Raw genomic sequence first — 288358 nt, 5'->3', positions numbered from 1 at the left:
AAAGACAGAAACACAGAGTGCAGGAGGAGGGGACCCCTGTTCACTACACCTGGGTGTGGGACCCGAATAAACCCACCAAAGGCAGCCGGTCACTGGCAACTTGGTTTACCACTAGACTTGTGTGTGATTACTGAACTTTGAGTACACCATTGATCACTGGTCCAACCCGGCGTGCCCCCTCCAGCAGCCATTACTCCCGTGTACCAAAACCGGGTCCCGGGACTACACCTCCCCTACCCATGGAGGGAATCCCATCTTGCTGCCTCGCTCCATCAGCCCCAGGCATCCCATCACCAGGCAGCAGCGGTGTCACCATCTCTCACCACCACCCACGGGTGGCATCACAGACACATCAAACCACCCTGTAAATTTCCCCTTCCGACGGTCGTGGGGACGGATGGTTGTGCGAGCCCGGGATGGTCACCACTCGAGCCGCAGCAGTGAACCCGGATCCGAGAGGTCCCAGAAGCGGCAGCGGCCCCCACCCACAACAACCCGAACCTGGCGTCACAAACAGGATTCCTACCCCAGCTATAGACTTGGATGACATGCGCCTTCTTGCGAACTGAAGACCGTGAACTGTTGCAAATTTTTTGAACTGCCCCTATCTTGCCCGCCATTTTTGGCACCAAAAACAACAACACCGTCATCTTCTTCCCCAGAAAATGCGCAAAGTTGAAGCCCCGCCCCTTAAGAACGTGGGCGGAACCCCATGACTCCCAAAGCAGGAAGTTGAAAGGACAATGGGTCCCGCGAGACTACTGTCGAAAACCAAGGGGGAGGAGAGGACGGAGCGGCATGTGACCTGAGAAGATAAAGAGCGGAGACCCCAGGACTCTGCAAAAATCCATTCCTGGACACCAACGCAGTAAGATGTCTCAGTGGTCCGGCAACAAGCGTGTGGAGGGTCCCGTCCATAGGACCGCCGACTAGATTGAGGAGCAGACAGAGAAGATGTGCCGAAGGATCCAGGCCCAAGCCTACCTCATCATGACGAGGTGGATGACCGAGATGAAGGGCCTGGCTGCAGCTGTCTGGTCGCGCGAGATGGAGTTGGCCTCGTAGGAGCTGGTAAGCAATGACCCACGCCCCTATGTTCCCTAGGAACCGGCAGTCCCAGCTGAGGGGTCCGGCCTTCCCCCGTCTGCCACGTCGCCTCCATCTCCACCAGTGTCCGCGCCCAGAGCCCCGATCGACCCGCTACCCCAATCTGCAGTAGCGGAACCCGTCTTGTCTATGGAAGAGGACCCAACAGCAGGGACCTCGGGCCTCGCTTGTACCATTGATCCGGCACCCATCCCGGCCCCGAGTCAGGCTGTAACCCTGATTACACCAAGAGCCAGGAGGCAACCATGATGACCTCTTCCCCAGCCCCGAGTCTGGCCGCACCAGTGATGACGTCGGCTCCGGCAGTCCGACCAGCCACAACGGTGTTGACGTCGGCTCTGGCAGTCCGCCCGACCGCAATGGAGGCGGCACCCGACCGGAAGGTTACCCCAGCTGCGATGCCAGCCGCTCCCAAATACCACCTCATGACTGTGGAGCAGCCGGAATGTACCTGCAGAGAGACGGAGCAGGCCACCGACCGATGGAGCCCACAGCAATGTGATAGCCTGGTCGTCGCCAACGCCGAGGGCATCTGAGTGGGTCTGGCTCCCGAGCAGGAGGTGGAGCACGGAACCCGTGCCCCATACTGGGAGCGGCAGCAACAGCAGATGCGCAGGGATATCGCTGCCAGAGAAAAGCGTAAAGCAGATGTGCTTGCCTGCACTTATAAGGAGAGGGATAACCTGCGGCAGGCTACCTTCCGAGTCTGGGGCCCGGCATATAGAGGACAGGTCTGATGTTTTGTCCCCCAGAATGGATGGGGCTTTATTTACGAGCCGGGATTGGAGTCTAAAATGTTTGTATCCCGGAGGGATGTGGCCCTTCACTTGCCAACCAGCCACCCAGACCGTAATTTGGAACCCGGGGATATGGTGAGCTACACACGGCATTGTGGAGAGCAAGGGTGATTTGCCCTGGACATCAAAAAGTGGGTCGTGGTTGACGAAAAGCCATGCCTCGGCTCCCACCGTCACTTGTATGAAAAAGATAAGGAGTAGGTAGCGGATTCTGGCTACCCTTAAACAGTTAACATGTTTCCCCCGTTTAAAGTTAATAATGGACCATGGCTTCAGGACTGGCGAAGCCACCCAAAAACTTTCTTGGGCCTTGTATATAACCCCCATCTACCTTCTTGTTACCCCACCACCAGGACTGTAACGCCCCTGGAGAGGTTGGTTGGAGGAAGGGCCTGTGGTAGAGTCGGCTGAGGCCCAGTCATCAATAAAACCGGTGGCTACCTACAGGCCAAGGGTTCCGGACCATGGAACTCTTGGGGTGGACTGGCGGGTAAGGGACTTTTGCCCAGACATTCTGGACATCCATAAGAACTCGGGATGGTGTGACAGCTGTGACAAGCGGTGGTACCGAGGGTGGGTTCAGGTGTTTTGGGTGGCAGGTGAAATGGAAGAAGGAGGTGATGTTCATTTGTTTATTGCAACGTTTAAGTGATGTGCCTCCCTTATGGGATGAAAAGTTTTACCAATGTTTTCCAATGTTATGTTTGTTACATTTTCTAATTGCAGAAGCAGTAAAATAAACGTCAGTGGCCGGACAGCCTGAGGACGGGCTGTATTCAACCAAGGGGAAGTGTGACGCCCTGGCAAAACCAGGTAGTCACAAAAGTAGTTCACCCTCCTTGTTACCACCAAAAACCCACACCCAGGTACAACACACAGCCATTAAAGCCTAGCCACCCCCTCATGATAATGACACACCAGTAGGTGGGATCAGGTGGATGAGAACGCCCACCTAGGGGTCCTGAGGTGTCAGGGGCGGGAACACGAGATTTCAAGTCTGACAGTTGACAGTGGAGGAGGGAGGAAGTGAAGTGGAGTCAGGTGTAGGGGCCCCTGGAGTACCTGGCTAGGTGGCAGACAGCAAAAAGGGCCACAGGCGACAGAGATCCAGTCGTGGGAGACCTAAAGTGGACCAGGGCAGGGTTGTAGCCCACAGGTGCCGACAGCAGGAATCTGGTCCGGAGGCCGTGCACAGACAGGGTGCCTAGACCCTAGGACGAGGAAGGTTGCATGCCCCTTGTTAATCAACCAGCAGAGGACGAGGTTTCAGACCTTATTCTCCAGAAGCCCAGAGAGCGAAACGGAAACCCAACACTGGGGATAGGGTGTCTATCAGAACCCACAGAAATCCCAAGGGTCATATTTCGCGGTCCACAGCTCCCAATATACACAGTACCAGAAGTGGACTTCCCTGTTCCATACAGAGTTTTCCCAGAGAAGACAGAAACACAGAGTGCAGGAGGAAGGGACCCCTGTTTATTACACCCGGGTGTGGGACCCGAATACACCCACCAAAGGCGGCCGGTCACTGGCAACTTGGTTTACCACTGGACTTGTGTGTGATTGCTGAACTTTGAGTACACCATTGATCGCCGGTCCAACCCGGCGTGCCCCCTCCAGCAGCCATTACTCTCGTGTACCAAAACTGGGCCCCGGGACTGCACCTTCCCTATCCATGGAAGGGATCCCATCTTACTGCCCCAGGCGTCCCATCACCAGGCAGTGGCGGTGTCACCATATCTCACTGCAACCCACAGATGGCGTCACAGACACATCAAACCCCCTTTAAATATCCCCTTCCGACGGTTGTGAGGACGGCCGTGCGAGCCCGGGTCTGGTCATCACTCGAGCTGCAGCAGCAAACACGGATCCAAGTGGCCCCAGAAGCAGCAGCGGCCCCCGCCCGCAACAAAGGGGGTAATTCAATTGAGTAGTCAGGCATCAAACATAAGAACATCAAACCAGAGTGCAAAAACACTGGAGCAGTGTTATGTTCTCGGGAAAAGCACTGTATTAGTGGGTCCACTAGACCAAAGGTACCGTTCACTTGCACTTGCCTGCAGTAGTGAACTGGACCAGCCTCTGAGTCTTCTCTACTGCCAGGAGGTATACACGCTGGTATGCAGCTGGCAGAGGGCAGCCCCAGGGCATCAGCAGTATCCCAGCAGCTGGCACCATGGACACAGTACAGTCTCTGGTAGAAGCGGCAACAACAGCAAGCAAAGTAATGGATCTGTCCAGGATAAATGAGTAGATGGATCGATGATACAGCAGCAGCGACCGGCGTGGATACTTGCAGTGGCAGGTATTGTGTTAGCCAGCCGTCATGGATGGTAGCAGCAGCAGCAGATCAGCAAACTGGCACGGCACTGAAATGTAAACCAATGTCAGCAGCAGCATACCGCACAATATAAGCAGCAGCACTAAGGGATCTTACAACTAGCCACATGACTAACTCACTGCCCAAGAACTTCCCTTAAGGGGGAAGTGCCTTAAATACCTGCAGCCTCTCAGTTTACCTAAAAGGCACTTTTGGATTAGAGTGTGCTGGCCTGTTAATAAAAGGGCATGGCCTCACACCTGCCCTTTGTGCAGAACCAGGAAGCCTGTAATGTGCACACAGGCTCTCGAAGGCAGCAACATGGAGTGGGGACAGGACAGCCACCGCAGGAGGTCCAGACAGGTGAAAGGACCAACGTCCATGCTGGGGGAGAGGGGCAGAACAGTGCTGGGACGCTGGCATGGGCATTACATTACCGCCCTTATGCCCCACTTTTCCAGGAATCTTAAGAAGAGGGATATTAATATTCTCATTTCTCCTTTGGTTCTCACAACCTCTTCTTAGGACCAAACCCCTTCCAGTCCACCAAATAGTAGGTTTTACCTCAGACCTTTGTAACAGCAAGGATGTCCTTTACCTCAAAAGTGTCTCTATCAATGACTGGAAAAGGTTATGTACTGGGATCCCTGTGATAGCAGCTTAGAATGACAGGTCTGAGGAGGGACACATGGAGCAAGTTGGGGATTTATACAGAGGCTGGAAGCTTGTAGGACACCTCGTTAATCTGCTAGAGCATCTCAAAGGTACAGATAAAGTGGAAACCAAACATGTAGGAAGGCACCCTGTGGTGGACATATCTGGAAAAGAGCTATATCTTGTCTCTGGGCCAGAACAAAGGAGGGTCTAGGCATCTCTTGTCCATGTGTCTCTTCATATGGATAGAGGATTGCTTCAGGGAAGACTTTGTCTCTGCCCAGATGTTAGAGAAGGTCTTGACGAGGGAATTGGTCGCAGAATTGAAGGAGGTGAGCACCACTGAGAACAGGATTCTTGATTGTTGTCCAAACACAATCTGAAATGGAGATTTGGCAGATGACTCCCTCTGATTATTATAAGGGAATTCCGCCCAAGGAAGCAGCTTGACCAAGTCACAGTGATGCTCATTGACAAAGTGCCAGAAGATAGTCAAGATCTGATTCACCCATTCTAATTGGCCATTGGACTTTGGGTGATAGGCTGACGAGAAGTCCAAGTTGACATCCACGTGCTTGCAGGTGGCCTTCCAGAATTGTTAGTTAAACTGGTCTCTTCTGTTGGACACGATGTGGAGCTGGAGACCATGCAAGCAGTATATGTGCTGCATGAAATGCTCAGAAAGCACTGGTGAAGTGGGTAAACTGGTCAGTGGCATGAAATGGGCAATTTTAGAGAATTTATCTACTACTACCAAGATGGCAACTGGAGCACTTCAGCAGATCAGTAATAAATTCCATCCCCATGTGCTGGCAGGAGGCAAATGGCACCCGCAAAAGAAGCAGAGGCCCAGCAAGAAGTTTCTCCAGGAACTTGTTGTGGGCACAGGAGAGAAAGGCTGACACAAACTCCAGGATGTTTTGTAGGCCACCAATAATGCCGCAAGATCAGCTGCAAAGACTTTTTCTGTCTAGTGTGACTGGCCAGCCTGGAGGAATGAAAACACCAAAGAACTTGTTTCCTGTCTGCTTCAGTGACAAACATCTTACCAGGGGGAACATGAGACACGTCTATAGGAGTTACTATCACCATCCTGGAGGGATCAATGATCCTCTTTCTGGTTGGCCAACAGAAACAACCACAACAGAGCATTGACCTTGATGGTTTTCTCAGCTAGACAGAAATGCAGAATGAAGTCAAAGCGGGCGAAGAACAGCGACCACCGGGCTTGTTGCGGGTTCAATCTTTGAGGTGACTGTAAGTAGGCCAAGTTCTTGTGGTCACTGTAAATGATGACAGGGTGCATAGCTCCCTCTAGCAGATATCATCATTCCTTTAAAGCCATCTTGATCACCAACAGCTCCCAGTCGCCAATCAAGTAGTTGCGCTTGGTGGGAGAGAAAGTCCTGGAAGAGAATCCGCAGGTTGCATTCTTACCCCTAGTTGACTTCTGTTTGATGACCACACTGGACCTGGAAGAAGAAACATCCACTTCCAGGATAAACTGCTTGGCATTTTCTATTTTATGAAGCGCCAGAGCCAAAGAGAAGGCCTGCTTGAGGGACATAAAGGCGGCTTCGGCTTCAGGGGTCCATGCTTTTGGATTTGCCCATTTGCGAGTCAAGGACAAGATGGGGAAGACCAGGGACGAGAACCACAGGATGAATTGCCTATAATACTTAGCAAGTTGGTGGAACCGCTGGATCATTTTCAGAATGTCTGGATGAGGCCACTTCAATAATACCAACAGCTTTCCCAGATCCATTCTCAGGCTGGTATCCGAGATGATGTAGCCTAAGAAAGGCAGGGATAACTGCTCGAAGAGGCACTTCTCGTATTTGGCATAAAGTTGGTTCTCCGTTAACTGTAACGCAACGCGCGTGGTGAACACGTTCTGACCAACAGAGGTCAGATGCACAATGAAAAGCACACCTAAGAACACAACAAACAAGGGGGGAACACCAGGGACACAATAACAATAGTAGGACCTGGTAGTAGTGAGAGGGTAGATGGACAACGCCTAACCTCACCTGAGCTGTCCCTAGTCTTCTAGCCAGTCCCTTTACAGTCTCCGCAACTGTCGCTGAGCAGCACCCTGGGTCCCTAGGAAACCCTGTAGGGGCCCCGACTAGTGAGAAGCGGTTGGGGTTCTCTAGACCCACCGCTGCACTAAAGAGACAAGAGGTTAGGACAGACAAACATGGGGTAAACAGCCAAAAATGAATAGGATACAACTTCTAGAAGATCCACAGCAGCTTCCTTCCTTCAAGGTGGCTTTAATACAAATAGCTTTGTATAGTCAGCAAAGCTTTCTGGGAGACCAAGCTATTTAAGCACAAAGGGCTTGTCTACAAAGCAGGTACAGCTGACCGTAACTGCAGGAGAGCTGCTAACAGAAAAAATGACATTTAACTACTTCAGTACCAAGGGAAATGAAAAAAAAACATTTAAATGCAGAGTCCCAGATTGAGATAAGGGGCTCCAGTCCTGCCACTAGTCTCCAAAAACAAGGAGAGTACCATGCCATTAACCTCTGCAGCACCTGACAAACATTCCTGCTGTGTGTAGGCAGGTCAGATGAGAATACGAGAATGTCATCTAGATATACCACCCCACATGAGAAAAGCAGATCTCGGAATATGTCGTTGACTAATTCCTGTGAGATCACTGGGGCATTGCTGAGCCCAAATGGCATTACCCAATAATCATAGTGACCATCACGAATGTTGAAGCAGTCTTCCATTCGTCAACCGATCTTATCTGAACCAGGTTGTATGCAGCACGGAAGATCCTGGAACCTCGAAGTCGGTAGAACAACTCTGGTATAAGCGGCAGCGGATATTTGTTCTTGCCTGTAATTTGATTATGACCTCTATAGTTGATATAGTCCTTTTTCTTGACAAAAGAATGCAGCTCCAGCTGATGAAGAATACTTTTGGATGACGCCTCTTGCCAAGTTCTCCTTTATGTACTCAGCCATAGCTTGGATCTCAGCCAGAGACAGAGGGTACAAATTAACATGACGGGATTTAGACCAGGGAGAAGGTCAATAGGGCAGTCATACTGTCTGTGTTGTGGTAGGGTCTCATACTCATTTTTATCAAAGAGGTCCGTGTAGGCCCAGTAGGCAGACGGCAGACCCGGAAGGTTAGAGGGTCTCATAGGCAGCCAAGCGAGTTGCATGGGAACAAGACAGCTTTCATGGCACGAGTGGCCCCATCATAGCACGTCTCCAAATCTCCAGTAGAGTACTGGTTTATGCTTCCAAATCCACGGTAGGCCCAGTAACAGTGGATGCGACATTCCCGGAAGAACATAGAAGTCGATTTTCTCTCGATGCAGCATTACCACACTTAGGACAACCTCCTCTGTAACGAACTGGATGGTCTCGGGCTGAGGATTTCCATCCACTGACAGCTCTATAATGGGAGTTTGCAGCTGATGCACAGGAATCTGGTACCGATCCATTATGGCCTGCTGAATTAAATTCCCATCAGTACCGGAATCTAGAAGGGTCACTTCAGAGAACCGGGAGTAGCCACTGGTAACAGACACAGTCAAATATAGAGTGAAGAGGACTTGCTCTCACCAACTGACCCTAGGCAGGGACATTTCCCAGTTTCTTGGGACAAAAATGGATCAGGTGCGTGTAACTTCCACAGTAGAAACACCCCTCTGAGGTGCGTCGACTCTCAAGGGAGAAACCTGTCGGGTGCTCTTTTTCCACCTCCATGGGCTCAGAGGAGGCAGAGGGAACTGCTGGTAGTGGCACAATGGGCCTGTGGAGTCAGGCACAATGATCTCTTCTCTCGGTTCATTTCTCTCACTCGTTCCTTGAACCGAAGGTTGATGCGGATAGCAAGCGATACTATTTCGTTCATAGAAGATGGGACATCACGGCCCACCAGCTCGTCCTTTATTCTTCCTGACATACCTTCCCAAAATGGCCACCTGTGCTTTATTGTCCCAGCCCAGTTTAGAGGGTTGGGTGCAAACTGGACAACATAATGGCCTACGGTAAGACTCCATTGACGGAGTCTAAGCAGCGAGGATGCGGCTAAAGAAACCTGGCCTGCCTTATCTAACAACTTATGGAATGCCTCCAAGCGAGCCGGTAGATTGGAAGTAACTGGATCATCTCTCTCCCACAATTGATTCATCCAGGATAAAGCCTCTCCCTGCAGGTGAGACATAAGGAAGGTCTTTGTCTTGATCCAAAGCAAAGAGATGAGGGAGCAGCTTAAAATGGAGTGAGCATTGATTCAGGAACCCTTCACATAATTTTGGGTCTCCATTATACTGAGTGGGAGCTGTGAGATGGAGTTTTGAAGCCAGAGCAGGACTGACCACTGGATTTGAAACTATGACCTGAATGGGAGCCAGAGAGATCGTGGCTTGCAGACTGTTAAGACGAGCATCCACAGATGTCATAAAGGCCAGCATCCAGGTCTGTGTTTCCTGACAAGCTTCTGTTGGACTCTGGCCAAGTGGGCAGCATTGACGTCGGTGGGATCCATAGCCTGGGCAAACTGTTATATTCATGGGGCGAGCACTGTATTAGTGAATCCACTGGACCAAAGGTGCCATACTCTTGCCTGGGGTGAGCAAACTGGACCGGCTGCCGAGTCTTCTTTACTGCCACCGGAGGTGGCACCAGGTACACGTGCTTGTAAGCAGCCGCAGGTTGAATAGTGGATCCACTCGGGATGGATGGATGAGTGGACGAGTGGATGGATGATACAGCAGCAGCAAACAATATGGATACTTGCAGTGGCAGGTATCATGTTAGCCAGCCAGCGTGGATGGTAGCGGCAGCAGCTAATCTCCGAACTAGCACAGCCCTGAAATATAAAAGTATGTCAACAGCAGCATACAGCACAATATCAACAGCAGCATTGAGGTATAGGATAACTAGCAACATGACTAACTCGCTGCCCAGGCATTTTCCTTAAGGTGGAGTTGCCTTAAATACCTGCAGCCTCTCAGATGACCTGAGAGGCACTTTTGGATTAGGCAGCAGTAGGGAGCAGGGATTGGACAGCCACCGCAGGAGGTCAAGACAGGTAAGAGGACCAACATCCCTGCCAGGGGAGGGGGGAATGACAATGCAAGGATGCCGGCATGGGCGTTAAAAGCAAGCAACAACTGGTAGTGGTCTGTGCAATGCCAGCTAGCTAAATAGCCAGGTAATCACTCATTACCTGATGGTTTACATGATATGTAAATGTTTTACCTAGGGATATTTTAATAATTGTATTTAGAACAGATTTTACTTTTTTATGTGTGGCGTACTGGAAAAATAAAATAAATTGGTGATTTTTGATGATCGGTACTCTTTATCCTTATACTCTGCCTTTTTGTCTGAGCTGTATCATTGATGCACATGATCCCTACCACAGCAGACTCTGACAACACTTTACAATGTAGTGGATGAACGAAATAGTCTGCGGCTGCCTTATCTCACCGCCAATGACTCCGGACTCCAGACAGGTTGACAATGCCACATTCAGCCTCCAGGCCCACCAGTCCCACCTCTACCGTCCATCAGTAGCTATCCCCTTTTCTTTCATCCCCTCATCCCTGCTATGTGACCTGATGATATCATCTGTTATTCAAAGATATGTCTCTGCACCAAAAAATTTCATCAAATCTTACACCAAGGAACCATTTTAGTTTTTTTGTTTTGCTTACATTTACACATAACTGACAACCTCTTTCCTATCATCTTTTCCTTTTTTCTACATACCAGTCTAAATGTTTAGATTTATTTTACCACTTTGGTTAATCCCTTAGTTTTGCCTTTTACCTGACATCATCCTCAATTCTTCTTTTGATTAGCCAGCCTGGCACAAAGTCACATGTGCACTGCATTGCAATAATGAAATTGCATCAGGCCACCTAGTCAAAAATAGAGCAATGGATGCCGGGGAGCAGGACATGATTTTTAGGACTCCATTGGTCTCCACTTCTCTCCATTCCTACAGTAGCTACAGATTACTTACACGATTAATGGAACAGGTATTGTGAGTTGATTTGTACCAGCTACAGTATACAGTATACTTAAAAGGGTTGTAAATGCTTTTCACAAAAGTATGCAGTCACTATATGTCACTACATACTGTCAAGATTATCCGGTTCCAGCAGACAAATTTTAACTAGATATGAGCATCCTTGCTCATTTCAAGAGAATAGAGCAAGGCCATGCAGGTCTAGTTGGGATTTAGCCAGGGGTGTGCATATTGCATACTTGCAGTCATATAACTATACGGTCTTGCCACAGACACTAGTGAACCTTCACAGTGCGTGCTACATGTGATGTGAGGATTCTCAGTCTCACAGTGAAAAGCCTGAACTACTCATTTAATCCTTTTCTGACTTTGTCATGTCTGTACAATATCCATAAACATAAACTTTTAATAAACTTTTCATAAATGAGATATATTGTCTTGTGAATAAACCCTATTTCCTGCTAGATTTACTACTGGCCTAGGTTGAAAAAATTACATAAACTGGAAAGATTTTTTTTAATTTTTTTTATATTCCAGAACCTTTACATCACTAGACTATCACTATACTATACTGTCAGTCACACTAAAACAAATCAAACATTTGTTATATTATTTTAGTTTGCACGTAATTTTTAGACTAACTCTACAGTCACACTGCAAATGTAATAGAATTTTGAAGAACATACGAAGCATAGTGCAGTTCATAAATAAAACACTTATAGCAATCACCGGAGAACATTAGTATCCAGTGTGAATTACTCTACCTAGGGAACAGCATGCCTTTCTAATTGTGGATCTATTCAGAGGTATTTTCCATCTCAGGGCACATGTTTCACAGGCAGGATGTATTTCTAAACCGTGAGAGCAAGCTATAGCTGGCATCTATTTCTGTTCTTGGTCTGCTGTGAATGTGCAATATGCTTAGCATTTAAAAAATTGGTGAGTTAGTAAGCTGCATTTAGTATTCTTTCAAAATGGTTTAATTCCTCACTCAAGACATACCTTGTTAATATATATGGCCACGCAAACTTTTTAACAAGATATGTCTTGAGTGAGATATAAAACCATTTTTAAAGATTACTAAATGCAGCCGTATGTATATATATATATATCCACAATGAAGAGATGAAAGGTCGCACTCCAAAGGTCGAATAAAATATTTTTCTTTTATTCCACGATCACATCAAGGGTACAGGTAGTGAGGGAGGATGAGGGTGTGCCACGTCGGACGACGGCAGCCGTTTCGCAAGTGAACTTGCTTCTACGGGTCCAGTGCATGCAAAGGTGCTGCATCCGCCCTTAAATAACAGGTGAATTGGATGCAGCATCCTTGCGTGAATATAGTGCAAATTAAAAACATATACCAGCTGTACATATATCAAATTCACATAGAAACTTATTACATATCAAATTCCAAAATGGATTATAAATAATCGTAACATACATGGGTACAGTTAGAGTAAAAAATTAGATATAATGTTCATTATAGTCTAACCAAAGACATCTCGAAAAACACTATAAACAACAGGCTTATAGAAAAAGACCAGCATTATAGGAACACTGACAAGTCATTTTTGTCGTTCAGGCCAAGAGGACCGAGAGCATTTAAGTCTATAATCAATCTCGATTCTTTTCTAAGTAAAGAACGATGCATATCACCTCCTGTGGGACAGGGATTAATTTTTATTACGCCTGCAAATTTTAACAGGCGTGGATTACCACTATGATGTTCCTGCATATGGGCAATTAAACGTGGAGAACCTATCCCGGAGGTTATAGACTTAAAATGCTCCCTAAATCGGACATATAAAGGCCGAATTGTTTTACCTATATAATATTTTTGACAGGGGCAAAAGATAACATATACCAGATAATTAGACTTACATGTAATAAGATCTTTTATTTTGAATAGCTCAGTACCGATTTTTAAAATGTCTCCTGTACAATGATATTCACAAAAGGGGCAGCTGCCGCACCTATGGTTTCCTTTGATTTTATTTCGGTCCAGCCACGTACCTAATTTGGGTGTAGTAATACGATTATCTACCAGAATATCTCCTATGTTTTTGCATCTCCTATATGAAATCAGAGGGCCCCCGTTTGCCATTTCACAAAGATCCTTATCTTTATTAATTAAATGCCAGTGTTTTTTGATGCTTGATTTTATTGCATCATACATGGAATTAAATTTAAAATTAAAAACGCATCTATTTGAACTTTCGATTTTTGTTTTTTTCGAAATGGCATTTACATTTTTGTTCTTATTCTCACTTTTATTTTTGTATTCTTTATTTTTATTTTTATCATTTGGATCATAATTTAGGGATTTTTCGAGGGCAGAATTGATAACTGATATGGGATATCCTCGTTCTAATAAATGTTTTTTCAAGTCTGAAGCTTGATGCAGAAAGGTCTCAGGATTATTATGTACTCTCTTTAGCCGCAAAAATTGTCCATATGGAAGGGCTTTCTTTGTATGGGAGGGGTGCGCACTATTAAAATGGAGCAGAGTATTCACTGCAGTTGGTTTTCTATATACTTGTCTGTCAATAATACCATCCGATATATTGAGTGTGACATCCAAAAAATCTAATTTTTGGTTACCAAAAGTATGTGTAAAGTACATGTTATAGGAATTGTTATTAGTTAAATATGACACAAAATTGTCAAAATCCTGCGCAGAGCCGTCCCATACAAAGAAGCCATCGTCCATATATCTGGCATATTTTTTTATATGTTTCAGATATGGATTTTTAGGACTATAGATAAAGTCTTCCTCAAATGCTGCCAGAAAGAGATTTGCAAAAGTACATGCAGCGGGGGTACCCATCGCGGTACCCCCGCATTGCAAGTACCACTGATCGTCAAATTTAAATGCGTTATGATGCAAAATAAAACCTAAAGCTTCTGTGATGAAGTCTACTAAGATTGGATTCTGATCAAAATTCAGCAAGACTCTCTTAATGGTCTGTACACCCTGATCCTGTGGGATACGGGTGTACAGACTCTCAATATCCAAAGCGGCAAGAGAGAAACCTTTCTGCCATTGAAAATTATCAAGCATTTTAATTAGATCTCCCGTGTCTTTTAAGAACGAGGGGATGCGGGTCAGTAATGGTTTCAGTAGCCATTCTAGGTAGTGAGATAAAGGTTCTGTCACTGAACCTATTCCTGCCACAATGGGGCGGCCAGGGGGGGAGACACTGTTCTTGTGAATCTTAGGCAGATAATACCAATGAGGTTTTTTCGGAAAAAGAGGGAGTAATTTTTCAGCAGTTTTTTTAGAAATAGTGCCTAAACTTACATATTTATGTAGAAGGCTTCTGAGTTTTTTAACAAAAGACCCAGTTGGGTCATTAGATAATTTCTGATATACTCTTGTATCCCGAAGTTGCCTATTGGCTTCTTGCAAATAGGCTTCTTTTGTTAATAGAACAGTGGCGCCCCCCTTGTCCGCCCTGCGGATAATAATGTCTTTTTGTGACTGCAGGATTTTTAGTGCCGCGGTTTCCCCCCGAGTGAGGTTCTGAGGAGGAGAGGGGTATTTTAGAGCTTGTATATCTTTTATTACCAGCTCCTGAAATAAGTCTATGCTGTTCCCAGGGGTTAGTGGGGGGCAAAAGGTAGATTTTATCCCTTTATTGAAAAATGAAGAACTAGATGTAAGATTTATTTGGGTATTTACAACACCTGAAGAACCGGGTTCAATGTGACTGGGGTCCGCTATACTTAAAAGAACAGACGCATCTTTTTCAATAGCAGTATAATCATTATTTGTACCAAAGAAGCCAAGTGGGCCTATTTCACATTATAAATCGGTTACTTCAGAAGTGGGTAAACTTTTCTTTTGACTATAAAATTTTTTTAAATGCAGTTTTCTACAGCCCTTAAATAAATCAATATGAAAATCAGTCAAATCAAATAATTCTGGTATACAATAGTTTAAGCCCTTTTCCAACACAGATAGCATATCAGGTGTTAATACCAACGAAGTAAGATTATATACTTTACGCAAATAAGGCATGATGTTAATCGCTGAACAGGAAAGATTATTTTCTGTACTTATTACAGGGAATGTCTCTGACACTGTAGTCTCACGTTCAAGGCATGGAGATGTTAATCCCTCCAGGAGACGCTCTTGCGCTTTCCTGGTGTCGGTTTTATTCCTGCGTCTCCTTCTGCCTCCTCTCCTTGTAGATCTTCTAAAGGGAGATTGTCAGATGTAGAAGCTCGTGAGGCAACAGGTGTTTTTAATTTCTTTGCGGGTGCCAAATCCTCAGCCCCGCTCGAGTCAGAGTCTGTGGTCCAGGCATTTTTCTTAGCGGTTTTAGATGTATATTTTTTCTGGTATCTCTGAAAAAATCTTCTATTCCCAGGTGTAGAAGACCTCTTCCAGGAAAAAATCTGGTTGTTTTCGTAGTCTAACTTATCTCTGATAAATTTTTCTTTTTTATTTTCTTTAATCAAGGTTTGGTATGGTAAAAGTTTTTTGTCTAATCTTGATAGGAAAGTGTTCCATGCTTCTTTTGAGATGCGACTTTCCATTTCTTGTCTCAATTTTAATAATTCATTAGTAATTTTTAGATGTTCCTCTTGATTTTTTTTGAGTACAATGTCCAGAAAGCGCAATGAGCATTCTTGCTGTATATTGTCCCATTCTTTTTTAAAAGATAAATCGTCTTGATAGAAAGATATATTTTTTGAGATGCGTAGACCTCTAGGGACTCGTCCACTATCTTGATAAGATTTAAGTGACTGTACTGTCCAAAACAAGCTGGTCTCCTTTTCGGCCAGATTAAAGATCTTAAGCTCTAAACTCTTAGTGCCCATGATTTCTATGTTCACTTTGTCATTACAGCTGGTAAAAAACGTGGCAGCGTCCTCCCTCCCTGCGAGTATACCATTTTCCATTGTATCCATAGATGTGTCTGCCATTTTTTAACAAAAGCCAAAGGGGGGGTAGAGAAAGCGTGCACTCACGGTATTAGAAGAAGTCCAGGTTCCATAAAGCTGAGTGGAGGATACCGGGCACCGCCGATCCCTGTATGGCTGACAAAGCTGTGCTTTCAGGCAGGTGGAGACCTGGGTGCGTATCCCAAAGCAAAGACGATACAAGATCCACAATGAAGAGATGAAAGGTCGCACTCCAAAGGTCGAATAAAATATTTTTCTTTTATTCCACGATCACATCATGGGTACAGGTAGTGAGGGAGGATGAGGGTGTGCCACGTCGGACGACGGCAGCCGTTTCGCAAGTGAACTTGCTTCTACGGGTCCAGTGCATGCAAAGGTGCTGCATCCGCCCTTAAATAACAGGTGAATTGGATGCAGCATCCTTGCGTGAATATAGTGCAAATTAAAAACATATACCAGCTGTACATATATCAAATGTATGTTACGATTATTTATAATCCATTTTGGAATTGATATGTAATAAGTTTCTATGTGAATTTGATATATGTACAGCTGGTATATGTTTTTAATTTGCACTATATTCACGCAAGGATGCTGCATCCAATTCACCTGTTATTTAAGGGCGGATGCAGCACCTTTGCATGCACTGGACCCGTATAAGCAAGTGAACTTGCGAAACGGCTGCCGTCGTCCGACGTGGCACACCCTCATCCTCCCTCACTACCTGTACCCTTGATAAGATCGTGGAATAAAAGAAAAATATTTTATTCGACCTTTGGAGTGCGACCTTTCATCTCTTCATTGTGGATCTTGTATCGTCTTTGCTTTGGGATACGCACCCAGGTCTCCACCTGCCTGAAAGCACAGCTTTGTCAGCCATACAGGGATCGGCGGTGCCCGGTATCCTCCACTCAGCTTTATGGAACCTGGACTTCTTCTAATACCGTGAGTGCACGCTTTCTCTACCCTCCCCTTTGGCTTTTGTTAAAAAATGGCAGACACATCTATGGATACAATGGAAAATGGTATACTCGCAGGGAGGGAGGACGCTGCCACGTTTTTTACCAGCTGTAATGACAAAGTGAACATAGAAATCATGGGCACTAAGAGTTTAGAGCTTAAGATCTTTAATCTGGCCGAAAAGGAGACCAGCTTGTTTTGGACAGTACAGTCACTTAAATCTTATCAAGATAGTGGACGAGTCCCTAAAGGTCTACGCATCTCAAAAAATATATCTTTCTATCAAGACGATTTATCTTTTAAAAAAGAATGGGACAATATACAGCAAGAATGCTCATTGCGCTTTCTGGACATTGTACTCAAAAAAAATCAAGAGGAACATCTAAAAATTACTAATGAATTATTAAAATTGAGACAAGAAATGGAAAGTCGCATCTCAAAAGAAGCATGGAACACTTTCCTATCAAGATTAGACAAAAAACTTTTACCATACCAAACCTTGATTAAAGAAAATAAAAAAGAAAAATTTATCAGAGATAAGTTAGACTACGAAAGCAACCAGATTTTTTCCTGGAAGAGGTCTTCTACACCTGGGAATAGAAGATTTTTTCAGAGATACCAGAAAAAATATACATCTAAAACCGCTAAGAAAAATGCCTGGACCACAGACTCTGACTCGAGCGGGGCTGAGGATTTGGCACCCGCAAAGAAATTAAAAACACCTGTTGCCTCACGAGCTTCTACATCTGACAATCTCCCTTTAGAAGATCTACAAGGAGAGGAGGCAGAAGGAGACGCAGGAATAAAACCGACACCAGGAAAGCGCAAGAGCGTCTCCTGGAGGGATTAACATCTCCATGCCTTGAATGTGAGACTACAGTGTCAGAGACATTCCCTGTAATAAGTACAGAAAATAATCTTTCCTGTTCAGCGATTAACATCATGCCTTATTTGCGTAAAGTATATAATCTTACTTCGTTGGTATTAACACCTGATATGTTATCTGTGTTGGAAAAGGGTTTAAACTATTGTATACCAGAATCATTTGATTTGACTGATTTTCATATTGATTTATTTAAGGGCTGTAGAAAACTGCATTTAAAAAAATTTTATAGTCAAAAGAAAAGTTTACCCACTTCTGAAGCAACCGATTTACAATGTGAAATAGGCCCACTTGGCTTCTTTGGTACAAATAATGATTATACTGCTATTGAAAAAGATGCGTCTGTTCTTTTAAGTATAGCGGACCCCAGTCACATTGAACCCGGTTCTTCAGGTGTTGTAAATACCCAAATAAATCTTACATCTAGTTCTTCATTTTTCAATAAAGGGATAAAATCTACCTTTTGCCCCCCACTAACCCCTGGGAACAGCATAGACTTATTTCAGGAGCTGGTAATAAAAGATATACAAGCTCTAAAATACCCCTCTCCTCCTCAGAACCTCACTCGGGGGGAAACCGCGGCACTAAAAATCCTGCAGTCACAAAAAGACATTATTATCCGCAGGGCGGACAAGGGGGGCGCCACTGTTCTATTAACAAAAGAAGCCTATTTGCAAGAAGCCAATAGGCAACTTCGGGATACAAGAGTATATCAGAAATTATCTAATGACCCAACTGGGTCTTTTGTTAAAAAACTCAGAAGCCTTCTACATAAATATGTAAGTTTAGGCACTATTTCTAAAAAAACTGCTGAAAAATTACTCTCTCTTTTTCCGAAAAAACCTCATTGGTATTATCTGCCTAAGATTCACAAGAACAGTGTCTCCCCCCCTGGCCGCCCCATTGTGGCAGGAATAGGTTCAGTGACAGAACCTTTATCTCACTACCTAGAATGGCTACTGAAACCATTACTGACCCGCATCCCCTCGTTCTTAAAAGACACGGGAGATCTAATTAAAATGCTTGATAATTTTCAATGGCAGAAAGGTTTCTCTCTTGCCGCTTTGGATATTGAGAGTCTGTACACCCGTATCCCATAGGATCAGGGTGTACAGACCATTAAGAGAGTCTTGCTGAATTTTGATCAGAATCCAATCTTAGTAGACTTCATCACAGAAGCTTTAGGTTTTATTTTGCATCATAACGCATTTAAATTTGACGATCAGTGGTACTTGCAATGCGGGGGTACCGTGATGGGTACCCCCGCTGCATGTACTTTTGCAAATCTCTTTCTGGCAGCATTTGAGGAAGACTTTATCTATAGTCCTAAAAATCCATATCTGAAACATATAAAAAAATAAGCCAGATATATGGACGATGGCTTCTTTGTATGGGACGGCTCTGCGCAGGATTTTGACAATTTTGTGTCATATTTAAATAATAACAATTCCTATAACATGTACTTTACACATACTTTTGGTAACCAAAAATTAGATTTTTTGGATGTCACACTCAATATATCGGATGGTATTATTGACAGACAAGTATATAGAAAACCAACTGCAGTGAATACTCTGCTCCATTTTAATAGTGCGCACCCCTCCCATACAAAGAAAGCCCTTCCATATGGACAATTTTTGCGGCTAAAGAGAGTACATAATAATCCTGAGACCTTTCTGCATCAAGCTTCAGACTTGAAAAAACGTTTATTAGAACGAGGATATCCCATATCAGTTATCAATTCTGCCCTCGAAAAATCCCTAAATTATGATCCAAATGATAAAAATAAAAATAAAGAATACAAAAATAAAAGTGAGAATAAGAACAAAAATGTAAATGCCATTTCGAAAAAAACAAAAATCGAAAGTTCAAATAGATGCGTTTTTAATTTTAAATTTAATTCCATGTATGATGCAATAAAATCAAGCATCAAAAAACACTGGCATTTAATTAATAAAGATAAGGATCTTTGTGAAATGGCAAACGGGGGCCCTCTGATTTCATATAGGAGATGCAAAAACATAGGAGATATTCTGGTAGATAATCGTATTACTACACCCAAATTAGGTACGTGGCTGGACCGAAATAAAATCAAAGGAAACCATAGGTGCGGCAGCTGCCCCTTTTGTGAATATCATTGTACAGGAGACATTTTAAAAATCGGTACTGAGCTATTCAAAATAAAAGATCTTATTACATGTAAGTCTAATTATCTGGTATATGTTATCTTTTGCCCCTGTCAAAAATATTATATAGGTAAAACAATTCGGCCTTTATATGTCCGATTTAGGGAGCATTTTAAGTCTATAACCTCCGGGATAGGTTCTCCACGTTTAATTGCCCATATGCAGGAACATCATAGTGGTAATCCACGCCTGTTAAAATTTGCAGGCGTAATAAAAATTAATCCCTGTCCCACAGGAGGTGATATGCATCGTTCTTTACTTAGAAAAGAATCGAGATTGATTATAGACTTAAATGCTCTCGGTCCTCTTGGCCTGAACGACAAAAATGACTTGTCAGTGTTCCTATAATGCTGGTCTTTTTCTATAAGCCTGTTGTTTATAGTGTTTTTCGAGATGTCTTTGGTTAGACTATAATGAACATTATATCTAATTTTTTACTCTAACTGTACCCATGTATGTTACGATTATTTATAATCCATTTTGGAATTGATATGTAATAAGTTTCTATGTGAATTTGATATATGTACAGCTGGTATATGTTTTTAATTTGCACTATATTCACGCAAGGATGCTGCATCCAATTCACCTGTTATTTAAGGGCGGATGCAGCACCTTTGCATGCACTGGACCCGTAGAAGCAAGTTCACTTGCGAAACGGCTGCCGTCGTCCGACGTGGCACACCCTCATCCTCCCTCACTACCTGTACCCTTGATGTGATCGTGGAATAAAAGAAAAATATTTTATTCGACCTTTGGAGTGCGACCTTTCATCTCTTCATTGTGGATCTTGTATCGTCTTTGCTTTGGGATACGCACCCAGGTCTCCACCTGCCTGAAAGCACAGCTTTGTCAGCCATACAGGGATCGGCGGTGCCCGGTATCCTCCACTCAGCTTTATATATATATATATATATATATATATTATATATATATATATATATATATATATATATATTACATCATGTTGCAAGTCAACTACATGTTTATTTTCCAAAGATAAAGTGTCACTTTACATTTGGTACATTGTTGCAGCATAGGTGAACTTATATGTAAACATCAGTAACAAAATTTATAGTGTTTACGTGGTATAATATTTTAATTTTCCGAACAATTTTTTAACCTTTTGTTGCCATTTTTATTTGTGGGATTTATTAGTAAATGCTGTGACCAAATAAAACTGTCTATAGCAAATTAGTAAAAAGTTTATACACAATGTTTTGGGCAATTTGTGGTATTTTTGATAACGCATGGCATGTTCTGGACATGATGTTTTTGGGCGCTATGTCTGCTATGGGCTTTCATATACTGTATGACTTGAAAAAAAGCAGAAAATGTGTATTCTAAATGGTATAAAATATAAATAGATTGTAAAAACAATTGAAAATAAATGTATTTTGACTATAAAGCAGTTTTGCCAGTTTTATTCAAGGATTATTACCAAATTAAGCTCAAGTTTGATTTATTCATAAGTAAGCCAATAAAAATATTCAGAAGAGGTGAGGTAAGAGGTATAGACTTAATTCAAAAGATAAGCTCTTGTCAAATCTCAATGTGAACAGCTAAATATTAATCAAAGTATTTAAGGAAATTAAATATTTTTGTTTGCTTTTTACTACATTTTTCACTTCATAATATGAATGTCATTAAAAAGGCATGTAATCTGCCCATAACTGTATCGATAAAGTTTTGTCAAAGCCAAGTACCAGAAAGTATCAAAAACAAGGCCACTTTATTTAACCATGACTGATATGTAGTAACTGGGAATAGGGGCTCTTAAATAGGTTCTCTGTGTCATGATCCGGGCCGGAATCTGCCTTGGCAGTGTTCCAGCTCCAGAGTTCCAGCTCCAGCTTGAACATGTCAGGGGTTAACCTCTCTCTGCCTTGTTTCTGTTTCTATCACGCTATATCATGGTGCTGCAACTCTTGTGCAGCGCCAGTTATAGTCTATGCCTACAGCATGTGTAGCTGGTTCTGGTGAGTTCCCTGAACCGTCCTACCACATTCCCCTGACTTCTTATTCGTGTCTGTCAGCCTGCTCCTGGCCCCGTCCCTCCTACCTTATCTTTGTGTATTCTGACTACCCAGTACTTGACTTACGCTCCATCCCCGACTTGGTTCTCTCTCCTCTGATATCTCTGTGACCGACCGGCTCCTGACCCCATGGCTTGCTTCTGATGCTGAGTTTTGGTTCCCCCTTGTACTTTGTTTGACCTCTGGTTAACTACCCGAATCTCTGACTACTCTACTGCCAACTTGTGGATACTTTCCTGTACTACTCCTGGTCTGCTATTAGTGCAGGGTTACTTGGCTCTTTTACCACTCTGCTGGCTCTTAGTGGAGTTTGTGCTGCACTGCTTCAGGATATTCCATAGTACAGAATGACATTCTGGCTAGGGAGCTCTATCTATCCCTTATCCCAAGGGGTACTTCTGAAGGTGAAGTGCTCTAGACAAACAGCATAGCCCTGACTCCTTATCAACCCTAGGTTTAATACCCCTTCACCCCCAAATCAGGAGAGAACCGGGACTGGAGTGGTAAATCCCATACAGAAAGACAGACTGTGGGAAAACAAAACTCAAACACCCAGTAATCACTCACAGAGCTATAGATAATACGTGTTCAGTAGGAAATAAAGAAAAGTAAGGAAATAATCAAATGACAAGAGTATTTCCACATCACACAAGAGTATTATACAGAAGTTTACCAGCAGCTGGATCACTATGCCCATAGACCGTAATCGCATAAAGCTATTAATGGCATGGAGGAACAGATTCCACAGGCTGTGTTCACTCCCCTTTTTAGCTGGAATCTAGCTGCCCAGACATGAAGGTTTTAACCCAGATAGAGGTATTATGCCCAGATATGGAGGTTTTTTTTACCCAGATAGTGGCATTTCAGGTTAGGTTCCCGATATACAGAGATTACCTTGCCGTTGGTTATCGGGCTCACATGCATTGGCCAATGCATATGCTAAGCATCTCTTTTTCAAATATTCCTATAGCAGTAATTTAATGCCAAAATTCATATATTCATTGTTAGAATTTTAGTATGCAATTGTATATGTTTCGTAGTTACAATGTTTTTTTCAGCTACTACCTGTTCACACCTATTGGATGTGTGGGTCAGTCTTCTTTTATATTTACAGTGAAGAAGCAACTCCGGGATGCTGGCCTTTAGGGCAGAGTGGCAAAGAAAAAGCCATATCTGAGACTGGCTAATAAAAGAAAAAGATTAATATGAGCAAAAAAACACAGACATTGGACAGAGGAATATTGGGAAAAAAGTGTTATGGACAAACAAATCAAAGTTTGAGGTGTTTGGATCACACAGAAAAATATTTGTGAGATGCATAACAACTGAAAAGATGCTGGAAGAGTGCCTGAATCCATCTGTCAAGCATGGTGGAGGTAATGTGATGGTCTGGGGTTGCTTTGGTGCTGGTAAAGTGAGAGATTTGTACAAGGTAAAAGGGATTTTGAATAAAGAAGGCTATCACTCAATTTTGCAACATCATGCCATACCCTGTGGACAGCGCTTGATTGGAGCCAATTTCATCCTATAACAGGACAATGACCCCAAGCACACCTCCAAATTATGCATGAACTATTTAGGGAAGAAGCAGGCAGCTGGTATTCTATCTGTAATGGAGTGGCAAGCCCAATAACCAGATCTCAACCCTATTGAGCTGTTGAGGGAGCAGCTTGACCGTATGGTACGCAAAAAGTGCCCATCAAGCCAATCCAACTTGTGGGAGGGGCTTCTAAAAGCATGGGGTGAAATATCTCCAGATTACCTCTGCAAATAAACAGCTAGCATGCCAAAGGTCTGCAAAGCTGGAATTGCTGCAAAGGGAGCATTCTTTGACGAAAGCAAAGTTTGAAGGATAAAATTATTATTTTAAGTAAAAATCATTATTTCTAACCTAGTTATAGTCTGGACTATATTTTCTATTCATTATGTGACTCACTTGATAAATAAAAGTATGCTTTTTCATGGAAAAGTCAAAATTGTCTGGGTGACCCTAAACTTTTGAACGGTAGTGTATGTACTATTGATTTATGAAAAAAATAAGAAGAAAGTTAGTCTTTAAATATTAAATATAGATAAGTAAATTGATTATAATAATATTTAATTCATGTAAATTTGTTAGTAATTCACTGAAGCTGGGAAATTTGATACATATTTGATAACCACCACCATTTTACACATTGCAGAAGATTACATGAGCATGAGCTTAGGCATGGCCTGATGGACTTCATCATAATGCCTTGAAGCTTTTACATCACCTGATATAGCAGCAGTTAATAAAGCAAGCAGGAAATGCATCAACCATGTTATTCTGAATTAGATAGTGATAGGATATTACAGCTGAAAGCAAATCAGGAAAGGCTATCCTAGCCAGTGTAAAAGCAGAAGCAGGAAATGCAGAAACAATTTTGTGGTGAATCTGGATAATAAGTAGATGTCTTCTCCCTACCCAGACTCACCACAAAATGATTGCTGCAATTCCTGCTTTTGTGTTTAGACTTTGATAGTCACCTGATTAGCCGATAAAAGAAATACACACTGAATGAACTGTACAGATGGTGAGTCGCAGCAAAGTAGTGAATATCAGTGTCTAAGGAAAAGAGTTTAATACAGATTTAATTCAAAGAGTGGAAGATAGGAGAGCAGATCGATTCTGAGGCAGGGCTAAGATGGGATACATAGCTGACAGCTCCTGCTGCTTGATAAGTAATATTGTACATTAGCTGCAATTCAAACACAACTTTTATTGAAATGTAGGAAGGGTCAAGCCACTAATATTTTAAAAGCAAAATAAACATATTGTTAACTGTAACACTTGTTAATCTACTTTGATGTACATACATGTCACATCAACGCTGCTGCCTGTGGCATTTTGGTGCAATTCTTTATAAGTGTTTACCTAAAATTTCTTTATCGCTCATCTTTGGAAAGTTAGGAATTGTGTTTAAAAAATCCACAAGAAAAAAAATAGTCATTTATTTCATGATGCTTTCACACAGTAAATTGTTGTAGCTTTTTTTTTTTTTGCACACATGTTTTATTAGTATAATTTGACTTGTGTACCTGCCACACCAACCCAAAAAATCAAAAGTTAAATCTGAAATTAGGTTACATTGTACTCTGCCACTGGCAAATTATGGCGGGTGTATTACCTGCTGTGGGGAATAGTATTACCTGTACGACCATTCATTGCATCAGATGGGTAGAAAGAGAAGCAATGAAGCCCTGAGTTGTGCTAACAAGCATGGCAAGTTGCATTCTTGTTTGCTTCTTGGTTGACAGGCATCTCATTAGTATCAAGCAAAGGGATGACTATTGGAGATGTATGATTTTCAACCCTCTTTATAAAAGTAAAATGGTGGAATTTCTCGTGTCTTCCAAAAGAAAGTCAAAGTGGGCAGATGGCTGTGTGCTCTCTGCTATGTAACATTTTGATAGATTGCAGAAAGGAAAGCACAATAGGGTCTTATACGATAAACACTTTTGAAGAAAGAAGTGTACTCACCTATAATGGTTGTGCCAGTCACAACCACTATATTAGCCAAAAATCTGGTGGATAGTTGCAGCTCCCCAATATAACCGATAAAGTGTGTTCTGGAGAAAGGGATATATGCCAGGCTCACACCACGTTTTATAGTTATAAATTTATGTCTCTTTATGTTTGTAGGCACAGGTCAAAGTCATATTTATATTATAGTAGCTGTAGTACCTGGCATTGCCTGGGATAGTAACTGTCTCTCTGTCTCTCCCAGTCTCTGTATGTGTGTCGCTGTCTGTCTGTCTCTCTGTCTGTCTCTTTTCTTGTCTGTCTGTTTCTATCTCTCTGTCTGTATTTGTATCAATCTATCTGTCTCCATCTCTGTGTCTGTTTGTTCCTATCTCTGTGTCTGTCTCTATTTATGTCTGTCTGTCTCTCTCTTTGCCCATCTGTCTCTTTGCCGGTCTGTCTCTTTGCCCATCTGTCTCTTTGCCCATCTGTCTCTTTCCAGGACTGTCTCTTTTCAGGGCTGTCCCTTTCCAGGGATGTCTATTTCCAGGTCTGTCTTGTTGCCCGGCTGTCTCTTTCCCGTGCTGTCGCTTTCCAGGTCTGTTTCTTTAAAGGGCTGTCTTTTTCCAGGGCTGTCAATTTCCCCATCTGTCTCTTTCCCAGGCTGTCTCTTTCCCCGTCTGTCTCTTTGCCAGTCTGTCTCTTTCCTCGTCTGTCTCTTTCCTCATCTGTCTCTTTCCCAGTCTGTCTCTTTCCCGGTCTGTCTCTTTCCCGGTCTGTCTTTTTCCCGGTTTGTCTCTTTCCCGGTCTGTCTCTTTCCAGGGCTGTCTCTTTGCCCATTTGTCTCTTTGCCCGTCTGTCTCTTTCCTGGTCCGTCTCTTTCCCGGTCCATCTCTTTCCCGGTCCGTCTCTTTCCCGGTCCGTCTCTTTCCCGGTCCGTCTCTTTCCCGGTCTGTCTCTTTCCAGGTCTCTCTCTCCAGGTCTGTCTCTTTCCAGGTCTGTGTCTTTGCCTATCTGTCTCTTTGCCCGTCTGTCTCTTTGCTCGTCTGTCTCTTTCCAGGGCTTTCTCTTTCCAGGGCTGTCTCTTTCCAGGTCTGTCTCTTTGCCCGTCTGTCTCTTTGCCCATCTGTCTCTGTCTGTCTCTTTCAATGTCTGTCTCTGTCTGTCTCTCTCTGTCTTTTTCCCCGTCTGTCTCTTTCCAGGTCTGTCTCTTTGCCTGTCTGTCTCTTTCCCCGTCTGTCTCTTTCCAGGGCTGACTCTTTCCCCATCTGTTTCTTTCTAGGTCTGTCTCTTTCCAGGTCTGTCTCTTTCCCCGTCGGTCTCTTTCCAGGTCTGTCTCTTTCCAGGTCTGTCTCTCTCCAGGTCTGTCACTTTTCCCATCTGTCTCTTTCCAGGTCTGTCTCTTTCAAGGTCTGTCTCTCTCCAGGTCTATCGCTTTGCCCATCTGTCTCTTTCCAGGTCTGTCTCTTTCCAGGTATGTCTCTTTCCCTGTCTGTCTTTCTCTCCAGGTCTGTCTCTTTCCTGGTCTGTCTCTTTGCCCATCTGTCTCTTTCCAGGTATTTCTCTCTCCAGGTCTGTCTCTTTCCAGGTCTCTCTTTTTGCCTGTCTGTCTCTTTCCAGGTCTGTCTCTCTCCAGGTCTGTCTCTTTCCAGGTCTCTCTCTTTGCCTGTCTGTCTCCTTCCAGGGCTGTCTCTTTCCAGGTCTGTCGCTTTGCACATCTGTGTCTTTCCAGGGCTGTCTCTTTCCAGGACTGTCTCTTTCCAGCTCTGTCTCTTTCCAGGTCTGTCTCTTTCCAGGTCTGTCTCTTTACCCGTCTGTCTCTTTACACATCTGTCTCTTTGCCTGTCTGTCTCTTTGCCCGTCTGTCTCATTCCATGGCTGTCTCTTTCCAGGGCTGTCTCTTTCCAGGTCTGTCTCTTAACAGGTCTGTCTCTTTGCCCGTCTATCTCTGTCTGTCCCTTTCCCCGTCTGTCTCTGTCTGTGTCCATCTGTCTCTTTCTGTCTCCCCACCGACATCTTATTACCTGACACATAAGCTTCTTATACTAACAGTTTATTTTGTTCCTATAGCAACCACTGACAGTTGATATTTATAGCCTGCAGCTCCCATCTCCATTCAGTTTAATGGCTGCAGGATTTTTGTAGAGTAACTGGAAAACGCGGGGTTACATTTTCCCGCCCAAACAGTTTATGACGCTCCCTGAGTCACATGAGGTGTCTGTGATTGTAAATGCGACTGTGAGGATTCCTTTAGTGGACATACATACATACATACATACACACATACACACATACACTCAGCTTTATATATTAGATATTGATATTATACAGAATATTGACTATTTTTATGTTCTTTGGTCTGCTGTCCTGATGAAGAGGGCTGCGTCCCCCGAAACGTGTTGACCTGTGCCTCCAAAAAATAAAGAGACATACATTTTTTAACTATAATATGTGGTGTGAGCACGGCATATTTCTCTTGCTCCAGAACACACTTTATATGTAAAATTTTAAGCAAGCAGATGCCTATATCTGCCTATGTCTGCCTAGAAAACCTATATCTGCTACATGTAAAGTCATCACTCCCCTAGAGAAGCAGCAAAGTGTATAAAGGACATAATAAATTCCATGTTTTACCTGCCAATGAGCCAAACTGATGCATAACAGACTCTTTACACGCATCACTGTCCCCTATATCCTCACTTTCCTGTCCTGATCTGGCTGTAAAGCACTACAATGACACACTCAGGACTACGCTAGACCAAGTAGCGCCCCTCACCCTCAGAAAGACCAAACACAGAGTAAAACAGCCCTGGCTCACATCACAAACTCGATTTCTCCAGCGATGCTCCAGGAGCGCCGAACGCCTATGGAGGAAAACCCGCACACCAGAAAACTTCATCCACTACAAGTTCATGTTAAGGACCTATAACTATTCCCTTCACCTTGCCAAACAGACCTACTTCACCAACCTTGTTTCCTCACTTGCCAACAATCCAAAAAAACTCTTTGACACCTTTCACTCCCTCCTCAGTCCCAAAGTACAGACCCCTGTCACAGCCCTTCATGCTGATGACCTGGCCTCGTATTTCACAGAGAAAATAAAAAACATCCGCCAAGAGACCAGCTCCCAGCCACCAAGCCCTGTGAATCCCATCCCTCCCCATATCCCATCCAGCTCACTTTCCACATTTGACCCAGTCACAGAGGAGGAAGTCTCCAGGCTCCTATCCTCCTCTCGTCCTACAACTTGCCCTACTGATCCCTTCCCCACACCTCTACTCCAGTCCCTCTCTCCGGTTGTCGCCACTCACCTAACTAAAATCTTCAATCTCTCTCTCTCTTCGGGTATCTTCCCCTCCTCCCTCAAACACTCTATCATTACTCCATTATTAAAAAAACCTTCTCTCGATCCGTCCTGCACAAGCAACTACAGACCAGTCTCCAATCTCTCCTTCATCTCTAAACTCTTGGAGCGCCTGGTCTACTCTCGCCTCACCCGCTACCTCTCCTCTCACTCTCTTCTAGATCCTTTACAGTCTGGCTTCCGCCCTTTACACTCAACAGAAACTGCCCTTGTCAAAGTGACCAATGACCTATTGACAGCAAAACGTAATGGTGACCACTCTCTGCTTATTCTTCTTGACCTTTCTGCTGCCTTTGACACTGTTGACCACCATCTCCTTCTCTCTATGCTCCACTCTATCGGCCTAAAGGACACTGTGCTCTCCTGGTTCTCTTCCTATCTTTCTGGCCGCTCATTCAGCGTATCATTTGCTGGCTCCACATCTTCTCCTCTTCCTCTCACTGTTGGGGTCCCTCAAGGTTCAGTCCTTGGCCCTCTTCTTTTCTGCCTCTACACTGCCCCAATTGGTCAGACCATCAGCAGATTTGGCTTTCAGTACCATCTTTATGCTGATGACACACAGCTATACACCTCCTCCCCTGAGCTCACCCCCGCTGTACTACAGAACACCAGTGACTGCCTGACTGCAGTTTGCAATGTCATGTCTGCTCTCTATCTGAAACTTAACCTTTCCAAAACTGAACTTCTTCTTTTCCCTCAATCTTCCAACTTTCCTCAACCTGACATCTCCCTCTCTGTGTGTGGCACAACGATAAGTCCTAGGCCGCAAGCCCGCTGCCTGGGGGTTATACTTGACACTGATCTCTCCTTCACCTCCCACATACAATCTCTTGCCCGCACCTGCCGCTTGCACCTCAAGAACATCTCTAGAATCCGCCCCTTTCTCACAATGGAAACGACAAAAACCCTCACCGTGGCCCTGATCCACTCTCGCTTGGACTACTGTAACTCTCTATTAATTGGTCTCCCCCTAACTAGACTCTCTCCTCTACAGTCAATCCTTAATGCAGCAGCCAGGGTCACCTATCTGGCTAACCGCTACTCGGATGCCTCTGCTCTGTGCCAGTCATTGCACTGGCTGCCCATATATCATAGGATCCAATTCAAACTGCTTGTTCTAGCCCACAAAGCTCTCCACAGTGCAGCACCCCCCTACATCTCCACCCTCCTCTCTGTCTATCAGTCCACCCGTTCTCTACGCTCTGCAAGCGACTTTCGACTAACATCCACACTAATTCGAACCTCCCACTCCCGGATCCAAGACTTCTTCCGAGCTGCACCAACCCTCTGGAACGCTCTACCCCAAGAAGTTAGGACAAATCACAACTTACTCAGCTTCAGACGCACCCTAAAGACGCATCTTTTTAGGGCGGCCTATCACACTCCCTAATCAGATTCGATTCACATAGTCCCTCTACAACCTCTCACAACATAGCTCCACATCAAACTCCATGGCACCCAAAGGCATCTCAAGGTTCTCGGGCCCACTGGTCCAGGAAACCATTATCCAGCCCCATTTCCGTGAGATGGTTGGCTTGTCATTGTAAATAAGCACTTGAACCTTGCCTCTCCCCCCATCTCATTGTAGATTGTAAGCTCTCACGAGCAGGGTTGTATTTTTTTGTATTTTGTATACACTGTATTTTGTATACACTATTTTTTTTTCCCCTCTAAATATTGTATTTCTATAACTGTTACTTGTTTGTATATGATCCTCCTGAATTGTAAAGCGCTACGGAATATGTTGGCGCTATAGAAATAAAGATTATTATTATTATTATTATTATAACAGCCAGACTTCATGGATTTCTGGGTCAGCAATTTATCCCAGTGACAAGATCTGGCCTAGTTTGCAATAAGCATACTGTATTGTCCAAGCTCTAGCAAACTTTCAGAAAGAGCATTCATAATGACAGGTGATCTTTGTCTCAACACAGCAAACAAGATTGTCTTGGAAGTGTGGAAAGATTTAAATTAGTGAAAAATTCAACAGACATAGGTGAAGAGAAGAGCAGGTGAAGAAATGAGTATTGTTAAGATGTGTATTGTGTTTTGTGACATGCATTATTGATAGATGGTATTTTGCTTGACAGTAGGGAAAGGCAAAGTTAATGTTTGGGACTAGACCAGAGTGGGAGGGTCTAAAGGGACATAGACATTTTCCAGTAAGATCCGATAGAGCCCAGCGTACAGACAGAGCAGGCATAAGGTCTGACTGGTAAATACATTTGCATGCCGTGAGTATCAGTTACATGTGAAGAAACAGGGACAGTGGCTAGCATGTTCCTGAAAGAAAGAGAGATACTTGATGAAGGGACAAAGTGATCGACTGGAGATGTATCCTGGAGTAGGACACTTAACAATGTGGCCTTGAATTTTAAACTCAGAGAGGTAACGAGCTATGATGAAACGGTATGTGAACAAAGTGTCCTGGGTGGGAGTTCCCAAGGCTTCAAAAATAGAGCAGCAAAGTCCTGCTATATTGGCAAACTAATCCTTTAAAATAAAGAAGATAGAGAACCATGGTTGAAAATTAGGAATCTCACTAACTGGACTGAGTAGTACTGAGTTGGGTTGTGGTGAAGTAACTGAGAGACATTGAAGATGTGACAGGTAGACTTGAAGAAGAAAAGAGATTGTGTTGAGAAAAGTAAAGAGTAAAGGTAAGCAAATCTGAACTGTATAGTTTGGGTTCGTACTAAACATGGACTTTTTTAAAAAAATCAGTGTCCGAGCTTGGAGTTTGGGTGCTGAAGCTAAGCTAACCACTCGATCGAGCATCAGAGTGCTCAGGTGTGCTCAGCACTCTGTCCAGTACGAGCTGAATGTAGTCTATGAATGGCTATCACTGGGAGTAAAAACAATGTTTTCAGATGTAGTGTGTCCCCCAAAAAAACTTTTCCTCTCCTGGAAGTGCTATGTTTATGGCTTCCTGTATGTTGTGTTGATGGAGAGCCAAGATTCCAATGATTGAATTCCATTGGGGTTCAGGTCAAGTCTGGATCCCGAACTGAACTTTTTCTTAAGTCCTGCTGAATCAGGCAAACCAAATCTTACACGGGTTCACTCATCTTTAGCAAAGAGATATAAATGAGAATGATCCTTTAAAGGAAACATTTGTGACACTATACACCCACTAACTATGGTACATAATCCCTACCAAGTTATCATTCTGTAAAGAGCAAATTTTTCAAATAGTGGTCTCTAATTGGACTGTCTAACATCTGGTCCTGGCCAGCTGCAGACATCGGCATCATGCAGCCTGCAATGGCTTAGCATCTCCATAGCACAAGTCCGCACAACCATCTTCATGTAAAGTGCCGGAGCATAAGATTCAAGCATCTCACCCACAGATAGAGATCAGCAAACCTCCTGCAGTTTGGTGAACCGATACGAACAAGGAATGCGTTTGCCAAACCTTTATCGGACCAAACTTCAAACCTTTATCAAACCTTTCCAAACCCTATTGTATTCATTGGGAGGCCAAACGTAAGGCACAGAAAACATCTTTAGGAGGTTGAAAAGCTTCCAAAAAACCACAAATACATTTTACAGTGCAGCACCACTATTTTGGCATAGCCATTAGCTTCCTAGGCTACTGGCAGAAGAAATATAGAGGTTGATAAGAGACAGATGTAGGTCTGGTGCTCCCATAGCCTTGCCAGTACAGACATGAAACGTACACCGGTCACTGTAGCATGTCTTAGTGAAATTCTAATGCGGCCCACAGCCTGTGTGTCGCATGGACCGTACCTCCCTGCTCTTTTAAAACCCTATGGGGAAATGGCATCTGATGCTACCGTACTGCTGTTTGCCTGAAAGGTTTTTAAGCATTTCTGTTGAGTTTTAACACTTAAACAGAGGCTGGTAGTTGGGTAGGCCCAGTAGTCTGCATTTTAACACAGTGAGATAGCCACAGTAATGCATGTTGGTTGCGCATGTGCTTGTTCATGCATTTCGTAGTCAAATTATTTGAATTTTTGCCTCTACTAGTCGTTTACAATGTTGACAGATAACAAAAGTTGGGTCATCCTTTGCTGTATCAAATAGGTCCCAAACTAGGCAACTCTTCCTAAGTGTTTGTTCTGGAATCACCAACATAACATCCTCACCTTTCTTCTCCTCCACATATGCTAAGCTACACAACTTCATGCCTCTGGGTTCAGACTAAGTGGGATCTACAACTTCATCATCAGCCTCTATGTTGTCCAACTCCTCCTCTTCTTGACCTGACATGACAGGACAGTATGTGTACGTATCTGAGTCTCATCATCATCACCTCCAGCCCCAGAGGTTAACGTCAGTTGACGAGGGTCGGGATCCTGTAAGGACCCTACTTTGTCCGGGCCAGGATCCAACTCAGAAAGATTTTAGGCATCGGTGCAGATGCTTTCCTCCTCTTCAATCTGGGAATCTTTATAGTGGACCTGTGATGCCCATGGAATAGAATGTGTGAACAGTTGTTGAGAATCACTCATGTGTGGTTCCTCACAATCAGTTTATTAGTTGGCAATTTGTGACATGGGCACAAACAAGTGTAATTGGGGTGGCAACTCAGAGGAATAAACCGTGTGTGATGTTGAGTTGCAGGAAGAGGAGGAGAGGCCACTTGATGCAGCACTTGCCATCTACTCCAGCACCTGCTTTTTATCAGCCTCATTTCAAAGTTGAAGCAATGGGCGGCTGTCAATGAAATCTAGCGGAATAGGCTGTCCAGTAACAGAAGTTGTTCTCATTTCTATTGGGATAGGATGAGCCAGTGTTTGCTGAATATTTCTAACAGAACTTCCCACACGTACACAGCCAACACCCCCTTTCATGATAACGTTGTTGTGATTTACCACTCATGGTTGACGTACCCTTCCCCTTTCAAAAAAATGTTTCCCAACTCTATGCCCACACCTGTCAGACACCTGACACAAAAGATTAATTATTTATTTCTTGCCTGGGATGGCAATATTGTGAAGGCACTAAAAAGTACAACTACCTACAAATGCAGTTCTCTGCGTAATTTGGAGCAGACATGGTAAAGTGCCAAGAAGATCTTTTTAGCTTGTTCAATAGCAAATTTTCAGCAGGCTAACAGTACCTAGACATGTATTTCACTGCGTAATTTTGAGTAGGCAATTAAATTCGCAAAGACACAGTTTTTAGATACTTCCTCAGCACCTTTTTTAGGCCAGGCATTAACAAGTAACCAAACCTACAACTGTGTTTGCAGAATTTTGACCAGGCAATTAAAATTGGCAAGAAACACTTTTTAGATACTTCCCTAGCTACTTTTCTTAGGCCAGGCAATTACAAGTAAGAATACCTATAAATGTGCTTGCAGAATTTTGAGCAGGCTGTAATACCTAGCAATACATATTTACATGCTTCCCTGGCAACTCTTTAGCAGGCACTACAAGTATCAATCCCTATTTCGATCATGAAATGTTCGGATTTGTGGCACACACACCTTTCCCTACACTGCATGTCCCTATTGTAAACTACTGCTCTGCTATCTATCTCAGCTACCTAGCATTAAACCCCTAACTAAGCTCACTGTCTAGCAGCCCCGGCGACTGCAACTTCCCTAATATTTAACATTCACAAAATGGCGACCACGCAACATGTCCATGATTTATATGCACATGGACATGTGTCTTAAGCAGCCAATCTCAGAAGCCCTTTTGACTGAATCTTGTAGATGTTTGCTGCTCTGTGATGGGCTGCAGAAACATCCATAAATAAAAGTTTAGAAAAAAAATGCTGCATTCCAAATGCCTTCTCCCGGTCCTTAGTGCCTGCCTGCTCCACTGATTTTACTTATCTAACATCAGACAGCACCACAATCCTATACCAAAGCTGAAAATAGCATTTTTGGAAAGCGAACAAAAGCGAACATTCTCAACTTTTGGGGAAGGTGTTCGGGGTTACCGAGCCTGAATGAACAAGCTCAAGCTTGTACCAAATCTGAAATTGGCGAACCTTTACCGAACAAGTTTGATTATCTCTACCCACGGATACCACCCCATGTCACATTACTCAAATTAGATCAGCCATTAAATCTTCCTGTACATTATGGTCTATCATGTTTTGATGGTGTCAGTCCTCTTGCCTCTGCATATCACTTGCATGTCCATTATTTTTTGTACTATGCTGATGTAATTGATGCCAAGGCTGAGGCTGCCAGTGTTGGCTCTACACAGCGAAATATTTTATGCCTGCTCATCATGTTATCTACTGTGCTTGTAATGCAGCTGCCATGGCTAAATTAATAATCATTGTATTTTCATAGATAATAGTATCTGTGCCTTGATCTGGTGCTTCCAATTGCTTATTCACTTGACAAACAAACATAAAACAGGAATAATAATTTTTAGACAATTAAAAAAGGGAAGACATCGCTTCTTCATTTTCTAAACACTAATAATGTCGCTATTCTTCAAAAATAGATGATTTTTAAATCACTGCTTTAATTAATAAAAATATGGCTGATTCAGAATATACACTTTATGTGTAAATAAACACCAGTAAACTAAAGAAAAAAAAAACATTTTTAGAGCATTTTTAATTTAAAAATGTATAACAAGTTGACAGTTCAGTGTGATATTAAACAGGCAGCTGGTTACCATCAGTTGCTATTTGTTTACCCATAGCAATGTACGATATGTTTAGGTCACTTATATTACTAAAGCCGTATGTATGTTGAAGAGATTGGAAGTGGTTAGATGCAGTTCTAGGAGACCGTAGAATGTCATATATGCCTTTACAGGGCAATTTGAAGCTTTGAAGTTCTTTTAATTCACAGAAAATGGATTCTCTGTGAACTATTTCCTAGCAAAATACAGCAAAGCAAATTTGTGTTTAAAAAGATTTGCTCATCATTAGTATTAATCAGTATTAATCATTAGTATTAATCCAGAATTAACAGAAAACTTTGCTGTACCTGCTCTATTAGCCATAATTGGAATTCATGGTGTTAGGATAGGGGTTAACCTAATGGTTGAACTCCAAGCGATCTGAAGAATATACAGTGGAACCTCGGTTTATGAGTAACTTGATGTATGAGTGTTTCGCTATACAGGCAAAGCTTGCTGTAAATTTGGAACTCAGTTTACAAGCAATCTTTGCTGTACAAGCAAATACTCACTGCACACACTTCCGGTTCTGTACTTTCACCGCGCTCCAACCCGCTCTTGAAGTCTGCACAAACTTACACAGACATGCACAAAAACACACAAATACACATATTATGCTCACCCTACTTTCCATTCCCTCGCCGGCCTCCTGGTTCTTGTAGTTCGCCAGTACAGGATATGCATTGGGTAACCATCACAGTGATGGAGGAACTTCCGCTGTCAGCTGCTTCTCAAAGGCAGCGCACTGACCAATCAGAGGCAAGCAGCTCCTGCCTTTGACGTCAGAGCTCTGGCAGTGGAAGCTCCGGCATCAGTCGCGATGGTTACCCGATACACATCCTGTACCGGCAGACTACAAGAAATGGGAGAAAAAAAGGAAATCCATAGCACCTTGGTCACTTACTATGTTGCCTGTGCAAAAAACACAATCATCAACTCAGGAACGCACGTCCATAACCAAGGGATCACTTGGTGTCACATACCAAAAGAGAAAGATGACAGCATTCCTCCGGATGAAAAAAATAAGTTCTTTTTAATTCCATCAGATGAAAAACAGCAATGTTTCGACCTGTGGTCTTTGTCAAGCATGACCAAAGACAAAGACCACAGGTCAAAATGTTGCTGTTTTTCATCTGATGGAATAAAAAACAACTTATTTTTTTTCATCCAGAGGAATGCTGTCATCTTTCTCTTTTGGTACAAGAAAAGGGATGCTGGCGATGGAACGGAATGTAAGGTGAGCATAATATGTGTTTGTGCGTGCGTGTTTCTGCATGTTTGTGTGTGTTTGTGCGTGTTTGTGCATGTGTGGAATGGCACAATAGGGGACCAGGATGGGACATTGAACAAGTTTTGGAACGAATTGTGTGAGCTTGCATTATTTCCTGGAAAATTTTGCTTTGCTAAACGAGTAACTTGGTTTACAATCATACTCCCAGAACGGAGTGTTCTCATAAACCAAGGGTCCACTGTACTTTGGAAAGCCCCTTCTAAATTGAACAGAAGTCAAGCCTGTACATCTCCTATTTATTCATAGTCTATAGGACTGCCAGATACACCCAATCCCTATTCGCTGCATTCTCCTGGTGTTTCATAGACAAAAATTGGAGCCATGAAGCACATGCCTGACCTCTCTTCCAGATGGGGCTTTGTAGAGTCCCATTTTCAGGATCACTGAGGCTCTCAGAGTTCAAACATCTAGCAATCAGTGAGTTATCCTGTTAGATCGGGGATAACGTTCAATATTTGTAAATTCCCTTTAATGAAAATTTAAATGGATATTTTGCAGTAGACTCTGTGGGATATTTATCACAACTGTTCAGGGAAATGTGATTCAGCAACTCTTTTCATTTCTCCCTTATCTGAAATAAGCCACCTGATCCACTTTTCCCTAGTGCTATTTGAAATTATATCAACATATGTCTTTGGCCCATTCATGTAGTATGATTGAATCACTTCACACTAGCATGCTGGCTTCTATTCATTAAGCTATGTATGGTATGATTCATCCATCTTCAAACAAATTTCATTGACTTATGATAGGTTTACTTTTAGGTTTAGGTATTTTTGATGGTAGGAAAAGTGCTACAGGCTTCTGTAATATCCCTGACATTAAAGGGAAAGAATGTAACATATGCAGAGTGTTTCTGTGTTAGGATCTATAGGGAAAGGATTTGCTATGGCAAACAGACGGTTGCTGATTGCAGCAAAAAATTCTGAATTCTCCTGAACTGCTGGAGGGGCTCATAAATTTCTACTCCCGGAATATCTACCATACCCAACTGTTCCTGAGCCTGGTCAGTTTTTTACTCCCAGGTGGTGCTGCAGTTAATGTCATGATGCCAAAAAGCCGTGGTGGGGGAAACTGGTGTGGGAACAGGCAAGTGGAGGGCATTATGGAATATGACACTTCAATTGTCTCAGTCACAGTTGGGTGGTGTTTCCTCTGATAGTGACACTATCAATTTGAGTCAGTAATTTGTACAGAATGGTTTCTGTGATTCAAAATTACTAACAGGGATAATTTCTGGACCGATTTTTCATTTTAGAAAAACATGAAAAGTCTGAAAGGGAAGTCAGTGTGCCATTAAATGGGCTGTTGGTTACTACTTGTACTTAGATCACTGACATGGTAGCATAAAGCCCACTATAACCAATTAACTTACCATTAATAAAGAATAAATACTCAGACACATGACATTTGGATAAAAATGGCCGTGGTGTTTTATTATTGGTAACTTGATAAATTAAAATCACCATATTATTAAAAATAAATAACCATAACATTTCATAAATACCACCATAAAGTACAATTAACCACTTATAAAACCACAATCCACCCAACATAGTTGGGCGATTTTTCCCCAACTAATAAAACATCACGACAAAAATTAATGAACAGTTAAAAACCATGACTTTACACTGGGAGGGCGGGCGGGGGATTCTTCTTTCTTCACAGCTGGAAACTGACACAGCTGGCTCACAGCTGGCTCCTTATAAAGGCAAGTCTCCTGCATATTTACCTCTGTCCACCAATGACAGACTTTAAAATTGGCGCGCAGCAGGCTGACCAATCACACAGCCTGCTCGCGTTACTCACAGGGGGCAGATTAACCCCATAAATTCCTGTCATAACTACTTCCATAACCACCACGCAGCAGGCTGACCAATCACAGCAGCCTGCTCGTGTTACCACATGAAGGGAATTAACCCTTCATTCCCCATACTGAATTTGGCACAGCTGAATGCCACAACTTAAACTTGTAACACCTATAAACATAACGTCAGGGGGCCCATGCCACCATGTAATCACCAGGCTATACGCTGATGGTGATTATACATGGTAGCATAAAGCCCACTATAACCAATTAACTTACCATTAATAAATAATAAATACTCAGACACATGACATTTGGATAAAAATGGCCGTGGTGTTTTATTATTGGTAACTTGATAAATTAAAATCACCATATTATTAAAAATAAATAACCATAACATTTCATAAATATCACCATAAAGTACAATTAACCACTTATAAAACCACAATCCACCCAACATAGTTGGGCGATTTTTCCCCAAACGGCCGAGTATCAACAATACGAGCCCCCCCCCAAACACCGCAGCCATTTTTCTATCATATTCTGAATACCCACATTAAAAATGTCCAGACCAACGTCAGAGAGATGTACCCCATCTGACCTGTATAGGCCAGCCGTAAAACCTTCCAGATCGCTATGGCGATACGAGAAGTCGCCCAAACTAACAAAAAATGTTGCCATGTCACGATTGACACGTTTCCTTATTTTTTCCAAAAAGGCAAGCTGGCCATTCCAGACCAGTCTTGGTACAATTTCAGAAAAAATCAGCGCTGAATAAGGAAAAAGGTTCTTTATTAGCGCAAAATCTCTGTGGAAATTAGATAACAAGTCCAATGTCTTTATTTTACCTAGGTCATTCCCTCCGATGTGTAAAATTATGAGATCAGGATACGGGTGAGTCAACAGCATACCTTTTAGGGTGCCAACCAAATTAGAAAATTTCAGACCCCTTATACCGCACCAAAAAACATTTATCAGTTCATACTGAAAAGATAAGTTCTCTGTGTAACTTCTACAAGCCGCTCTCCTCTGCGCCCAATGTATAAACGAGTGACCTACAAGCCAAATCACCATTGGGCCTAGAATTGGAGAGAAACAGAATAAATTAATTATAGTAAATTAGGGCGTATATACAACTGATAGCGGTTTGACGCCCATCTACCAATTTTACCAATTCTTTTACCTTTGAGGCCAGCTCTTGCTGCCTCGGTTGCAGCACCGATCCGAAAAGAATGTGATGAGAAGTTGGAGCTATCTAGCTGTAATTTAACCATACATTTTTTTAATATTGCATTAAATTGAAACTTAGTGGCAGGAGATTCATCTACATGTAAAAACAACAAACCCGGGGTATCCCCCCGTACAGTAAGCCATTGACATAAATTGGTGACGGGGCATATACATGAACCCCGTAAAGGGCGCAACTTCACAGAACACCCTTTACCAAGTTTGTCCATTTTTGACCTACTAATAAATAACACAGCACAAGAGTCAGATACATTAACATCCTATATAAACCCGAGGTGTTGCACCGACTATGGGACAACAACTCACTAATCCTGAGTGCTGCGAAGAAACAAATCACAAAAGCTGCACGAAATAAACATAACTCAAAATTATTAAAACAAACTTCACTCAACATAAACCATAACTTTTCTAATAGATTCACGGATATAGGCCTGCGGCGATCAGGCACAACACAACCTTTTTTACAACCCTTTAGTGCCTGCCGAACCGCAAATAAGCTTAATAGAGACTCCTCACCATGTAATTTTAAGAAAAAAGAGATTCCACAAAATGTTTTATACAAAAAGGTATAACGATAACCTAAAGCAACATAAAAATTCAAAAAACCAAGTGCTGTAGACACATCACACTTGTGGGGAAACAGATTCCTGGAATCACAAAATTGATTCCAAGCCAACCAAGCAGCAGAGTATGCCTTCCAAGTCCCTGGTGCAATAGAATTTTTAATGGAAGCTGCTACTAATCCAAAATTGCCTCCCATAGCTGGGACGGGCATGCAGTCAAAAGGGGATCCATCTTTCCTGAACTCTTCCTGAATTCCTCTAACTGCTGAGAAGAGAGGTAAAAATCGGCAGTATTATTGCACTCATGAGCAAAACGAGCCTTCGACCAAATATTCCACCTCAAACACAAAAGGACCAATTTTCGCAATATACCACCTAGAAACCTACACTTCACCACCAAGGTGTTTAAAGCAAAAACCAAACCTTGACAATGTGATATGAGTATAATCCTCCTATTCGCTAGTTCCTTACCCCAAATATGCACTGAAACAAAAACCGAAAAAAGCTCCAATAACACCTGTTTCTCCAGCAAACCTTCCGACAACCAAGATGAAGGCCATGAAGAAAAGCACCAGTGTGTACGAAAAATCGTACCGAACCCAACTTCCTTAGACACACCTGTAAACCAAAGTAGATCCTGAGACAACATAAAATCCTGCTGAACGCAGCTAATCCCGTTAAAACTTTCTAAAAATTCATACCAAATTCTTAAATCCTTCCTCATCTCCCACGAAATTCTAATGTGTGAACCTGAACACCTAACACCCTTAGTTGCATCATACAAACGTCTTGAAAACACTCTCCCCATTGGCAAAATTCTTAATGCAAAGTTCAAACTACCCAGCAGAGATTGGAGCTCTCGCAGGGTACACTTTTTCTTCACTAAAAAACTTGCAATACAGCCCTTTAACTTCATAATCTTTTGGCCAGGGTGTCTCAATTCCATTTTTTGTGAATCCAACACAATCCCTAAAAACTCGAGCTCTGTACAAGGGAAAACTGTTTTATCATGAGCTAACGGAACCCCAAAAAACTTCATCAAACCCAAAAATGTATTTAGTAATTGCAAACAACGTCCTGACCTACCAACAAATAAGAAATTGTCCAAATAATGTAACATACCCCCCTCTGAAAACCCCTCTTGAACTGCCCAATGCAAAAACGCGGAAAATGACTCAAAATAATAACATGATAAAGAAAAACCCATAGGGAGGCACCTGTCAAAATAAAAAGAACCCTCAAAACAAAAACCCAAAGAATTAAAACCCAAGGGGTTAATTGGCAAAAGCCGGAAGGCAGACTTAATATCTGATTTGGCCAGGAAACAATCCGGGCCAAACTTCCGTAACAAATCCACTGCCTCATCAAAAGATGTGTAACTCACCGAAGATGCATTAGGATCAATAGCATCATTCAGTGAGCTACCTGTTGGATAAGACAGGTGATGTATGATCCTAAAAGAATTAACCTCCTTCTTGGGGACAACCCCCAAAGGTGATATCCTAAAATTTGTAAATGGAGGAAATTCAAAAGGACCAGACACCCTGCCCAACAACAGTTCTTTTTCAATATGTGACCTGACTACCTCCTTATGGCTATCGACCGATTGTAAATTCTTAGTTACATTACAACCTATACCTTCAAAAGAAGGTACAGGAAAACATGCCTGAAACCCACTACGAACCAGAGCTGCCTTCGGCCTGTCTGGAAAACGGTCTAGCCACGGGAGCATTCCTTCCAGGCTCACTGGAGTCTGAGCCTTTGAAAAACTGCTCCCTAACACCAGATGGCTGTACCGTGGACTGACCATGCTTTTTAAAACATTTAAACAAGGGGTGAGCCCCGCCACAAAACGAGCACTCATGGCGAAAGCGACAGGTACCCTGCCACTTGCATGAGGACTCATTGAATGCAAAGCACACACCCCTTTTTGAATTGACATTCACCTGCTGTCTGTGAGGGTTCTGTCGCTGAGGCAGCATTAAATTCAGCCATAACCCGACATCTTTAACACCCCACTTGACAGCAGGGTGAACGGCCAATTTCTGTCTGAAAGACTCATCGTAATTCAGCCACGCTAAGCCACCGAAATTACGATAAGCCTCCAGAATACAATCTTGGTGTTGAAACAAACCACTACATAATTTAGGAAACTTCTCCCCAAGAACTGCAGCATAAATGGAGAAAGCCTGTAACCATGAATAAAATGATTTAAAATGTTTCTTTCGTTCTGACTCAACCTCTTGTTTTCCATCCGGTTTCTTCACTTTATGCTGCAGTTCCCTAGCAACCGGTAACAGAGAAAAGATATCTACATACTCTTGTCTCCAAATCTTTTCTTTAATGGAAGCACTGAGATGAAAACCCAAAGGGGAAACATCACATGTCAGTGCTTCCTTTAAATGAGACTCTGCCACCCCAGGGAACCTGTCCTGAATAGAAAGTTCAGCAACAGGTGCCTGGGGAAGCACTACATGGCCCCCAAGCAACTCGGACAAAGTCCTAATGACCATATCCTTAACACAATTAATATTGGATGCTCCAGCAAGGGGGCTCTCACCATGTCCTCCGCTCCCGGGTCCATCCAACGCACTGTACATGAGTTGACGACCTCCACTTGCTGCGACGTCCTCTTCGGATTCTTCGGTCGAGCTCCAGACCTGTGTTGCCGCCGCCAAAGCCCCAGCTGAGCTCTTTTGCAATGGGGCCGGCGGCGCGTACAGGCCCGTGAGCGACCCAGGATCTCCGCTTTACCCGGCCACAACAGCCGGAGCGGAACTCCCGGCGGTGACTTCCGGGATAATCGCCCGCCGGGCATTCTGGGAGTCGCGCCCTGATGACGCGACCAAATCTCGTCGGCTTCTTGGGCGGTCTCGCGATGCTCCGGACCCTCCTCTCGCCGGAACTCCCGCCTCTCGCGATGTCTCTGACGCCTTCCTCTCAGCGCCGCGCCGACCGCGAGCAGATGCCGACCTCCTCCTCCCTCCGCCGGACCGCTGGGAACAGGATTCAGGCGGTGAGTAGACGTCGCTCTTCTTCCTCTTCTTCCGCAGGGATCTCCGGACGTCTTCTCCATCTCCGGGCCGCAGAAGCTCTTCCCTCCGCGCAGGAACACCGGCGGGATCCGGAGCTGGATCCAGGACCACTTCGGCGGCTTCGTTCACCGGCGCCAGACAACTCCTCAGCCACTCCTCGCCGTCCACTGCGCCGACCCGAGCCATCATCTTCTCCATGAGGGACTCCATCTGGATTCTTCTTTCTTCATAGCTGGAAACTGACACAGCTGGCTCACAGCTGGCTCCTTATAAAGGCAAGTCTCCTGCATATTTACCTCTGTCCACCAATGACAGACTTTAAAATTGGCGCGCAGCAGGCTGACCAATCACACAGCCTGCTCGCGTTACTCACAGGGGGCAGATTAACCCCATAAATTCCTGTCATAACTACTTCCATAACCACCACGCAGCAGGCTGACCAATCACAGCAGCCTGCTCGTGTTACCACATGAAGGGAATTAACCCTTCATTCCCCATACTGAATTTGGCACAGCTGAATGCCACAACTTAAACTTGTAACACCTATAAACATAACGTCAAGGGGGCCCATGCCACCATGTAATCACCAGGCTATACGCTGCTGGTGATTATACATTACTAAAATTGTGTCAGTGTTTAACACTAGAAGTCCCAGAGAGGGGTAATTTAACATTTCTACTTTTGGAACCCAGAGATGGGTCAAATGACCTGAAGGATTTTAGATAACATCCTATAATCACCGTCTTTTGTTCTGTAATTAAGGCCATTCCTGTCGCACCACAGGAGGTTGTTGTTTTCCAACCTCCTGTGGTGCGACAGTAATGGCTTTAATTACAGTTTGGACTAAAGCGGGGTTTACACACTGCGACATCGCTAGCATTGGCTAGCAATGTCGAGCGCGATCGCCCCGTCGTACGTGTGATATTGTGTGATCGCAGCCATAGCAAACATTATCGCTACAGCAGTGTCACACGCACATACCTATACTTTACTCTTGGTTTACGATCATGCCTCCAGGCATGGGGGTTTATGATCATGCCTCTAGGTTACTATGAATTTGCTTATGCATTATGTAAATATTATAAAAACTTTTTGAGGGATTTATTACTTTCTGTCTACAAATTTTACTTATTTATGATTTGCTTCTAGGCAATTTTCCCACTGTTACCCCTTCTTACTCATTTATAGGATTTACCAGTGTGTGTAGCTTGTCTAGTTGATATATTTATTTTCTGTCCATCTATTGTCTGTCTTATACAAAGGTATTAACTACACGGTTTCTGGATTACATGGATTTAGTATAGTGTTTTTGTATGATTTTAGGTGTTGTTTTTTTAACATTGCACAATAAACCTCTTGACTCTTTTATTTATGAGTTGAGTGCTCTATTTGTGCCTGATGTTTTTCCTTTTTGTTCCAAGAATAAAAATCAGACATGCTTTAAATTTTTGTCTAATAATCATGTAGCCCATTGAAAATATTTTTAAGGAAAAATTTTACCAGGCAATTCCCAGAAAGATTATTTGTTAGCGTCAAGCGTATGCATCGGATGATTGCAATTTGATACAAAATCAGATTGAACTCGGCCCAAAGTTCAATAATGCAGGTCAGATCTGAAAGTTTTTCCTCAGCAATAACTGTATGCTGCTATTATGCAGTGTGTCCTCGATATCACACACCTATACAAGTCTATGGATACATGTGAAACATCGGACTATACTTGGATGTCATCTGATATATGTTGAATCAAGCAATGGGGAGAACACAGAGATTAATCTTTCCCTCTTCTTCTCACCTGTGATATGATTCTTGCACGCGAGAGAATCGGAGCACAGTCGATGACACTTGGCTCACGCTCGGAGAAGATCCTGAGAAGCTCCTGAGAAGCTCTGGAGAAGCTTAAGGCTGCTTTACACCAGACAATCTATCGTGCGATGTGACGCACATCCGGCATCGCTGGCGTTGCCGGCCTGTGTGACACCTCCTAGTATCGCTCACAAATCGTGAGTCGTGTACTGCTCGCTAGGTTCCATAATATCGTTTAATTTAGTTGTTCATCATTTCCGGGGTAGCACATGCCGCTCCGTGTGACACCCCGGGAACGATGAACAGCAGCTCACCTGCGTCACGCGGCCGCCGCCGGCTATGTGAAGGAAGGAGGTGGGCGGGATGTTTATGTCCCGCTCATCTCCGCCCCTCCACTTCCATTGGCCGCGGCCGTGTGACGTCGCTGTGACGCCGAACGTCCCTCCCACTCCAGGAAGTGGATGTTCGCCGCCCACAGCGAGGTCGCACGAGAGGTAAGTATGTGTGACGGGGTTACCGACTTTGTGCGCCACGGGCAGTGATTTGCCCGTGACGCAAAAAGGACGGGGGCGGGTATGATCGATTGTGAAATTGCACAATCGGTCTTACCGTGTAAAGCAGCCTTTAGTGTCATTAGAATATAGCAACCAATGCTCTCATATCTGATGCCATATGCTAGTGTGACCAAAGCCTTAATCTGAGTGTAATAAAATATGTATGATCAATTTCAGTAAGAGCAGAAGCCAATATTGATCATAATGTGTATAGCTGCAATCATGTAAGGATCATTCACCAGGCAATTTTTCATTAACAGTTAGCTAACCATCAACCTAGTTTTATGTATAGTATATGACCACCATAATAATGATGAATGTTTCCTATTTTTATTCTTTGTGTTGTTGGGTCAAGATGTTTTTAGCTAGATATTATATCATATTGTAAATTTATAAACATGTAAATGATTTATATATATATATATATATATATATATATATATATATGCATATACAGTATTATTTCAGAACTATGTTAAAGGTTCATTCATCAACTCTCTTTAGCAAAGCTATGTGGAAGTAATTCTTACCCTTTTAACAATTTAAAAGTGAGATTGTTTAACACAGTCATACAAAATGCCCATGTATCAATTGATGAATTTTGCTTAATAGAATTCTCTCTAGTCAGGAAAAATCCTCAGGAAATCGTTAAAATAAAATTAAAAAAAAAAAAGAAATTCCCATTAGGCTGATGCCCAGCATGTGCATTATGAGCAACAGAACTGTTGTCTACATTGACATTTTAAAAGTCAATTCTTCTATTCTGTTCAGAATTTCCCGCTACCTGTCAAAGACTTTGGTATTCTAGCAGCCTTGCTGGTGAGAAAAATAATAATAGAGATACATATTCTGATTTCTGCATGACCTTTACACAGAAGACACCAATAGTGTATTGTAGTTAGACTAAGCTTCAGTATCTTAAAAATCTGTTAGTCGCTTCAAATGTTCATTTTAAATCCTCAAACTGGAATGACAGTAAACCATTGATCCTCTAACAAGCCGGATTTAAACATCACTGTTAAACACCTTAAATAAGAATACATGCCCTAACCTTTCAGTGTTATCTTCTTTTTTGTTTCATCTTTTGGCTCATTAAAGGTGTAGTCCTACAAATACTTTGTCATTCTTTGGGAAGAACTACTGTAGGTTGTAAGAATCGGATGACAAAAGTATTATTGTTGGCATGTGCATAACTTAATTTAATGGTAATGAATAAAACATTTTTATGCCAACTAATTAATATTGAAGAGGTGTGGAGAAACTGAAATGCTGCGTTGTTGACATCTTTACAGGTAGAGATGTCAGAAAACACTTGAGATAGTGAGGCTGATAAAGTGATTTTTTTTCTCAACGCGTTTTGAAGTGCACTCTCTTCTTCATCTGGAGAACCACTGCAAATTAAGGTAAAGAATAAAACATTTACTTTATACCAACTAGTCAATTTTGGTATGTTATGTATTTACTGCTTTAATATCAGGAACGTTCTTTGTAAGACTTGAATGTAATATGAATCTGTATGACTCTCATTCACTTGAATGATAGTTAACTTACAATACTTGACAGCAGCCAATACACAATGTGCAGAGCTGTGATGATAGACTTCACACATTACTTACACTATCCACCTCTAGAAATAATTTCAGCAGATTTTTGGAGGTTTTATATTTTGAACACCACCAATTCAGTATTGATAGACTATTTTACGCCTAAATGGTGCTTTACACGCTGCGACATTGCTAACGATATATTATTGGGGTCACGTCATTAGTGATGCACATCCGGCGTCGTTAGCGACATCGGAGCGTGTGACACCTAGGGGCGACGATCAATGATCGCAAAACATCAAAAAACGTTGATCGTTGACACGTCGCTCCTTTTCATAATATCATTGGTGGTGCATGCCGCTGGTTGTTCGTCGTTCCTGCAGCATCACACATCGCTATGTGTGACACCGCAGGAACGCTGAACATCTCCTTACCTGCGTCAACCAGCAATGTGGAAGGAAGGAGGTGGGCGGGATATTCCGCCCGCTAATCTCCGCCCATCCGCTTCTATTGGACGGCTGCCGTGTGACGTTGCTGTGGCGCCGCACGAACCGCCCCCTTAGAAAGGAGGTGGTTTGCCGGCCACAGCGACGTCGCAGGGAAGATAAGTCCGTGTGACGGGGGTAAGCAATGTTGCGCACCACGGGCAGTGATTTGCCCGTGATGCACAACCGACGGGGGTGGGTATGCTCGCTAGCGATCTCGCTAGCGAGATCGCAGCGTGTAAAGTGCCCTTAAGTCATGAACAGAGATGAGCAATCTTAATTGGAAAAGATCAGAAAATTACAAAATCGTACAATCCTTGGTGGGATCAGGTCGGGATCAGAAAACCGAACACTTGAGTCAGAAATGTTCGGATTGGATCGGTACATGTACGGTTAGCAGAAGCCATCCTTTCCTGACCCCATCACAGCCATGTCAAGTGTTGGCATGGCTGTGATTGGCCAGGGAAATCACTGTAAAAAAAAAAAAGGAAACACAACGGTTAAAGAAGGAAAAACTTACCGAGTCTCCCCACAGCTGGAACACTAACTTTGAGGGCCGCTCATTATCCCTCATACATATTCACAACTTTTCCCACCCATCAGCATCTCTGATTGGCTACAGTCAGACTGCACCCCCACCTTCTCTGACAGCGTTGCATTGGTGTAAAATAAATAAATTAATTTTAAAATGCTGTGCATTCCCCCTATACATTGATACCAGCACAGAAAAATCCCATGCCTACAGGCTTCAGACCCAGCCATGCGCTTATATCTTGGCTGTGTATCAAAATAAGAGGACCCGCATGCGGCTTTTTTAAAAAAAATATTGAAATAAATAATTTTTAAAAAATGGTGTGCGGTCCCCCCAATTTTGATACCCAGCCATGATAAAGCCCAACAGCTGGGGACTGACCTCAGGGCACCTCAATGAATTCAGTAACCTCACCTCAGTGTATATTGTGATTTTTGCTCTGTTCATGCTAAGATCATAGTGTCCGTTCACAGCAAATCTACAAATATAACAGATGGATCCATTCTCAAAACATCACATTGAATTATGTTAAGATCCTTTTTATTTTATGAGAAAAGTAGAAAAATAAATGTCCATCACCGCAGGTGCATTATTTTGTGATTCCAGGATTCCAGTGCCAAAAGATGCATAATTAGACACAAAACAGCTGTAGCCCAGTTTGTGTGTCTTCACTGTGTCTTTCCATATTCTCTTGGAATATAAAGCACAAAAAATGTACCAGTGGTATGTGCCACTTATTTTTCTCTTTTTCCCATAATATCCTTGGTGTGTCCCACTCTGGGGAGACCTCTGGCGAGTCTGGGAAATGATTACAGAGCCTTAATATGAGTATGCTCAGTATGCTCGGGTCTGCAGCTTGGGCTGGGGGAATCTACTTTTTTTGGTGCTGTAAGGGTTAATAATTCTTTTCTACCTGTCCATATTTTGTAGCCTTAATCTCAACTGTAACTTTTTATGACCACTCACTTCCCGTTGCTATGAAAAGTCACGTGTCTTACCATCTGATTCCAGTTATGGAATCTTCATTCCTATGCTGAACACTTTGGAAGGAACAAGTCTCTGGAAGAAGCTGAGGAGTCATCATAATCTCAGCTGTGGTGTTTAGCTACATTGGAGCAGCTTGGACTGTTTAACATTTTTGTCTATTTTCCCCTGTCTCCCTTCCCTTGTTTTGTATTGTTGCAGTAGTAAGACTAGTGCTCTCATCAGCCTTCTCACTACTCGGGTGAGTTCAGGTCATGTAAGGGTCTTAGCACATGATTGGCGATGGGAGGAAGGATCCATATAGAAACATTGGGGAGTGCAAGGATCAGACTCATGTGAGTGGCAGGAGGTGTTCCTCTCCCTAGCACCAGTCCACACCATTGTATCATGGTTCCAGTGTACCCTGTGTGTTGCGGTGTTCACCGGGAGTTATAACTGTGGAGGAACCCTAGTAGTTACTGCGTGACAAAACATTTTGAGATTGTATTGCTGCACAGTTGAGCACTACCATCTCTCGTATTCTAATTTAACCCGCATTGAATAGTCTGGTGGTATGTACTGTACTTACTGCAGAAGTATATATGAATTCCTTTGTTTTACTGCAAAGAACAATGAATTTAGTAGGAGGTAACATGGCCCGACAGATTCAATATAATTTTAGCCACAAAGGTGGGGTAATAATTAGAAATATACTCCAGTCCTTAATTAGAGAACATTTTCTAAGACTGGTACTTGGACACCTAAAAGACGCATCAAGAGGCTATTAAGGTAAGAATGCACAACTTACTCCCATGGACTCTAGATCAGGACCGTCATTTATTCTGCCAGTCTTGATGAATTGTTCCTAAAATCTTTTAAAAGTCCTTTCTGTTGTTTTCCCAGGAGGTGAACCAAACTGTTTTTTTACCATTATAGTTGCAATGTAATGCTGACTTGGAAAGCCTTCACAATAAACTTCAGAATACGACAGCGTACACTGAATGCTTAGATGATAGCAATAACAATATGGACAGGCTGGGATGTATGCTATGACGTTTCTACTTTTACAGGTATTGTGCTATAATTTCCTTCACTTCAAAGCCACATCGGGTCCCTTGTGTCATAGTAATAAGAAAGAGAGATACATTGTTGATGTTGAGTCTTGGAAGTGGAATGGAAATGAGATGCCGGTGGGTGTGCCACCTCTCACTTCCTATTTTATTACATGGCTACCCTGGAGCTTTACCAGCTGCATCAAACAGCTTAAACAGCTCATGGCTATTTTATCTGTGCTGGAGACTGAAGAACTTAACAAGCTCAAAAAGTCAACAGAGAGGATATCAAACATATGCAAATGTTTGTTGCAAGTTATATGAGTGCAGTTTAGATAAAGTAAAGAAGGTACAAATAGTAGCATTTGTATTTTTATTGCTGCCATTTATTCCGTTGCTGTATTTTCACAATCAGGCCTTGGACAGATCAATGTTCGGCCGCGTTGTTCTTTAATTTAGTGCTATTAACAAAAGCATCAGTGTAAATGAGAATAATGAATGCACAAATGATGTTTATCTTTTCGTGATCAAATAATATTAACTGGTACTAATGTATTTGACCTATTCTAAGTCAAAATACTCATTTACATTGTATTTGCTTTATTAAAGCAATTCATTTTATTTTGCAACCCTTCACAGAATAGATGTATGATAATGAGCAAACAAGAGAACGGACTTGAGAATTGGAGATTTTTTTATATCCACCATATAATTCTGTTGAAGAAGGTCATACAAGGCCAATTCATCAGTTTCCAGTGCTATAGCTGGAGTACGTGTTATCAGGGGTATTCATTAAGTTTGGTTTTACAGTCCTGTATCTACAATCCTCAGCCAAGGTAAATTGACCAGTTTTTGCCCCATAGCACACACCATGGAGAATTGCAATATGCCCCTGAGGGAGCAAAAACAACAAATCTGCTAAACTATATATTTATGTGCACAAAACGTGTGACCACTTGCTAAATGTATACATTTATGGATGGAATTGTGTTGTATTCATACATTTTTTAAAAAAAGTTTAATCAGTTATTAGTAAAGGTCTTTTCACTCCGTCACATCATGGACATTTTTTGCTTTTCTGCTTTAGTTTTTTCCTCCCCATCTTCTGAGAGCAATATTTTTTTTATTTTTTTTACACTATAGCAAAAGGAGTAGAGATGAGCGGATCTGTTGAGGCTCGGTTTGCAGGCAGCAAACAAGCCTAGCTCCACAGGCTCGAGTGTGACCCCAACCTCCGATCCTGTCACTGATTAGCAGTTTGAGTCTCCACCCACATACAGCCAGGTAACTTTTCAAACTTTTTTTTTTGGTTGCACACTACATGTGATCACGCTGTTGTTACCCACAATGTGCGCCATTTAAACACTGCAAGCAACTCGCACAGGGCTGAGCACTAATCGTACCCGAGCACAGCGCTGCTCTCACGAGTTTTGTTCACACATGAAGCATCCAAACCCCAATCCCAAACCTTGATTTTTAAATTTGGTGTTCGGTTCGAAAACCGAACTTCAGGTTTACTCATCTATAAATATGAGGACTTGGTTTTTGTGGGATGAGTTGTACTTTTAAGTGACACTATTTATTCTGCCTCATATTGTACTGGAAAACAGGAAAAAACGCTAAGTGAGTTGAAATCGCAAAAAATTGCAATTCCACAATTGTTTTTTTATTTACTATGTTCACTTTGTGGTAAAACAATGAAGTAATGGCTCGTCGATAGGAGCGGGGAATAGCAAACTCACCACGTGTGCATGTTCACTGTCAGAGATTGACAGCAGGATTTAGCTTGTTTACAGCCGAGGGCAGATCTCCCATCCACCCATGAGTGGGGGAGGCACATGTTGGCTCATCAGATCAGCCATCAGGTGCAGGGAAAGATGTAGGCTCGGCATGCAAACCTGCATAAAAGCAAGGGACATGACTTGTAAAATAAAAATACGTCATGTCATGACGGGCTTAAAGGTAGATAACACCAGAAGTTGTAGGATCTCTGCTAGATTGATTGTTTCCTTTGGGTGTTTATAGTATTTAGCAATACATTCTGATTCATCCGGCAGCGATGAATGGGCATAAAAGAGTTATTAGTTGTCATTAGCATTTAAATCTAGGACCAATCTAAGCTTTTTTTCTTTCTTTTTTATAACCAGATTTAAAAGTTCTGAGTCTTTATAGATTAGTTCTCTACTCTCTTCTTTTGTATTACAGATCAGAAGGCACACAGGGTGCTATCATACTGTTCAGCTGTAGGGCACTGAAGCCTTCTGTGAAGTAATGTGTCAAAGTTAAAATACACGAATAATGGTGCGTTTAATACGGCATGCCACCTCTGGGCTAAGGTTTAGGCCTATTGAATTTTATGGTCAACATTTTTTAGGTCCATACAATTCAGTCCCATTTAGTGGTAGTATGAATAATTCCTAATTGTGATATATTTGTGAAAAGGATCAGACGGTGATCACCTTGGATCCTGAATAGTATTAGGCAGTAAAAAACGTCATAAATTCGTTTTAAAGTTTTTGATATCTGAGTCTCTGTACTGAAGATCGAATTCTACTATTCTACAATGCAATAGTTAATATATACATGTTCAGTACAGCTTTCTTCCAGTTTTGGAGAACAGATGTTTTGTTTTGTTTGCTGTCATTGCTTAATCTTCTTTTTCCTGAACTTTACTTAGGGGAACCATGACAAGAATTGGGAAAATCCCAACCCAACACTATTTATACAGATCTTTAAACTGTGCTATGTTTTTTTAATACATTTCAGCCATCAAACATGCTATTAAATTAACTTGTGACATTTCACTTACCTGAGTCTTTTCACACTGGTAAATGATTGGTTCAAGAAATGTCCTATATATTTACCCAAAAATTATAACCTGGGTTTGTGTGAACTGACAAAAGCAGATTTGAGGCCAAAACAGTTTAGAGGGCATGATTCTTAGAGGGCATTCTTAGTTCAAGGAGAGAGTAAACCATAGATAATATGCTCTTTTAAACATACCAAACACCTAAACAGATCTATAACATACACATAATTATTAGTGATGAGCGAGTACTAAAATGCTCGGGAGCTCGAGGTTCGGGCCGAGCATCTCAAAATACTCGTGTACTCGGCCCGAGCACCGAGCCCAATGTTATCCTATGGGAGACCCGAGTATTATTCTGAAATGACCCCCGGCAGCATGTAGAAACCATAAAACTGTAAATTAAAAATAAAAACGTGCGTGTGTGTGTAAGCGTGCATATATATATACACGCGGAGTGGAGTGCGGGAGGGGCCGTAGCCGAGCGGGGAAGTGTCGGGCTAAAGGCACGGTCACGCTGTGCGGTCTGGCCAATCACTGCAATTCCACAACAGGGCTGTGGCATTGCAGTGGTCTGCCAGCCAATCCCTGCATAAGGGATGGCTGTAAAAAGAGCGCCAACATGAAGACCACGAGTACAGCACGAGTATCACAAGATTACTCGGTCCCCGCCGAGTAGCCCGAGTACAGTGATACTCGTGCGAGTACCGAGTAGTAACAAGCCTAGTACTCGCTCATCACTAATAATTATGTATCACTTTCTTTATATCAGTTTTTAATGGGGAAGCCCTTATATCTTTCATGTAGGGCAGATGTGCACATTTTTTTAGTCTGAGGGCTACATTATCATCCTTTTATAATTTAAGGAGTCCTAAGAACTTGTAAAAGGAACCTGTAACCAGATTTGACACCTATAGATGTTACCACCACCAGTAAGCCGTTATATACAACATTCTAGAATGCTGTATATACAGTAAGTGCCCAGGCCGATCTGTATAGCGTAAGACAGACCTTTTAATACAAGCTTTTAATAAGGTTTGCTTCACCTTCTTTTATTAATGCAGCAGTCTCCACTACACTACATCTTATCAGGAATCCCTGTCTGTAACCTGCAGTATTTCTTGCTATCTTGCCCCACCAGGCAAGGTAGGCTGTCACCCAAGTCCAACACACCATTTTTAAATTCTTTTTAAAATATATACTAATCATTTATTGTTTATTTTTTAAAACACTTATCCATTCACGTTTTTCTTCATTATTGACACCCCAACCCTCCACCCTTACAGATCAGGAAGGGATACACCTAGTCCTCATTTTCAGTACTATTCACCTATGCAGCACCCCTCTAATTCTCCTAGATATGTCACCTTCACAAATATTTGGTATAGACATTTAGCACTTTCTTTTTTCCCTTATTGGTAGTGCGGTAGTACCTGATTATGCAATTTCTCCCTTTCTTTAACAGGTTCTACGTTGATCCTGTTCACTACCTGCAGCTCTTCCTCACATCATTTTATTTTATATAATTTTAAATGAACATTAATTTTTAATCATTCCTACCAAATCATTGTTCCTTTTTTCCCTTTCATACACACCTAGAGCGCCAGTGTTCCTCAAATCTTTACTTTGTATTACTACCAAAAAGAATGCTTATTGGTTAATGCAGATTCCTCTCACAGAGTCTGTGCCACTTATAGGAGCCTGTAATGACCAATAAGCTCTCTCCTTTACAATGAGGGAAAGCGTTGATTGGTTGCTGAGCAGAAAAGTAACCGCGGACCCCCAATCTTCAGGTATGGACACAGAAACACCTGATTGGAAAATATTGTGATCAGTTGTTTCTGGTCAATGTTGCGCCAGCCACAACTGAGATCAGGGTGGACCAAATTTGGCCCAAGAAGGGGGACATTATACCAGGAAGGGGGACACTATACCAGGTTGGGGGAAATTATAGAATGATGAAAATATAACACCAAGAAGAGGCTCATGATGGGGCACTAATACTGGAAGGTGGCTGGGATGGGGGACATTACACCACAAAGGATCCTTTGATGTGGGATATTATACCCAAATAGGGGACATTACTAGAGATGAGCGAACCGGTCCCGGTTCGGCTCGAGGCCGGTTCGCCGAACGGGGGTCCCGTTCGAGTTCGGTTCGTCGAACATTCGACGAACCAAACTCGAACGTATAGGCTATATTGGGAGGCAATCACAAACACATAAAAATGCATGATAAATGTACACAAACAGTTAATAAACATTGCCATAACACTTACCGGTCCTCGCGATCCCTTCTGCACTCTGTCTCCTGCCGCTATTCCATCCGATGATCGCTGAATCCTCCCGGTGACCTGCACTGCCAGCAGAGATGCAGGACCTATCGTGACGTCAAAATAGCCATGTGACCAGTCACATGGCTATTATCTCATTGGCTACAGACTGGTCACATGACTATGACACGTCATGTAGGACCTTCGAGTGCATCTCTCCGGTACACGGTGCATATATGTGTATCGCCGTGTACCGGCGACATGCTCTAGCACACGGTCGACTCCCCGTTCCGTTAGGGACCGGCTGACACAGCCGGTCATTAACGGAGATCACCGTTGCCATAGCAACGCAGTTAGCGGTGACGTCACCGCTAACCGCGGCTCCGAGAGCACCGTTGCTATGGTAACGCGTCTGTCAGCGTTACCGCTAGCAGCCAGCACTGATCACTCACGGAGTGAAGGCTGCACGCTGCTTCACGATTGTAGTGATGATTGTAGTGAGTATGAGGTTCCCCAGCCACAAGTGATGAGCTGGTGAATCTCATCCTTCCTCACTACAATCATCACTACTACTACACTAGAAAGAAAGAAGACAGAAGAGCAGGATCGTGGAGGGCTGACAGGGGGTAATAAAGATGGAGTCTCTAATGTGTCTGTGTATTTATTTCTATTAAAGTATTTTTTCTCTGTGTGGTGTTTTTTTAACCCTTTATTGGAGATTCTTAATGGCCGGGTCAAACGTGCCTGACATTAAGAATCTCTGGCTTAATACTGGCTAGTAAAACAAAGCCAGTATTAACTCATGATTACCCAACAAGCCACCCGGCTCCAGGGCTGTTGGAAGAGTTGGATACAGCGCCAGATGATGGCGCTTCTATGAAAGCGCCATTTTCTGGGACGGCTGCGGACTGAAATCCGCAGCAGAGGCGCCCAGAAACCTCGGGCTAACCTGTGCTGCGGATTCCAATCCCCAGCTGCCTAGTTGTACCCGGCTGGACACAAAAATGGGGCGAAGCCCACGTCATTTGTTTTTTAATTATTTCATGAAATAAGTGAAATAATTAAAAAAAAAACGGGCTTCCCTATATTTTTGGTTCCCAGCCGGGTACAAATAGGTAACTGGGGGTTGGAGGCAGCCCGTGGCTGCCTGCTGTACCTGGCTAGCATACAAAAATATGGCGAAGCCCACGTCATTTTTTTGGTGGGCAAAAAAATTCTGCATACAGTCCTGGATGGAGTATGCTGAGCCTTGTAGTTTTGCAGCTGCTGTCTGCTCTTCTCCATACAGACAGACAGCAGCTGCAGAACTACAAGGCTCAGCATACTCCATCCAGGACTGTATGCAGAAGTTTTTTGCCCCCTGAAAAAATTATGTGGGCTTCGCCATATTTTTGTATGCTAGCCAGGTACAGCAGGCAGGTACGGCTGCCCCCAACCCCCAGTTGCCTATTTGTACCCGGCTGGGAACCAAAAATAAAGGGAAGCCCTTTTTTTATTATTTCATGAATTGCATGAAATAATTAGAAAACAAATGACGTAGGCTTCACCCCATTTTTGTGTCCAGCCAGGTACAACTAGGCAGCTGGGGATTGGAATCCGCACCACAGGTTGGCCTGAGCTTTCTGGGCCCCACTGCTGCGAATTGCAGTCTGCAGCCGCATCAGAAAATGGCATTTTCATAGAAGCGCCATCTTCTGGCGCTGTATCCAACTCTTCCAGCACCTGCCTGCTATACCTGGCTAGCATACAAAAATATGGCGAAACTCACGTCCTTTTTTTGTAGTTTTTTTGGTAAAAAAAATAAAAAATGCTTCCCTGGATTTTCCATTGCCAGTGAAGGTAACACCAAGCAGTGGGGGTTAGCAGCCAGTAGCTGCTTGGATTACCCTTAGCTAGCAATACAAAAAATGCAGCGGGAGCCCATATTTATTTTTTTTAATTATTTATATAAATAACTAAAAATAAAATGGGCTTCCCTGTATTTTGATTGCTGGACATCACAGTGCTGTAAAAATAAATCTTTAAAAAAATGACGTAGCGCTCCGCGGTATTTTTGATTCTCAGCGCAGATAAAGCAATAAAAAATTAATGGGCTTCCCTGTATTTTGATTGCCACCCCCATCTGCCTGCCGTTACCTTGGTTGGCAATCAAAATACAGGGAAGCCCATTATTTTTTTCTATTTAAAAAATAGTTAAAAAAAAAAAATGACGTTGGGTCCCCCCATTTTTGATAGGCAGCTAGGGTAAAGCAGACGGCTGTAGCCTGAAAACCACAGCTTGCAGCTTTACCGTGGTTGGGGATCCAATGTGTAGGTCCCCTCAGGCTCTTTTTTATAATTATTTTATAAATATTAGTAATTACACAAAAAAAGTAGGGTCCCCTCCAAATTGGATCACCAGCCAAGGTAAAGCGGACAGCTGTGGTCTGGTATTCTCAGGGTGGGAAGGTCCATAGTTATTGGGCCTTCACAGCCTAACAATAGCAGGCCGCAGGCACCCCAGACGTGGCGCATCCACTAGATGCGCCAATCCTAGCACTTCACCCCAGCTCATCCCGTGCCCTGGTGCAGTGGCAAACGGGGTAATAAATCGGGTTGATACTAGCTGTAAAGTCACCTGAGATCAAGCCCAGCAGTTTGTGATGTCATGGCGTCTATTAGATACCCAACATCATAAACTGTCAGTACTAACAAAAACAAAAAACCGACAAAAGAAATCTATTTGAAAAAACAGTCCCCAAAACATTTCCTCTTTCACCAATTTATTGTAAGAAAAAAAATAAAGGGGTCCCACGACGACTCTGGACCGTCTAGAATATGGGGGGGGAGACACTCAGGGAACGTATCCCCCCTTTTCTAGGAGTGCGGACCCTTCATGTGAGGAGTGTGGGTGCAATGAATCTGCACTCACTCTCCCCGGGTCCACAGCAGCAGAGTCCATGTCGTAATGGTTGCTACCAAAGCTGCAATGCCCTGCTCATGAGGTAAGGGCATGCCTAATCAGGAGAACAACTGTAGAGGAAGCTCTGCTCACTGGTATATAGGTGCTCAGAGGTAATAATAGATAAAATTAGTGAGTAACCTCGGCACTCTAAATCTCCCAGACTAAGTCAGTAAGTCACAATGGATAGTAATGCAAAATCACTCTTTATTGGTCCGTATTAAGAACATTTTTTTTTTCATAAGCATATATGTTTTTGTCCAAAACAAGTTACAAATGACGTTTCGGCCTGAGCCTTCGTCAGATTGGACTTATCTGCATGTAATCATGAAAAATGACAATAATCAGTATCACATAAGAGTGAGAGAACAATAACATAAACTCGAACAATGTAGAGGTACAATTGGGATGCAGCAAAAAAATTGCAACACAGCAAGAAATGAAACACATGATACAAATGTCATAATACAGTACAAGGACAATATAGTAATGACAAATATGGGGTCAGAGTAGACTTAGACAGCTCTGGTACGAAAGAGATGTCAATTATAAAGTAACATGTGCAGTAGGTGTAGAGCTACAGTATGCATGGCAGAGCTAATGGGTAGACCGACCATAGAAAAAGAACGGAGAAAAAGTGGAGAAAAAGTGGAGAATAAGTGGAGAATAAGTGGAGAATAAGTGGAGAAACAAATGGAGAAAAAGTGGAGAAAAAGTGGAGAAAAAGTGGAGAAAAAATGGAGAAAAAGTGGAGAAAAAGTGGAGAATAAGTGGAGAAAAAGTGGAGAAAAAGTGGAGAAAAAGTGGAGAAAAAGTGGAGAAAAAGTGGAGAAAAAAATGGAGAAAAAGTGGAGAAAAAGTGGAGAAAAAGTGGAGAAAAAGTGGAGAAAAAGTGGAGCACCCTTTGGTGCCTTTCATGTGGCACTAAGGGGTGCTTAGCTTTGTATTTTGCCAAAAAAATGAAAAAAAAAATGACGTAGGGTTCCCCCTAGTTTTGTAGCCAGCTAGGGTAAAGCAGACGGCTGCAGCCTGCAGACCACAGCTGGCAACCTCACCTTGGCTAGTAATCCAAAACTGAGGGCACCCCACGCTGTTATTTTAAATTAAATAAATAATTAAAAAAAAAACACAGCCTAAAAATAGCAGGCCGCAGCCGCCCTAGAAGTGGCGCATCCATTAGATGCGCCAATCCTGGTGCTTCGCCCCAGCTCATCCCGCGCCCTGGTGCGGTGGCAAACGGGGTAATATATGGGGTTAATACCAGATGTGTAATGTCACCTGGCATCAAGCCCTGGGGTTGGTGAGGTCAGGCGTCTATCAGATACCCAACATCACCAACCCAGTCAGTAATAAAAAAAAATAGACGACAAACACATTTTTATTTGAAAAAACACTCCCCAAAACATTCCCTCTTTAACCAATTTATTAGAATGAAAAACAAATCCAGGTCTGCTGTAATCCAAGGGGTTGCCATGACGATCCACACTGTCCCAGTCAATGAAGAGCAGGATGTTCCCCATTGGCTGGGAGAGCAGTGCAGTGACCTGAGCTAACATCAATGGGTCAGCCCAGGTCACTGCAGGGGATGACAAGTGCTGCTGTCAGCGAGGTACATTACCTGCGCTGATCTCCAGCACTGCCGACAGCCCCTGTCACTGAGTTCAGTGACCGGCGCCTTCACAGCCAAATATCGCGAGAAGTCCGTGACGTCACCGCTAGTCAGTCTCGGGTCGGAAGCGAGAGGTGATGTGACAAGCGGCGGCCATGGAGGACAGTGACAGCGCTGAGGTCGGGATGGCGGGACTTCATCACCGCAGGTAAGCCGAGCGGGGCGGGGGGATGTGTGTGTGTGTGTGTGTGTATGTATGTGTACGTGTGTGTGTATATGTGTACATGCCGCGGGCAGGAGGGGGCGGAGTGAGCTGAGCGGGAAGTGTGGGCTTCCTGCACGTAACTAAGATAAACATCGGGTTACTAACCAAAGCGCTTTGCTTGGATACCCGATGTTTATCTTGGTTACCAGCTTGTGGCAGGCTGTCAGCGATGGCTCCTGCACACTGCAGCTGTAAAAAGCCCTGCTTTTTGCTGCTAGAACCATTCTCGAATGTATCTAGAACTATCGAGCTTTTGCAAAAAGCTCGAGTTCTAGTTCGATCTCGAACAGCCCCCAAAATCACTCGAGCCTAGAACTGGAGAACCGCGAACGGCGCTCAACTCTAGACATTACACTAGGGTTTTAGGAAGTTTGACATTATTACTTCCAGGATCTTACAATGGAGAACACTAAACCAAGAGAGTGCCCAGGATGGAGGAAAGTATACAAGGATGGGGGACATAATAACTGGAAGCAACCCAAATAAACAAACAGAAAAAAAGTTTATTTGAATAATCCCTCCCACACATGCCCTCATTCACCAATATATGAATGAAAAGATTCTATAACTTCAACATAATTCATTGGAGAATAAACACTCTCCCACACTCCCACGTTCACCAATTTATTAATAAAATAAATCCTGGACGTTCCAATGTAATCCAAAGAGTAAATACAAACAAGTCCATTGATTCCAATGGAGCTGCGTTCTGAGAACTTTCTCAGAACGCAGCTCCACAGGTCACTGCTGGTAAGCGGGAGCTTGGAATTTCAAAATTCCAAATCTATCGCTCGTTGGAAGTAACCCCTATTCAACCTCATTCTGAGAATATTCTCAGAACTATGCTCCATAGGTTACTACCATCAGCAGCGGCCGGAAATTTCCCACGAGCAGGGATGTCACTGTTAAACAGTTTTAAGAACTCAGCTTCATAGGAATTGATCGGCTTAATGAGATATTACTCTTTGGAGTACATTGTAACTTCTAGGATTTATTGCTTTAATAAATTGGTGAACGAGGGAGTGCGGAGAAGTGTTTATTCACCAAATGAATTAAATCTGAACTTTTTTTTTAACTAATAAATTGATAAATAAAGGCGTGTGGTGGAAAGTTTATTAAAAAAAAATTACGGTGTCTGTTTACATTTAACTCTATACTTACTGGGATTGTTATAGGAGTGTCTGCTAGACACTTATTTATTACTAACTCCTGGGCTTGATGCTAGCTTTCAATTTACAGCCGACATCAACCCCAAAATTATTACCTCAATTGCCATTGCGCCAGGGTAATAAGGAAGAGGCGGGCAAAGCGCCGGAGTCATACTGCAGAAAATGTTCATTATGGGATCGGGGCTTTGCCTGATCCCTAATGCAATTCATTGATTGGGCAGTTTGGCTTTCTGCCCACATACAGCCAGCCGTAAACAAAACACTGGTGGGGAATAAAGAGCAAGGGTTTTTGTTTGTTTGTTTGTTTGTTTTTGGATACACTACATTCAAAAAGGTTGTTTCTACTTCCAGTCAGAGCCATTCAGAAACCTCATGCAGCATGCAGAGCACCATAACGGCAGAGCATGGATCATTCCCAAGCACAATAATGCTCGATCGAGTGATTAGAGAACATAAAGCACCAGAACTCTGAACTCAGACACTGAATTTTTTAAAAGTTTGTGTTCAGTGCAAAACCTGAATTTTACAATTTTGGGTTCACTCATCTCTAGTTGTGTCAGGAACAAAGTGCATAATAATAAACAGGTCTTGGAATAATAACAAATTTCACAATTGGATATGGCAAAAAAATGTTCCTGTGCTGAGATAATATTATAAATATGTTCCTTCTATGACCTGTGTAATGGCCGTGTCTGGCCGTGCAGGAACATGATCTGACCATAACACATCTCCTTGGCAGGGGAGGAAGCAAAAGATTATAGACAGGACAACATGGAATGACAGCCAATTATTTCTGTGAGGTACATCAGTTGGGAAATATGACACACTCAGAAGTACCCTAGGCCAAGCAGCACCCGTCACCCTCAGAACCTCCAAACACAGAGTAAAACAGCCTTGGCTCATATCCCAAACTCGATTTCTCCAGCAATGCTCTAGGGGTGCCGAACACCTATGGAGGACACCAGAAAACTTCATCCACTACAAGTTCATCTTAAGGATCTACAACTCTTCCCTTCATCTCGCCAAACAGACCTACTTCACCACCCTTTTTTACTCACTATCCAACAATCCAAAAAAGATCTTTGACATCTTTCCCTCTTCAGTCCCAAAGTACAGACCCCCATCACAGACCTTCATGCTGATGATCTGGAATCGTATTTCACAGAGAAAATGGAAAACATCTGCCGAGAGATCAGCTATCAGCCACCAAGCGTGGTGAATCCCATCCCTCCCCATATCCCATCCAGCTCACTTTCCACATTTGACCCAGTCACAGAGGAGGAAGTCTCCAGGCTCCTCTCTTCTTTCATCCTACCACATGTCCTACTGATCCCTTTCCCTCACACCTACTCCAGTCCCTCTCTCCGGTTGTCACCACTCACCTAACTAAAATCTTCAATCTCTCTCTCTTCTGGTATCTTCCCCTCCTCCCTCAAACACTCTATCATTACTCCATTATTAAAAAAACCTTGCCTTGATCCGTCCAGCACAAGCAACTGCAGACGAGTTTACAATCTCCCTCTTTATCTCCAAACTCTTGGAGCGCCTGGTCTACTCTCGCCTCACCCGCTACCTTTCAACTCACTCTCTTCTAGATCCTTTACAGTCTGGCTTCTGCTCTTTACACTCAACGGAAACTGCCCTTGTCAAAGTGACCAATAACCTGTTGACAGCAAAACGTAACGGTGACCACTGTCTACTTATCTTTCTTGACCTCTCTGCCGCCTTCAACACTGTTGACCACCATTACCTTCTCTCTATGCTCCATTCTGGAACACTGTGTTTTCCTGGTTCTCTTCCTATCTTTCTGGCCGTTCATTCAGTGTATCATTTGCTGGCTCCAAATCTTCTCTTCTTCCTCTCACAGTTGGGGTCCCTCAAGGTTCAGTCCTTGGCCCTCTTCTTTTCTCCCTCTACATTGCCCCAATTGTAATGACTAGAGTTGAGCGCGGTTCTAGGTTCGTGGTTCTCCAGTTCGAGGTTCGAGTGATTTTGGGGGCTGTTCTAGATCGAACTAGAACTCGAGCTTTTTGATAAAAGCTCGATAGTTCTAGATACGTTCGAGAACGGTTCTAGCAGCAAAAAGCAGGGCTTTTTACAGCTACAGTGTGCAGGAGCCATCGCTGGCAGCCTGCCACAAGCTGGTAACCAAGATAAACATCGGGTATCCAAGCAAAGCGCTTTGGTTAGTAACCCGATGTTTATCCTAGTTACGTGCAGGAAGCCCACACTTCCCCGCTCAGCTCGCTCCGCCCCCTCCTGCCCGCGGCATGTACACATACATACATACACACACACACACACACACACACTCTGCACACATGGTCCCGCTCGGCTTACCTGCGGTGATGAAGTCCCGCCATCTCGACCTCAGCGCTGTCACTGTCCGCCATGGCCACCGCTTGTCACATCACCTCTCGCTTCCGACCCGAGACTGACTAGCGGTGACGTCACGGGCCTCTCGCGATATTTGGCTGTGAAGGCGGCGGTCATTGAACTCAGTGACAGGTGCTGTTGGCAGTGCTGGAGATCAGCGCAGGTAATGTACCTCGCTGACAGCAGCACTTGTCATCCCCTGCAGTGACCTGGGCTGACCCATTGATGTTAGCTCAGGTCACTGCATTGCTCTCCCAGCCAATGGGGAACATTCTGCTCTTCATTGACTGGGACAGTGTGGATCGTCATGGCAACCCCTTGGATTACACCAGACCTGGATTTGTTTTTCTTTGTAATAAATTGGTTAAAGAGGGAATGTTTTGGGGAGTGTTTTTTCAAATAAAAATGTGTTTGTTGTCTATTTTTTTTTATTACTGACTGGGTTGGTGATGTCGGGTATCTGATAGACGCCTGACCTCACCAACCCCCAGGCTTGATACCAGGTGACATTAAACATCTGGTATTAACCCCAAATATTACCCCGTTTGCCACCGCACCAGCGCGCGGGATGAGCTGGGGCGAAGCACCAGGATTGGCGCATCTAATGGATGCGCCACTTCTGTGGCGGCTGCGGCCTGCAATTTTTAGGCTGGGGAGAGTCCAATAACCATGGACCTCCCTAGTCTGAGAATATCAGACCCCAGCTGTCTGCTTTACCTTGGCTGGTGATCCAATTTTGGGGGGACCCCTACGTGTTTTTTTTTTTTAATTATTTAATTTAAAATAACAGCGTGGGGTGCCCTCAGTTTTGGATTACCAGCCAAGGTGAGGTTGCCAGCTGTGGTCTGCAGGCTGCAGCCGTCTCCTTTACCCTAGCTGGCTACAAAACTAGGGGGAACCCTACGTCATTTTTGTTTTTCATTTTTTTGGCTAAATACAAAGCTAAGCACCCCTTAGTGCCACATGAAAGGCACCAAAGGGTGCAAAATTACAAAATGCAGGAGAGTGGGACATTATGTGTCTTTCTGCCATTATAATGACAGAAAAGACTGATATGAAGTGCACAAGCACAAGAAAATCACCAGAGCGCTCTACGCTGTGAAAAGCAGTGGAAAATGGCACTGGAGTGAACATGTGACCACCTCATGTAGGATGAAGCTATGGATCCTGGGTAAATTTATGCATTCACCCTCCTTCAGTTTTTTTGCAGTACACAAAAAAAACGGAAGGCACACGGATGACAAACAGATGACATACGGACCGTCTACGGAACGGAAACGGATGCCACACGGATGCACCCGTGAAAAAAAACGGACTGTTTTTTGCAGACCGCAAAAATGGATTGGTCGTGTTAATGTAGCCTTATTCTGATCTGCCGTTTATAAACAGCAGGCACAAATAAGTGAATAACGCCCCCAAGCGTCAGAAAATCTCCGGGGTTTCAGGGCTAGCTGAGACCCTGGAGATCATGATTCAGGACGTTTTTTCCGGTCCCCGCTCACGTGATCACTGGTATACACCGTACACCGATGATCACGTTACAGTAAATGACAGCGCCGGTAAAAAATTATTTATCTCCCATCTGGCATGAACAAATACTTCTTCTCCACTTCTTCTCCACTTCTTCTCCACTTCACCACTTCTTCTCCACTTTTTTTTCCATTTTTTCTGCACATTTTCTCCACTTTTTCTCCACTTTTTCTCCATTTATTCTCCACTTTTTCTCCACTTTTTCTCCACTTTTTTCTCCACTTCTTCTCCTCTTCTTCTCCACTTCTTCTCCACTTCTCCACTTCTTCTCCACTTTTTTCCATTTTTTCTGCACTTTTTCTCTACTTTTTCTCCACTTTTTCTCCACTTCTTCTCCACTTCTTCTCCACATTTTCTCCACTTTTTCTCCACTTTTTTCTCCACTTTTTCTCTACTTTTTCTCCACTTTTTTCTCCACTTTTTCTCCATTTTTTTCTCCACTTTTTCTCCATTTTTTCTCCACCTTTTCTCCACCTCTTCTCCACCTTTTCTCCACTTTTTCTCCACTTTTTCTCCATTTATTCTCCACTTTTTCTCCACTTTTTTCTCCACTTCTTCTCCACTTCTCCATTTTTTCTCCACTTCTTCTCCACTTTTTCTCCACTTTTTCTCCACTTTTTCTCCAATTTTTCTCCACTTTTTGTCCATTTTTTCTCCACTTTTTCTCCATTTTTTTCTCCACTTCTTCTCCACTTTTTCTCCACTTCTTCTCCACTTCTTCTATACTTCTTCTCCACTTCTTCTCCACTTTTTCTCCACTTTTTCTCCATTTTTTCTCCACTTTTTCTCCATTTTTTCTTCACTTTTTCTCCACTTTTTTCTCCACTTTTTCTCCACTTTTTCTCCACTTTTTCTCCACTTTTTCTCCACTTTTTCTACATTTTTTCTCCACCTTTTCTCCACTTTTTCTCCATTTTTTTCTCCACTTTTTCTCCACTTTTTCTCCACTTTTTCTCCATTTTTTCTCCACTTTTTCTCCACCTTTTCTCCACTTTTTCTCCATTTTTTCTCCACTTTTTCTCCATTTTTTCTCCACTTTTTCTCCACTTTTTCTCCACTTTTTCTCCATTTTTTTCTCCACTTTTTCTCCACTTTTTCTCCACTTCTTCTCCACTTCGTCTCCACTTCTTCTCCACTTTTTCTCTACTTCTTCTCCATTTTTTCTCCACTTTTTCTCCACTTTTTCTCCACTTTTTCTACATTTTTTCTCCACTTTTTCTCCACTTTTTCTCAACTTTTTCTACATTTTTTCTCCACTTTTTCTCCATTTTTCTCCACTTTTTCTCCATTTTTTTCTCCACTTTTTCTTCATTTTTTCTCCACTTTTTCTCCACTTTTTCTCCACTTTTTCTCCGTTCTTTTTCTATGGTCAGTCTACCCATTAGCTCTGCCATGCATAGTGTAACTCTACACCTACTGCACATGTTACTTTATGATTGACATCTCTTTCGTACCAGAGCTGTCTAAGCCTACTCTGACCCCAAATTTGTCATTACTATATTGTCCTTGTACTGTATTATGACATTTGTATCATGTGTTTCGTTTCTTGCTGTGTTGCAATTTTTTTGCTGCATCCCAATTGTACCTCTACATTGTTCGAGTTTATGTTATTGTTCTCTCACTCTTATGTGATACTGATTATTGTCATTTTTCAGGATTACATGCAGATAAGTCCAATCTGATGAAGGCTCAGGCCGAAACGTCATTTGTAACTTGTTTTGGACAAAAACATATATGCTTATGAAATTTTTTTTTTCTTAATACGGACCAATAAAGAGTGATTTTGCATTACTGTCCGTTGTGACTTACAGACTTAGTCTGGGAGATTTAGAGTGCCGAGGTTACTCACTAATTTTATCTATTATTACCTCTGAGCACCTATATACCAGTGAGCAGAGCTTCCTCTACAGTAGTTCTCCTGATTAGGCATGCCCTTACCTCATGAGCATTGCAGCTTTGGTAGCAACCATTACGACATGGACTCTGCTGCTGTGGACCCGGGGAGAGTGAGTGCATATTCATTGCACCCACACTCCTCATGAAGGGTCCGCACTCCTAGAAAATGGGGGATACGTTCCCTGAGTGTCTCCCGCCCATATTCTAGACGGTCCAGAGTCGTCGTGGGACCCCTTTATTTTTTTTCTTACAATAAATTGGTGAAAGAGGAAATGTTTTGGGGACTGTTTTTTCAAATAAATTTCTTTTGTCGATTTTTTTTTTTTGTTAGTACTGACAGTTTATGATGTTGGGTATCTAATAGACGCCATGACATCACAAACTGCTGGGCTTGATCTCATGTGACTTTACAGCTAGTATCAACCTGATTTATTACCCCGTTTGCCACTGCACCAGGGCACGGGATGAGCTGGGGTGATGTGCCACGTCTGGGGTGCCTGCGGCCTGCTATTTTTAGGCTGTGAAGGCCCAATAACTATGGACCTTCCCACCTTGAGAATACCAGACCACAGCTGTCCGCTTTACCTTGGCTGGTGATCCAATTTGGGGGGGAACCCTACTTTTTTGTGTAATTATTAATATTTATAAAATAATTATAAAAAAAGAGCCTGGGGGGACCTCCACATTGGATCCCCAACCACGGTAAAGCTGCCAGCTGTGGTTTTCAGGCTACAGCCGTCTGCTTTACCCTAGCTGGCTATCAAAAATGGGGGGACCCAACGTCATTTTTTTTTAACAATTTTTTATATAGAAAAAATTAATGGGCTTCCCTGTATTTTGATTGCCAACCAAGGTAACGGCAGGCAGATGGGGGTGGCAACCCATAGCTGTCTGCTTTATCTGCGCTGAGAATCAAAAATACCGCGAAGCGCTACGTCATTTTTTTTAAAGATTTATTTTTACAGCACTGTGATGTCCAGCAATCAAAATACAGGGAAGCCCATTTTGTTTTTAGTTATTTAAATAAATAATTAAAAAAAATATATATGGGCTCCCGCTGCATTTTTTTGTAATGCTAGCTAAGGGTAATCCAAGCAGCTTCTGGCTGCTAACCCCCACTGCTTGGTGTTACCTTCACTGGCAATGGAAAATCCAGGGAAGCATTTTTTATTTTTTTTGCCAAAAAACTACAAAAAAAGGACGTGAGCTTCGCCATATTTTTGTATGCTAGCTAGGTATAGCAGGCAGGTGCTGGAAGAGTTGGATACAGCGCCAGAAGATGGCGCTTCTATGAAAATGCCATTTTCTGAGGCGGCTGCAGACTGCAATTTGCAGCAGTGGGGCCCAGAAAGCTCAGGCCAACCTGTGCTGCGGATTCCAATCCCCAGCTGCCTAGTTGTACCTGGCTGGACACAAAAATGGGGCGAAGCCTACATCATTTGTTTTCTAATTATTTCATGAAATTCATGAAATAATAAAAAAGGGCTTCCCTTTATTTTTGGTTCCCAGCCGGGTACAAATAGGCAACTGGGGGTTGGGGGCAACCGTACCTGCCTGCTGTACCTGGCTAGCATACAAAAAAATGGCGAAGGCCACATAATTTTTTCAGGGGGCAAAAAACTTCTGCATACAGTCCTGGATGGAGTTTGCTGAGCCTTGAAGTTCTGCAGCTGCTGTCTGTCTGTATGGAGAAGAGCAGACAGCAGCTGCAGAACTACAAGGCTCAGCATACTCCATCCAGGACTGTATGCAGAAGTTTTTTGCCCACCAAAAAAATGACGTGGGCTTCGCCATATTTTTGTATGCTAGTCAGGTACAGCAGGCAGCCACGGGCTGCCTCCAACCCCCAGTTGCCTATTTGTACCCGGCTGGGAACCAAAAATATAGGGAAGCCCGTTTTTTTAATTATTTCACTTATTTCATGAAATAATTAAAAAACAAATGACGTGGGCTTCGCCCCATTTTTGTGTCAAGCCAGGTACAACTTGGCAGCTGGGGATTGGAATCCGCAGCACAGGTTAGCCCGAGGTTTCTGGGCGCCTCTGCTGCGAGTTTCAGTCCGCAGCCGTCCCAGAAAATGGCGCTCTCATAGAAGCGCCATCATCTGGCGCTGTATCCAACTCGTCCAACAGCCCTGGAGCCGGGTGGCTTGTTGGGTAATCTTGAGTTAATACTGGCTTTGTTTTACTAGCCAGTATTAAGCCAGAGATTATTAATGTCAGGCACGTTTGACCCGGCCATTAAGAATCTCCAATAAAAGGTTAAAAAAAGACACCACACAGAGAAAAAATACTTTAATAGAAATAAATACACAGACACATTAGAGTATGCAATGTCATGTCTGCTCTCTATCTGAAACTTAACCTTTCCAAAACTGAACTTCTTCTTTTCCCTCCATCTTCCAACCTTCCTAAGCCTGACATCTCCCTCAAGTCCTAGCCAGCAGGCCCGCTGTCTGGGTGTTATACTTGACAATGATCTCTCCTTCACCTCCCACATACAATCTCTTGCCTGCTCCTGCCGCTTGCACCTCAAGAACATCTCTAGAATCCGCACTTTTCTCACAATGGAAACGACAAAAACCCTCACCGTGGCCCTGATCCACTGTCGCCTTGACTACTGTAACTCTCTATCAATTGGCCTCCCCCTAACTAGTGTCTCTCCTCTACAGTCCATCCTTAATGCAGTAGGCAGTGTCATCTATCTGGATAACTGCTACTCTGATGCCTCTGCTCTGTGCCAGTCATTGCACTGGCTGCCCATATATCACAGGATCCAATTCAAACTGCTTGTTCTCACCCACAAAGTTCTCCACAGTGCGGCACCCCCCTACATCTCCACCCTCCTCTCTGTCTATCAGTCCACCCGTTCTCTACGCTCTGCAAATGACTTTCGACTAATATCCATACTAATTAGAACTTCGCACTCCCGGATCCAAGACTTCTTCCGAGCTGCACCAATCCTCTGGAACGCTCTATCCCTAGAAGTTAGGATGAATCACAACTTACTCAGCTTCATACGCACCCTAAAAACGCATCTTTTTAGGGCAGCCTATTACACTCCCTAATCAAATCCAATTCACATAGTCCCTCTACAACTTCTCAAATAACCCCACAACAAACTCCATGGCAACCAAATGCATCTCAAGGTTCTGGCCAATTGGTTCAGGAAGCCATTATCTATCCCCCATTTCCTTGAGATGGCTGGATTGTCATTGTACATAAGCACTTGTACCTTGCCCCCACCCCCTTATCTCATTGTAGATTTTATGCTGTCAAAAGCAGGGTTGTCTTTTTTCCCTCTAAATATTGTATTTTCTATAACTGTTACTTGTTTGTATATGATCTTCTTGAATTGTAAAGCGCTGCGGAATATGTTGGCGCTATAGAAATAAAGATGATTGTTATTATTATTATTATTAATATTATTATTATTTTACCCCACAGAAAGCAGCAAATGTGCTCCCATGCTGTCCTGTCTCTATACTCTTTTGTTTCCTCCCTGATCAGACCATGTCTCTGTATGGTCAGACACGGCCATTACAAAGTACAAAACAGGGCACATGTATAAGATTATGTCAGCACAGGGACATTTTTTTAACACAAATGCAGCACCCTGGGATATGCTACCCCAGTGATCTGCAGGATCCTAAGGCTTTCTGGAACACCCTATGCTGACAACCCACACCTCACACACAGGTAAGGGCACATTCCCTGAGACCTGGGCGCAGCATGTAGAGGGTTAACAGTGGTCAGATGTGAAAACCAATCCCTTAGCTGTTAGCCTGGGAAAGGGGTGTGGCTTGTGGGAAGCAACAGGTGTTGCTAGGCAGAGTTGGCAGAGAGGATAAACGACAGTTGAAAGGAGCCAGAGAGTGAGAGGGGTGTGAGGATTGTGAGGAGACCCCCAAAAGGCGACTAGGTGGTAGTAGCCTGAGGGTAGACAGATCCCAGGCACTACGCACGAGGGGGTACTGGACTCCAGAGTAGACGACAGCTCCAGGCGGTCTGCTGATACAGCCGTGTGTGGTGACTTCCAGGGTACCACACCACCCATAGGCTCAGGGACACAGCCTCATATATAGGACCCGGGAGAGGGCACAGAGAAGTAGCCTACCCCACAAGGGCCCGCGAGGCCTGTCATACTGGGCCCGGAAAGACAAAGGAGCGGAGCGTCGCAGGTCACCAGCAGCTTCAGGCAAGGGGACCATCAGGTCTGCATGTGCACGGAGGGCTCAACTGGGACTCACGTCAGCACCGGGACAAAGGAAAGTCGGTTGACCAGCCGTACCAAACTGCACTTGCAACATCCAGTGAGTAAATACCAATTAATCTGCAAGAACTGTGTCGTGTTTATTACTGGCGCACCACAAGGCGCAGCACACCTACATGGAACTTAAGCCCCTACTGGCAGAGGGTGCGAACACACTTGCTGCTATACCATCTGTCCCTAAAACCACAGCAGCGGCGGGGCATCTTATTACCGCAACCCGCCAGTGGTATCACAAGTGACATACCAAATAACTCTGTTACCGAGCGCCCCCAGGTAACAGAACCGGGCACGGCCACCTGTGACGGTGATCCCCATTATCCACCACCCGGAACCGAGTATCCCAAGGGCCTGGGGTGTGGCAGCGCTCTACACATACAATTGTGTAACTTATTATTATTATTATTATTATTATTATTATTATTATTATTATTCCAAGATCTATTGATTAAAATGTACTCTGTGTGACAACCAGCATTTTATTTCCTTGTATTTTGAAGTTTTTCCAAACTACTTTAAACCATAAAATCTGTTGATCTATACACATTGAGAGTATTGATGTAAAATCTACTGCACTAGAAACAGTTAATTCATGGATTTCAGTATTTTATGTAAAGCAGGTATTTATTGCTTAAGGACAAGCTTTCCTTGTATACTGATCAATATCTTTCAGCGGGGTCTGTCTTTTCACACTTTTCATGTTTATTCCCTCAATGTAAATGACTGAATTCTGTATCTGTATAGATCAGTGTTTTACAAAGGTGTACAATAGGATATGCATAATTGTTTTGAAGATCTGAAACTCTTCTTAGAAACAATAAAATGTAACTGAATCAGAATATATTGTACATGTTTATTTAATTTTTTCATCAAATATTAGCTCCATAAAAGATCCATTCTATATCACAACCTGTTGATAATATAAGAAGGGGAATATAAATGTAAAGAGTTGTATTTGTAAGCTAGCAAATTATGGATTAGACTAGAGCTATACGATGAACTGTCACGTGATACTGAAATTGCAATGACTTACTGCAACTGCGTCAAAGAGTTGGAAATGTTTCTGTCATGATTCCTATATGCAAAACATTCTGTATTGTTCTGCTATGTTCTCCTGTAGAATCGGTATATACAGTAGTTGCTTATGGTGCAGAGCATTTTGCAGGATGAATGCTCTGCTGGTTGTTTCACAGCACTGGGTTTCACGCTGTCCTATGAGCTGCTCTCACAGATGCTTCTTTTTCCTAGGGATTGCTTTGCTTCTTTGGGAACATGTTGGCTGAGGACACCGCCAGTCGTTCTTCCTGTTTACAGTTGCGCTGTTGGCTCCCGTGGTGCTGTGCTCTGGTCTTGGTCTCTCAACTCCGGATTGTTGTTTAGCCATCTCTGCCTGTCCTCCCATGTTTCTGTTGTGACTTCCTGGCTTCTGACTTTGGACTTCCTCCTGACCACATCCCCGCCTGCTCCCTGTATTTTGTACGTGCTCTCCTGGAACCCTGACCTCTAGCTTTTATCTTGACCTTGTCTCTGTCTGCCCCCATGTACTGTTGTGCCCTCCTGGTTTATGATCTCGACCTGTCTGACTACCTCTCCATTTACTGTATACAAGTAGTGTCTGGTGCCAAATTGTGACAGTCATCACAGTTTCCATATGAGTTGGATATTCTGTTGCAGGTCATGAGTCGCACTTAACACACTTATTATAGAATTCACTACAGCTTGTACGCAACATATGAATTGTGTGCAACTTATCAGCAACTTAGCTATTTTATTTACAGCAAAATTAGAGCCCTAAAATAGTCATGTGACAGCAAATTGCGACTTTTCAGAGAAATGATGTTGTGTGACAAATGTTGGTGGAGGAACGAACACAATTTCTTTATCATGGGTGATCATATTTTTTAGTTTATTCTTTTTTATGAACTTCAATTTATCATGTTGTAAACTCTTTGCAGTATAGTGCCATGAAACAAAATCTATGTCAATCATGTCATCAAAATACATTAGACAAATATACATAAACAAAAATGGCATAAACATCTGCAGACGAGGTTTACAACTCATGTTTTTCTCAAAGCTGGTCATGTCGCGTCACACACCACAAAATACAGTATTTTAAAATGTGACTACACTGTGTGCAGAATTATTAGGCAAATGAGTATTTTGAACACATGATACTTTTTATACATGTCCTATTCCAAGCTGTATAGGCTGAGAGCCAACTACCAATTAAGTAAATCCGTGATACGCATCTCTGTAATGAGGAGGGGTGTGGTGTAATGACATCAACATCCTATATAAGGTGTGCTTAATTATTAGGCAACTTCCTTTCCTTTGGCAAAATGGGTCAGAAGAGAGATTTCACGGGCTCTGAAAAGTCCAAAATTGTGAGATGTCTTGCAGAGGGATGCAGCAGTCTTGAAATTGCCTAACTTTTGAAGCATGATCACCGAACAATCAAGCATTTCATGGCAAATAGTCAACAGGGTTGCAAGAAGCGTGTTGGGCAAAAAATGCACAAAATAACTGTCTATGAATTGAGGAAAATCAAGCGTGAAGCTGCCAAGATGCCATTTGCTACCAGTTTGGCCATATTTCAGAGCTGCAACGTTACTGGATTATCAATAAGCACAAGGTGTACCATACTCAGGAACATGGCCAAGGTAAGGAAGGCTGAGAAACGACCATCTTTGAACAAGAAACATAAGATAAAACGTCAAGACTGGGCGAATAAATATCTTAAGACTGATTTTTCAAAGATTTTATGGACTGATGAATTGAGAGTGACTCTTGATGGGCCAGATGGATGGGCAAGAGGCTGGATCAGTAAAGGGCAGAGAGCTCCACTCCAACTCAGACGCCAGCAAGGTGGAGGTGGGGTACTGGTATGGGCTTGTATCATCAAAGATGAATTTGTGGGACCTCTTTGGGTTGAGGATGGAGTGAAGCTCAACTCCCAGACCTACTGCCAGTTTCTGGAAGACAAGTGAGATGGAAATATATTTGTTTTTTATTAAGTTGCTTAATAATTCTGCACAGTAATAGTTACCTGCACAAACAGATATCCTCCTAAGATAGTCAAATGTAAAAAAAAAACACTACAACTTCCAAAAATATTATATTTATGAGTCTTTTGGGTTGATTGAGAACATAGTTGTGGATCAATAATAAAAAAAATCCTCTAAAATACAACTTACCGAATAATTCTGCACACGGTGTATGTATTAGACATCTGCAGTTGGCTATGTTTCATGGTCATTATAAACATTCCATATATGGTTACTCATGGATTTAATACCTAGAGGGCATTACTAGAGTATTATAGGGTAAACCATTGCAGGAAAGTCTAGTAGGGTAAAGTAGCATAAATCCTTCTTTGAGGCATAATACCTATTACTATTCCACCAGGGAATAATTTTATTCATAATACATGCATAGAAAGAGTAATATAGTTTTTTGTAGAAAAAAAGGTAAGTTAGCAATTGTATTTATGGCAATCTGTTACATTCAACCAAAATTTCCAATGAACAATCTTTATAAATGTAAAGCATATAGTGATATATTTTAAACATATTGTAGGTAAATAATGTTAGCAAAATTAGAATAAAATAAATGGAATTTTGGTTTGTTATAAGAAAAAATGAAATTCTGACATCAACACAAACAGATGTATGCTTTCTTAGCAAGTAAAGACATTAAAGAGTTTGTTTATTTCAACAAACTTTTGCCTATTGCTGAGTGTTGTATAAAATAAAAAATTGACCTGTACTTATCTCGCCAGCGTATCCAGTATTGTATCTCCCTCACTGTCTGCTCAGGCTTTTATTGATTGGCTGCAGCAGTTTTGTAACATAGACAGGTCTACAGCTAATCAGTGAGCTCAGCTGCAGTGCTGATGTGACCAATGAGCTCAGTAATTGGCAGCAGCACTGTTGATGTGACTTCACAAATGCACCCTACTAAGGCCCGTTTCACACGTCAGTGAAAAACACAGACGCTTTTCACTGGCGTGTAAAACACGCACATGTCCCTGCGTGTGCCGTGAATCATGGCACACGTGGGTTCTCTAAGTGCAATCCGGGCTCCGTTCTCCGTGGCCCGTGATTGCACTTAGAAATCAACTCACCTGCGCCCGCTCCCGCTCTCCATGGTGCTGAATCCTCCCGCGGTGCAGCATCCGGCCTGCGGTGACCCCCGCAGCAGCTGCTTCCGGGTCGGCTGTGTTGCGCATAATGAATATGCGCGACAGTAATCAGCCGGCTTAGAAGCAGTAGGGAGAACGGGCTGCAGAGGACATCGCTGGACGCCGGGTGAGTTAAAATGTTTATTATTTTAAATGCACGTTTTTTTCTGGCACGTGTTTCACGGACCACACCACTGCGTGATCCGTGGGACATCAGTGATGCCAGAAAAAAATGGACATGTCTCCGTGCGGCAAACACACACACGCGGGTACGCCGCACGGAGACACGTGCAGTGAAAAATCACTGACGTGTGAGCAGACCCATTCATTATAATGGGTCTGCATATGTCAGTGATTCTGGTACGTTTAAAAAAAAGCACAAATGTCCCAGAATCACTGACGTGTGAAAGAGGCCTAACAAAGAGGAGGTTAGGTAAAGGTCAATTTGTTGTTGTCTTTTTTTTTTTACATATCATTGAGCTTATGGGGAAATGTTTGTTGAAAGTAGACAACCTCTTTAAATTACTTAAAGATGGGCTCATGTAAACACAGGGGTTGGCAAAGGCAAACAAAAACACGTAAATAAGAACAATGTGTGAGTCTCCATCCTTTTTTATACTCATGAAGCTACTATAATGCATGTACTAGTTAAAATGAGAATTGCTCTGTGCAGTGGCTCTGCTTGAGGGCTCTTTTCCACTTGCGATATGTTGGTGCGAGAGCAATCTGACAAAACACGGGATCGCACTCGCACCAATGTTAATCAATGAGGCAGTGTTCTCTTTCCTTTTATTTCTCAACACGAATCGTGCTCTCGGTGCAATCCCAACATGCTGTGTTTTGCAGCGATTCATGGCTCACGCTCCCCCATAGAAGCCTATGGGAGCGCATGAAATATCGCACTGCACTCGCATGTTATGCGACTGCAGTGCGATATACGCAGAGACAGACAGCAGAGGAGATGGGAGAAAGTGCTCCCTCCCTCTTCTTCGAGGCTGTGATACGATCGCAAGATTGCATCACAGTCTCATGACCCTCGACTGATGGACGCAGCAGAGGGTCATTAGTATATTGCTTCTGATGCTCTCACATCGGAAGAGGTACACAAGTGGAAAAGAGCCCTAATAGATAAACTCTCTGGCAATGGATGCTAAAAAATCTGCATGTCCTTTAAATCTGTATAACCCAAAAAGGCATACTAACACATACTGTCTTAAACAGAAAACTCATTAAATACTGTATGTTAATATCCAATAAATTTGGTAGTCAGGGGTATTAAAGAAGTTAATGACAATATTTCTGCTGTTCGAGAATTCTGAAGTAATTCATGCCAATAGCAGGAACCACATCAGAGCCATCTTGTTTTGACCACCAGATAGATATCAGCAATGTTTTATCCCTTTGTGTAGTAATATACTTACCAGTCTTCATCTTCTGCTGTTCCCAGTGCAGATCTGATCCTCTTCTTCACTATGTGACTGAAATTGTGACTAGCCAGTTCATTGCAGTGTTTTTTAGGAGGATGAGCAGTCACTTCTCAAAGTAAGTCTTTGAGACTTTGGATGAGGCTCTCATAGACTTAAGGCCGCTTTACACACTGCGATATCGGTCCCATGTGGGTACCCGCCCCCATCTGTTGTGCGACACAGGCAAATCGCTGCCCGTGCCACACAACATCGCCCAGACCCGTCACACATACTTAACTGCCCGGCAACGTCGCTGTGACCGGCGAACCGCCTCCTTTCTAAGGGGGCGATGCGTGCGGCGTCACAGCGACGTCACTGAGTGTCCGCCCAATAGAAGCGGAGGGGCGGAGATGAGCGGGACGTAACATCCCGCCCACCTCCTTCCTTCCGCATAGCGGCCGGGAGGCAGGTAAGGAGAGCTTCCTCGTTCCTGCGGTTTCACACGGAGCGATGTGTGCTGCCGCAGGAACGAGGAACAACTTAGTTACTGCTGCAGTAACGATAATTCCCCCATGTCACCGATGAGCGATTTTGCACGTTTTTGCGACGATGCAAAATCGCTGATCGGTGTCACACGCAACAACATCGCTACGGCGGCCGGATGTGCGTCACAAATTCCGTGACCCCAACGACTCAGCATTAGCGATATCGTAGCGTGTAAAGCCCCCTTTACACTAAAGCACCACTCCAGCATTTTGGTTTTAGTTTTTCACAGCTAGAGTGGTGCTTCTATCCTAATTTCCCTGCACTTAGTCTTATGCTTACCTGCTGCTGTCTTTACCTTCTATTCCTGCTGCTCATGTTGGTCTCCATCAGTTTGTGATCTCTCCACTGTTTTAGGGCTCCGCCACACATCCGTGAAAACCACGTCCGTGTAAAATGGGCCATTTTTCGGGTCCGTTTTCCGTTTTTAATGTCCGTTTTTATGGTATGTGTGGCCTGCGTGTGTATCCCGTATGCTAGCCGTATGTGCGTGTGGAATGTCCGTGTGTGCGTGAGTGAAATAACTGACATGTGTATGTGTTGTCCGTGTGAAATGTACGTGTGTGATGCAAAATGTCGTACTACATGTCGGAAGACAGAGTAGCGGGATGAGAATGAACTCGGGTGAACTTCACCCGACTTCATAGTCATGCTCCGGCTCTGTCTGTGTGCCGTGTACTGATTAGCGGTCACCTGTGAAGGATTCACTGGTGACCGCTAATCCCCCGAGTGACTGAAGTGTCCCCCCCTCTCTCATATTCACCGTTCCCCGATCACCGGCGCTGCACGGCGTTCACACTGCTTCGGCGGCTTTTTCTAATTTGAAAAAGCCGGCCGCTCATTAAACAATCTCGTATTCCCTGCTTTCTCCCCCCACCGGTGCCTGTGATTGGTTGCAGTCACACACGCCCACCACGCGATCAGCTGCTGTCACTGAGGTTACCCGCGGCCACCGCTGAATCCAGCGGTGGCCGCGAGTTACCTGACTGACAGCAGCTGATCGCGCTACTCATCTCATTAGCTGCGTGGAGGTGACCGGAGCGGCGGTGTCTTCTGCTGCTCCTGTCAGCTCCATGCAGCAGAGCTGGAAGAGACGCTGGAGTCCGTGGATTACGCCGGACATGGAGGGTTTGTCGGGGTTAATAAATTGGTAATGAGGGAATTTGTTTGTGTTTTTTATTTCTAATAAAGGATTTTTTTCGTGTGTGTGTGTTTTTTTACTGTCACTTACAGATTAATCATGGAAGGTGTCTCATAGATGCCTGACATGATTAATCTAGGACTTATTGGCAGCTATGGGCTGCCAATAACTCCTTATTACCCCGATTTGCCAACGCACCAGGGTAAATCGGGAAGAGCCGGGTACAGCCCCAGAACTGTCACATATAATGTATGCGGCAATTCTGGGCGGCTGCTGACTGATATTGTTAGGGTGGGGAGCTCCCCATAACGTGGAGCTCCCCATCCTGAGAATACCAGCCTTCAGCCGTATGGCTTTATCTGTCTGGTATTAAAATGGGGGGGGACCGCACGCCGTTTTTTTTAATTATTTATTTATTTTTTACACTGCACAGTATAGACACGCCCACCGGCTGCTGTGATTGGGTGCAGTGAGACAGCTGTCACTCAGCGTGGTGGGTGTGTGTGACTGCAACCAATCACAGGCGCCGGTGGGCGGGTAAAGCAGGGAATACGAGATTGATTAATAGGCGGCCGGCTTTTTCAAAATAGTAAAAGCCGCCGAAGTTTTTATAACAGCCGTGCAGCGCCGCGCCGGGGATCGGGGAGCGGTAAGTATGAGAGAGGGGGGGAACTGACCGACAGACAGCTAGAGGGACAGATAAGATAGAGAGACCGACCGACAGACATAGAGACCGACCGACGGGCTGAGGGAGAGAACGAAACAGAAAAAGAAAAAAGACCGACATCACATGAAAATAGCACAAAACATACAGGGAGCAAACAGAGATGCGTCCGTGTCACTCGGACGTGCGAACAGACCCATTGACTTTCATTGGGTCCGTGCTGCGTGTTGCGTGCAGAAAACGGACATGCTGGCGTGAGACACGGCCCACAAAACGCATCACGGAGACGGACTAACGGACATAACCAAAAACGCAATTGTAACCGCTGAGATATAGTAACATTGGTGCACGTTTGGCCGTGTCTCCAGTATACACGGAAACGGACCAAACACGCACGTGTTTCACGGATGTGTGTTTCAAGCCTTATGTGGAGAAAAGTGAGCTGAAGATCCCTTTTCAGTGCAAGCCTTTGATAGTCTTGTTCTGGCTTTCATAAACTTGCATTGACAGCTTGTGACTGTTACTTCTGTCTTCCAGCAGTCAGAAGTTTATGTCACAAGATTTCGCTGCGCGATTGAATTGATGCCAATATAATATGAACATAAGAGGCAAAGCAGGTAAGTATAAGACTAGGGTCAGGAACCTTTATATTATTATTAGTGGTGAAAAATAAAAACCGCTGGACTAGTGCTTTAAAAGAGAAAGTAACTGATAACAGTGACTTCCGGCCACTCAGAATTGTAGTTCCAGGATGGTAAAGGGGGACCAGACTGGTGGCAGAAACAGTTGAAGACCACCACTGCTGAGTATTTTACAACACACAGGATATATACGGTACATGACTGATACCTATCCAGTGGTGAAATAAAAAACAAACTAGGAATGACACTATTAAGTTGTGTAAAGAAATTAAAAGATAACAAATTCTTTGATGTTTAACCAAAGATAAAACAATGATTCTGTCTCTGGATGATGGAGAAACCATAATATCGTATTAATTTGTCTGCAGAGCAGGAAAGTGGTAAAAGGGCAATAGGAAGGTTTGCACAACTATCCAGGGCTCTGTTCTCGTTGTGGTTATCCCTGTGTAACTAAACAGTCTAAAAAGGCAAAAAGCTGCACTGAGTGAGCATTAAAATGCTGAAATGCTCGACACTCGAATCAAGAAGGTCGGATGCTCGGACAGGCTCAATTTGAGTTATGAGCATAAGGAAACTCAAGCATTTTTCTGGAAGACCCTACCAGGAGGGCTGTAGGCAATCTTTCACTCTCCTCTCTCCCTCTGGGCCTGGCATGGCCTCCTGTTATGAGCTTCTGGAAAAATGAGACACAGAGAATATGCCGACCGGGAAATTGAGCATACCGAGCACCCGCATACTCAATCAAGTATCGAGCAGAGCCGTGCATGCTCAATCATCACTAGCAAAAAGGTATGTTCAACCCTACAGAAACAATTTTATGTGTAGCTCTCCATACCTGTGTACTTCATAATTAGAATTCTTTGGCACTGCCATAAAGCCTTTGGTACCAAGTACATTAACACATTATACAATCAAATAAATTCAATCAATAACGGATGCACTGTATTTGATGTGACACAGTTATTTTCTTAAATATATAAAATATTTTGTCTTTAACTTAATAAAATATCTTTTTTCAAGAAATATTTATTACATACAGTAAATAGATTCAGTAGATTTAAATTTGGGATCCATCATGGGCACAAACCTTCTGTATGATGACAAAACCATTAAAAATCTACATACGATACTCATACAGTAATACCTAGCACATTTTTCATATCTCTCGGAATAATGAGTATGTTTTGAAGTTTAATTTGCATAATACCAAATTTTAAATGACTACCAATATGTTTATACCCGCTAATCATAATATGGTGATTTTAAAAGGCTAAAAGCATTAATTAGAGACCAGTGCAGCTTTCCTTCTTACTGCTGTAATCATTAAATTGATTTGTCCAGTCCATCATGTAATTGTTCCAGCGATGGAATTCTGCTTTCCACTGTCGTTCTACTTCGTCAATATTTCCTGAAAAAAAAAAGATTACAAGGGGTGTATTAATCTAAATTTGAATCTATGTGTTTACATTAATTGAAATAGAATGAGTGTTAGTGACATTGTTTCTAGAAATACAAAGCACTAGATGTTCTGGGGAAAAGATACAAGGATTGCAGACAATGTCTGGTTTATTATTGTATTTTATAGTTATTATTATATTTTTCATAATCATAATCAAGCATAAAGGCTTAGGAAGTTGTTGGTATTCGGTCAGCATTTTACATCAGTCTTTGTGTGCCAAAACTGGGAGCGAAACTGACAGAGGGAAATTATACAAATACTGATGCAACACTGGTCAAAAGCCTAAAATCAGCTTTCCAAAACACAATGAATAAAGTGGGGTTAATTAATAAAGTGCATCATTCCAGCTCATTGTAATGGATCCTCAAGCCCCTAGGCTTGAGAAAGACCCTTTTGAGTCAAGTTAAAATGTTGCACATGGTTTGCTAAGGGATCATGATCAGGACTGATGCCTCATATTTGATTTTTTTTATCACATACATTTTATATGCACAAGAAATAACAATAACCCGGGTTCATTCCACTATCACATCAGGGTTTGAGAGTGATACAACCCCTACTGACTGGGGAGCCCCATATTACTTCTATCGGGATGGGGACTCTTTTCATGGGCTGAGACCATACAGCACCATGCCTTCTGCAGTACATCACAAGCTAAGTGCCATACCTCTGTTACTATTGGTGATTGCATTTATTTGATCTATGTCTATTATAGTCTGCTTTATTCACCATTGGACAGCTATATATGTGGGCCCATTGTATGGCCTATAGCTAGTGGAATATTATGTGTAACATTATATGAATATTCTACATTTTAGATGTGATGGTATCATTTTTTTCTCTTTGGAAGCTATATGTATGGTTTAGAAACCACTTTGCTTGTTTACATGTTTTCAGTGTTTTGGTCTCAGGTATGTACTTTATTGCACTTTAGGCACCAGCACCTTGTTTAATACAGCACTGTAGATAATACTACAAACTATATCAAATTGTTCATTCCACTTCTGAAGAACCTCTCACTTTGAGGGGAAATGCGGTCTTTGGTCTATTTCTGTAGGCCATTGGGCCAGTTTACACTTTCCAGACTATACATTTGAGTTGTTCTGGTAAAGTGTGTAGTTGTTAACTATTGGTGGTAGTTTATTGTTGGTGGTGCTTGTTTTGAGTTTGTGTAGTAAAAATTGATGTCCCTTATCTAACCTGTTTAAGACTTTCTCAAGCCTTAAGGATCAGTCGTCGGGGAGGGGGGGTACCGTATGCACAGGATTAGGGTGCCGACCTCCGCGGCAAGGTAGTGGTGAGAATAGGGCCTACTAGGGTCAGCTTTCCTTGCTTTTATTATTACTATTACCACAGTATGTGTTTGGTGTTTTCTCTACTCTATGGGAATACTTCTCATTTTTAATGTATATCTAATAATTTCAAAGTTTTAGGAGTTTATTGTTTAAAGTTTGGTCTTCTTGTACTTCTAAATTTATTTTGGTTATGGTTTTTCCAATGGTAACCCATTGGCAAACATTTATCATATTGCAGGGGGAACAATGGACGCACTTCCAACCGGTCCATTTAAATACCACTTTGATTGATAGTAGCATCTGAATGGTTAAATAACTATGATCTGAGCTAGCTCAGCTCTTGAGCCTGCTTCATACACAAGTGTTGGTCCTCACCTTGCAGCCAAAACAACAACTGCTACTCTTCTAGGAAGTCTGTGAGGTCAGACATTGATGTTGGAAGAGAGGGCCTAGCTCACAACCTATATTGTAGTTCATAGCAAAGTTGTTCATTAGGGTTGAGGTTTTGGGCTCAGTATGTGCCAGTCATGATCCTCTAAACTAAAGTCTCCAAAACATACATTCATAGACTTTGCTTTGTACATTGGGTCACATTCATGCTAGAACAATTTAGGTCTTCTGGGGGCGTGGCCTGAGCAGCATGTGAGGAAGACCTGTGCAGAGAGAGCTCCTGCAAAAAACTCCTGTATAATCCTGTCCAGCTGGGGTTAAAGTTTGTTTTACTGCTTTCCTGGAGTGGTGACCTCTCCTAGACTGAGGGGGCTTCAAAGACCTGAGTGATATGACCAGAACTCGGGCTGATAAGAAGCGCGGGACACAGGCCACACTCATGGACGCTGGAGCTTCATGTGGGGGCAGGGCGTCTGATGCAATAGCTCGCCTCAGCAAGTTTGCACGAGATCAGCCTGAGATACCTGAAGCTGCTAAGCAGTCTGACCTCAGCGTGGAGGAGCTACAGATCCCAGGACAAGAACTGATGGAGGGGGAAGAGCAGCAGGGAGCTGTGAGTATGTTGGCTGCTACCAATAATGTGGAGCAGGGGGACAACCTTAGAGCTGCAGATGAAAACACAGATCCTGGGAGAGCAGAGCCCACCCTCAGTGATATGCTTGCAGCAGTAAACACCTGCAACAATATGCTAGCCACTTTGAACATACAGATGGGAGGAATTAAAATGGACATTTCATCTATCAGGCACGAGTTGCAGGGGGTCAATGTACGGGTGGGGGCCCTGGAAGACCGGGTCAGTGCCACAGAGGATAAGCTTCCCCCTCTGACTCGGGACCTTGGCAGAGCAATCCACAATATCTCATTGCTTAGGGCTAAGGTGGACGATCTAGAAAACAGATCCCGCAGAAGCAATCTCCATCTGGTTGGGGTCCCAGAAAAGGCAGAAGGCAATAATCCAGTAGCTTTTTTTGAAATGTGGCTCCCCAAGACTTTGGGCATGGATCTGTTTTCTCCTTTCTTCACTATTGAGCGGGCACATAGGGTCCCCACTAGACCCCCACCATCAGGGGCACCCCCTCGTCCTATCCTCCTCAAGCTACTGCACTTCAGGGACAGGGACACTGCGCTCCGCAGAGCCCGGGAGATTAAGGATCTGGCTATTGATGGCCATAAGGTCTCACTGTACCCGGATTTTTCTACTGAAATCCAGCAGAGGAGAGCGCAATTTATTGATGTCAAAAAACGCCTGAGGCAGCTGCAGATCTCTTACTCAATGTTATACCCTACCAGGCTGCGAGTGGTGTCGGATGGTGGGACAAAGTTTTTTGACACTCCAAAGGATGCAGCCGCATGGCTCGATACCAATGAAAAAGGTCTGCGCAGAAATCACCGCTGAGGATTATTGCGGATTCCTTGCTGTTGGACTTGCTGAGGTGAACTTGCTATGTTTCCCAGCTGGAACACTTATGGACGGTTGGCAGGAGCCACCCAGATAGGTTACTATGCAGTTGATGACTGTTCAGGAATGTAAACCGTTATGTGCTCTTAGGGTTATGTTTAGCCCCACTTCCCTCTGTTTGAGAGGAATGTCCTGGTTTACTGTGTATGTTTTTATGTTGTTTGACCTTTTCGTTTTATGCACCTGTTTGGTCTATGCTCATCTATGGGAACTGCTGCAGATGGGTCCGGAGGTCCCCGCTTGCTGACCCCTGCTGTTGCATATGTGCACTCACCCTTATGGCGAAGGAGGTTAATATAGTGGCCTGGAATGTGCGAGGATTGGGTGAAGCCACTAAAAGATGTGCAGTTTTTCTGTTTCTACAGCAGCTTAAGCCAGACATAATATTCTTATCAGAAACGCACTTGGTGAAGGAGCGGCTCCACTTGCTCCACAAAAAATGGATAGCCCATGAGTACCACTCTGTATATACCACACATTCCAGGGGGGTGAGTGTCCTGGTACACAGGACAGTGCCGTTTGAGTGTCTTAAATCTTCTGTGGATCAGGAGGGTAGATTTGTATGTCTTTACTGTGTCCTTCATAATGTGCGCTGTGTTCTAGTTGCAATTTATATTCCGCCACCATACACAGGGGAACCATTGAAACGTATCCTCAATTTTGTTGCTTCCCTCCCTGAGGTCCCCACCCTATTAGTAGGAGACTATAATAATTACTTGCACCCGTATTGGGATAAGTTACATACAGGGAATATCTCAGTGGGGGCGACAGCTACATCCCTTGCCAGACTGATGGAGGAGGTGGGATATGTAGATATTTGGCGTATTAGAAACCCGCAGGTCCGGCAGTACTCATGCTATTCTAGTTCTCATCATTCACTGTCCCGGATTGACCTGGCCATTGGAAATGCTCAGCTGCTGCCTTGTGTAGCTTCAGTCACGTACCTGGCCAGGGGGGTGTCTGACCACTCCCCACTACAGGTCCGTCTAAGGCTTGGGGACCCAGACCGGCTGGCGGGGATACCGTGGCGGCTCAACCCTTTTTGGATACAACTGATAGGGGGCACTCTGACTGACGCTATACGGGAATATTTTGTGACAAATGACGGTACTGCATCTAAACATATAGTGTGGGACGCAATGAAGGCGTATGTTCGTGGGACATATATTAGGGAAATTTGCACCCGAAAGGCGAAAACAAGGGAGCGCACTAAGTATCTGACGGACACTTTAGGTGATGCAGAACGACGTCTTATATCTAACCCTACAGATGATGCCAAGCGGGACTTAGAGAGGGCGCAGAGAGCTCTGAGAGACCATATGACTTCCTTGGCCACTAACAAACGCTTTTTCCTTAAGCAGCGGTACTTTACGGAGGGGGAGAGTGTGGGACATCTCTTGGCTACAATTGCTAGGGTGCAGGAGGGATTGACCTATATCACCAAATTGAAACTTGACACTGGAGAGGAGGTGAGGGACAGCGGGAGGATTGTGGAGGTCATGCAACAGTATTACACCCAATTATACTCCTCTAAATCGCATTATGGGGATGAGGAACTGCAGGACTTTGTGGAGGAGATCACTCTCCCCAGTCTGTCAGATAGTGAGAGAGAATCCCTGAATAGAGATATAGACCTGGAGGAGCTGGAAGAGGCGCTCGGTCAAATCCAAAATGAAAAGGCCCCAGGTGCGGACGGACTCCCGGGTGAATTCTACAAATTATATACCCATCTGCTGCTGCCAAGACTCTTGGATGTGTTCAGAGATGCTGAGGAGAAGGGATCCCTCCCTGCATCCATGAGGGAGGCTATTATTGTTCTGATTTTAAAACCCGGGAAAGATCCGACCGCGCCTGACTCCTATCGCCCAATCTCGCTGCTTACATTAGATATTAAATTAATCGCTAAAATTTTAGCTAACAGATTGTCCCGGGTGATCACGTCAGTGATCCACGAGGATCAGACTGGAGTCATCCCCAATAAATCTACTTCCATTAATTTGAGACGTTTATTCCTGGGGATACAGCTAAGTTCTGAGGGGAGAAACAAGGAGAGAGCAGTCCTGTCATTAGATGCAGCCAAAGCCTTTGACAGTATTGAATGGAATTTCCTATGGGTAGTTTTGGAGAAATTGGGTCTTGGCTCCAGATTTATTGGCTGGGTCAAATTGTTATATGCCTCTCCGAGGTCCAGGATTCAAGTTAATCGTTGTACCTCCTCGTCTTTTAATTTGGCCAGGGGCACGAGACAGGGCTGTCCTCTCTCTCCATTACTATTTGCAGCGGCAATTGAACCATTGGCGGCTATGCTTCGTGCATCCGCTGGCGTAAAGGGGTTTGAGATAGGCGGTCTGGAGCATAAGGTTTCCCTCTATGTGGACGATTTGTTGCTGTATCTCAGGGAGCTGGGGACATCGGTGGGCCCAGCAATGAATATTATTAAAGAATTTGGTAGGCGCTCGGGACTCCTAATAAACTGGAAGAAATCGGCCCTGCTCCCTATAGATCCACTCCCATCTAATTTTAGTACTCTGGGACTGCCAATTCCGACGGTGGATACATTTAAATATCTGGGGATTGTGGTTAGTGCCCAACCGCGTGATTACTACTCTCAAAATCTGGAACCAGTGTTGGCTCAGTTTAGGAACAAGATAGATGCCTGGTGTCGACTCCCACTGTCCCTTATTGGCCGTGCTAATCTACTAAAAATGGTACTGATGCCCAAACTTCTGTATCTTCTCCACAACGCCCCAATATGGATCCACTGGAAATTTTTCCGTAAAATCAGCACTTTGTTTCGGGAACTCTTGTGGCAAAAGCAGCAGGCTAGAATCCGCCTTGAGACCCTGCAGAGAGGGAAGGAGGATGGGGGTCTGGCAGTCCCCAACCCGTGGGTTTATTATGTTGCGGCACAGATGCAGCACTTCAGGGGGTGGGGAAAGGATGAGGCATATGACGCTGGGGGCAAATTGGTGAGGGGCCTTGCAGAATGGGGATACCCAGTGGCTTTTTTGGACGCAGGATACTCACCCAGAGGAGGAACATTATATCCAACATTATCATTGATGTACAAGGTGTGGGATAGAGGGAAGCAGTTGCTGGGAATATCAGGAATGACTGAGTACTGGCCCTTATGGCATAATCGTGGACTGGCGGAGCTGCAGAGACTCCCGGGTTGGAGAATGTGGGTGAGCAGGGGGGTGCATCAGGTGTCTCAGATTCTTCAGAATAATATACTTAAAAGATTTGACCAGCTTCAAGCTGAGTTTGGGATACCGCACAGTTCCTTTTACCAATACCTGCAGCTCCGTCATGCCTATGAGACACAGACACGTCGTATGGACATTAGGATAGAGCGGAATCACACTCTTACTGAATTGTTGACATCTGATCGCTCCTATGGTATTATTTCTAGATTGTATACAGTGATGTTATCTAGACACCTCGACAAATTCCCTTTGCAGGCTAGAGAAAAGTGGGAGAGGGACCTAGGCCCTATGACAGAGGAACAGTGGGGTGAGGTCCTGTCTCAGACTCCAAGCCTTGCTGTATCTGAAGGCCAACGACTGTCACAGCTATTCCTGTTACATAGAGTATATAGGACACCTAGTCTATTGCATAAGATGGGAGTTAGGATGGATGATCTGTGTCCTAGGTGCGGACAGGAGGGTGCTAATCTGATGCATATGATGTGGTCCTGTGGGAACATTGAAGATTACTGGAGGGCAGTACTAGAATTGGTTAGACAAGTTTTCAATATCCGTCTACAGCCAAGACCTATTATATGTATCCTAGGTCTACTGGAAGGGGGGGTGGACTTGAGTTCGCCGGTAATGGTCGGTATTACACGTCTCTTGTACCAGGCTAGGAAACTGTTGGCCTACCACTGGTTGGACCCAGCGTCTCCGGTCATCGGGGATTTTAGGGAAAGAGTAAACGCTATACTTCGACTGGAGAGAGGAGTATACCTTAAAAGAAATGCATTGAAAAAGTTCTATAAGATCTGGGGGGCATGGTTGGATACCCCAGGCCTTCCCTCCTCGGCGTTACTGCAGGACAGTGCGAGCGACCAGGTCCTTCTCCTTCTGACCGGTTAACAAATTTCCTCAAATAGGGTGATATGCGTACTGCTGGAATGTGTGTGCATGTATATGTGTGTGCATGTATATGTGTGTGCATGTATATGTGTGTGCATGTATATGTGCGTGCGTGCGTGCGTGTATGTATATGTGTATATATATATATAATGTCATAATGATGCTGGGTAAGCTATACTATGGAGAATATATTGGGAAATAATATGCACTTTGAGACCCATATTGAAATGAGACGTGGACTGCGGGTGCATTGTTTATTATGTTATTTGTGTGGTTTTTCTTATTGACTAAAGGTTTTTTCCCTTTCTGTGATATTTCTATGGAGGGAATTATTTTATGTGTTGTATAATTTTGCTGTTAAATAAAAATGAACCTGATTTAAAAAAGAACAATTTAGGTCTTCTACAAATTGTTCACAAAAAGTCAAAAATGTCTTGATGTGTTGAATTATTAAGATTTATCTTTACTGCAACAAAGGTGAACCGCTGAATAAGAAGCCCAGGGGATTATACCTCCACCTCTAAACTTTACAGTTTGCATAATGCAGTCAAGCAGGTAACATTCTCTAGGAACCCAGACTCGTCCATCAGACTGACAGATAGAGAAGTGTGATTTGTGACTTTACAGAACACATTTCCACTGCTCCAGAGTCCAGTAACTATGTGTTTTACACCACTTCATTATGTTTGCTGATGTAATTCTAGCATACAGTTGATGGGCCAGGGAAACTCCCAGTGCACAATATACAGTATGTACTGATGTTAATGCAAAATTTGGAAATATCACAGTTGATTGTGAAATATTTAAGAGGGAAACAATTTAAAAATCTGCCTTCTTACAAAAGTGGTATCCTACTATGGTGACTAAAGGGGGCTTTACACGCTGCGACATCACTAATGCAGAGTCGTTGGGGTCACGGAATTTGTGACGCACATCCGGCCGCATTAGCGATGCCGTTGCGTGTGACACCGATAAGCGATTTTGCATCGTTGCAAAAATGTGCAAAATCGCTAATCGGCGACATGGGGGTCCATTCTTAAAAATCGTTACTGCAGCAGTAACGAAGTTGTTCCTCATTCCTGCGGCAGCACACATCGCTGCGTGTGACGCCACAGGAACGAGGAAGCTCCCCTTACCTGCCTCCCGGCCGCTATGAGGAAGGAAGGAGGTGGGCGGGATGGTACGTCCCGCTCATCTCCGCCCCTCCGCTGCTATTGGGCGGCGGTTCAGTGACGCTTCAGTGACGTCGCTGTGACGCCGCACGGACCGCCCCCTTAGAAAGGAGGTGGTTCGCCGGTCACAGCGACGTCGCCGGACAGGCAAGTATGTGTGACGGCTCTGGGCGATGTTGTGCGGCACGGGCAGCGATTTGCCCGTGTCGCGCAACAGAAGGGGGCGGGTACCCACACTAGCGATATCGGGACCGATATCGCAGTGTGTAAAGTAGCCTTAAGTCCAAATCATTGAGCTCTTTAGAATGACCATCTTTTTTGGCATGTAAGTGATTTTGTTCGTTTGTGGCAATAGAACTGAATGAAAGATGGGAAATCACATTTTCGTTCAACCTTGAATTGTGCAAACATTTTCCAGGTTATCATAGCGTCTTAAACCAGAAAACATTGCCACAAATTGGGTCATATTTCTTATGCCATCATTTTCCTTTTTATTTTGAAAAAATAAATATATATATATATATATATATATATATATACATCTAAAAGAAGAAAAAACATGTAAAAATTGATATGAAACAGGTAAGAATGAATGCTGTACATTTATTTAATAATAACTTTATAGACAATGTGACATTGGACATTATACAACATTTCTAAGGAAAAAGAGCAATGTTTTTTTCAGTTTACTCTTGAGATTTAATTGACTTTACTGTGTTTATTGAAGAGTGAAGCCACAACTGTACATCATTGTTATATGTGTATTGTAAAAATATAGCAGGGTGTATGACATATATACAATGCTGAAAACTTTCCTGAGTTATCTTAACAGGTGTTTGTATGAAATCCCAGTGAGCAACTTCTGAGTGTTATCAAAATCTGTGCTCTTCTCATTTTTCTGTAGATTTCTAAGGGAACAGAACTCTTCTACCTAGGGAGGTTTACAAGCCTAAAACAAAAGCAGCTAACACTCTAAAACATCAATGTTTTGTGAAATATTTTAAGGCTTGGATATACACATGTTCATTTTAAGTGCATAAACCAGGCTTTTCTTACAATAATGGAATCCAGCAGATACGATAAGAGGAGACACCTGTGCACACATTTTGAGGATGTACTCGTGAATGTATTTTAACAACCAAATAAAAGACTGTTTGCATATTGTAGCTTTTCTGAGTGCTGCTGTTTATATTTTTGCAATTTTATTGAATTCTCAGCGTGCACCTGTTCACACCTATTGGATGTGCTGGTCAACAATCTATTTATTGTTGTTCCCTAATTCTGGCATGGTTCACCATGTGGTAAAAGTGATAAGATCAGTTTATTCTTTGGGTCAGTATGATTATCGTAATATAATACGTTGCTACTTTACACAATAAAATCTACGTTTGACAAACATTACAATATTTTTCACAGTTTAAGACACACTGGACCATGGGGCAAAGCTAAGCATTAGGCCCCCTTCACACGCACGTGTCTCCAGTACGTGTTAGGTCCGTTCCTGCATGTACCGGAGACACAGACACATGTACTCCAATGTTATTCAATGTATGGAGTTACACAAGCGTTTTTCCATACGGTGCGTGTGTCCGTGTCACGTTTGTTTGTTCGTAAAAGACGGATGCATGTCAGTTTTCCTCACGGAACACGCACACACGCACCCATTAAAGTCAATGGATCCGTGAGCACACGTACGTGACACATATGCATCTCCGTATGGTCCTTGTATGTTTTGTGCTTTTTTGAAGCGATGTCGGTCAATATTTTCTTTCTGTGTATGTCAGTCAATCTCCCTCAGTCCGTCGGTCGGTCTCTCTCTCTGTCTGTCGGTCAGTCTCTCTTTCTGTATGTCCCTCTCTCAGTCCATCAGTCAGTCTCTCCCCCTCTCTCATACTCACCGATCACCGATCACTGGTGCGGTGCTGCACAGCTGTTAAAAAAGCTCCGGCGGCTTTTACTATTTTGAAAATGCCCGCCGCTCATTATTTCATCTCGTATTCCCCGCTTTCCCCGCTTGCTGCTTTTTTGCGAGTTTCTACTGCGAGTCTCTCCAATGAAAGTCTATGGGAGCGTGTAAATAACCAGATGTCACGGGACGGCACTAAAACCATCCTAGTGACATGCGATTTTCTAAATACATTTCTCGCATGTTTTCTTAAACACTGGAAACGAGTGATGTCTCACAATGTCTGTCAATCACTATTCTCTGTTAGTCGGTCTCTCCCTCTCGGTCTCTATTCTAGCAAGTCGCCCGAGTGACTGAAGTGAGCTGCGTGATCAGCGATGAAGTCACAGGTGAGTTGTGGTCTTGGGTAGAGGACTCCAGCTAGCCGCGGGTAACCTGAGTGACAGCAGCGCTAATCGCGCTGCTCTTTTCAGTCACTCAGGGGATTAGCAGTCACCGGTGAGTTCTTCACAGGTGACCGCTAATCAGTACGCGACACATTATGAGCCGCGGTATGACAATGAAGTCAGGTGAAGTTCACCCGAGTTCATTCTCATCGCGTGTCGCTATCTGCTGTCAGCCGGCATGTAGCAACGTCATTGTGCATCACACACGGAACATTTCACATGGCCAACACACGGACATGTCACTTACGTATCTCATGCACACACGGACATTCCATACGCACAGACGGCTAGCATACGCAATCACACGGATGTCACATGTACTGTAGAAGCGGACATAAAATATGGAACACGGACCCAAAAAACGCAACGTAAGACACGCACATGTTTTTCATGTGCGTGTAAAGGGGGCCTTACATAGTACATACTTACATAGTTACTTAGGTTGAAAAAAAGACCTAGGTCCATCTAGTTCAACTTTCCTCCACCAGTTCTACATTTGGTCACTAAGTCATTTATAACCAACAATGTTTTTTGTACTGAGGAAATCATCCAGCCCTTTTTTGAAAGCTGTTATAGTATCTGCCATTACTACCTCTTGTGGTCGGCGTTCTACAGTCTGACTGCTCTAACTGTAAAGGACTCTTTCCTATTTAGCTGTCGGAATCGCTTTTCTTCCACTCGCAGTGTATGCCCCCTGGTACTTAGTATTGTCTTTGGAAGAAATAAGTCATGTGCCAGTCCTTTATATTGACCACACATGTATTTATACATATAAATGAGATCTCCTCTGAGACGTCTTTTTTCTAAGCTAAACATATCTAACTTTTTCATCCTGCCATCATATGGGAGGCCTTCCATTCCTTGTAGTAGTCTTGTTGCCTGCCTTTGAACTGACTCTAACTTCTGAATGTCCTTTTTAAAATGTGGAGCCCAAAACTGGTTCCCATATTTCAGATGTGGCCTTACAAGTGATTTATAGAGGGGTAACAATACGTTGGGATCTAATCTCTTTTTTTATACACCCTAAAATCTTGTTTGCTTTAGCATCTGCTGCTTGACATTGAGAGCTGTTGCTCAGCTTATTTGTAATGAGAATACCTAAGTCCTTCTCCTGTTCTGTAGTCCCAAGTTTACTTCCATTTAATGTATACGCAGTTATAGGAATACTCTGTCCTAGGTGCATTACTTTACATTTATCAACATTAAATCTCATTTGCCAAGTATGTGCCCATTCTGACATCTTATCCAGATCTTTTTGTTATATTGTACTATCAAGGTCAGTTTTTAATATCCTACATAGTTTGGTGTCATCAGCAAAGACTGATACTTTACTATCAATCCCATCAACAAAGTCATTATTAAAAAGATTAAAAAGAATAGATCCTAGTACAGATCCCTGCGGCACCCCACTGCTGACTATAGCCCATTTAGAGAATGTACCATTTATGACTACTCTTTGTTTCCTATCTTTTAGCCAATTCCTTAAACCAGTTTTATATTTCCCCTAGTCCATGCTTCTGGAGCTTTAGTATAAGGCTGTTATGTGGTACAGTATCAAATGCCTTTGCAAAGTCCAAATAAATCACATAAGCTGCATTACCAATATCCAGGTTTGCACTTACCCCCTCATAGAACCCCAACAGGCTGGTTAGACATGACTTATCTTTCATGAATCCATGCTGTTTGTCAGTTATTATATTATTTTCTGCAATATATTTTTGCATGTCATCCCTTAAAATGCCCTCAAAAACTTTGCATATTACTGATGTCAGGCTTACTGGATGGTAGTTGCCTGGATCTACCCTCTTACCTTTCTTAAATATTGGTACCACATCAGCAATCCTCCAATCTTGAGGATTGGAGGATAATAGGGAAAAAAAATTTGGATCAAAAAATATAGTCATGACGCACTGTAATGGGTCAAGGGATCTGCTGCTGACACTAATATGGGGGCAAAGTCCCCTAATTCTGTGCTAATGGCCCCCATTTTGTGCCCCTTCCTGGTATATACTGTATGTACTCCATCAAGGTATATCTACCCCCCATTTTGGCATATCTGGCCCCATCCTGGTATATATTTCCCTCAACCTGATAAATAAATTCCATACTGGTATGTATATCCCACATCCTGGTATATATGTCCCTCATCCTGGTATATATTTCCTCTATCCTTTTGTTTATGTCCCCCATCCTGGTATTTATGATCCCAATTCTGTTAGATATGGTCCTCATTCTGGTATATGTGATCCCCATCCTGGTGTATATATATCCAAAATCCTGGTACATACAGTATGTTCCCTATAATGAGCTTGTCCAGGTATATCTGTTCCTCATGCTGGTAAATATGTTAATCATAATGAATCCTTCCTTGTATAAATGCCTCCCGTTAAGCCACAGACATAAAAACATAAACTGTTTGACTCATTTTCCCTCCTCTCTCCCAGTGCTCGATGTTCTCTTTTGATGCTAGCAACTGACTTCGGCATGTAAGCGGCTTAGAACATGACGGCACTGCCTTGCGACCACCGTTACATGCCATCAGCTACCAAGTAATCCAAAAAGAACTTTCTCTACTATGCATGCCCAAGAAAATGGAAGCAAGGAGTAGTAAATATTTATTTTCTTTAATAGCAGAAACACAATCACCTCAGCCTTGGCAGGAAGCCGGCGGCTGTGGCCGAACACATTAAAGAAAATAAATATTCACTGCACCCCACTCCCATTATCCTGCCAACCTCTCTGTGCCAGCTTCAGGGCCAGCGGGCAAGATTATGAGTGTGGGGAGCAGTAAACATTAATTTTCTTTAATGGCAGCACATGTGTTAACCCCAGCCGTAGCTGCAGCCTGCTCTTGTATTCCTATGTTCTCCCATTCCATTGCCGCTGTCGACCCCTCTCCAGTAAGCCAGGTACCTCCGGACGAACTAGAAGATGCACCCCCAACTTTCCTCCCAAATTTAGGGAAAACAAAGTGTGTCTTATGGCCTGAAAAATACAGTAATTTGTTTTTGCATCGCCATATGCTGAAAGTTGTAATTTTTTTTTTTATTTTCAAATGAGCCATATTATGACTTGTTTTTTTGTGAGACAGTTTCTCATTTTCATTCATGCCACTTTATTTTACATATAACTTTTTTATCTCTTTTGATTACATTTTTTGTATGTCTGTATGATGAAAAAAACTTTGTCTTCTTTTATTATTCTTTTTTCATTGTTTACATATGGAATAAAAAACATGAGACATGTATAGATTAGGTCATTCTGGACATGGCAATACCAATTATTTGCACTTTCTTTTTTTATTTTGCATCAACGCAAATGATACATTTTAAGTACCTAAAAGGTTATGGCAATTTATGTGCACTATTGAGTGTTTTTTTTATCTTTTTTATATATTCTTGTGAGGCAAATCCCGGGATATGAAGATGAATTATGACTTCCAGTCATAATCGCTCATCACTCCCTGGCAGTGCCCCCCTCCCTTCTTGTCCTCAATGTCCAGCATCTGTGAAGGTGTCACATCCCATGGCCATCTCCTATGATATGGAAATTAGGTGATGTGGGAACAATGGACACAGGATGACTCCCTGCCGTGACCCTGTGGTAGGAGCTGCTATCTAATTAGCAAGCTTGGAAGTATCCAGACAGAACGACTCCAGTAAAAAATGGTTCATATCTCGCAAGCCATATTTCCGATAAATATGGCAACCATAAAAATGGTGTCTCCGCATGCGGACGATGCTGGCACACCCTTTTTATGGGACCGGGAGCTTGGGAAATACCCCAGGCGTGATATCAGCCAATGGGGAACTAGTAGACAAGTCATGAGTCCTCTCATTCTGTAGCTAAATTCATAACTGTCACAATGAGAGCATTGGCGTCCGCCTACGACGCTCCCAGGCCAAGTTATGGCCATATTCCATGTTGTGGATTTTGTCCATAACTCCAGCCAGGGGTGGAGCAGTGCTCCCTCTGAGGTCACTAAGGTAGGAGGGGACCTGGATTTGCCCAGGTTGATAACCCTACTTCGGCCATTTTCCAGGGTTCTTTCGCTGGGGGTCACGTGTGAGAAACATCTGTGGGAGTTCCTGGAAACCTGGTCTACAGCGCCCCCCTGTGGCCAGACGCACAAGGTAACTGCTGGAACTGTGTATGCCTGTTTGTAACCCATGCTTTATCTGTAACTGTACTCTGACATATGTATATTCTGTAGATTCCCTATTGTATATATTGTAGTTCTAGTGTGCTTTAGGCTGATTAAATTATATAATTAATCTTGGGCTGTTCTGTTATCTCGATCTTGAATCCCACGTCTGTGTGTTCGGCTAATAGTTACCGTGAAGCGGTTGGTGGCAGCGAGTTGTGCCAAGGATTATTGTGGGGAGGCCAGTGAGATTCGGGGAAATTTTATATATTCCGCCCGCGGAGGTCGGGGGAATATATACCCTACTCTCACCGGGGACCCTTCAATAATCGGCATAAGTAGTATAGCGGCCTCCTTGCTTATTGTCGGGCAATTCCATAATTGGCCTGACTATAAGAGGGGCGCTAGAGAGCGCGTCACGTGCTCTGTCTGTCGGTCGGGAGGTATAAAGGAGGGGTGACCCCCACTTGTTACCCCCCGATTGTGACGTACTGGTAGCCAGCGCGGGGGATTTCTGAGTGACCCCCCCGGTGGTTCGTGACATATTGGTGGCAGCGGTGGGATCGAGATAATAGTGTGTGTGAGTGTGAGACCCATACTCCCAGACACTAAAGACTGCCTGCAGCAGCTGTGGCTGCTGGGGTCTTCAGACTAGCTCAACACTAGAGTGTCAGAGTGCAGATACTGTAAGGTGTGTGGAGGCATCAGGTGTCAGTTCTGTGTCAGTGACCAAAAGTCTGCAAGAATGGCTGATGGCACCAGGAGCAGAGCTAGGCAACTGGCCAATGCTAAAGCAGGAGCCGAAGAGAGGGAGGACGGTGCTGTGGACAGTAATGAGGAGGTTGCCCACGAGTCCTCCAGGAGCTCGACGCCAGAAAACAGCTCTGCAGAGGACATCGCACAACCTGGCACTGCTGGACAAGATGAGGAGCAGCTCACCCAAGGGTCCTCAACGAGCCAGATGCCAGCCCTCCGCTCTGCAATGGACAGTGAATCACCAGGCTCCGCAGCGGGCCGCAGATCACCACGTGCCATTCCACCGAGCCTGGGAGGCTCGGATAGCCTTCTTCAAATGGCTATGGCCCTTCTCCAGGCTGGAGACCAGGAGGGCTACAAGGAACTCCTGGCAGAGCGCAGGGCAGAGCGGCAGGCGGCGTGTGACGCTGAGGCTGCGGAGCGGCAAGCAGCGCGTGAGGCTGCGGAGCGGCAAGCAGCACGTGAAGAGCGACAGCAACAGGCAGAGCGTGACTACCAGCTGCAGCTAGCTCAGCTCCGGCCCTCATCAGCCACACGTGACCTTCAAGACACCAAACTTCCAAAGGTCCGTGTTGAGGACTTCCCAGTGCTGGAGAAGGATGGAGACTTGGACTCTTTCCTGACTGCTTTTGAACGGACTTGCTTGCAGCACCATCTGGACAAGGACCAGTGGGCCAAATACCTGACCCCCCGTTTAAGGGGTAAGGCCCTGGAAATCCTTGGGGACTTGCCTACTGAGGCAGATCAGGGCTACGACACCATCAAGCGGGCCCTGATCCAACAGTACAACCTCACCCAAGAGTCCTACCGCAAGAAGTTCCGGAGCCTACAGAAGGGACCAAAGGACTCCTGGGCTGACCACAGGCGGGCACTTGCCCGAGCTGCCGACCACTGGACCCAAGGCCTGCAGCTTTCCACCGGACCGGAGATCCTGGACTTGTTCATCACGGAGCAACTCTTGTGGAACTGCCCTGAGGATCTCCGCCAGTTCATCCGAGACCAGAAGCCAAAGGGATCCACGGCTACAGCTGCCCTGGCCGATGACTACACCAACAATCGGGCTCCTGAGGCCAGGAGAGCAGCCACCAGCAGCACCTGGAGAGGGGGTAAGATGAACTCTGCGACTGCCCCACCTGCCCCTAGACTGCAGGGGGTGTCCCCCTCAACTCCCCTCTCCAGGCCCGTGGCAGAACCAAGACGGTGCCACCAGTGCAACCTACCTGGACACTTCAAGGCCATGTGCCCTCAGCGTCCCAAGGCCCCGGCTCCGTCCCCGTCCCAAGGGCCGCCCAAGGTGTATTGTGTGGGTGGGGGTGGTGGTAGGTCCCTGGACAGCTTCCAACCTGTCACCGTCGGCCAGTCTGTGACCATAGGACTGCGAGACAGCGCCTCGGAGGTGACTCTGGTGCGGCCTGAGATGGTGTCCCCCCAAGACTTGATCCCTGGAAAAACCCTCGCTGTCTCCGGGATTGGAGGCATTGACCCGGCGCTGCCTGTTGCTGACATTTATGTGGACTGGGGCGCAGGGCGAGGGGTGAGAGAGGTGGGGGTAACTGATCGGATCCCTGCAAACGTGCTACTTGGGACAGATTTGGGGCAGATAACCTCCCAGTTTGGGCCCCCACCAAGGGCTGAACCTTCAGCCAGTACGGACATGACTCCTGACAATGTTAATGTGTTATCTATGAATGATGTGAGAGAGGGGGGAGTGAACTCTGATATTTCTGCTTGCACAGACACCATAGACACACACACAGCTGCAGCTGTGACAGGGGAGGGGGTCAGAGAAAGGTGTGACAATGCCTCTACAAGTAATCAGCCTGTGAGCTGGGATCTGCTGCCCTCTGCAGGGATAAGCAGAGAGCAGGGTGCTGCAGGGGGAGGACCAGTGTGTGGGGTGGGGGCTACCACAGCAAATGTGGGGTCCCCAGAGATTTCACAGCGGGGTTCTGTTGCTGCAGGAGGGGAACAGGCAGGTGAGATTGGGGCCGGTCCAGGAGCGGAAGTGCTCCCAGGTAAGATCTCGGTGCATGGTTCCCCCACAACCGGGGTGTCAGGAAGCCAGGTCGGTCTGCCTGAACCGGCGACTTGGTCAGGAACGGAGGAGGAGCAGGCACGACCCACGGTCGCAGCGGCTGTGGCCGCTGTCACCCGCAGTGGGAGTGCTGGAAGCCAAGGGGCCTCCCGGAGGTCCGATAGCTCTTCCCCTTCTGACCAAGTGGCAGCCGAGTCAGGTGGAGGCCAGGACACAGGTCCCGGGGTACTGACCGAAGATGTGACAGTCTCGTCGATTCTGGCCACATCTAGTCAGGGGTTTCAGGCAGCGTTAGAAGCTGACGACAGCCTGAAAGCTCTTAAGGAGCAGGCGGCACAGCCTCCCTCGGACTCGGACCCGGAGCGAGTGGTCTGGGACCAAGGACGGCTGTACCGGGCCATGGTCCAGCAGGGTTCACCGGAGGCGTGGCCCAGGGACCGACAGTTGGTGGTACCCTATCCGTTCCGGACGGAGTTGTTGCGGATCGCACATGAGATTCCGATGGCCGGACACCTAGGGATCGCTAAGACCAAGGCCAGGTTAAACCAGCATTTCTACTGGCCAAAAATGGGGGCCGATGTGGCTGCCTACTGCCGTTCGTGTGAAACCTGTCAGAGAGTGGGGAAGGCGGGGCCACGCCCCAAAGCCCCACTGGTATCTCTGCCCATCATCGATGAGCCTTTCAGGAGGGTGGCTGTGGATCTGGTCGGCCCGCTGGCCATCCCCAGCAGCTCCGGGAAACGCTTCATACTGACGGTAGTGGACTATGCCACCCGGTACCCAGAAGCAGTGGCCTTGTCGTCCATTCGGGCTGACAAGGTGGCCACCGCATTGCTGGAGATTTTCTCCCGAGTGGGTTTTCCCCAGGAAATGCTCACTGACCGGGGGACCCAATTCATGTCCCAGCTGATGGAGGCCCTCTGTAAGCAAGTCCAGGTGCGACATCTGGTGGCCAGCCCGTACCATCCACAGACTAATGGCCTGTGCGAGCGGTTCAATGGCACCTTAAAGCAGATGCTTAAGATGTTGGTCGACTCCCATGGGCGTTATTTGCTTACCGGGAGGTTCCACAGGCCTCAACAGGATTCTCACCGTTTGAGCTCCTGTACGGGCGACGTGTGCGGGGCCCCCTGGCTCTGGTGAAAGAGGCTTGGGAAGGGGATTTGGCCACCCCTGGAGTGTCGGTTATCGAGTATGTCATGCGCTTCCGGGACAAAATGCAGGCCTTGACGCAACTGGTACACGACAATATGGCTCAAGCCCAGGCCGATCAGAAGCGTTGGTACGACCAGAACGCTTGTGAGAGGACCTACCAAGTGGGTCAAAAGGTGTGGGTACTGGTCCCCGTACCACAGGACAAGCTTCAGGCAGCCTGGGAAGGCCCATACCTCGTGTACCAGCAGCTCAACCCTGTGACGTACCTGGTCACCCTGGACCCTGCCCGTGGAAGGCGGAAGCCCTTCCATGTGAACATGATGAAGGCACATCATGAGCGGGAGGCATGTGCGCTCCCCGTGTGCAACCTGCCCGAGGAGGGAGAAGCGGAAACCCTCTTGGATATGCTAGCCCAGGTTAGGGCCGGCGGATCCATTGAGGATGTGGAGGTTGGCCACCAGCTCTTGGAGGACCAACGGTCCCAGCTGTGGGCCACCCTCCTCCCCTTCCGGGGGTTGTTTACCAACCAGCCCGGAAGGACTGACTTGGCTGTCCATCACGTGGACACTGGGGATCATCCCCCGATCCGGCGTTCAGCATATCGGGTCTCCCTGGAGGTGCAGCAACACATGCGCCAGGAGATTGACGAGATGCTGAAGCTGGGGGTGATCCAGGCATCCAACAGCGCTTGGGCCTCGCCTGTAGTCCTCGTCCCTAAGAAGGACCGAACCACTCGGTTCTGCGTGGACTACAGGGGGCTCAATGCTGTCACGGTCGCCGATGCGTACCCAATGCCACGCATCGATGACCTGCTCGATCAGTTGGCCGGGGCTCAGTACCTGACCATCATGGACCTGAGCCGGGGATATTGGCAGATCCCCCTGACTCGCAAGGCCAGGGAACGCTCTGCCTTTATTACCCCATTTGGACTATACGAGTCCACGGTGATGCCATTCGGGATGAGGAATGCCCCTGCCACTTTCCAGCGGATGGTCAACACCCTGCTCAAGGGACTTGAAGGGTACGCGGCCGCGTACCTAGATGACATTGCCGTCTTCAGTCCCACCTGGGAGGACCACCTAGAGCATCTAGCACAGGTGCTCAGGCGGATCCACCGGGCAGGTTTGACCATCAAGCCGGGAAAGTGTCAGCTGGCCATGAGCGAGGTCCAGTACCTCGGTCACCGGGTAGGCGGGAGAACACTGAAGCCCGAGCCTGAGAAAGTGGAGGCCATCGCATCCTGGCCCACCCCCAGGACCAAGAAGCAGGTGATGTCCTTCTTAGGGACCGCCGGGTACTATAGGAGGTTTGTTCCACGCTATAGTAGCCTGGCAAAGCCCTTGACGGACCTCACCAAGAAGAAGCTGCCCTCTGCAGTCGATTGGACAATGGACTGCGAGACAGCCTTCCAGGCCCTAAAGGACGCCCTGTCCAGCCCGCCCGTGCTACAGGCAGCCGACTTCACACGGCCGTTTGTAGTACAGACCGAAGCCAGTGACTTCGGCCTCGGTGCGGTGCTCAGCCAGGTGGACTCTGCGAGCCAAGAGCACCCAGTCTTGTACCTGAGCAGGAAGCTGTTACCAAGGGAAGTGGCCTATTCCACGATGGAGAAGGAGTGCCTGGCCATAGTGTGGGCCCTGCAGCGTCTGCAACCCTATCTATACGGGCGCCACTTCATCGTGGAGACGGACCACAATCCCCTCAGCTGGTTGCACACCGTCTCTGGGACGAATGGGCGATTGTTGCGATGGAGCCTTGCGCTCCAGCAATACAACTTCACCATTCGCCACAAAAGGGGCCGTGACCACGGTAACGCAGACGGGCTGTCCCGACAAGGAGAGGTCGCGGACGGGCGCACGGGGGAACACCGGAGTGTGCTGCCCCCTAGCGCCCTCAAAAGGGGGGAGGTGTGAGGCAAATCCCGGGATATGAAGATGAATTATGACTTCCAGTCATAATCGCTCATCACTCCCTGGCAGTGCCCCCCTCCCTTCTTGTCCTCAATGTCCAGCATCTGTGAAGGTGTCACATCCCATGGCCATCTCCTATGATATGGAAATTAGGTGATGTGGGAACAATGGACACAGGATGACTCCCTGCCGTGACCCTGTGGTAGGAGCTGCTATCTAATTAGCAAGCTTGGAAGTATCCAGACAGAACGACTCCAGTAAAAAATGGTTCATATCTCGCAAGCCATATTTCCGATAAATATGGCAACCATAAAAATGGTGTCTCCGCATGCGGACGATGCTGGCACACCCTTTTTATGGGAGCGGGAGCTTGGGAAATACCCCAGGCGTGATATCAGCCAATGGGGAACTAGTAGACAAGTCATGAGTCCTCTCATTCTGTAGCTAAATTCATAACTGTCACAATGAGAGCATTGGCGTCCGCCTACGACGCTCCCAGGCCAAGTTATGGCCATATTCCATGTTGTGGATTTTGTCCATAACTCCAGCCAGGGGTGGAGCAGTGCTCCCTCTGAGGTCACTAAGGTAGGAGGGGACCTGGATTTGCCCAGGTTGATAACCCTACTTCGGCCATTTTCCAGGGTTCTTTCGCTGGGGGTCACGTGTGAGAAACATCTGTGGGAGTTCCTGGAAACCTGGTCTACAGCGCCCCCCTGTGGCCAGACGCACAAGGTAACTGCTGGAACTGTGTATGCCTGTTTGTAACCCATGCTTTATCTGTAACTGTACTCTGACATATGTATATTCTGTAGATTCCCTATTGTATATATTGTAGTTCTAGTGTGCTTTAGGCTGATTAAATTATATAATTAATCTTGGGCTGTTCTGTTATCTCGATCTTGAATCCCACGTCTGTGTGTTCGGCTAATAGTTACCGTGAAGCGGTTGGTGGCAGCGAGTTGTGCCAAGGATTATTGTGGGGAGGCCAGTGAGATTCGGGGAGATTTTATATATTCCGCCCGCGGAGGTCGGGGGAATATATACCCTACTCTCACCGGGGACCCTTCAATAATCGGCATAAGTAGTATAGCGGCCTCCTTGCTTATTGTCGGGCAATTCCATAATTGGCCTGACTATAAGAGGGGCGCTAGAGAGCGCGTCACGTGCTCTGTCTGTCGGTCGGAAGGTATAAAGGAGGGGTGACCCCCACTTGTTACCCCCCGATTGTGACGTACTGGTAGCCAGCGCGGGGGATTTCTGAGTGACCCCCCCGGTGGTTCGTGACAATTCTATATAATTTTTTTCACTTTTTAACTTAGGCCCAAAGTGGGACATGAATATTTTTTACTTTGATTACTGGTCTCATGCACTGCTGTACTTGTGTACAGCAGTGCGAGAGACCTGTCAGTTGTTCACTGAACGAGCCTTCTAGATGCTGCTTATAGCAGGATCTAATACTGTATCCTGGGGTCATCAGATGAGCTCAGGGAATGATGGCAACGATCAACACTCACAATTATAATCGAAACGGGGGAATCCTGTCAAAAGGGGTCTTTTAACACCATTTTAACCACTTAAATACCACTATTGTGGTTGACTGTGGTATTTAAAGTGTTAGTTTACCAAGGTTGGTACCATAATCAGTCAGGACTGATGCCTGCAGGTTTCAGCTGTTCTGTCTTCCATGGGATTTTCTACAGCAGGTTGCACTATTCACTTGTTCCTTACAGCCATTTTAAAACAGTGAGAAAGGAATAATTGTCATGAGTAACTTGTCAAAGAGTTGGATATTGACTAAAAGGGCCACCTAATATGGTGGTCATGGTGGCCTCCTAAAAAGAGCCACTCCTTGGCTAGGTCCTTCCAGGAGGGATATCTGGCTAGTTTCTGTGTCTAGACTCCTAACAGAGGCTCCACAGACATTTTTGATTTGCATATTTTCCAGGGAGCAATGCACCTAGGATTTCACTGTATTGAGCGCCCTCATTGGCTGCCGGCAGTGTTTTCCCTGGCTTGTCTCCCCGAGATCAGTGATTGTTTTGTCTTGTCCAGATTAGTTGAGAATTAAGATCAAAGAACATTAATTGGTATTAAGGGTTTTTTGTAGGACATTTGTTTCTCAAAATTTTTTTTTTCATAAATGGTCCATAAAGCACATGTTGTGACAAGGCCTTCACATTAGTATAACTCTAATTAGAACTTCAATAAATCTGGTAAAGTCAGTCTTACATCCTTCATTGAAGACTATGGGAATAATATGAAAACCACAATGTATTGAAGGAAAATATTTGGCTCTCCAAAATGTGGTTATTCAAAATGAAGACTTTCAATGTCATGTTATGTCACAGGAATCATTAACTTATTTTTATATGAAAAACAGAGTGACAGGGTCTAAAGGGAAAACGCGTCCCCTTGCGGAGACTGACAAACGAATCTGGCTGGCAGTGAGGAGACTTATAGCTGCAATGCTCTTCTGGGAAATAAGCAAATTGTCTTTTCAGGGAGGTAGGGGATGATAGTCAATTATATACATAATTTCTGGTTAACCTATGCCCCTGTATGTCATGAACAGAAATATCCATGTTAAAAATATCTACAATACACTGTAATAAAGTAAATATGTATACATGCTCTTAGTAAACTTGTAGCACCAAAATGTTATGCTCTCCATACCCCATACAAAAATAGATAGCTGTCAGAAAAATACAGCCCATACACAGGAATGCTTGGCTGAATGCTACTGTATTCTCTGTAAGTGAACAACTGCCAGACTCCTCTGCAATGTCTTAATTCCCTAAGAGCTAAAGGATGGTTGTCCAAATTTAGACTTGCCTTAAGCGGGCTTTACACGCTGCGATATCGGTCCCGATATCGCCAGCGTGGGTACCCGCCCCCCGTGGGTACAACATCGCCCAGACCCATCACACTACTTACCTGCCCGGCGACGTCGCTGTGACCAGCGAACCACCTCCTTTCTAAGGGAGCGGTCTGTGCGGCGTCACAGCAACGTCACTGAGCGGCCGCCCAATAGCAGCGGAGGGGCGGAGCTGAGCGGGACGTAACATCCCGCCCACCTCCTTCCTTCCGCATAGCGGCCGGGAGGTAGGTAAGGAATGCTTCCTCGTTCCTGCGGCGTCACATGGAGCAATGTGTGCTGCCGCAGGAACGAGGAACGACCTCGTTACTGCTGCAGTAACGATTTTTGAGAATGGACCCCCATGTCACGATGAGCGATTTTGCACGTTTTTGCAACGATTCAAAATCACTCATCGGTGTCACACGCAACGGCATCGCCAATGCGGCCGGATGTGCGTCACCAATTCCGTGACCCCAACGAGTTTGCATTAGCGATGTCGTAGCGTGTAAAGCCCCCTTTAGTCTTCTGTTAGCTGACATCATCTGTTGAGAGCAATTTGTGAGGTGCTAATGTGACGCCCTGGCAAAACCAGGTAGTCACAGAGGTTGTACAAATCTCTCAGGTACAAAGCTCCATCCTCCTTGGCATACCAACACAAAACCCACACCCAAGTACACCACACAGCCAGTAAAGCCTAGTCACCCCTTCATGAGAATAAGGGCATACCAGTGGGTGGGACCAGGTGGATGGGAGTGCCCACCCAGGGGTCCTGAGGTGTCAGGGGCGGGAACATGACAGTTTTAGTTGGGAGTTGAGTTCTGACAGTTGACAGTGGAGGAGTGTGGAAGTGCAGTGGAGTCAGGGGTTGGGGCCCCTGGACTACCGGACTAGGTGGCAGATGGCAAGCAGGACCACAGGCAATGGAGATCCAGTCACGGGAGACCTAAAGGGGACTGGGGCAGAGTTGTAGCCCGCCGGTGCCGAAAGCAGGAATCCGGTCCGGAGGCCGTGCACAGTCGGGGTACCTGGACGCTAGGATGAGGACGGTTGCAAGCCTCCTTGTTAATTGACCAGCCGGGGACAAGGTTTCAGGCCTTGTTCCACAGAATCCCAGAGAGCGAAGCAGCAGCCCAATATGGGGGATAGGTTGTCCGTCAGAACCCACAGAAATCCCAAGGGTCACATTTCGCGGGCCACAGCTCCCAACATACACAGTACCGGGAGTGGACTTCCCCGTTCCAAGCGGAGTTGTCCCAGTGAAGACACAAACACTGAGTGCAGGAGGAAGGGACCCCTGTTTGCTACACCCCGGTGTAGGACGCGAATACACCCGCCGGAGATGACCGGTCACTGGCAATTTCGTTTACCACTGGACTTGTGTGCGATTCTTTGAACTGTGAGTACACCATTTACCCCCGGTGCAACCCGGCACGTCCCCTCCAGCAACCATTGCTCCCATGTACCTGGGCCCTGGGACTACACCTCCCATACCCGTGGAGGGGAGTCTTTCCTGCTGCCCCGCACCATCAGCCCTGGGTGCTCCATCACCAGGCAGCGACGGTGCAACCAACTCTCACCGCAACCCACGAGTGGCGTCACCAACAAAACCATCCCCTGTAAATACTCCCTTCCTATGGTTGTGAGGACGGATGGCCGTGCGAGCCCGGGTCCGGCCACCACTCGAGCCGCTGTAACAAACCTGGATCCGAGAAGCCCCAGCAGCGGCCCCAGCCCCCGTCCGCAACACCCATACATTTGACTGTCGTCAGATCCTGCCATTGTTCAGACAACATTGGTATAATACTGTATGTATGAGGGGTCTTTAAAGATGGAAATAAGCTTGAAAATAATGTGCAAATGAACAAAACTAAATGGAGCTAAATTTCCCCATATAAACATGTTGTTCTTTTGAAGCAAATGTTCTGATAAATTGTAAATATATTTATATTACAAAGTATCTTATGCTCTAACATTGCTATTAGGACTTTATTGGCCATTCAATAGATTTGTAATCTAAAGCACAGAAGGAAAAATTATTGTCCAAATTGAGCAAATTGTCCCCTGCACAGAACCGTGGGTTATTCGCTCATCTACTTGTTGCCAGCTGCCGGCAAAGTGAGATGTTCTTTATCAGGGAACAGAAGAGGGAACAGTAAGACTCCAATAAAGTTACATACAGTAAAACAAAACTACGGCCGTGAAAGCAGTCACGGTAATACTGCTGCCAAATGAATGGTGAACATTGTCTGTATCTCCACTTATATTATTCTGCCTTTTAATTGCAGAAGAAAACTTTTCTATTTCAGTTCACCTAGAAATCACATTTACTGCTCAGAATATCTACTATTCTGGGCTGTTATGCTTTTGAGAATCTCAATAGAGCTTAATGTAATAAAACAGCCCTTGATAATAACACCTGTGACAATAGAAACATAAACATCATTAAACATATGTCTTCATACATAATTGATCTGGTTAATTACTTCATAGAAATTCAATCCAATGTAACACTCCAATTCCATGGAGGAATTCCCATCCTGAAAGGCAGTAGAAGGACACACTGTGTGATATATTATTGCCACCTGTTTACTTTCTTAGTGATAAGGTCACACAAATCAAATCATAAGTCATGCATCTTATTAACACTGACCTCATCAATCCATGTGAAATGACTACCTCAGACAGAAATGAGACTGTCGCTAATAAAGTAAGATTAGTGTGTTCTGTTCCACCTCTAATTAAAATAAATTGTCCTTGTACAGAGTTTGATGTAACAAAAAAATGTATTATCAAGAATAGTAAGTTATAACTGACACAGACTTATATAAGTTAAAATTAATTAATTAAATAAAAATTGTGCATTCTATATTGAATTATACTGATTTTTTTTAATAATAGTTACTAATGAACATATTGTTTGGAGGATATACTGTATGAAGGATATGCCCATACAGTTTAGACTTCTGACTGCTATCGATCTCAACTCCCCCGAATCTACTTGACTGTCATGTTGTTACAATGTAGTAAGCTTCTAGTAGACACCTTTGAAGACGGCTTTTATGCCAGACAACAAACTGATATTTTGAATAAGAGATAGAACGTGCAGCTATCAGCAGAACAGGAATGTATGTAAACGTTTGACTTTGTAGAAAATATATGTGGCGCCCTGGACAAGCCAGGGGCCACAGATAACAACACACACACACCCCCAGCAGTTCACAGCAGACATCCCCAAAGTGACCTGCTTTCTTCCTCGGGCTCAGACAGACACACCAGGTGGGCGGAGTCAGGAGATGGAGACACCCACCCAGGAGTTTGGCTGGCCTGAGGTAGGAAACGAGCCCAGTCAAGTTCAGGCAGAGGAAGAGAGAGGAGGTCTGCAGAGAGGCAGACGTAGCCAGGGGCCTAGGTTGGAGCCTAGGGCCCTCGTACAGAAAGTCAGGCAGACGGTAGTGGCCATCTGCAGGGAGCCGGGGAGACAGTTGGTGGAACCGTAGGTAGCCGGGGCTGGGCGGTGGTCCACCGGTACTGAACCGGTGAGCCAGCTGGAAACCGGAACGCAGGAGGAGTGTGCACGGAGGTGAAAGAAAGGACTTACACCACCAAACTGGGTCAGGGGAGAAACAACAACCGCAGCCGTCTGTGGGACCCGTCCATCCAGCCGTGTGTTTTATTGAGAACTGTGTCATCATCATTACCGGCTGAGTGAGTACCACCGTGCCGTGCGGCACCGCGCTGCCCCCGCGACCCTGCACCTCACCAGGCCCCATAACCCGCCTGCTACCCATCCACCTACCTCACCGGGCCCCGGGACAACCAACCCCCTACCCACGGAGGGGAGAACTAACATCTAGCTGCTCCATACCATCACTCCCGGGATCCCCGTCCAGAGCAGCGGTGGTGTTCCAATCTCACCACAACCGTGGGTGGCGTCACGGACAATCTCCCTTACCAAATCCCCTTTTACTGTGGAGCCTGGGATCACAGACCGGGTCACGCCACCGTGATACCCACAGAAGTGACCCCGTGGCCCGGATCTGAGTACCCCTGGTCCCCGGGCGACACATTTGGCGTCACGAACAGGATCCTACCGCTCTGCCGTTTGGGAGAGGTGCGCCTTGTTACCGCCGGAGGTGTCCGGCCGAAAGTTTTGCAAAGCCGCCATCTTGGGCGCGAAAAATTTCCCACTCGAGCGTCTTCCCCGAGCAGGAAAGGCGCGAAAGTGGAGCCCTGCCCCCTGAAGGAGGAAGTGCTAAAAAGAGGCTAAGGGGGACGAAATGGCGACTGGTCGCATGTAGCCGCGGCTGTGGAAGCAGGGACGCCAGGACTCTGCCAGTGTTTGGTTCCTGGAACACCGCTGCACGAGATGTCCCGTCCGTCCGGCGCCGCTGAAACCTCGGTGCCCGTGCCCGCGGCCAACGCCCCGACCGACCCATTACCCCTGTCTCCGGTAGCGGAGCTCGCAGCGTCTGCGAGGGAGGGCCCAGACCTGGGGTCCCCAGGTCTTACCTTTGTCAACGCCCTGCCACCGGTCCCGGCTTCCATCCCAGTGGCACCGCCGATGACGACGGCCCTGGCAGTCCGCCTGGCCGCGACGGAGATGACAACGGCTCCGGCAGTCCGCCCGGCCGCAACGGCAGCGAAGCACCCATCCCGTTAACTGTCTGGGGAGCCTGGTTCTGGACTGGGGTCAAGGGGTGCTGCCCATTTCTTAGGGGCAGCATCAGGACCAGGTTGTTTGGGTGGGTGACTAAAGGACCCGTTCCGTTGCCATTATTAAAAATGTTAATTTTTGTTGCAACATTGAAGTAATGTGCATCCCGTTGTGGGAGGTTTGCAAGGGAATGCTTGAGTTTTGATGTTTTATTCTTTTTGCAGTTAAAAGAAAAATAAAACCGGTGATGGATGGGCAGCCCACGGACGGTCTGCATTTTGCTAAGGGGCAATGTGGCACCCTGGACAAGCCAGGGGCCACAGATTACAACACACACCCCCAGCAGTTCACAGCAGACATCCCCAAAGTAACCTGCTTTCTTCCTCGGGCTCAGCCAGACACCAAAGGTGGGCGGAGTCAGGAGATGGAGACGCCCACCAAGGAGTTTGGCTGGCCTGAGGCAGGAAACGAGCCCAGTCAAGTTCAGGCAGAGGAAGAGAGAGGAGGTCTGCAGAGAGGCAGACATAGCCAGGGGCCTAGGTTGGAGCCTAGGGCCCTCGTACAGAAAGTCAGGCAGACGGTAGTGGCCGTCTGCAGGGAGCCGGGAAGACAGTTGGTGGAACCGTAGGTAGCCAGGGCTGGGCGGTGGCCCACCGGTACTGAACCGGGGAGCCAGCTGGAAACCGGAACGCAGGAGGAGTGTGCACGGAGGTGAAAGAAAGGACTTACACCACCAAACTGGGTTAGGGGAGAAACAACAACCGCAGCCATCTGTGGGACCTGTCCATCCAGCTGTGTGTTTTACTGAGAACTGTGTCATCATCATTACCGGCTGAGTGAGTACCACCGTGCCGTGAGGCACCGCGCTGCCCCCGCGACTCTGCACCTCACCAGGCCCCATAACCCGCCTGCTACCCATCCACCTACCTCACCGGGCCCCGGGACAACCAACCCCCTACCCACGGAGGGGAGAACTAACATCTAGCTGCTCCATACCATCACTCCCGGGATCCCCGTCCAGAGCAGCGGTGGTGTTCCTATCTCACCACAACCGTGGGTGGCGTCACAGACAATCTCCCTTACCAAATCCTCTTTTACTGTGGAGCCTGGGATCACAGACCGGGTCACGCCACCGTGATACCCACAGAAGTGACCCCGTGGCCCGGATCTGAGTACCCTGGTCCCCGGGCGACACATATAAAACGTACCTTAAAACATTTTCTTTCTCTCATTATTCTGCCATTTGTCAAAAATAAATAATTTTGGTAATAACTAAAATGGGAAAGGCTAATTTTAATTTCACTTCAGATAGTGAGATAAACATGCATATGTATCTTTTTAGAAAGTGAATGTAAACTTCTGGTTTCAACTGTACATATAAGAATACTGGGGATTTCTTTGGAAAAAGACATCAGCTCACAAATACCAAGATATAATTTTATTCTGCTTTCTATAATCTACATATCTATATAGATGGCTTCGTAGGCCTGATCCTATAGGAACATTCCCTTTAAAGCACCATTCCAGCGATTTTTTTTTTAATTTCACCACTGCGGTGGTAATATTAATGTATGTTGCGCACCTCTAGTATTTACACTAGCCGCAGTGAAACAGAATTTTGCTGGTCCGATAGTCTGCCACCAGTTCCTCATTAGATATAAGCCTGGTCTATTAGCAGGATTATATCGGTCCAGAAACCAGCCCAGGTAGCATGTAATACTAAACCAAGCACACAGACATGGGATTCATGGATGGAGATAAAAGGAAATCCTAAGTTTAAATTATATATTCAAGCGCCATAAGGGCACACTAGATAAAATAATGTTTACACAATGAATGTACAGATATTATGGTCAGAAATGCAGTTACAAATAAGATATAGGTGCAAGTAGATATACAGATTAATCAGTTACCTTGTTCCTTATGATTAAGCCTGGTGCTGGTTCAGTACAGGGTAGGCACTGTGGAGCCACTGGGTTCCTTGGGACTCCCCACAAATTTACAGGATATGACCTCTCTGAGAAGAACCCCCTCTAAAATAAAATGTCTGCTTTAGTTTTCAATAACCCATGTACCTCCCACATGCCACCAACCTGGTGACCTCAGACACGGCTGGACATGGGATGTGCTTTCAGGTTCCAGAAAATTATGAAATGACAGCTTTCCTCATATCTCGGCCTCTGAGCATCCAACATGGAAAATATTACCATCATGTGTCCCATTATGTTTTTATCTATCTATAGCTAGGAAACATGATGGTCTATTGTCTTCCATTGACTAGTTATTAGTTATGGGCTGATACGCACGTCCCAGAATTAAGGTAAAATATATGTGATTTGCGTCCCGCTATCCTGACACTAAAAACATACCTGCCGTATTTGTGGAGGCTGCTCACGCCCCAATTTTATCATTTTTACCCTGGAGTCAGGTTGTCTGAAAGGTTCCCTTTAAAGTTCCTCTGAAGCTAGCAATCACCTGCCCACTTTCCTAGCTGAATTACTTTTGTCACCAGGGGGCACTACTCTAGTCAGGATGCTTTCCTGCTATAATTAACATTGTCAACTAACATTTGTTCCAAAATCTTGATATTGAATTTCTCTCCTGATACGGTGACGTCTTCTTACTGCAGGTCAGGATGTGTATAAATATGTATAATTGGCTGGTGACTGACATGTATTGTGAAGCCATATTGATGACACCCATCATACTCACATGTCTTAGACCCTACACCAGACTACTTATGCCAGCTCAACTGCAGCTCCCAGTTTCTCTGAACACATCTTTGGTTCTTCCTGTGTGATTTGTTTTGTCTGGTGCTCAGGCCCACGTACCTAATTGAGTCTCACTTGGTCTTTTTTGTTGTTATTGACATCAATAAAATGCATTTTTCTTCTTGCACAACCATGGCCTCACACTCATACAGTCATTTACTACAATTGCGGTGGCATAATGATTATGGTAAGAACCTAGGACAAGGTGAGCAAAATATATATATTTTTATTATTTTTTTAATTTTTCACTCCTCTTATTTTTCACTTTTTGGATATTTATTCTGTTTGCAAACATTATAATAGTTGAAATCATGTTATCCTTATTGTAAAAAAAAGATAATATTGTTTAATTGAACAGTACATTGTTTATGAAGTTTTAAACTTTTTGCTATATATTTACCTGTTATCTGTAGAATTTGGGGATAGAATTTGTTCCAGAATCTGCACTGCTTGGCACGCATTTTCCGATTTGTCTTTAAGTCTTCTGTGTCTAACATAAGGTAATGTTGTTCATCGAGTGTGAAAGCTGGCCATCTGTTTTCCTGAGACTGTGCCCCATTTGGATTGCTAAACGAGAGATATTTGAACATAACGACTGTTATTACATACTCTGTTCATATTTTGTATTACGCACTTTATATCAGCAGCCATTTGGTTACTCATCCATATTCAAAACACACAACAAATGCTTGTACTATCGCTCAGAATTAAAAGCTCTGAATGCTGCACTGTGTTGTTGCATTTATCAGTACTCCGCGCAGACTGTGCTATGCTCTGTACCTTATTTATCAAGCTTAGAAATACAGATCAACAGAATTGAGTTGCTATACTAAGACATTTTCACATCTCTAAATAAAAAATGCATGAAAAAATAAAAGATAGAAAAGCAACACAAGTCAATTGCATAGTAAGTCCTATACAATACCTTTAATAAAAAAAAATGAGACTTCGACAGACAAGTTTTAGAGACATCAACTTGTGTAACATCTTTTAATATTCAAGTCAGCTCTGTCAAAGTTATCTCAGGCTAACAGATGCTGGGTGACATCCCCTAATGGCAGCCAATACATACCGAATAGGAACCAGAAACATAGCTAGGATTTCACTCACTCAAGGAACAATGCATTTTATCACTTTATCCTTGTATCCATATATGCTTGCTAAGGAAGATGAACTTGTTGACATCTGTCTTAGCACCCATCACTCAAGGCATAAACCCCACAAACCATTATTGACTACCCCTTGACAGTGGCTACCCCCTACCACCTGAAAATGCACATTCTACAGAGATGAGTGAATTCATTTGATGCAAATTGAATTTATGTTGATTTTTAAAAATTAACAACCTGGGAATTTCAAACAGTTTTAAATTTGATTTGCCAGTATGATCATCTAAAATGAAAGCTAGTATTTTGCACTATGCAGAAGATTGCATCAGCCAAAGAAGACTCACATGATGCTGAGTCTTGCAGTTATCACAGCACATGTATACCACAGCCAATCAGTCAGGATGGACTATCATAGCCTCTATAAAATTAGAGTCAGGGAATGCAACAGCCATTTTGTTGTGAAGATAGATAATGAAAAGATGTGACATTGCACAGATTAGAAATAGAGATAGGGAGAGAAAGCTATACAACATTCAATAATCATTACAGATAATGTGTGACAACACAGCACTGAAAAGATGTTACCATCATATAGACAAGAAAAATAATGCAACCTTGGCATTATAGCAAAAGAGTAAACTCACCGTTCCTGAAGTGGTCTACAATGAAGTAAGGATCACAGGTGCTACTTAGCTGATTGTCCCAAGATGCATGGAAAACAGTGTTTCTTCAAATGGAAAAAGATCCATGTCATTTACCAGTAAAAGACATTTCATTTAGTCACCAAAAAAACTGCAGCATGAGAGAGAGGGCATAAGGTGCAGAAATCCAAAATACGTCAGATAACAGCCTTTTCGCACATGTGTGCTCTTCTATGGTTTAGACCTGTAGAAGCGCACATACATGTGAAATGGTCATTGTCTCACATATTTTACACTTCCATACCTTATGCACTCATTCTCCTCATGCTGCAGTCTCTTTGGTGAGACTTTTTTTAAGTAAATGAAATAAAGGATTTTTTCTACCATTGAGCGCCACAGATCTTTTTCCATTTTAACACATTACCACTGTTTACTCCTAGTCATATATGTTAAAGTTGCTTTAGTATTGCTAAGACTGTATTAGCATTAAAGAACTTGATATCACCTGAGTCCAGGAGTCCTCAAAGTGTTGTAAATGTCTTTTCAAGACAATTGAAGTATTTTTGAATTAATATAAATAGGTTTGTAATGAATTTAATTATTTATAAAAATTCAGTGAAGCACGCAAATTCAATTTAAAAATTATTTGATCATCTCTAATATTCTGTTATATAGGAAACAATAACTCATAATATAATTATGGAATTTAAACTATAACACTTCTAAAAGTAAAGCAAGTAAAGGGCTCCTTATGTCATATGTGAACATTATTCTGATTGGTCTTAAAGCTGTTGTTCACAACTAGGACAACCCCTTCTGATTTCACATGTTTCCCACAGGTGAAAAAAAAAGTCATTTCTCTCCTCTGCGGCCAGCACAGTTCCAGCGGTGTCGCTGGGGAAACATGAAAGCAGAAGAGGTTGTCCTAGTAGTTGACAACTCCTTTAAGCTAGGCTATTAAGTATTTGAAATCAAGAAGTCAATATGGAAACAAAAATATCCCCAGACTTTGTTTTATTAAGTCTTCACTTAAATGTATGTCCTCTGCTCCCTAGAAATAGCTTCTGCAAGCAACAGAGCACAGTTACTGACTAAGCGTTAAGAGTGAAATACAGGCCCAATAGTAAGACTATGAGTCTTTACACTGATATATGTGCACAATCATTCAGGAGCTGAGCCCTGCTGCTTGCAGAATTGAAGACTAAGGCCATGTGCGCACTAGAAATTGACTTTTTCTTAAGGAAAATCTAGACCCTCTGAAAGAATTCCACACCTGCGGTAAAAAACTGCACCAAAACTGAAATTAAATCTGCATCCGGTTTTGCCGCTATTTTGGTGCGATTTTGGTGCGTATTTGGCGCGGATTTGCTTCAGTTTTTTTGCAGGTTGATCCCTGCGGATTTTTACTATTATCTATGGCAAAAACCGCAGGTACCCTCAGTAAAGAAGTGACATGCACATTAATTCCGCAGTGGAAATTCCACAAGTAAATCCGCAGGTATAAAAAAACGCAGTGTGCGCACAGCATTTTTGTTATACTCATACGTTTTGGTGGGGAATGACTGCAGCAATGTTAGACACATTTTCTGCAGCAAATCTGCGGTAAAATCCGAGGTAAATCCGCAGCATGCGCGCATAGCCTTAAGGGCATTTTTTGTATTATCTGTGGGGGATATCATGAGCCACTTCTTTCAATTTGGTAATATGTTTAAAAACCATAAATATATGTCATAAAAATTGAAATATTATGCATCACCAAAACTTTCAGTAAATATCTTCTCAGCTGCCTATTAACATGTATGCAGAAAAGTTATGTCAGGTAATTTAGTGATTGTATCATATAAGCCCCATTGAGTAAGTGAGGCAGGCTCTGACTGCAGGGTCAAGTGTACACTGTTAAATGTACTGGAAAGAATGGTAATTCAGGTCTGACTCATAATGTTTTCTTGATTAGTTCAGTTGTGTAAGAAATTGGGAAGTTTTAATTTTTCTTTACTAGTTATATATCATATCTGGTGGAAGAGAAGCCCTGGGATTGGTTTGAGAGTTATGGATTGCATGATGTCTGTTACTTTCAGTCATGGAAGTCGTTCCATAAAGATCCATATGCAAATTATAGATTAATGGACATTTTATTTTACAGCCTGAGGAACTGTAAAAATTGACCACAAAATGATATTCAAATTACAGACTTTTCTAGTGAATGTTATCCCTAGTGTTTTGAAGAATGTTTTTGGATGCAAAAAGATCCCATAAGAATTAATAAGTTCAGTTGTTTGAACTGTCATGATTTATTGCTCCCCGGTTCACAAAATAGTAGCTGAAAAAACACTACTCAGATAAATCGATGGAAATTGGAGTAGTTAAAGAAGATATCAGGAAGATGAATTTTGACCTTCCTCAAACCAACTCCATCAATAATATTTGTCTTAATTTCACACACATTACAATAACTCTTTAAGAACAGTGACAGCTTTAGATTAACTGAATGCAGTGCAGATGTCCATCAAGGTGAAGTAGGATAATGGATCTAGCAACTAACAAAAAGTACATGAAACCCTTAAATGGACTTTTCTAACTTCAATGTTAGGCAAGGACGGGCAATTAATAAATTAAATGAGGAATAGAGAGAAGATAAGCAAATTCTAAACACATCTTTAATAAGATTCATACAATCGTAATTATTGTCATTCTTCTTCTACTTCTTCTTCTTATTATTATTATTATTATTAGTAGTAGTAGTAGTAGTAGTAGTAGTAGTAGTAGTAGTAGTATCATTTCTACTTTAGACATAAATATGAAAATGAAATTTGCAGATTATCAGGCTATCTTTGTTTAGAAAGGATCATTACTATGAAGTCTCATTACTTTGACAATGACGGTCGAGCATTCAGAACTCCAAAACTCTGCTTTGCAAATAACCAAAGTTTTACATTAGTCAAATCCTTCAGCAAGCTTCAGCACATAAAGACACACTACATAAATACATTTAATTGTCCTGTGATAGCAGCTAATCCTATTATGGGGTAAAGGAGAGTGGCAGAGGGTTGATCATCAATGTACCAATTTCAAACAAAAATAAAAGGCAATTTCATGGCCCATGGCATGGACATTTACAGGAACATCAGTAAAGGAGATGCCATACAATTTAAAAAAGAATAATGAATATTGTATAATTTGAACATGGAAAATCTAAAATGGAATAGTATAAGGTAACGTATCATATAGTCTCAGGGAAATGTACTTTCTGTTCAAGGTAAAGTGACTCTAATCTCTGACTTACAAGTTTTCAAAGTCCCATTGTCTTAGTTAAAGGGGCTGTCCACTTTAATGTACCAAATGTGTTTTGGAGATTTTATTGCAATAACTAATATAGGTAATGGATAACTGTGGTTACTGCCAACAGTAAAAGGAGAGTTCTGATTATTAATTATTAATATCAGCTTTGACTACTAATAACTAGAGATGGGCGAAACCGCAGATATTCGGGATTGGCGGATTTAAAAAAAAAAAAATTATTCGGGACTAGAATTAATCCCGAATTTCTGCCCGGACACCAATCTCCTTCTAAGTCTAGGGAGACCCAAATATTATGCCTTAAAATTGTGGTAAAAAGGGCTACAAGGATTAGGGCAGGAACGTTATATTTCCAAGTCTCTCACACGGCTGTAATACTACTTTGAGAGCTGCTCGTTACCCTCATACATATTGACTGCTTCCCCGACTCACCACCAGTCCTGGAGTCTCTGATTGGTTGCAGTCAGACTGCACCCACACCCTGTGTGACAAAGTCTGTGATTGCTTGGAATCACACACGCTGTCTGTGTCTCTAAACTGGTGTAAAAATAAATAAATAAATTAAAAAATTGGCACAGTGTTCCCGCTTATTATGATAACCTGCACAGTTAAAGCATATGAATACAGGCTGTAGCTCTCAGCCTTGTGTTTATCTTGGCTGTGTATCACAATAAGAGGGATCCTATGCAGCTTTTTTTTAAATTATTGAAAGTAATCATTTTAAAAAATGGCGTGCAGTCCCCCCAATTTTGATAACCAGCCATGATAAAGCTGACAGCTGTGTTCTGGTATTCTCAGGTTGGGGAGACTCATGGTTACCGGGCCCCCCAGCCTCGAAATATCAGTCCATTATTGTCGCATCCATTAGATTTGACAGTGGCACTTTACCAGGCTCACCCCAATAGCTCTAGTGCAGTGACAATTGGGGTAATATAAGGGGGAAATGACAGTTCACAGCTGCCACTAAGCCCTAGATTAGTAATAGGAGGCATCTATGAAACCCCCACCCCCATTATTAATACTGAAAAAGAAAACAAATAAACACAAACACAGGTTTTTTGCATCACCGGATTTTGAAGGCTATAGTTTTTATATTTTTCTGCTGAGAGAGTTATATGACGGCTTGTTTTTTGTGAGAAGAGTTGGAGTTTTTATTGGCACCATTTTGAGCCACTTAATATTTTTTGTCATTTTTTATTCTGCTTTTTGTTAGCTAGAATCAAGAAGAAACAGCAACTCAGATATAGTATTTTTGTTGGGTTTTTTTAAGCCATTCACCAAAATGTCTGATAAGAGAGTTTTATTCTTCAGGTCAGAATTATTACAGAGATACCACTTTCATTTAATTTTTTTGTTTTGTCGCTTTTACACCATAAAAACTATTTTATTGAAAATAAAATCAGTTTTTGCATTGCTGTATTCTGAGAGCTATAACTTTTTTATTTTTATGTTAATGGAGCTGTATGGTTGCTTGTTTACTGCAAGACAAGATGACATTTTCAGCATAACCATTTTTATTCATATATGACTTTTTGATTGCATTTTATTCTACTTTTTGTCAGCTGTATGATAAAAAAACAGTTTTTGCTGCTTTTTTTATACCATGTTCACTGAAGGGGTTAACTATTGTGACAGTTTTATAGCTTGGGTTGGTATGAATGTGCAATACCAAATATGTGTAGTTTTTGTTGTTTTTTTTATAAATTTACATATATATTGGAATTTTTGGGGGAAGCTCTTTATTTTCACATTTTTGAAAAATTTTTACCAGTTTTTAAAACGTTTTTCAATTTTTTTACTTAGCCCCTTTATGGGACTTCCCCTTTTAGCACTTTGATCACTGATCTAATCCACTGCAGGGCTTGATCACTACAGTGGATTAGATCTGTCAGTGCATCTGGCATAGTCTGTGAGGTGATCCATAGCTCAATAAGATAGGGTCATCAAATGGTAATGACCCAGGTTTACCATGTTAGCGAGCAGGTCCCTGTGATTGCATTACGGGGAACCAATGACCAGCAAGAGGTAAGCAATCCTTCTCCCTGCCACCTGAATGATGCATTCACATTGATTGTAGCATTTAGGGGGTTAATCAGTCAGGAGCAGTGCAGGCACCACTCCTGGCAGTGAGACCCGGTTCCCGGCTGTAATATCAGCTGGAGATCCGGTGACATTTGCAAATTTACAGCACAGGAACCCCTGCAATTGCCATGACGCACTTTTGCATCATTGGTTGGGAGCGGATCAACTTCTATGACATATAGGTACATAAAGGGTTATGAAAGGGTTAGTTGTATCCAATTTGCTTTTTTTCCTCACTTCTTTGTGTTGCTCTATTACACATACAGGAAATATATGTGTATGACAAAACGTGTAATAGAAATAATTATCTTGGAGTAATAATTGATTTTCTGGAATAACTTCAAGGGAGCCAAAACTTTTGGCCATGACTGTGTATATATATATTTATATATATATATATATATATATATATATATATATATATATATACATATATATATATATATATATATATATATATATATATGTATTTGGGGAGCCCCTCATGTGCCTTAGACAGAACAACTCGCCAACAGGTGACCTCATTATGGAAACTAGACCCCTTAAGGAATGTTTCTAAATATTTGGTGAGCATGTTGAACTCCCAGGTTCTTCACAGAATTTTATGTCCATAAGCCGTGAAAAGAAAAAAATATGTTTTTGCAAAAACTTGATGCTTCAACTGCAAATCTTTCATTTTCACAAGGGTACCATGAGATGATGCACCATACAATTTATTGTGCAATTTCTCCTGAGTACTCTGATACCTTATATGTGGTGGAAATAAACAGTTTTTGTATACAACAGGGCTCAGAAGAGTGCCATTTGAATTTTATAGTATAAAATTATTTGGAATGGATAGCGGATGCCATGTCACGTTTTTAGAACCCCTGAGGTGCCTAAATAGTGGAATTTCCCCACATGTAAACCCTTTTGGAAACTAGAACCCTCATGGAATTTATCTAAATGTTTGGTGACCCCCTTGAACCCCCAGGGGCTTTACAGAATTTTATAACTGTTATATATTTTACTTTTGAGGCACAGTGCAAAGTGAAGAAGGGAATGCGTGTCATATCTGAGTTCAGATTTAGTTGGAATGGTTTGCGGGTGCCATGTGACATTGGCAGAACCCCTGAGGTGCCATAACAGCAGAAATCCCCACAAAATGACCCTATTTTACAACCTGCAACCCTCCATGAATTCATCCAGGGGAGAAGTGAGCATATCGACACCCCAGCTGTGTCTCAAAATTTTGTACTATTGGGAGGTGAAAAAAAAAAAATTTTGCCACTAAAATATTGCTTTAATCCCAGAATTCCAATTTTCACAAGAATACGTGAAAAAGGTCCTATAGTATGGTACACAATTTCTCCTAAGCCGAACAATAACCCAAGTTGTGACTATACACCGTGTGCAGAATTATTAGGCAAGTTGTATTTTAGAGAATTTTTTTTATTATTGATCAACAACTATGTTCTCAATCAACCCAAAAGACTCATAAATATCAAAGCTTAATATTTTTTGGAAGTTGGAGTGGGGTTTTTTAGATTTGTCTATCTTAGGAGGATAACTGTTTTTGCAGGTAACTATTACTGTGCAGAATTATCAGGCAACTTAATAAAAACCAAATATATTCCCATCTCACTTGTTTATTTTCACCAGGTAAACCAATATAACTGCACAAAATTTAGAAATAAACATTTGTGACATGCCAAAACAAAATCCCCCAAAAATTAGTGAGCAATATAGCTACCTTTCTTTATGATGACACTCAACAGCTTACCATCCATAGATTCTGTCAGTTGCTTGATCTGTTTACGATCAACATTGCGTGCAGCAGCAGCCACCACAGCCTCCCAGAAACTGATCCGAGAGGTGTACTGTTTTCCTTCCCTGTAGATCTCACATTTTATAAGATACCACAGGTTCTCTAAGGGGTTCAGATCAGGTGAACAAGGGGGCCATGTCATTATTTTTTCCTCTTTTAGACCTTTACTGGCCAGCCACTCTGTGGAGTTAGATGCATGTGATGGAGCATTGTCCTGCATGAAAATCATGTTTTTCTTTAGCGATACTGACTTTTTCCTGTACCACTACATAAGAAGTTGTCTTCCAGAAACTGGCAGTAGGTCTGAGAGTTGAGATTCACTCTATCCTCAACCCGAAAAGGTCCCATAAGTTCATCTTTGATGATACCAGCCCATACCAGTACCACACCTCCACCTTGCTGGCGTCTGAGTCGGAGTGGAGCTCTCTGCCCTTTACTGATCCAGCCTCTGGTCCACCCATCTGGCCCATTAAGAGTAACTCTCATTTCATCAGTCCATAAAACCTTTAAAAAACAGTCTTAAGATATTTCTTGGCCCAGTCTTGATGTTTTATCTTATGTTTCTTGTTCTAAGGTGGTCGTTTTTCAGCCTTCCTTACCTTGGCCATGTCCATGGGAATGGCATACCTTGTGCTTTTTGAAACTCCAGTAACGTTGCAGCTCTTAAATATGGCCAAACTGGTGGCAATTGGTATCTTGGCAGCTTCACTCTTGATTTTCCTTAATTCATGAGCAGATATTTTGCGCCCAAAACGCTTCTTGCGACTTTGTTGGCTATTTGCCATGAAACGCTTGATTGTTCGGTGATCACGCTTCAAAAGGTTGGCAATTTCAAGACTGCTGCATCCCTCTTCAAGACATCTCACAATTTTGGACTTTTCAGAACACGTCAAATCTCTCTTTTGACCCATTTTGCCAAAGGAAAGGAAGTTGCCTAATAAATAAGCACACCTTATATAGGGCTTTGATCGCATTACCCCACACCCCTCATCATTACAGAGATGCACATCACCTGATTTACTTAATTGGTAGTTGGCTCTCAAGCCTATTCAGCTTGGAGTAGGACAACATGTATAACAATTATCATATGAACAAAATACTCATTTGCCTAATAATTCTGCACACGGTGTAGGTACTGATTAGCCACACGACAGGGCTTGGAGAGAAAGGAGCAACATTTGATTTTTGCAGCACAGTTTCCTAGAATAGTTTGCGGATTACCTTTGCAGAACTCCTAAGTGCAAAAACAACACAAAATCCCTTATGTGACCACATTTTGAAAAGTATGCCCCTTTGGGAAATCATCTATGGGTGTAGTGAGGATTTAGTCTGTGGAAAAATACCCTTTGATTCAAACGCAGTGAATGTTGCAGAACTAAAAATTTCAAATACGTCCTTGTCGCGCCCAGTTCATCGTAGTGCCCATATATTGTGTCCATCTCGTGCTTCTGGAAACTTGCACTGTATCTTCATTGTGAGCGTTAGTGAACAAAGTGTGAGCAAAAGTGTGAGTAGAATTGTTTGAATTTAGTTGTTTAATTACTTAACATTTGTTTAGTGCTATCTCCATTAGAAAATGTGCTCCACTATTGCTAATGCGATCCAGTGTACATCTTGTATCATGTATGCAGTCCTTGAAAAGCCGTTCGAGGGTGCATACTGTTGTTCGAGATGTGCGCAAGTTGCACATTTGGAAGCCCAGATACTGGATCTAAATGAGCAGCTTGCAACTCTGAGATGCGTTAGCAACATGGAAAGGAGTTTGCTGCTCACTGAGCAGCAACTTGCTTGGTCAGATGTCTGGGAGGATCGTAGTAGGGAGCGGCAGGACGGTGAGGTAGGTAGCTGGGTGACAGTTAAAAAGGGGGGTAAAGGGAAAAGTGCTAGGAAGGCTAGTCCTGAACTGACACACCCCAATAGGTTTGCAAACTTGGCAGCTGAGGGGGATGTCATTACATGGGTAGCATTGCTGCAGCAAGGCATGACCTCTGAACGCCAGAGGAGTGTCTGCTCCAGTAAGGGGGGAAATAGGAGTGCAGGGTAGGCAAGACAGTTACTGGTAGTGGGTGGAGATAAGGGGGGGGGGAATGAAAGTTAAAATACTGATAGGGGTGTTATAAGATGCCGAATATTATGGAAGAGGTAGAGAATCTCCTCATAAAGCAAATTGATAAAGCAGCGAGTCTCGGAGAGGTAATTATTATGGGGGACTTTAACTATCCTGATATAAATTGGGAAACAGAAACTTGCAGTTCCAGCAAAGGAAATAGATTTTTGATAACAATGAAAGATAATTACCTTTCACAAATGGTACATGACCCCACAAGAGGGGGAGCACTACTAGACCTTGTACTAACCAATAGGCTAGACCGCATATCAAATATACAAGTTGGGGGTTACTTGAGAAATAGTGATCACAAAATAATAAGTTTTCATGTATTCTTTAGTAATATGTATAGTAGAGGGGCTACAAGGACACTGATCTTCAGGAAAGCAAATTTTAAACGGTAGAGAGATGATCTTAGTGCAACAAACTGGGATGATGTACTAAGTAATAAAAGTACACAAAGCAAATGGGAGACTTTTATGAGGATCCTGAATAAGGCTTGTGCAGAAAATATACCCTATGGTAACAAACATGCTAGAAATAGGAGGAAACCCCTGTGGCTAAATAGAGCTGTAAGGGAAGCAATCAAAGAAAAACAGAAAGCCTTAAAAGAATTAAAGATGGTAGGTAGTGATGAAGCATTATATAATTATAGAAAATTAAATAAAATATGTAAAAAGCAAATTAAGTTAGCTAAGTTTGAGACAGAGAGACTCATTGCGAGAGAAGGTAAAACTAATCCTAAAATATTCTGTAACTACATAAACAGTAAAAAACTGAAAAGCAATAGTGTTGGCCCCCTTAAAAATAGTCTTGAAATGATGGTGAAATGGTGGAGGGGGATGAGGGTAAAGCCAACCTGCTAAATGACTTTTTTTCTATGGTTTTTATACAAGAAAATGCCATGGCAGATGACATGACCAGTGATACCATATTGTTATGATCCGGAACCATGGAAGACCACCACAAATCATTGGCAAAAGGTGATAAGAGCATTGGCAACTAATCTGGCCGCCATCCCCTTACTAACCATCACAACTAGAAGTAGCCGAGGGGTGAACTAACATCCTGTGCACCGCGAACCCAGCCGGAGAACTAACTATCCTAAAGGTAGGAAAGATGAATAACTCTCTGCCTCAGAAAATAGACAAGAATAGCTAGCCCTCCACATTCAAAGACTGCGGTGATATAGGAAAAACACAATACACAGGTAGATGACAGGATTAGCAAAAGGTGAGGCCCCCGCTGACTAAAATAGGAAAAGACAGGAAAGGGACTGATGTGGAAAGAGAAAAACCCTGCAAAATACCAACTTCCTGAGAGTACAAAAAGGCCCTCAGATCGCACGATCTGAACTCCGTCCTATACCAGGTGCCCTTGTCATACCAATGAACAGAAAACAAGAATCATAACAAAGTCAACAAGCCACAAACACATGGACCCAAAGGAGCTATACTCCACACAGAACTGCAGGGAGTTCCTCAACAATCCACTAAGGGGGAAAATCCCTGCAAGCAAATAAACTGAAACCAACCACAGCAAATGACAAACCCAGATAAACAAAAGAACCAGACAATAAATAAAGAGCAAGCACTTATCTGGGGAAGATGTGGTGTAGAGCAGGATTAGGCGGGCTGGAGATACAAAGAACAACTGACATCCGGCAACAGCCTGCAATCAGACCAGGATTTAAATAAGCAGAGCGTTAGCAAAGGAAACACCCACTGCCCAACACACCTGGTCCAAGTCCAAACCATTCCTGGCCACCAAAAGGAGCCTCCCAGCAGCCAAAACATAACTAACATTCACAACACCATATATTCATCCTTGAATATTACATGCTTAACCCAGCAGGAAGTACGCCGCCGCCTCAAAATCACTAAGTTTGACAAATCTCCGGGCCCGGATGGCATACTCCCCAGAGTACTACAGGAATTGAGTGCTGTGATACATAGACCATTATTTTTAATCTTCACAGATTCCTTAATAACAGTGTCGGTACCGCAGGACTGGCGCATAGCAAATGTGGTGCTAATATTCAAAAAGGGGACAAAAACTGAGCCGGGAAATTATAGGCCGGTAAGCTTAACCTCTACGGTTGGTAAAATTCTTGACGGTTTATTGAGAGATGCTATACTGGAGTATTTCAAGAAAAATAACCTTATGACAGAGTTTCAACATGGGTTTATGAGGGATCGATCCTGTCAAACTAATTTGATCAGCTTCTATGAAGAAGTAAATTCAAGCCTAGACCAGGGAAATGCAGCGGATGTTGTGTATATGGACTTTTCAAAAGCTTTTGATACGGTGCCACACAAAAGGTTTGTACATAAAATGAGAATAATGGGGATGGGGAAAATATGTGTAACTGGGTTAAAAACTGGTTCAGTGATAGGAAACAAAGGGTGGTTATTAATGGTACGTAATCGGACTGGGTCTCAGTTCATAGTGGGGTACCACAGGGGTCAGTATTTGGCCCGCTTCTTTTCAACATATTTATTAATGACCTTGTTGGGGGCATGCGGAATATAATTTCCATATTTGCAGATGATACTAAACTCTGCATTGTAATCAATACAGAGGAGGATAATTTTATATTACAGGGAGATTTATGTAAATTGGAGGATTGGGCTGAGAAGTGGCAATTGAAGTTTAATGTAGATAAATGTAAAGTCATGCACTTGGGTAGAGGAAATAAAATTTATAATTATGTACTTAATTGTAGAACACTGGGTAAAACAGACACAGAAAAAGACTTGGGTGTATGGGTGGATGGTAAACTTAACTTTAGTGGACAGTGTCAGGCAACTGCTGCCAGGGCTAATAAAATAATGGGATGTATTAAAAGAGGTATAAGTGTTCATGAAAAAAATATAGTTCTACCTCTGTACAAGTCACTAGTGCGACCGCACTTCCGGCGGCTTTGCACACTACGACATCGCAGGTGCGATGTCGGTGGGGTCAAATCGAAAGTGACGCACATCCGGCGTCACTTGCGATGTCGTAGTGTGTAAATCCTAAATGATACGATGAACGAGCGCAAAAGCGTCGTTATCGTATCATCGCTGCAGCCTCCGACATTTCCATAATGCCGGTGCAGCGACAGGTGCGATGTTGTTCCTCGCTCCTGCGGCAGCACACATTGCTGTGTATGAAGCCGCAGGAGCGAGGAACTTCACCTTACCTGCCGCTGGCTGCAATGAGAAGGACGGAGGTGGGCGGGATGTTTACATCCTGCTCATCTCCGCCACTCCACTTCAATTGGCCGCCTGCCGTGTGACGTCGCTGTGACGCCGCACGACCCGCCCCCTTAGGAAGGGACGTCGCACGGCAGGTATGTGCGTGTGAAACTGCTGTAGCGATAATAATCGCTACGGCAGCTTTCACTAGATATTGCACGTGCGACGGGGGCGGGACTATCGCTGCAGCATTGGTAACACATTGTTACCGATGTCGCAGCGTGCAAAGCCCGCCTTAGAATACTGTGTACAATTCTGGTCACCGATATATAAGAAGGACATAGCTGAACTGGAGAGGGTGCAGAGAAGAGCGACCAAGATTATTAGAGGAATGGGTGGGCTGTATAATACCAAGACAGGTTATTAAACTTGGGGTTATTTAGTTTGGAAAAATGAAGGCTTAGGGGGGATCTAATCACAATGTATAAATATATGAGGGGACAGTACAGAGACCTTTCCAAAGATCTTTTTACACCTAGGCCTGCGACTGGAACACGGGGGCATCCGCTACGTCTTGAGTAGAGTTGAGCGCGGTTCGTGGTTCGTGGTTCTCCAGTTCGCGGCTCGAGTGATTTTGGGGCATGTTCTAGATCGAACTAGAACTCGAGCTTTTTGCAAAAGCTCGATAGTTCTAGAAACGTTCGAGAACGGTTCTAGCAGCCAAAAAACAGCTAAATCCTAGCTTGGTTTCTGCTGTAATAGTGTAAGTCACTCTGTGAATCAAACTATTATCACATTTCAGTGTATAGTGTGCGTGAACAGCGCCTTCAGATCACTGCTGTTTCTATAATGGCGATCGCCATTTTTTTTTTTTTTTTTCTTGTCTTCCTTCCCTAAGCGCGCGCGTCTTGTGGGGCGGGCCAGCATGTCAGCCAATCACAGACACACACACACCTAAGTGGACTTTGAGCCAGAGAAGCAACGGCATGTGTGATAGGATCTGCATGTCACATGTCCCTGCATTATAAAACCGGACATTTTCTTCACGAACGCCATTATCTGCCTTCTGCGTCTTTGGTGTCAGACATCAGTGTCGCAGCTCCGTCCTCCTGAGTCCTATAGCCGATACAGCTGTATGCGCTGCATACACAGCGTTAGACAGCTTAGGGAGAGCACATTCTAGCAGTCCTTTTAAGGGCTCAAAGCGGCAGGGTCAGAGAGCCATAAGTGACAGGTCCTGCAAACAGCAACAGCGTCTGTGTAGCCCAGGTCAGGGATTTCCTCCCTGCATTTCACCATTAGGAGGGAATAGAAAGGCAGGCTTCCATTCCTCTACCCAGAGCACCACAATCCTGCCACTGTACCCTCTTGTCCTCTGCACACTCCAACTCATTCTAAGTAAGCCATTATACTAGCAAACATTCAGTGTACCTAGTGGCATCCTATACGTGGCTATTGGACTTTGCTATAGTCCCACTAGTGCAAAGACATTTGCAGAGCACGTCTGCTTGCATTGCACACTACAACTTTTTTAAACTAAGCAATTTTACTAGCAAACACTCAGTGTACCTAGTGGCATCCTATACGTGGCTATTGGACTTTGCTATAGTCCCACTAGTGCCAAGACATTTGCAGAGCGCATCTGCCTGCGTTGCACACTCCAACGAATTATAACTAAGCCATTATACTAGCACACACTCAGTGTACCTAGTGGCATCCTATACGTGGCTATTGGACTTTGCTATAGTCCCACTAGTGCAAAGACATTAGCAGAGCACATCTGCCTGCATTGCACACTCCAAGTTTTTTAAACTAAGCAATTTTACTAGCAAACACTCAGTGTACCTAGTGGCATCCTATACGTGGCTATTGGACTTTGCTATAGTCCCACTAGTGCCAAGACATTTGCAGAGCGCATCTGCCTGCGTTGCACACTCCAACTAATTATAACTAAGCCATTATACTTGCACACAATAAGTGTTTTTTAGTGGCATCCTATACGTGGCTATTGGACTTTGCTATAGTCCTACTAGTGCCAAGACATTTGCAGAGCGCATCTGCCTGCGTTGCACACTCCAACTAATTATAACTAAGCCATTATACTAGCACACACTCAGTGAACCTAGTGGCATCCTATACGTGGCTATTGGACTTTGCTATAGTCCCACTAGTGCCAAGACATTTGCAGCACGTCTGCCTGCGTTGCACACTCCAACTAATTATAACTAAGCCATTATACTAGCACACACTCAGTGTACCTAGTGGCATCCTATACGTGGCTATTGGACTTTGCTATAGTCCCACTAGTGCCAAGACATTTGCAGCACGTCTGCCTGCGTTGCACACTCCAACTAATTATAACTAAGCCATTATACTAGCACACACTCAGTGTACCTAGTGGCATCCTATACGTGGCTATTGGACTTTGCTATAGTCCCACTAGTGCCAAGACATTTGCAGCACGTCTGCCTGCGTTGCACACTCCAACTAATTATAACTAAGCCATTATACTAGCACACACTCAGTGTACCTAGTGGCATCCTATACGTGGCTATTGGACTTTGCTATAGTCCCACTAGTGCCAAGACATTTGCAGCACGTCTGCCTGCGTTGCACACTCCAACTAATTATAACTAAGCCATTATACTAGCACACACTCAGTGTACCTAGTGGCATCCTATACGTGGCTATTGGACTTTGCTATAGTCCCACTAGTGCCAAGACATTTGCAGCACGTCTGCCTGCGTTGCACACTCCAACTAATTATAACTAAGCCATTATACTAGCACACACTCAGTGTACCTAGTGGCATCCTATACGTGGCTATTGGACTTTGCTATAGTCCCACTAGTGCCAAGACATTTGCAGCACGTCTGCCTGCGTTGCACACTCCAACTAATTATAACTAAGCCATTATACTAGCACACACTCAGTGTACCTAGTGGCATCCTATACGTGGCTATTGGACTTTGCTATAGTCCCACTAGTGCCAAGACATTTGCAGCACGTCTGCCTGCGTTGCACACTCCAACTAATTATAACTAAGCCATTATACTAGCACACACTCAGTGTACCTAGTGGCATCCTATACGTGGCTATTGGACTTTGCTATAGTCCCACTAGTGCCAAGACATTTGCAGCACGTCTGCCTGCGTTGCACACTCCAACTAATTATAACTAAGCCATTATACTAGCACACACTCAGTGTACCTAGTGGCATCCTATACGTGGCTATTGGACTTTGCTATAGTCCCACTAGTGCCAAGACATTTGCAGCACGTCTGTCTGCGTTGCACACTCCAACTAATTATAACTAAGCCATTATACTAGCACACACTCAGTGTACCTAGTGGCATCCTATACGTGGCTATTGGACTTTGCTATAGTCCCACTAGTGCCAAGACATTTGGAGCACGTCTGCCTGCGTTGCACACTCCAACTAATTATAACTAAGCCATTATACTAGCACACACTCAGTGTACCTAGTGGCATCCTATACGTGGCTATTGGACTTTGCTATAGTCCCACTAGTGCCAAGACATTTGCAGCACGTCTGCCTGCGTTGCACACTCCAACTAATTATAACTAAGCCATTATACTAGCACACACTCAGTGTACCTAGTGGCATCCTATACGTGGCTATTGGACTTTGCTATAGTCCCACTAGTGCCAAGACATTTGCAGCACGTCTGCCTGCGTTGCACACTCCAACTAATTATAACTAAGCCATTATACTAGCACACACTCAGTGTACCTAGTGGCATCCTATACGTGGCTATTGGACTTTGCTATAGTCCTACTAGTGCCAAGACATTTGCAGAGCGCATCTGCCTGCGTTGCACACTCCAACTAATTATAACTAAGCCATTATACTAGCACAGACTCAGTGAACCTAGTGGCATCCTATACGTGGCTATTGGACTTTGCTATAGTCCCACTAGTGCCAAGACATTTGCAGCACGTCTGCCTGCGTTGCACACTCCAACGAATTATAACTAAGTTACATTGTCAGGGATATTTATTCTTTATTATTCTGCTGTTAATAAAGCTAGACCACCACTGCAATCTTCACCACCTCTCAATTTTTACTACCACATTTTCAGTCCACAATCTTGTCGCAATCAACATGAGTGGCAAAATGACAGATGCTGGTGGAAAGGGGAAGAGGCGTGGTGGAAAAGGCAAAAAAGGTTTTGTCAGTGGGGAAGGTGCCAAAGCTCCATTATCATCTGCTGAAGATAGACCATCTACTAGCAAAAGTAAGATGTCTACTACTTATTGTGGACAATCCGATGTGCTCCTTTTTTTACGGACACGAACAAGAGGAACAAAGGTAGATGATGGGCAAAAAAGGAAAATGCTTGAATGGATCTCAAGTGGTCCAACAAGTGCCCTCTCAGCCACTTCAAGTACCGCATCCAAAAAACACCATTCCTCTGAGTTGTCATCCCAATCACACTTGATTTCTCCCAGCTCTGAAGTCTCCATCAGCCCTGCACAGTATGGTGGAACTGAGATGGCTGAGTCTGCAGAGCTGTTCAGTCACACTATAGCCTGGGAATCAGAGGTCTGCTCCCAAGCTACAGTGAGTACAGAACAGGAAATGGTCTGCAGTGATGCCCAGAACCTTTGTGACTCAGATTCAGGCCGTGAGGACCAAGTTTCTGATCATAATGTTGACCCTTTGTCACAAACTGTAACACCTGTGGTTATAGACAATGAGGAACATACTGATGAAGATGAGACGCAGATACCCGATTGGGATGACAACTTAAATATTCGGTCAGGGCAAGAAGAGGCTCGGTCTGAGGGGGAGGGGAGTGCGAACACAACAATTGATGATGACGTTCTAGATCCCACCTACTGTCAACCCCCAGTCAGGCACTCGAGGAGGTCAACAGAGGCGGTGGAGGAGGATGCAACCGACGACGAAGTTACCTTGCGCCTTCCTGGACAGAGTCGGAGCAATGGTAGCACGTCTACAACTGCATCCTCAGCCACCACTCTGCCTATGAGCATTATTCGGGGTGGATCAACAGGTCGCATGGCCTCTAAGCCTTGCCTAGCCTGGGCCTTTTTTCACATCGAAAAAGATCGCCCAACTCATGTGATATGTAACATTTGTCATGATTCTGTTAGTAGAGGTCAAAACCTCAGCAGTTTGACAACTTCTTCCATGAATCGTCACATGACTAAATATCATAAGTCCCGGTGGGAAGCTCACCGTGCTGCAATGCCGGCTAGCGGAGCGAACCATCCACCGCCCGCCCCTTCCAGTGCATCCGCGCGCTCTTCATCTTCTAGGACTGTGGGGACAGCTGTCACACCTGTTTTTCCACGCAAAACTTCCACCACTGTAACCGCAACAGGCAGTTTGCTTGTAAGGTCGTCAGTTGGTTTGGAAGGGGAAACAAGTGAGTGTGTACAGCTCTCTCAGACATCGATAGCACCAACGTTGGATGAAGGCAACATCATGTCTCCGCCTGCACTTTCCTCACAAACCTGCATTTTTCCAGGGACACCCTACTCAACACCGTCTACACACAGCAGCCAGATCTCTGTCCCTCAGATGTGGTCAAATAAAAGGCCACTTCCTCCGACCCATGACAAAGCTAAGAGGTTGACTCTATCCCTCTGTAAGCTGTTGGCTACCGAAATGCTGCCTTTCCGCCTAGTGGACACAAAGGATTTTAGAGACCTTATGTCTGTCGCTGTGCCCCAGTACCAGATGCCTAGTCGCCACTACTTCTCTAAGAAAGGTGTGCCCGCGCTACACCAGCATGTCGCACACAACATCACCGCTTCCTTGATAAACTCTGTGTGTGAACGGGTGCATTTCACCACCGATACTTGGACCAGTAAGCATGGACAGGGACGTTACATGTCGCTGACTGGGCACTGGGTAACTATGGTGATAGATGGTGAAGGGTCTGCTGCACAAGTCTTGCCGTCCCCACGACTTGTGTGTCAATCCTCTGTCTGTCCAAGTTCCGCCACAGCTTCTGCATCCTCCACCTCATCTGGGTCCTCCACCTCCGCCCCAAGCCTGCCTGCTCAGGCCACCAGCGTTCTCACTGCGCAGAAGGAATCACGCACGCCTCATTACTATGCTGGCAGCCGAGCGCAACGGCATCAGGCGGTCTTTAGCTTGACATGTCTTGGTAATAAGAGTCACACAGCTGAGGAGTTGTGGTCAGCTCTGCGGTCCGAGTTTAATAAATGGTTGTGTCCACTCAACCTGCAGCCTGGTAAGGCCGTGTGCGACAATGCTGCAAACCTGGGTGCGGCCCTTCGCCTGGGCAAGGTGACACACGTACCTTGTATGGCTCACGTGTTGAACCTTGTCGTGCAGCAATTTTTAACACACTATCCCGGCCTAGATGGCCTTCTGAACAGGGCACGAAAACTGTCTGCTCACTTCCGGCGTTCAAGCGCCGCAGCTGAGCGACTTGCATCGCTACAGAAGTCTTTCGGCCTGCCGGTTCATCGCCTGAAATGCGATGTGGCGACACGCTGGAATTCAACTCTCCACATGTTACAGCGACTGTGGCAGCACCGCAGAGCCCTGGTGCAATACGTCATGACGTATAGCCTGGGCCAACGAGATGCAGAGGTGGGGCAGATCACCCTGATGGAGTGGTCTCAGATCAAGGACCTATGCACCCTTCTGCACAGTTTCGACATGGCGACGAATATGTTTAGCTCTGACAATGCCATTATCAGCATGACGATTCCAGTCATTTACATGCTGGAGCACACGCTAAACACTATTCGGAGTCAGGGGGTGGGACAACATGAAGGGGAGGAACTACAGGAGGATTCATATGTGCAAGGGACAACAACATCACCAAGGTCCAGACGTTCATCATCACCAACGCAGCAGGCATGGGACCATGGGGAACAGGGATCGACAAGGGCGCATAGTAGCAGGCGAAATGTTGAGCAAGGTGCAGGAGAACATGAAGAAATGGAGGACGAACTGTCCATGGACATGGAAGACTCAGCGGATGAGGGAGACCTTGGTCAAATTTCAGTTGAAAGAGGTTGGGGGGAGATGTCAGAGGAAGAAAGAACGGGTAGCACCTCTATGCCACAAACACAGCGTGGACTTGGTCCGCATGGCTGCGCAAGACACATGAGTGCCTTTTTGTTGCACTACCTCCAACATGACAGTCGTATTGTCAAAATTAGAAGTGATGATGACTACTGGATTGCCACACTATTAGATCCCCGGTACAAGTCCAAATTTTGTGACATAATTCCAGCCATAGAAAGGGACGCACGTATGCAGGAGTATCAGCAGAAGCTGTTACTCGATCTTAGCTCAGCTTTTCCACCAAACAACCGTGCAGGTGAAGGGAGGGAATCTCCCAGTTGTAACTTGACAAACATGGGACGGTCTCGTCATCTTCACCAGTCTACCCGTACCAGTAGGACCGTATCTGGTGCCGGTAACAGCAATTTTATGGAATCTTTTCATAATTTTTTTAGACCCTCTTTTGCAAGGCCACCAGAGACAACAAGTCTGACACATACTCAACGGCTGGAGAGGATGATACAGGAGTATCTCCAAATGAACATCGATGCCATGACTGTGCAACTGGAGCCTTGCTCCTTTTGGGCTTCAAACATAGAAAAATGGCCAGAGCTCTCCAGTTACGCCTTGGAGATTTTGTCGTGTCCAGCTGCCAGCGTTGTCTCTGAACGTGTATTCAGTGCTGCTGGGTGTGTGCTGACAGATAAGCGCACGCGTCTGTCCAGTGACAATGTGGACAGACTGACGTTCATCAAAATGAACAAGTCATGGATCCAGAAGGAATTTACTACCCCTGTGTCATCCTGGGGAGAGTAAATGCTTGTGGATTTGGAATGTGCTTGATGCAAATCAAAACATCCTGTTTGCAACTAGGGCCCAAGTGCTGCCACTGATGGGGTGGGTGTCTGTGTGGCCCAATTTTTGGAAAAAAGGGAGACTCCGCTTGGAGTAACCCTTGCTTACATTGTTTTTAAAAGAAGCCAAGATGAACAAGTCATGGGTCAGCAAAGACTTTGCTACCTACCCCGGTGTCATCCTGGGGACGGTTAATTATGGGGTATTTTTGAATGTGATTGATGCAAATGTAGCTGTGAAGTGTACAACTAGGGCCAAAGTGCTGCCACTGATGGGGTGGGTGTCTGTGTGGCCCAATTTTTGGAAAAAAAGGGAGACTCCGCTTGGAGTAACCCTTGCTTGATGTGTTTTTAAAAGAAGCCAAGATGAACAGAGCTGGGATCAGCAAAGACTTTGCTACCTACCCCGGTGTCATCCTGGGGACGGATAAGAATGGCATATTTTTGAATGTGCTTGATGCAAATCAAAACATCCTGTTTGCAACTAGGGCCCAAGTGCTGCCACTGATGGGGTGGGTGTCTGTGTGGCCCAATTTTTGGAAAAAAGGGAGACTCCGCTTGGAGTAACCCTTGCTTACATTGTTTTTAAAAGAAGCCAAGATGAACAAGTCATGGGTCAGCAAAGACTTTGCTACCTACCCCGGTGTCATCCTGGGGACGGTTAATTATGGGGTATTTTTGAATGTGATTGATGCAAATGTAGCTGTGAAGTGTACAACTAGGGCCCAAGTGCTGCCACTGATGGGGTGGGTGTCTGTGTGGCCCAATTTTTGGAAAAAAAGGGAGACTCCGCTTGAAATAACCCTTGCTTGATGTGTTTTTAAAAGAAGCCAAGATGAACAGAGCTGGGATCAGCAAAGACTTTGCTACCTACCCCGGTGTCATCCTGGGGACGGATAAGAATGGCGTATTTTTGAATGTGCTTGATGCAAATCAAAACATCCTGTTTGCAACTAGGGCCCAAGTGCTGCCACTGATGGGGTGGGTGTCTGTGTGGCCCAATTTTTGGAAAAAAAGGGAGACTCCGCTTGGAGTAACCCTTGCTTGATGTGTTTTTAAAAGAAGCCAAGATGAACAGAGCTGGGATCAGGAAAGACTTTGCTACCTACCCCGGTGTCATCCTGGGGACGGATAAGAATGGCGTATTTTTGAATGTGCTTGATGCAAATCAAAACATCCTGTTTGCAACTAGGGCCCAAGTGCTGCCACTGATGGGGTGGGTGTCTGTGTGGCCCAATTTTTGGAAAAAAGGGAGACTCCGCTTGGAGTAACCCTTGCTTACATTGTTTTTAAAAGAAGCCAAGATGAACAAGTCATGGGTCAGCAAAGACTTTGCTACCTACCCCGGTGTCATCCTGGGGACGGTTAATTATGGGGTATTTTTGAATGTGATTGATGCAAATGTAGCTGTGAAGTGTACAACTAGGGCCCAAGTGCTGCCACTGATGGGGTGGGTGTCTGTGTGGCCCAATTTTTGGAGTAACCCTTGCTTACATTGTTTTTAAAAGAAGCCAAGATGAACAAGTCATGGGTCAGCAAAGACTTTGCTACCTACCCCGGTGTCATCCTGGGGACGGTTAATTATGGGGTATTTTTGAATGTGATTGATGCAAATGTAGCTGTGAAGTGTACAACTAGGGCCCAAGTGCTGCCACTGATGGGGTGGGTGTCTGTGTGGCCCAATTTTTGGAAAAAAAGGGAGACTCCGCTTGGAGTAACCCTTGCTTACATTGTTTTTAAAAGAAGCCAAGATGAACAAGTCATGGGTCAGCAAAGACTTTGCTACCTACCCCGGTGTCATCCTGGGGACGGTTAATTATGGGGTATTTTTGAATGTGATTGATGCAAATGTAGCTGTGAAGTGTACAACTAGGGCCCAAGTGCTGCCACTGATGGGGTGGGTGTCTGTGTGGCCCGATTTTTGGAAAAAAAGGGAGACTCCGCTTGGAGTAACCCTTGCTTGATGTGTTTTTAAAAGAAGCCAAGATGAACAGAGCTGGGATCAGCAAAGACTTTGCTACCTACCCCGGTGTCATCCTGGGGACGGATAAGAATGGCGTATTTTTGAATGTGCTTGATGCAAATCAAAACATCCTGTTTGCAACTAGGGCCCAAGTGCTGCCACTGATGGGGTGGGTGTCTGTGTGGCCCAATTTTTGGAAAAAAGGGAGACTCCGCTTGGAGTAACCCTTGCTTACATTGTTTTTAAAAGAAGCCAAGATGAACAAGTCATGGGTCAGCAAAGACTTTGCTACCTACCCCGGTGTCATCCTGGGGATGGATAAGAATGGCGTATTTTTGAATGTGCTTGATGCAAATGTAGCTGTGAAGTGTACAACTGGGGCACAACTGCTGCCACTGAATGGGTGGGTGTGTGTGTGGCCCAATTTTTGGAAAAAATGGAGACTCCGCTTGGAGTCACCTTGCGGTGTTTTACATGATTTTAGAAGGGCGTGCCATGCCTATATCTGTGTGTCCTCCTCTTTTTCCTTGTCCAGCTGTTTTGTTTTCGCATGAGTATATGTCCTTGTCACTTTCCCATGTGTTGTGAGTTGTTTGTGACCTTTTCGACACCTTTGAGGGTGTTTTCTAGGTGTTTTTCTGTGTTTTTGATTGCCTGCCATTGTTTCCTATGCAGTTCGAGTTCGGTTCGTCGAACGTTCGACGAACCGAACTCGAACGGGAGGTCCGTTCGGCGAACCAACCTCGAGCCGAACCGCGACCGGTTCGCTCATCTCTAGTCTTGAGGAAAGAATGTTTAATCATAATCACAGATGAGGATTCTTTACTGTACGAGCAGTGAGACTATGGAACTCTCTGCCGCATGATGTTGTAATGAGTGATTCACTACTAACATTTAAGCAGAGCCTGGACACCTTTCTTGAAAAATATAATATTACCAGTTATGTATATTAGATTTTATGACAGGGTATTGATCCAGGGAACTAGTCTGATTGCCGTATGTGGAGTCAGGAAGGAATTTTTTTCCCCATTACAACTTGTGTGCCACATTGGTTTTTTTTTTGCCTTCCTCTGGATCAACATGTTAGGCTACGGGTTGAACTAGATGGACTTAGAGTCTCCCTTAAACCTTAAAAACTATGATACTATGATACTATGAATGCAACATACGTAGGAGTACCAAGAAAATGGCAAAAAGGAAGGGAAACCCTGCGGAGGGGGAGAGGAGGGACCCCTGACCAAGCCAAGTATTTGCCCCTCGCTTCCCTCACTACCCTAGATAGGGTCTTTATCAGGGTCTGGTATCCGACTCGGTGCATAGGTGCTGAACCTGAGTAAGAAACGGATGGATTGATCGCTTTGTCAACCCCAAAAAGCTCTAAAGAACACACAGAGAAACACACACAGGGGAAAGTAAATGAATAACTTATCTCCATATAACTCAGGGAGAGGAACTGCAACAATAACAAAGTTTCTCCAGATGACTTTTAGCCAACTGATTGCACTGAAGACTTGTTAAGGGTATTACATCTATCACCAGCACACAATAATGGGGAATGAGGGTATTTAAAAATATATAGGAAAGTGCTGTAGATTAAAAGCTGAGAATAGGAGAAAATCCACAGGGTCCTAAAGATAAAGGGATAAACCCAAGACAGGAAAAAGGGGAAAGTCAGAAAGCAGCTTATATAGCCAAATGCTGTGATCTTCTACAGCTGGAAACAGGACTGTCTGTAATGTGTGACACATCCGTGACATGCACAAGGTAAATTAAGCTTGCTCTCCTCACTACAACAATGCCAAAAATATGGATGCTAACTGTGGTTTAGACACATTGTGGGCTCAAAAAGAAAGTTGTCATTTGGATTTGTGAGCTCAGATTTTGCTGGATTTATCTTTTGAGATGGGGGAGCCATAGCATTTTTCCAGAGCATTTGTGTTACCAGTCACTTGGAAGCCCCCTATATTTCCGTTAACAGATGATGGATCTGATTGTGGACAGAAAATTTTGGATCACTTTACATTTATCCTGTGCTCTATGCTGAGTGCCTAAATTGAGGTTTCCATTTACATCTCCAAAATACATGATTCAGGTGAAACTCCTGACTGATCCATTCACTAGTGAGGCAGCAGAGTTACTTTGGAATCCATTCAGCCTCTGTTCAGCTTTTTCCATCTTTTCAAGGGTAAAAAAAATTGTTGATGAAAGCCAGGTAAAAGATGTACATCGCCATACCACAGGCCAGATAGGAGTTCAAGTGACTCCCCCTGCCTCATTAGGGCTCGTGCGCATGTACATGCTGAATATTCTGCAGCGATTTGACAGCACATGTGCGCTTCAAATTGCTGCAGAAACACTGCATAATGAATGCAGTGTTTCAGCAGATTACATGCCAATTTCATGCTCTTTGGATACTGTCTCTCCCATAGACAGAGTGGGAGCTGCATCCAAAGCGCACAAATTAATTAACATGATTAGATTACAAGAATCCATGCAAACAAGGAAATGGGGTGGGTCATGCACAATCACCACCCCACTTCAGAGCTACTCTTAGAGTACATCAAAACCAGGAGAACAGAGTAAATTTGCTTCAAAAGGTATCAAAAATTTATTAACAAGTTATTGAACATATCATATCAAGTATAAAACAGGCACAAGGAGAGACAGTGATGTAAAAGACAATAACACCTGGGGGGCTGCACGGCTAAAAAGAAATCAGATCTCTATCCCTCAGGCCATATGTGTCAATAAAGCAAGAAAAAAAGCCCCAGTGGGCTCATTTATCATAAGCACAGCCAAATTTATTAGATGATCACACAGACCTGAGTAGAGAATGAACAACAGGCAAGCAGTGAATATACTGAAGGAGCACATGCATCGGGCAGTCCCTAGTATATAAAGAAGCCCATAAAGGTTCAATATGCAGAGTAAAGCTGGGAAAAGCCAAATGCACGTGAACCTAATCCAACAGCACTGCTAACCTGTGATAGCCAATGATCGTGCAGCCGACCAGGGGTGACAAGAGGGGGTTTGAGCCCCTAATACAGACTCCAACGTACGTTTCACGGATGGTGAAGTGTTCGCTTCATCAGGGAGTGAGTACATAGCACAGAAGGGCTGCTATAAATAGCCCTCAACACAGCTGGGGCACCGCACTGATAAAAGACGGCGCATGCGCACATCGCGCCACACAGACCCAGCACCTCCCACCGGCCGTCACGATCCGGCGCATGCGCGGGAGCGGGGACGCGTCTCCATAGCTCCCGCGCATGCGCCCCGATCGGTCAGAGACAGCCGCGGAAAGCCGGGTCGGCGGCGAGAAATGCGCAAGCGCACATCAGTGCGGCACGGAGCGCAGAGAACCAGGTACACAAACTGATATAAGATCATGGAACATAGATAAAAACAACAGTTCGTAATAAGATAATATAACAATACAGCTGCATAATCCGGTTCCAGGGGTCCGTATGTAAATGGAGAATAGAGATCTAACAGGATCACGGAGCACAAAGAACCAGATACACAAGCTGATATACAGTCATGAATCGTAAATAAAGACAACAAATCATAATAAGATAACAATACAGCTGCATAATCCAGTTCCAGGGGTCCATATGTACATGTAGAATTAAGGTGTGTCGAAAGAGATCATATTTGAAGGCCCAGATGAGAAATCTGTGCTAAATAACAGAAATAAAAATAGGGGAAAACACAAAATAAAGAAAAATAGTTAAAACATGTTTAACAAACAAACACATTGGGCCACAAAAATAGTGAGCCACCGTATTGAATGTATAAAAACAATAAAAGACCCCTAAAAAAAAAAAAGAAAAGAAGGGGAAGGGGGCAAACCCAAGGTGGTGTCAAAGAAAAGAGGCAAAGCTCAAAGCCTCGTTGAGGCCAGATGGGGCAACTGTTCCAAGAGTGACCATCCATCTAGTCTCACGCTGGGCCAGCTTCCGCTTGATGTTGCCACCACGGATGCCGCTGTGAATGACTTCAATGCCGCGAACCAATAGAGATTTAGGATCACAACCATGGTGTGATTTAAAATGGCGCGGCAGCGTCTTCAAAGCGGCAAAATCATCCACTGTTCGAGCTGCCGCAATGTCTCGCACGTGTTCCCTTACGCGGATGCGGAGCTCACGGGATGTCAGCCCAATATAAATGAGTGAGCACCCGCATACCGCGTAGTAAATCACATTGGATGTACCACAAGAAATGTAGTCTCTGATGTGAAACTCACGCCTCCCATCAGCAGATGTAAACACAAAACTGCGCGAGACATTGCGGCAGGCCAGGCAGTGGCCACAAGGGAAACAACCAACTCGAGGTGAGGTGGAGCCAAGAAACCCGGACGGAGGCGGAACATAGTGGCTCTGAACAAGCTTATCCCTGAGATTTGAAGACCTTCTGGCAGTCATCAAGGGATAGTCAGATAGTGAGTCCCTAAAAGCGGGGTCAGTCCTCAGGATAGGCCAGTGGCGATTAAGGATGGCCCTCATCTGCTGCCACTCACTATTGTAGGTGGTAATAAATCTCACACTGGAAAAATCCTGAGGAGGTTTTTGTCTAGAAAGAAGGAGCTGAGAGCGAGAAGTGTTCTTAGCCCTGAGGTACCCACGTTTTATACTGCGATTACTATAACCCCTCTCACGGAAGCGAGACATCAGGTCAGCGGCCTGCTCCTCGAACTTGGCATCCGAGGAGCAGATCCTCCTCATCCTCAGGAACTGTCCGGTAGGGACAGAACGAATTGTAGATGCGTGATGGGCAGACGAGGCATGAATCAGCGCATTGACGGATGTTGACTTGCGAAATACATCAGTTTGAATCACATTTCCATCATCAACATCAATAAGAATATCTAAGAAGTCAATGCGCTTGGTGTTAAATTTATAAGTCAATTTGATGTTAAAAGGATTCATGCCAAGTCTGCCCATAAATGACTCCAGCTGCTCCACCGTACCCCTCCAAAAAAACAACAAATCATCAATGTACCTAAGCCAGCACTGCACATGGGACACGGCCATGTCACCCTCGTCGCCAAAAATCGTTCTCTCCCAGAAACCCAGGAAGAGATTAGTATACGAGGGTGCACAGGCCGCGCCCATCGCAGTGCCGCGCTTCTGTAGGTAAAAAGAGTTCTTAAAAGTAAAAAAATTATGGGTAAGGATAAAATGGAGCAACTGGAGTATCAAGTCACACATCTCACTGTCCCGACCGGAGGTCCCGAGGAAGAAGCGAACTGCCGCCAACCCGTCCTCATGGCGGATGCAGGTGTAAAGTGATTCAACATCCGCCGTGACTATTAACATGTCCGCTTCCATAAAGATACCGTCAATCCTGTTGAGCACGTCCGTTGTGTCCTTGAGGTAGGAGGGAAGTGTCTCGACCAGGGGTTTAAGATAATAGTCAATGAATTTACACACTGGGTCACACATTCCCTCCACACCAGACACAATAGGACGGCCCGGCGGATTGACGGCATCTTTATGGATCTTGGGGAGCAGATAAAACGTGGGCACCTTGGGAAACTTGACCAAAAGTCCCTCAAAAACCTCAAAGACCGCTGTCAAAAGCCTGCTCAAGGATAAGCAAGAGGTCTCTGGAAAATGAATTGATGGGATTGAAATCAAGCTTATGATAAGTGTCCTTATCCCTCAGCTGGCGAAAAGCCTCCTTCTCATATTTAATAATGGGCCATATTACAATGTTTCCCCCCTTGTCAGCAGGTTTAAAAAGTACGTCCCTCCATGTTTCCAATTGTTTGAGGGCCGACCTCTGCTGACAAGTAAGGTTGTCATTGTGCCGTCTGGATGACAAGTGTGTAAAGTCATCTACAACTAATTTAGTGAAAATATCAACAGAGGGACACAATGACAAGGGGGGAAACTTAACTGACCTAGGCATGATGCAAAATGGAAACCTACCAATACTGTCAGGGGGTTGTTGTTCAGATTGGAGCTCCTCCAGAACTGCTAGAGCCTCTCTCTCTGCCCGACTATCCAAATCGAAAGTTGGCATGTCACGACTGTGAAGTTTCTTTAAAACCAGCTTCCGTGAAAACAAAAATAAATCCTTCATGGCTGTAAAAAAATCAAAAGAATTAGTCGGGGAGAAAGAGAGGCCCATGGAGAGAGTCGGGGAGAAAGAGAGGCCCATGGAGAGACCCCGCTTTTAGGGACTCACTATCTGACTATCCCTTGATGACTGCCAGAAGGTCTTCAAATCTCAGGGATAAGCTTGTTCAGAGCCACTATGCTCCGCCTCCGTCTGGGTTTCTTGGCTCCACCTCACCTCGAGTTGGTTGCTTCCCTTGTGGCCACTGCCTGGCCTGCCGCAATGTCTCGCGCAGTTTTGTGTTTACATCTGCTGATGGGAGGCGTGAGTTTCACATCAGAGACTACATTTCTTGTGGTACATCCAATGTGATTTACTATGCGGTATGCGGGTGCTCACTCATTTATATTGGGCTGACATCCCGTGAGCTCCGCATCCGCGTAAGGGAACACGTGCGAGACATTGCGGCAGCTCGAACAGTGGATGATTTTGCCGCTTTGAAGACGCTGCCGCGCCATTTTAAATCACACCATGGTTGTGATCCTAAATCTCTATTGGTTCGCGGCATTGAAGTCATTCACAGCGGCATCCGTGGTGGCAACATCAAGCGGAAGCTGGCCCAGCGTGAGACTAGATGGATGGTCACTCTTGGAACAGTTGCCCCATCTGGCCTCAACGAGGCTTTGAGCTTTGCCTCTTTTCTTTGACACCACCTTGGGTTTGCCCCCTTCCCCTTCTTTTCTTTTTTTTAGGGGTCTTTTATTGTTTTTATACATTCAATACGGTGGCTCACTATTTTTGTGGCCCAATGTGTTTGTTTGTTAAACATGTTTTAACTATTTTTCTTTATTTTGTGTTTTCCCCTATTTTTATTTCTGTTATTTAGCACAGATTTCTCATCTGGGCCTTCAAATATGATCTCTTTCGACACACCTTAATTCTACATGTACATACGGACCCCTGGAACCGGATTATGCAGCTGTATTGTTATCTTATTATGATTTGTTGTCTTTATTTACGATTCATGACTGTATATCAGCTTGTGTATCTGGTTCTTTGTGCTCCGTGATCCTGTTAGATCTCTATTCTCCATTTACATACGGACCCCTGGAACCGGATTATGCAGCTGTATTGTTATATTATCTTATTACGAACTGTTGTTTTTATCTATGTTCCATGATCTTATATCAGTTTGTGTACCTGGTTCTCTGCGCTCCGTGCCGCACTGATGTGCGCTTGCGCATTTCTCGCCGCCGACCCGGCTTTCCGCGGCTGTCTCTGACCGATCGGGGCGCATGCGCGGGAGCTATGAAGACGCGTCCCCGCTCCCGCGCATGCGCCGGATCGTGACGGCCGGTGGGAGGTGCTGGGTCTGTGTGGCGCGATGTGCGCATGTGCCGTCTTTTATCAGTGCGGTGCCCCAGCTGTGTTGAGGGCTATTTATAGCAGCCCTTCTGTGCTATGTACTCACTCCCTGACGAAGCGAACACTTCACCATCCGTGAAACGTACGTTGGAGTCTGTATTAGGGGCTCAAACCCCCTCTTGTCACCCCTGGTCGGCTGCACGATCATTGGCTATCACAGGTTAGCAGTGCTGTTGGATTAGGTTCACGTGCATTTGGCTTTTCCCAGCTTTAGGCTAGTGCCACACATCCGTGCCTCCGGTACGTGTTTGGCATTTTTTACACGTACCGGAGACACGTGCTTATGTTGACACAGTCATTTTAATCTAAATAGCCTCACGTCAGTGTTTTGGCACGGAGCGTGTGTCCGTTCCGTGCCTACGTTTGACCGTGCCGAAAAAGCGCTGACATGTCCGTTTTCCACCGGCATAATGTCCTCACGGATCCATTAAATCCTATGGGTCCGTGTTGACACGTACGTGATACGGATGGCCTCCGTATGCTATCCGTGTGGTCCGTGTCCGTGTTTTAAATTTGAAGATTGTTACAATTTCAAATACTTTCAGGTGGCGTAGCTAACATATTTGTTTTGCACAAAACTTACTTGGCATTTGCAGAAGGAGTGTGCAAGCAAGCAGTTGTATTTCTGTGTAGTGAAAGACCTATTTTGAGCACAATTTCTGCTTCAAAATATAATAATGGCTCCACGGGTGGACACGGAGAAACTGATAACAGCTGTCGAGACTCACCCACCATTATGGGATACACGTGTTGATGGTTACCATGACAGACTGACAGTTGACCGCCATTGGCTTCAAGTTGCTGAGGAAGTGTACCCCAATAATGCATGGGATAGATGTTCGCCTTCAAAGCGTGCAAAATATGGTAAGTTTTTATATTATTTTTATCTTTGTTTTTGTGTTGTTTTCTTTTTTTTTTAAATTATTTCAAACTGTGAATGTTTTGTTATTGTAATGTTATTTTTACTTAAAATTAACTTTATGAAGAATTGTTATATGTATTAATCTATTTATTCAGTTAATGTTAAATTTTATAAAAGGTTACCTAACATTTCCAAAGTTCAATAATTCAAAGTAAACTTTAATTTGTAATATGATTCTTAATTCTTCATGAAGTTAATTATTTAACAGATAAAACTGTCATGTGATTTTCAATTCCATGTGTTGTGATTCAATATTTTTTTAAAACCAATTTCTTATTTTTTTTTTAAATTTGGTCAAAATTTTTGTAAAATAACATTTCTATATCATGTCATAAAATAATAAAATAATATTTCTCTTTTTTTTCAATTAATTATATTGCAAATAAAAAAACATACCTTTTTAATATCTATATCACAATTACTTCAAAGTTTATTTCTGAGAAATATTATTTTGTTATGTGTGAATATAGCAAAATGTTTTTAAGTGAACAATATATAAAACTTTTATTTTTCCTCTAATGTATTTGGCCACCTTTATTTTTTATAATTGTATATTACATTTAACAAACATTATTGTCATTAATGTGTGCACAATAATGCAGAATGTTGCAAGTGACATATTTTGTTATATTCAACAGTTGACTTGGTCAAAAGACGTTGGCGTTCAGCACGTGATCAGTACCGAAGGGAGTACAACCCTATACCATCCTCATCCAGCCAAGGCCGCAAACGCAGATATGTTTATTATGAACAAATAAGCTTCCTAGCACCCATCTTAGAAGTAACACAGTAAGTTTTTTTTTAAAATTGTTTATTTGGTTCTAAACAATATTTTTTAATATTAATCACTTTTTTTTTCAGAAGTTATTTTTAAAAATATAAATGTTAAGATTGTAATATGTTATCTATTTGATTATAGAACGGAGGATAATCTCGACGATTCTGATGAACAACCAACAGCTGGTCCCTCTGCTACAGCCACCTCAGCATCAGAACAAGAACCTGGCAGAGAAGACAGTGAAAATCAAGAGATCCAACAAGATGCAGCAGCAGCAACTGATTCACATGAGGGTGGGACAGAGAGTGCACAAACCAACACCCAAGGCTCATCCACACAACAAACAACAACACCAGCAACACAATCAACACAAACAAATGTACTTCCACGTTTTGCACCACAACCTCTCCGTGCAAGAAGAATCCGCAGACCTGAGGAAATGAGATCCTTACCGGAAATAATTGACACACGCATTATTCACATAATGAACACTTTAATTCCAGAAACAGATGCCGAGCGTTTTTGTCGGTCTTTATCTACTAGCTTAACCAAAATTCCATCCGATAGGCAGGAACGTGTACGAGCTGCTATGCTTACCCTACTGTCAGCTAGTCAGGCAGAACAGGAACCAGTGAGAGTGTATGAGGCCATAGAAAATTGGCGTACCATTATGCAACAACATACAGTCCCAAACACAACAGACAATCCAAATACCATTGCAACACAAACAACAATGGCAACAGTAGTTGTCACTAATCCAGTATTACAACAATCTGGTCAACCAGGTAGGGCAACTGGGGGTGGGATGAATAATGAATTTTCTTGCAGGCGTTGGGCTAATCTTGATGAACGGAAAATACGGGCATCTGAGGCACTACCATAGGCCCCAATGTCAGCATAAATAAAACGGTATTCTGTGTCAACCAATGCCAAATAACAACCGAAAAAAACTTATGAAAATTGAAATAACGTGAACCAGAGTTTGGTGGTTTTTTAACTCTGAAATGTTTGCCATCCAAAGCTCCTATGCAGTTAGGAAAGTCCACAGAGTCCTTGAAGCCCTTAGAGATTTTCAACCAATCTTCTCTGTTTGGCTGAGGCATCATTTGGTCTTTTAAATGTTGCCATATCATGTCGCATGTGTGACGTACTATAACGGCAATGGTTGATCTCCCCAACAAAAAATCAAAATGTAAAGCACTAAAAGATTGACCAGTCGCCAAGAATCTATGAACACAAGACAAACAATGATTTTCAATTAGCAATATGTTTTTTTAAAGAAAAAAAAAAAAAAAACAAACATTGATTAAAAACTGAGATGAGATCAAGAAATATCAATTACACATTTCAATGTGAAACATAACACATTTGAAAAAGAATGAAAAAACAACAAATACCTCAGAGTCACCATAAATCTCTCCTTTGGGGAAATGGAAAGCCGCATCCAAGTGTCCTGATGTTGCAAATGAGGTCGTAAAATATTTAGTAAGTAATCAAAACTCTCAACTGACAAACGGCAGTATGAAAAAAACTTATCTGGGAAATTCCGTAACTCAAAAAATAAAGTATGGAAATGACCATGCATAGGCCGCATCATGATTAGTGGATGCACCCACAATCTGTTTCTTCTTACATTATCATACTGCAACATGTGCCGTCTAACGCCAAAACGACGAGATATAATCCAAAATAAAAACACTAAGGCCTCCGTGGATAATGGCATTGCTAAAAATTTGTCAAAACACATAGGTGCTCCAAGGCAGAATACAAGCAGGAAACAGTTTATAGGTAACTTATATTTATGTCCTAATCACATACACCTATGTGTCATTTAATTCCAACTGATCACCATTATCTCAATGTGTGAAACATGTGAAACACGCACAAAAAAACGGACTGCACACGGAACACACACTGACGTATGTCACGCACAGGAAAACGCACACACGTACACACGTATCACACACGATATGCATACGGACACTACACGGAGGTGAAAAACGGACAGAAAATACGGCACACGGACACAAAAAACGGACTACAGCACACGTACGTTTTTTACACGTGAGTGTGGCAGAAGCCTTACTCTGCATATTGAACCTTTATGGGCTTCTTTATATACTAGGGACTGCCCGATGCATGTGCTCCTTCAGTATATTCACTGCTTGCCTGTTGTTCATTCTCTACTCAGGTCTGTGTGATCATCTAATAAATTTGGCTGTGCTTATGATAAATGAGCCCACTGGGGCTTTTTTTCTTGCTTTATTGACACATATGGCCTGAGGGATAGAGATCTGATTTCTTTTTAGCCGTGCAGCCCCCCAGGTGTTATTGTCTTTTACATCACTGTCTCTCCTTGTGCCTGTTTTATACTTGATATGATATGTTCAATAACTTGTTAATACATTTTTGATACCTTTTGAAGCAAATTTACTCTGTTCTCCTGGTTTTGATTTAAATTAATTAACATGTTCATGTTATGAACACACGAATTTAGGTCAAAATTTTAGCACCCAAATCACTGCGATCAAAAAAGCAACGTACGCACGTATCATGCACAATCTACATAGATTGTGCAGGGGACGCAGGACACATGCATTTACGCTGCAGTGCAATACGCAGCGTAAATCCATGAAATTACTCAACATGCGCAAGAGCCCTTACAGTGGATTTTTCATTGGGAACTTTGTCTGAGGCCCCCTTCACACGTCTGTGAAACACGTGCGTGTTTGGTCCGTTTCCGTATATACCGGAGACACGGCCAAACGTGCACCAATGTTAATCTATGATTGTGGTCACACGTCCGTTATTTCATTATGTCCGTGTGTGCGTGTCCGTGATCCGTATGTGTTTGCGTTTGGCACGGATGCATGTCCGTTATCTGCACGGAGCACGCACACGTGGACACAATGAAAGTCTATGGGTATGTGCACACACGTTAGTAAACACGTATGCATCTACCCATAGTCCGTGTCCGTTTGGTGTTTTTATTTCTAGTGATGTCGGCTATTCTTTCTATTTCTGTGTATGTCCGTCAATCTCCCTGAGTCCGTCGGTCAGTCTCTCTGTCGGTCTCTCTGTCTGTCTGTCCCTCTCTCACAGTCTGTCGGTCAGTTTCCCCCCCTCTCTCATACTTACCGTTCCCCGATCTCCGGCGCAGCGCTGCACGGCATTCACACTGCTGCGGCGGCTTTTACTATTTTGAAAAAGCCGGCCGCCCATTAAACAATCTCCTATTCCCTGCTTTCCCCGCCCACCGGTGCCTATGATTGGTTACAGTGAGACACGCCCCCACGCTGAGTGACAGGTGTCACACTGCACCCAATCACAGCAGCCGGTGGGCGTGTCTATACTGTGCAGTAAAATAAATAAATAAATAATTACAAAAAAACGGCGTGCGGTCCCCCCCAATTTTAATGCCAGCCAGATAAAGCCATACGGCTGAAGGCTGGTATTCTCAGGATGGGGAGCTCCACGTTATGGGGAGCCCCCCACCCTAACAATATCAGTCAGCAGCCGCCCAGAATTGCCGCATACATTATATGCGACAGTTCTGGGGCTGTACCCGGCTCTTCCCGATTTGCCCTGGTGCTTTGGCAAATCGGGGTAATAAGGAGTTATTGGCAGCCCATAGCTGCCAATAAGTCCTAGATTAATCATGTCAGGCGTCTATGAGACACCTTCCATGATTAATCTGTAAGTGACAGTAAATAAACACACGCACCCGAAAAAATCCTTTATTAGAAATAAAAACACACACACATTCCCTGGTTCACCACTTTAATCATCCCCGAAAAAGCCCTCCATGTCCGGCGTCATCCAGGATGCTCCAGCGTCGCATCCAGCGCTGCTGCATGGAGGTGACAGGAGCTGCAGAAGACACCGCCGCTCCGGTCACCTCCACACAGCTAATGAAGACAGCCGTGCGATCAGCTGAGCTGTCACAGAGGTTACCCGCTGTCACTGGATCCAGTGACAGCGGGTAACCTCTGTGACAGCTCAGCTGATCGCACGGCTGTCTTCATTAGCTGTGTGGAGGTGACCGGAGCGGCGGTGTCTTCTGCAGCTCCTGTCACCTCCATGCAGCAGCGCTGGATGCGACGCTGGAGCATCCTGGATGACGCCGGACATGGAGGGCTTTTTCGGGGATGATTAAAGTGGTGAACCAGGGAATGTGTGTGTGTTTTTATTTCTAATAAAGGATTTTTTCGGGTGCGTGTGTTTACTCCACTGGATCCAGTGACAGCGGGTAACCTCTGTGACAGCTCAGCTGATCGCACGGCTGTCTTCATTAGCTGTGTGGAGGTGACCGGAGCGGCGGTGTCTTCTGCAGCTCCTGTCACCTCCATGCAGCAGCGCTGGATGCGACGCTGGAGCATCCTGGATGACGCCGGACATGGAGGGCTTTTTCGGGGATGATTAAAGTGGTGAACCAGGGAATGTGTGTGTGTTTTTATTTCTAATAAAGGATTTTTTCGGGTGCGTGTGTTTATTTACTGTCACTTACAGATTAATCATGGAAGGTGTCTCATAGACGCCTGACATGATTAATCTAGGACTTATTGGCAGCTATGGGCTGCCAATAACTCCTTATTACCCCGATTTGCCAAAGCACCAGGGCAAATCGGGAAGAGCCGGGTACAGCCCCAGAACTGTCGCATATAATGTATGCGGCAATTCTGGGCGGCTGCTGACTGATATTGTTAGGGTGGGGGGCTCCCCATAACGTGGAGCTCCCCATCCTGAGAATACCAGCCTTTAGCCGTATGGCTTTATCTGGCTGGCATTAAAATTGGGGGGAACCGCACGCCATTTTTTTGTAATTATTTATTTATTTATTTTACTGCACAGTATAGACACGCCCACCGGCTGCTGTGATTGGGTGCAGTGTGACACCTGTCACTCAGCGTGGGGGCGTGTCTCACTGTAACCAATCATAGGCATCGGTGGGCGGGGAAAACAGGGAATAGGAGATTGTTTAATGAGCGGCCGGCTTTTTCAAAATAGTAAAAGCCGCCGCAGCAGTGTGAATGCCGTGCAGCGCCGGTGATCGGGGATCGGTGAGTATGAGAGAGGGGGGGACACTTCAGTCACTCGGGGGATTAGCGGTCACCGGTGAATCCTTCACAGGTGACCGCTAATCAGTACTCGACACAGACAGAGCCGCGGTATGAGGATGAAGTCGGGTGAAGTTCACCCGAGTTCATTCTCATCGCGCAACTCTGTCTGCTGTCAGCCGACATTTATAAACGACATTGTGCATCACACACACGGACATTACACACGGACATTACACGTACACATACACGTTAATTCCACACGCACACACGGACGTTCTGCACACAAACACGGCTAGCATACGCAATTCACACAGGTGCCACACGGACCATAAAAACGGACACAAAAATGGGACACGGACCCGAAAAACGGCCCGTAACACACGTGCGTGTTTTTCACGGACGTGTGAAGGGGGCCTGAAACACAATTTTCAGAGATTTAAACGCATTCCCTGGTGTAAGGGATCAGCATAGAGTGCAGAATAGATATGAGCTGCGCCATGCTGCAATCTTTTAGAGGCAAAATGAACAAATCAACAGCAGTTAAAGAATTGGCTTTATTTATTTATTTTTTCACCATTCACCTTGTGGTATATGTGATTAAGTGGCTTTATTTGTCTGTTCAGTACTATTAGAGTGATAGCAGGTTTATATTGTTTTTGAATGTGTGGCTACTATCACACTGAAAATCCTTTTTTTACAAAATAAAGTTTCTTTCATTACTGAATTTTGAAAACTTTAGTGTTTTTTTATTTTTCTTCAAGCAGACTAATATGAAGACCTGTTTTTTGCGGTATGGGTTGGAGTTTACATTGGTATCAGTTTGGGCCACATAATATTTGTAATGGGTTTAGTCTGCTTTTGTGAAGCAGAAGCAGGAAGAAACTGCAATTCAGGAATTGGTTTTTCGTTTTTTTCAAAGTGATAAGACGGCTCAAATCTTTGAGTCAGTAAAATTACAGCAGTACCACATCTAGTTTGTTTTATGTTTTGCCCCTTCTACACCATAAAAACAATTTTATAGAAAAAAAATAGTTTTTTCATTATTGTATTTTAAGAACTTTTTTTTTTGGCTAACATAGCAGAATGGCAGCTTGTGTTTTGCATGACAAGATGATGTTACCAGCGGTACCATTTTTATTTATAAATGACTTTTTGATCGCATTTCATTTTACTTTTTTTGTCAGCTCTATGATAATTTTTGCTACTTTTTAATTTATTTTCTTTTACGGTGCTCACTCTAAGGGTTAACTAGTGTGACAGTTTTATAAATTGGGTTGTTATGGATGTGACAATACAAAATCATTATAATTTTTTTCATTATTTATTTTTACACAAATTTACATATCTATTTGAATATTTTTTTTTTACCTTTATTTTCAATTTTATTAATAAAATATTTTTACTGTTTTTTTTTTTTACTTTTTACTTAGTCCGTTTATGGGGCATTACTTTTAGTAACTATGTTCATTCATATGGTCCATTGCAATGCTTGATCGTTGCAGTGGATTAAATTTGCCAGTGCTGCACTCGCAGCACTGACAGTTCACCTCACATACCATGCATCTAGTCTGGTGTACGAAGCTTTTCGTAGCAGAGTGACCCAGGGGTCATCATGGTGAGAACACCGGGTTACCATGGCATTGACCAGGTCCCTGTGATTGTAGTATAAAGAACCAATCGCTCAGAAGAGGAACGCGATCCTCTGCCTTCCACCTGCATGCTGCAATCACTATTGATTGTAATATTTAAGGGGTTGAACTTCCAGGAGCTGAGCAGGCATTGCTCCTGAGAGGTTCATAGCTATTACATAAGCTGCCAACCAATTGCGTGGGTACAACCCTTGAACCCTCGCGATCACAATGACGTATTGGGTACATTCTTGGTTAGGATCCCACCAACAATCATGACATGCCCAGTATGTCCAATGTGATAAAGAGGTTTAATAACACAAAGATTACTAAATCTTTTGAAATTCAAAGTATGTTAACTTCATCAAGTTTTCCCCCAAATTTGTTTCTTGATGGCTACAATTGTGCGAATCTCATTGCTGGAAAGCCTGCAATTTCTTGGAAAACACACATAATGAGAGGAGAGAGAAGAAGAACCCAGCTGACCATAAGAGCTTACCCTTTACTGGATAGAGACCGGACCACTTTAACCACAAGAGCTTAAACTCTCTATGAGAGAGAGATTTACTCAGTGTCTCTGGAGATAAAAATGACGTTTGCTTACAATTTGTATCAAACTGGTAACCACTGATTTCTGATCTTCCAAACACTCACCACCTCTACACAAGACATAATAATCCGTAAGATGTCATACTTGCAGGGTATTATGAGAAGGCTCACCCGCCAATTCAAAATGACATTTGCCTGATCTTTTGCTCTTTGATGATTCGGTAGAGTTGGAAATGATGCCAGGCAAGATTGTTCTTTTTTGCAATTTGCGAATCAAATCTGAAAATGTTTTGAATTTGTCTAAAACCACAAATTTAAGCTATGTTAAATACAATGTTATTATTTTCCTTGTTGTTTCCTGTAATAATTCCTTGAAAATTGGTGTATACTGTTGATTAAATATCAAATATATTGTGACCACAGATGAGCAAACCATTTGAAATTAAAATTTACCAGCTTTGCCAACCTTTTTTTGAAAAATTGGATGTGAATTTCAAAACCTGAATACCACTCTGAAAGCTACTAGGACTTTATTGAACCTTTTTAAGCCATTTAATGCAAGCACACCCTTAGTAATGTTCACGTTACCTCAATCTATTTGGCTAAAGAAAAAATGGATGGTATCCAGGGATAACCAACACTGACACACAGCACTAACAGACTCTAAAGCGGGCTTTACATGCAACGACATCGCTAACAAGATGTCGTTGGGGTCACAGAATTTGTGACACACATCCGGCCTCGTTAGCAACGTTGTTTCATGTAAAACGCACGAACGACCGTTAGCAATAAAAATTACTCACCTAATCGTTGATCGTTGACACGTCGTTCAAATCCCAATTATCGTTGCTGTTGCAGGACGCAGGTTGTTTGTCATTCCTGCAGCAGCACACATCGCTATGTGTGACACCACAGGAATGAGGAACATCACCAATGAGGAAGAAAGGAGATGGTCGGGATGTTCCGCCCTCTCATCTCCGCCCCTCTGCTTCTATTGGGTGGCCGCTTAGTGACGCCGAACGAACCTCCCCCTTAAAGGAGAGATTGTTTGGCGGCCAAAGCAATGTCGGTGAAAAGTTAATTGCTCGTGACGCTGCCGTAGCGATATTGTTCGCTACGGCAGCGATCATCCCGTGACGCGCCACCGACATGGGCGGGTGCTATCTCTCGTGACATCGCTAGCGATGTCGCAGCGTTCAAAGCCCGCTTTAGACTACTTAAATTTTAAAAGTGGTCAAAAATAATCTTTTTTGGAGGAAGTTGCTTTGATTTGCTGGTGCTTATAAATGTGATGCAAGCGGATGAAGACATGCCTGTTTTACAAGGGGTGCAGCTAAGTAAGTTCACATCGCAATTAGCAAAGCAGAAGGTTGAAATGGGCAAAACCACACAGTTTAGAAAGTGAGCGGTTGTGTTTATTTTTTTTTGTCTTTACAAATAATAATAATAATAATGATAATAATAATAATAATATGGTTTGCAAGCCTTGGTTTCAGGAGTTTTCTTAAAAATTAAAATTAGAGCAGAGGGGTATTAAATTGGCCACCTTGATTGCAGCCAGGGAAGAATATAAAAAATTCTCTCATTAACATGCTATTAATACAGTAATTCCTAGAACAGTTAATTCACAATCACACTGACTATGAAAGTACAGCACTTCTCTGTCACTTGACTTTAGATTATTATTCACAGACTGAGATTTCCAAGATTACCAATGCCATTTCAATGTGCTTCAGTGTTTCTGTAGTACACCACAATCAGATTTAGACCTGCTTCTATTCAATTTTGTAATGAGCTATACGCTGTGGTCTGCTGTACCTACAGTATAAAATTCTGAAACAGTGCTGCTTGGCGGCCCTCATCTTTGATAATCCCTCTGCAATTGGATGTCATGGACCCTATGATATAATAGCTCCAATAGATTATTGTGAAACCCACATGGCCATGCCTGACGTCATAAGCACGTTCTTTTAGACTTCAACAGCCTGTTTACAACTTTAAAATTCCACATTGCACATTGATTGAATTGGAGAGGAACCGCAAATCATAGAGTCAAAGATGATCTGCAACAGTTGGATTCAATCATTTCTAATGGTGATGATTCTTTAGTTAGCAGTTTCTATCTACAGTAACTTGCCTAAAACAATGAAACATGAAAGATAAGTGTCATCAGTGCTAAAATTATAAAAACAAACAAAACACTATTTATATTCAAGCAAATGATGAAGCCTATCTAGTTCTATTGTAGTATTATCCCTTCATAAATACAATAATTTTATTTATTAGATAACATTTTAAATAATTAGTTTCCAAAGTAAACCAAGCAAAATAAAGCATATAAGATATTCATGCTGTAGGAAAGGTTTTAATATTTTATTACAGAAAGCTAATGTGTTTACATTACAGCTTGTAACTCAACAGCAGACCATTTGAAAGTCATGCTCTACAAAATTAAACACACTCTTTAAAAAATATAATTTTTGCAATAGAATATAAATTAACATATTTGGGTGGATTTTTTTAAATTTTTGTGGATAAATAAGTTCACTCATAGAAAAAAATGTGTGTTTAAATATTTAAAATTATAAACTTGACAAAAACTTTCAACAATTTTTTTTCTTCCTGAACTAAAAAAAAAATAAAACAAAAAAAAAAACCTTAACTCACTCCCTATGGTGTATTGGAAACATTTTTTTATTCCACCTGTTTCTATACGCTCATCTCCTGCTTTGACTTCTAGTTGAATGTAAATTTTGCAGTCAATAACTGACTGCAGTGGTCTCATGACAAATAGTTATTAAAAAGGACTAAAGGGGGTGTTACACGCAGCAATATCGCTAGCGATATCGCTGGTGAAAGTGTGGCGCCCCTGACCTGGTCAGGCACCACTGAGTACTGCACCCATGCTGGGGACAGTACAAACAGGTAATCCAGAAGGCTGACCGAGGTGTGACTACACAGGCGCATAGTGATCAGGTCTCACACATTTACCTTTGAGAGGACCCCTGGGGATCCCAGGAGGGGGCGAAGCCTCCACCTCCACTCGAGGGGTGGAGGGGGCGAAGCCTCCATCTCCACTCGAGGGGTGTGGTAGAGAGCCTGGTTGCTAGGTGACGTAGGCAAGAACAGGAGAGGAGGGAAGAGTGAGCCGAGGACAGTTGAGTGGTGGAGTTCAGGGAGGGCAGAAGCAGACCCTGTAGCTCTACACAATTCTGACAACGTACGCGCAGTGACTACCGACGGGGGAGAACGGTCACCTGGGAGTGCTGCCCGAAATCCACACACAGCTAAAGAGAGAGCAACGGAGTGGAAAGTAAGGAGACTGTCAGGGAAATACCAGGCCCAAACGGGTAGCAGGTCCCAGTGCAGGGATAGATTCACCTTTCCTTTGCCAAACCTGCATGAGGGGGCACTTTACACCCCCAAGACAACACCACAGAGTCCGCAGCCACGTAGCCAAAGTTAGGGCCCATAGCTCACAGGAGGCAAGCAGCCGGAGTGACCTGGTCCAGGCTACAAGCAAACGGGCCAAAACGAAGGGGAGAGAGGCACCAGCAACTTCCCTGGGCGACCCCAGCAGGGCTTCAAGCAGGGGTTACCTCAAAACACAACGGGCTAAGGAAGGCGAGTTGGTAGCCACCCTCATAAGTCAGCCTGAAGGACACCTGGTTCCAGCCTGGTTCATCCCAGCTACGCCCGGGTTACTCACCCTGCCACCAACAGTGAGTAAAATCCCTGAAAGACATCCTGCTTGTGCGTGTGAGTCATTCTGCGACTTGTAGTTCCACACACCTACACGGGACCCTGGGGCATGCATCACTCTCAGGAGGCTATTACAACTGACTGCACCTACCATCAGCCCCAGGCACCCCTAACCTGCAGTGGCGGTCTCCACTGACCGCAATTCTGAGAGTGGCGTCACGACAATCAAAATAGAGGATTTCCTACCTGTGACGAGATCCAGCCGCGTGGAGTCCCTGAAGGTAATGCACCGCTGCACCGACACCGAGCCTCGGGGCCCCACAACAGCACCCGCCCCCGTCGTTTGTGCGTCACGGGCAAATCGCTGCCTATAGCGCACAATATCGTTAGGAGCCATCACACGGACTTACCTGCCTGGGGACGTCGCTGTTGCCGGTGAACCACCTCCTTTCTAAGGGGGCGGTTCATGCGGCATCACAGCGGCATCACTAAGCGGCCGCCCAATAGAAGCGGAGGGGCGGAGATGAGCGGAACGTAACATCCCGCCCATGTCCTTCCTTCCGCATTGCCATCGGCCGCAGGTAAGCTGCAATTCGTCTTTCCCGAGGTGTCACACGTAGCGATGTGTGCTGCCTCGGGAACGAAAAACAACCTGCGTGCTCAACAATCAACAATTTTTTAAAAAGGAACGACATGTCAACGATGGACGATTTGGTGAGTATTTTCCATCATTAACAGTCGTTCGTGCGTGTCACATGCAACGACGTCGCTAACGATGCCGAATGTGCGCCACGGAATTCGTGACCCCGGCGATATATCATTAGATACGTTACTGCGTGTGATGGGGCCTTAAGTGTTCAGACAAGCAGCAGGAATGCATTGAAATGGAAGCATCACAGGAGGGAAGTAGTTATTTTTATTTTAAATACACAAGTATGCACAATTTATTTACCTTTATGAAAATTGTTTCAAATCCAATGACTGATTTTTATGTTTTATATGCTGTGATTGAAAAAAAACCTTCTATATTTAAAACATCACATAAGGATTTTGTACAAAATGAGCATGAAATTATGTAGCGTACCAGCAAGATGCAAAAGAAAAATCATTATTGTAGCCAAGTAAACTCCGCAACTATGTCCTTGAGTGAAGGTTGCAAAGATGTTATCGTTGGCAAACTTTTTGGCTCCAAAAAAGCATGGGTACTTTGTTTATCCTTCTTGCTGTTCAAGGATCCAAAAGAGAGCTTTCAGATCACTACATAATAAAAATCCTTGATCGTGTCGATAAGTTTCTTGAGATTAAAGTCTAAATTCTCTCAGCTTTCCTGAAAGGGCACAGAATGCCCTACAGGCACTGAAACATACTTGATGCCATTGGGCAATAGCACAGCTTTCAGCCTTTTTTGAAAGAATGAATAAAGATTTTCTACTAGCTAATATTATACTTAATTAGTGACTCGCAGAAATCCAGGACGGGGAACCTAATCAAATAAAAAAAAAACTGGTCCCAGTCTGAAATTGATCTCGGATATCTGGCCAGATGCCAGTCCCTTTATAAGTCTTTAGGGACCAGAATCTGGTAATTAAAAATGATGGTAGAAAAGATAGGGGCAAAGAAGCAGGCGCACTACATTTACCAAGTCTTCGGCGCATCTATAACTTCTCCTGTAGCCCCTCATTCACTTCCAGGGCTGCTCATTACCTTTCCCTGCCCACTGGTATCTGTGATTGATTGCAGTCAGACGCGCCCCGACCCTGAGTGGCAGCATGTCTGACTGCTTCGAAGCACAGATGCTATGCGTGTCTATCGTGCTATCAAAATAAAAAAAATTAAAAATTGGAGTAGGGTCCCCTCATATTATGATAACCAGCATAGATAAAGCATACGGTTAAAGGCTGCAGTCTACAGCCATGCTCTTATCTTGGCTGTGCATCAAAATAAAAGGGACCATATGAAGTTTTTTAAGTTATTTAAATAAATAATTTTAAATAATGGCATGTGGTGCCCCAAAATTTTGATAGCCAGGCTGATTGGTTACAGTCAGAATGCATCCCCACCCTGTGTGACAGCGTCTGTGATTGCTTGGAATCACACACACTGTCTGAGTCTCTATACTGGTATAAAGAAAGAAATAAATAAAAAAATTGGGGTAGGGTCCCCGCATATACCCAGCACAGATAAAGCATATGGCTACAGGCTGCAGACCCCAGCCTTGTGCTTATCTTGGCTATTTATTAAAATAAGCAAGACCCTATGCGGCTTTTTAAAAAAATTATTTATAATTTAAATAAAGGTGTACTTTGATACCCAGCCATAATAAAGCTAACAGCTGAGGGCTGATATCCTCAAGCTGGGAAGACCCATGCTTATTGGGCCCACAGCCTAAAAATAGCAGCATGCAGCCACCCAGAATTGTCACATCCATTAGATGCAACAATCCCAGCACTTTACAAGGCTCTGGTGAAGTGGAAATCTGGGTAATACGTGGTAAAATGCAGCTCACAGCTGCCACTAAGCCCTAGATTAGTAATGGGGAGGGTCTTTGAGACTCCCCCATTGCTAATCTGTAAGTAAAAGTAAATAAACACAAATACCAAAAAATTCCTTTATTTGAAATAAAATCCAAAAACCACCCTCTTTCATAACTTTATTAACCCCCAAAACACCCCTGCAGGTCAGACGTAATCCACATGAGGTCCCACGACGATTCTAGCTCTGTTTCATCTGAGTCAGGGTACACGATCATGGAACTCAGCATGGGGGCACATCTGACCACAACCAATCACAGATGCTTTAGGGTGGGGAAAGCAGGAGATATACAATGAAAGAAATGAGCTGCCCTGGAAGTGAGTGAGTGGGTGCGGGAACAGTTACAGCTGGACCGTAGACTCAGTAAGCATATCGTGCTCATTTTATTATTTTTTTTCTTTATTTTTCTTTCATTTTTTTATTACCTGAGGGCCAGATCCGGATCATTAGCCAGGTAAGATTGAAACCACGCGGATCTGAAAACAGTCCGCATCTGCCGATCACTATACTTAATTTTATTTTTTTTTTCATCAGCTCAGGAACATCACTGCAATACACTAGAGAACCATCTTGAGAAAAGTATGGAAAGAATTCCTTTTAAAATGCTATTAACACTAGAAGTCCCAGAAATTTCGAGCTCCCCCCTGAAGTCCCGAAAGAGGTTCAAGTGACCCCCTAGTCCAAACTGAATAGAACTAACTAGAAACTAAATGGCTAACTAAAAAACTAAACTAAAGAAACTAAATGGAAAACAATAACCTCCTGTGGTGCGACAGTAATGGCCTTAATTACAGAACAAAAGATGGTGATTATAGGATGTTAGCTAAAATCCTTCAGGTCATTCGACCCGTCTCTGGATTCCAAAGGTAGAAATGTTAAATGACCCCTCTCTGGGACTTCTAGTGTTAAATTCTATATTCTTTTGGCAGCGTATGGAATCAGTGTTGGTGAATAAACTACATGATAGAATTTTTACTGAGTTCAGACGTAAAAAGTATATAAAAATCACTTTTTACTTTTCAAACAATTTTACCCTTGCATTCCTGTAATTTTGAGAATAATGTTTCTTCTTGTTTACTTAAAACTCATCTGTATAGAAAATATTGCCACAATTATATTTAGCTGCAGATTTCTATTTCATTATTTACATCAATAGGAAAATAATGCAAAAATCTAAAACAAATTCACTGCTGTGATTCAAACAATAGAGATCTAAATCCATTAATGCTGTTCAATTTCTGCACAGAAAATTGTCTCAGCATTTAAATAAGGTTTGTTCAAATGTCATCCATTTTTTAATGCTTTATTTTGCTGCTTTGTTGCACATTTTTTTATTCAAATATCAGTCAAAAATTCTGCATCAATTCCACAGCATTTACACATAGACTTAATATTTTAGAAATTTTCCTCATTCTCAAAAAGTTTGCCAAGTTTAAACTAATACGTAATGGAAAAGGAAAATGAAGTGTAGCTGCACTCTCTGTCTCTGTGTCTAGTACAGAACTTCAGATAAAATAGCACAAAGACATGTTATAAATGTGGCAAGATATTTACCTTTTCATTAGTGATAAACATGAACTACCATGCTCACATGCTCAGTGCTCGAAACGAGCAGGTTGGACACTTGGATGGGCTCGACTCGAGTATGGGCTCTGGGTCCTTCTTGTCAGTGTTTTCTGGAGCCGGGAGATAGTACATGTGGAGTGGGATACGGCCCCACACTTTAACACTGACAATGCCATTTGGGAAGTGCAGGGCAGCTTGCACCCCTATGCCAGCACTGTCACTGTCACAACTACTAGTAGGGTGCTTGACACGGCACTGCATTTTAAGAGTGCTTCAGGTCACTAGAGGTCATACCGTGGCAACCGGGTCCTTCTTTTCAGTGTTTCCTGGAGCCTGGAGAGATCAGACATGTTTGCGGTCTCTCCAGGCTTGGTTGTAGCATAGCCAGGACCGCCTTTGGGACCTCGTGTGGATTACCTCAGACTTGGGTGTTTTTGGGTTAATAAAGTGATGAAAGAGGTGGTTTTGTATTTTATTCCAAATAAAGGATTTTTTGGTGTTTGCATTAATTTACTTTCACTTACAGATTATTGATGGAGGGTGTCTCATAGATGCCTGCCATGATTAATCTAGGACTTAGTGTCTGCCATCGGCTGCCATTAACTCCTTATTACCCTGATTGCCACTTCTCATTCGGGATGAGCGAGGTAAAGGTCCGGGATTGTCACATCTAATATATGCGTCAATTCTGGGTGACTGCTAGCTGATATTTTTAGTAAATGGGGCTCCCAAAACTTGGGTCTCCCCAGCATTAAAATACCAGCCCTCACCTGTGAGTAAGACTTTATCTTGGCTGGGTATCAAAATTGGGGGAGAACGCATGCCTTTTTTTATTTATTTTTTTATTTATTTGTTTATTTTACTGTACGATATAGACCTGCCCACTAACGGCTATTATTGGTTGCAATGAGAGAGCTGTCACTCAGCGAGGGGGCAGGTCTGACTGCAACCAATCACAGACGCCATTAAGCAGAGAAGCAGTGAATATGCAATGAGGCTAATGAGCGGGTAGGGAAGAAGAATGAGAGGCAGCGGGAGCAGTGTGACAGCCGTGTTGCTCTGTGATCAGTGAGTATGAAGCGCTTGGAGAGAGACGCTGGAAATGTATTGTGCACAAAATGGCAGCGGCCAGCCAATCACAGTAATTCCACAGCCAAGATGGCTGCGGCATTACTGTGATTGGTTAAGAAGCCCAACATTTTTAGTGGCTGCAAATCAGGTGCCAAACATGCTGAGTGGGACATTTGAAAATAGCAAGGTGAATACACCATTATTCGCTATATAACGAAAAGCCCGAGTATCGTGCTATTTTGCCAATAACTAATAGTAGCGAATAGAGATGAGCGATGTTCGATTCGAACCTTTCGCCAATTTCAAATTCGAGTGATTTTGGGTGGTGTTCGAGTCATTCGACGAACTTAAACGATTTGCTTCAAGTTCGGCAGTTCGAGTTACTGTTCGATAATGGTTCGATCACCAAAAGCGTGGCTTTTTACAGTAAGGCTATGTGTGAACATTGCGTATTTGCATGCGTCCTGCATCCCCAGCACAATCCCTCTCTCTTTCCTACTCACCGATCACTGGCGCGATGCTGCACGGCTGTCACAAAGCTCGGGCGGCTTTTCCTCTTTTGAAAATGGCTGTCGCTCATTATTCAATCTGGTATTCAATCTCTCTCTCTTCTCTCTCTCCTCTCGCTCTCTCTCTTTTCCCCTCTTCTCTCCTCTTCTCTCTCTTCTCTCTCCTCTCTCTCTTCTCTCTCTTCTCTCTCTCTTCTCTCTCTCTCTCTCTCCCTCTCTCTCTTCTTTCTCTTCTCTCTCTCCTCTCTCTCTCTCCTCTCTCTTCTCTCTTCTCTCTCTCTTCTCTCTCTATTTTTCTCTCTCTTTCTCTTTCTCTCTTTCTCTCTTTCTATCTCTTTCTCATTTTTCCCTCTCTCTTTCTCTCTCTTTCTCTTTCTTTCTCTCTCTCTTTTTCTCTCTTTTTCCCGTTCTTTCTCTCTCTCTTTCTCTCTCTATTTCTCTATTTTTCTCTCTTGTTCTCTCTCTTTCTTTTTCTCTCTCTTTCTCTCTCTTTCTCTCTTTTTCCCTTTCTCTCTCTTTCTCTCTTTTCCCTTTTTCTTTCTCTCTCTTTCTCTTTCTTTCTCTCTCTCTTTCCCTCTCTCTTTCTCTCTTTTCCTCTTTTTCTCTCTGTCTTTCTTTCTCTCTCTCTCTTTTTCTCTCTTTCTCTCTTTTTCTCTCTTTTTCTCTCTTTTCCTCTCTCTCTTTTTCTCTCTCCATTTTTCTCTTTTTCTCTCTCTCTCTCTTTTTCCCTCTCTCTCTCCTCTTTGTAGCTGAATAATCAACTTCTGGATTCCCTACTGCATTACAGAGGTCAAGATTACCAAATCCTCCTATGCTTTTCATTAGAGGCAGTGGCTCAATGGGTAGAGCTACTGCCTAAGGAAAATTAGTTTGTGTGTTCGCGTCTCGGCTGTCCCGGTAAAGAATATAATTTATTTTTTATTTTAAATTATAATTTAAAGTATTAATGTACCTGGCTGGACACAAAAATTGGGCGAAGCCCACGTCATTTTTTTTTTAATTATTTCATGAAATTCATGAAATAATTTAAAAAAAGGGCTTCCCTATATTTTTGGTTCCCAGCTGGGTACAAATAGGCAGCTGGGGGTTAGAGGCAGCCCGTAGCTGCCTGCTGTACCTGGCTAGCATACAAAAAGATGGCGAAGCCCACGTAATGTTTTTGGGGGTAAAAATACTCCTGCATACAGTCCTGGATGGAATATGCTGAGCCTTGTAGTTCTGCAGCTGCTTTCTGCTGTCTGTCTGTATGGATAAGAGCAGACAGCAGCTGCAGAACTACAAGGCTCAGCATCCTACATACAGGACTGTATGCTGAAGAGAAAGGCAGGGGGAGCAGAACTGCAAGGCTCAGCATACTTCATCCACCAGTGTATGCAGGAGAGCAGACAGGAGCTGCAGAACTACAAGGCTCAGCATGCTGGATCCAGGACTGTATTCTGGAGGGAGAGAAAGGTGGAGCAGAACTACAAGGTTCAGCATGCTCCATTCACTAGTGTATGCAGGAGAGCAGACAGCAGCTGCAGAACTACAAGGCTCAGCATACTCCATCCAGGACTGTATGCAGGAGTTTTTTGCCCCCAAAAAAATGACGTTGGCTTCGCCATATTTTTGTATGCTAGCCAGGTACAGCAGGCAGGTACAGCTGCCCTCAACCTCAAGCTGCCTATATGTACCCGGCTGGGAACTAAAAATATAGGGAAGCCCTTTTTTTAATTATTTCACGAAATATCATTTCATGAAATAATTAAAAAAAAAATGACATGGGCTTTGCCCCATTTTTTGTGTCCAGCCATGTACAACTAGGCAGCTGGGGATTGGAATCCATAGCACAGGTTGGCCCAAGCTTTCTGGGCCCCTCTGCTGCGAATTGCAGTCCGCAGCTGCCCCAGAAAATGGTGCTTTCATAGATGCACCATCATCTGGCGCTGTATCCAACTCTTCAGCTGCCCTGGTGAGGGGTGGCTGGCTGGGTAAAAATGGGTTAATACTAGCTTTGTTTTACTAGCTAGTATTAAGCCAGAGATTTTTAATGTCAGGCACGTTTGACCCGGCCATTAAGAATCTCCAATAAAGGGTTAAAAAAAAGACACCACAGAGAGAAAAAATACTTTGATAGAAATAAATACACAGACACTTTTAGAGACTCCATGTTTATTACTCCCTCTCAACCCTCTACGATCCTCGTCTTCTGTCTTCTTTCTCCTTCAACCCATGCAGCTCTGCTACATCATACAGCACTGCATGGGAGGTTGACGCTGCTGCTCCCATGCAGTCTAATCACTCAGTGAGTGAGCAGAGGCTGCGGGTTGTAAGCGGTGATGTCACCGCTGCCACCATTGAAATAGGAATCCGACAGGCGGGTTACTATAGCAACGGTGGACTCCAATCATCTGATTCCCAGTGCCGCTATTCACAGGCTGTGTCATCCAGTCCTTGCATGTTGGCTGAATCCTTAAAGAGCGCTGACATGCAGGAATAAGGAGCCAAGCATATGCCCAAACATCTCGCCGGTAAACGGAGATGCTTAAACGAGCACCGCGTACCGGAGAGATGCACTGACAGGACCTAGCATGACGTCTAGCCATGTGACCAGTCTGTAGCCAATGAGATAATAGACACGTCACTGGTCACATGCTATGACGACATCACGGAAGGTCCTATCATCAGTGCTGGTTACCGGGAGGGCGCACCGATGATCAGAAGGAAAAGCGGTGGGAGACAGAGTGCAGGACGCGTCGCGGGGACCTGTAAGTATAATGGCAAAGTTTATTAACTGTATGTGTATATGTATAATGTGTTTGTATGTGTTTGTGTTTACCTACCATTGTTTTCAATGGGGTTTGAAGGTGTTCGTCGAAATAACCCGCCGTTCGACGAACCGAACCGAACTCGAACACTAGGGGGGTGGCTTAACACTAGTAACGAACACATTTGCTCATCAGTATGAGTGAGCACTACCATGCTTGCATGCTTGGACCTTGTAAGGAGCAGTTGAATGCTCAGAGGGGCGCGACTTGTGTACTCGAGTATAACAAAATTCAATTTGTAACTCAAGTATTTTTCCAGAAGATTTCCCTGAAAATTTCCTTTTGTCTTCCAATATACTCGGGTACTTGAGTCACACCAATAAAAGCATCCAGGTGCTTATTACGAGAACTGAGCTTCCAAGCATGGTAGTGCTCGCTCATCACAACTTAATATGCAAGCCATACAGAAAGAGTTTAAAAGATTAAAAGCCACAGGTTAGATGTAAAATTTATGTTTAGAGTTATGTACATTTTTAGGCTTCAAACTGCATGGAAGTACAGCCAATAATGAAATATGTTTGTAGAAACAGAGGGAAGCATAGAGCAGGGCAGAGAAGATTAGACTGCTCTAAAACCTTTTTAAAAAGCACTCAAAAGATGCCAAAAATAATGCACAAATGCATTTCTGCACAAAAATTACTTCTTGTACTGTGTTTTCAGTATCTCTTAAGCACTTCAAATTTCTAAAGATGACAAGCAGTTAAAAGAAGAGAGCTGGCCATTCTATAGTTATTTTACATTTGGAAGAAGCTCTATATCTTACAAGTCATTGGGAAGGCTCAAAAGATGTCCAGAAGATGACTAGGCAACGTTTTGAGCATTTTCACAGTGTTTTCCTTCGAGAAACCATAAGCGATATCTCTATTGTTGAATGAGGAGGAAAAAAAACCCTTCTCCACAACAATAGAAAAATACTAAAATAAAATGGCAGCAAAAAACTTCAAACACATATTCAGGAAATGAACAAATAGATGCTTCAGGATAAAAAAATGACAATGGAGTATATATTGAAACTTTTGAGGGCTCAGCATCCTTATCTATAATGCCCTTCAAAGAAATGGTTTAAGTTGTGAGCTATGCTTGATTTTCTTCCAAATTCATTTGACCTACTGTAGGGTATGGTTACTAAAAGAGGTGACCAAAAGAGGGCTTTAAAGCACTGTTTTCGAGTGCCATGCTGCATTGAGAGAGGAACATAGACTATACAGATTGTAGGGGAAGCTGCTGAAAAAATTACCATAAGCTAATAAAATTGTTATTAAAATGTCACAAACATCAGTAAGGTGTTTATGTTGTTACTCCCAATTATCAACTTCTGACTAATAAAGCTGTTGCCTTGTATGAGACAGATGAAACTATCAACTATTTTTTCCTAAAGTAAGAACTAGCTCCAAACAAGGTCATTACCTCCCAGTGAGTAAATTTATCAAACTATTATCAGAATGTTCTTGAATTCTAGAAGTTTATCTGACACTTTATTTACAAGTAGCGGTAAGCAAACCCGAACATCTAAGGATCCACTCATTACTACTTACAAGGGCTACTGCATCATACATTTTATTCAAAGGGTCCCAAGATAAGCCCTTATACAGGAAGAAACTTTAAGTAAATGTATAACATAGCCCATTGAAATATAATGTAGAGTATAATTTATTATTTCCTGTCATTAAAAAATACTATAAAATATCTAGGTGACTAGCAGTCCATAATTAAGATACCATTCGTTATAAAAACACAGCATAGGTCAATAAGGCACAGTAGTTAGAGCCATTCCTTCACACCATTTTAGCTGCTCTTAGCCAGCTAACGCTCGGCTCAAAGGTATACATCTCTCCTCCCCCAAGGGTATACAGCTCACCCCCCTGGTATATAGCTCCCCACAAAGGTATACAGCTGACCTCCCCCAAGGGTATACTGCTGTCCTTCCCCCAAAGGGTATACAGCTCTCCACCCAAGGGTAAACAGCTCCATTCCCCAAAAGGTATACAGGCTCCCTCCCCCCAAGGATATACAGCTCTCCTCCCCAAGGGTATACAGCTCTCCTCCCAAAGGGTATGTAGCTCTCCCCCAAGGGTATACAGCTCTCCCCAAGGGGATACAGCTCTCTTCCCCCCAAGAGTATACAGCTCACCTCCCATGTATACAGCTCTCCTCCCAAGGGTATAAAGATCTCCCCCCAAGGGTATACAGCTCACCTCCCTGGTATATAGCTCCCCCAAAGTTATACAGCTCACCTCCCTCCAAGGGTATACAGCTCCTCTCCCCCCAATAGTATACAGCTCCCCTCCCCCCAAGGGTATACAGCTCCCCTCCCACCAAGGGTATACAGCTCTCCCCCAAAGTGCTTACAGGACCTATGATAATGTCACATGGAGGGGAGGAGTCAGGGGTCACATGATCAGATCCTCAGTGTATGCAGGACTCTGCTGTGCTGGATGTCATGGTGCTGAATGAGGTGACGTTTATGTGTGGGGTCAAAAGGGATTTAGAGTGTGGATGTAGTAGAGCTGTGTGAGTAATGTGTGAAGGGTGGAGCCATGTGTTTAATGTGCAGTGGGGCGGAGCCGCATGTTTAATGTGTGAGGGGCGGAGCTGCATGTGTAATGTGCGGGGGGCGGAGCCATGTGTGTAATGTGTGGGGGGGGCAGGATTAGCTAGCAACCATGAGTAATCACAATGGCTCATTTTATTTATATATATATATATATATATATGTGTGTGTGTGTGTGTGTGTGTATATATAGTACAGACCAAAGGTTTGGACACACCTTCCTCATTTCTAGAACAACTGTTAAGAGGAGACTGTGTGCAGCAGGCCTTTATGGTAAAATAGCTGCTAGGAAACCACTGCTAGGGACAGGCAACAAGCAGAAGAGACTTGTTTGGGCTATAGAACACAAGGAATGGACATTAGACCAGTGGAAATCTGTGCTTTGGTCTGATGAGTCCAAATTTGAGATCTTTGAATCCAACCAACGTGTCTTTGTAGAAAAGGTGAACGGATGGACTCTACATGGCTGGTTCCCAACGTGAAGCATGGAGGAGGAGGTGTGATGGTGTTGGGGTGCTTTGCTGGTGACACTATTGGGGATTTATTCAAAATTGAAGGCATACAGAACCAGCATGCCTATCACAGCATCTTGCAGCAGAATGCTATACTATCCGGTTTGCGTTTAGTTGGACCATCATTTATTTTTCAACAGGACAATGTCCCCAAACACACCTCCAGGCTGTGTAAGGGCTATTTGACTAAGAAGGAGAGTGATGGGGTGCTACGCCAGATGACCTGGTCTCCACAGTCACCAGACCTGAACTCAATCAAGACGGTTTGGTGTGAACTGGACTGCAGAGTGAAGGCAAAAGGGCCAACAAGTGCTAAACATCTCTGGGAACTCCTTCAAGACTGTTGGAAAACCATTCCCGGTGACTACCTCTTGAAGCTCATCAAGAGAATGCCAAGAGTGTGCAAAGTAGTAATGAAAGCAAAAGGTGGCTACTTTGAAGAACCTAGAATATAAGACATATTTTCAGTTGTTTCACACTTTTTTAAGTATTTCATTCCACATGTTTTAATTCATAGTTTTGATGCCTTCAATGTGAATCTACAATTTTCAGAGTCCTGAAAATAAGAAAACTCTTTGAATGAGAAGGTGTGTCCAAACCTTTGGTCTGTACTGTATACAGTATGTGTGTGTATATAGCAGGTATATCTGGTATATAAATGATAGAATATATATATATAGATATATATATATATATATATATATATATATATGTATATATATATATATATATATATATAGGTATATATATATATATATATATATATACATATATATATATATATATATATATATATATATATATATATATATATAAAATATATATATATATATATATATATATATATATATATATATATATATATATGTATATATATACTGTATGTATGTACATACACAGGTATATATGTCAGGTATATGAATGTGGATTGGACTACCTTGCCTCATAAAAACTTTTTTAATGCTGCATGTAATGTGGAATGTTATAAAAAAAAAAATAAAGCCGAATGGGAATTGAATAATGTAATAAAGTCTACTATTATTTTCATCTTAGCTGGATGCCTGGTACAAATGTTAAAGCTTTTGATTTGGTTATATTTATGAGAATTTTACACTTGTTAATTATTTATAGTGATATTTGTGTTATTTAATTATATAAGTACTAACGGACACATTTGTCCATATGTTCTTGGCAACAGATCACTGTTGGATTAAAATGGATCATGCTGTTACACAGTAATCACTCTCAGGAGGACTTACACTGTATTACAAGGTAAAATCTAATAAACATGCTGTTAATTTTTATCAGTAATGAATGAGTAATAAATCAAATAAAAAAATAAATAAGTAAATCTGATTACTATATTGCTTTTTCTAAAGTTTGTATATAAATATGCATGAGGTAATAGGAAAATATTACATGTGACATTCCTGTTCTAAATCTATGCTAACAAATGGATATGTCTGTCTGCTACCTTTCTGAAAGTCTATATGTGGGTGACTAAGAAGAGGAAGTTTTCCTTTATATTCAGTTTCCATCTTAAATTTTACAGATGAGGCCAAGGAATTCAAAGTTGGAAAAATTCCATAGGGATCAATTACACTAGTTTGGAAATTGAGCCAAACCATCATCAACATACCATATCCATAGTACAGGGCACCATGTGGGATATTCCAAAACAGTATCATATCACATTACAGGAATAAGCAATCCACCGTACATTACCATGAGATACATGTCTGCTCATAAATCAGGACAGTCGGGTGACTAAAGCAAGGCTGCTAGTATGGCACAAATGGAATTCTAACTATGTAAGCACCACAAATGTCCATATTATCTTGCATTCCTTCCATAAGTAAATAGCATACTAGAATTTGAAGGAACATTTTATAAATATCTAGTTAAGATTTGCGCTACATGGATTCATTTGCTAGCTTGTTAAGACAGAAGAACTTACAGAGAAGATTAAAAATGTCTTTTTTTATTTTGCTTAAAGGGGTTTTCCACTCTTAGGACAACCCCTACTGATTAAATTTGCTTCCCTCACTTAAAATAAAACACCCTGCACTCATCTCCCCCTCTAGCGCCAATCCAGCACTGTCGGTAACCGGAGTTCGGGGTTCACATCACATTGTGACATCATGGGAGCTCCATGTCCAATCACTGCAAGCTTCAGTTTCCCTGCCTTCAGACCACATTAGCACATGAGCTTCATTTCCTGTTGATTAACTCATTTTATCTGAAGGCCGTGAGCGAGAAGCTGGCTGTGATTGAACGCGGAGCTCGACTGACGTCACAATGTCATGTGAGCCTTAACCACAGTTAGGCTCGCTGTACACGTCAGTGAAAAACACAGACGTTCTTCACTCACGTGTAAAACACGCACATGTCCCTCCGTGTGCCGTGGTTCACGGCACACGTGGGTTGTCTAAGTGCAATCTGGGCTCCGTTCTCCATGGTCCGTGATTGCACAAAGAGATTAACTCACCTGTGCCCGCTCCCGCTCTCCATGGTGCTGAAGGCTCCCGCGGTGCAGCATCCGGCCGGCGCTGACCCCCGCAGCAGCTGCTTCCAGGTCGGCTGTGTCGTGCATTCATGAATATGCACGACAGTAATGAGCCGGCTCAGAACCAGCAGGCAGAACAGGTTGCAGAGAGCGCGGCTGAAGCCGGGTGAGTAACAATGATTTTTATTTTATATGCACGTTTTTTTCTGGCACGTGTTTCACGGATCACACCATTGCGTGGTCCGTGGGACATCAGTGATGCCAGAAAAACATGGACACGTCTCCATGCGGCAATCACGGAAACGCGGGTACGCCGCACGGAGACACGTTCAGTAAAAAATCACTGATGTGTGAGCAGACCTGTTGATTATAGTGGGTCTGCGTATGTCAGGGATTCTGGTACGTAGAAAAAAAAGCACAAACGTACCAGAATCACTGACGTGTGAAAGAGGCCTTACTGACAGTGCAGGAAAAGCACCAGAACGGGAGTACATGATCTTTTAATTTAAGTGGGGGAAACAAGTGTAATCAGAAAAGGTTGTCTAAGGCCCCTTTTACACATCAGTTTTTTGCCATCAGTCACAATCCGTCGAATTTTGGAAAAAACGGATCCGGTGACTGATGCCGCTGTATCCATTTTTTCTGCTCATCGACTTGTATTAGCGATGGATTGCGATGAATGACCTCACGTTTCATCTGTCGTTAGATGTATCCATTGAAAAATTTTTGTCCGTCGGACAGAGATGACGTCCACAGTAACTTTTTTTGTGTATATGGAAAAAACAGACAGAGACGGATCTGTAGCCATCTGTTGTTTGGTAGAAGGAAGCCTATGGGTGCAGGATCCGTCGTTACCCGTATTCCGGCGATGGATTCCATTTTTTTTTAACTGAGCATGCTCCAAGTATTATTTAGCCCCCAGCTAGTCGGATCCATCGAAAAACAGATCCATCGCATCAGCTTAACCACAATCTGCGACAGATCCGTCGAGAAAACAGAATGTGACTGATGGCAAAAAACTAATGTGTGAATGGGGCCTTAGTAGTCGACAACCATTTTAAGTTTAGAATACAGTCACAGGACCTGATTAATTTACTGTTTTTATTTCTCTTTTCTTTTATTTCATCTTGTGATACTTGCTCATGGTTTTGTGCCAAATTTATCAAAGGAGGAAACGGGGTTTATAAATGCTGACTAAGGTAAAAATATTATATTTTAGTTTTTTTAATTATTTCTATAAATTTTCTTTAAGCCAAACCATTGCGTGTGTTTCAACATGTTGCAAAAATTTCTGATATACAGTACATATTATCAATCTGAAGTACATTTGTAACAAAATGTGTGGCTTTTTGAGAATACATCAGGCAAAAATATCTGAAAACCCTAAGGCTATGTGCCCACGGGAAAAGTGTCCTGTGGATATATCCGCAGGACATTCCGCAGCAAACTTTGTCTATTTTCATGCTTCGGATGTGTTGCAGATGTTTTGCGGAATGTCCTGCGTATATGCTGCGGTCATTCTGCATTGAGGATACAGTACCATGGTTTCGGCACTGTATCCTCAATGCTCAATACGGCATGGTATCCTCAATTGGAGTGATCGGTGAGTTCATACTTACCTCCATCACACAGCACTTCACTTTCCGGCCAAGTCTGTCAGTGTCTGCACTTTGCAGGAGAAGGTGCGCGGGCCTGAACTAGCTCCGGCTGTCACATGACTGGAGCTCGTGCAGGCCCCGCCCACCACCTCCTGCTGCTTGCTTCTGGCTTTACTGTGCTCCTCTGCACTAGAGGAAGTAACTCCGGTGTCTGCTATCAAGGGAGGTAAGTAAGGGACCCTACGGAAGAATCCGCAGGAATAATTTACATGCTGCAGATTTTTCCGCAGGGAAATCAGCATTATTTCCGCTGCGGAAAAAAATCCAGCATGGGCACAGCAGTTCCAAAATGCTATAGAAATGACTGGGGACTCGCTGTACTGCGGATTTTTGAAAAATCCGCCGAATTTTTGCAAAAAAATCGCCGCAAATTCTGCAATTTTTCCGCAGTGTGGGCACATAGCCTAAGGCTTTGTGCCCACTATGAGTTTCTCGTGAATTTTTGCTGCAAAAGTGCAGCATCTTACAGTTCCAGCAAAGTAGGCGGGATTTATAGAAATCTAAGGCCCACGGTGCTTCTTTTTCATGTACTATAAACTGACTTGTAGTGCGTGTTTCAGATCTTCAACATGACAGTTTTTCTTGAAGGTACACTGGGGATTATGTACAGATTTTTCACATAGACTTGAATTTGATGCAGAAAATCTGTAGATGAAAAACGCGCACACATTTTAAGTGCGTTTTCACTGTGGAAACTGAAAAATCACATATTATCTGAACATGATTGTATCAATAAAGTTGTTTCCTTAAGGACAAATACTAGGAAATATAAAACAAAAAAAAGCTTTATTTATTACAGTATGCACTAGTTTTTTCAAAGTGTCAAATGAGACATGCTCATTCAAGTCTATGGGTGCACCCCAAAACATTGAATGCCCCATAGAGACAAAATTAAGCATCCATTTTTTATGGATACATTGCAAGTCTTTAACAGAGGAAACTGTAAAATGTCGTGTAAATGATTAATAAATGCTTCTGTAATAAAACGAATTGCATATGTGTTGCATATGAATTGTACATAGATTACTATTGAAGTGTCTGAGATTTTTGGATGAAACTATGAGGATTTTAATAAGGTTGTGTGAGATAAGCCTTAGAATAAAAAATGGGCATAGCTAGTGAGGAAATTGAGTGAAGACTGCTTAGTATGTGCCGCCGGCTTTTAAGAGTGAACAGCTGATCTCCCGGCCGCCGGCTTTTGAGAGCGACAGATAATCAGCCGGAGATCAGCTGATGGCTCACAGCAGCCGGCCGCCGAGTGATCAGCTGATCACTCACAGCAGTCGGCAGCCGGGTGATCAGCTGATCGCTCACAGCAGCCAGCTGCCGGGTGATCAGCTGATTGCTCCCAGCAGCTGGCTGCCGGGTGATCAGCTGATCGCTCATAGAAGCCGGCCGCCGGGTGATCAGCTGATCACTCACAGAAGCCGGCCACTGGGTGATCAGCTGATTGCTCACATTAGGTGGCTGCCGGGCGATCAGCTGATCATTCAGCCGCCGAGAGAGAGGGCATGAACAACTCAAAAAACTTTAAACTTTGCGTTCCTGCCACCCGACGGTCAGTCGTTCCACGACTGATCATTCGGGCGGAGGATGGAATGCAAGGGCATCAGTCACAATCGGCCGCTCATATAAGTCTATGGTAAACAACAGAATCCGCCAAATGGATTGCGTTGTTTATCGAAGCGGCGGCTTGTGACTGATGCAAAACAACGGAAATGTGAACCTAGCTTTACCTATATAGTTTGGTCCGGCTTTTCAGCACCCCCTATGATTATTGTGCAGCCATACTACAACTATGCATTCCTTTCATTTGTAAATAAGAACATATTATACATATGTGTATGGAAACTAATACTCGGACTGAGTGTGGGCCTCTTGAGATGAATTAAAAGGCTTGTATATGCCTTCTATGAGGCTGATCATAAATGGTCAACATTATATATTCATTCTAACATGGGTGAACCAAGCTTTGAACTATTACCAGCATTGCCGCTATAAGAAAAATCATAGTTTTACACTGTCTTCGCTAAAAGCAATGGGTTATGTGTATAAGAGTGTAAGAATATTGTCATGTATAAAAATAAGCATAAACTTGTAGATCAAGGAGTAATGGTAGAATTTCCACTTTACAAAGCATTAGTGGGGCCTCAGCTGGAAAATGCTGTTCAGTTCTAGGCACCTTTTCGTAGAATGCATTCCCTGTAAAAAGGTGTCTAAGGGAAAATATGATGAAATTAATATATGGTGAATAGCTGCTCTAGTTCGGAAAAAGCCTAGTTACTCAATGAGAGATTGGATAGCAAATATCTCATGTGAATGACCAGATTTATTCTTAGTATTGAGTTGTTGTATATGACTCGCCCACCCCAGGGCCTTAGATGACTCTGTGTCGGACCGGACTAGTCCAGGGTAGTCAGCGGTGGCGGGGCCCGAACCCGTGACCCTGGTGGAGTCATTTAATATGGCGCTATGGGGGAGCTGGTAATAAAGTTTGTATAAGATTTGTGACACCACCTGTGGATTGCGGCTTTTGAGCCGCGGATGCTGGGCGGGACTCCCGGGGATGGTGTTGTGGCAGCTAGGTGTTTCTGCTCCCCAGAGGTGGAGCGGCTACCCCAGGGCAATCGTTTATAAAGTCTATGGTGAGTGTTGATAGGATACAGGACAAAGCAGATGACACAGGGCTTGCAGTTTTACTCACTGTTAGTCTCACAGTTGCGCTGATCAGTTACCCGTGGTATGCCGGGATTCACTGTTCCGGACCTCCGCCGATCCCGAGCAGGTCAAAGGTCAGTACCGGTGCACTCCTCAATGTGCCTTCCCTGGCCGTCTCACTAGTGCTGACCTTGACTGGACTGTCCTGCGCCTCCGCCACCAAGCCCTGTCAAAAGGGTGGCTGACCTCAGTCCTTTTATTGCACCACTTGCCACCCGAGCTGTCGGATTGCTAAAGGAAATATTTTTCTTTCTTTAACCTGGGGACTGTCCCCGCTATTGCGACCAGATTCCTCCACCCCGGTGTACTTGGTGGAACAAGTCCACGGAGGCCTCCCGCACATCCGTGGCACTCTGGAACCATTTTCCTCGGTGTCACTTGGACATTCACCACAAAGCCAAAGTCTCTTCACTCCTGTCTCTCAGCCTTCCTGTCACAGACCCCCTCACTGACTCCTGTGAACTGTGACTTCTCTGACAGACTGCCTGGTTCAAACTTGAACTGACTGGTTTTCCTAACTACCCCACTGACTTCTCCTACACTCCCCCCTGCCAGGATCCACCCCTCTAGTACAGTGAATGGGACTTAAGGCTCCATAACCAGGTATACTGGTTGCTACTTCAATTTTTAATGGAGTACCTGTCTTAAACCCTGACCCAGTGTGTGACCTAACAATTGATGTGTGCAGGGTTTTGTCTGTGAATCGGTAGATGACCCCCTTCCCACTCAGGATGGGATACAACACCTCTGGCTGAGGTGCAGTACCTCTGTGGCGACGAAAGCCTCAGGGGCGCCACATATAATGTGTATGGTTATGCACCACTGTCAATGGAATGGAAACATCAGTTACCCATTTATTCATATTGTATTAATTTAGAGGAGTAATAAACAAAGGTTGTGTAAAATGCAGGGTTCAAGACATGGAGCTCCAGAATTGTTAATTTATGGGAATTTATTTTTTTCATATTTACTATAGCTACTGTATATATCAGGATATCTGACAGATGCACTTTACACTTATTTAACCCGATAATGAGCAAGTGCTGTAAATTTGCAAAAATTAGTTCTGGGTATAATCCTGAACAATTGTAATTTTATGCTGAGGGGGTTAATGCTCCTATTCCTGTACAAGACAGCTGTGGATCCTGGGGAGAAGCCAGAAGCAGGTTATTATAAATTTTGTCTTCTCATTTGCTTTGCTACTTAGCACTCAAAGAGTGCTGTTCCAGAAACAGAAGCCTCACCATTTAGAATGCTTCTGTGGTACTGGCAAGCCCATAATTAACAGGTATCTTCCTGGTATTGCAGAACTGCTGGTCCCTAGCTGATTAAAATATGCTCCGCTAGTGAATTACGTCACTGTAGTGGGCGTTTTTTCCTGTTTGCGTAAATCCACATGACTGTTTGTCTCACATTCAAGAAAAAGGTCTAATTATTCTAGTCAAACTTTGATTACATTAACCCAAAAATTAGAAGAAAATACCAAAATTTTAATTCTATTCAGAAAACTACCAGGATACACCACAGATATTTCCAAACTCAATATCCCAATAGATACACCATACCTCATCAACTCATGAGTCTTTATTGATGACAGATTAAAAACATAAATCACAAAGGACAAAATTAAAAAAATATATTAAAAACACGGGGCATGGAGAGCAGGTCATACTCCAATTAACCATGAATTTATATTCAAATATACATATGGGGGTTATAAATAGAGATGAGTGAACCGGTCGCGGTTCGGCTCGAGCTTGGTTCACCGAACGGAGGTCTCATTCGAGTTCGGTTCGACGAACCGGTTCGGCGAACCACTTGAACCCATAGGAAACAATGGGAGGCAATCACAAACACATAAAAACACATTATGTACATACATTGCCACATAAACATTGCCATAACACTTACCGGTCCCCGCGAAGCGTACTGCACTCTGTCTCTTGCCGCTATTCCATCCGATGATCGCTGAATCTTCCCGGTAACCAGCACTGCCAGCAGTGATGCAGGACCTATCGTGACGTCAAAATAGCCATGTGACCAGTCACGTGTCTGTTATCTCATTGGCTACAGACTGGTCACATGACTATGACGCATCATGTAGGACCTGCGACTGCATCTCTCCAGTACGCGGTGATCGTTTGTGTATCGCCGTGTACCGGGGACATGCTCTGGCATGCAGTCGGGTTCCCGGTCTGCTTCCCAGTTCCGTTATAAACCAGCTGCCACAGCCGGTCGATAACGGAGGTCACCGTTGCTATAGCAACGCACTTGTCAGTGGTGATGTCACCGCTCACAAGCAGCAGCTCGGGGAATTGCATCGCCTTCTTCCTAATCAGTGCTGATGGAGCAGAGCTGCATGTGTTGAAGGAGAAAGAAGACAGAAGAGCCGGATCCTGGAGGGATGCGAGGGAGTAATAAACATGGAGTCTAGAATGTGTCTGTGTATTTATTTCTATTAAAGTATTTTTTCTCTGTGTGGTGTCTTTTTTTAACCCTTTATTGGTGATTCTTAATGGATGGGTCAAACTTGCCTGACATTAAGAATCTCTGGCTTAATACTAGCTAGTAAAACAAAGCCAGTATTAACCCTTATTACCCAGCAAGCCACCATCACCAGAGCTGTTGGAAGAGTTGGATACAACGCCAGATGATGGCGCTTCTATGAATGCGCCATTTTCTGGGGCAACTGCGGATTGCAATTCGCAGCAGAGGCGCCCAGAAACCTTGGGCTAACCTGTGCTGTGGATTCCAATCCCCAGCTGCCTAGTTGTACCTGGCTGGACATAAAAATATGGCGAAGCCCACGTCATTTTTTTGGTGGGAAAAAAAGTCCTGCATACAGTCCTGGATGGAGTATGCTGAGCCTTGTAGTTCTGCAGCTGCTGTCTGCTCTCCTCCATACAGACAGACAGCAGCTGCAGAACTATAAGGCTCAGCATACTCCATCCAGGACTGTATGCAGGACTTTTTGCCCCCCCAAAAAACTTATTTGGGCTTTGCCATATTTCTGTATGCTAGCCAGGTACAGCAGGCGGCTACGGGCTGCCCCCAACCCCCAGCTGCCTATTTGTACCCGGCTGGGAACCAAAAATATAGGGAAGCCCTTTTTTTATTAAATATTTCATGAATTTCATGAAATAATTAAAAAACAAATGACGTGGGCTTTGCCATATTTTTGTATGCTAGCTAGGTACAGCAGGCACCTACGGGCTGCCCCCAACCCCCAGATACCTATTTGTACCCGGCTAGGAACCAAAATATAGGGAAGGCCTTTTTTTTATTAAATATTTCATGAATTTCATGAAATAATTAAAAAAACAAATAACGTGGGCTTCGCCATATTTTTGTGTCCAGCCAGATACAACTAGGCAGCTGGGGATTGGAATCCACAGCACAGGTTGGCCTGAGCTTTCTGGGCCCCTCTGCTGCGAATTGCAATCCGCAGCCGCCCCAGAAAATGGCACTTTCATAGAAGCGCCATCATCTGGCGCTGTATCCAACTCCTCCAGCTGCCCTGGTGATGGGTGGCTTGCTGGGTAATAATGGGATTAAGGCTAGCTGTATATTATCAACTGGCCCTCTGCCCGAAATTCATGGTGGCACGCCAATATTAGACGTGGCCACCATGAATTTCTAGTACCGATAAAAAGAACCACAACACACAGAATAGTATTTTTATTATAAATAAAACACAACACAATTAGTGACTCCATCTTTATTGAAATAAAGAACCCCCCTCCGCAGTAATCCTGGGTTAAGGGTCCCGCGCCGTCCAATCCGGATCCAATATCATCTGGAAGGCAAAGCGATCAGATGATGTGTCAGGTTCAAGGGCCTGATTAACATGACACAGCAGCTGATTGTATAAATGGCTTTTATACAATCAGCTGATGCATCAGTGCAAAAAAACAAACTACACACTTCAGTGCAGGCTCCTGTCCGACAGCATCAGCTGATAGTTTAGCCGGCCGGGCGGTAAAAAGCCGGCCTCACCGCTCGACTTATAGTCTCAGCTGATTCCGTCAGATGACCGCATCAGCTGATCATCGCCAGGTCTGAGAAAGAGAGAGGGAGAGAAGGAAGATAGAGAGAGAAAGAGAAAGAAGAGAGAGAAAGAAGCAAAAGAGGAGAAAGAAGAGAAAGAGAGAAGAAAGAGAGAGAAAGAAGAGAGAGAAGAAAAAGAGGAGAAAGAAGAGAAAGTAGAGAAAGAAGAGAAAAAAGAGAAAGTAGACAAAGAAGAGAAAGAAAGGAGAGAGAGAAAGAAGAGAAAGAGAGAAGGAAGAGAGAGAGAGAAAGAGAAAGAAAGGAGAGAGAAAGAGAGAGAGAAAAGAGAGAAAGAAAGGAGAGAGATAGGAGAGAGGGAAAGGAGAGAGAGAGAAAGAAAGGAGAGAAAAAAAGGAGAGAAAGGAGAGAGACAGAAAGAGGAGAAAGAAGAGAAAGAAAGGAGAGAGGGAAAGGAGAGAAAGAAAGGAGAGAGAGAAAGGAGAGAAAGAGAGAAGGAAGAGAAAGAGAAAGAGAGAGAAAGAGAGAAAGAAGAGAGAGAAGAGAGAGGAGAAAGAAGAGAAAATAGAAAAAGATGAGAAAGTAGAGAAAGAAGAGAAAGAAAGGAAAGAGAGAAAGGAGAGAAAGAAAGGAGAGAGAGAGATAGGAGAGAGGGAAAGGAGAGAGAGAGATAGGAGAGAAAGAAAGGAGAGAGAGAAAGAGAGAGAGAAAGAGAGAAAGAAAGGAAAAAGAGATAGGAGAGAGGGAAAGGAGAGAGAGAGAGAAAGGAGAGAAAGATAAGAGAGAAAGAGAGAGAGAAAGGAGAGAAAGAAAGGAGAGAGAGAAAGAAGAGAAAGAGAGAAGTAAGAGAGAGAGAAAGAGAGAAATAGAGAAAGAAGAGAGAGAAGAGAGAGAGAAGAGAGAGGAGAAAAAGGAGATAGTTGAGAAAGAAGAGAAAGTAGAGAAAGAAGAGAAAGAAAGGAGAGAGAGAAAGGAGAGAAAGAAAGAAGAGAGATAGGACAGAGGGAAAGGAGAGAGAGAGAAAGAAAGGAGAGAAAGAAAGGAGAGAGAGAAAGAGAGAGAGAAAGGAGAGAAAGAGAGGAGAGAGATAGGAGAGAGGGAAAGGAGAGAGAGACAAAGGAGGGAAAGAAAGGAGAGAGAGAAAGAGAGAGAGAAAGGAGAGAAAGAAAGGAGACAGAGAAAGGAGAGCAAGAAAGGAGAGAGAGATAGGAGAGAGAGAAAGGAGAGAGAGAAAGAAAGGAGAGAGAGAAAGGAGAGAGAGAAAGAAAGGAAAGAGAGAAAGAAGAGAAATAGAGAAGGAAGAGAGAGAGAAAGAGAGAAAGAGAGAAAGAGGAAAAAGAAGAGAAAGAATAGAAAGTAGAGAAAGAAGAGAAAGAAAGGAGAGAGAGAAAGGAGAGAAAGAAAGGAGAGAGTTAGATAGAAGGGAGGGAAAGGAGAGTGAGAGAGAGAAAGGAGAGAAAGAAAGGAGAGAAAGGAGAGAGAGAGAGAGAGAGAAAGGAGAGATAGAGAGAGAGATCACAGCTGATGTCTGGCTTCTCCCCTCAGTGCATAATTAAATTATATATATAAATATATTATAAATATAATTTATTAAAAATAAAAAAAATAAATAAATTTACCGGGTCTAGAACTCACGACCTTAGGTGAGCACTCTATCCACTCAGCTGTTGCTTCTAATGAGAATGATAGGCACATTTGGTAGTCTTGAAGTCTGGATTGCTGAAGTCTCAGCTGACCACGTGATTCATTTAAAGCTATGTGACGGTCATGCAGAGCACTCGTGTTCTGTAGCAGAGATGACAGTTTCATGTGGATTACGTCGGACCTGGAGGGGTATTGGAGGATTTTAATAAAATGGTGAAACTGTGTTTTTTTGTCTTTTATTCCAAATAAAGGATTTTTCGCGATGTGTGTTTATTTACTTTCACTATATAAATAGATAATAATTATAATTTGAAATTATAAATTAAAAAAAAAAATAAAAAAGTCTTTACCGGGACTAGAAGTCCCGATGTTATGCTTCTTAGGCAGGCGCTTTATCCACTAGTCTATTGCTTTTTACAAAAAAGATAGGCAGATTTTCTAATCTTGAAGCCTGCTGTGCTGAGTGAAGTCTCTGCTTCATTGCTACGGAGCAACTACTTCCACGAGAGAGCAGAGCTGACCTTGTTGTGTGGATTACTTCGGACCTGGAGGGGTATTTTTGGGATTAATAAAGGGGTGTCTTTTATTCCAAATAAAGTATTTTTTGCGGAGTGTGTTTCTTTACTTTCAGTTACAGTTTAATCATGGAAGGCATCTCGGGGAGACGCCTGCCATGATTAAATTCATTATTACCTCAATTGCCACTGCACCAGGGCAATTCAGGATGAGCTGGGTAGAGTCCCAAGACTGTCATACCTAATGGATGCGGCAATTCTGGGCGGCTGCAGGGTGATATTGTTAGGGTGGTGGGCTCCCCATACCGTGGCGCTCTCCATCCGGACAATACCAGCCTCCAGCCGTGCGGCTTTATCCTGGCTGGTATCAAATATGGGGAAAACGGCATTTTTTTTTTAATTTATTTATTTATTTATTTTAATGCACAAATATAGACCCGCCCACTGGCGGCTGTGATTGGTTGCAGTGAGACAGCTGTCACTCAGCTTGGGGACGTGTCTGACTGCAAGCAATCATAAGCACCGGTGTGCAGGGAAAGCACGGAATAACTAATTGACTAATGAAGCGGCAGCCATTTTCTAAAGACGCTGCAGATTTGTGACAGCAGGGGAGCGAGACGCCCGTGATCGGTGAGTAGGAAAGGGAGAGGGATTGTGCTGGGGACGCAGGACACATGCAGATAGCAACATGTGCACATAGCCTTACTGTGAAAAGCCACATTTATAGTGATAGAACCGTTCTCGAACATAACTCAAGCTACCAAACTTTTAGCAAAAAGCTCGAGTTCGAGTTCTAACTAGAACACCCCCCAAAATCACTCGAACCGCGAACTGGAGAACCGCGAACCGAGAACCTTGAATCGCGCTCAACTCTAGTTATAACTATTTAAAGATGGTGGTAATCAATATAACACTTTACAATATACAATATCACCATATAATTCATCAATGATGCATTCAATTCCATTATATCATAGCATTATATGCATAGCATCATCAGTACAGTCACCCCATTAGTAACATCCCATAGACAAACCTGATGCTATGGTATAACGAGTAGGAGACTGCTCCCCTGCCACACACTCCAACGAGTATTTCGCAACTGCTTCTTCAGGGAGTGACCATATTGAGTTTGAAACTTTGATTACAGTCTCAGCAGAGTGAGATTAGTTTTTTCAGAGGCTGAGAGAGAAAAAGGATCTCCATCTACTCTATGCTGTCACTGTGAAAATTGGACTACAATCGCTAGCCATCCGAGCGTGGTCTGATTATTTTTTCCTGGACCCATACACTTGCGTTGCTGATTTTGATTCAAGACTCAGATAGAAGTCAGATGTGTCTTCGATTTTGACCACTCAGCCACATGAAAAAAAATATCCATCTGCACAGCCCCATAGAATATCATAAATTTGAGTACTTTCCATGAAAAACGTGGGTAGCACTTGGATTAGAGTAGGTTGTGTGTGCATTAGCCCTTACTGGGTTTTTATGAAAGCGTTAGTTACAGTGGAAAAAATTAGTAATAAAAAAAAAAATTTGCTCCCAAGAACTTTTTTCGCATTCCATGATGGTTAAATTAGGAAAAGAAACACATATATAAATATATGCATGCAATTTAAACTTATACAAAAACAGTGCTAAAAATAATACAATTTGTCCCACATAAAACGAAATCCTCATACAGCCAAGTCATTAGAAAAAATATGGCTGCTCATGGAGGAGAAGTAAAAAAAATAAAATTGTCAACTGCAGCCAGTCAGTGAGCCCAGCAGCTGTGCTAAGGTAGATGTCTCAGGTTATTATGTTGTTCAGTGATTGGCTAAATGCATGCTGTCAAGGGAAAAAAATGTTTAAAAGTACTGAGAGTCCTCAGTGGTTGATATCTTTTAATGGCTAACTGAAAAGAGGATACTAGTAGTAGCAAGTAGCAAGTAGCAAGGTTTCGAGACTACTCACATCTCTTCATCAGGCTCAGTAGACCTGAGTAGTCTTGAAAGCTTGCTATTATTACCATCTTTTCAGTTAGCCATTAAAAGGTATCAACTGCTGAGGACTCTCAGTTCTTTTAAACAATTTTTTTATCTCTACTGGCTAACACTGTACAAAAATATATTTTGTTGTCAAAGTTACATTACCGGTGCAGCCAAAACACTGAGACCCAAGTAATGGGATCTAGCACTGAAACCAGAGAAGGTGAGAGCCTACTCTGTTATATTTTGTGTTTTAGAGAGCATTTACGGACCAATTTGCTAAAAGTGGAAAACCTCTTCAGGTGTCACTAATGATTTGTATTAGAATGGACTCAGTTTGATTGTAATTAGGAAGTTGTGATAATCCTAAATAAAATAAAGAAAATAGAAACCATGAAGGGTTCATAACTACTTTCATATGCCAGTGATATGCAACCACATAAATAACAATAACAAATAAAGCACTCTCACTCGAACAGGCTGTGTATGTTAAATTAATGTTGGTTGAAGAGCTAGCCATCCTCAGGAAAATTTACTGTAGACCAGGAATGGGCAATTAATTTTCTTGAGCAGTCACATGAGAGACTTTGGTGTGGAGGGCCGAACCAATAGGTTGAATTAATTTTGCTCAATATTAATGTTACCAAATTAATTATAATTATTAGTTTACATTAATATTAATTGTATCATTTAATATTGAGCACAATTACGCATGCTGATATCCCCTATATATCATATAAGCCCCCTCACACTGCACCCTACATACAGTATGATATAATGCCAAATATACAGTGCGAGTACACCACATAGCTCCCTATATACCATATGAGGCCAGATACAGACCTCTATTTAAAACACACAAGCAGGTGGAGGAATCCTCCTAAATCCAGCTCACCATGTGCACTTGGAGGTCCTTTTAGATGGTGGATGGAAAAACCCCAGCCAAGAGGTTAGCACAAAAATTCAGGAATCTGGCATGGCATCTTTATAAAAAAACAAATTTTATTGAGCCATTAAAATCCAATAAAACGGACAAGATGCGTTTCGGGGACACCCTTGTTCACAGTCCAGGTCCAAAACCACCAAAATACAAAAGGAGGCTTCACATAGCATCCAATGTACTTTATGAGCCCCACATAGCCTAGTACATACATTATAAGCATTATAAGCCCCACATAGCATTCAAAATACATGAGCCCCACATAGCCTCCTATATACCTAAGCGCCACATAGCCTGCTATATACCATATGTGCTCATACACATATGAAAACAAACCCCACCACATACTAATCTATTCCCAGTTCCCCTGACACTCTGCTGCACTGACTCTGTTCCCAGCTGTCTTAAACACTGATTGGTGGAAGAAGGGGCTGGCGGTCTCTCCTATATATTCACCTCTATCCACATCCTGTGACATGGGGAGGTGAGCAGTACTGGCGGTCGGGTAACAAAAGAATTGGTGCAGCCCACTGTTTACTGTTTTGAAATCTGCGGGCTGACCTGGAACAGCTAAATAGGCCGGATGTTTGCCCAGTCCTTCTCTAGACTCATTGCACACCACACATCAAACCTCCATCCTATCCCTCAGCCTACTCCAATCTCCCCCTCTCATGTCTATTCTCTTTCTCCTATCCTCATCTCTTCCCAACCACCTACCCCCCACACACATCCCAAACACACTCCCTTTTTTTCTCTCTCTATTATCTCTTTGTTATCCTTGCCACATAAAATCATCATCCAAACTGAATTACTTTTCCTTTATAAATGAATAGGAGTAATGTACATATATTGGGTTTCTGTTGCATTTATCTTTATCCATAATCAGATTTATTGTAAAACAATGTAATTCTTCTTGTATCATCTTTTCATAATTCAATATAATAATTTAAAAAGAAAGACATTACATTACAAGATTCTGTATATCATTATTAAATTGGATCTTTCATCGTTTACAATGTTATTTATTAGCCTTTACTAGATGTGTTAGAGGACTGATTATTTTAAGATACTTTGGTGATATATTATCTTGATTTTTATTTCACTGTAGTTACCAGTATTAAAAATGCACAGAAGCATCTTAGTCTTTCACTAGCAGCGATATTAGTCTTTTATTATTATGTGACTAAGGGAGGAAAAGTCAGCTCCAGATACTTTATAGCACGGCTATAGTTTCCAGCCTACTGTCATCATGCTGGATTCTATCAGTTTTCCTTTAGTTGATTAGTGTCTTGGCAACATATGATATGAGAAAACATAACATTTCTTTTTCAGGCAGTAGGAAGGGTGTAAGTTACTTTGTGGTTTGTTAGACATAAACCCTTTTGGGTCGTAGCCATATTTCTTGGTATGGACTTCTTCATTAATTTCAGAAAGACACTTTGTTCCACTCCTTATTAAGCAGGACTGATGTTGCAGTCAGCTAAGATAAGATATAAATAGGTCACTAACAGCATAAAAATTGATTATATTTTTGTGCTAAATTCTGCTATATTATAAAATGGTATTTATACATGGAAACAATTTTTTTATCACCCAAGTTGACATGTGAAACATGGATTTATTTTTAGAATATATTTACAGAAAGCTTTATGTGCTAAATTATGTTTCCATGTTTCAAAGATTTTTTTCTTTAATGTAGGATTGTGGCTAGAGATCAGTGAACCCAAGGTTCGGTGTTTGTACCAAACACATACTGTACAAAAAAACAGAGTTCACATTCGGAATTCAGTTGCTTTACGTATGAACACCTCTAATCTGAGCATCACTGTGCTTGGGTATGTTCGGTGCTCAGCCCAGTTGTCACATGATGTTTGGTTCTAAACTTGCAGAGTGTCATGGCAGCATCTGACAATGGTCACACTACAGAGTGAAAAGATGTGAACAGGTGCAAGCTGAAAACACATTATAACTAGAAAACATATACAGCTGCACATGAATAAGGGAACTCTGGTATTGCATTACTGCTATAGGAATATTTAAAAAAAATAAAGATATTTAGCATATGTATTGTCCAATGCATGTGAGTCCAGTCACCACGGCAAGGTAATCTCTGTAGATCGGTAACCTAACTTGAAATGCCACTATCTGGGTTAAAACCTCTATGTCTGGGCAGCTAGACTCCTGCTATAAGGGGACTGAACACAGCCTGGTTATAGGGTGGAGTGCTCAATCAGAAAAAGATGCATTGTAAATATATAAAAAGACTGACACGTACATCCAATAGGTGGGAACAGGTGCTAGCTGAAAACACATTATAACTAGAAAACATACAGCTGCACATTAAAATGCTAACAATGAATAAGAGAAATTGAGTATTGCATTACTGCTATAGGAATATTTGAAAAAAAGAGTTATTTAGCATATGTAGGATAGGATGTAGTGTGCATGAAAAAACAATTGAAAAACTCCACCCAGCCATATGTTGAAGTGATCTGTTTATGGCAGGCATGTGCATGCGGGCGAAGATCTGAACTGCCCAATTAGTGACTTCCATTTGGGTTTAGGTCAAGTCTAGGTCCCAAACTGAACTTTATCTAAAGTCCGGATGAAGTTGTCAAACCAAACTTCAACGGGTCCGCTCATTTCTAATTGTGGTACTATTGTATATTTGTATATAATACAAAGGTGTGGTATTTTATTCCATATTCAACAACAAAATAAAATAAAGTATAAGGCCTAAAATATAAATTTTTTATTAAAATTCAATAGATAAGAAAAAGAAGAAAAAAGTAATGTGATACAGGTTTAGGGACCAAACGGAGCGATTTAAAAAACAGCATTCAATAAAATACATATAGGAATTTGATTTTTTTTTCCTACAAATCACAAGAGAAAAAAATGCCAAGAGCCTAAACTATGACAAAGTACCAGCAGGAAATTACAAAAATATCAGTTGTGCAAAAGGGATATTAAAGTGGCAGAGTGCATAACATACAGAGAGGAAATCAATCGATATACAGTGAAATTCATAGATTTCAATTTACATAAGAGTGCAGAGAAACCATATTAAATCCACACTAGTTGATATACCGTATGTAGTAACCACAAGTGTCAGAATAAATACAGGGAGAGCCAAATCAGCTGAGCATAAAAATGAAATTCATAGATATAAGTTTATAGGAAAACACAAACAAATGAGATTTTGCACACCCACTGCTCAGAAATCAACTCCAAGTGAAAGCCATATAAAATTAAAAAAGCAGAGCAAGACAGTGTTAACCTATATGTATAAATAGATAGCAACGTAGCTCCAATGCTGATGTATATACTGACCACAGTTGTCAGAGTAGGTGCAGAGTAACTAGGAAGAGCCATATCAGCAAAGTGAGCAGTATATATGATGTAGAGAACTTACTAATTGAATGCCAGAGCTCCGGGTACCTGATTAACCGGTAATTAGTACTTTATGCACTTGGCACTTTTTCTTCTTATGATTTGTACAAAAAAAAATAAAGTTCCTACGGTATATGTATTTTATTGAATGCTGCTTTTACATCCCTCTATTTGGTTCCTATATGTATTTTATTGAATGCTCTGTTTGGTCCCTATACCTGTATCACCATATTTTTTCTTATTTATACTATCTGTTGGATTTTAATTCATTCTAATAAACATGGAATATTTTAGGTCTTATACTTTGTTTTCTTTTGTTGTTGAATATGAGCTAGTTTATGTCACCCTAAAATAATATGAAAAGGTACATTTTGTTGACTATATTATATTCCATATTTGGATTAAAAAAAGACACTTGTCCATCATCAAGTTCAACAAAGGAAAGACAGAGGATTGCAGGAAGGGGTATATACATACAACCTCATTGTTTAGATCAATCTGTTCTAAATTACCATATTTTTCCTACCTAATGCTCAGAGTTAATTGACTGAATCAAAATTCAGAAAAAAATATTTAATATATTTAAATAAGTATTTATGTTTTTTTCTTCTGAATAGTTTTTTATATGTATTGAGACGTTTTTCAAAAGTATTTAATTTGGAGCAATGTATGTCCAATGTTTAGCGTACAGATCTAGAAAATGTTGGTTTAACCCCTTAATGCTTTATGAAGGCTCCATCCTTCATGAAGTAGGTCAGAGAGCATGGAGCTGATTGAAGATGAGCTGTGGAAGTTCGGGTTCTGCGGGTTCATCCGGATTTTACATAAAGTTCTGTTCTGGACCTTGTCTTGACCCAAACTTCATTGGAAGTCACTGATTGGGCAGTTTGTCTCTCTGCCCAGATGCAGCCAGCCATAAACAGATTACATTCGGGGGAGGGAGGGAAGGGTTTTTTCATTATTTTTTTTACACACTACATCAGAAAATATTGATTTTACCCTGACTGTGATGTATTCAAACACCTCAATTGGCTTGCACTGGGTTGAGCACCGGGAGTACCCGAGCACAGCAATACTCACTCAATTAGCTTGCATATGTAAAGCACCCAAAATCTGAACTCGAACACTGATTTTTTTGTAAAGTCTGTGTACGAACAGCAAGCTTTTACTGTTCGGGTCCACTCATCTCTAAAGCTGACCCCAATCCACAAATGACAGATTAAACAACACTAACACATCCACTTTAACTATAATAACAAATTAAAGTATTTTACCCCAATATCATATCAGCTGGGACACATGGGGATACATTAACGTTAGTGTCACATTACTGCCATCTTGATGCTTATTTAGGCTTCATAAGTTATCATCATTTTTACTTTATGCTTCAATACTAAGGCATAGCAATATAGAGTACAAGTAAATAAATAATCACAGGTTCACATCCCCTAAGGCAAACAAAATTTATGAAAGAGAAAGTTAAAAAACTAAAAATATATTTTTAAATAATAAAAAAGCGCAAAAATATAAATCTCTCCGATTTTTCAATTTTTAATTAAATAAAGAGCATATTAGTTCTCACATTCAGTAATAAAAGTCCAGTCAAAATACAAAATTAATTAATTCATGCTTTAAACACCAATAAAAAAATAATCTAAATGCCAGAATTTCTATTTTTCAGTTACTCACTTCCCAAAACAAAAGCAATGAAGTGTGAACAAAATATTATAAGTACTATAAGATGATACCAATTAAAACTATAGGTATACGGCAAGAAAAAAATCCAATGGAAAAATGGACTTCCAAAATTTCTTTAAATCTTAACTTATTTTTTCTGTAAAGAATAAAAGTGATGTGAAAAAAACAGCAATAGACATGAAAAAATAGCAGCAAATAGATGGACCATCATGAAGGTTTTATATCGAAACGCGTAGTCCCACGTAGAAAAGTTATATGGGGTCAGCAATGTCTACATTAGTCACTTTTTTCATAAAGCTCAGAATTTTTAGAAATCCTAAAAAATATCCTTTATGTTTGGTATCATTATAATTACACACCTGTAGAATCAAGTTGCCAAGTAAAAATTCACCGTAAAAATTTCACTCAAAAAAACAGAATGTCAGAATTGCATTTTTTCACCTTTTCATCCCTCTTGGAATTATTCCCATTCATCAGTAGATTACATAGTAAATCAATATTGTCATTCAAAAATATAACTCATTCTGCAAAAATCAAGCTCCTACATGGGTATGTAGATGGGGCATAATAATGTAAGGTTCTTAAAAATTGAGGAGAAACAAATGAAAGAATAAAAAATGGCTATTTTCTTAATAGATTAATATTTTGTTTCCGAAGCATCCCATGAGCAAGAGGCTTTACAGCAGGAGTGGTCAATTATTTTTCCGAGGGACAACATTACAGACCGTGACTGTCATGGAGATCCAAACAAAGAGGCTGAAATTAATTCCACTCAATATTAATCTAAAGATATTAATTATTATTTTATATTAATATTTATAATAATTGTATCAATATTGAGCAGAATTAAGTATGCTGACATCAACCGTTATAGAGTATGAGCCCACACACAGCCCCCGATATACAGCATGAGCCCCTACATTGAATCTTATATACAGCAAGGCACCCCAAATAACCAGTATATAAAGTGTAAGCCTCACACAACCCTTTAGAAACCATATGAGCCCACACACAGCCCCATACATGAAGGATAGCATAGCCCCTATATACAGTATGAGCCCACACACAGACCCTCTATATTATTATTATTATTATTATTATTATTTATTATTATAACGCCATCAATTCCATGGTGCTTTACATGTGAAAGGGGTATACATAATAGGGACAAGTAGAATAATCATAAACAGTACAAGACACAGACAGGTACAGGAGGAGAGAGGTCCCTACCCGCGAGGGCTCACAGTCTACAAGGGATAGATGAGGATACAGTAGGTTAGGGTAGAGCTGATTGTGCGGCGCTTTATCAGACTGAGGGTTATGGCAGGTTGTAGGCTTGTCGGAAGAGGTGGGTCTTCAGGTTCCTTTTGAAGCTTGGCAAGGTAGGCGAGAGTGTGATCTGTTGTGGCAGAGCATTCCAGAGTATGGGGGAGGCACGGGCGAAATCTTGGATGCGATGGTGGGAAGAGGAGATGAGAGGAGAGTAGAGAAGGAGATCTTGTGAGGATCGGAGGTTACGTGTAGGTAAGTACCGGGAGACTAGGTCACAGTTGTAGGGAGGAGAAAGGTTGTGGATGGCTTTGTATGTCATGGTTAGTGTTTTGAACTGCAGTCGTTGGGCAATGGGAAGCCAGTGAAGGGATTGGCAGAGAGGAGAGGTCGGGGAGTAGCTGGGGGACAGGTGGATTAGCCAGGCAGCATGGTTCAGAATAGATTGTAGGTGTGCGAGACTGTTAGAAAGGAAACCACAGAGCAGGAGGTTGCAATAATCCAGACGGGAGATAATAAGGGCATGTATTAGGGTTTTTGCAGCTTCTTGGGAAAGGAATGCACGGATCCGGGAAATATTTTTGAGTTGGAGGTGGCAGGAGGTGAAAAGGGCTTGGATGTGTGGCTTGAAAGAGAGATCAGAGTCTAGGATTACTCCCAGGCAGCGAGCGGGTTGCACTGGGGAAAGTGAGCAGCCATTGACATTGATGGATATGTCAGGTGGGGGAGTTAAGTGTGGAGGAGGAAAGACAATGAATTCGTTTTTGTCCATGTTCAGTTTTAGAAATCGAGCAGAGAAAAAAGATGAAATAGCAGACAGACATTGTGGGATTCTGGTTAGTAGGGAGGTGATGTCAGGTCCAGAGAGGTAGATCTGTGTATCATCAGCATAGAGATGATACTGAAAGCCGTGGGACTCTATGAGCTGTCCCAGGCCGAAGGTGTAAATGGAGAACAGCAGGGGTCCAAGAACTGAACCTTGGGGGACCCCGACAGATAGGGGGTGAGATGAGGAAGTGATGTGAGAGTGGGAGACGTTGAAAGTTCGGTTGGATAAGTATGAGGAGATCCAAGATAGCGCCAAGTCTGTGATGCCCAGAGATGAGAGAATTTGTAATAGAAGGGAGTGGTCTACTGTGTCAAAGGCAGAGGACAGGTCTAGGAGGAGGAGGACAGAGTAGTGTTGCTTGGCTTTTGCGGTTAGTAGGTCGTTAGCGACTTTGATCAGGGCAGTTTCAGTGGAATGATGGGGTTGGAAGCCAGATTGTAACCAATCAAAGAGAGAGCAGGAAGAGAGGTATGAGGACAGTTCAAGATGGACATGCTGTTCCAGTAGTTTTGAGGCATAGGGGAGAAGTGATATGGGGCGATAGTTTGACACAGAGGATGGGTCAAGGGAGGGCGTTTTGAGGATGGGTGTGATTGAGGCATGTTTAAAGCATGAAGGGAATACACCAGTTGTTAGTGATAGGTTGAAGAGATGGGTTAGGGCTGGGATGAGGACTGCGGTGATGTTGGGGATGAGATGCGATGGGAGCGGGTCAAGTGCACAGGTGGTTAGATGTGATCTTGAGAGTAGAGTGGAAAGATGTTCTTCTGTCATGGTGGAGAAGCTGGATTTTGAGGAAGAAGGCTGAGTAGTTGTGAGGAGTGGCTGTGGGGATTGTGGGCCAAAGCTTGCTCTGATGTTGTCAATCTTCTGCTTGAAGAAAGAGGCAAAGTCTTCAGCTGAGATGAGAGGAGAGGGAGGTGTTGCTGGAGGACGGAGGAGATATTAATAGTGTTGAATAGCTGTTTAGGGTTTGAGAGAGAGAATATGAGGGATAAGAAGTAGGTTTGTTTTGCAGCGGTGAGTGCAGACTTGAAAGTGGAGAGAGCTTGTTTGTATGTAACGAAGTGCTCAGTGGATGAGACCTCTTCCATCTGCGCTCAGCAGTTCTGGAAGCCCGTCTCAATTCTTTAGTCTGACTCGTGTACCAGGGTTGCCTGTTGATTGTGCGGGTTTTGGTGTGTGTGACAGGGGCAGCTGATTCGAGAGCTGCAGAGATAGGGGTGTTGTATAAAGTGGCAGCAGCATCTGCATTGTTTGAAGAAGCAATGTCTACAAGAGGGAAAAGAGACTGAGAAAGTGAGTGTAAGTCAAGGTGATTGAGATTTCTGCGGGGGTGTGAAGGTTTGTGGAGGGGGGTTGTGTACTTGGAGAAGAAAGGGAAGAGAATGTGAGTAGGTTGTGGTCCGACAGGGGTAGAGGTGAGTTAGAGAGGTTAGATAGGGAACAGAGGCGAGTGAAGCTGAGGTCCAGCGTGTGGCCATGTTTGTGAGTAGCTGCAGAGGACCATTGAGTGAGGCCGAAGGAGGAAGCGAGTGTTCGACGTTTAGCGACAGATGAGTGAGAAGTGTCAATGGGAATGTTAAAGTCACCCATGATGATGGTGGGGATGTCGGTGGAAAGGAAATGTAGTAGCCAGGTGGTGAAATGGTCAAAAAAGGCAGTGGCTGGCCCTGGAGGGCGGTAAATGACAGCCAGTTGGAGGTTGAAAGGGGAGTAGATGCGTATGGAGTGCACCTCAAAAGAAGGGAGAGTAACCGAGGGTGGTAGTGGATTTGGGGTAAAGGAGCATTGGTTGGACAGGAGCAAACCAATTCCTCCACCATGCTTGTTACTGGGGCGGGGTGTGTGAGAGAGTTGGAGACCACCATTAGAAAGTGCAGCAGGAGAGGCAGTGTCAGAGGGGGTGAGCCAGGTTTCAGTGATGCCAAGGAAGGAAAGTTTATTAGTGATGAAAAGATCATGAATGTAGGAAAGTTTATTGCACACAGAGCGAGCATTCTATAGAGCTCCTGTTAATGGGACTGGGGGAGCTGGGGCTGGGTGAATGGGTATAAGGTTAGAGAGGTTGCGGAAATTGGTGTTAGAGTGTGGATGGCAGTTAGATGTGACAATGGGGATGTGGTGAGGAGGGCTGGGATTTGGGGACATATCCCCAGCAGTGAGGAGAAGCAGTGAGAGTGTTAGTAGGTGGGAGCAGGAGAGGCCATGAGGTGACCATGTGTGTCTGGAGACACTGGGTGTAAAGTGGAGGAAGAGATCTGAGGAGAGGGTGAGATGGGTGGGGAGGATGGAGGGAGAGATGAATAGCTCATTACTGGGTGTAGGGATTAGAGGGGAAGATAGAAAGTGAAGTATTATAGGGGTGAAAGTAAAAACACATACAAACATTGTTTACTTTGACTATGTATCCAGTTACCTTATAAAGCATGATCCCCCACATAGCCTCCTGTATATAGTATTAGCCACCACATAGCCTTCTATATACAGTATGAGGCCCCACCCAGCCCCTTATATACCATATGAGCCCACACAGCCACATACATGCACGATGGGTCTCTGACATAGCCCCCCACATTTCCTCTATATATACAGTATGAGCCACACACATAGCCCCTTATATACAGTATGAGCTCCCACATAGAACCTTTATATATATAAGCCCCCACACAGCTTCTCTAAAAACAATGTGAGCCCTACTTAGCCCTTCTAGATAAAGTATGAGCCCCAAATGGCCCCTCTATAAACAATAAATTTGCCACGTAGCTCCCTTCATACATCATGAGCCTTCACATAGCTCCCTACATACAGGATGATCATTCACACAGCCTCAATATACTCTAACCTCCACACAGCTCCTAATATGTACAGCATGAGCTTTCATGTAGGTGCTTAATATAGGATGAGCCCTCAAACAAGCCCTCTGTATACAGCATGAGACCTTACATTGCTACCTAAATACAGGTTAACCCTCACACAACACCCTATATACAATATGAGCCCCCACTCAGCCCCATACATACAGCATGAGCCCCCACTTAGCTCAATACAAACAGTATGAGCCCCACATAGCCCTTCTATATACAGTGTGAGCCCCCACAGACCCCCTCTATATACAATATGAGCACCCACATAGCTTATGATATACAATATAAGCCCTCAAAGTCTCCCAAAGAGCCCAAAAATAGCCTTGTAAATACAGCAGAAGACTTCATATAGCTTTCTAAATACATTATGAAACCCTAACAGCCTTTTATATACTGTATGAACCCTCAAATAGCCTCCTATATACATTATGAGTCCCACATAGTCTCCTATGTTCATTATGAGCCCCACTTAGCCTACTATATACATTTTGAGAGGTGAGTGGAGTGTGAGTATAAGTATAATTTTCACTTTTTATACCTTACATCTATTATGCTTTGGGTTTTACTGAGATTCCAGACTATGATAAGGGAGAATAATGAGAAGATAATTTCTCAGTGAATAAAATTTCTCAGTATAAATCCATGTGAAAGGCAAATTCAAATTTTGTCTGATCTGCTCATGTTTATTTATGTTTGCACACAGATTACAAGTTGTTAGACTTTGTTAAAATCAAACCAAAAGTACATGCTAAATATGTCCAATGACTTTTATTAATAAGACAAAAGGTTAAAAAGATGTTATTTAGCCCTCATTTAGACTGTATTTGTAGCCTACAACCTGCCATAACCCTCAGTCTGATACAGCACCGCACAATCAGCTCTACCCTAACCTACTGTATCCTCATCTATCCCTTGTAGACTGTGAGCCCTCGCGGGCAGGGACCTCTATCCTCTTCTACCTGTCTGTGTCTGTATTGTTTATGATTATTGTACTTGTCCCTATTATGTACACCCCTTTCACATGTAAAGCGCCATGGAATTGATGGCGCTATAATAATAAATAATAATAATTTGTAAAAAAAAGTCCATGGAAAATCCTAGAAGATTACAGTATTCCATACAATGGCATCCAGTACAATAAAAAGTATTGAGCATGCTATATGTTTTTTTTTCCATTATAATGTTTGTGTTTATTAATGCCACTCTATTATCTATTGGATGCTTCCATTTAATGTATGGTTTTGGAGCTTTTCCTAGTGTATGCATCAAACGCATGCCATGTAGGTAATTTGAACATAGCCTTGAAGGTCTCTAATGAACTATGCATAAACAGATAGGATGAATTTTGTGATATTTTAATATCTATAGTACTTGCGTAATATTCAGACCTGTCCCTTAGTAATTTGGATGCTTCATTACTGGAGATGAATTGGATTTATAGCATGTTGACTCTTTGGGAATTTATGCTGAGTTCAGTAGATCCATAAAAGGTCTAGGTATTGAAGTCATAATACCTTCACTAAAATATTTCCACCATATGACTGTCTGAAACTAGCCTTTTAACAAATAGTTTCTTAAGCAAAAGAAAAAAGAAATATATTAATATTTATTATTTTTGTTTTCCTATAACTGTTTAATAATCATGTTGGTTTATATTACATTAACCAATTACAATTACATTAACCAAAGGGGGGAATGAAATGTATTGAGAGAAAATTAGCAGCTAATTGGATTGAGATGATGCCTTTATTGGTAAACTGTTATTCAGAACTGCAAGCTGTCAAGTCAATTCAAGCCTTTCTGGAATGTAAGTAAAAGGGTTGGAGTTAATCTCGGCTGCCTCATCCAGAATGTATTTATAGCATTAACTATAAAACCAATATTTAATGAACGATTGGCAATAACCTCTTAAATCATCTTACTATGGGGTCTGTGGATAGTTAAAATTAACACACACATACCATGTTTATAACTACTTAGTTTGGATGAAACATAGCTCATATTTTTATGATGCACAATCCAGTATTGTAGATAGTAAATAGAGACAAGTGGATCTATTGAAATTTATATTTGCCTGCTTTGCTGAATTTTCCTAAATAATTTGATTTGCTCCAATTAATTTGTGCAAATCTCAATTTTAAAAAGCTTGTAATTGTTTGTAAAATACATGTTGGGGAGAGAGAAGAGAGAGGGAGAACCCCACTGACCCCATAAGAGCTTACACATTACAGAAGAGAGACCCACCTGGCCGTAAGAGTTTAAACTATACAGAAGAGAAAGAACACCTCTGACCATATGATCTTAGACTATATCAGAGCCAAAGAGCAAAATCACTGATTATAAGAGGTTGCACTCCAGAAGAAAGAATACCTTACTGATCATAAGAGCTTACACTCTACAGGAGAAATAGAGGATTATGCTGATCTTAAGAGCTTACATTCTACAGGAGAAATAGAGGATCATGCTGATCTTAAAAGCTTAAACTCTACAGGATAAATAGAGGACCATGCTGATCTACAGAGCTTACACTCTACAGGAGAAATAGCGTTTCATGCTGATCATAGGAGCTTACACTCTACAGGAGAAATAGAGGATCATGCTGATCATAGGAGCTTACACTCCACAGGAGAAATAAAGGTTAATGCCGACCATAAGAGCTTACACTCTACATAAGAGAGAGCAACCTGTTGGCCATAATATCTGACACTCTACATGAAATACATTTTCTCAGTGACTTTAGATATTGAAAATGGCTTTGCCGTTCAAACTGTGCTCCACTGGGAACTGCTAATTTGTGATGGTCCCGGTAATTACCATGTACAAGGTTTGATAATCTGATAGATATCATAGCTGCATAGCTTTATGGGGAATCGCACACAGACACACAAAAATACCTTAACCTGCTCTCTGATGGTCCTTCATTGCGTGAAATGGGGCTGGGCAAGTTTTTTTTTTTTGCAAAACGGGAATCAAATTTAAAGTGTACAAATTTGCTTCAAACCACAAATTTCAGAAAATTTGACTTAATCTTAAGCTAGTGGAAGAAGTATGTATATGCAGCCACACACAAACTCGAGCCACTAACCAGCCTTCTGCGAAGCACTGAAGGCCTTGATGTCACAGTGGCAGTCTGGAGACACCTCCTTTATAGGAACCAGCCACAATTGTAACTGTTGCAATCTACGTTGGTTCTAAGAAATGTCAGTTTTATAAATGTATTCTAAATGCTTTTCTGTGAATATCATTTTTCGTGATACATATTCACTGTTCAATAATGCAACTTTTTTTTTATGTTGGTCAGGTAGGAGTAAAAAATCAAGAATGTCCGTCAGCTCAACAAAGTTAGTTGATGGCCACTTCCCTACCTTTATAATCCTTTGTATATCCACAAATGCCAGCTCAATGTTCCTGATGACACAAGTTCTTTATCATATCCTCACCAACACATTATAAGCAGGTACAATCAATATGAAGAAAAAATTTGACAGGGAGTGATAGTTTTCTGACCTAGTCGTCCTTACTCATAGTTCAACCTATTACTGTGAGTAAGAACTGCTAGGTCAGAAACGCATCAATCCGTGTCCTGTATTTTTCATCGTATTGATTATGCCTGCTTTTATCATGTATGTAGAAATGTAATAGATACCTTATTTTATCTGGAACATTGTTTTGGCAATTGTGAATAGATATTGTTGCTTATGGTATAACCAAAAACTTTGTTTTTTATTTAGTTTTTTTTCATTTAGAACAGCTGATGTTTTCACCCTTCAAGATAATATGATGTACACTTTGGCATGATTATTAAAATGAATTCCCAGAATCACTGCATTTTTGCCATGATTTCTGAAAGTCTCTCTTCAATTTATACTGTGGTTTGCAATGTGTGAAGGATTAGAAATAGTCTAAGGGACATTTAGAAAGAAAATCCTTCATATTGAGACCATGCTGTACTGTTAAGAACATTGCAAAAGTCAACTGAATATTTTTTAGAAATATAAGCAATTATACTATTTCTCTGGTTTATTGTCATCATTCTCGACGCTTCAAAATCAGGTAAAAAAATTTTTATATCAGGATTAAATTATTCTAACAATTTTTTCGTAAAAAAAATCAAACTTACCCAGTTTTTGCAAAATTGGCCCAAAGTCTCATTACATTTCGACTCAGTGTTTCTTCTTCTTTTGTATAATTGAGTCTCCTATACATTGGAATTCCAAAAACGAATTCAATTTCATAGCCATGAACAACTCCCATCCAACCAGGCCAAGCTAATTTTGATGATCTGTGGTTAAAGAAGTATAAATAGGCTTTGTTTCCAAGTTCTGCATTTCTCTTTGTGAAGTCCAGCAGCGGACATATAAAATTATAATCTCCAACAATATCATCCATGGCATCACGATTAAGAACTGGATTCTTTTCATCTTCCCAGTTTGTGTAGTGAAAAATTATAGAGTCAACTGCAAGCTCAGTGACTTTGGGAAATGCTAGTTTTACACTTTCTTGAAACTGAGTTCGATTTATAAAGCTGTCATGGTCTTTGCTAAACCCTGGTAACTGGTAAACTAAGAAATATGACCCTTCATCCTTGTTAACTCCTGTTAATATCTGTGTATTTTTTTTAAGTTGTCCAATTTGCAGAAGATTTTTTGGTAAATCAATAAGAAAATCTCCATCAACTGTTGGAACAAAATTAATTTCTATTATTGATCTACGTGATAAGATAGAAAGCGATTTCTCAATTACTTCCTGTGGAGTTTTATTCCGAACACAAGCAATTATTTCTGTCTCATTTCTGAAAGAACAACTCAACATGTTTGCCATTGTCAGAGCTCGATTATGAGCCTCTGTGCTTTCTATACAAGCCCAAGGGGCATTTGCAGTTCCACTTTGCATAATGGCTCTTGTAAAATATGGATGACTTTTTGGAGAAAGCACATGATAACTGACAGAAGCTCCTCCTGCACTTTCTCCAAAAATAGTTATACTTTTTGGATTACCGCCAAATACTGCAATATTATTGTGAATCCACTGAAGTGCCAACCTCTGATCAAATAATCCAGCATTTCCTGGTGCTTCAGAGTTACCTGGAAAAGCCAAAAAGCCCAAAACCCCCACTCTGTAGTTCAGTGACACGACAATAACACGTTCATTCCGAGCTAAAAACTTGCCATCATAAACATCTAATGAAGATGTTCCAGTCTCAAAACCACCACCATATATCCAAACCATAACACTTGCATTTCTTGGCTTTGGGCTTGGTATCCATATATTAAGATAAAGACAGTCTTCACTTAATTGTGTATTTGGATTCCACATTTCAGCACCAGAAAATCCAGGGAATGTTTGATCCACATACTGATAGCAAGAATTGCCATACGTTGAAGCATTCAACACTTCAGACCATGGTTTGGTAGGTTCAGGTTTTTTAAATCTCAAGGCTCCAATTGGTGGTTCAGCATAGGGTATCCCAAGAAATGCTGTAATTGTCTTAGAAAACACTGATATTTCTAGCCCTCTTACTTTTCCAGACTTGGTTAGAACAACATCATCATCATCATCATCATCATCACTGCGGACGGTTGAGGAAAGCAGAAAAATGACTGTGAAGCAGATTGCAGAGAAGTTCTTTCTTTGTGTCGACTTGTACCACATAACTGATAACTGCAATAGATACAATAATATGTTATATTAAATGTTTGTACCAACACAACAGCAAAAATGATAGCAATAGGAAAGATCCTGGCCATGTAACTTTTAACTATAGTGGAATAAATTGCAGTATTAAGCAATATTTAAATAACTTCCTATAAAGCCAAACAAGGATGTTTGATGGATGTTTAGGATGCTAATAGTTAACCCCCATTAACAATCAACAATTTCTATGAACATTTAGTCTATTTGTTCATTTTTAGCATCATTTTTAGAGAAAGTGCTCTTTTCACAATTTGACATACCGCACATACTCGTGTATAAGCCAAATTTTTCAGCATATTTTTTATGCTGCAAAAGCCCCCCTTGGCTTAAACTCGAGTGAGGATCCAACTGATGGTCAGTTTTATCTATGTGCGACCTGTGAGATCGCTCGGGGTGTCGGCTGCCAAACTGCAGTGTGGGCAACAGCGAATCATGTTAGTTACCGTGCACACTGATCGCTGCCCCCCCTCTGCCATGATATACTGTAGGTCTCTAGTCCAGGGATCTTAAACACTCAAAATGCAGACACATGAACCCCTCAATGATCTCGGCTGGTACACGGGGCCAACGCTACTGTCAGCACTTTACTTCAGTTGAATGATTTGCGATACAACATACAACATTGACAGAGTTTATCCACAGCAACAAGTTTAACAAATAATATCCCCTATATAACCTTGATTCCCAGTTTATCCACACAGCCAAGAATGACAGAGTTCCCCCACACATTATCAATGTTTTTTAAAAAAAAAAGCCCCCATGGAGCCTCTTTACCCATTTGACCCTCAAAGCAAAGAGTAGCCAAGATCCACCACTGAGCACCCAATGTTTAAAAAGGCCCATAAACAGCCTCTTTACCAGGTTGACCTTCAAAGCCAAAATTGCCTAAGATCTACCACAGAGCACTTAATTTTTAAAAAAGGCCCCTAAACAGTTTCTATATCTGGTTGACACTCTCAGCTAACATTGCCCGAGATCCACCAAAAAGCACCTATCATAGATGAGCCACAGAAGGCCATTCAAACCAAAAGTGACAGGTGCCTGACTTGTTGAGGTTGACACCACTTTGCCAGTTTTCAAGGGGGTGATGCTGAAGAAAGAATGCCCATGGTCCTCAGGTGCCAGCTCTGCTTTCAGCAGGGCAACAAATCTTATGCTGCCTGCTTTACTAGTTCCCACTCAGGTCCAAATTTTCAGGTCCTATTGTGTACAGCATAGTTATTGAACTTAAAATCTTGTACAATTTGGGATCGAGCTGCAGTTACACCAGCTAGACTTGCTTCCACTTGTCCCAGCAATTTAACCTTTAGCTGCTGTTCACCCAATGCTGTTCACTGAGAGAACCAGGGGCCCAAAACATATATTATGAAAAAAATATTCTTCAAATTAGGCAGATATACAATATTGGCAGAGTACACCCACAAAGCAAAAAGTTTAACAAATAAAGTCCCCTTTATTGCCTGTATTCCCAGTTCACCCACACAGTTAATATTGATATTGAGTTCCCACACAGACCGCCAAATTTTTAAAAATGTCCCTACAATGCCTCTTTAACCAGTTGGCCTTCACAGCCAAGATTGCCTGAAATCCACTACACAGTACCAAATGGTAACAGAGATGGGCTATAGAACCCCATCCAATGGTGTGGTCAAGACTCAGAAATGATAGGTGCCTGACTTTGTTAAGGATCATAGTGCTTTGCTTGTTTTTAAGGTGATGATGTTGAAGAAAGATGTCCATGGTACTAAGGTGCTAACTCTATGCTTTCAGCAAAGCACCGATTCTTATACTGCCTGTTTTATCTTTACCCCCACCCAGCCAAATTTTCAGCTCCAGTAGCGTACAGTATAGTATTTAAAATGCTAGTAATTGTCATAGAGATGGCCATCCAATGTGAGTCCTCAGTGATGGCCATGTTACTTATTTACTGCAAGCAGCACAAGAATGCACACACATGCCCACTCCCTATATTAACAGAGTTTCCCCACACAGCTCCAATTTTCCAAAATATTTCTAAGGTCCCTTATATCTCCCCACCTGAGCTAGCACAGATATGAGTGTGGCTATGACAACTTTATCTAATCGGCTCCTGGAATGTGGTATTTATGACCGGGGAGGGAAGTAACTGGAGGGAAAAATGTGCAAAGAAAGGCATCCCTTTGTCTTTTTAAGTAAAAAAGCTATGAACCCAGATTTCAGGTACCACGTTAATGCTAGATAAATGAAAAGGTTATTGTTGGAATCCGGGTGAAATGGCGAACTCAAAGCACCATCTTGCTTTGCTGGGTGATCACTGGTATCCCAACAAATGGGTATTGACCAATAAAATCATGCTAGATGTGTTGTGTTTGGTATCTATGCAAAGGAAACATTGAGATATAAAATATGACACTAATATCCCTCACCTGTGCGACCCAGCGGCAAGGATATGGGAAAAACTATACTTTCCTTGGCACAGCCCACAAGACATCCCAAAATGAGGTCACAGATTGGAGGGTGAGGTGAGGTCATAAAAGTCAGCAGCCCATTTTAGGACTTTGTCAGTTCAGGAGGACACAGTTAAGCTGTGGTGCTGCCTGTTTGTGTACCAATGGAGATCCATCTCCATAAATCCAGAAGTCATATCATTGGCATGAGTTTAGTAAGTTTCATGTCTATTCCTTTCATTTTACGTAACTTTCTTTGTAGTATTTGTATTGTTCCCTTTTGCAATATCTTGTATATTTTTTATAAACACTGCCTATTTTTGGATTAAATGTATAAAATTTAATAGCTTCCTTCCTCTTGCTTTATATATTATCCCCGAATCCGAAGAGCCTTATGCTATCTGAAAACGGGTGTCTGAAATACCTGTAAGGCCCCCTTCACACGTCCGTGAAAAACACGCACGTATGTTACGGGCGTTTTTGTGTCCGTTTTTATGGTCCGTGTGGCATCTGTGTGAATTGCGTATGCTAGCCGTGTTGTGTGTAGAACGTCCGTGTGTGCGTGTGGAATTAACGTGTATGTGTATGTGGAATGTCCGTGTGGAATGTCCGTGTGTGTGATGCACAATGTCGTTTATAAATGTCGGCTGACAGCTGACAGAGTTGCGCGATGAGAATGAACTTGGGTGAACTTCACCCGACTTCATCCTCATATCGCGGCTCTGTCTGTGTCGAGTACTGATTAGCGGTCACCTGTGAAGGATTCACCGGTGACCGCTAATCCCCCGAGTAACTGAAGTTTCCCCCCCCTCTCATACTCACCGATCCCCGATCACCGTTGCGGCGCTGCACGGCATTCACACTGCTGCGGCGGCTTTTACTATTTTGAAATAGCCAGCCGCTCATTAAACAATCTCGTATTCCCTGCTTTCCCCGCCCACCGGCGCCTATGATTGGGTGCAGTGAGACACGCCCCCACGCTGAATGATAGGTGTCTCACTGCACCCAATCACAGCAGCCGGTGGGCGTGTCTATACTGTGCAGTAAAATAAATAAATAAATAATTAAAAAAACCGGCGTGTGGTCCCCCCCAATTTTAATGCCAGCCAGATAAAGCCATACGGCTGAAGGCTGGTATTCTCAGGATGGGGAGCTCCACGTTATGGGGAGCCCCCCACCCTAACAATATCAGTCAGCAGCCGCCCAGAATTGCCGCATACATTAGATGCGACAGTTTTGGAACTGTACCCGGCTCTTCCCGATTTGCCCTGGTGCTTTGGCAAATCGGGGTAATAAGGAGTTAAAGGCAGCCCATAGCTGCCACTAAATCCTAGATTAATCATGTCAGGCGTCTCCCCGAGATTCCTTTCATGATTAATCTGTAAATTACAGTAAATAAACACACACACCAGAAAAAAATCCTTTATTAGAAATAAAAAACACAAACATATACCCTGGTTCAACAATTTAATCAGCCCGAAAAAGCCCTCCATGTCCGGCGTAATCCAGGATGGTCCAGCGTCGCATCCAGCTCTGCTGCATGGAGGTGACAGGAGCTGCAGCACACACCGCTGCTCCTGTCAGCTCCACGCGGCAAATGAAGAGTGCCGCGCGATCAGCTGAGCTGTCACTGAGCTTACCCGGTGGCCGCCACTGGATCCAGTGACAGCGGGTAACCTCAGTGACAGCTCAGCCGATCGCGCGGCACTTTTCATTTGCTGCGTGAAGCTGACAGGAGCAGCGGTGTGTGCTGCAGCTCCTGTATTCTCCATGCAGTACAGCTGGATGCGACGCTGGACCATCCTGGATTACGCCGGACATGGAGGGCTTTTTCGGGCTGAATAAATTGTTGAACCAGGGTATATGTTTGTGTCTTTTATTTCTAATAAAGGATTTTTCGGGTGTGTGTGTTTATTTACTGTAATTTACAGATTAATCATGAAAGGAATCTCGGGGAGACGCCTGACATGATTATTCTAGGATTTAGTGGCAGCTATGGGCTGCCATTAACTCCTTATTACCTCGATTTGCCAAAGCACCAGGGCAAATCGGGAAGAGCCGGGTACAGTCCCAAAACTGTCGCATCTAATGTATGCGGCAATTCTGGGCGGCTGCTGACTGATATTGTTAGGGTGGGGGGCTCCCCATAACGTGGAGCTCCCCATCCTGAGAATACCAGCCTTCAGCCGTATGGCTTTATCTGGCTGGCATTAAAATTGGGGGGGACCGCACGCCGTTTTTTTTAATTATTTATTTATTTATTTTACTGCACAGTATAGACACGCCCACCGGCTGCTGTGATTGGGTGCAGTGAGACACCTGTCACTCAGCGTGGGGGCGTGTCTCACTGCAACCAATCATAGGCGCCGGTGGGCGGGGAAAGCAGGGAATACGAGATTGTTTAATGAGCGGCCGGCTTTTTCAAAATAGTAAAAGCCGCCGCAGCAGTGTGAATGCCGTGCAGCGCCGCGCCGGTGATCGGGGAACAGTAAGTATGAGAGAGGGGGGAAACTGACCGACAGACTGTGAGAGAGGGACAGACAGACAGAGAGACCGACAGAGGGACAGAGAGACCGACCGACGGACTCAGGGAGATTGCCAACATACACAGAAATAGAAAGAATGGCCGACATCACTAGAAATAAAAACACCAAACGGACACGGACTATAGGTAGATGCATACGTGTTTACTAACGTGTGTGCACATACCCATAGATTTTCATTGTGTCCACGTGTGCGGGCTCCGTGCAGATAACGGACATGCATCCGTGCAAAACGCAAACACATACGGATCACGGACACGCACACACGGACATAATGAAATAACGCACGTATGACCACAATCATAGATTAACATTGGTGCATGTTTGTCCGTGTCTCCGGTATATACGGAAACGGAACAAACACGTGTGAAGGGGGCCTAAAGTTCAGTGGTGGCAGCAAAATTATTTATGCGTAGAATTATTGGGGTGCTACCAGTAAGGGTACCGTCATTTTTTATATATATATATATATATATAAAAATATATATATATATATATATATATATATATATACTGTATATACTGTATATACTGTATATAAAGCAACATGTTGTTTATATATAACAACCCTGCTCAATCACATGGTGAGACCATGTGGGGAGTGTGCTGAGACTCCTGAATAGGTATCCCCAGGAGAAGGGGATTGTGAGCTGACTAGGTGTCAGCAAGTGGAGACCGCCATATATGTCTTCGGCCTGATACAGCTGAGGGGTCAGTGAGTAAAGGTTGTGATGCCACCACGGGGACACTGTGTATGAAGCTTTGCGGATATGTTTAAATGAAATGTAACAGCAGTTTATGAAAGGCTTAAATAAACCAGACGGACATTTGAAATGATAAAGTGTTCCTGTGTGACTCAATCCCGCTACCTGATGCATGGTTCCCTGTATGTTTGGGGCCCACATCGTCACAATATACAGTACAGACCAAAAGTTTGGACACACCTTCTCATCTCTAGAACAACTATTAAGAGGAGACTTTGTGCAGCAGGCCTTCATGGTAAAATAGCTGCTAGAAAGCCACTGCTTCTGCAACATGCAGAAGAGACTTGTTTGGGCTAAAGAACACAAGGAATGGACATTAGACCAGTGGAAATCTGTGCTTTGGTCTGATGAGTCCAAATTTAAGATCTTTGGATCCAACCACCGTGTCTTTGTAGAAAAAGTGAACGGATGGACTCTACATGCCTGGTTCCTACAGTGAAGCATGGAGGAGGAGGTGTGATGGTGTGGTGATGCTTTGCTGGTGACACTGCTGGTGACACTATTGGGTAAAATTGGTGCTCCTTTGCAGCAGAGATGCTACTCTCAGAAGGAGGCAATTATGCCAAAACATGCACCGGGCTTTGGCACTACACTCTGCAGTTGATAACTATCTCACTCTGTATCTTGTGTTACTTTTGAACAATAGACACACATTTTTCAGACACATATAATATATACTCAAACATGTTTCGTTGGATATTAACATTGCACACAGTTTTACATTTTATTGTGGTCAGCCACAGATACTTTTTCTCCCCTTTATCTTAAAGGACATTTTACTTTTGGTTACATTTAACCTATTATGTTTGTATTATATATCTCCTGCCAGAAGTCCTTGAAGTATGGTTTCACCTGCTGGTTTTCCACTTTTTAACACTTTACAATGTCAAATGTATTTCAATAATGTTTCCATTACAAGTTTCATTGCTGTTGTTTTACTGTATTTTTTGGAGGATTAAGCTTAGATTTCTGTACAAAACCATAACTAATAGTCCATGACATACGGTCAGGCACATATATTCCATGTGTGTTCTTTACTCTTACATGTGCCCTTTTCTCTGCTACTTTTGTTTCTATCATCCTTAAAAAATATATATAAAACTAATATTTATTTCATGTTATGTAGTAGGTTTCTATATTGCAACAAATTGAAGGGGAAAAAAACAAAGCACTTAAGGGTTTTAATAAAAAGAAAACACTTATCCATTATCCTTAGGATAGACCATCAATGTCAGATTGGCTCAACCCCTGAAACACCATTGATAAGCTGAGTGAATGTGCCATGGGGTTTCGATATATAAGTGGCCCTTTATTGTTTAGTCAGACTCAGTCAGCTACTCAGTGGTTGTGCCAATAACGGAAGCATTAATGATCCGTGATGGAGGGCCTATCCTATGGATTAATCCTAATCTTAAGGATTATTATCAACATGTCCTTTTATGTTGCTTTAGTTATTAAAGCTAAGTTATCTTTTTTCATTACTGAATACAATATGAAAACAGCAGTAAATGCCGTCCCGTGACATAATTAAACCGCTTTAGACTAGTAAAACTATACAGTCAATGGAAAGAAAGGACGAAGGATCAGCACATCCTCAACATTTTTGAGTTAATCTTTATTGATAAGTCTGATAAAATGTCAGATCAAGCTAAAAGCATGATGTCCTTGTAACGCGTTCCTGGCTGCAAGCCCTTAGTCATAGACTCTCTAAGACTTAGGGCTTAGAACCAGAAATGCGTGCTTTTCACTTGATGGATATCTGACATTTTTTTTTACTTCAAGGTTAACATTATTAGACTAGTTACCATTATCGTAAACAAGTATTCTTGTGGTTGAACCAGTCTGCCAATCACAAGGTGTATGAGAAATATACTTTTGCCCAAAAGATCAGCATTTTTGCACAGTTTAGTCTTGAGTAGGTAGGCTGCTGAGTACAATAGCAGGCAATGTGCAGCAAATAGTATTTTATAGATGGTTCAGTGCGCATCTGAAAGTCCATCAGCCTGTGTGAACAAATCACTGATCATTTAGTGCTGCCAGTCAATTAGTGTGAACGGACCTTTATTTGCTAAGCTTCAAATATGTTAGATAAGAAGGAGAATCAATCTATACTTTGCCCAAATTAACAGTCTTGGGTGGGTGGGGTGCAATGTCAAACCTCGCAACCATAGATTATTAATATTTGATTGGAAAAGAGTTGACTTTTGCCCATAAAAAATGCTACTTTTTGATAATAATATCATCACGTTTGGAATTGACAACGATCCCTGTGATATTATTGGATGTTCTTCTGATTGTGGATTCCATAATTTGATATTAATAATTATATATTCAGACTTCTTGCACAAGTGTATTCTATTCTTTTACATCATTGTAATTTTGATACACTTTATTTTGAACAATCATACAATTAATTTTCTAGTGCAAATTCACAAAAAGATGAAAGACAATAAACTATAATTTATCTTTTTCAATTGTGCATACCTAACAAATTATAACCAGCAACAGTGTTGAATTGATATCTGCATTCGGTAGTGCCTAAGAAATGATGATGCTGCTGGCCGGCAATGGGAGACATCTCCAACTGATTGCTCTAATGGAAAATGTCATCAGACATTCAGAAGATTTTTTTTTTTTTTTAAAACAATCAATCATTCATTGCAGTTTAAGTAGCTGCTGTACGTAAATGATACTTTAAAATGAATGACAAATATTGTATATTTTAATACAACCAATCTTGAATTAGCAGCTAGGGTACGAAAAATATAATTGATTCATGAATTATAATATCATTATATATCATATATATCTTATATTATATATATTTATATATATAATTATTATTATTATAATGATATCATCCATCCCTCCGTCCTCTCTTAGGTGAACAAAAGACAAAAAGAGAAAAAAAGCTGTGTGTCAAAATAATAAAATGTTAATTGGGAACTTTTTAAGCAGAATGTAATATATTTTACCAGTTACGATTAGGCATAATACTGCATTATAACTCATTGCAGACTCCACTCTTAAATGCTGCAATGTTGTATTGCTATGACCATGCTTTTTTGGATAGCATTGTACTGATAGAAAGGGAAATCCTTATCTCTCATGATTTGTAAGCATATAATCTCGTATTGTCTTCAAGCTACAAACCCAATATGTTCCACTGCCCTCGTGTGCCCTTTACATATTAATAACTTTATTTACGCCAATATTAGATGCACTAATCCTATTACTTGTGCTATTTTAGTTCAAGTATATTTTTTTCTTTACATGATAATAGACCAAGAATTAGTGCAGCTTAACAACTGACTGAAGGAGATAGAATTCTTGTGTTTATAAAAATATATCACAAAGCTATATTGATGTTCAATTGTATATCTTGTAGCTGCCATAACAATGCATCTATTTACAGAAAATGTTAATTAGAGCGTACTGTAGTGTTGTTTGTCAGTCTTTGAATGCAGAGAGCTTCTGTGATTTGATTATTACAGTTTCTTTTAACTTCTAGGATATTTTCCAGTTTAATAAACACATAGCACGGGGTTACCCGGTTATTGTTCAATTATTTTTAGCACATGTATTTTTCTTTGGCAGGCTTAACAATACGGCAAACACAACATAAATAAAGCCAATTATGGTAACATGCCTGAAATCTTAACAACGGTAAAGTTAGAAATCAAGTTCTCAGGGAAGTTAAACTTTAAGAACTTTGATATACAAATTTCTTAAAGCAGTAAGTTGCCTTAATGTACATTTAAAAAAAGGTAATTAGCTGAATATGTTTTAAGAAGTTTTCTTTTATTTATTTAGTTATTTATTATACCTTATTAATCTATCCTTTTGTCTGTATATTACACTTTTAGGAAGTATAAGAAAATCTTTCGTCCTTTATTTCAAATTAAATTTAGTTGATGTCCAGAACTGATCTATAATTATCACTTATCTGAGTGAAATTCTACAGAATTTCAAACTATATAAATAGTTGATATCCAGAACTGAGCTATAATTATCACTAATCTGAGTAAAATATTACAGAATTTCAAAACTATTTTTCTCATCATGTTTGCACCAGCACAAAATACAGGTCTAAAATCAGTGAAAGTCTGCAGCTTTCGTAGCTTGTAACTTTTAATTTCAGAATAGCTGGAGAGACAGAGAACGTAGATCTTAAGCATAAAGCCATTATATTAAAATTAATTACTGTGTTTATTATGCATTTGAATTTGAATTATTTTATTAAATATTGCAATACAAAATAACCCATAAAATACATAGTATAGAAGTTAAACCTGTGCAGCTCCAAAATATTTATTTTTTCACAATTGTGATATTAATATGTAAAAGAATCCATCTATATAAACACATAGATAATTGAATTATTAATAAAATAAAAAAAAATTAGCTTTTTACCCTTTTAAGCACATGATGCAGGTTTGCTTCAATCTTTTCTGTTAAATATACACCAAACTGAAATATTCCTAAAATTTTCTCCATCAACAGGAGGCTTAAATGAACATGGATTAGGAGACTTTTATGAAATATAGAAATATAGCAACACTTACCTTTTTAATGTTTCAAAGTTTAAGTTAGAAGCAGTGAAGTGATCTTAAGTAGTTCAATGCCTAGAAGTGCATCTGCTGCCTCAGTTCAGTAAATTGGATAGTACAGACATTAATAGAAACTGTGTCTGAATTAAAGCTCGCGAGACTTGGCAGTAGCAACATGATCTGCAAGCAACACAACTTTACCATCTGACATCTGCTCGATGCATAAGTCTTGTCTATACAGCCTGCTAAAAAAAATACACAATGCTGTCACATGATTGACAAAAGCCAGTTTTCTAATGCAATGAGACAGTAATATAGTAACACGCTGATTTAACGTGTTCAGCTGTAATTATACACATTTTACTATATAAAGCTGTAATTACTAAATTACGGAATGCATATTAATAGAAGCTGTACAGTTCCCACTTGTTGAGACTGAATGTAATTATACAAATATTGGCATCAAACCTCAGCTTGCTTGTGCATTATATTTTCCAGAGTGCCATCACCCGCTTCAGGGCTCTTTCCCTACAATATGGTGCCTGAAGGCTAATGTAGACTAAATTCTTTTGGGTCCTGACTAAATATCACTCTCTTGTCTTTAAGGTCTAGCTTTTCATGCACACATAAGACTACTAGACAATAAGTTAGTAGGCTAAAAAAACCCTGAATAAAAGCAGAATGGCTAAGGTCATAGCTGCAGATGGGTCTATGGGTCTGTAAAAGACATCCAATTAATTTGATAAACAGATTGCAAGTTAAGTCTGAGTTTATAAGTCCTGCAGTCATCCATTAGAATGGATCCTGCAGAGATCTGTTGGGAAATAAGTTGTGCAAACACAACTTTTTTGTCCATTGTTAAATAAGTGATGTTTTCCGGATCCATTTTATTAACATGGGAGTCTATAGAGGACGGATTCGTTAAGAGATTGCTATTTAGGCCCATTTAACACATCCAGCATTTCGCCTGATTGCCGGATCGGCACACTCCACTATAGTGTAATACAGTACAGTGCCATTGCGGCAACCTCCGGTCACATGACAGCATGTGATCGGAGCATGTGACCGGAGCTTGCCGTGATGCCATTGTACAGTATTAACACTGTACTGGAGTGTGACGGATAGGGCAATCCGGCGAAATGCCGGATGTGTGAAACGGGCCTTAGCCATCCATTTTTATTTAATTTGTAAAGGATTTTTTTTTTTTTTTTGCAGGACTCAGTTCAAATGGAGGATAAATAGCAATCCATTAACTGATCTATTCTCTATAGACTCTAATGTTAAAAAAATGAATCTAGTAGAAATCAGTTATTTCACGATGGACAAAGCAGTTTTCATAACGGATCTCTGCAGGATTTGCCCTAATGGATGATTATAGGACCCGTGAACTCACTTTTATATGTAAGGTATAGTCCTTTTTCAATTTTTTATAAATATTTTTGTTTTATATGTGAAATTTTGATTCAGGGTTAAAAAGAAGGTATTTTGCAAAGGTGCCTGAGTCAACGAGAAGTTTATTTAGCCAGTCAATTCCCATGCTACATATTTTGTTGCAAAAATTTTCACAACTGAAAATTGACTTCATTCATCTAAATAGTTGCTTCAGATAAAATAATCAGTTTCTAACACAATCTGCTTCAAATATGTAAGAAATATGTTAAGAGAGACCAGGTTTTATAATGTATAACTGTATAATACTGTACTAATGTCAGCAAGCATAGATACATTTCCTTATTTAACCATAATCTGTGCCAGTCCTAAGGTTATCTCTTAGTCTTTTCATTGCCTACTGTACAAAATACTGATCCAAAATATCATATTATTTCTACCCACATATTAATAAGATATAATGTGAAATTGTAGTCAACAATATTTTATTATGTGCTATTTACATACAATAAATAGGATAAAGTTTAAAGAATTTTAAAATGGTGTTCACTCCAGGGTGATTTTTTTGTTTTCATTTTTTCCTCCCTTTCTTCCAAGAACCATAACTTTTTTGGATCCTTATATCAATATAGCCATGTGAGAGCTTGATTTCTTTGGGATGAGTCACACTTTTGAACAACACCATTCATTCTGCCCCACATTTTACTGGAAAACAGGAAACAAATTCCAAATGCCGTGAAATTGAAAAAAAAAGTGCAATTCCATGATGGTTTTTCGGGTTTTTTATTTATCGTGTTCAATGTATGGTAAAACTGACATGCTAATATGATTCCCCAGGTTACTATTAGTTTGTAGATACCCAACATGTCGTGTTTTACTTTTATCTAAGTGGTGAAAAAACTGCAGAATTTGTAAAAAAAAAAAAGAATTGCGCTTTTAGCGCCACTTTACGAGGCTCATTTCATTGCCATTGCTTCTGGGGTCAGTGAGGGCTTATTTTTTGCATCTTGATTAGAGATGAGCGAGCCTCTGAAGGCTCGAGTTCAGTTCGGTGAACAGAGGTCCCGTTCAAGTTCGGTTCGACGAACCTCTCGAACCCCATTGAAAACAACTTAAATGGTGTCCAAAAGGTGAAAAAACAACTCCCAAGACACCCCAAACACATGGGAAAGTGACAAGGACATATACTCATGCGAAAAAAAAACAGCTTGATGAGGAAAAAGAGGAGGAGACACAGATATAGGCATGTCATGCCCTTCTAAAATCATGAAAAACACATCAAGGGTACTCCAAGCTGAGTCAACCTTTTTTCCAAAAATTGGGCCCCACAGACACCACTTCAGTGGCATCACTTGTGCCACAGTTGCAAACTTGACAGGTAGATTTGCATCAAGCACATTAAAAAAAAACAGCCTTAACTGTCCCCAGGATGACACCGGGGTAGGTAGCAAAGTCTTTGCTAAACCATGACTTGTTCATCTTGGCTCATTTTTAAAAACACCGCAAGGGGACTTCAAGCAGAGTCTCCCTTTTTTCCAAACATTATGCCACACCACTTTAGTGGCATCACTTGTGCCCCAGTTGTACACTGGATGTGTTGATTAAAATCAAACACATTCAAAAATACACCAGCCTTAACTGTCCCCAGAGTCTCCCTTTTTTCCAAAAATTGGGCCCCACAGACACCACTTCAGTGGCATCACTTGTCCCCCAGTTGCAAACTTGACTGGTAGATTTGCATCAAGCACAGTCAAAAAAACGCCAGCCTTAACTGTCCCCAGGATGACACCGGAGTAGGTAGCAAAGTCTTTGCTGAACCATGACATGTTCATCTTGGCTCATTTTTAAAAACACTACAAGGGGACTCCAAGCAGAGTCTCCCTTTTATCCAAAAATTGGGCCACACAGACACTACTTCAGTGGCATCAGTTGTCCCCCAGTTGCAAACTTAACAGGTTGATTTGCATAAAGCACATTTCAAAATACGCCAGCCTTTACTCTCCCAGGATGATACAGGGGTAGTAAAGTCCTTACGGATCCATGACTAGTTCATCTTGATGAACGTTAGCCTGTCCACATTGTCACTGGTGGAAATTCCTTTCCTGATCCAGCAACACGTCCGGGATAAATGTGAATTAAAAATTAATTTTATTGAAAAATTATTAAAAACCAATCATCAGAATGACATCCAAAATTTTTTCTTTAAAAAGAAAGCGTCTTACGCGTTTCTGGCCATTGTGGACCTTAGTCATAGACATCTGTTATCCAAATGAAACACATAATATATATAGAAAAAAACCTCTTCACTTCCCAGAATGCTACATCCGGTCAAACGTACACAGGTTAACCCAATTATGTCAGCAAGGCAGCAGCCTAATACATTGCAAAAGGGGATCTTCCCGAATCAATTTAACCCTTTGGGATGTGCCAAATATAATTCACTAACTTCCATAAAATCACATAGAGGAAAAATCCATATCCATTACTCTCCATGAACATACACCTTTCAAAAAATGGATCAATTATGAATAATGATTACAACCATGGATATACCTGTATGTAATAAATACCGAAAGCATTCAGAACAATGATCCACATATTAATATATATACATTAAATCACTTTTGATATTCATGCCCATTGGCATGCAGGTATTATATGTCAAAATCCACCTGGATTCCCTGTCCCGCAGTATCTGAATACGATCTCCACCTCTTCTAGGGGCTGGAATCTGCTCCACAGCATTCACTTTAAAGAAACTAACATCCCCATTATGATTATATAAAAAATGCTGTGAAGCCCCTGACAAACTCTTTGAGGTGGGATTCATGATATCATATAAATGTTCCCCAATGCGTCTCCTCAAAGCGCGGCTTGTGGAGCCTACATACTGTTTGCGACATTTTTCGCAAGTTATAACATAAACACAGTGATCTGAACTGCAGTTGATGAAAGAATTAATCTTATAGCGTTTCCCAGTAGTGGAATTAACACTTTCTTTGGTATTATACATATGAGAGCATGTCCCACATTGCTTTTTGCCGCACTTATAGGAGCCACATGTAGGTAACCAGTTTTTTATTGAACTGCATGCAGGTTTTGCCAGATATGCATCACTAGGAGAGATAAGACTACCAACTGTGGGGGCACGTCTAGAAACAAATCTGCAACCTGTGTCCAAAATATTTTTAAGAGTTTTATCCACAGATAAAATGGGCAAAAACTTACGTACAATCTCAGTAATTTTCCAAAAACTATTACTATATTGGGTAGAAAATACTGGAACACTGTTCTGATTTGTTTTTTCCATGGGGATTTTCTGCTTTAAATAGTGTGCTCTGGATTCAAGATTTACTTTAGTCTTGGCTCTATCAATCATTGCTCTATCATAACCCCTATTCCGCAGTCTATCATCAATGACCTCACATTCTCTTACATAGGCTGTCTCAGTGCTGCAAGATCTCCTGGCCCTAACATATTCCCCTACAGGTATGTTTCTTACTATATGCTTAGGATGGTGGCTAGTCGCATAAAGAAGGGAGTTCCCTGATGCATCCTTCCTGTAGAGCTCAGAGTTAACTCGTTTGTTCACTGAGTCACCAACAAGAGTGAGATCTAAGAAGGAAATAGACTCCCGCTGGCTACAAGAAACAAATTTCAGATTGAACATATTAGAATTAATGTACCCAAAAAACTCTGGTATGGCCGCTTCACATCCACGCCATATTATCAAAATATCGTCTATGAAGCGACCATACCAGAAAGAAAAGGGTTCCAAGAGTTGTAAATGAACTGCTTCTCCCACCAATTCATGTAAATATTGGTTAGCGATGGTGAGAATTTTGCCCCCATGCTGCAGCCACAGATCGGGATGTAAAACTGATTCAAAAAAATAAAATAATTATTTTTGAGCAAAAAAGAAATTATATCCAAAATAAATCCTTGTAATTCTTCCGAATAGCTTGTACAAACCAGCATCTGTTCCTGCAATGCAATTAAAGCCAAATTGTGGGGTATAGACGAATACAAAGCAGTAACATCACTACTTATCCATGAGTAACCTTCTTGCCATTCAATTTCCCGCATTACAGTAAGAACATGTTTGAGTCCCTGATATATGCTGGAGAGGACTTCATAAGAGGCTGGAGTCTCTCATCCAGCCATGTTCCGATATTTTCAAACAGGGACCCTATTCGAGACACGATTGGCCTAAAGGGTGGTGGAAAAACACCCTTATGGGTCTTTGGAAGCGCATGAAATAAAGGGATCCTAGACGTTTCAGGTACCATATACTCCAATTGTTTCTCAGTCAATAATCCCATATCTGCACCTCTCTGTAATAATAGTTGTAAATCTGTCCGTATTCCAAAAGTTGGATCACTATCAACTTTGCGGTATGTCCGTTCATCATTTAACATAAGCTGTAATTGTCCCTCATAGAGGCCACGGTCCAAGATCACCACTGAGCCGCCTTTATCTGAGTTTTTAATAATAATTCTATCATTGGATTTTAATTTATTCAAGGCTGTTCGTTCCTGGACAGTCATGTTATCATTATCCAGGATTCCACTATTAACCGCATGCAGCTTTTTGAGCTCCTCGAACACCACATGCTGATAGTCATCCATGGCAGGAGATCTTGAAGCCAAAGGATAAAACTGCGGATTTGAAAATCTACTGGAAAAATCAGTGTCAGTTATTAAATCTAGATCTTCCCCACTGTTGGTACTCAATGATTCCAAATTCTGCAAAGTAACCTGCTCCATAAACATTAAATTCTCAAATTGATTTGGGAACACCATTCTCTCACTAATATCTTGATCTTCTGTTTCTGGCTGAAAAAAATGTTTATATGCACAATTAATGGTTTTTTGAACTACTATTTCAAAAAAAATCCTCTTCACTTTTTCAGCACAAAATGGCCCTATTTAATCCAGACAATACTGACAGACTCAACAGGGCGGCTGCTATTTTTTCAATGGATGTTTCCAGGAACGAACAGCCTTGAATAAATTAAAATCCAACGATAGAATTATTATTAAAAACTCAGATAAAGGCGGCTCAGTGGTGATCTTGGACCGTGGCCTCTATGAGGGACAATTACAGCTTATGTTAAATGATGAACGGACATACCGCAAAGTTGATAGTGATCCAACTATTGGAATACGGACAGATTTACAACTATTATTACAGAGAGGTGCAGATATGGGATTATTGACTGAGAAACAATTGGAGTATATGGTACCTGAAACGTCTAGGATCCCTTTATTTCATGCACTTCCAAAGACCCATAAGGGTGTTTTTCCACCACCCTTTAGGCCAATCGTGTCTGGAATAGGGTCCCTGTTTGAAAACATCGGAACATGGCTGGATGAGAGACTCCAGCCTCTTATGAAGTCCTCTCCAGCATATATCAGGGACTCTAAACATGTTCTTACTGTAATGCGGGAAATTGAATGGCAAGAAGGTTACTCATGGATAAGTAGTGATGTTACTGCTTTGTATTCGTCTATACCCCACAATTTGGCTTTAATTGCATTGCAGGAACAGATGCTGGTTTGTACAAGCTATTCGGAAGAATTACAAGTATTTATTTTGGATATAATTTCTTTTTTGCTCAAAAATAATTATTTTATTTTTTTGAATCAGTTTTACATCCAGATCTGTGGCTGCAGCATGGGGGCAAAATTCTCACCATCACTAGCCAATATTTACATGAATTGGTGGGAGAAGCAGTTCATTTACAACTCTTGGAACCCTTTTCTTTCTGATATATTCTGGTATGGTCGCTTCATAGACGATATTTTGATAATATGGCGTGGATGTGAAGCGGCCATACCAGAGTTTTTTGGGTACATTAATTCTAATATGTTCAATCTGAAATTTGTTTCTTGTAGCCAGCGGGAGTCTATTTCCTTCTTAGATCTCACTCTTGTTGGTGACTCAGTGAACAAACGAGTTAACTCTGAGCTCTACAGGAAGGATGCATCAGGGAACTCCCTTCTTTATGCGACTAGCCACCATCCTAAGCATATAGTAAGAAACATACCTGTAGGGGAATATGTTAGGGCCAGGAGATCTTGCAGCACTGAGACAGCCTATGTAAGAGAATGTGAGGTCATTGATGATAGACTGCGGAATAGGGGTTATGATAGAGCAATGATTGATAGAGCCAAGACTAAAGTAAATCTTGAATCCAGAGCACACTATTTAAAGCAGAAAATCCTCATGGAAAAACAAATCAGAACAGTGTTCCAGTATTTTCTACCCAATATAGTAATAGTTTTTGGAAAATTACTGAGATTGTACGTAAGTTTTTGCCCATTTTATCTGTGGATAAAACTCTTAAAAATATTTTGGACACAGGTTGCAGATTTGTTTCTAGACGTGCCCCCACAGTTGGTAGTCTTATCTCTCCTAGTGATGCATATCTGGCAAAACCTGCATGCAGTTCAATAAAAAACTGGTTACCTACGTGTCGCTCCTATAAGTGCGGCAAAAAGCAATGTGGGACATGCTCTTATATGTATAATACCAAAGAAAGTGTTAATTCCACTACTGGGAAACGCTATAAGATTAATTCTTTCATCAACTGCAGTTCAGATCACTGTGTTTATGTTATAACTTGCGAAAAATGTCGCAAACAGTATGTAGGCTCCACAAGCCGCGCTTTGAGGAGACGCATTGGGGAACATTTATATGATATCATGAATCCCACCTCAAAGAGTTTGTCAGGGGCTTCACAGCATTTTTTATATAATCATAATGGGGATGTTAGTTTCTTTAAAGTGAATGCTGTGGAGCAGATTCCAGCCCCTAGAAGAGGTGGAGATCGTATTCAGATACTGCGGGACAGGGAAGCCAGGTGGATTTTGACATATAATACCTGCATGCCAATGGGCATGAATATCAAAAGTGATTTAATGTATATATATTAATATGTGGATCATTGTTCTGAATGCTTTCGGTATTTATTACATACAGGTATATCCATGGTTGTAATCATTATTCATAATTGATCCATTTTTTGAAAGGTGTATGTTCATGGAGAGTAATGGATATGGATTTTTCCTCTATGTGATTTTATGGAAGTTAGTGAATTATATTTGGCACATCCCAAAGGGTTAAATTGATTCGGGAAGATCCCCTTTTGCAATGTATTAGGCTGCTGCCTTGCTGACATAATTGGGTTAACCTGTGTACGTTTGACCGGATGTAGCATTCTGGGAAGTGAAGAGGTTTTTTCTATATATATTATGTGTTTCATTTGGATAACAGATGTCTATGACTAAGGGCCACAATGGCCAGAAACGCGTAAGACGCTTTCTTTTTAAAGAAAAAATTTTGGATGTCATTCTGATGATTGGTTTTTAATAATTTTTCAATAAAATGAATTTTTAATTCACATTTATCCCGGACGTGTTGCTGGATCAGGAAAGGAATTTCCACCACTTACTGCTTTATATTCCTGAACACGGAATTTGCATCCTTGCACCGTTCTGGGTTTTGGAGCCAGGTGAAATAATATTACGGGTGAGCTGAAAAACAACTTTCCTCCCACATTGTCACTGGACAGACGCGTGCGCTTATCTGTCAGCACAAACCCAGCAGCACTGAAGACACGTTCAGAGACAACGCTGGCTGCGGGAGACGACAAGATCTCCAAGGCGTAAGTGGCGAGCTCAGGCCATTTTTCAAGATTTGAAGCCCAAAATGATCAAAGCTCCATTTGCAAAGTCATGGCATCGATGTTCATTTGGAGATACTCCTGTATCATCCTCTCCAGCCGTGGACTATGTGTCAGACTTCTTGTCTCTTCTGGCCATGCATTGGATTGTCTAAAAAAAATTATCAAACGATTCTATAAAATTGCTGTTACCAGCACCAGATGTGGTGTTGCTGGTACGGTTAGACTTATAATGAGGAGACAGTCCCATGCTTGGCAAGTTACAACTGGGAGATTCACTCCGTGCACCACTGGTGTTTGGTGGAAAAGCCGAGCTAAGATTGAGTAACAGCTTCTGCTAAAACTCCTGGATACGAGCATCCCTTTTTATGGCTGGAATTATCTCGCCAAATTTGGACTTGTACCGAGGATCTAATAGTGTGGCAACCCAGTAGTCATCATCACTTCTAATTCAGAAAATCCGAGGGTCATGTTGTAGGTAGTGCAGCAAGAAGGCGCTCATGTGTCTTGCGCATCCATGCTGACCAAGTCCTCGCTGTGTTTGTGGCAGCGAGTTGATAACCGTGCTTTCTTCCTCTGACATCTCCCACCAAACCTCGTTCAACCGAAATTTGACCAAGGTCTCCCTCATCTGCTGAGTCTTCCATGCCCATCGAGAGTTTGTCCTCCATTTCTTCCTGGTCTCCTGCACCTTCTTCAACATTTTGGCTGCTACCATGCGCCCTTGTTAATCCCTCTCCCCCACCGTCCCATGCCTGCTGCCTTGGTGATGCTGAACGTCTGGACCTTGTAGATTTCGGTATCCCTTGCGCCTATGAATCCTCCTGTACTTCCTCCCCTTCCTTTTGTCCCACCCCCTGACTCCGAATAGTTTTTAGCGTGTGCTCCAGCATGTAAATGACTGGAATTGTCATGCTGATAATGGCATTGTCAGCGCTAAACATATTCGTCGACATGTCGAAACTGTGCATAAGGGTGCATAGGTCCTTGATCTGAGACCACTCCACAAGTGTGATCTGCCCCACCTCTGCATCTCGTTGGCCCAGGCTATACGTCATAACGTATTGCACCAGGGCTCGGCGGTGCTGCCACAGTCGTTGCAACATGTGGAGAGTCGAATTCCAGCGTGTCGGCACATCGCATTTCAGGCGATGAACCAGCAGGCCGAAAGACTTCTGGAGCAATGCAAGTCGGTCAGCTGCGGCGGTTGAACGGTGGAAGTTAGCACATAGTGACCGGGCCCTGTGCAGAAGCCCATCTAGGCCGGGATAGTGGGTTAAAAATTGCTGGACAACAAGGTTCAACACGTGAACCACACAAGGCACGTGTGTCACCTTGCCCCAGCATATGGCCGAACCCAGGTTTGCAGCATTGTCACACACGGCTTTCCCTCGCTGAAGGTTGGGTTGAGACTACCATTTAGTAAACTCGTTCCAAGAGCTGACCACAACTCCTCAGCTGTGTGACTCTTATTTCCAAGACATTTCAAGGTAAAGACCGCCTGATGCCGTTGAGCTCTGCTGCCAGCATAGTAAGGAAGTGTGCAGGATTCCTTGTGCGCAGTTACAACACGGGTGGACTGACCAGGCAGGCTTGGGGCAGAAGTGGAGGACCCAGACAAGGTTGAGGAGGCAGAACAAGTGGAGTAACTTCGACATAAAAAGGATTGAAGCACAAGTCGTGAGGACGGCAAGTCTTTTTCAGCAGACCCAGTGCCCAGTCAGCGACATGTAACGCCCCTGTCCATGCTTACTGGTCCAAGTATCGGTGGTGAAATGAACCCTGTCACACACAGAGTTTCTCAAGGAAGCGGTGATGTTGTGTGCGACTTGCTGGTGTAGCGCAGGCACAACTTTCTTGGAGAAGTAGTGGCGACTGGGCATCTGGTACTGGAGCACTGCGACGGACATAAGGTCTCAAAATGTCTCTATGTCCACCAGGCGGAAAGGCAGCATTTCGGTAGCCAAGAGCTTACAGAGGGATAAAGTCAACCTCTTAGCTTTGTCATGGCTCGGAGGAAATGGCCTTTTATTTGTCCACATCTGAGGGACCGAGATCTGGCTGCTGTGTGGAGACAGTGTTGAGTAGGGTGTCCATGGAAAATTGAAGGTCTGTGAGGAAAGTGCAGGTGGAGACATGATGTTGCCTTCATCCAAACTTGGTGCGCTTGATGTCTGAGAGAGCTCTACACCAGCACTTGTTTCCCCTTCCAAAACAACTGATGACTAGAGATGAGTAACCTCCCTTAGAGTTCGAGTTCGGTTCGGTTCGTCGAATGGTGCCCCGTCCAACGAGCTGTTTGACAAGCCGTTCGACGAACCTCTCGAACCCCATTGAAAACAATGGGAGGCAATCATAAACACCTAAAAACACCTGGAAAACACCCTCAAAGGTTTCCAAAAGGTGACAAACAACTCCCAAGAGAACACAAACACATTGGAAGGTGACAAGGACAAATACCCATGCAGAAACTAAACAGCTGGACAAGGAAAAAGAGGAGGAGACACAGATACAGTTAGGTCCAGAAATATTTGGACAGTGACACAAGTTTTGTTATTTTAGCTGTTTACAAAAACATGTTCAGAAATACAATTATATATATATAATATGGGCTGAAAGTGCACACTCCCAGCTGCAATATGAGAGTTTTCACATCCAAATCGGAGAAAGGGTTTAGGAATCATAGCTCTGTAATGCATAGCCTCCTCTTTTTCAAGGGACCAAAAGTAATTGGACAAGGGACTCTAAGGGCTGCAATTAACTCTGAAGGCGTCTCCCTCATTAACCTGTAATCAATGAAGTAGTTAAAAGGTCTAGGGTTGATTACAGGTGTGTGGTTTTGCATTTGGAAGCTGTTGCTGTGACCAGACAACATGCGGTCTAAGGAACTTTCAATTGAGGTGAAGCAGAACATCCTGAGGCTGAAAAAAAAGAAAAAATCCATCAGAGAGATAGCAGACATGCTTGGAGTAGCAAAATCAACAGTCGGGTACATTCTGAGAAAAAAGGAATTGACTGGTGAGCTTGGGAACTCAAAAAGGCCTGGGCGTCCACGGATGACAACAGTGGTGGATGATCGCCGCATACTTTCTTTGGTGAAGAAGAACCCGTTCACAACATCAACTGAAGTCCAGAACACTCTCAGTGAAGTAGGTGTATCTGTCTCTAAGTCAACAGTAAAGAGAAGACTCCATGAAAGTAAATACAAAGGGTTCACATCTACATGCAAACCATTCATCAATTACAAAAATAGACAGGCCAGAGTTAAATTTGCTGAAAAACACCTCATGAAGCCAGCTCAGTTCTTGAAAAGTATTCTTTGGATAGATGAGACCAAGATCAACCTGTACCAGAATGATGGGAAGAAAAAAGTTTGGAGAAGAAAGGGAATGGCACATGATCCAAGGCACACCACATCCTCTGTAAAACATGGTGGAGGCAACGTGATGGCATGGGCATGCATGGCTTTCAATGGCACTGTGTCACTTGTGTTTATTGATGACATAACAGCAGACAAGAGTAGCCGGATGAATTCTGAAGTGTTCCGGGATATACTTTCAGCCCAGATTCAGCCAAATGCCGCAAAGTTGATCGGACGGCGCTTCATAGTACAGATGGACAATGACCCCAAGCATACAGCCAAAGCTACCCAGGAGTTCATGAGTGCAAAAAAGTGGAACATTCTGCAATGGCCAAGTCAATCACCAGATCTTAACCCAATTAAGCATGCATTTCACTTGCTCAAATCCAGACTTAAGACGGAAAGACCCACAAACAAGCAAGACCTGAAGGCTGCGGCTTTAAAGGCCTGGCAAAGCATTAAGAAGGAGGAAACCCAGTGTTTGGTGATGTCCATGGGTTCCAGACTTAAGGCAGTGATTGCCTCCAAAGGATTCGAAACAAAATATTGAAACTAAAATTTTTTTTTTGGGTTTGGTTTATTTGTCCAATTACTTTTGACCTCCTAAAATGTGGAGTGTTTGTAAAGAAATGTGTACAATTCCTACAATTTCTATCAGATATTTTTGTTCAAACCTTCAAATTAAACGTTACAATCTGCACTTGAATTCTGTTGTAGAGGTTTCATTTCAAATCCAATGTGGTGGCATGCAGAGCCCAACTCGCGAAAATTGTGTCACTGTCCAAATATTTCTGGACCTAACTGTATATGCTAGGAACATCGATTCCATTAGTGTGCAACTTGAGCCTTGCTCATTTTAGGCTTCCAATCTGCATAAATTGCCTGAGCTCGCCAAGTACGCCTTGGGGATCTTGTTGTGTCCCGCAGCCAGCATTCTCTCGGAAAGTGTCTTCAGTGCTGCTGGGGGTTTGCTGACAGATAAGTACATGCGTCTGTCCACTGACAATGGATAACAGAGGACTTTTCTTCCCCTGGGTCATCCAGAGGAGGCGAAAGGCACGTGCATTTTTGAGAGTGCTTCATGCAAAGCATCGTTTTCATTTTGAAAATCGGGGTCAACTGATGCCAGTCAAGTGGGGAGTGTGTGGCCCAATTAGTGGAAACGAGGGAGACTGTGGTTGGAGACCCCTCACTGTTGCTTGGGACCAGTGGGACAACAATGGAGTATAGCAGACACTTTTTGGATGCCACTAAGTTTCAGCACTATTTGCTTTGAAAATAGCGTGGTAAAAGTGGGCAGGTGGGTACAGTGGCCGGGTTCTTTTAGTCAGTGGACAGGAAAGGAAGCCTCACTTTCTATCCCTCCTAATGGTGAAATGCAGCAAGGTATTCCCTGAGCTCAGGTACACAGACGCTATTATCTGATGCTGTATACAGCGTTTCCACGGACCTTACTGTCACCTATGGCTCTGAGCCCGGAGAAATGAGCCCTAAAAAGGGCTGAAATAAACTTCTGTCCCTAATCTGTAGAGCGCTGTGTGTATAGTGTACACAGCCGGAGCGGCGACAGAAGCTGCGTGAGCGGTGACTGTCACCTACACGCAGAAAGCAGATAATGGCGCCGTGAAGGAAAATGGCCATGTTTATAATGCAAGGACATGTGACATTCACAGCCTATGACACATGCCCTTGCTTGTCGGGCAAAAAAGACCACTTAGCTGTGTGTGTGTCTGTCATTGGCTGACATGCCCCACTGCACGCGCGCATAGGGAAAAAAAAAATGGCGATCGCCATTATCCCAGCAGCACTGATCTAAACGCGCAGCCCCCGCACACTATATGCTGAAATTTTATAATAGTGTGAATCACAGAGTGACTCACACTATTACAGTGAAAAGCCAGCTAGTAAATAGCTAAGCTTTTTGCTGATCGAACCGTTCTCTAACGTAACTCAAGCTGTCGAGCTTTTAGCAAAAAGCTCGCTTTCGAGGTCGATTTCGAGCACCCCCAAAATCACTCAAACATGAAATTGGCGAACCTCGAACATCGCTCAACTCTACTGACGACCTGCCAAGCAAACTGCCTGTTGCGGTTAAAGAGGTGGAAGGTCTGCGTGGAAAAACATGTGTGACATGTGTCCCCACAGTCATAGAGGATGAAGAGCGCGCGGATGCACTTGAAGGGGCAGACGGTGGTTAGCCCGCTCCGCTAGGCCGCATTGTAGCACGGTGAGCTTCCCACTGGGACTTATGCTTGTTATTCATGTGACGATTCATGGAAGAAGTTGTCAAACTAGTGAGGTTTTGGCCTCTACTTAAAGATTGGCAACAAATCTCACAGATCACATGATTTGGAAGATCCTTTGCGATGGCAAGAAAGGACCAGGCTAGGCAAGGCTTAGAGCCCATGTGACCTGCAGAGCCACCCCGACTTGTGCTCAGAGGCAGAGTTGTGGCTGAGGATGCAGTTATTGACATGCTTCCAGTACTCCGACTCTGTCCAGGAAGGTGCAAGGTAACTTTGTCATCAGTCACATCCTCCTCCACCACCTCTGGTGACCTTCTTGAGTGCCTGGCTGTGGGTTGACAGTAAGTGGGATCTAGAACTCATCATCAAGTGTTGTGTTTGCACTCCCCTCGCCCTCAAACCTAACATCTTCCTGCCCTGACTGAATAGTTAAGTTGTCATTCCAATCAGGTATCTGAGTCTCATCATGATCAGTATGTTCCTCATTGTCTCCACCAAGAGGTGTTACAGTTTGTGAATGAGGGTCTATATTATGCTCAGAAACTTGGTTATCAGGGCCTGAATTAGACTCTCAAAGCTTCTGGGCATCACGGCAGATCATTTCCTGTTCTGTACTCACTGTAGCTTGGGAGCAGACCTCTGATTCCCAGCCTATAGTGTGACTGAACAGCTCTGCACACTCAGCTATCTCTGTTACACCATACTCTGCAGGGCAGGTGGATACTTGAGAGCTGGGAGAAAGCAAGTGTGATTGGGGTGACAACTCAAAGGACTGTTGTTTTTTGGATGTTGAAGTTGAGGTGGAGAGGACACTTGTTGGAGCACTTGCAATCCATTCAAACATGTTCTTTTTTTGTGCATCATCTACCTTTGTTCCACTTGTTTGTGTCTGTAAAAAAGGGAGCACATCCGATTATCCACGGAAAGTAGTAGACATCTTACTTTTGCTGGAAGATGGCCTTTCTTCAGCAGATGTTAATGTAGCTTTCCCACCTACCCCATGAACACAATTTTTTTTTCCTTTTCCAACACGCCTTTTCCCCTTTCCACCAGCATCTGTCCTTTTGCCACTGATTTTGTTAGCAACAAGATTGGAAACTTAAATGTGGTATCAAAAATGGAGAGATGGTGTAGATTGCAGAGGTGGTCTAGCTTTTTTGACAGCTGAAGAACCAACACTGACTATCCCAGTCAATTTTAGTATGCCCCTAACAGTGGCAGTACAGTTTGCAATTAGAATTACGTAGCAAAAATGGACAGGTGTGTACAATGCAGAGGTGGTCTAGCTTTATAGACAGCTGAAGAACCAACACTGACTATCACAGTCAATTTTAGTATGCCCCTAACAGTGGCAGCACAGTTTGCAATTAGAATTACGTAGCAAAAATGGACAGGTGTGTACAATGCACAGGTGCTGTAACGTGATTGGCAGCAAAGGAACACTAAGGTAGTATCCCAGACAATTTTAGTATGCCCCTAACAGTGGAAGCACAGTTTGCAATTAGAATTGAGTAGCAAAAATGGACAGGTGTGTACAATGCAGAGGTGGTCTAGTTTTATTGACAGCTGAAGAACCAACACTAACTATCCCAGTCAATTTTGGTATGCCCCTAACAGTGGCAGCACAGTTTTGCAATTAGAATTGCGTAGCAAAAATGGACAGGTGTGTAGCATGCACAGGTGCTGTACCGTGATTGGCAGCAAAGGAACACTAAGGTAGTATCCCAGACAATTTTAGTATGCCCCTAACTTTATTGTGCTCCCTAGCTTTATTGACAGCTGAAGAACCAACACTGACTATCCCAGTCAATTTTAGTATGTCCTTAACAGTGGCAGTACAGTTTGCAATTAGAATTGCGTAGCAAAAATGGGCAGGTGGGTAGAATGCACGGGTGCTGTGGGTCAGTGGACAGCAAAGGAACACTAACTTAGTATTCCAGACACATTTAGGATGCCAGAAAAAGTGTCAACTCTTTGGGGAAATAAAATAGTGTGGCAAAAATGGGCAGGTGGGTAGAATGCACTGGTGCTGTGGGTCAGTGGACAGCAAAGGAACACTAACTTAGTATTCCAGACACTTTTAGGATGCCACAAAAAGTGTCAGCTCTTTGGGGAAATAAAATAGCGTGGCAAAAATGGGCAGGTGGGTAGAATGCACGGGGGCTGTGGGTCAGTGGACAGCAAAGGAACACTAACTTAGTATTCCAGACACTTTTAGGATGCCCGAAAAAGTGTCAGCTCTTTGGGGAAATAAAAGGGTGGCAAAAATGGGCAGGTGGGTAGAATGCACGGGTGCTGTGGGTCAGTGGACACCAAAGGAACACTAACTTAGTATTCCAGACACTTTTAGAATGTCACAAAAAGTGTCAGCTCTTTTGGGAAATAAAATAGCGTGGCAAAAATGGGCAGGTGGGTAGAATGCACGGGTGCTGTTGGCCAGTGGACAGCAAAGGAACACTAACTTAGTATTCCAGACACTTTTAGGATGCCACAAAAAGTGTCAGCTCTTTGGGGAAATAAAATAGTATGGCAAAAATGGGCAGGTGAGTAGAATGCATGGGTGCTGTGGGTCAGTGGACAGCAAAGGAACACTAACTTAGTATTCCAGACACTTTTAGGATGCCCAAAAAAGTATCAGCTCTTTGGGGAAAAAAAATAGCGTGGCAAAAATGGGCAGGTGGGTAGAATGCACGGGTGCTGTGGGTCAGTGGACAGCAAAGGAAGCCTCACTTTCTATCCCTGCTAATGAAAAAATGCAGCAAGGAATTGCCTGAGCTGAGGTAGCCAAATGCTGTTATCTAAAGCCCTACACAGCGTTTGCACAGACTTGCCTAGCAGCTATGACTATGAACGTCTGTAAATCAGCCCTGAAAAGGGCTGAAATAACCAGTAGTCCCTAATATCTAAAGTGCTGTGTAGATTGCACTGTATCTCTATAGCGCACCCAGCAGCAGCAGCAGCGGGAGCGGTGACTGTCACCCTCACGCAGCAGAGACATAAAGGCGGCGACGGGAAAAATGGCCGTGTCTTATAAGGCAAGGACATGTGACATGCACAGCCTATGACACATGCCATTGCTTGTCTGGCAAAAATCCACTTTGCAATGTGTGTCTCTGTGATTTGCTGACAGCCTGGCCCACCCCACTGTACGCGCTGTTAGGGGAAAAAAAAAATGGCGATCGGCATTCTCTCACCACTCAGCAGTAGCACTGATCTAAACCCCGTCCCCCGCACACTATATGCTGAATTTTGATAATAGCGTGAGTCACAGTGACTAGCACTATTAGAGTGAAAAGCCAGCTAGTAACTAGCTAGGCTTTTTGTTGATCGAACCGTTCTCGAACGTAACTCGAACTTCAAGCTTTTAGCAAAAAGCTCGAGTTCGTTGAACGTCTCGAACACCCCCCAAAATCACTCGAACATGAAATTGGCGAACCTCGAACATCGCTCGTCTCTAACTTGAGCTGACATTTTTAATCATACCATTTTGGGTAGATATGATGATTTTATTACCTGTTATTGCATTTTATCGTTAATGTTGCAGCGACCAATAAACCGTAATTTTGGCGTGTTGGTTTCTTTTCTCGCTATACCCTTTGTTAAACAAGTTAATTGATTTTATATTTTTATAGATTTGGCATTCCTGAAAGATGCAATACTAAATATGTGTATTATTTTTAGCTTATCGTTTTATTTTCAATGAGGCAAAAGGGGGATAGATTTCAACTTTTAGAGGGGTGTTAAAATTAGAGTTGAGCGCGGTTCGTGGTTCGAGGTTCTCCAGTTCGAGGCTCGAGTGATTTTGGGGGCTGTTCTAGATCGAACTAGAACTCGAGCTTTTTGCAAAAGCTCGATAGTTCTAGAAACGTTCGAGAACGGTTCTAGCAGCAAAAAAACAGCTAATTCCTAGCTGGCTTTCAGCTGTAATAGTGTAAGTCACTCTGTGACTCACACTATTATGACATTTCACTGTATAGTGTGCGTGAACAGCGCCTTCAGATCACTCCTGTTTGTATAATGGCGATCGCCATTTTTTTTTTTTTTCCTTGTCTTCCTTCCCTAAGCGCGCGCGTGTAGTGGGGAGGGCCATTATGTCGCGGTTCTCCAGTTCTAAGCTCGAGTGATTTTGGGGGCTGTTCGAGATCGAACTAGAACTCGAGCTTTTTGCAAAAGCTCGATAGTTCTAGATACGTTCGAGAACGGTTCTAGAAGCAAAAAGCAGGGCTTTTTACAGCTACAGTGTGCAGGAGCCATCGCTGGCAGCCTGCCAGAAGCTGGTAACCAAGATAAACATCGGGTATCCAAGCAAAGCGCTTTGGTTAGTAACCCGATGTTTATCCTAGTTATGTGCAGGAAGCCCACACTTCCCCGCTCAGCTCGCTCCGCCCCCTCCTGCCCGCGGCATGTACACACGTATACACACACACACACTGCACACATGGTCCCGCTCGGCTTACCTGCGGTGATGAAGTCCCGCCATCCCGACCTCAGCGCTGTCACTGACCTCCATGGCCGCCGCTTGTCACATCACCTTCTCTCGCTTCCGACCCAAGACTGACTAGCGGTGACGTCACGGGCCTCTCGCGATACCTGGCTGTGAAGGCAGCGGTCATTGAACTCAGTGACAGGTGCTGTCGGCAGTGCTGGAGATCAGCGCAGGTAATGTACCTCTCTGACAGCAGCACTTGTCATGCCCTGCAGTGACCTGGACTGACCCATTGATGTTAGCTCAGGTCACTGCATTGCTCTCCCAGCCAATGGGGAACATCCTGCTCTTCATTGACTGGGACAGTGTGGATCGTCATGGCAACCCCTTGGATTACACCAGACCTGGATTTGTGTTTCTTTCTAATAAATTGGTTAAAGAGGGAATGTTTTGGGGAGTGTTTTTTCAAATAAAAATGTGTTTGTCGTCTATTTTTTTTTATTACTGACTGGGTTGGTGATGTTGGGTATCTGATAGACGCCTGACCTCACCAACCCCAGGGCTTGATGCCAGGTGACATTACACATCTGGTATTAACCCCATATATTACCCCGTTTGCCACCGCACCAGGGCGCGGGATGAGCTGGGGCGAAGCACCAGGATTGGCGCATCTAATGGCTGCGCCACTTCTGGGGCGGCTGCGGCCTGCTATTTTTAGGCTGGGGAGAGTCCAATAACCATGGACCTCCCTAGTCTGAGAATATCAGACCCCAGCTGTCTGCTTTACCTTGGCTGGTGATCCAATTTTGGGGGGACCCCTACGTGTTTGTTTGTTTTTAATTATTTATTTAATTTAAAATAACAGCGTGGGGTGCCCTCAGTTTTGGATTACCAGCCAAGGTGAGGTTGCCAGCTGTGGTCTGCAGGCTGCAGCCATCTGCTTTACCCTAGCTGGCTACAAAACTAGGGGGAACCCTACGTCATTTTTTTTTTTCATTTTTTTGGCTAAATACAAAGCTAAGCACCCCTTAGTGCCACATGAAAGGCACCAAAGGGTGCAAAATTACAAAATGCAGGAGAGTGGGACATTATGTGTCTTTCTGCCATTATAATGACAGAAAAGACTGATATGAAGTGTACAAGCACAAGAAAATCACCAGAGCGCTCTGCGCTGTGAAAAGCAGTTGAAAATGACACTGGAGTGAACATGTGACCGCCTCATGTAGGATGAAGCTATGGATCCTGGGTAAATTTATGCATTTACCCTCCTTCAGTTTTTTTGCAGTACACAAAAAAAACGGAAGGCACACGAATGACAAACAGATGACATACGGACCGTCTACGGAACGGAAACGGATGCCAGATGGATGCACCCGTGAAAAAAAATGGACTGTTTTTTGCAGACCGCAAAAATGGATCGGTCGTGTTAACGTAGCCTTATTCTGATTTGCCGTTTATAAACAGCAGGCAGAAATAAGTGAATAACGCCCCCCGGCGTCAGAAAATCTCCGGGGTTTCAGGGCTAGCTGAGACCCTGGAGATCATGATTCAGGACGGTTTTTCTGGTCCCCGCTCACGTGATCGCAGGTATACACCGTACACCGATGATCATGTTACAGTAAATGACAGCGCCGGTAAAAAATTATTTATCTCCCATCTGGCATGAACAAACACTTCTTCTCCACTTCTTCTCCACTTCTTCTCCACTTCTTCTCCACTTTTTCTCCACTTATTCTCCATTTTTTCTCCACTTTTTCTCCACTTTTTCTCCATTTTTTCCTCCACTTTTTCTCCATTTTTTCTCCACTTATTCTCCATTTTTTCTCCACTTTTTCTCCACTTTTTCTCCATTTTTTCTCCACTTTTTCTCCACTTTTTCTCCATTTTTTCTCCACTTTTTCTCCCCTTTTTCTCCCCTTTTTCTCCACTTTTTCTCCATTTTTTTCTCCACTTTTTCTCCACTTTTTCTCCACTTTTTCTCCATTTTTTCTCCACTTCTTCTCCACTTTTTCTCCACTTTTTCTCCACGTTTTCTACACTTTTTCTCCATTTTTTCTCCACTTTTTCTCCACTTTTTCTCCACTTTTTCTCCATTTTTTCTCCACTTTTTCTCCACTTTTTCTCCATTTTTTCTCCACTTTTTCTCCATTTTTTCTCCACTTTTTCTCCACTTTTTCTCCATTTTTTCTCCACTTTTTCTCCACTTTTTCTCCCCTTTTTCTCCACTTTTTCTCCATTTTTTCTTCACTTTTTCTCCATTTTTTCTTCACTTTTTCTCCACTTTTTCTCCATTTTTTCTCCACTTTTTCTCCACTTTTTCTCCCCTTTTTCTCCACTTTTTCTCCATTTTTTCTCCACTTTTTCTCCACTTTTTCTGCACTTTTTCTCCACTTTTTCTCCACTTCTCCACTTTTTCTCCACTTTTTCTCCACTTTTACTCCATTTTTTCTCCACTTTTTCTCCACTTCTTCTCCACTTCTTCTCCACTTTTTCTCCATTTTTTCTCCACTTTTTCTACATTTTTTCTCCACTTTTTCTCCACTTTTTCTCTATTTTTTCTCCACTTTTTCTCCACTTTTTCTCCACTTTTTCTCCATTTTTTCTCCACTTTTTCTCCACTTTTTCTCCACTTTTTCTCCACTTTTTCTCTGTTCTTTTTCTATGGTCGGTCTACCCATTAGCTCTGCCATGCATAGTGTAGCTCTACACCTACTGCACATGTTACTTTATGATTGACATCTCTTTCGTACCAGAGCTGTCTAAGCCTACTCTGACCCCAAATTTGTCATTACTATATTGTCCTTGTACTGTATTATGACATTTGTATCATGTGTTTCATTTCTTGCTGTGTTGCAATTTTTTTGCTGCATCCCAATTGTACCTCTACATTGTTCGAGTTTATGTTATTGTTCTCTCACTCTTATGTGATACTGATTATTGTCATTTTTCATGATTACATGCAGATAAGTCCAATCTGACGAAGGCTCAGGCCGAAACGTCATTTGTAACTTGTTTTGGGAAAAAACATATATGCTTATGACAATTTTTTTTTTCTTAATACGGACCAATAAAGAGTGATTTTGCATTACTATCCGTTGTGACTTACTGACTTAGTCTGGGAGATTTAGAGTGCCGAGGTTACTCACTAATTTTATCTATTATTACCTCTGAGCACCTATATACCAGTGAGCAGAGCTTCCTCTACAGTAGTTCTCCTGATTAGGTATGCCTTTACCTCATGAGCAGGGCATTGCAGCTTTGGTAGCAACCATTATGACATGGACTCTGCTGCTGTGGACCCGGGGAGAGTGAGTGCATATTCATTGCACCCACACTCCTCACATGAAGGGTCCGCACTCCTAGAAAATGGGGGATACATTCCCTGAGTGTCTCCCCCCATATTCTAGACGGTCCAGAGTCATCGTGGGACCCCTTTATTTTTTTTCTTACAATAAATTGGTGAAAGAGGAAATGTTTTGGGGACTGTTTTTTCAAATAAATTTCTTTTGTCGATTTTTTTTTTGTTAGTACTGACAGTTTATGATGTTGGGTATCTAATAGACGCCATGACATCACAAACTGCTGGGCTTGATCTCAGGTGACTTTACAGCTAGTATCAACCCGATTTATTACCCCGTTTGTCAATGCACCAGGGCACGGGATGAGCTGGGGTGAAGCGCCAGGATTGGCGCATCTAGTGGATGCGCCATGTCTGGGGTGCCTGCGGCCTGCTATTTTTAGGCTGTGAAGGCTCAATAACTATGGACCTTCCCACCCTGAAAATACCAGACCACAGCTGTCCGCTTTACCTTGGCTGGTGATCCAATTTGAGGGGGACCCTACTTTTATTGTGTAATTATTAATATTTATAAAATAATTATAAAAAAGAGCCTGAGGGGACCTCCACATTGGATCCCCAACCACGGTAAAGCTGCCAGCTGTGGTTTTCAGGCTACAGCCGTCTGCTTTACCCTAGCTGGCTATCAAAAATGGGGGGACCCAACGGCATTTTTTTTTTTAACTATTTTTTAAATAGAAAAAAATAATGGGCTTCCCTGTATTTTGATTGCCAACCAAGGTAACGGCAGGCAGATGGGGGTGGCAACCCATAGCTGTCTGCTTTATCTGCGCTGAGAATCAAAGATACCGCGGAGCGCTACGTCATTTTTTTAAAGATTTATTTTTACAGCACTGTGATGTCCAGCAATCAAAATACAGGGAAGCCCATTTTGTTTTTAGTTATTTAAATAAATAATTAAAAAAAATATATATGGGCTCCCGCTGCATTTTTTGTATTGCTAGCTAAGGGTAATCCAAGCAGCTACTGGCTGCTAACCCCCACTGCTTGGTGTTACCTTCACTGGCAATGGAAAATCCAGGGAAGCATTTTTTATTTTTTTTGCCAAAAAAATACAAAAAAAGGACGTGAGCTTCGCCATATTTTTGTATGCTAGCCAGGTATAGCAGGCAGGTGCTGGAAGAGTTGGATACAGCGCCAGAAGATGGTGCTTCTATGAAAATGCCATTTTCTGAGGCGGCTGCAGACTGCAATTCGCAGCAGTGGGGCCCAGAAAGCTCAGGCCAACCTGTGCTGCGGATTCCAATCCCCAGCTGCCTAGTTGTACCTGGCTGGACACAAAAATGGGGCGAAGCCTACGTCATTTGTTTTCTAATTATTTCATGAAATTCATGAAATAATAAAAAAAGGGCTTCCCTTTATTTTTGGTTCCCAGCCGGGTACAAATAGGCAACTGGGGGTTGGGGTAGCCGTACCTGCCTGCTGTACCTGGCTAGCATACAAAAATATGGCGAAGCCCACATAATTTTTTCAGGGGGCAAAAAACTTCTGCATACAGTCCTAGATGGAGTATGCTGAGCCTTGTAGTTCTGCAGCTGCTGTCTGTCTGTATGGAGAAGAGCAGACAGCAGCTGCAGAACTACAAGGCTCAGCATACTCCATCCAGGACTGTATGCAGAAGTTTTTTTCCCACCAAAAAAATGACGTGGGCTTCGCCATATTTTTGTATGCTAGCCAGGTACAGCAGGCAGCCACGGGCTGCCTCCAACCCCCAGTTGCCTATTTGTACCCGGCTGGGAACCAAAAATATAGGGAAGCCCGTTTTTTTTAATTATTTCACTTATTTCATGAAATAATTAAAAAACAAATGACGTGGGCTTCGTCCCATTTTTGTGTCCAGTCAAGTACAACTAGGCAGCTGGGGATTGGAATCCGCGGCACAGGTTAGCCCGAGGTTTCTGGGCGCCTCTGCTGCGAATTTCAGTCCGCAGCCGCCCCAGAAAATGGCGCTCTCATAGAAGCGCCATCATCTGGCGCTGTATCCAACTCTTCCAACAGCCCTGGAGCCGGGTGGCTTGTTGGGTAATCATGAGTTAATACTGGCTTTGTTTTACTAGCCAGTATTAAGCCAGAGATTCTTAATGTCAGGCACGTTTGACCCGGCCATTAAGAATCTCCAATAAAGGGTTAAAAAAAAGACACCACACAGAGAAAAAATACTTTAATAGAAATAAATACACAGACACATTAGAGACTCCATCTTTATTACCCCCTGTCAGCCCAATAAATCCCCAATAAACCAGCGCTGATAAGAGGTTTTTAATAGAGGCTTAAATTATAAGCAGCAATTTCAGCGTTCCAAGTGCCTTTAAATGAATTTGAAGAAACTGCACTTCAGGTTTGTAGTGAGGATGAGGTGCCCCAGCCCATCACTTGATGAGCTGGGGCACCTCATCCTCACTACATTCCTCACTAGTGTAGTAGTAGTGACGATTGTAGTGAGGATGAGGTGCCCCAGCCCATCACTTGATGAGCTGGGGCACCTCATCCTCACTACAATCCTCACTAGTGTAGTAGTAGTGAGGATTGTAGTGAGGATGAGGTGCCCCAGCCCATCACTTGATGAGCTGGGGCACCTCATCCTCACTACAATCCTCACTAGTGTAGTAGTAGTGAGGATTGTTGTGAGGATGAGGTGCCCCAGCCCATCACTTGATGAGCTGGGGCACCTCATCCTCACTACAATCCTCACTGGTGTAGTAGTAGTGATGATTGTAGTGAGGATGAGGTGCCCCAGCCCATCACTTGATGAGCTGGGGCACCTCATCCTCACTACAATCCTCACTAGTGTAGTAGTAGTGACAATTGTAGTGAGGATGAGGTGCCCCAGCCCATCACTTGATGAGCTGGGGCACCTCATCCTCACTACATTCCTCACTAGTGTAGTAGTAGTGACGATTGTAGTGAGGATGAGGTGCCCCAGCCCATCACTTGATGAGCTGGGGCACCTCATCCTCACTACAATCCTCACTAGTGTAGTAGTAGTGAGGATTGTAGTGAGGATGAGGTGTCCCAGCCCATCACTTGATGAGCTGGGGCACCTCATCCTCACTACAATCCTCACTAGTGTAGTAGTAGTGACGATTGTAGTGAGGATGAGGTGCCCCAGCCCATCACTTGATGAGCTGGGGCACCTCATCCTCACTACAATCCTCACTAGTGTAGTAGTAGTGAGGATTGTAGTGAGGATGAGGTGCCCCAGCCCATCACTTGATGAGCTGGGGCACCTCATCCTCACTACAATCCTCACTAGTGTAGTAGTAGTGACGATTGTAGTGAGGATGAGGTGCCCCAGCCCATCACTTGATGAGCTGGGGCACCTCATCCTCACTACAATCCTCACTAGTGTAGTAGTAGTGACGATTGTAGTGAGGATGAGGTGCCCCAGCCCATCACTTGATGAGCTGGGGCACCTCATCCTCACTACAATCCTCACTGCAATCGGGAAGCAGCGTGCAGCCTTCACTCCGTGAGAGATCAGAGCTGCTGGCTGTCAGCGGTAACAGCGGTAACGCTGACAGATGCGTTACCATAGCAACGGTGCTCTCGGAGCCTTGGTTAGCGGCTACGTCACCGCTAACTGCGTTGCTATGGCAATGGTGATCTCCGTTAATGACCGGCTGTGTCAGCCGGTCCCTATTGGAACGGGGAGTCGACCCCTTGCTAGAGCATGTCGCCGGTACACGGCGATACACATATGTGCACCGTGTACCGGAGAGTGCAATGACAGGTCCTACATGACGCATCATAGTCATGTGACCAGTCTGTAGCCAATGAGATAATAGCTACGTGACTGGTCACATGGCTATTTTGACGTCACGATAGGTCCTGCATCGCTGCTGGCAGTGCTGGTCACCGGGACGATTCAGCGATCATCGGATGGAATAGCGGCAGGAGAAAGAGTGCAGGAGGGATCGCGGGGGCCGGTAAGTGTTATGGCAATGTTTATTAACTGTTTGTGTACATTTATAATGCATTTTTATGTGTTTGTGATTGCCTCCCATTATAGCCTATTGGTTCGAGTTCGGTTCGTCGAACGTTTGACGAACCGAACTCGAACGAGACCTCCGTTCGGCGAACCGACCTCGAGCCGAACCGCTACCAGTTCGCTCATCTCTAGTTAAAATGTAACACTTTTTTTTTACAATTTCTATAGTTTTACTAGTCGCCTCAAGGGACTTTATGCCTATATTGTCTGCCTGATTTCTTCTGATTATCAGAGTGATGCTTCAGCATCACTGTGATCAGCAGAAATGCTGATCTCCTGTCAGTGCCACTCTGCTTTCATTCACATTCACAGGAAATGAGTCATGACAGCAACAATGTTCATCTCATCCCATACTGCGATGTCAACCCATTGTGTAACAGAAACGCCAATGATGGTAAGGAAGCATGCGGTCCCTGCTGGCACATGTTAGATCACACTGTCAGACTTTGACAACACAATCTAAGGGGATACAGGTACTGGTGCATCTCCATCTGTAACCAACTGGATCTGTTACTCACACACATGAGATGCATATGTCTGCTGATCATATCAGCAAACATGTGCAGGGAATAATGTGTGCACACTGCGCAGGCCCGCATTAAAGGGACAGACACAGCAAAGGACACATATATATATACATATATATATATATATATATATATATATATATATATATATATATATATATATAACAGTTTGAAGGGGTTGTACTGGTTAGAGCATATGGACACTTTGAAGGATTTCATCACATAGGAAATCGCTAAGAAATAAATGTGAAAGCAAAAAACACATAGAAATGGACCTTTGTGCAAGCTTTTCAATAGTCCCACCAAATGAGGTCTCACGTTGACTGGTCCTGCTTTATTTGCACATGAGAAGCTGAAGAATAAAAGTTCTACATTTTTTTTTTTATTATCAAACTTTCTACTAGGTATTAATGTAACGTAAAGAAAAACATAGTGCACAGCAATAGTCCATCCCATACAACTGCACTGTATAGTTATCAGTCATCTAAAAATGATCAGTATAAGTAATGGAAGGTTCTGCAGTCCAAATTATGATAGTGGTTCTTTATTAAAGGGGTTTTCTTCGGCGCTCCATTGGGAGACCCAGACGATTGGGTGTATAGCACTGCCTCCAGAGGCCACACAAAGCAATTACACTAAAAAGTGTAAGGCCCCTCCCCTTCTGGCTATACACCCCCAGTGGGATCACTGGCTCACCAGTTTTCTGCTTTGTGCGAAGGAGGTCAGAAATCCACGCATAGCTCCACTGTTTAGTCAGCAGCAGCTGCTGACTATATCGGATGGAAGAAAAGAGAGCCCATATAGGGCCCCCAGCATGCTCCCTTCTCACCCCACTTGCGGTTTGTAAGGTTGAGGTACCCATTGCGGGTACGGAGGCGGGAGCCCACATGCTGTTTTCCTTCCCCATCCCCCTAAGGGGCTCTGAGGAAGTGGGATCTTACCGGCCTCCAAGCCCTGAGGCCGGGCTCCGTCCACAGACCCATTGAACCTGCTGGATAAGGAGCCGGGGTACCGTTCAGGGACAAGGCCCTGCAACATTCAGGTACTCTGTGTCCCCCTATGGACTGGCCGCGCACGCTCCAGACTTGCTGGGTGTGCTAGTGCGCCGGGGACAGTAGCACTGCGCGCTGGGATTTGAGTCACTGCAGCCTAGCTGAGTGACTTTATGTGTTGGGAACTACCGCGCCGGCCGCTCCGGGAGCGGCGGCGCGTCTGGGACTTGTAGTGCGCCGGGGACTTAGCGCCGACCGTGCTTTTACGACGGCGGCGCTTATAAATCTAGTCCCCGGCTTTTGCGGCCTAGCTCCGCTTCGTTCCCGCCCCCTCCCTGTCACTCAGGGAAGGGGACAGGCGTTGTGCAATCATCAGCGCCGAGGGCTGGAGCCTTATTTACATGCTCCAGCCCTCTCACTGGGCACAGTGGGACGCAGGTTTCCCGCTTTTTGTCTGAGCACACCCAGGGCCCGCCCCCCCTCCACAGAGACGCCGGCAGCCATTCCTGCATGCAGTCTGGCTGCGGAACGGACACAGGCTCTGGGAGACCCAGACAAGGGATTTCTGGCGACTACACACCCGCGTTAAGCGGGCGGTAAGGAGCACATTCGTGCTGGCCCCACTAGTGCCACAGTGTTATTTGGTGTACTTTTTCCTGTACCAGATATATATATATTGCACTATAAGGTCGCTTCTTGGCTGTATACCCCTATTGCTCTGAGGAGACGACAACATGTCATCTGCAAAACGCAAGGGTGCCAAGACACAGGCTGTGAAAGCTGTGTGTGCCGCTTGTGGGGCTAATCTACCGGTGGTGGTAGTGGCCCAGGCAGAGTCGCCGGTGAACCCTGTCCCGGTGACGGGGACAGAGTTTGCTGTTTTTGCTGACAGGATGTCTGTCACTATGACAAAAATCCTAGAGACCTTGCAGGCCAGGCCAGTTACTCAGTCCATGGACACTGCTGTGGCAATGTTCCCCGGTCCCCCTCAGTTGGAGTTAATCAGTGCTTCAAGGGGGTCCCAGGCATCTCAGCCTGACGGCTCTGATTCAGATGACAGTCCCAGGCAGCCTAAGCGTGCTCGCTGGGAGAGACCCCCCACGTCTTCACGCGGATCAGGGTCTCAGCGAGAGGAGTCTCTACATGATGAGACAGAGGAGGGTGATCAGGAGTCTAATCCTGAAACCGCTCTCAATCTGGATACTCCTGATGGTGACGCCGTGGTAAATGACCTTATAGCGGCCATCAATAGTCTATTGGAAATTTCTCCCCCTGCCCCTTCTGCAGAGGAGGCAGCTGCACAGCAGGAGAAGTTCCATTTCAGGTATCCCAAGCCTAAACTGAGTACTTTTCTGGACCACGCTGACTTCAGAGAATCAGTCCAGAAACACCATGCCTACCCAGATAAGCGTTTCTCAAAACGTCTTAAAGATACACGTTATCCCTTTCCCCCTGACGTGGTCAAACGCTGGACCCAGTGTCCAAAGGTGGATCCCCCAATTTCCAGGCTTGCAGCTAGATCCATAGTTGCAGTGGAAGATGGGGCTTCACTTAAAGATGCCAATGACAGACAGATGGACCTTTGGTTAAAGTCTGTCTATGAAGCTATTGGCGCGTCGTTTGCTCCAGCATTCGCGGCCGTGTGGGCACTCCAAGCTATTTCAGCTGGCCTGGCACAGGTGGACTCTTTCATAGGTCCAGCAGTGCCGCGAGTAGCGTCCCTAACCTCGCAAATGTCGGCGTTTGCGACTTACGCTATCAACGCTGTCCTGGACTCCACAAGCCGTACCTCAATTGCGTCTGCCAACTCTGTTGTCTTGCGCAGAGCCTTGTGGTTAAAGGAATGGAAAGCGGATTCTGCTTCCAAAAAATGTTTAACCAGCTTGCCGCTATCTGTGGATAGGCTGTTTGGTGAACAATTGGCTGAAATCATTAAGCAATCCAAGGGTAAGGACTCCTCCTTACCCCAGCCCAGATCAAGCAAACCTCAACAGAGGAAGTGGCAGTCGAGGTTTCGGTCCTTTCGAGGCTCCAGCAAGACCCAATTCTCCTCGTCCAAAGGGACTCAGAAGGAGCATAGGAGCTCAGATTCCTGGCGGGCTCAGTCACGCCCCAAGAAAGCAACCGGAGGAACCGCTTCCAAGGCGGCTGCCTCATGACTTTCGGCCTCAGCCCTCCGCATCCTCGGTCGGTGGCAGGCTCTCCCGCTTTTGCGACATTTGGCTGCCACAGGTCAAAGACCGGTGGGTAGCAGACATTTTGTCTCACGGGTACAGGATAGAATTCAGTTCTCGTCCTCCGCCTCGGTTCTTCAGAACCTCCCCACATCCCGACCGAGCAGATGCCCTTCTGCAGGCGGTGTGCTCACTAAAAGCAGACGGAGTAGTGATCCCTGTTCCTCTGCAGGAACAAGGGCAAGGTTTTTACTCCAATCTCTTCGTGGTTCCAAAAAAGGACGGCTCGTTCCGTCCTGTTCTGGACCTAAAGCTGCTCAACAAGCATGTGAACGCCAGGCGGTTCCGGATGGAATCCCTCCGCTCTGTCATTGCCTCAATGTCTCAAGGAGATTTCCTTGCATCAATAGACATCAAAGATGCTTATCTCCACGTGCCGATTGCTACAGAGCACCAACGTTTTCTACGTTTCGTGATAGGAGACGACCATCTCCAGTTCGTAGCTCTGCCATTTGGTCTGGCGACAGCCCCACGGGTTTTCACCAAGGTCATGGCGGCAGTGGTAGCAGTCTTGCATTCTCAGGGACACTCGGTGATCCCTTACTTGGACGATCTACTTGTCAAAGCACCCTCTCAAGAGGCATGCCAACACAGCCTGAATGTTGCGCTGGAGACTCTCCAGACTTTCGGGTGGATCATCAACCTTTCAAAGTCAAACCTGGCACCGACTCAATCACTAACGTATCTTGGCATGGAGTTTCATACTCTCTCAGCGATAGTGAAGCTTCCGCTGGACAAGCAGCGGTCTCTACAGACAGGGGTGCAGTCTCTCCTTCAGGGTCAGTCGCACACCTTAAGGCGCCTCATGCACTTCCTAGGGAAGATGGTGGCAGCAATGGAGGCAGTCCCGTTCGCGCAGTTTCATCTGCGTCCTCTTCAATGGGACATTCTCCGCCAATGGGACGGGAAGACAAATTCCCTAGACAGGAAAGTCTCCCTTTCTCAGACGGCCAAGGATTCTCTGCTATGGTGGCTTCTTCCCACCTCATTATCGCAGGGAAGATCATTCCTGCCCCCATCCTGGGCAGTGGTCACGACAGACGCGAGTCTGTCAGGGTGGGGAGCAGTGTTTCTCCACCACAGGGCTCAAGGGACGTGGACTCAGCAGGAGTCCACCCTTCAGATCAATGTTCTGGAGATCAGGGCAGTGTATCTTGCCCTATTGGCCTTCCAGCAGTGGCTGGAAGGCAAGCAGATCCGAATTCAGTCGGACAACTCCACAGCGGTGGCATACATCAACCAACAAGGAGGGACACGCAGTCGGCAAGCCTTCCGGGAAGTCAGGCGGATTCTGATGTGGGTAGAGGAAAGAGCATCCACCATATCAGCAGTTCACATCCCGGGCGTAGAAAACTGGGAAGCAGACTTCCTCAGTCGCCAGGGCATGGACGCAGGGGAATGGTCCCTTCACCTGGATGTGTTTCAGGAAATCTGCCGCCGCTGGGGGGTGCCGGACGTCGACCTAATGGCGTCTCGGCACAACAACAAGGTACCGACCTTCATAGCGCGGTCTCGCGATCAAAGAGCTCTGGCGGCAGACGCCTTAGTGCAAGATTGGTCGCAGTTCCGGCTCCCTTATGTGTTTCCACCTCTGGCACTCTTGCCCAGAGTGTTACGCAAGATCAGATCCGATTGCGGCCGCGTCATACTCGTCGCCCCAGACTGGCCGAGGAGGTCGTGGTACCCGGATCTGTGGCATCTCACGGTCGGCCAACCGTGGGCACTACCAGACCGTCCAGACTTACTGTCCCAAGGGCCGTTTTTCCATCGGAATTCTGCGGCCCTGAACCTGACTGTGTGGCCATTGAGTCCTGGATCCTAGCGTCTTCAGGATTATCCCAAGGGGTCGTGGCCACCATGAGACAGGCTAGGAAGTCCACTTCTGCTAAGATCTACCACAGAACGTGGAAGATTTTCTTATCCTGGTGCTCTGCACAAGGAGTATCTCCCTGGCCATTCGCGTTACCTGTCTTTCTTTCCTTCCTGCAATCTGGGTTGGAAAAGGGCTTGTCGCTCGGCTCCCTTAAAGGGCAAGTCTCGGCACTATCCGTGTTTTTTCAGAAGCGGCTAGCACGACTTTCTCAGGTGCGCACGTTCCTGCAGGGGGTTTGTCATATCGTACCTCCGTACAGGCGGCCGTTAGATCCGTGGGATCTAAACAAGGTCCTTGTTGCTCTACAGAAGCCGCCCTTCGAGCCTCTGAGGGATGTGTCACTTTCTCGACTCTCACAGAAAGTGGCCTTTCTGGTAGCGGTCACGTCTCTTCGGAGAGTGTCCGAACTAGCGGCGCTGTCATCCAAGGCTCCTTTCCTGGTGTTCCACCAGGACAAGGTAGTGCTGCGCCCCATTCAGGAGTTTCTCCCTAAGGTGGTATCCTCTTTTCATCTTAATCAGGATATCTCCTTGCCTTCCTTTTATCCGCATGCAGTTCATCGGTATGAAAAGGATTTACATTTGTTGGATCTGGTGAGAGCACTCAGAATCTACATTTCCCGTACGGCGCCCCTGCGCCGCTCGGATGCACTCTTTGTCCTTGTCGCTGGTAAGCGCAAAGGGTCGCAGGCTTCCAAAGCCACCCTGGCTCGATGGATCAAAGAACCAATTCTTGAAGCCTACCGTTCTGCTGGGCTTCCGGTTCCATCAGGGCTGAAGGCCCATTCTACCAGAGCCGTGGGTGCGTCCTGGGCATTATGACACCAGGCTACGGCTCAACAGGTGTGCCAGGCAGCTACCTGGTGGAGTCTGCACACTTTCACCAAACATTATCAGGTGCATACCTATGCTTCGGCGGACGCCAGCCTAGGTAGAAGAGTCCTGCAGGCGGCAGTTGCCTCCCCGTAGGGGAGGGCTGTCTTTGCAGCTCTAACATGAGGTATTTCTTTACCCACCCAGGGACAGCTTTTGGACGTCCCAATCGTCTGGGTCTCCCAATGGAGCGCCGAAGAAGAAGGGAATTTTGTTACTTACCGTAAATTCCTTTTCTTCTAGCTCCTATTGGGAGACCCAGCACCCGCCCTGTTGTCCTTCGGGATTTTTGGTTGTTTTTCGGGTACACATGTTGTTCATGTTGAATGGTTTTCAGTTCTCCGACGTTACTTCGGAGTGAATTTGTTTAAACCAGTTATTGGCTTTCCTCCTTCTTGCTTTTGCACTAAAACTGGTGAGCCAGTGATCCCACTGGGGGTGTATAGCCAGAAGGGGAGGGGCCTTACACTTTTTAGTGTAATTGCGTTGTGTGGCCTCTGGAGGCAGTGCTATACACCCAATCGTCTGGGTCTCCCAATAGGAGCTAGAAGAAAAGGAATTTACGGTAAGTAACAAAATTCCCTTCTTCCCACAAAGTTCATTTTAATCAACTGATCTGGGAATAGTAATAAGATATAGAATTGGATGTCTTTAAAAAATGTTCTTGTGCTGAGATAATCTTATTAATGTGCCCCTGCTGTGTACTGTGTAATGGCTGTGTCTCACCATAGAGGGACGTGATGTTATCATACCACATCTCCTGGGATGAAGAGGAAGTAAAAAGGTATAAGGACTAGTGATGAGCGAGTACCAAAAAGCTCGGGTGCTCGAGGCTCGGGCCGAGCATCCCAAGATACTCGTGTACTCGGCCCGAGCACCGAGCCCAATGTTATCCTATGGGAGACCCGAGTATTTTTCTGAAATGACCCCCGGCAGCATGTAGAAACCCTAAAAATGTCACAAAAGTCTCAGAAGAGTGCTCAAATGACATGGCAACATCATGGGGAAGACCCCTTGAAGCATTTATCACTCAAAAGTCACAGCTGTGAACAATTTTGTCCGAGTTTTACGCCATTTTTACGGACTCACCAGAAAACCTTCCAAAATGACACCAAAATGAATTTTCATGGCGGAAATGTTAAGGGAACATACCCAATAGTGAGACAGAGCTGGTGTATGTTACTTTTTGAGATTAATACATGAAAGATTTTACGTAAAACATTGTGTGGCCCTCCGATGTCCAAAACGCACGTTTTGTGCTTTTTACTAGCGATGTCGGTCATTTTTTTTTTCATTCTATCTCCCGTCGGTTGGTCTCGCTCTGTCTGTCTCTCTTTGTCTTGTCTGTCCCCCTCTCAGGATTCTCAGGATGGGGAGCTCCACGTTATGGGGAGCCCCTCAGCCTAACAATATCAGTCAGCAGCCACCCAGAATTGCCGCATACATTATATGCGACAGTTCTGGGACTGTACCCGGCTCTTCCCGATTTACCCTAGTGCGTTTGCAAATAGGGGTAATAAGGAGTTAATGGCAGCCCAGTGTATTCTGCAGCTCCTGTCACCTGCATGCAGCAGAGCTGGACGCGACGCTGGAGGTCCGTGGATTACGCCGGACATGGAGGCTTTGTCGGGGTTAATAAATTGGTGATGAGAGACTTTGTTATTGTTTTATATTTCTAATAAAGGATTTTTCGGGTGTGTGTGTTTTTTAACTGTAATTTACAGATTAATCATAGAAGGAATCTCGGGGAGACGCCTGACATGATTAATCTAGGATTTAGTGGCAGCTATGGGATGCCATTAACTCCTTATTACCCCGATTTGCCAACGCACTAGGGTAAATCGGGAAGAGCCGGGTACAGTCCCAGAACTGTCGCATCTAATGTATGCGGCATTTCTGGGCGGCTGCTGACTGATATTGTTAGGCTGGGGGGCTCCCCATAACGTGGGGCTCCCCATCCTGAGAATACCAGCCTTCAGCTGTATGGCTTTATCTGGCTGGTATTAAAATTGGGGGGACCGCACGCCGTTTTTTTAAATTATTTATTTATTTTACTGCACAGTATAGACACGCCCACCGGCTGTTGTGATTGGGTGCAGTGAGACACCTGTCACTCAGCGTGGGGGCGTGTCTCACTGCAACCAATCATAGGCGTCTGTGGGCGGGGAAAGCAGGGAATATGAGATGGCTGTGTGCAGAGCACAGCGCGCCCGCCGGTATAAAGGCTCGGTCACGCTGTGCAGGCCGGCCAATCACTGCAATTCCACAACTAACAGGACTGGGGCATTGCAGTGGTCTGCCTGCCAGCCAATCCCTGCATGAGGGCTGGCTCTCAAAAGAGCGCCAACATGCAGGGATGAAGACCACGAGTACAGCACGATTATCGCGAAATTACTCGGTACCCGTCGAGTAGCCCGAGTACAATGATACTCGTGCGAGTACCGAGTAGTAACAAGCATACTCGCTCATCATTAATAAGGACATTACAGCATGGTGTCGCTAATTACACAGGCATACAGTGATTTTGGAGCCAATGATGTCTGAACAGTTCTATATTACATTTATGGTGCTGATTAAGAATATGACTTCAGTTTTGCCAGATTGTCTTCAATTTCTGGCATATTTAATAGTTAATAATTAACTCAACAAAATTGAAAAACATTCATAATTTGAAGATTATTATTATTATTATTATTATTGTAACAAGTAGTATGTAAAGAGTCTAAAATCATACAAAAAAAGAAATTAAAAATATCCAACAGTGACAGAAAAAAATGATGCATAATTTGATTAATACAATATTAACTTGTTATTGATGTTAGTGCTTCAAAAACACTGTTTATGCAATTTCATTTAATGTGTGTTATTAGGATTATCACTTTGGAGACTCCAACAGTAGTCTGCCATCATGTGTATGTCCCTTCTGCCATCATGTGTATGTTCAGTATGCCATCATGTGTATGTCCCATCTGTCATCATGTGTAAGTCCCGTCTGTCATCATGTATATGTCTAGTCTGCCATCATGTGTATGTCCCGTCTGTCATCATGTGTAAGTCCCGTCTGTCATCATGTATATGTCTAGTCTGCCATCATGTGTATGTCCCTTCTGCCATCATGTGTATGTCCAGTATGCCATCATGTGTATGTCCCATCTGTCATCATGTGTAAGTCCCGTCTGTCATCATGTATATGTCTAGTCTGTCATCATGTGTATGTCCAGTCTGCCATCATGTGTATGTCCAGTCTGCCATCATGTGTATGTCCCATCTGTCATCATGTGTAAGTCCCATCTGTCATCATGTATATGTCTAGTCTGCCATCATGTGTATGTCCTGTCTGTCATCATGTGTAAGTCCCGTCTGTCATCATGTGTATGTCCCTTCTGCCATCATGTGTATGTCCCATCTGCCATCATGTGTAAGTCCTGTCTGTCAACATGTGTATGTCCCTTCTGCTATCATGTGTATGTCCCTTCTGCCATCATTTGTATGTCCCTTCTGCCATCATGTGTATGTCCATCTGCTATTATGTGTATGTCCTGTCTGACATCATGTGTATGTCCCATCTGCCATCATGTGTATGTCCCTTCTGCCATCATGTGTATGTCCCATCTGCCATCATGTGTAAGTCCTGTCTGTCATCATGTGTATTTCCCATCTCCCATCATGTGTATGTCCCGTTTGACATCATGTGTATGCCCTTCTGCTATCATGTGTATGTCCCTTCTGCCATCATGTGTATGTCCCGTCTGCTATCCTGTTTATGTCCCATCTGGCATCATGTGTATGTCCCTTCTGCCATCATGTGTATGTCCCATCTGCCTTGATGCCTCTCCTCCATCACCTTCATATCCTGTTAAAACCTCTCACCTTGTTCCTCACTGAAGTCTCCAAGGTTAACTGGAGATCTTCATGTCCCTGAACTATCTGATACGGCCATTACACAGTACATAGCAGGGGCACATATGTAACATTATCTGAGCACTGGAACAATTTTTAAACACATTCAATTGAGGAATTTACAGTACTATTATTCCAAGATCTATTGATTAAAATTAACTTTAAAATTAACATTTAAACCTGTTTAAGACAAAACATCTATTTTAATCTGTGTGTAGAAAGAAGAAAGTGAAAAAAAATATATGAAAAGAAAAATAAAAGCAGAAAAAAAAATATCTTAACAGAGATGCAGTGTGCTATTTCGGAAGAACTTGTTTAACCCTTTAATGGTATGTGTCATACATGTATGGCAAAAGTTTTAAGTGAGTGTATGGAGTGGACTCATATGGTAATGGCTGGGCCTCTAACTATCACATGTAGCGTTTAGTGCTGCCTCTGCTTTTTAACCTGTTAAATCCCGCTGTCAAACTCTGATAGTGGAATTAATAGCGTGCTGGTATGTGGGCATGACATTTTATGTGCCCTTTGGCACTACTGGGTTTGGTATGAAAATTATTTTTTTCTTCATGTCACTGCATTGTTCCTTTTTTACTTTTGGTAACTGTAAATCTTTTTTTTTTCTGCATTCTACAAATTACAACCAGTTCTCACATTCCCTAATACCTCAATGTGTTATTTGTTTGATTTCAAACCAAAAGGTAACTAAAAGGAAAGGAGGAGCAGCCATGAATATTTCCCAAGAAAAAACGAAAAAGCATCATCCAGCTCATCGATAGTGGGTTCTCTGCCAAGAAACTTGCCTAACTGCATCGTGTGAATACCATGACAGTTCTAAGAATATTAAATAAAGTCTGTCAATTTATTCAAAAGCAAAATGTTGACATCCAGGCAAAATAACAAGTTAGATGATCATAAGGTCTATCAGTTCTGTTGTGACAAACACGGCAGTGGAGATGGCTCATATTCTCCATAATAGTGATATCACTGATGTCCATGTAAGCAGTGTGCTATGCACATTACACAAGTCTGGAATTCTGGCCATAAATAGTGAAGCATCGAAATAAATATTGTCATAAGAAGCATTGGCTTGGGTTTATCAAAGATGACAAAATAGTGGACATTAGAAGGTTGTAATAGGGTGATTTGGAGTGTTGAGATGAAAGTCAATGGACTAGGCTCTGATGGGTGCAAATAGGTCTGAAAGAAACAAGAAAAAAAGTGACAAAGATCAAAAAGTTGAAGGAACAGTCAAATTCAGTGGAGGAAGCCTGATGACATGGGGCTGTTTCACAGTCAAAGGCGTTGGATGCTTGACCAGGATGGATGCTGGTCTCATTGTTAAGCTATATGTGAGTATCCTACATGAAGCGTTATTTCATACACTAGAGTACTATGAGTATGAAACGGACAACATAGTCTTACAGCAGGAGAGCAACCAGATGCATACATTGAGATTGGTGAAGAAATGACTCACTGATAATGAAGTAGAGTTTCCTTGTCAGTCCCCATAGACCTCAGGCCTCAACCCAATCAAACACTTGTAGGTATAGTTGAAGAAAAAGCTAATCACGTGAGTCGACCAGTATGCACCAACATTGGGAATGTGTTGAAAAGACATCGGATCAGATCAAGACATGATGGAATGTGATCGAGAGAATGCCTAGCTGGAACCAGGTGTTAAAAAACAAAGATGGATTTTCAAAATAATAACAAAATAATACAAAAAAAATTTAGATTTTTTTTTAGGAGCAAAACAGTAACAATGCAAAAATATGACAAGAATCTGCAAAATTAATCATATACTAAATGCAAGTCAAATTTCTATTCCTCTTTTTGTGAGGCAAAATCAAGAACAAACAGAAATTCAAGATGTTTTTGCTATTGTTTTTTGAGAAAAGACATTTATTCTTTGTTTCAGTTTAATTATAGTGATATCACAATTACATAGTTTTTTTTATATGTTTTGCCGGCTTTACACCATAAAAACTATTTTATAGAAAAAAATAGTTTTTGCATTGATGTACTCTGAGAGCTATAACTTTTTTATTTTTCTCTGATGGAGCTGTATCCTGGCTTGTTTTTATGCAGGACAAGATGACGTTTTCAGTAGTGGCCTTTTTCTTTTAAATATTACTTTTAGATCGCGTTTTATTCCACCTTTTTAAAGAAAAGATAGAGTTTTGCTGTGTGTTTTATTTATGTTTTCACAGTGTTCACTGAAGAGGTTAACTAATGTGACAGTTTTATAGATCGGGTTGCTAAGGACACAGCAATACAAAATGTGTACTTTTTCAATTTTTTTACACAAATATAACTATTGCAATTTTTAAGGGGGGTTCTTTACTTTGTGATTTTTTTTAATACTTTTACTTTTTTCACTTTTTTTACTTTTTCACTTATTTTCTATAGGGCACACTATCTTTGAGGGCTCTGATCGTAGCTGCAATGTACTGCATTGCTCGATCACTGCAGTACATCTCAGCTGTCAGAGCTGCACTGTGAAAGCCTGAGTGATCATACTACAGGCAAGATCACTTAGGCTTTCCGTAATCAGGTGACCGAGAGGTTAACCTGTAAATAGTGACTACTAATTCCCACTGACAATCTCTGCCAGAGGGATTTGATGGGAGATTAACTGTGGAAAAAAGAAGCGCAATAGGGTCTTACCCCGGTAGCAAGGGGGGGATGAAGAGGGGTGGTATTACTCACCTATAGGGGTTGTGAAAGTCACAACTCCTATAACAGCATGTAAGTTACTCCAAGCCACGGCAGCGGTCCCCAAATTGGCAGATAACAGAGAGTAGTAGAATAGGGTGTCCAAGCCGCGCCAATGACTAGCCGATCATGAAGATTGTAGATTAATGTTGCTTTTATTCAATGTACAGATCAACGCGTTTCAGGAGACACAGCTCCCTTCCTCAGGACAGACTGGCAAGAAACATCAAATCTGCTGTACAAGGAATCCTTACAGCATTATATACCTCAGTGATGACGTCATGATCCACCCCTTTTTAGAAAAAATCGGCGGGAATCCATACATTAAAAAAACCAAATGACGTAGTATGTTATATTCACCAATTCTTATAATAAAACATTTTACAATCGCTTATATCTGTCCCAAGGACTGGAATATATGAATAAAAAAACAAAAAAAAATAAAAAATAGTGGTGCAAAATGTGTGTGAGACTGCTTCTTTTTTTTTAAAAACAAAACTTAGAGCAAGATTAAAGTATATGTAGATATATCTAGTGAGTATATGTAGTCAATCCCAACCTTGCCTAGAACACCTTTTAGTACGGTGACATTTGACCAGAATTTTCGGGTAAATCTCATATGTGCAGCTAGTGCCACCGTTAAGTAGTTGTTGGGATATGTCAGAGTCAGGGAAAGTGTTGAAAATGTGATCAAAGTGAAACAATGTGAAACAATTGTGGGGAAAGGAAAAGAGGATGTTTGAAAGAATCGTAATCAATACCGGGAAGGGCAAAAGGAACGGGAAAAAAACTGTCACCTCCTATCCAAAAATTTGTGTGCCTGTATTTATCCCTAAGAGAACCAAAATGTGACGTGAATGGGATCTGAGCAAAGGTAAGGTGAGTCTGTATAAGCACGGTATACTATAACATCCATATGTGTCAGTCTAAAAAAGGAACGACTGACACATAGGGATGTTATAGCGTACCGTGCTTATACAGACTCACCTCACCTTTGGTCAGATCCCAATCACGTCATGTTTTTGGTTCTCTTAGGGATAAATACTGGCACACAAATTTTTGGATACAAGGCGACAGTTTTTTTCCCGTTCCTTTTGCCCTTCCCGGTATTGATTACGATTCTTTCATACATCCTCTTTTCCTTTCCCCACAATTGTTTCACATTGTTTCACTTTGATCACATTTTCAACACTTTCCCTGACTCTGACATGTCCTGACAACTACATAACGGTGGCACTAGCTGCACATATGAGATTTACCCGACAACTCTGATCAAATGTCACCGTACTAAAAGGTGTTCTAGGCAAGGTTGGGATTGCCTACATATACTCACTAGTTATACATACATATATTTTAATCTTGCTCTAAGTTTTGTTTTTAAAAAAAAGAAGCAGTCTCACACACATTTTGCACCACTATTTTTTATATTTTTTTTGTTTTTTTATTTATATATTCCAGTCCTTGGGACAGATATAAGCGATTGTAAAATGTTTTATTATAAGAATTGGTGAATACGTCATTTGTTTTTTTTAATGTATGGATTCCCGACGATTTTTTCTAAAAAGGGGTGGATCATGACGTCATCAGTGAGGTATATAATGCTGTAAGGATTCCTTGTACAGCAGATTTGATGTTTCTTGCCAGACTGTCCTGAGGAAGGGAGCTGTGTCTCCCGAAACGCGTTGACCTGTGCATTGAATAGAAGCAACATTAATCTACAATCTTCATGATCGGCTAGTCATTGGCGCGGCTTGGACACCCTATTCTACTACTCTCTGTTATTAGAGGGATTTGATGCACATTGGAAGGGAGCACGCCATTCCCCGCAACCATCGGCGGCCATGTGAAGCGATCACAGGGTGCCAATGGGTTGTCTTGACAGCCAGGGGTCAGCTAATGACCCAGTCAAAAACAAAAAATGGAAAATTGCCAAGGAGGTTAAGAAGTTAATGGATTTATACAAATTATTGGTGACACTAAAGGGGAAACAAAGTTCTGAAATGGTACTTGTTTGTATGATTTTTGTAAATACTAACAAACTGGAAGCCCCAGCCAAGAATGAACACCAGGCCATATATGTAATCCTAAAGATGTGCGGAGGATCACACCATAGGCAGTAATAGGCAGTAACAGCGACAGTGTCCAATAAGGTGAACTGTAAGGGACACTTTGCACACTACGACATCGCAAGCCGATGCTGCGATGCCATGGGTGATAGTCCCCACCCCCGTCGCAGCTGCGATATCATGGTGATAGCTGCCGTAGCGAACATTATCGCAACAGCAGCTTCACATGTACTCACCTGCCCTGCGACGTCACTCTGGCCGGCAAACCGCCTCCATATTAAGGGGGTGGGTCGTGCGACGTCATAGCGACGTCACACGGCAGGCGGCCAATAGAAGCGGAGGGGCGGAGATGAGCGGGATGTAAACATCCCGCCCACCTCCTTCCTTCCGCATAGCCGGCGTGAGCCGCAGGACGCAGGTAGGAGATGTTCCTCGCTCCTGCGGCTTCACACACAACGATGTATGCTGCCACAGGAACGAGGAACAACATCGTAACATCGGTATTTCCCAATTAATAGAAATGACCGACGCTACACCAATGATATGATTACGACGCTTTTGCGCTCATTAATTGTATCATAAAGGATTTACACACTACGATGTTGACAGCGACGACAGATGTGCGGCACTTTCAATTTGACCCCACCGACATCACACCTGCGATGTCGTAGTGTGCAAAAGGCCCTAAGGCCGGCGTCACACGGGATGATCTATCGTGTGATCGCACGAGCGATCGTACCCGCCCCCATCGTTTGTGCGTCACGGGCAATTAGTTGCTCGTGGCGCACAAAGTCGTTAACCCCCTGTCACACGCACTTACCTCCCGGACGACGTCGCTGTGGGCGGCGAACATCCTCTTCCGTAAGGGGAAGGGACATTTGGCATCACAGCGACGTCACACAGTGACCGGCCAATAGAAGCGGAGGGGCGGAGATGAGCAGGACGTAACATCCCGCCTACCTCCTTCCTTTCGCATTGCCGGCGGGATGCAGGTAAGCTGTGTTCGTCATTCCCGGGGTGTCACACAGAGCGATGTGTGCTGCCTCGGGAATGATGAACAACCAGAGCACAGAGGGAGGAACGACATTTTGAATATGAACAACGTGTCAACGAGCAACGATAAGGTGAGTATTTTTGCTCGTTCACAGTCATTCGTAGCTGTCACGCGCTACGATATGTCTAACGATGCTGGATGTGCGTCACGTAATCTGTGACCCCGACAACATATCGCCCGATAGATCGTACCATGTGACGCTGCCCTTAGAATGGCATAATGATTATTTTACACCCTACATTTTTATGCTTTAAGATCTGTAGAGATTTCAGAGTATACTGTATTATGGGACATTAAATTAGCTGAATTTGATGAGCAAGTGTAGCCACACCTAATACCACTTATCTCCACCCATTTTAATGCAGCTGCTTCAACCTGGCATGAAAACACCAAACATGGTTAGTTCTTTGTTCAACCTTGCATTGTGCAAACACTTTGCAGGTATTCAAACCATTTTTGCACCAGAAGGCGCAAACACTTTGATGCAAAACACACAGCTACAAGAAGAATGATTTTCTCTAGGCATTGGATAAGAATGTTTTGTCGTTTTTGTGGGATAAATTTCTATAAGGATCTGGGCAGTGTTTTGGCTTCCTTTAAGGCCAGAGTCACACTTATGAGTGACTCACACGTAACTCGCGTGAGTCTCGCATCGCATCACCCGGTACAGTCACACACTCTCCAGACAAGAGAGTCTCAGATGCATAGAAATAGATGCAGCCTACCCGCTCCTGTCAGGAGAGTATGCGGTCGTGCCGGGTGATGCAATGCGAGACTCATGGAGTCACTCACAAGTGTAATTCTGGTCCAAAGCTAGGTGTAAAATGACCATGAACGCGTGTATGAGTACAGTTATGCAGTGTTAGTGTGGTTTTTGTTTAGAATGAAAGTGTAAAAATTGCCCATGACAACCAATCAGGTAACTGCTTTAATTTTGCAAGGGTTTTTGAAAAAATGAGAGATAAAATCTAATTGAAGTCCTCAGACCACTGTTACACATTTACTTTCATACGTCTTCATATAGGCATTTCCATTTTTTACTTGTGGCCAATTTCTTCTGGATCAAAATATGTAAACTCAAAGATGCTCTAAGAGGTAATATTTGGCTATCTATAAGAGTTTAAAAAAAAATATTTAATTTAATGATACCTCCGAAGAGGTGCAGCAATAGTCTATGCTAGAATTTTGTAGCTGGTATCTTGTCTGTGTGTGACGTAACAATAGTCTGCAAAAAAAGACAAAGCTAAACCTTGTTTCTAAATAACAATGACCTATTCTAAAATATCCAGAAATCAATACACATTTTTACTCTCTTCCCATCAATATTCATTTGTGAACTGCAGATGACATGCTGATACAATACAGTATTTTGTTTGAATGATTTGGGCATTTTACTACCATGACAGCAAACACAAAAACTACATTCTTTTAAATGACTTATGTTTAGGAAAGGGCAAATAACATCAATTTGTATTTTTTTCTTAGCATAGTAAAGCAATAAGATGGATTAATTCTGTCACTGAGTGAAAATCAGATGCCTATCTAATACCTCGTCTAACCATAGCCTGATCTTGAGCTTTAGATAATAAATAAGATTTATCTACTGAATGATTCACTTTATATACTAAAATATCCAACAATGTGTGAAATATAAGTGGGATTCTACCAAGAACAGATTGTGTCAAAGAAAGGAAAATTTGTCCACCCACCATATGACTTGAGGAAGTGGGAAAGTATTAATTAGTCAATCTGTAAGTCTTTCCATTTTTACATGCAAAAGAAAAAAAATATTTTGTGCAAATAGTTAATTTAGAATGTCATTTTTAAGAGGTTATGCTGAAATTAAACAATATTGTTTATATTACTGTAAAGATGTGATGCCCCTTCGTTAATCCGGTGTCACAAAACAAAGTAACACCACAGCAACAGCTCGGGTCCAGTATAACTGTGCCAGTCAGTACACACACCTTCACACCAGGACACATACACTCCAAAACCAGGGCGGGAGACTCCCATAGAACCAGGTGACAGGGCTGGGCACTCTGAGCTAACAGGCAGCCAACTGGGGAGGGAGTGTCAAGCTGCCATCAGGGGAGCCGGAGCTCTGCAGCAGAAGACACTACACAGAGCAACAAGAACCAGGAAGTAGATACACAGTGTGTGCTCATACACTGCCTCACAGCCCAGCTGGGGAGCAGAGCTGTGGGGCATGCCAGGAATGGTTAGGCAGGCTGGGTCAAACACAGTATGGGCAGAAGGAGGACCGGAGGAAAGAGCAGAAGCGGAGTCGAGGTCAGGCTGAGGTCAGTACCTGAGGAAGCAAACAAGTGGGGAGGTGGGAAAGGGGACAGAGGAATGGGGGAATGACTAGAGGATGGAACACAAACAAAGCACGGGGGCACATACACAGATTGATCAGGATAACACTTACAGCACCAGCAATCACAGGCAAAGCAGCGCTAAGTTTACAGCTGGCACTGGTTCACTGGATATGTCTGTTTTTAAAGCACCCAAGCTCTGGAAGTGAGTTTCAGGAGAAAGCTCTGCCACCTAGCCATGTGGACGGGGAGGCGGAACAATGACAGTATCCCCTCCTCAAGGGGGGCCACCGGACCCCCAGGCTTCCCAGGAAATTTCCAGTGGAAAGCCGCAATCAACCGATAAGGAACAGGAAATGGAACCAGTTCCCCGGCCGCCCAGTTACGACATACCTTAGCACGGGCACATATAGCACAGGCAGAAACAAACCAAGCCACATCCAAGGGAAAAGATGGTCACCAAAACAGTCGAGAAACAGCCCTGCGAGTGGCTGTAATGCCTAAACGGCCACTAAGTACAGAGTCATGGAACTCTTGTAATACCCGTAACCAAAGGTGCAAAGGGACAAACAATTTAGTGTCTGGAGCGGAAGATGGCACTAAGAACTGAGCTTCCTGAACCCCAGTCTCCAACTCAGATGACAAGGCAGTGACCACCACCCCTCGCGGAAGAATGGAGGAAGGAGGCTCTGGAGGGGTCACCGGGTCCAAACTACGGGATAGGGCATCCGCCCGCACATTTTTGGACCCAGGCCAAAAAGTAATGGAAAAATGGAATCGAAAAAAAAAAAAGGGCCCAATCTCTTGGCCGACTCGTTATACGCAAAATTTTTATGATCAGTGATGACTGTAATACGATGAATAGCACTCTCCAAAAAATGCCTCTATTCTTTGAATACCAACTTTACTGCCAATAATACTCTGTTACCCACATCATAATTCCGCTCAGCCAGAGTGAATTTCTTGGAAAAGAATGCACATGGTCGCAGATTAACCAGAGTAGCAGGACCCTGAGAGAGAACTGCTCCGACTACCACCTTCAAGGCATGTACCTCCACAATAAATGGCGCCTTGAGGTCGGGCTGTACCAGAACCGGGGCGGACATGAACCGATCCTTCAATTCAAGGAAGGCCTGGATAGCTGTCTGCGACCAGTTCTGCAGATCCGCCCCTTTCTGAGTAAGGTCGGTCAAGGGCTTGGCAATCTGGGAAAACCCCTTAATAAACCTCCGATAATAATTGGCGAAACCCAAAAGCATTGTTACGCCTTGATATCCCTGGGTTGCACCCAATCAATGATAGTCTGCACTTTCCCTGGGTCCATCGTAAACCCATCACGAGAAAGGAGTAACCCAAGAAAGGCTATTTCCTGAACGGAGAAAACACATTTTTCAAGCTTGGCAAACAGTTGATTATTACGTAACCTCTGTAACACAGAACGGACATGTGTAATATGTATCTCCTTATTGCCAGAATAAATCAAAAAGTCATCGAGATAGATGCCCACGAAACGACCAATAAAATCAGAGAAGACATCATTGATGAAATTTTGAAACACCGCAGGAGCATTTGATAAACCGAAAGGCATCACCAATTTCTCGAATAACCCCTCTGACGTAAGAAAGGCCATTTTCCACTCATCCCCTTCTCTAATACGGATAAGATTATAGGCCCCCCTGAGATCTAGTTTGGTAAACCACTGGGCTTCGGAGAGTTGGTTGTAGAGATCAGGGATGAGTGGAAGCGGATACGTGTTTTTCACGGTAATCTTTTTCAATTCTTGAAAATCGAGGCATGGCCGTAACCCTCCGTCCTTCTTCTTTACAAAAAAGAACCCAGCGGCCACATGGGAGAAGGACGGATATGCCCTTTTCGTATACTGTCGGCTATGTAAGATTTCATAGCAGCTCTTTCTGGACCCTTGAGGTGATATAAACGGGCCATGGGCAATTTGGAGTTGGGAAGCAAATTGATGGCAAAGTCATATGGGTGATGAAGTGGCAAAACCTCAGCCTCTATTTCCAAGAATACATCCCAGTAGTCCATCAGGTATTCTGGAAGACCCTCAGGACTTACGGAGAACATAGATATGGATTTTAAAGACTTTTTATGACAGGCAAGTCTCAAATTGATTATGGTACGACATTCCCAATCAATACCGGGATTATGCAACATTAACCATGGATACCCCAACACTTAAGGCCTCTTTACACGCAATGACATTGCTAACGAGATGTCACTGGGGTCACAGAATTCGTGACGCACATCTGGCCTCGTTAGTGACATCGTTGCGTGTGACACTTACGAGCGACCGCTAACGATCCAAAATACTCACCACATTATTGATCATTGACACGTCGTTCATTTTCAAAATGTCATTGATCTTCTGGGATGCAGGTTGTTCGTCGTTTCTGAGGCAGCACCCATCGTTATGTTTCACACCCCGGCGAACGAACGACGAACAACAACTTACCTGTGTCCTTTGCCCGTGATGCACAAATGATGAGGGTGGGTGCAATCGCTAGAGACATCGCTAGCGATGTCGCAGCGTGTAAAGCGCCCGTAAGTCAGCAGGGAAGTTGTCCATTACAAAACAAGAAATCATTTCAGACTGCAGAGACCCGATCACCAGAGTAAACCTTTCTGTAGCAAACCAAATGCAGTTTTGAGACAGTGGTGTTATATCAATTGCCAGGAGTTGGATAGGTCCATCTAACCTCACTGTCCCTAACTCTAATATTTGGACAAATCTAGAGTCAATGAAGTTCATAGCGGACCCACAATCAAAAAAGGCAGTAGCAGACCAGACCGACTCCTTGACCCGGAGGGCAACGTTTAGAAGAATGGAAAAGGTACCTGATAGTAAAGGTACCTGATAGTCTGGACAACCATCTCGGCCGTTACCCAGACTTAGAAGTTTCCCGACGACTGTTTAGCGGAGGAACAAGCTGGGCAGTCCTTCCTCCAGTGTCCAGGGTGTCCACAATAGAAACAAAGCTTGAGATCCCAGCGTCTTCTCCTCTCCTTCTCATCCGGACTGACGGCTCCAACTTCCATGTGCTCCATAGCTGGCAAAGGAGGTGTCCTAGACAGAGTGGGAGGAATCTCACGCATGGTAGCCCTTCTTTCCTGTAATCTACGGTCCATGTGAACTGCCTTCATCATTGCTTCGTCCAAGGTACTGGGAGGAGGGTGCAGAGCCAAGGCGTCTTTCATTGAGTCCGAAAGACCTCTCCGGAACTGGCACCTGAATGCAGAATCATTCCACCGTACCTCAGTGGACCACTGCCGAAACTCAGAACAATATTGCTCAGCAGTGTGATTCCCCTGAGAGAGACAAATAATCCTGTCCTCAGCCACCAGTACTTGGTCTGGTTCATCGTATACCACACCAAGGGAGTAAAAAAGAAGTCAACCGAATGTCATTCTGGAGCCGAAGGGGGTAGGGAAAACGCCAAGGCCTGGGGACCCCCTTTAAGTAATGACATAATGATCCCCAACCACTGAGTCGTGTCCCCTGAAGACCGAGGTTGGAGAGTGAAAAGAAGTCAGCAACTCTCTCTAAACGTCCGGGATAAGATTTTCTCCCCAGATAATTTATCGGGGAGCATAACCATGGGTTCAGGAGTGTTCAGTTGGACATCAGTGGGACTATGATGACCCACTTTTTGCAAGGTAGATGCCCCTGAGGTGGCCCTCGCGGAGGCGGAGACCTCGCTCTGCAACATATTATGTTAAGCTACCAGTGTGCGATGCTCTGCAGCCAAATCTTATACCAACTGAGTGAGGTTGGCTACTTGCTTACACAAAGTACTAAGTGGATCCATTACAGTATACCTCAAAATGCATAGAAGGATCCCACTATCAAGGTAACTGCCATTTAATTCCTATGGGAAAACTAATGCCTATTTGGGGCCAGCTATACTGTCAAGCTGCCACCAGGGGGAGCTGGAGCTCTGCAGCAGAAGACACTACACAGAGCAACAAGAACCAGGAAGTAGATACACAGTGTGTGCTCATACACTGCCTCACAGCACAGCTGGGGAGCAGAGCTGCGGGGCGTGCAAGGAATGGTCAGGCAGGCTGGATCAAACACAGTACGGCAGAAGGAGGACCGGAGGAAAGAGCAGAAGCAGAGTCGAGAGGTCAGGCCGAGGTCAGTACCAGAGGAAGCAACCGAGTGGGGAGGTAGGGGAGGGGACAGAGGAATGGGGGAATGACTAGGGGACGGAACAAAGACAGGGCATGGGGGCACAGGCACAGATGGATCAGGATAACACTTATAGGACCAGCAATCACAGCTAAGCTTATAGCCAGCGCTGGTTCACTGGATATGTCAGTTTTTAAAGCATCCAAGGTCCACAAGTGAGGCTTGGGAGAAGGCTCCACCCCCTAGCCATGTGGATGGGGAGGCGGAAACGTGACATGTGTGAAGGGAGCCTAAAGCAGTTAAATGAGGAGACATACACTTCAACATGGGCTTAGCATTGTCCGTTTCACATTGCTGTGCATTATGTCCATTTTTTGCAGTGCTAGAACAAGACTGTTCCTGGCCAGTATCTGCCTGAAAAGACATGGGCACATAATGTATTTTTATTTTAATAAAGAGAGTTTTTTGTTGGCCTGATGTTTAACAAAACCATACAAAAAACATACGTAAACTCATTAAATGCAATGTGTCTGCGCACAAATTAGTGATTTCTCACTGACGTGTTTCCATGCAGTGTACACACGTGTCTGAGACAATTCCATTTTTTTCTGGCATCACTGATGTTTCACGGACCACACTATGGTGTGATCCATTAAACCCGTACTAGAAAAATCACATACATTGAAAACAAAAAGCTTTTTATATTCACCCGTCTCCAGCGATGCTGTTTTCAGCCACTACTGTCTCTACTTCAAGGCCGGCAAATTATGCTCATGCATATGCACTACACAGTCGACCCGGAAGTATATGCAGAGAGGAGACAGCGGCAGCTATACAGCATTGCGGGAGACTTCAGCACTATGGAGAGCAGCGGCGTGGACAGGTGAGTATAAGTGCCTTATCTCTGTGAATTATCACATATAGCACACGTAGCCCACACGTGTGACAAAATCACACAGAGGGACATACGCACCTTTATCACGTCAGTAAAAAACGTGTGTTTTTCACTGAGGTGTGAAGGTGTCCTCAGAAGTGCCAGTACATCAAAGGTTGGGAAGGGGTTATCCTTTAAATGCCACTGTCAATCTTCGCTTTTACAACCATTTCTACTGACAGTATTTCACCACCACTTTATCACATTTTGAACATTTTAATTCCAGCAACCCATTGCACCTACACCTTGACCATAGCATGCATAAGTGAACTGCTTTATGAATACGTCCTATTCAGCTATTACACAGTACTCATCAGCCACCTATTGATAATTCACAAGCAGGCTGACATAAACATTACAGATAGGTGAATAGTAACTATTTGTGTTTGGATAATGCTTACCAAAAACCAAATGCTAGTCCAGTATTCAGCATGGCCAAAAAATGCTCTTTTTTCCCACTGATTTGCATTAGGTTGTTTTTTCTTGCAGAATACAGGAATAGTACTTTGGGATTTGTTATGAATAATCCAAACAGAAATAGTTACTATTCGCTCATCATTAATAACCATGTCTACTTCTTTTTTGCTAGTTCACTATTTTCTAGCAAATTTGTTTTTTTTTACTTTTCTTTCATTCATCAGCCTGTTTGACCTTTTACAAAGGTATCCTTGATGGTAATAACATTGAACTTGTTATATTTGGTCTGTGTGGCATAAGTATTATAATTATATGGTGCATTTTACTGTTCTCTGTAGGTACTTTGAAATGCAGTCCGGAACTTTTTTTGTACCTTTATTCTACTTATCTTATTTCATCATTAGTTGCACACACTTATATGGTTGTACTTGATCAGTTATCAACTATTTGGTCTCTTGTAATGCTGTAGTTTACATTTTTTTTGTTGCATTCGTTATTCCAGTACACTTTTTGACAGGGGCTTTCCTTTTTATCTGCTACTCAATTTCTGACCAATTTGTAAATTTGACTGTGTGAGCACGAGTATTTACTTTATATTATACTATATATGGACATGTGATTTTTTTTTAGTATGCAATGTATGCAGTAAAAGCAAAACTCCAAAAACAATGGCACAATTGTGAGTACACTGTATGGTAAAATAGGTGGTGTTATTCAAAACTGTAGCTCATTGCACAAATAGTATGCTCTTAAATGGCTGTGAAAAGAAAAAAGGAGAGATGACTTTTTGAACACAGGGAGGGAAAAAAGCAAGAGCAAATATTAAAACTTCACAGGTACTTCCTGAGTTTACAAAAGTGATATATAATATATAATATTTTTTTTGCTGTTATTGGAAGTTTACACCATAGAAGATTATTGCTAGGACAGAAAAATTGGTGGTGATGTAATATACCTCCTATCCTACCTTAGTGTCATGTTCCTTTTTTTAAATGAAAAGTTTGGAGATGTTGTTTCTTCTTTGCGCAAAGAAGAGTTTTAATTAAAGCTGAGTTACATCCCAGGATTTCCGACCAACTTTGCAAATCTTATAAATTATTAAGTTGGTTTAAGTTGACTTTGCAATCTGGATAGTAGACTCTACAGAAATTAATGGTGGTCGGAAGAAGTCACCATGAAGGTCTTAGCCAGGTGTAGAGATATAAACTTGAGTCTACTGGTAGTAGGGTAAAACCGCTATTCCACCAATATTTGGATATTGTATAGTAACATTATTACTATATACATACTTTTAAATTGTCATATCATTTTATGTGGTATTTTTCGACTTAAATATTTAGCTCTGTACATGCGCAAATATGCACAAATACAGCTCTACTACATGCATATATGCACACACACTTTACATTACCACATCTTGCAGATACACTTACACATATTACTATACCTTGCAGCCTCACACACACAATATACATTAACAGTTCAGTTCTTGCTTGGGATATGAATGGAGGCTACACCAGCTGAGAAACTGAAGGACCTTCCATATAGTTAACCATGGAATCTTTCAGGTCATGTGATTAGTCACATGACCTGAAAGGTCCTGGATTTAAATAGGTCTTTCTGCTGCTCAGCTGGTGCAGCCTCCATACAGATCACTGTAAGCTCCTCGCTGCTTTGCACCAATCACATAGATCAGTACAGAGCAGAAGGAGAGAGGGCAGCTCCCTCTGTGATCAGGGAGGATGTGGTGTCAGTGTTCTCCTCCAACACAGAAAACTGCCTCTGGAATAGGACACACACACACTTTTTAACAGTTTTTCTTGTTAGAAAGTATGTTTTAGACTTCCTTCACACCTCCACATCTCTGGTCCCAATGGTGTCCAATTTGACACCAACCGAAGGAAAAATTCACACGCATACTAATTAAAGTCAATGGAAATCTTCACACCTCAGTTTTTTCCCCCAGGCCCTGTATCCCTGTGAAACACCTGCATGTCCCAGTGAGTCACATGGAGACAAGTTAGTTTTTTCCAGCAGCGCATGTCAAATACAGACATTACACAGATGGCATTGGTGTGACATCCATGTGACACGCACCAAAAAACATGGATCTTACTGTAATATTTTTTTTAATGTCTAAAAGATGTGCAAAGCTAGAAAAATGAAAGATACATGCTGAATAGATAGATAGATAGATGGCATAGAATAAATTAAATAGATGGAATAGATAGATAGAATACATAGAATCGATAGATGAATAGATACAGGTAGAAACATAGATGGAATAGATAGAATGCATAGAATAGATACATAAATACAGGGTGGTCCAAAAGTAGGTGGACAGTATGTGTAATAGGGTTATGAAGGAGGAGATTTATCAAACATGGTATGAAGTGAAACTGACTCAGTTGCCCTTAGCAACCAATCAGATTCCACTTTTCATTCCTCACAGAATCTTTAGAAAATGAAAGATGCAATCTTATTGGGTGCTAAGGGCAAATGGGTCAGTTTCACTTTACACCATGTTTGATAAATCTCCCCCTTCAGAACCCTATTACACATACAGTACATCTACTTTTGGACCAATATATATATATATATATATATATATATATATATATATATATATATATATATATATATTTATATATAATAATTAGAGAGAGAGCAATAGCTAGATAGATTATACAGCTATTTAGTGGAGTTAATTATTACTTTTGGAAAATAAATGATGTAATAGCAGCAGCTGCGGGCTGCAACCCTCAACTGTCGGCTGTTCCTTTGCTGTTTTTGAAAAATAGAGGGCATCCCTTTATGATTATTTTGATTATTTGAACAAGTAGGGTAGGGTCCCACCATTTTTCAAAACCGTTCAAGATACAGCTGATAACTGGAAGCTGATATTTTTAGGGTAGGACGGGCCATGGTTCTTTGTACATTTCCAGCTTAAAAATAGCAGCCCACAGTCACCCCAGAGGTGGCGCATCTAATAGATGTGCCAAATCTGCCACTGTGCTCGGCTATTCCCATTGCCCTGGTGCAGTGGCAAATGGGGTAATATATGAGGTTTTTGTAAGCTGTGAATTGCAAGCTGGCATCAAGCCCTGGTATTAGTTCTTGGTGGGCATCTATCATACACCTCCATTATTAATCCAGTAGAAATATAAAAAAAATATGTTTATTTCAACAAACACCCCTTGACTACAACCCTCTTTTACCAGTTTATTAAAAAATATTTTAAAGAAATGTCTGCTGTAAGCTATAGCAATGTCCCACAACGTTCCCTAAAAGCGAACCTGAAAGACAAAAAAAGAGAAAATGATTAAAAAAATAAAGACACCCTCATTTACCAATTTATTTCCCTGCAAAAACCCTAACCCACAGTCTGATGTAATTCAATAGGGGGTCCCACGTTCCTAGACTCACTATCCCAGCCAATGAAGTACAGATCATTCCTCAATGGCAGGGAGAAAAGCTATTGCAAGCTCACACATCAGAAGTGAACTGAGATGACCTCAGGAGATCACCCCAGGTCACTGCAGCAGGTCACACATTGGTGTGGGAGTGGTCTTGGGCAGGGATGAGTGGTGATAGCATGAGTTCACCATAGTTCAATGCCCGCAGCTGTTGTCACGCCAAGTATTGCAAGAGCCCTCTATCAATACATGGCATGAAAACAGCCGAGGGCATTGAACTTAGTTGAACTCAAGAGTTCGCCAAAGTTCATTGCCACGGGCTGTTGCAATACTTGGCGCGAGAGCCGTGAGTATTGAACTGCTGTGAACTACTCGTCCCTGCCCATGACAGCTGACATATTGCTGTGTGACCTGTTCTAGTGACTTGGGTCGATCTCATGAGGACATCTCATCATGACCCTTCCAACGCTGAAACTATCAGCTCCCAGTTGTCAGCTGTCCCTTTGCTGTTTTTTTTTTTTAAATGGAGTGGACCCTACACCATTTTTTAAAATTATTTGTTCAAATAATTTAAGAAATCAACTTGGGATGCCCTATATTTTTTCCAAAGCAGCCAAGATACAGTGGACAGCTGAAGGTTGCAGCTGCAGCTGCTGCTGTACCTGTGCTGGTTATAACAATTAGAAGGAAACACACATTTTTTTTATTATTCAACTCTGCTAAATAGTTGTACAAGCTATCCAGCTATCTCACTATAAATATATTATCTATTTCAATCTATCTATCTATCTATCTATCTATCTATCTATCTATCTATCTGGCATTTACCTATGATTTTTCTGGCTTTGCACATCATTTACACATAAAAAGATCATTCATTTCAGTATCATGCATTTCTTTTGTAACAGTCACACGGATGTCACATGGACATGTCACATGAATATACGTACGGCACGGGTATGTCAAACAGATAACACATGGATGGCACACACTGACACATAGATGGTGATACAGATGTCTAAAAGGGACCAAGTAAAACGTGCTTTTTTACAAAAATGTTTGAAAGAGGCCTTATAGACTGGAAAATATGGTAGACAGGTTTAGATAATCTATCACATTGTACAACAGTTTTCAGGGATATGGGGTAAAGCACAAGCTTGTGGTCTTGTTCCACTGATTTTTCAGGACCCTGATAATACACCTGAAAAATATCACAGCTGTTTATGTCACACATTTATACCTATGTGTAGAAAGGCATCATAAGATAAAGCATAATGGAGACTTACTACATAAAGTATTTTTCTGACCATAAGACGCACCCTGGTTTTAGAGGAGGAAAATAGGAAAATAAAATTTTAAGCAAAAAATGTGGTCATGACACACTTATGGGGCGAGCATCTGCTGCTGACACTGATATGGGGGTAATGTCCCAAAATTCTCTACTAAGGTACCCCATCCTGATAATGATCCTCCTTCCTTGCATATGATTCTCATCCTTGTATATATGTCCCTCATCCTGGTATATATTCCCATCCTGCTATATACCGCCATCATCATATAGCCCCAATCCTGCTACATAGCGCCATTCTGGTATATGCCCGTATCCTGCTATATACTGCCATCCTGCTATATGCCCTCATCATGCTATATACCACCATCCTGCTATATACTGCCATCCTGGAATATGCCCCCATCCTGCTATATACCCCATCCATCCTGCTATATACTCCCATCCATCCTGCTACATACCCCCATCCATCCTGCTATATACCCCCATCCATCCTGCTATATACCCCCATCCATCCTGCTATATACCCCCATCCATCCTGCTATATACCCCATCCATCCTGCTAAATACCCCCATCCATCCTGCTATATACCCCCATCCTGCTATATACCCCCATCCATCCTGCTATATACCCTTATCCTGCTATATGACCCGCTACATGTGGCACGCAAAAAATAAACATTTATACTCACCTTTCCTTGCTCCATGCAGCATCGCTCCTCCTCCCGTCTGTGCCAGCAGAAGGGCCGCTGGCATGTGAAGCCGTCCCCGTTCCCCTGCAGCATCGAAATCTCCTCCTGTCTGCCTGTCAGCTGACCTGTGTGGAGACTAGTGGTGCGCACAGGGATGACATCATTGCTGTGCTCACTGCTTCTACACAGATCAGCTGGCCGGCAGACAGGAGGAGATTGCGATGCTGCAGGGGAACGGTGACGGGTGAGTATACTGATTGCGCGGGGAGCAGTGAATACAGCCGCACATAATCACTCCAGGCTGTAGTTGCCAGGGGTAATCATGCGGGCCGGCTCTTTACTATGTGCGCATTCCCCGCCCATCATCCCGCCCACCTGTCAGCGCCGGCTTCAGTGCTGAGGGATCATGGGTGGGAGGATGGGCGTGCATAAGAAATGAGCAGGCCCACTTGGTCATGGCAGGCTGCTAAAGCCTGCTTATGCCACAGACGACCCGCTCCACCTCAGCACCCTCATTCCCCGCAGCCACAGTCAGACTATAAGATGCACCCGCCACTTTCCTCCAATATTTTTGGGGGAAAAGTGCGTCTTATAGTCCGAAAAAAAAACGGTAAGTACATTACAAGAATGACTAACCATTGTTTTATTTATAAAAAGATCCTTTGCCTGTTTGAGAATCAAGAATTAAAAGTGTTTCCAAAATTAATACAAAACTGGAATCATATCTTCTCCTGTAAGTCTTTTGCTGGCTATATTTCCATGCCTCCTGACAATAGTTCAGCCAAACACCTAGGTCCACAATCATTCTCGGCCAGTGACCCAACATACTGTTTTCCTGTGCTACATGCTGGTAAATCCCATGTCTTGGATGCAAGGGTGGATGCCTTCCTCCCTGAATCTGTCTTTGCATAATTGCAAACAGCATCAGCAAGCACATAGTCCCAGGGCAGCTTCCAGCTGTCTCTAACCCAGGTCTTGAAATGCAAGCATTAATATGGAACCTCTCACCAACAGGTCAAAACACTAAATTAACACATTTACAGACTGCCTGCCCTGCAGATATTGGTGTTTAGCCTTGTGGACAGTGTTGATTTTTGTAACCTGATGGAGGTTGCAGTCCCTGATCTGCAGTCCTTAATATTTCACCCAAAGTAGCATCCTTGCCTTACACAGCCTGATGACCCATAACATCACCCATGCCTCATACTCATTTTGGCTAGGCCTCGCACTGACTGCAGATCATTTCTCAGTTTACATATTAATACTATTGTTTGCTGCCTCCGTAATTCAATATGTGCCAGCTGTGCAGTAAGAGATGGGGAGAGGGAAGTGCTGCTGATGGTACATGCACAGGTCAAAATAGTCTGGCAGGTTAAACTATGTCTGCTGCATAAGCTCAACAAAAATGCTCATTTCTCTGACACCTTATTGGGGGACACAGGACCATGGGGGACACAGGACCATGGGCCATGGGTGTTATGCTGCCTATCCATAGGAGGACACTAAGTAGATGCAAAAGCATAGCTCCTCCTCTGCAGTATACACCCCCTGGCCGGGCCAGGCAAGCTCAGTTTTAGCTTAGTGTCTGTAGGAGGCACTTCCTTTCAAGGTTTGTTATTTTTTGAGGGCGACGGTTTCCTTTTGGGACCGATCTCCCACGACCATCAACGGGCGGGAACGTGAAGTGTTGCCTACACGTACCCCCTCCTGCGACGCTGGATCCTGGGCTGGACGACGGGTTCCACAGACACCGATTTTCCAAAGCCCAGGGTAGAAGCCTGTGCCCCTATAGCCCAATTCCTCAGCCCCTCTCTGCAGGCTCTGAGTTGAATATGACACCGACACAGCAAGCTGACTCTGCTATTTTCACTGCCTGGAAAGCAGTGTTTTAAGGTGAGATCCCCCCTGACTGGTTTCCCAGACAAAGGGAGAAAAGACGCTGCAGGGAAACTCCCAGGACTTTTACAGTATTTGTTATGTGCAAGGAGCAAGGATCCTGCACACACAGTGTTAACTTTCTCTAGCTTACTGGCTGGAGGAGGGGGAAGTTCTGCTGTTTGCAGAAATTCTTGCAGATAATTTCCCGGTGGCAGGGGAGAGGGCCCAGGGCTCAGGGACTCACGCTGTTTATTATCTGCTCTGTTTATTTGCTCTAGCAGAAAAGCCAGCTGATAACCACCAGTGACAAGCTGTGTGCTGACTGTAGGGAGAGGGAGGAAAACTCAGAAGCTCCCTTCCCGCCGTTTTTTTTTTACTACCCACAGCAGCGGGGGGCACACTGACTCATCTTCCCGCTCTTTTAGCGCTAAGCCCCGCCCCCCCATCGGCCGCGATAAGCCCCCCCCCCAGGAAAGCGTGCAAAGATCTTCATAGAGCTTAATCCTTCCAGAGGACAGGGCCATCGGCTGATTCTGGTGAGGTGCTTGCTTCAATTGTAGCTCTGCTGAGCATTGCTCCCCCTCCTGGCATACTCCTATTAGGAACATGCAGAAATCTAAGGGCACTAAGAGTACTAAGGCCCACATAGTCTATTATTCAGCCTGCACTGCCTGCCACGCTGAGCTACCACGTAAACACACCTCTTCTCTCTGTGAGTCCTGTGCCCCTATAGCCCCCCAAGACCCCACTGTCACCACCGCCGCAACCGGCAGCCAAGAGCCTAGGGCACCAGCCCACCGGAATGGGCACAGTTTCTGTCCCAATCCATGGAAAAACTGTCACAGAACCTGGTTCTGGCTATGCAATGTTGTCCTCCACACCCTTCTGGGTCCCTGGACGGAACGCAGCCTGAGGATACCCCTATGGAGGATCCTTCTGAGGTAATCCGGGCACATGCTTCACCGGTTGCAGGGATCAGGAAAAGAGCACACGGCCGGGTGTCTCCAGCGGGCTCTCCCTCGGGAGAACACAGGGCAGGTTCTCCCACACGCTCAATGGCTTCTGATGAGCTGGAGGAGGGAGAATGCTGTTTGTACCAGGAGGATTCCTTGGTTTCATCACCCCCAGATGATCAAACTGCAATAGACTCCCTTATAGCAGCAATCAAGCAAACTCTGCATGTGGAGGATCCCCCATCCACTACCACTGACCATGCGGTCTCCTTTAAGAGGGCAAGGAAACCCCAAAAGGTTTTCGCTGATCACCCAGAGTTTCAGGATATCCTCACAAATCAAAGGGAGAAGCCTGACAGGCGCTTCGGTAACCGAAAACTCGTGGAGTCCCGGTACCCTTTTGCCTCAACTGCCCCTAAGGGCTGGGCCGATCCACCCTCAGTCGACCCCCCGGTCTCCCGCCTTACCACAAAGACGCTCCTGTCTTTACCCGATGGTTCTTCCATCAAGGACCTGACAGACAGACAGGTGGAGCACCTCGCCCACTCTGCTTTTGAGGCTGCGGGTTCCTCCCTCTCGCCCTCCTTTGCCTCTGTGTGGGTCCCAAAGGCAATCTCGGTCTGGGCAGAATCCCTTAACACTTCGCTTGAGGAATCCCAGTTCACTCATACCTTCACAGAGGTAACAGCTCAAATTGCCGCTGCGGCGGAGTACCTCATCCAGGCCTCCATGGACGCTGCTACCTGCGCAGCGTTTGCTGCCTCAAATACCATAGCTATCCGTAGAGCTCTCTGGCTCCGACAATGGCGAGCGGACTCTGCCTCCAAGAAGTCTCTCATGGGCCTTCCCTTTTTTCCAGACCAATTGTTTGGCGAACGTCTGGACAAGCTCAGCCACGGGAGGAAAGAGTACCTCCCTCCCCCAGCTGAAGTCCAGGACGTCCTTCACCAGATGTCCACAGTCCTCGTTCCGCTCCTTTCGGAACTCATTTGGTTGGTCGACATCCCATGCTGTCCCCGCCACAAGCCGCGGACTACGCAGGGACCGACCTCAGCTCTCTCCGAAACCCACTTCGTCATGGCAGCCTAGACCGAAACAGTCCAGGACTAGGGAGACTCGGCCACGACATTTTCCCCCCTCATGACTCCTTCAGCGCCCCGGAAGACACACTCATTGTAGGAGGTCGACTGCGGCTCTTTCAACACATCTGGGCTTCCGCCTCAGACGACAAATGGGTGCGAGACCTTGTGTCTTCCGGTTACCACATAGAATTTCGGACCCGACCCCCGAGTCGGTTCTTTCTCTCCAACCCCCCAAAGACTCGAAAACGACGCAAAGCTTTTTTCTCAGCAATCCACTAGCTCCAAACAGCAGGAGTGATAATACCTGTCCAAGACGACGAGACGTTCGGGGGTTTTTATTCCAACCTCTTTGTGGTCCTCAAAAAGGATGGGTCAGTTCGACCCATCCTGGACCTCAAACACCTAAAACATGTGCACGTACGGAGATTCAAAATGGAGTCCCTAAGACCCATTATTGCATCCATGGTCGAAGGGGAATTCCTCGCCTCCATAGACATCAAGGACGCGTACCTGCACATACCCATCGCCCCAGATCACCAAAAGTTCCTCCGCTTTGCAATTCAGAACTCCCACTTTCAATTTGTAGCTCTACCCTTCAGCCTTGCTACCGCACCAAGGGTCTTCACCAAAGTCATGGCGGCCGCCATGAGCGTCCTTCACGCCAGGGGAGTAGTCGTTCTCCCTTACTTGGACGACCTCCTCATCAAGGCCCCCTCCTTCCGCGACTGCTCAACCAGCGTACAGATCACTGTGGACACCCTATCCCGCTTAGGGTGGCTAGTGAATCTGGACAAATCATCCCCGATCCCATCACGATCCATCACCTTCCTGGGCATGTTCCTGGACACCCGTCGGGGCTTGGTCCTTCTCCCTCAGGACAAGGCGTTCGCTCTTCAACGAGCGGTACACTGCCTTCTACGTCCTCCGTCTCGCTCCATTCGATTCAGCATGAAAGTGCTCGGCAGGATGGTGGCGGCTATGGAAGCAGTATCCTTTACTCAACTGCACCTCCGCCCACTGCAGCTAGCCCTTCTAGCGGCCTGGGAGAAGAACCCCTTCTCCCTGGACAGACATCTTCACCTGACGCCTTCAGTCAGGTACGCACTCCGCTGGTGGCTTCGGTCCTCATCCCTATCGAAGGAGAGATCTTTTCTCCCAGTGAACTGGCTGGTCCTGACCACAGACACCAGCCTCCTAGGCTGGAGAGCAGTGTACCGGCACCACACTGCTCAAGGACGTTGGATGCCCCAGGAGTCTTTCCTTCCCATCAACATCCTGGAATGCCGCGCGATCTTCCTCGCGCTCAGAGCGTTCTGCCCTCTGCTAGCGGGTCGTCAGATTCGAGTCTAATCGAACAATGCAACAGCTGTAGCCTATATCAATCGGCAGGGGGGCACCCGCAGCAAAGCGGCTTATCTCGAGGCCCACAAGATCCTCAGCTGGGCCGAATCGACGGGATCAGTGATATCAGCGGTACACATACCGGGGGTAGAGAACTGGGCAGCAGACTTTCTGAGTTGCCAAGGCCTGGCTGCCGGAGAATGGTCTCTACACCCAGATGTGTTTCTACACATCTGCACTCGCTATGGCACACCAGACGTGGACCTAATGGCCTCAAGGTTGAATCCAAAGGTACCCATGTTCATAGCCAGGTCACGTGACCCGCAGTCCATCGGCGCGGATGCTTTAGTCTGCTCCTGGCACCACTTCCGCCTGCCTTACATATTTCCACCTCTACCCTTGCTGCCGCGGGTAATCAGCAAGATCAAGGCAGAGGGAGTCCCGGTGATACTGATAGCACTGGACTGGCCCAGGCGCGCCTGGTATGCTAAATTAGTACAAATGCTCACAGACGCACCGTGGCGCCTTCCAGACATCCCAGACTTGCTGACCCAAGGGCCCATTTCCCATCAGAACTCCAGAGCCCTGAAGCTGACGTCATGGCCATTGAGACCTGGGTATTAACAAGAGCGGGATTCTCCCCCACAGTTATTGCCACCATGATCAGCGCCCGAAAGCCTGCTTCATCCCGCATTTACCACCGTACGTGGAAAATCTTCCTTTCATGGTGCAGGGAAACTAACGTCCAGCCTATGCCTCTGGCCATCCCCAGAATTCTCGACTTTCTACAGTCTGGCTTGCAAGCGGGGTTGGCTCTCAGTTCCCTTAAAGGGCAGGTCTCAGCACTCTCAATCTTCTACCAATAATGAGAGAGAGAGAGAGAGAAGAGAGAGAAGAGAGAGAAGAGAGAGCAATGCAGCCTCATTCCATGAACTGCTCTGATTTTAGAGGTGCTCTTCCCCTCAGTGCATAATTAAATTTAATTATACTTATAAATAAATAATAATTATATTATAGTATAGTATGTTTTCTCTGCCCTCTCTGAAACACTTTCTTTCCTCTCCTTGTCCATAGTATGTTTTCTCTGCCCTCACTGAAACACTTTCTTCCCTCTCCTTGTCTGTAGTATATTTTATCTGCCCTCCCTGAAACACTTTCTTCCCTCTCCTTGTCCATAGTATGTTTTCTCTGCCCTCCTTAAAACACTTTCTCCCCTCTCTTTGTCTATAGTATGTTTTCTCTGCCCTCTCTGAAACACTTTCTTCCCTCTCCTTGTCCATAGTATGTTTACTATGCACTCCCTGAAACACTTTCCTACCTCTCCTTGTGTATAGTATATTTTCTATGCCCTCCCTGAAACATTTTCTTACCTCTCCTTGTGTATAGTATATTTTCTCTGTTCTCCCTGAAATACTTTCTTTCCTCTCTTTGTCCATAGTATGTTTACTCTGCCCTCCCTGAAACACTTTCCTACCTCTCCTTGTGTATAGTATATTTTCTCTGCCCTGCCTGAAACACTTTCTTCCCTCTTTTTGGGAGACAGAGAGAGAAAGAGAGAGAGAAAGAGAGAGAGAGAAAGAGAGAAAAGAGAGAGAAGAGAGAGGAGAGAGAGGAGAGAGAGGAGAGAGCAATGCAGCCTCATTCAGTGAACTGCTCCGATTTTAGAGGTGTGTCCCGCGGCTCACAGCTGATGTCCGGCTCCTCCCCTCAGTGCATAATTAAATTAAATTATAATTATAAATATATAATTATAATTTAAAATTAAAAATAATAAAAAAAAAATGTAATTCTTTACCGGGACTAGAACTCCTGAAGTTATGCTTCTTAGGCAAGCGCTCTATACACTAGTCTACTGCCTCTAATGATAAAGATAGGCAGATTTAGTAATCTTGACTTCTGCATTGCTGAAGTCTCTGCTGACAGCGCGATTTACTTCACTGCTACGTGGAGCTGATACAGTGAGATTGTGTTCTACGGTGCTGCTGCAGCTTCATGTAAGCGAGCTGACAGTGTCGTGTGGATTTCGTTGGACCTGGATTGTTGTTTTGGGATTAATAAAGAGGTAAATGAGGTGTTTTTTGTCTTTTATTCCAAATAAAGGATTTTTTGTTGTGTGTTTATTTACTTTCACTTTCAGGTTGATTATAGAAGGTGTCTCGGGGAGACGCCTGGCATGATTAACTACGTTATTATCCCAATTGCCACCGCACCAGGGCAATTCGGGATGAGCTGGGTGGAGTCCCGGTACTGTTGCATCTAATGGATGCGGCGATTACAGGCGGCTGCCTGCTGACATTGTTAGGGTGGTGGGCTCCCGATAACCTGGTGCTCTCCATCCTGACAATATCAGCCTCCAGCCGTGTGGCTTTATCCTGGCTGGCATCAAATATGGGGGGAACCGCATTTTTTTTTTTTATTATTTATTTATTTTACTGCATGATATAGACCCGCCCGCCGGCGGCTGTGATTGGTTGCAGTGAGACAGCTGTCACTCAGCTTGGGGACGTGTCTGACTGCAACCAATCATGGGCGCTGGTGGGTGGGGAAGGCACGGAATTTACTGATTGACTAATGAAGCGGCAGCCATTTTCTAAAGAGGAAAAGACACCGCAGATTTCTGACAGCCGTGCAGCGAGACGCCCGTGATAGGTGAGAAGGAAAGAGAGAGGGATTGTGCTGGGGACGCAGGACGCATGCAGATGGCAACGTGTGCACATAGCCTTACTGTGAAAAGACACGTTTTTGGTGCTCGAACCGTTCTCGAACCTAACTCAAACTGTCGAGCTTTTAGCTAAAAGCTCGAGTTCGAGCACCCCCCAAAATCACTCGATCATGAAATTGGCGAACCTCAAACCTCGAACGTCGCTCAACTCTAATTTTTGCTGTGTATTTTAACAGCATTTTTAATGAGTCTAATGCAAATTAAAAGCTGATTTTACAGTCCAAGCAGAAGCTATGAGATTTCATAAAGCTAATGCACATGATTGTTTATTTTTCCCAACTGACATGGGAAACTGCTGCAATTTTGAAAGAACGTTAAGTGTGAATATAGACAAAGGGGTGGAGCAGGAAGTTTTTCTTTCTAGTTCAATTTGCCATATAAACAAGTCATTTTACAGGAAAGAATGTTTCGTAACATTTTGTCCACTAAAATCAATTTTATCATCGGTTTTGAATTTTTTTTGTCAGTCCGTTAAAGTGGAGTAATACCTAGGAGTCAGAGATGTGTCAAGGCATTTTCCTATTCTATTCACATTCCATTTCAGCTGTGTTTCAATCCATTTCCTTTATTTTCAGCACCCTCTCAGACCTCCTGGGGGTCTGCAGAGAAAATGCTTGAGTTTCCCATTTGTTATGTTTGTTACTCAAGACGAGTGCCAAAGCATTAGAAATTGCTCGGCTCAAGTAACGAGCACCTGAGCATTTTAGTGTTCACCCACCACTAGTAACTGTTTTTTATTTTTTAAAAATCTTTATTAATACCTTTTTTCTTTTTCTGAGTGACTTTGTCACGCCCTGGGGCAGCATAGCTGCTCGGATCCAGGCGATCTGTGGCTCGAGGGGTCCCTGACCCGGGGTCACCATCGAACAGTTTTTAAATGAAAAGGGAAAAATATAATAAAAATAGTTGCGGTGCGCGGCCAGGGATAGTAGGGCTGCCACTGTCAGTCTTCCCTGGGGGTGATGGATGGGGCAGAGTGGATGGTGGAGCCCTCTGCAAGCAGGGTTTTTCCCCAGGGGTAGGTAAGGGTTAACGTGGAGGCACAGGGCTATAAATCAGTCCTGACTGGGGAGTGCAGTTTGGTTGCTTTTACTTACAGCTCGGTTCACACCCTAGAGATGTGCTGGATCCCAGGTGCGCCCAAGTCCACTATAGCTGTGCCAGCCAACCTGGTGCCACTCTCCCACCGATGCACTCTGGTGTGTTTGTCGGTCCTTCATGGCGTGGAGGTCTGTCTGGTGTCTCTGTCCTGCCGCAGGCAGCTTAGATTTTTTAAAGGAATATGTCCCAGTCCTCAATTTGATGCTGATGTCTCGGACGTTAGTGGTGGCGGATGAATCCTGGAAACCTACCCGCCTGGCAGAGTTAACAGATGGCTTGAAGTCTCGGTCTCTTCTGGGATCTGCACCCCATGCGTGCAAAGTACTGGGAGCCCTGGATATCCACCCCACAGGATTCTTCTGTCCTTGGAGCTTGCTCTCTTGCTCTCTAGCTACTTTCTCCCCTGAGTGGCTGTTGTTTCTCCTCAGGTCCTTACGGTTTATTTCTACTCCTCTTTCTCTGTGTCTCAAGATTCCTTTGTCTGTCATGACACCTTTCTTATGACTGCTCACTTTCACCTACTTCACTTTACTTCTTCCTCACTCTCTTTCTCCAACTTCACTCACTTTTTTCTAAAACTGACTGTTCTGCTGTCTACCCACACCTCCCAGGCCACCAGCTCCTCCCCCAGGTCTGATCTCTCCCTGTCACGGTTCCGCCTCCTCGTCCCCATGGCTAGGGGGCGGAGTCTTCTCAGGAGCCTCACTTCTGGAGCTTGGATGCTTTAAAAACTGACATCTCCAGTGAACCAATGCTTGCTATAAGCTTAGCGCTGCTTTGCCTCTGATTGCTGGTCCTTTAAGTGTTTAATATGTTCCGTCGCCTAGTCGTTCCCCAATTCCTTTATCCCCTCTCCTACCTCCCCACTCGGTTGCTTCCTCTGGTATTGACCTCGGCCTGACCTCGACTCCGCTTCTGCTCTTTCCTCTGGTCCACCTTCTGCCTGAACTGTGTTTGACCCAGCCTGCCTGACTATTCCTTGCACGCCCCGCAGCTCTGTTCCCAAGCTGTGCTGTAAGGCAGTGTATGAGCACACATTGTGTATCTACTTCCTTGTTCTTGTTGCTCTGTGTAGTGTCTTCTGCTGCAAGGCTCTGGTTTCCCCTGGTGGCAGATTGATAACACATCAGTGAAAAACACAGACTTTTTCACTGACATGTCAAAGGTGTGTATGTCCCTCTGTGTGCCATAATTTTGGCACAGTTGTGATATCTGTGTGCTATCCATGATTATACATGCTGATCAGGCATTTATTCTATTCACCTGTCTATGCTCCTGCTGTCCGTAGTGCTGAACTCTCTCGGATGCTCTGTCTGGCCACCACTGTCTCACTGCTGCTACTACTTCCGGGTCAGCGGTGCAGTGCATTACTGCATATGTATGAGAATAATTAGCTGGCTATGAAGCAGGAGAGAGCAGCTTTTTATTTTAAATGTACGTGTTTTTCTGGTACGTGTTTCACAAATAAAACCACTGTGTGGCCCGTGGGACATCGATAATGCCAGAAAAAAACTGACATATCTCTGTGCGAAAATCACGGACACACGTATACGCCACACGGAAACATGTCAGTGAAAAATCACTGATGTGTGCGCAGACATTGATTTTAATGGTCTGCATATGTCCGTGATTCTGGTACTTACAAAAACTAACACATATGTACGAGAATCACTGACATATGAAGGGGGTCTGAGGCCTCTGACACACATCCGTGAAAAAACACACACGTGTGTTACGTCCATTTTTTGGGTCCGTTTTCCGTTTTTGTGTCTTTTTTTAGTCCGTGAGGCATCTGTGTGAACTGCGTATGCTAGCAGTGTGTGCGTGTGAAACTTAACTGACGTGTGTGTGTTGTCCGTGTGAAATGTCCGTGTGTGTGATGCTAAATGTCATTGATACATAACCGCTGACAGCAGACAGAGTCGCACGCTGAGAATGAACTCGGGTGAACTTCACCTGACTTCATCCTCATACCACGGCTCTGTCTGTGTCACGTCCTGATTAGCGGTCACCCGTGAAGGACTCACCGGTGACCGCTAATTTCCTGAGTGACTGAACCGAGCAGCGCGATTATCGCTGCCGTCACTCAGGTTACCCACGGCTAGCTGGATCCTCCCCCCGTGACCGCAACTCACCTGTGACTTCATCGCTGTCACTCGGGTGACTTGCTGTCACAGGTGGAAGATCCAGCGGTGGCCGCGAGTTACCTGAGTGACGTCATCGGTGATCGCGATACTCACCTCAGTTGAGGCATGGAGCTGTCAGGAGCGGCGGGGTTCTTCTGCAGCTCCTGTCACCTTCATGTAGCAGAGCTGGAAGCGACACTGGACCTCCATGGATTACGCCGGACATGGATAGGTATTTGGGGCATAATAAATTTGTGAACGAGGTTTTTTTTAATGTTTAGTATTTTAAATAAAGGATTTTTCTTTGTGTGTGTTTATCTACTTAAATTTTGAGATTAATTATGGAAGGTATCTCGGGCAGATGCCTGCAATGATTAATCTTGGACTTAGTGGCAGCTATGAACTGCCATTAACTCCTTATTACCCCGATTGCCAATGCACCACGGCAATTCGGGAAGAGCCGGGTAGAGTCCCAGAACTATCGCATCTAATGGATGTGGCAATTCTGGGCGGCTGCTGGCTGATATTGTTAGGCTGGGGGCCTTCCCATAACGTGGAGTTCCCCATCCTGAGAATACCAGCCTTCAGCCGTGTAACTTTACCCTGGCTGGTATCAAAATGGGGGGGGGGGCGCACGTCGTTTATTTTAATTATTTATTTATTGTTTTTTTACTGCACAGTATAGTCCCGCCCACCGGCGGCTGTGATTGTATACAAAGAGATGTGATTGGCTGCAGTGAGGCAGCTGTCACTCAGCATGGGGGTGTGTCTCACTGCAACCAATCATAGGCGCCGGTGGGTGGGGAAAGCAGGGAATACGAGATTTTTTAATGAGCGGCCTGCTTTTTCAAAAGAGGAAAAGCCGACGGAGTCTAGTGAACAGCTGTGCAGCGCTGTGGCAGTGATCGGGGAACGGTAAGTATGAGAGAGGGGGGAGACTAACCAACAGAATGTGAGAGAGGGACAGACAAGACAGAGAGAGACCGACAGACAGAGAGACCGACCGACGGACTGAGGGAGATAGACTGAAAAAGAAAGAATGACCAACATTGCTAGAAAAAAAGCACAAAACGTACACGGAGCATACAGAGATGCATCCGTGTCACGTACTTGTGCGCACCAAACCATTGACTTTCATGGTGTCCGTGTGTGCGTGCTCCGTGCAAAACACAAACACATATGGATCACGGACACACGGACATGATGAAAAACGCAAGTTTGACCACAAACATAGATTAACATTGGTGCACGTTTGTCCGTGTCTCCGGTATGTACGGAAACGGACAAACACGCACGTTTTTAACAGATGTGTGTCGGAGGCCTTAGAGAAACTTTTCATGGTTTAAAATAAGTAAACCATGATACTTTGGACAGTATTGTTTGAAAGTTTCCTGCTCTCTATTATCAAACGCATAGAAAAAACATACAGCACAAAAGCCTCTTCAGGAAAAAAGTTTCCAGCTTTTCCTGAAGTTACTTTGAGAAAGAAAACTGTGTCAGCTCCATTGTCAGAATAAAGATGTCCTGTAAACTTATCTTTATAGTTTGACAATAGTAAATCAAGTAGCAAGCATAAGAAAATAATGATTCAATTTAAATAATGTAATATATGATACTTTAGAATGGAATCCAACACCTCTGTTGGTCTGCTGATCAGGGGTTTGCACTAGAAAAAATACTCAGTAATGGAGCTGCCCTCACCTAGTGTCTAAAGAAGCAGTTTATCGTTACACAGATGATTTTTGGTCATATTTTTGACACAACATATTATTGCTGCATCAAAAATACAGTGTTTTACAATTCAAGCAAAGTGGATAAGATTTATCGAAATCTCATGTCCAATGTATGACTTTTTTATACTGTACTTCATAAAACTCACCTGGGGTGCATGTTTCCAATCTGTAGCATGTCCTTTCTCTTGACGACATGCTGAGTTTTCTGTGCAGATTTTTACCATAGACTTTTGTTAGAGGTGTTTAAAAATGCACTTGCATTTTTAGTGCAGTTCTGAAGAAAAAAAACAGTGAAAAAAAGGCAAGTAAACTAAGGTGCGGAAATGTTGCAAAAATTCTGCAGCATCAAAAACTCAAATACTATACACTACACATTGACAGTCAATTAGTCCATGCACTTCAATAATAATGGAGTTTAACTAGTGAACAACCTGTTTTGGCTGAGCGGATCTTATGATTTTCAAATATTAGAAATTAGTGAATTGGGCATTCATGAATTCTAAAACTTAATTTGATATGAAAATGTTATCATTTTGTATTCTTGTTGCTCTTCGGTTATTGTTACTTTTAGTAAGTTTTCAGCCTTCTGATGCATTTTAGAAGTAAAAAGTAGCAATATCTTTATATGTTTTACTTTATACTTTCTTTGCCACTACATTTTTCTGAGCTGTGCTAGTTAGCGTAATCAGAGGTAATGATTAAACACTATGTGGTGTTGCAGTTACTGTATCCTTTTGAAGCTGAGTCCTTTGTGAAGGAACAGTCATGTAATAAGTAAACCTTAAATTTGGGACTAAATTTGTAATGCTGCAAAAGAATGTTTAAATTTAATATGAAAGATTATGATACCTATTAACATTCCGTAATTTGACATTAATATCAAAAAAAAATTCAGTCTGCATTATGTGTATGGCAAATAGTGAATATGCTGTAGGTCTAAAACATTTCTGAAGTGCAGTATCGATATTTCTAAAACATAAGACCCAATTTCAGAAAATCATTGCAGGAATGTAAACCCACAATAAGTCATTACATTTTTTTTATTTTTTTTTACCAATATTCATCTTACACATGTCTGACATGAAAAAAAAGCTTGTCTGCAGCTATGTATAGACAGTTTAAAATGAAAGCCAAAACAAGGTAAAGTATAGCTGTCATGATGTAACTTTGGGAAACTAAGTGAACGGGGGCTCTTATGCTGTCTCTCAAACTGGGGGACCCTAGGTGATCCCTCATCTCCAGATTACTCCTAATGGTGGAGACACCGGAGTCCTGTGCCTGTCTATACACCTGATAAATTGTACTCTAAAGGGTGCTTTACACGCTTCGACACCGCTACCGATATATTGCCAAGGTCACGTCGTTAGTGACGCACATCCGGCGCCGGTAGCGACATCGCTGCATGTGACATCAAGGAGCGACGATCAACAATCACAAAATCGTTTAAAAACAGTGATCGTTGACACGTCGCTCCTTTCCTTAATATCGTTGCTGCAACAGGTAAGATGTTGTTCGTCGTTCCTGCGGTACCACGCATCGTTTTGTGTGACACCACAGATGCGATGAACATCTCCTTACCTGCTTCCAACGGCAATGCGGAACGAAGAAGGTGGGCGGGATGTTATGTCCCGCTTATCTCCATCCCTCTGCTTCTATTGGCCGGCCGCTTAGGGATGCCGCAGTGACGTCGCTATGATGCCGAATGCACCTCCCCCTTGAGGGAAGGATTATTCGGCAGCAACAGCGACGTCGCTGACAAGGTATGTGCATGTGACGCTGCCGTAGTGATAATGTTTGCTACGGCAGCGAGCACCAAATGTCGCACGAATGACGGGGCGGGTGCTATCGCTCTCGACATCGCTAGCAATCGCTAGTGATGTCGCAGCATGTAAAGCACCCTTAATACCTCTCTCCCCTAGGGAGGGATGGGGCAGGAATTAGATGGTAAAAAGAAAAGGACAGACAAGGAAAAAATAAAACTCTTACACACTGCACACACACAGGACTAGGCAAAGAGAGAATCAGGAGAAGAACAAGAGAGTAGTAGCAAAAAGGCACCAAAGGGAAACGCACAGGGCAACAAGCATCATACCAGACAGTCTGGATCAACACTCCTCCCCAGACCAACTAAGATAAACTAAAGCTGGCATAGGTGGAAGGATCCAGCCAGCATATATAGGAGAGGAGCAGATATTATTGGCTCTCCCATAGCAGTTGATCAAAGGAGCTTAACAAGCAGATTATTAGAGATAACTCCTGCTAGCCTGCTTCAGATTTAGCAGTCAGCAAGTTGAAACCCAAACGTGCCTGTGTAGAGTGTCAGAATTTGGAGTCTGAACAGAATCTGACACCACCATGAAAGTTGGCAAAGTTTGTGAAAATCTCCATGTGACAATAGCCATATACATTTGAATTAGAGTTTAATTGTAGTTCTGTTCAACTGTAGATGAATGAAGCTGCAATTTGCTTATGTATAAGGCAAGCAGAAATATTGCTATAATCATTTATAAACTTTAAGTTGTGACTCATATGTTAGCCACCTCAGTACTTTCCAATTGACATAATTTCCTGTTAAAGAGATAGGTAGATTTGAAGTTTTCTAGAATTTGTTAAAGCAAAAATTAGATACCGTAATATATCAAAATAAAGCAAAATATATATACTCATGTACAAGACTGGTTTTCAACATAGCCCCTCCAAACACATAAGAAATTCTTGACATCTCAGATATGTTTCATACTATGATTAGTGGTACTGTAAATATCACTTAAAAACACTTCCTTGTTGTAGAATTTCTTTTTGACATATTTCTGTCCTTTAGAAAGAACTGTGAGAATCGCCTTGCTATCTTCTCTGTTATTTAACTTTACTCTGATCTGTTTCCTTCCCATGCCTTTTGACCATTGATTTCCTAAAAAATGTAGAGCTACAGACAGACCAGGTTGACATCTGACAGACATCTAATGAAATGAAGGTTGTATGGCGATGCTGGATGACAAACCTTATAGATACATATAATGTTTGCACTGTACCTGCTTTTTTTTATAAATTAGTGCAATTAGTGTAGAAATAAGTAATTGCTGAGGAATAACATTAACTCTCAAATATAGCAAATTATGTTTATTATGCATTCATCTTTCAGTCGTAATGTTTTATTTTTGGCTAAAATAATAGTAGAAATATTACAATGAAAAGATGAAGACTAAATAGTAAATATGATATTCACAGCAACTGAGAGCAGAAGAGGAATAAAATTCTTGTTTCTGCAAGGAAAGTCTGCAAAGGATATTCATGGTGATATGTCGCAGACATTGGGGGATCAATGCTTTTCATATCCACAGTTAAGAACTGGGTTGCCAAATTTAAAATGGGCCACTTGAGCACCAATGATGAAGAGCGTCCTGGACGACCGAGAGTGGTTGTTGTTCCGGAGATCATTGATGGTGTGCACAACCTCATGCTGGAGAATTGATGAATTTCAGCTAAAGCAATAGCAGAAATCATGGGGATTTCCCATGAACGTGTTTGTGTCATTATCCATAAATATTTGGACATGAGGAAGCTATCTGCAAAGTGGGTCCACAAATGTTTGAAAAAAGATCAGAGAAGCATGTGAGTGAAAACGTCCTGGTCCATTTGTTAGCTTTTCCAGACTGATAAGAACTTCCTGGATCGACTGGTCACTATGAATGAGACCTGGATTTATTTGTATAACCCTGATAACATGGAGCAGTCAAAAGAGTTAAGGCACAGTGGTTCTCCTCATCCAAAGAAGTTCAGGGTGCAAAAAAACAGCAACTAAGGTGATGGCGTCTGTGTTCTGGGTTAAGGAGGGCATGCTGCTAATGAACTACCGTCAATGCAAGGTATTACATTGAACTTTTGGAACAATTGAAGGCAGCTCTGAAGGCCAAAAGGCACGGCAAGTTGTCCAAAGGAATCTTGTTCCTGCAAGACAATGCCTCTACTCACACTGCACAAGCAACTATGGCAAAACTGGCTGAGCTGGGCTTCCAGCTGGTTGACCACCCACCGTATTCACCAGATCTAGCTTCTTCTGACTACCATCTGTTTCCAAACCGGAAGAAACACCTCAAGGGTACCAAATTTCACACCATTTCTGATGCCATTGCTGCTACGAATGCCTGGTTTGAGGCACAACCAAAATCCTTGTTTTTGCTAGGCTTACAGAACTTGGAATACCAATGTAAAAAATGTGTTGACATCAGTGGAGAGTATGTGGAATAAATATAACGTTTCATCATCCTATCTCGTTTCTTTCTGGGTAAAGCCAAAGACTTATCATCAGCCCCTCATATTACCAAGTTGCTTTTTTATGTGTATTATTGTATTATGAAATAAAAATAAAAACAATGGTTACTCTTAATCTACAGATTCATTTTTTTTATGAAACATGGTATTTTTTAAGTATAAGAGCTTTATATTTTAAAGTAATATTAAAAAAATACTGCTCAACATATCTCACTAAATCTGTACTTTATCACACATACATGAACTTCGGCCATCTTCCTCCATTGCATAGAAATTCAATAAAATAACAAATGACAACAGAAACAATAGATAGTTTATCAAGATTCTGCTGTAAGTGAAAAAACAAAACATTTTTAGTTATAAAAGCACTTTAAGCTTCTTTGCAGCTACCAATTCAGTGAGGGTTTTCCTGCAGCAGAAAGTTTGTTTAATAATGGATTGTTCCAACCAGAATAACCTTTTCACTTAACTAAGATGACTGTAGATAATAGAAAGGAAGACAACAATGATTTTAGATTTTCCCACACCTGGGGCAAAAACTCAGTGTTGCGCTCCCTCTTGTACATGAGTAGTCATTATGTGACTGTTCATATGTGATTTGTCTACTTACAACCAGGTGCCAACTTGCTTCTGTTCCTGATTCTCCGAATGTTCAGTAAAATCTACAGCTCGTTATCTTGAGAGAAGCAGGGATAGGAGCTAGCTGGCATGTGACTTTGTAAAAAACAAAAAAAGTATATATAATTGTCACATAATGATCTGTGCAGCTGTAAAAAAAGCGACAAATTCTAAAAGTAAGTAAGTATGTTATACAGTGTTAAGATTTTGCATGCTTGCTGAAAATTTGTCCTGGGCCAGAAAATCCTTTTAACCTATATATCCTGGTAAATATATTACTCATATTAATTAAATATCACAAACTTCAAATAAACAGGATTTTCCATTTTTTTTTGCTTATGCCATAGGCTTCTAAACATAAAATAACAAAAACTATTCTACTCAACTATCAGCAGATCATACGCTGCCTCTCCATTGCCATCCTGGTCTTTTTTGTCAGTCAGCAGTGTTGATGTCATTAGTACAACCCATATAAGTGCTGCAGCCAATCACTAGGCTCCGTCTTTTTAGGCTGACTACTAGAGATGAGCGAACCGGTCCCGGTTCGGCTCGAGGTCGGTTCGCCGAACGGAGCTCCCGTTCGAGTTCAGTTCGTCGAACGTTCGACGAACCAAACTCGAACTGCATAGGAAACAATGGCAGGCAATCACAAACACATAAAAACACCTAGAAAACACCCTCAAAGGTGTCCAAAAGGTGACAAACAACTCACAACACAACACAAACACATGGGAAAGTGACAAGGACATATACTCATGCGAAAACAAAAGAGCTGGACAAGGAAAAAGAGGAGGACACACAGATATAGGCATGGCACGCCCTTCTAAAATCATGTAAAACACCGCAAGGTGACTCCAAGCGGAGTCTCCCTTTTTTTCCAAAAATTGTGCCCCACACACACCCACCCATTCAGTGGCAGCACTTGTGCCCTAGTTGCAAACAGGATGTTTTGATTTGCATCAAGCACATTCAAAAATACGCCATAATTAACTGTCACCAGGATGACACCGGGGTAGGTAGCAAAGTCTTTCCTGATCCCAGCTCTGTTCATCTTGGATCATTTAAAAACACAGCAAGCAAGGGTTACTCCAATCGGAGTCTCCCTTTTTTTCCAAAAATTGGGCCCCACACACACCCACCCATTCAGTGGCAGCACTTGTGCCCTAGTTGCAAACAGGATGTTTTGATTTGCATCAAGCACATTCAAAAATACGCTATTCTTAACCGTCCCCAGGATGACACCGGGGTAGGTAGCAAAGTCTTTCCTGATCCCAGCTCTGTTCATCTTGGCTTCTTTTAAAAACAATGTAAGCAAGGGTTACTCCAAGCGGAGTCTCCCTTTTTTCTAAAAATTGGGCCCCACACACACCCACCCATTCAGTGGCAGCACTTGTGCCCTAGTTGCAAACAGGATGTTTTGATTTGCATCAAGCACATTCAAAAATACGCTATTCTTAACCGTCCCCAGGATGACACCGGGGTAGGTAGCAAAGTCTTTCCTGATCCCAGCTCTGTTCATCTTGGCTCCTTTTAAAAAACACAGCAAGCAAGGGTTACTCCAAGCGGAGTCTCCCTTTTTTCCAAAAATTGGGCCCCACACACACCCACCCCTTCAGTGGCAGCAGTTGTGCCCCAGTTGTACAATTCACAGCTACATTTGCATCAAGCACATTCAAAAATACGCTATTCTTAACCGTCCCCAGGATGACACCGGGGTAGGTAGCAAAGTCTTTCCTGATCCCAGCTCTGTTCATCTTGGATCATTTAAAAACACAGCAAGCAAGGGTTACTCCAAGCGGAGTCTCCCTTTTTTTCCAAAAATTGTGCCCCACACACACCCACCCATTCAGTGGCAGCACTTGTGCCCTAGTTGAAAACAGGATGTTTTGATTTGCATCAAGCACATTCAAAAATACGCTATTCTTAACCATCCCCAGGATGACACCGGGGTAGGTAGCAAAGTCTTTCCTGATCCCAGCTCTGTTCATCTTGGATCATTTAAAAACAATGTAAGCAAGGGTTACTCCAAGCGGAGTCTCCCTTTTTTCCAAAAATTGGGCCCCACACACACCCACCCCTTCAGTGTCAGCACTTGTGCCCTAGTTGCAAACAGGATGTTTTGATTTTCATCAAGCACATTCCAAATCCACAAGCATTTACTCTCCCCAGGATGACACAGGGGTAGTAAATTCCTGGTGGATCCATGACTTGTTCATTTTGATGAACGTTAGTCTGTCCACATTGTCACTGGACAGACGCGTGCGGTTATCTGTCAGCACGCAACCAGCAGCACTGAAGACACGTTCAGAGACAACGCTGGCAGCTGGACACGACAAAATCTCCAAGGCGTAACTGGAAAGCTCTGGCCATTTTTCTAGATTTGAAGCCCAAAAGGAGCAAGGCTCCATTTGCAAAGTCATGGCATCGATGTTCATTTGGAGATACTCCTGTATCATCCTCTCCAGCCGTTGACTATGTGTCAGACTTGTTGTCTCTGGTGGCCTTGCAAAGGAGGGTCTAAAAAAATTATGAAAAGATTCCATAAAATTGCTGTTACCAGCACCAGATACAGTCCTACTGGTACGGGTAGACTGTTGAAGATGACGAGACCGTCCCATGTTTGTCAAGTTACAACTGGGAGAATCACTCCCTGCACCTGCACGGTTGTTTGGTGGAAAAGCCGAGCTAAGATCGAGTAACAGCTTCTGCTGATACTCCTGCATACGTGCGTCCCTTTCTATGGCTGGAATTATGTCACAAAATTTGGACTTGTACCGGGGATCTAATAGTGTGGCAATCCAGTAGTCATCATCACTTCTAATTTTGACAATACGAGGGTCATGTTGGAGGTAGTGCAACAAGAAGGCACTCATGTGTCTTGCGCAGCCATGCGGACCAAGTCCACGCTGTGTTTGTGGCATAGAGGTGCTACCCGTTCTTTCTTCCTCTGACATCTCCCCCCAACCTCTTTCAACAGAAATTTGACCAAGGTCTCCCTCATCCGCTGAGTCTTCCATGTCCATAGACAGTTCGTCCTCCATTTCTTCATGTTGTCCTGCACCTTCCTCAACATTTAGCCTGCTACCATGTGCCCATGTTGATCCCTGTCCCCCATGGTCCCATGCCTGCCGCGTTGGTGATGATGAACGTCTGGACCTTGGTAATGTTGTTGTCCCTTGCTCATATGAATCCTCCTGTAGTTCCTCCCCTTCCTGTTGTCCCACCCCCTGACTCCGAATAGTGTTTAGCGTGTGCTCCAGCATGTAAATGACTGGAATTGTCATGCTGATAATGGCTTTGTCAGCGCTAAACATATTCGTCGCCATGTCGAAACTGTGCAGAAGGGTGCATAGGTCCTTGATCTGAGACCACTCCATCAGGGTGATCTGCCCCACCTCTGCATCTCGTTGGCCCAGGCTATACGTCATGACGTATTGCACCAGGGCTCGGCGGTGCTGCCACAGTCGCTGTGACATGTGGAGAGTTGAATTCCAGCGTGTCGCCACATCGCATTTCAGGCGATGAACCGGCAGGCCGAAAGACTTCTGGAGCGATGCAAGTCGCTCAGCTGCGGCTCTTGAACGGCGGAAGTGAGCAGACAGTTTTCGTGCCATGTTCAGAAGGCCATCTAGGCCGGGATAGTGTGTTAAAAATTGCTGGACAACAAGGTTCAACACGTGAGCCATACAAGGCACATGTGTCACCTTGCCCAGGCGAAGGGCCGCACCCAGGTTTGCAGCATTGTCGCACACGGCCTTACCAGGCTGCAGGTTGAGCGAAGACAACCATTTATTAAACTCGGACTGCAGAGCTGACCACAACTCCTCAGCTGTGTGACTCTTATTCCCAAGACATGTCAAGCTAAAGACCGCCTGATGCCGTTGCGCTCTGCTGCCAGCATAGTAATGAGGCGTGCGTGATTCCTTCTGCGCAGTGAGAACGCTGGTGGCCTGACCAGGCAGGCTTGGGGCGGAGGTGGAGGACCCAGATGAGGTGGAGGAGGCAGAAGCAGTGGCGGAACTTGGACAGACAGAGGATTAACACACAAGTCGTGGGGACGGCAAGACTTGTGCAGCAGACCCTTCAGCATCTATCACCAAAGTTACCCAGTGCCCAGTCAGCGGCATGTAACGTCCCTGTCCATGCTTACTGGTCCAAGTATCGGTGGTGAAATGCACCTGTTCACACACAGAGTTTCTCAAGGAAGCGGTGATGTTGTGTGCGACATGCTGGTGTAGCGCGGGCACACCTTTCTTAGAGAATTAGTGGCGACTAGGCATCTGGTACTGGGGCACTACGACAGACATAAGGTCTCTAAAATCCTGTGTGTCCACCAGGCGGAAAGGCAGCATTTCAGTAGCCAAGAGCTTACAGAGGGATAGAGTCAACGTCTTAGCTTTGTC

At 43.5% G+C, this 288358-nt stretch overlaps 2 protein-coding genes across 2 annotated transcripts; one reads left to right on the top strand and one right to left on the bottom strand.

Moving 5' to 3' along the window:
• Positions 1-78465: 78465 nt before the first annotated feature.
• BCHE (butyrylcholinesterase) lies at positions 78466-210380 on the bottom strand. The gene is made up of 4 exons (XM_075340658.1): positions 210242-210380; positions 198370-199910; positions 112888-113054; positions 78466-81332 (listed from the first exon to the last, which is right to left on the bottom strand). The coding sequence occupies exons 2-4, from the start codon at positions 199899-199901 to the stop codon at positions 81208-81210; spliced, it is 1824 nt and encodes a 607-aa protein (XP_075196773.1). The 5' UTR covers positions 199902-199910; positions 210242-210380; the 3' UTR covers positions 78466-81207.
• Positions 141743-176699, top strand: LOC142295821 (uncharacterized). Its single transcript, XM_075338911.1, has 5 exons — positions 141743-141842; positions 145611-145761; positions 145892-146389; positions 176327-176407; positions 176540-176699. The coding sequence occupies exons 1-5, from the start codon at positions 141743-141745 to the stop codon at positions 176697-176699; spliced, it is 990 nt and encodes a 329-aa protein (XP_075195026.1).
• Positions 210381-288358: the final 77978 nt, after the last annotated feature.

This window comes from Anomaloglossus baeobatrachus, chromosome 3, assembly GCF_048569485.1.
Source record: "Anomaloglossus baeobatrachus isolate aAnoBae1 chromosome 3, aAnoBae1.hap1, whole genome shotgun sequence".
In the NCBI taxonomy this organism is placed as follows: Eukaryota; Metazoa; Chordata; class Amphibia; order Anura; family Aromobatidae; genus Anomaloglossus; species Anomaloglossus baeobatrachus.
The sequence above is the reverse complement of the archived record's forward strand: the minus strand, read 5'-3'. Positions and strand labels throughout refer to the sequence as shown.

What these genes read in the sequence shown, in the direction of transcription:
- BCHE (XM_075340658.1), bottom strand. Translation starts at nt 199,901, where the DNA reads ATGTGGTACAAGTCGACACAAAGAAAGAACTTCTCTGCAATCTGCTTC. An exon ending in GCCAATTTTGCAAAAACTGG is followed by an intron (nt 113,055 to 198,369) that starts GTAAGTTTGATT and finishes TCTCTCGTTTAG; the next exon opens with CAATCCAAATGGGGCACAGT. An exon ending in CCAAATTCTACAGATAACAG is followed by an intron (nt 81,333 to 112,887) that starts GTAAATATATAG and finishes TTTTTTTTTCAG; the next exon opens with GAAATATTGACGAAGTAGAA.
- LOC142295821 (XM_075338911.1), top strand. Translation starts at nt 141,743, where the DNA reads ATGGAGCAACTGGAGTATCAAGTCACACATCTCACTGTCCCGACCGGA. An exon ending in GAACAGGAACCAGTGAGAGT is followed by an intron (nt 146,390 to 176,326) that starts GTATGAGGCCAT and finishes TTTGCTACTTAG; the next exon opens with CACTCAAAGAGTGCTGTTCC. An exon ending in GGCAAGCCCATAATTAACAG is followed by an intron (nt 176,408 to 176,539) that starts GTATCTTCCTGG and finishes CTCACATTCAAG; the next exon opens with AAAAAGGTCTAATTATTCTA.